Genomic DNA, 288358 nt, shown 5'->3' on the forward strand with positions numbered 1-288358 from the left:
ACCAGTAAAAGCCATTTGCTTGGACTCTATATGACTTTGTGGTGATTTCTGGTTCTGTGGGCCAAGGGCTGACATTATGACAGCTATCTCAACTTCACCATTCTACTAGCCGGGCTGGAGCCCAGGAGGGTTCGCCTGCCACTTGGATGGGAGCTGTGGAGCTCTCCAGGTGATCTACTACCCTGGAGCCCTTCTCTGAGGATCCTACTCTGTCACAAGACATAATCGCTGAACTTTTTCAGACTACCCTAGAGGTCTGCCGCTTGCGGGGACTAGTGCAGACACAGTGGCAATTTCTAAAAGGGGCTCTCTGGATGCTAGCCCCGGAAGGTACTAATACTCGTTTAGACCTGCAGGATTTTGATCAATTACTGGACGATGCCCGGTTGGCAGCCGAGGATTTACAAATACTGACCGGACTTTTGGACAATCTTATCTCTCGGGAGTCTCTCCCACCTAGAACTCTGTTGAGCGCTGTTACCCGGGAAAGAGCCACGATGGCAGGAGCTGCACCGGAAGGTTTTTCCCTGGTACCTAATGCAACCGATTGTCAGGCTGAAGCCAAACGGCTCGCCGTTCACACAGCTCTCCTCCTTGTGGATTGTACAAAGGACACCCCGGTGTCCACCCTGGCTCAACTTTTGACCTCAACATTTGAGGCCGACGCGCCCGCAATTGCAGTTCGGCTACAGCCTCTACTGGGCGGGGAACCCGATCCCATACTGGCACTCCTGGAAACGGAGCTGTTACCGCGCGTTACGGCAGTTATAGCCCAGAAACTTGAGGACGCCAAGGTTCTTGCGGATAGGAAAGCTGCAGCAGCTAAGGCGGAGGCCGAGGCTCACGCTGCCAAAGTTAAAGAGCGGGCACCAATGGACACCCGTCCTAAAGACAGAACAGGGGGCCCGTTAGGTCTCTCTTTTTCCCCGATTTTTGCTCCATCGCGCGCAACCCAACGCGCACGCCGTCTTGCTGACCGCCGTCAGGACCCAGAGGAGTCTGAGGAAGAGAACCTTTATGAAGACACCTCTCAATGGGCCACGAGTTTTCGGACAAGTAAACCTCAGCGCACTGGCGGTCCAGGTGAGGACGTTTACCTCTTACGTGCCCAGAATCGGGAACTCTCCGACCGTGTCGATCAGCTCCAAGAACTAATGGAGCGAATGCTTCAGGACAATCGACAGTTACAACAAGCTCTCTTGGCTCAGGTACAGCCCGTCCCACCCCCGGGTCCAGGAGTCCCCGGTCAGCCACCCGCTAACGTGCCTGTGCTGCCTCCGCCTCCCGGAGCTCCCGTTGTACCGCCGCCCGGTCCGCCTGTTCAACCAGTTCAGCCTGTACCCGGACCTTGGATGCAACTCAAACTGAGAACTACTTACGATGGGTCCCTCGAGACTCTACCTTGTTTTTTGCATCAAGTGGACAGCTATATGCGGGAACAGGGGCAATTGTTCCCCACGGAGGATAGCAGGGTGCGCTATGTGGCTTCCCTTCTAACGGGTAAAGCAGCGGAATGGATGGTCCTCCAGTTCGACACCCGTTCCCGCTCTATCCGTACCCTCAACAACTTTATGACTGCTTTGCGGAGGAGGTTTGAAGACCCCTTCCTGGGGGAACGAGCCAAATCAGAACTGTTACAACTCAGGCAAGGCTCCACTCCGGTTCGAGAGTTTGCCGACGAATTTCAGAGACTGGCGAGTAAAATTGTGGGATGGCCCGAGGCCACCTTAATTCATCATTTCAGGGAATCCCTACACCCTGATATTCTGAACTGGTCATACATGCGAGGGGATCCTGATACTCTTGAGGGATGGATCCTGTTAGCCGAGGAAGTGGAAAGCCGCCGACGCTATGTTTCCCATGTCCGCCAAAAGCACAGGGAAAAAGGCACCCAAAAGCCTCAGCCCAAGGCGCCACTGCCCACTCCACGGAATCCCGCACGCCCGCCCCAGGAACGGGAAGACCGGTTTCAGAGGGGGGCCTGTCTTATTTGCGGAGGAATGGGTCACTTTGCAGCTGTCTGCCCGTACCGCCCGGAAGCATCTCGCCCCAGCACGACAACCCGAGCCAGAGGTCGTCCACCACGCAGAGGCACCGCGGCCACCCGCAGCGCAGCGCCGGGAAGACCCACACCCTCTGCACTTCACGTTGGAGACCCGACCTCCCTGCCTACTACTGATGACCCTGCCGGGTCTCGGATTACAAGTGCCCCATTGGGGGACAACTCTCCATCCTCGGATGAAGGAGACCCATGGAATTCTCCAGCCTTAAACCTAGAATCTCCCCTCGACTTGTCAAAAAACGGCTTCGGTCTGTGGTGAATGGAGCGTCTCCACAGACCTCTGCAGATTCCCCTGCTAAACCGAATGCTCCCACTAAAATCAAGGAAGTGGACACCACTGTCTACGTGGACGCAGTCCTACAACACCATAAAGGTGGCCCCCAATTGCCCGTCAAAGCACTCATTGACTCCGGTTGCTGTCGCACTCTCATAAGTGAGGCCACTTTTGCTGCTCTCAAAGCCGAATCTGAGGCTTTGCCAAACCCTGTCCAATTTGCCCAAATGGACGGGAGCGATTTCCAGGGGGGTCCAGTTGATCACCGAACCGTAGGGGTAGCGATGGGAATTGGTTCCCACTGGGAACAAATAGACTTCACTATAGCCCCTATCCGATTCGAGGTGGTCTTGGGAATTAACTGGATTAAAGGACATAGTCCCAGTATTGATTGGGAAACAAACACTATCTCCTTCGCTAGTCCCACCTGCGACCAACATCGGCAGAACTTTGCTCTGCTATATCCGCCCGTTCCGGCATTAATCTCCACTGCCCCAGCACCTCCGGTCCTACCTGCTGTATACCGGGACTTTGAAGATGTCTTCGACCTTAGGGAATGTGATGCCTTGCCCCCCCACCGAGCCTCAGACTGTGCGATTGAGGTGGTAAAGGACTGCACATTAACCAAAAGTAAGATTTACCCTATGAGCGCTTCCGAGCGCACTGTCCTCCGGGACTTTTTGGACAAAAACCTCACCAGAGGGTTCATTCGCCCTTCGAATGCCCCAAACTCGGCCCCCGCGTTTTTCGTCCGGAAAAAAGAGGGCGACCTTCGCCTGTGCATTGACTTCAGAAAGCTCAATGCGGTTACCCAGACCAACGCCTATCCTATCCCATTAATATCGGATATTTTGGGACAATTACAGGAAGGCCGTGTGTTCTCTAAGTTAGACTTGGTGGAAGCCTACTACCGAGTCCGTATCCGCGAAGGGGATGAGCACCTCACTGCCTTCTCTAGCTGTTTCGGAATGTATGAATTCCTTGTGATGCCGTTCGGATTAAAAGGGGCCCCGGGGGTCTTCATGCAACTCATCAATGAAATCCTACATGACCTTCTATATCGTGGGGTGGTGGTCTATTTAGATGACATTCTCATTTATTCAAAAACTATGAACGAGCATGTGGCTCTGGTCCGGGAAGTTCTGCAACGCCTGCGTGACCATCAACTTTTCGCAAAACTAACTAAATGCGAATTTCATCAAAGCAAACTCACGTTTTTGGGATACATCATCTCCCACCAAGGTCTTCGCATGGACCCCGCCAAAGTCCAAGCCGTCCTCGATTGGACTCCCCCCACCAACCGTAAGCAAGTACAGCAATTTCTGGGATTTGCAAACTTCTACCGGGGATTCATCCCTAACTTCGCCCAGGTGGCTCTACCCATTACAGACCTACTGAAAACTAAGGGAAAAGTAAGCTCGGCTGCCTTGCCCTCTGCAAAAATCCTATGGACTGAGCAATGCCAAACCGCTTTTCTGGCCCTCAAACGCCTCTTCACTTCGGAGCCGGTGCTACGGCACCCAGACCCAAATCAAATGTTCATTGTGCAAGTCGATGCTTCCGATGTAGCCATGGGAGGGGCTCTCCTCCAGCAAGGACCGGATGGTCTTCTTCACCCTTGCGCTTTTCAAAAAAATTTGCGCACACTCAATTAAACTGGCCCATCTGGGAGAAAGAGGCCTCAGCAGTTCATCATGCACTGACTCTATGGCGGCAATTCTTGGAAGGATCTAAAGTCCCCTTTGAGGTTTGGACCGATCACAAAAATCTAGCTGCCCTCACGGGGTCCCATAAGCTGTCGGCGAAACAACAACGGTGGGCGGAGTTCTTTGCTCAGTTCCGTTTGACCCTGAAGCACGTCCCTGGGAAGCAGAACGTTCTCGCGGATGCCCTCTCCCGTTTACCACAATATCCGGTAAAACTTGAGAGACCCACCAACTCTCTGTTCACCCCTATGCAACGTGGGACCCTACCTGTGCTGGCTGTGCAAACTCGATCCCAGCACCAGCACGCCGTACCCCACTTACAGGCTCCGCCAGCCCAACCGGCTGCCCAGCCGCCACCGCAACAGACCGGCGTTCCCGCCCTTCCTACCCCTCCGGCCGCCCAGCCGCCTGCAGTCTGCGCGCCGCCGCACGTAAGCACTAACCCCATCACTGATTCTAAGATCACCATGACCGACGGGGGGCCCCCCTCCAAAATCCCCATCTCCAAGTCCTTTTTAAATGTCCTTCGGGACCAGTGCCTTTTAGAACGCTCCGCTCATACCCTACCTCCTGGTGTTTTGGAACAGGGAGGGTCCTGGTACAAGGACTCGAAATTGTATGTACCCAAAGCTCTCCGGAAGGACGTTTTACATTTAGCTCATGGAGCCAAAACAGCTGGGCACTTTGGGTTTCTGAAAACCCTTCACTTATTGCGCAGACAGTTCTGGTGGGGGGGAATGCGTTCCGACATTGACTCTTTCATCCGCAGCTGTCCCGTTTGTGCCGCTGCGAAACGATCGCAGGGAAAACCCCCGGGACTGCTTCAACCTCTTGAAACGCCCAGCAAACCTTGGGAAGTGATTGCTATGGACTTTATGACTGATCTCCCTCTCAGTGGGGGAAAAACTGTGTTGTGGGTTGTTACTGATTTGTTTTCTAAACAAATACATTTGATTCCATGCGCAGGGATCCCCTCTGCTCAGAAACTAGCCCGCCTCTTCGTGACGCATATCTTTCGTTTACATTCGTTTCCGCGTAAGATAATTTGTGACCGCGGAAGTGGTTTCGTTTCTAAGTTTTGGAAAGCTTTCCTCAAGTTGGTGGGAGTGGAACAAGGGTTGTCTAGTGCATACCATCCCCAAACTGATGGTCAAACTGAACGTGTTAATGCTGTACTTGAATGCTATTTACGCTGTTATGTCAACTACCACCAGGATGACTGGGTGGAACTGTTACCTTTAGCAGAATATGCCTACAATAATGCCATGCATCAATCCACAGGTTTTAGCCCATTTTATGCCGTTTATGGACAAGATTTCAGTCCTATTGCTCCTGCAGATGATGTAGAGGGGGAGGGGAACCCCGACATTGCCTCCTGGGCACACGCCCTCCGTACCACTTGGCCCTGGCTCGTTAGCAACCTCGACCGAGCCAAGCGTAAATACAAAGCACAAGCTGACAAACATCACTCCCCCGGGGGTGATCTGCAAGTGGGTGCTTTGGTTTACCTTTCCACCAAAAATCTCCGTTCCACCCGTCCGTGCCATAAACTCAGTGCTAAATTCATTGGCCCTTTCCCCATCACCCGGGTCATAAACCCTGTCACGGTGGAACTGGCTCTCCCCAAATCCTTGAGGCGTGTGCATCCTGTCTTCCACATTAGCCTCCTCAAACCCCATGTTGCTTCTCCACAGTGGCATCCGGATCCACCTCCTGCGCAACCCATCATGGTGGGGGGGGAGGAACACTTCGAAGTCTCCAAGATCCTTGACTCCCGTGTTCACCATGGCAACCTGCAGTATTTAGTCCGTTGGAAACATTTCCCCCCTGCCTATGACGAATGGGTGCGCGCACGGGATGTCTCCGCCCCCGACCTCGTCAACGCCTTTCACATTGCTTACCCAGATAAGCCAGCCCCCTTGCGAACTGGGAGGGGGCCTTGAGGGGAGCAGAATGTCAGGCTGCTATCTCGGTTTCGTTATTGCCTCTGTCTCTGCGCTGTACTGTCTGGCCCTCAAGGTCGCATACCTAGGCCTGGGAACTCAGCTCCTGGGAAACTGTATTCAGCCTATGCTTGTAATCTCCCGCCTTTTCTGCTTTATATTATCTCCCAGCTAGTGAGTCTCTCATAGCTGTCATTTTATTCGTTTGCACTGTATGCCTAATTGACCAGTAAAAGCCATTTGCTTGGACTCTATATGACTTTGTGGTGATTTCTGGTTCTGTGGGCCAAGGGCTGACATTATGTTCGCCTGTTTGTCTCTTGCCTTGAATGCCCCATGAGGGGTCTCCATAAGAATGAGATTCTAGGTTTAAGGCTGGAGAATTCCATGGGTCTCCTTCATCCGAGGATGGAGAGTTGTCCCCCAATGGGGCACTTGTAATCCGAGACCCGGCAGGGTCATCAGTAGTAGGCAGGGAGGTCGGGTCCCCAACGTGAAGTGCAGAGGGTGTGGGTCTTCCCGGCGCTGCGTTCCCAGGCCTAGGTATGCGACCTTGAGGGCCAGACAGTACAGCGCAGAGACAGAGGCAATAACGAAACCGAGATAGCAGCCTATCTCCGTATCCGTATCCGCGAAGGGGATGAGCACCTCACTGCCTTCTCTAGCTGTTTCGGAATGTATGAATTCCTTGTGATGCCGTTCGGATTAAAAGGGGCCCCGGGGGTCTTCATGCAACTCATCAATGAAATCCTACATGACCTTCTATATCGTGGGGTGGTGGTCTATTTAGATGACATTCTCATTTATTCGGAAACTATGAACGAGCATGTGGCTCTGGTCCGGGAAGTTCTGCAACGCCTGCGTGACCATCAACTTTTCGCAAAACTAACTAAATGCGAATTTCATCAAAGCAAACTCACGTTTTTGGGATACATCATCTCCCACCAAGGTCTTCGCATGGACCCCGCCAAAGTCCAAGCCGTCCTCGATTGGACTCCCCCCACCAACCGTAAGCAAGTACAGCAATTTCTGGGATTTGCAAACTTCTACCGGGGATTCATCCCTAACTTCGCCCAGGTGGCTCTACCCATTACAGACCTACTGAAAACTAAGGGAAAAGTAAGCTCGGCTGCCTTGCCCTCCGCAAAAATCCTATGGACTGAGCAATGCCAAACCGCTTTTCTGGCCCTCAAACGCCTCTTCACTTCGGAGCCGGTGCTACGGCACCCAGACCCAAATCAAATGTTCATTGTGCAAGTCGATGCTTCCGATGTAGCCATGGGAGGGGCTCTCCTCCAGCAAGGACCGGATGGTCTTCTTCACCCTTGCGCTTACTTTTCAAAAAAATTTGCGCACGCTCAATTAAACTGGCCCATCTGGGAGAAAGAGGCCTCAGCAGTTCATCATGCACTGACTCTATGGCGGCAATTCTTGGAAGGATCTAAAGTCCCCTTTGAGGTTTGGACCGATCACAAAAATCTAGCTGCCCTCACGGGGTCCCATAAGCTGTCGGCGAAACAACAACGGTGGGCGGAGTTCTTTGCTCAGTTCCGTTTCACCCTGAAGCACGTCCCTGGGAAGCAGAACGTTCTCGCGGATGCCCTCTCCCGTTTACCACAATATCCGGTAAAACTTGAGAGACCCACCAACTCTCTGTTCACCCCTATGCAACGTGGGACCCTACCTGTGCTGGCTGTGCAAACTCGATCCCAGCACCAGCACGCCGTACCCCACTTACAGGCTCCGCCAGCCCAACCGGCTGCCCAGCCGCCACCGCAACAGACCGGCGTTCCCGCCCTTCCTACCCCTCCGGCCGCCCAGCCGCCTGCAGTCTGCGCACCGCCGCACGTAAGCACTAACCCCATCACTGATTCTAAGATCACCATGACCGACGGGGGGCCCCCCTCCAAAATCCCCATCTCCAAGTCCTTTTTAAATGTCCTCCGCTCATACCCTACCTCCTGGTGTTTTGGAACAGGGAGGGTCCTGGTACAAGGACTCGAAATTGTATGTACCCAAAGCTCTCCGGAAGGACGTTTTACATTTAGCTCATGGAGCCAAAACAGCTGGGCACTTTGGGTTTCTGAAAACCCTTCACTTATTGCGCAGACAGTTCTGGTGGGGGGGAATGCGTTCCGACATTGACTCTTTCATCCGCAGCTGTCCCGTTTGTGCCGCTGCGAAACGATCGCAGGGAAAACCCCCGGGACTGCTTCAACCTCTTGAAACGCCCAGCAAACCTTGGGAAGTGATTGCTATGGACTTTATGACTGATCTCCCTCTCAGTGGGGGAAAAACTGTGTTGTGGGTTGTTACTGATTTGTTTTCTAAACAAATACATTTGATTCCATGCGCAGGGATCCCCTCTGCTCAGAAACTAGCCCGCCTCTTCGTGACGCATATCTTTCGTTTACATTCGTTTCCGCGTAAGATAATTTGTGACCGCGGAAGTGGTTTCGTTTCTAAGTTTTGGAAAGCTTTCCTCAAGTTGGTGGGAGTGGAACAAGGGTTGTCTAGTGCATACCATCCCCAAACTGATGGTCAAACTGAACGTGTTAATGCTGTACTTGAATGCTATTTACGCTGTTATGTCAACTACCACCAGGATGACTGGGTGGAACTGTTACCTTTAGCAGAATATGCCTACAATAATGCCATGCATCAATCCACAGGTTTTAGCCCATTTTATGCCGTTTATGGACAAGATTTCAGTCCTATTGCTCCTGCAGATGATGTAGAGGGGGAGGGGAACCCCGACATTGCCTCCTGGGCACACGCCCTCCGTACCACTTGGCCCTGGCTCGTTAGCAACCTCGACCGAGCCAAGCGTAAATACAAAGCACAAGCTGACAAACATCGCTCCCCCGGGGGTGATCTGCAAGTGGGTGCTTTGGTTTACCTTTCCACCAAAAATCTCCGTTCCACCCGTCCGTGCCATAAGCTCAGTGCTAAATTCATTGGCCCTTTCCCCATCACCCGGGTCATAAACCCTGTCACGGTGGAACTGGCTCTCCCCAAATCCTTGAGGCGTGTGCATCCTGTCTTCCACATTAGCCTCCTCAAACCCCATGTTGCTCCTCCACAGTGGCATCCGGATCCACCTCCTGCGCAACCCATCATGGTGGGGGGGGAGGAACACTTCGAAGTCTCCAAGATCCTTGACTCCCGTGTTCACCATGGCAACCTGCATGGTGAACAAGGCAAGAGACAAACAGGCGAACAGGATGGGTGTGAGCTGCATCAGCAGTAGGGTTGCCAACCACCAGGTACTAGCTGGAGATCTCCTGCTATTACAACTGATCTCCAGCCGATAGAGAAGAAGAAGTAGAAGAGTTGGTTTTTATATGCCGACTTTCTCTACTGCTTAAGGGAGACTCAAACTGGCTTACAATCACCTTCCTCTCCCCACAACAGACACCTTGTGAGGTAGGTGAAGCTGAGAGAATGTGACTAGCCCAAGGTCACCCAGCTGGCTTCGTGTGTAGGAGTGGGGAAACAAATCCAGTTCACCAGATTAGCCTCCACCGCTCATGTGGAGGAATGCGGAATCAAACCCAGTTCTCCAGATCAGAATCCAACGCTCCAAACCACCGCTCTTAACCACTACACCACTCTGGCTTCCTATTCTCCCCTCTTACATGGGATGGGGCCGTGGGTGGTCACCCCCCCCAGAACGGGACCTGGGGCACCTGTCCCTGTTATCCATCGGATAAGACCGCCCCAAGCTTTCTCCCTATCCTTTGGAATGGTTTACACAGGAAGTGGGGAGGGCAGCCTTCCTTATTAATCAGGAGACATTGCAATGAATTGGGTTTAATTGGCAATAGATTTGTATGTTGTCGACGGATTCCTTTTTAAGCCTTTCTATTTGTACCTTGAAGTCTGGCTTTTTTAGCGTTTGGTGGTTGCTAATTGTTTTCATGCGGTTTCGTACTCTTCAAATACTCTTCTAGGCCTGTATTTTGGGCGAAATGCAGGACAGAAACATTTTAGAAAATATTTCGACGGAAGTGACTGTGCTGCAGCTGCCCTCTGCTTTCACTGCCTGAAAACACATCCAGTTGCGGAGAGAGAGAACGGCACAAGTCAGGAGGAGATTAATGGAGATTTCCTGAATGGGATTGGGGCTTGCCTGGATCACAGCCATTCTGTCGAGGATTACGGGGCCGCGCTGTTCTGTGCCGCAATTGAACTCCAATCAGCAGCTGTAATCATTATGTAACTTTCCCTGATATGGTTTCTGTTAATTAATGGGGGCTGAAATCCCAGCTGTCAGGGGAGAAGTTTTTTGACAGAATATTTGCTCATCTGCAGACAACCATTTTCATGATCAGCAAACCGTGCCCATCGCGGCTAAATCCCCAGGCATTTTCCGAGCGGTGTTTTAATGAGGCTGTCTCATCGTGAAGTTTCTTTTCAATTCAAACGGGGGGGGGGTAGCGAGAGGTGCGACGGGCTTGCAAAACAATCATAATCATTCTCTCTCCCCACCAGAGATCCTTTCTGAAGCTAAAACCATCCTTTTCAAAACACGTTTGCATTCTGATTCTGGAGTTCTTCCTGTGTGCAGTTTTTACTTGCAGATCCGACTTCCATTCGGCGAGCCTCAATACATGTGTATGGGTGCTGCTGGAAATCTCTCCCTCTCCTCCAGTTCATTCAAGGGTCTCCGAGGATCTTTCCTACTCTGTAGTAGGATTGCCAACCTCCTGGTACTAGCTGGAGATCTCCCACTGTTACAACTGATCTCCAGCCGATAGAGATCAGTTCGCCTGGAGAAAATGGCCACTTTGGCAACTGGACTCTATGGCATTGAAGCCCCTCCCCAAACCCCACTCTCCTCAGGCTGCGCCCCAAAAACCTCCTGCCGGTGGCGAAGAGGGACCTGGAAATCTTACCCTGTAGTGAAGCATTCCATTACTGCTGCAATGTGCTCTAGGTGGGGCCGAACTTATTGGTGCACATAACTAGAGCTGGACCAGAGCCCACCAAGTTGGGAAGCAAATCCTATTAGTTTCCATGAGAATGGGCTAAGATCATATCCTCTTCTTCTTCTTCTTCACCTTATGTAAGGGTACATTGTGTAGAGTTTCCAGTTCGAGGTTGGGAAATACCTGAAGATTGTTTGGGGGTGGAGCCTGAGGAGGGTGGGGTTTGAGGAGGGGAGGGACTTCAGAGGGGTATAATGCTGTAAGGTCTACCTTCCAAAGAGGCCATTTTCTCCAGGGGCACTGATCTCTGTCGCCTGGAGATTAGTGGTACTTCCAGGAGATCGCCAGATGCCAGCCACAACCTGGAGGTTGACAACCATAGCATTGTACCAAATAATGCAACAGGCAAGCGGTTCCAAGTGAATCTTGCAGGCTAGTGACAGATCCCTTAGCCTGTTTGGATGTGTGAAAATGTATGGAGGAAGGGTCTTAAGGCAATTAGAAGAACATGCAAAGAGCCCTGCTGGATCAGACCATCTAGTTCAACATATGTTCTGGAAGGGCTGACACAAGAGGATAAAAGCCACTTGCTGCCCCCAGCAATTAGAAATCTGGGGTATACTGCCTCTGAACATGGAGCTCTCATTCATCTGTAATGGCTAATAGCCGTCAATGGACCTACCCTCCATAAATGGCTAACCCCTTTTTAGAGCCATCTAAAATAGTGCCTCTCACCATTTCCCATGGTGGTGAGTTCCAAAAATCAATTGTGCCTTGAGTGAAGGAGCACTTTTCCTTCTCTATCCTGAATCTGCTGCCCACTGTTTTCACTGGGCTAGATCTAGCCAGTTTGGTAAAAAAGGGAGGAAAGATCCCCTTGGACCACCAAAAGAGTTATGCTGCAGATCATAGGACAAAACGCCACATAAGACAGAGACAGTAATATGGAGTAGAGTTGAGCAAGATTGAGTGGCTCCAAGTCACTAGGTGCCCCTGAGCTAGTCCTGTCGCCTTCCATTCATGAATGGAGAAACAAACATGAGAGTGGCAGGGCGTGGTCAAACTCCAGTAGAATATTCACTGGTTGATTCTGGGTCAGCCTAACCCTCCTCGCAGCTACTGGTGATGATAATTGAATGTATGCTGTCTCCCTGAGCTGTGTTGATGAAAGACAGAATAAAAATGTGTTGTATACATATATGTATGAGACAGAGCCTGAAACCCCCCCTAAAATGACAAGTCTAGCCTCGTGGACGTAAATGTGAATGCCATTCAGAGCTGGATTGATTATGTGGGCAGTGGTCCAGGTGGGGACTCCGCAGTTTAAGGGACCTACCGGGGATGCAGTTCTTTAGTTATCCTCCTTTACGTCAGGTTGAAGTACAGCAGGAGCTCCATCTGGTGACAAGGCTTGCTTCAGTGTGTTCAGTACAAGCTGTAAGAAACCTGATTGGGAAGAACACTTCCGTTTTCCAATTAGAGCCGGGTCTTATGTGACTCTTGCAGCGTGGGAGCTTCCATAGGACTGTTCATTTTACCACATTCAGGTGGTGCAAGAAACCCTGGACTACCCAGGAGGAGTCTGTTTTGGCTCCTCCCCAAGTGTTAGGCATAAGGAAGAGGCTGCAGCATGGGCTTATCACAGGTGGTCCATGGCTTCTCATATTACCATGGCGGGATGAAAAGGCATAGGGGGAGAGATGCCAGGTCCCTCTTCACCACCAGCAGGACGTTTTTGGGGCGGAGCCTGAGGAGGGCAGGGTTTGGGGAGGGGAGGGACTTCAATGCCATAGAGTCCAATTGCCAAAGAAGCCATTTTCTCCAGGTGAACTGATCTCTCTTGGCTGGAGATCAGTTGTAATGGCAGGAGATCTCCAGCTAGTATCTGGAGGTTGGCAACCCTACATAGGGGAGAAGTTGTTGTGGCTCAATGGTAGAGCCTCTGCTTTGCATATAGAAGGTCTCAGGTTCTATCCCTGGCATTTATGTATTCATTTATTGGGCTTGTATCCCATTCTATTTCCTGACCAAGGCCGGGTTCAGAGCGGCTAATGGTCATAAACAGTCATTTCAATTCTTTCTTCTTTTTTTTTAAGGATCTGGTGGCAGGTGATGTGAAAGACCTCGGAGAATTGCTGCCAGACTTCAGAACAAACCTTGATAGACCAATGGTCTGACTCAGTATAAGGTCGTTTCACATATTCAGCTCTGGAGTAAGTCCCAGGCCATTGGGGTAATGTACTTATCAGGCCTAAGAAGTGAAACTCACCCACTGGGAAAAAAAACACACCCTCAGTACAGGCTGAATGTTTATTATGAGAAGTCTAGAGAATGCATTTAAAATAATACTTCAAAAATAAGCCTAGTTTAAACTATAAATTGTGATTGCACTAACTACCTGTTTCAGAAGCGAAAAGGTGGAAGAGAGACATAACTCATCCTCTACCATTGTTCTTAATATTCCCTTATAAAGAGAGCCTCAGCTTGAAATGCATTGGGACCTGGGATTTCCTATTAAATGAATACTGATACAACAGCCTTTTTGGTCCTCTCTGAGGATCAGTGTCTATCCTATTGGCGGATCCAGTTAGATCTTCTAGTTCAATCATGTAGTGTGGATGGGGACGACCTTGGATGACAAGCCCTCAGTTATGCACTTGCATTGGACCTGAACACTCAGTTCCCTAGTCCAGCAAGAGAATCCGCACACAAAAGCCCTTTTCTGGATCACTTTTACTGTAAGAAACCATGTTCTTACAGCTACACATTGTCAACAATGACAAAGGACAGCAGGCAGTGTTTATCCCTGTGGTCTAGGTAATCTGTTTATCCTGTGCTCATCAACAACTCAGAATTCCCTGAATACTCTGAATCTACGTTTTTCTTGACAAGGGGGCAAGGAACAGCCACATGTTTTCTTTTCCTTTGTGTAGTTGCGCCTTGCTTGGAGAAGTTCCCACATCGCACCCTATTCCAACACTGACATCTACTGGAACAGTTGTGTGGCATCAAACTTCTGTTCGAGATTTTTAAAAAAGAAAAAATGTAGCGATGCAGCCAGGGATGAAAAAATTACCTTCCCTTGAAAATTTGCTTTTGGCGAAAAGCGAAACCCTGACTGATTGTCTTGTTAGTAACTGTTCTGTCTTGCATAGCGTTGGGCTGTTTGACTTCTGGAAAACAGATACACAGCTTCAGAAATTTCAGACCTGTACGCGATGGATGTCAGACCTGATAAATGCTATTGGGGGTAAATAAAAATCCACCCTGTAAAATGTTTTCATAAGTGAACTGGAATGTCTTGTGTAAGGCAGCCCTAACCTATGTTTTACAGGTCATGTTCCAGGTTAAAAATTTTTTTAAAAAAACTCCCAACCTTTCTCCCTTGTGTGTGCTAGTGGCATAAACCATTTCAGAGGTTGGACAAATTAGATCTCCATTTCTCAATCTGTGGTGCAAAGAGCAAGGTTGGGAGGACTTGCTTGCTGCATATGACAAGCACTTTTCCATTTACTGTGCCTGCTGTTTCACGTAGGGCTGACCCAGTTGGAAGGTTCATGCTGGAGATAATGGGTAGATCAAACCGGACAAGGGAACTCTGCTTAGCTGAAAGCTGTTTTGCTGTAATCCCTGTCCATACGACTCTGTTTTCCGAAGGCTGTTTTGGATTCTTTACTTCCTCAATGATTAGAAAAGCAGAAAAGAAGGAGCTTGTCCAGAGCTATCTTTAGAAACCTCTTGATTTTAGCTCCTTGGTTTTTTTTTTTTACATTGGACTTGGCTTACTCTGTTAAATATAACATTTTGCCCCTTCACATTCATGTTATTTGTGCCTCTCTCTCTCTCTCTCTCTCTCCATTTCCGCTCCCTCATTGTCTGCATTCAGGGTAAGTTCTTTGGGGAAGAATCCTGTCCTTTTTTTACTTAGGTTATTCTCTAAAGGGCCATATATATCCATAGTGCAATATAATTATTAGCATTATTAATAATGATTCCTGCTACTACTACTACTACTACTGCTGCTGCTGCTGCTGCTGCTACTACTACTACTACTACTGACTTACTTACTTTAAGGCAGGCGAGGGGAACCTTTTTTTCCGCCAAGGGCCATTTGGATATTTATAACACCATTCGCTGGCCATACAAAATTATCAACTTAAAAATTAGACGACCAAGCCCCAAGCAGGCAGCTGACCCAGATGACCCTCCCTCCGCGGGCAAGCAGGCAGGCATCCAACCAGTGGCGCACTCGCCCACCTGGTGGCACAGGATGGTCTGTTGCACCAGCCGGGTGTAGCTGTCCAGCCGCACTCTGGAGTTGCTCCTGCTCCACATACTAGGGGCCGGATTCTACAGCCAGCTTCTGCTACCTCCGCCTGCAGGGATGAAATGAGGACACACTGGCTAAGAACTTGCCCCTCCCCCATGCTTTCTGGCCCTGCCTCCTTTAACCCCTCCATTGTCGCCACTTCCACCCCCGCCCTCTTGTAGTACAGAGGGAATACGTTTCTCCGTGGCCTGGGTGGGAACGGGTTAATACAGTTTCTTGGGCGGTCCTAGCAGCGCCATAGCTAACAACTCTTCTGCAAGGGGGAAAAAGGTTCCTTTTCTCGGCAAAACAAACTCACATCTGCCTTGAATAGAGGCTATTCCTGTCCAAGGGAGGGGGCAGATCACCAGTGTTAGATCCTTCTGAGCTAGAGATCTGCCAGGAACCACAAAGGGCCAGACCAAATGATTTCGCGGGCCTTAAACAGCCCCCGGGCCTGACATTCCTTACCCCTGTTTTAAGGGATCAATATGGTAGAAAAGCAGCAGTCTAGATGCATCCCAATAATTGCTACATGTAGAGATCACTGCATGAATGTCATTAGCAGAGCTGGTACCCCGTACCTGTAAAAGTGGGTGGGAACAGGCTACTTACAAGCAGCAGCCTCTCAAGGTAGGTACAGCTTCCAGGTAGGTCTACATGTCATCTGTGTTCATTTACATTTCTGGTTGACTGTGCTTTGGCTAGCAGTGAGCCTGTTGCCATCACAGAACCATACCTGATTTATACCTGCCATGCTGGGATTGGAAATATGGGTATCAACTAGCACAGCGGATTTGAGACCATTTCTTTCAGGCAGAGCACCTGTTTTATCTCTACCTGCACAAGCTCCTAGGGAACAATGCATCAATGAGACCAAGCATTGCCACTGTGGACTATGTAGGGATAGGACCCAGCACAAGTATAACAGGAACTAAAACGAAATAAATAAAAAGCACTGCCTTTTATATCAGGAAAACCTCTTGTGTTCTAGCGGCCCTCCTTTCCGACAGTCCTGAAAAGGAACAACAAGGAAAGGGAGAAGCTGAGTGCCCTTGAGGGTTCTGTGCATGGACTGCCTGGCACTGGGGAAATCCAAGCCCAACCTAAGTCCTTGCAGGAACTGCCCGCCCAGCCGCTACACCCTAGCCTCCATTGGAATTGGAGGAGGAACGTGAAATGCATGAAACGATAATGAAAATGGAGATGCAAATTAATAAAGTCAAGTTTACGGCTGTGCCAGATGATCAAAACACTAAGGGCACTTGCACACATGATGAATAATGCACTTTCAATCCACTTTCAATGCACTTTGCAACTGGATTTTACTGTGTGAAACAGCAGTAAACTTGGAAACAATCATTCAAAGTGCATTGAAAGTGGAATGAAAGTGCATTATTTGGCATGTGTGAAAGCGCCCTAAGTGTTTTGTTAAAGGAAAGCTCCATTTCAGAGGACGTTAGATTTTTATGGTTGCAAGAAAGTAAGGGAGGGGTTCCAAGGTTCGTACATGTGATTTGCCTCTCTGTGTTTGCCAGAACTGGTGGTTTCTCACCCAATCAGCCTTAGGCTGCTTTCCTCTCTCTTTTCTCAATTATGAATTGGAATTTGGGAGATTGTGTCCATCAGGTGGGCCATAGCATGAGGTTAAAAGATGAGGCACGTCATGGAAGGTGCAACTGGACAAACAAAACAGAGAGGTTTTCTCATTGGTTGTTGGTTAACTCCCTCTTTTTTATTCTGGGTAATAATGGGAGCATTCTTGTGTCTACTATGCAAGGGCATGTGGAGTATGGAAATACCCACAAGCCTACAATGCATTGTGAATTATCTGAAAAAGCACACAATGGTATTTGGCTGAAGCTCTTGTTGATGCTGCTTCAGAGTGAACCTGAGTCATGGTTTGTCATTTGTGCTAAGCCAGCCGCATACCTGCCTGAGCCTGGAGAGTTTAAGGTTTTTTAGCTGTTGTGTGTCTTTGTTCAATGAGGGCTGTGTGACTTGTGAACCACTAAGCCAACCACAGACTACCAGTCATTTATGGCTGCCAATGAGTTCGTTGATAAATCTCTTGTTTATGCTGCTTTGTTTTGTAAAAAACAAGGGAGTTGTCAGGGCCACATGAAGACATACTGAACCTCACGTATGTCAAGTTGAAGAGGCTCCATAATACAAACAAAATGGTAATTTACTAATTTTTAGTAGCAAAAAATGTTCCTCATAATTGGAGGCCCTAAACTGTAGTTTACTTAGCTTGTGCATAAATACATCTCTGGGAGTTGTCAGGCGTTTAGCTTAGTGGGTTCTGTATTATAGCAGCTTTCAAGTATATTATAAGGTACCTGCAAGACCCCCCACCCCAATAATCTAATAATGGAATTCAGCACCATGGCATAAAATATCAGTTGAATTTCGGCCTCGGTCATCGGCTTACCTGGGCTATAGTCTCTTTGAATGGTACAACAGGTATTCCATCTCCCCTCCATATGTTTGACCCTAGTGATCCATATGGAGCACTGTACATAACCTGAGTTTAGTAGATGTAAGGGAAAATATCACACTGATAGGAAAGCTCTACGGGTTATTTTACCTCCACTGGCAACTCCCAGCATCTATCTACATATCTGAAAGACACTGTTTTACCTCCTATATGTATGAAAAGTCAGCCATAACAGATGGTAACGCTGTGTCAACCATTTTGTGTGTTACGCCTTCCATCCCAGTCCAGGCTCCAAATACTCATCACAGTGCCTGAACTGCCATGAGATCATTAACCTGGTTTACATGTTCAGTAAGATGGAGATACTCCTCTCCACTAGTGAATTAGGTGCTCCTTACAAACAACAACAAAAACACTTGCATGGAATCTCAGTGTGCATGATTATTTTCTTTCAAAAGAAAGGGGGTTTGAAATAGACCTTATGCACAACTGTGGGTATTGTATGGAATGACCATACAGTGTGTTACTCAAATAATGGAAGAAAACATTAAGTTTGGTCTTCCACCATGCAAACACATGCATACATGAAACTGCCTTATACTGAATCAGATCCTTGGTCCATCAAACTCAGTATTGTCTACTCAGACTGGCAGCGGCTCTCCAGGGTCTCAGGTAGAGGTATTTCACATCACCTACTTGCCTAGTCCCTTTAACTGGAGATGTCGGGGATTGAACCTGGGACCTTCTGCATGCCAAGCAGAGGCTCTACCACAGAGCCACGGCCCCTCCCCAACTATGGTCCCAGCTCTGTCAAACATGTGAACCAGCTTGTTTGTCTCTAAAAGATGAGAATCCTAGTCCCTCCTCTCTCAAGAGCCGAATTTTAAAAAGCTCCACCCTTTAGGTTGAAAACAGGAAAAAATATCACTAAGAAAGAGAAGTTTTATTAGGGCAATTTAACTTTATTTATTTTTTTCATACAGCTAGGTCAACTATAGCAGTAATAATAAAATAAGCATGAAAACAAGTTGCAGCCCAGGACAGAGTACATAATTTGGAGCAACTACAAGCAAATTTAAGTCTGTGATTACATAATAGTAAAAAACCAAGCACATCTGTCCTTTCAGCAGATGAAAATTGCAGGTTTGCAAAGAAGTGCAAAGTTACTAATTCGTCGATGTGAATTACTGGGTAGAACACAGATCGAATATGTCTTTCCCCCTGCTTCTTCTTCCCCCTTCACTTTGGCTTCGTATATCACATGGTTTCTCAAGTTTTTTAGGTTATCAATAGTAAATTTAATAGGGTCTTGTTTTTCACCTGCTAAAAGAACAGGATCACTACAGCAAGAAAAAGAACTACGGAACAACTACAGCTATTATGTTCGGTTTTGGTTTGCCTTTTGATGGTTTTATTTTTAAAAACTTTTGTGTATTGTGTGTATGTGAAAGTCAATATTTCTTTTGATTGTGTGCGTGTATGTGGGTTTTGGTGTGTGAATAATAAAACTACTGAAATTTTCAGAAACTGGTTTGAATAGAATATATACCTTTTAATATATTTTCTCTCTCTCTCTCGCTCTTTTGATATTTTAAAACATGCAGTAGTTGTTTTGAATAATGTGTGACACATTTGATCCATGGTTTCCCTTGAATAGTTTGAAGTACCTGTTCGTCTGAAATTGTGTTTTTTTTAAATATTTTTTTCTCCTGTTTTTTTAGTTATGATCTTTAGGCAGATTTGAACCAATGCAGCTTTTGTCAGTCATGAGAACTGGGAAGGATAGCCAATTTTTCCAGCTGAAAGAATCCTGGCAAACTAGAAGCTGTTCACATAAAGCAAAGCAACTTTTTTCGTCAAGGGGGATGGAGTGCTAACTCTGTGCCATTTTTTTTGCAAGCAATTTTGCTCAGCCTGTCATTTTTTTAATTAGCCTTAACAAAACTCCTTGTATTTATAGACATTTTTATTCAAAATAAGATCTTACTATTATACAGGTTTCTCTCTCTTTCTCTTTTTTTGACTATATACAGAAGTGCAAAAGGTCAATCTTCTCTTTATACTTTCCCACATGCTATCCTTGCAGCATAATCAACCCTCAAGAGTTTGCACACTCACTCACACATATTATAATTCTTGTTATACGTAAACTTTTTTGAGTATTTGGATTATCAACAAAAAAAAGTCCCTTGATCTATTGATTATGCAGCTTATTTATAACAAGGCCTGATATTCAGGGATTTCAAAAAAATATTTAAACAATATTTTAACATTTGAAATGGATACAGTAGAAAATAAATTTTATTCTAATATCTAGGAACTAGATTTTTCTTTATAATTAATTACAAACAAAATAAATCCTCAAAATATTACTCAGTTGTCTGCCAGGATTGTTGCAATAGCAACAACTTAACTTCTTACTTAGCAATGATTATATAAGATATCCATATAAAAGATCTTTGTTCTTTTAATGAAAACTAGACAAGAACTAACAATGACTGATATTCTTACATTGTAATATTAAATCAGTAAAATATAAATCATTTAGTTAACAATAATACGAATATTCATGACACTACATGTAAAATTCAAAACTGCATATGCTATGAAGGAAAAAACTTTTTAATTTTTTCATATTTTGAAAAATTCATTCATAAAATCTAATAAAACAAAATTCTATTAACTGAAATGGCATTCATCTGATAATAGAAAATGAAAAAATCTAATAAATGTAAGAAATAAAAACTACTATTTTAACCAGGAAAAAATAAGTAGTACTCTCTAATGTAAGTAAACTACAATAACATGTGAAGTCACCTATACTTTCTTAACACGATTGAAATTACATTTATGGGTTTTATGGGTTTTAACCCGTAATGTAATATTCTAAGGCTTTAATAGATGTACAGTACAATCAGTAAAATCAACACATCATTCTTTTTTTTTCTAGAAAGCATCTCTCAGGCATAAAAACTTGCAAGTAAACTTGGAAGTATGGAAAGTTCTAGAACTGAACTCTCGCTTCTCCCATTCCTCACTATACTACCAGTGACCTGGCCCCCTCCTCAGCAATCTCTAGCTTTGCTGAACAGAGCAAAATATATCCTTTACTAGCTGCAACATCCAAACCACGAAAAGGATTTCCTTTGGATGAATCCATTCTTAAAACTTGAATGCACATCTATTTTTTTGTTTCATTTTTGTAAAGGCTTTCTAAGGCTATAAGCAGTAAATCTGAACAGAAGAAATCACATATAAAACTCACCCCAATATTTAACCCACCCAATGCCTATTCTAATTACCATTTTCCATTTCATGTTTTGGTTTTGTCGTGCATCTGATGTCAGTGCTTCTGTCTCATATTTGATTAGAGTCACCTTTTTTTTTTGAAGAGTGACTTTGAAGTGATGCATTTGAGCAGAAAGCGAAAACCCTTCTCTTGCAATGCATTTAGAGTCTCTTGGACTTTTGACAGAGGTTAGAAAATCAAAGCAAAAGAAATTCTTCAAAGATTTTGCTAACAGTGTCTCAGAAATGGCTTTTCCCTTTTTTTAAAAAAAAAGAAGTATATTGTGTGTTATAGTCTGCATTGCTATTACAACTACAATGGATTATAATAATTTATATAGATTTATATATCTAGTATGTGTAAGAATAACCAGTATGTCTAGAGTATTTTTCCCCTTGTGCTGTCTACCATTAACTAGGGTAAAATGGCCATTTCTGAGACAGCTTTGGTTTGGAACAGAAGGGTGCCCTTTGACTGATTGGCTATTAGCAAAATAAGCAAAAAAATAATAATTTGTGGCTCTTAACGTAATACTGCAGAAATAATACTCTACTTTGATTACAGTCTATGGCACTTCATGAGAATCTTTAACAACATGGTACTTAAAGCCATTGATGTGCTTTAAAATATACACAGTTGTGGTTTTTTTTTTTAACTTGGCACATTCATCTCTGTCAGATACCTCTTTTACCACTTCTTACAATCTATTACATTTAAAAATATTACTCTTGAACAAAAAGGAAAAAAAAATTATACTGCGCATGCACGCTGTCATTTATCATGGCAATTTTTAAATACAAGGTGCACCTTTTTGTTATTTGTAAACCTTGAAAGAAATAAACTTACTTTTAAAAAATTATATCTTGGTCTATGGACGTACCAATACATAATAGATCTATGGCTACCTCACAGTCTGTCTTTTCAAGATGACATACATGATTATGTAGGAAAGATTCTACCAATGCATACTTCGGGGCTGTATGCACCGCATACCTGTGTGCTAGAAAAGATAGACAATGCTGTAGTCTTTAGACAATATGATCACCCCAGCACAATTATCAGTTCAATGTACAAATTATATAGGCAACAGTGCGCAGTAGATTTCCAAGTTGTCATTTTATCTTGTTAACATGCAATATGTGGATGTCTTACTGCTGAGGGATTTTGGGTGCCATTATTTGACTGTATATACATTATGGCTAATGACCTGTCCTGTTTCTTCACTCAGCCACACTGTCCTCTTTTCTTTAATATGATCTATCAAAAAGAAAAAGAGAAGAAAAAGAAAGATGTTATAATTATTTTAGATATGTAAAACACTTTTACCCAGTTTTTAAAAAAAAACACCCAATCAGTACAGTTGCCAATCCCCATAAAATTCACTTACAGTTCATTCCTGAGCCTTGTAGTGGCCGGGGACGGCGTGGCACTGCTGAGGCACTGCCGCAGTGCCTCCAAAGAGGTTTCCCGGCTGCTGCAAGGCTCAAAACTCCCTTTTAAAAAACAAAAAATCAAAAATGGGGGGGAAAGCCCCATTGAAGACACAGATGCTGCACCAAGAAAAACCTGGTGCAGCAACACTGTTGCTGGAGGGGGTGTTCCTGTGCTGGAGGGGCTTAGAAAGCTGACTACAGTCAGCTCCACCCCTGGGAATGCCTCCCCACAACAGCGCCACATTTCTCTTCCTGGATTTAGGTCCCAGAGAGGCTGTGGCATTGGAGGAGCACCGTGCAGCTCCGCAGCTCCCAGGCACTGATGGAATTGCCCCCACCGTCAGCGTAAGTGCCTCTTATTCCATAAGAGGGCACTTACACTGGTGGTGGGGTCACGCCGCCTCCACTCCACTTTCAGTCCCCAACCTTAGGAATGGGCTGTAAAACACATCAGATCTGTTAAAATGCTATAGAAAATGACTATAGGTAGAGTATCCCTTATCCGGACATCCTATAACTGGACTGATCCAAAAACCGGACCCTTCGAGTTGGTACGCAGGCAGATCTGTGCTGCCTGCTTTCAATGTTTCTTCTCACCTAAAAAAAAAAAAAAATACAGCGTACACTGCATCATAGGGGGAGACTGAAAGCCTGCCATTATTAGTTTGTTGTTGCTCTTGTTTAACAGCTGATACAGGTATTCTGGTGAGATAGTTACACTTTTGCTTTCTGATGGTTCAATGTACACAAAATTATTACAAATATTGTTTAAAATTACATTCAGGCTATGTGTATAAAGTGTATATAAAACATAAATGAATGTGGGTACCGTCCCCAAGATATCTCATTATGTATATGAAAAAAATCTAAAATATTTCAATATACGGAAAGGTCCTGTCCTGGGCTGAGACAATATAACCAGGATTATGTTAGGAAAGCATGTCCCCATTAGGTTTTATAAGGATTAAATGTATTGAGAAGATGTAATTACTTCATAAACTGGAAGTAACAAGCCAGGCTTACTTACTATTTAAAAGCAAGCCTGATTCTACTGTTATAGTCATACAATGGAATAAACTAGTATGCCTGTGACAGAACTAGTTCAAGGTTAGCAAAACCTGCTATGCTACTCAGAGTCTTGATGTTGTAATTATGTAAACTGCTGTCTCAGCTGAATATTAGCCTGCTAACTAATGTATGAGCCTGACAGACTATTTTCTACACAGGTCTGACTAACTATTTTCTGCTGATTGGAAATAGGCAAGCTTAAGCACTGATTGTAAGTCCTACTGTTGACTGGATTAGCAACCATCCATCCTAGGACACTGAAAGATATAAATAGAGCTCTCTCTCTGACTAAAAGTTAGAGAAGGTCCTGATAGTCTGAACATACCATGACCTATGGACTTCTCTCCATCGACCAAGAGATGTAAAACACTTGGCAGCCTATTCATTGCGTGGATTAGGGAAACTGATTCTTGCGTGAATCAGGAACACATTTATACTTGTCTTTTAACTCTGGAGAATTCTCACAGAGAAATATTATGCCACACAATCTGTCTCTCTGAAGACTGATTGTCTGGGAGATTTCTCTGTATAATGCTCCATCCTGTGATGGAGACTCTTGTGTTCTAAGGATCCTAAGAGAATGGACCTTGCCATATTTGAATATGGTGACATTGAGAACTCATTTGTTCTAACAAGACTTATGTCTTCTCATAAGATCCATCTTATATACAGTCTTCCTAGTCTTATGGACAAGATGTAAATGCAGCTTCTCTAGGAAGCCTATTACAGAACATATTCCAGGGGACTTCCTACACAAGGAGGAAGCACTGGCTATACTTTGCAGTCAGTTCTGAGACTAAGGTCTGACACAGAACTGTCTGACATGCATTACAGCCAACAATGGTTTAACACATAGAACACATACTCTGATTGAAATACTGTTGAAAGAGAGACACCTGACAACTTTTGCTGAAAGCACATAAAGTCAGGTTTTTGTTGACTTCCTTAGAGAAAAAAGTTCTATAATGGAAGTACCACAGTGTACCCTGGCAAATCCCATGTACTGAGCAACTGGAACTTAGATCCCAATTTCTTCCTCTCCACATTTTTAGGCCAACTTTCAAAGGAATGCCAGGACTTTAGTTTGCCATTCTTGGAAACTCATGAAAGCAAAGAATACACAACAATCTTCCTGTTTCTACACTACACATAGTTAGTGTAGTTAGCTGTTGTCGTGACTCAGATAGGCAGGAAGCCATAGAATAATCTCCAAAAGAATTCAGGGGAAGAGAGTTACAGATTAAAATCACATATTGAGGCTATTGAGGCTATCACAGAATAAGCTGTTTGTGATGTCTGTAATATAAAGCTTTCTTTACTTATTATAATTCCTCCTGTGTTTTTATTTTATGGAGCCATTATGTAACTTTAATGGTCATACCAACAAATGTTAATTTGTTTTAAGGGTGAAGCTTTCCAAGTCTCACTTGTAGATAAGAACTGGTAGGACTGAAAGGATAGAATACTAGGCCTGATGACAACTGACCACAATGATGATAAAACACTCCTCTGTTCAAATTGCAAGCAGCAACCTGGAAAACTAAAAAAAATATGTGTGTTTTTTAATTGAATGCTTTACTGCCCCAATTTAGAGTTCTTGTATGATGAAGAGCTCCAGGTTGTTTCATCAGTTCTGTTCTTGCAAACCTTCCTGGGAGCAATCCAGCAACATTTAGTATTGAAATTAGTTCCATTGTTTTAAATTAGACGGGGTTTTTTTAAACCCATTAACACTGTCATGTGAACGTGTGGAATATGTGTGGTTTGGGACAACCCCAAAAGGCAGGGAGTCTCCTATTCTCCCCTGTTGCATGTGCTTGTGATGGGAAGCCCTACTTTATAATTAAGTAACATACGAAACAGCCCACAAGAACTGTCACGTTTGAAAGGGCTTCTACTCTGTCCAATAAAGTCAGCAGCAGTGGAAGCTTCATGTTGGATACTGAATGATCCACAGAGCTCTTGACTTGCGCATACTGTGTCTTTAAATAATTATGACAGAAGAAAACACCAACCATTAGTAGAACAGATTGGGTGCATCCAGCTCATCGTTCCACAAGTGAATTGGACCACACACATGCAGAAGTGTTAGTAATTTCCTTGTAGGGTACCAGTAAGCATTATTTTTCAACTTTTATCATGCAAATGGGGGGGGGGGGAGGTCTACATAATCATTAACCTAAACGGAAGGGTTGCTACATAGGTACTTTGATGCCGATCCAGGTGAACTTTGCATTTAGAGGCTTGAATCCAATAATGGGCAAGCAGAAAAATAAATAGATTTTGCACAGTTCCCCTTTTCTCCCTATATATTATAGTGCCCAGAAATTGGTTGCACAAGATTTTGTGCAAGCAAAAAGCAGGTGAGAATAACAATAAGTCAGACTTAGCACAAGTGGCTACCACGGTATTTTTCTCTAATGCAAATGGGAATTTTTTTACTAGCACCAACCCATAATGTGTCAGATAAGGACATGCACATATATAAAATTACTGCTGTTCCAGATAAGGTATACATTAGAATTACTGGATCCCAGCTTACATGCATATATCTTTTATATCTGAACCAGACAAGTTCCAGCACTTACATGCAGTAATGGATAAGGCAAAGGTGAGTATGTGATGGATTAATTCAGAAGGACTGGAACTTCCTGCCCTGATACATATAAAGGGTGTCCTTGCACATAAGCAGAATGACACACATGGGAAATCTCTAAGCCAGTGCTATCTCTTACTGGGGAGACTAATTACAGCAATAATCCACGTAAGTAGGCCAATCCAAATGTGAAAACATTTACAAACACTATGACCCTTATAAAAACAGCAACAATAATATGTGAAAGGCGTTTTTGGTGGCAACCACATTCATTTTTAAAGTTTTTGTCCTTCCTGAAAGAAGCCTGGGTACGTGATTGTCTGTTCTACTACTGATCCTCAAAACAACCTCATAAAACAGGTTAATAAACATTTGGACAAGTCCCCCCGCCCCCCCGGTCATCTATTTGTCACTGAGGCCAACTTTTCTGAATGCCCAAAAGAGTATTTAATATAGAGATTGTTCATAAAACTGAGATGTTACCATTTGAATGCATATGATGTTAAGTGAAATGAGATCAGAAGTTCTCATTAGCCATAAATTTGATTAGCAGACATTACTCCTGCAATGGGGAAGAAGATGTCAGAGAATGTATTACAGCTCACTTAAACTGTCTTGTTAGAGGAAGACGTGCCGTCAGGCAAAACCAGTGTTGAACATCCCAATCACAAAGTTAAATTAAGCAGAGAAAGCAAAAGCTCTCCTCCAGCCTGACAGGTATAGTCAAGTGAATCCTTTCTCACAGAAAGAAGGCTAACTTATAAAGACTTTACACACAATAACTGGAGCTGTATAGTTCAAGCTGAATTCATGTTTGTGTCAGAGTTTATATTCTTTGACTTGAATAATTTCCGCTGGTAATTTCCACTGACAGAAGTGATATCTGTACATGGATTGCAACCTCCCATTGCAGACGAACTTGCCCCCCCCCAATATTGTTCCTGGGGGATGAGGGACCCCAAGAAACAGAATGAGGGAGGAGTATCTACCAAGGGAGGGGTGAATTGACAAATATTGCTCCTCCATTCTTCTGTGGAAATCCTCCACTGCATCAAAGACACTGTCTGATCTCTTCTCATAAAAACACACATGATTTAACATCATGTGCTGAAGAAACACTATTAGCTTGATTGTTCCCAGTCCCACATAAAAGGCTCTTTGGGCTGCACCTATCACAGGGAGCCCGTGGTGGTCTCTTGCAATTGCACATGGCAGCTGTTAACACGTTGTGATTCATGCGTGAACTATGACCGCTCTTGTGGATTGGGTGGTTCCCTTCACACCACCACCCTTTGGGGGGTGGGATTTGTGCACATGTGAAATAAATCAGCCAGTCTGTAAAGGGAAGGGAAACAAGGAGGGGAGAAAACTATGCAATGCAGAAGAGTATGGAGTACTCTCTGTGGAGCAGAGAATGAGAGACAGACAAAGAAGGAGAGCTGAGAGAGGCAGAAAATTCAGAGAAAGGAGAGAGTGAAACCACTATAGGCAGAGAGAAGTGTAAAAAAAAGGGTTAATGGAAAATGGTGAAATGGAAACACAGATTTTATATGTATAGCTAAAATGCTTTTTTGTTGCTAAGACAGTGATGAGTAAACCAAAAATGTAAAAGTGCCCCACAGTGACTTCATATACGTATCTCTGCCTTTAAGATGGTTTTAATTCTTCCAACAAGACTTAACAGAAGGCCTGTTTTCCTCTAGCCTCTTAAAGGGAAACATACTACAAAACTTTGTTTCAGAACCATTTTGAACAAGTTTATGTAGAATATTTTCTATACAGGTTGAGTATCCCTTATCCGAAATGATCCAAAATCTGAAACTTTTTGAGTGCCAACATGATGCCACTTGACCTCATGTGATGGGTTGCAGTCAAAATACAGGTGCACAACAGACTGTTTATTCAGCATCCCCAAGGAAAATTATCGGTAGCATATAAATTCAGAGTCAAGTATGATGGTGATGCCAAACAACCATAGCTTGTCCACATGGGTGGCTGAGATAGTGACACCTTTGCTTTCTGATGGTTCAATGTACACAAACTCTGTTTCATGCACAAAATTATTACAGATATTATATAAAATTACATTTAAGCTTACATACATAAGGTGTATATAAAACATAAATTTTGTGTTTAGACTTGGGTCCCATCCCCAAGATATCTGATTATGTAGATGCAAATATGACAAAAATAAAAAAAAATCTGAAATCCTAAAAACTTTTTGTCCCCAGCGTTTTGGATGAGGGATACTCAACCTTGTATTTCTTGCAAGTTATTTTTAGCACTCACACTGCAGCTTGACTAATAAATGCCACAGCATCATATTAAAAAGTGAGCCAAAAGCACTTCAGAGACTTACTGTTTGATGATTAAGTGTCTACATCTGTGTAACATACTTGTGGCTAGTCAGATGTTCTGCAGATATTATGGGTATCTGTTAAAAAAAGATATGTAAACTGTGAATAATAATGCTCAATAAGATGCACACTTTATTAAGGAGTAGCAAAGTACTTCAGGAGAATGGTGGACATTTACATTGTAACTGTATGTTAAACAGAGATTGTACAGTAGCAAAAACCCTTGATGTTAATTATTTTTTTCAACTGGTGTTAATAAATACTATTGATTATTTAGAAAGTTAACAGTTAAAAGTTCATGCAGTGCAGTAGTTCCCCAAAGCCCTTTTTGTTGGCCTACACAAAATTATGAATTTTGGGGTATTTCAACCACGTGGCTTCAGAAAAACTTTATTAGAAACATTCTGGCCTGTGGACTTTCAAGTCTCAATTTTACATTGCACTGAACCAGATTTTTAAAGAAAATTTCCCACAAGTGCTTTAGTCTCCCGGTTAAGCTCTGTGAGATTCAGGTGAAAGGCATATCACAGGGTGACCCTGGAATCTTGAACTGCAATTCTCACAATACGTCTTGCAGAAACACCTATTAAAGCTTCCCGTTTGAGGCTGCCCACACCCACAAACATTTTATGCTGGATCCCAAGAATATTGCTACTGGTTCCATCCTCACACAGAAAAGGCATTTAAAGGTTTGCTTTAGAGCAGTAAAATTTGTCACATTTTTTTCCAGCCTTGTTCTGCAGTCATTGTTATATGAGTACTGAGGTTGTTCCCCCATACCCAGGCTAGCCTGATCTCATCTGGTCTCAGAAGCTAAGCAGGGTCAGCCCTAGTTAGTATTTGGATGGGAGACCACCAAGGAATCCTAGGGTCGCTATACAGAGGTAGGCAATGGCAAACCACCTCTGAACGCCTTTTGCCTTGAAAACCCCCTGAGGGGTTGCCATAAGTCAGCTGAGACTAGCTAGCATTTTATACACATACACACAGTGATCTAGGAGGAAGCTCTGTTTGATGTCCCATCTTTCATACATAATTCCTTCAAGATTAAGGGTTGATTGATAGGGGCCACTGGGGTATTTATCATATCTCCCCCTTCTTCCGAAGAGTTCACGGCAGCAGCCATGGTTCTCCTCTCCCCATTTTAGACTTATAATAATCCTTAGACTAGCAAGAGCGAGTGGTCTAAGGTCACCTAGAAAGCTTCAAGACTGAGTGGTGAGTCAAACCTGGGTTTTCCAGTCCAAGTTCAATGCTCAAACCACTACGTGCACTGGCTCTCTAGCTGACTTGCTATGTGCTGCCTTATTTTGTGTTCTTCCATCACAAGGAAGGTTAGAGCGAGAGAGAGTGAATGTGGTCCAAAATCATCCAGTGAGCTTTATGGCAAAGGGAAATAATTGAACTTGGATCTTCCAGGTCCTACTCTAACATTGTAACCACTACGCGATGCTAGCTCTCATGGGTGGATCTATGTCGTTTCACAGCTTGCAGTGGAAATCCACTGAAGCACAGAGCTGTGTATCGCAGCTGTAAGGAATATATAATCCATAAATGGCTGGGGCCTTCACCTAAGTAAAAACTAAGTTGTGGTCTAAATAAGGCAGCATTACTTGGTCTTGAAAGGAGCCCCATGGCGCAGAGTGTTAAGCTGCAGTACTGCAGTCAAAAGCTCTGCTCACGACCTGAGTTCGATCCCAACAGAAGTTGGTTTCAGGTAGCCGGCTCAAGGTTGACTCAGCCTTCCATCCTTCCGAGGTCGGTGAAATGAGTACCCAACTTGCTGGGGGTAAAGGGACTATGACTGGGGAAGGCACTGGCAAACCACCCCGCTAACAAAGTCTGCCAAAGTCTGCCTTGGAAACGTTGGGATGTGACGTCACCCCATGGGTCAGGAATGACCCGGTGCTTGCGCAGGGGACCTTTACCTTTTTACTTGGTCTTGAAACTGAAACGAGTTTGAATAGGACAAACATGATTTTTATTCAACTATTTTTTTTTATTCAACATGATTTTTATTCAACTATTTCCACTGTGCAAACTTTGGCTGTTTCCATAAGGTGAACGTTCTCCATTTTTTCTGCCACTGCAAATGCAGAGGAAATCCCAGTGGCAATAGAGCATCCACATGGCCAATATTCCCTGCACTTTTTTTTTTTTTTTTGCCTTAGCCTCCTGTAGCTGCCATTATCCCCATACCACCAGAGGGCTTTTTCTTGTTTTTAAAAAAGTGATTGACATACTGCTAGGTCTTCTCATTTATCAGCTTCCATTTAAAAGAAACACTCTCTAGCCCCTTTTATTACAGAGCTCAGTATCCACAAGGAAAAGGGTTAGAAACCTAAGGGATTTTAAAAATGAAAGCTGGGAATTCAAAGTAGATAGATTGTTGTAGTGTTATAACGCTATAGCTATATGCCAACTGATGATTTAAAAAATGTATTTCAAGAGAAAATGGTTGCTGCAGGAACACCCAGGAAAGGAAAACGGTGCTGATAAGGGCGGGACCTGCAAAAAAGGCACACCATCCCATGCACATGACATAGAAACATGCATTGACTGTGATGTTTCCTGAAAAGACTGTACCAAACCATGTCTCGGAAACATCACAGCAAAGCAAAGGAAAATATGAAAAGTGGGCAGCTAGGAGACAACATTGTGAGGATGCTCCAAGAAAACCTGCCCTGGTTTGGATGTCAGACAAAAGCAAAATCTGTGTGTAGACAGCGTTTATACACTTCTATTAGCATGTATAGAATTAGAACATACATCAGGAAGACTAGGAGATAGTAGAAGAAGAGATGAGGCCCACCTTTTATTTGGGCTAGATTCAAGTCCAGTAGCACCTTAGAGACCAGCAAGGTTTTCGGGGCATAAGCCTTTGAGAGTCACAGCTCTCTTCATCAGACTCTCAGAAGCGCAAACCCCAAAAAATCTTGATGGTCTCTAAGGTGCTATGGGACTTGAACTCTTCTACTAGACTCTTCTACTGCTGACCAACATAGCTACCCTCTGAAGCAATATTTAATTCAACTCTCAAGGTCTCTGTGATTCTTCACCCCCTTCCCCACCCTGTCCTTGCCCTTTAGGTATCCTCTTCATACATTTCTACAGCATTTTTTTTGCACAGAAAGGGTTCCCAAGTGTAATGAAGCTTCTCATACCATTGGTTTTCTACGGCAGCAGGAGAAGATGTTGTACCCAGCTGTGTAGAAGCTTCAAGAGTAGTGCTGTCGAAACAGACCAAGGACCTTCAGCACCAGTCGGTGAAGATGAAGGGCCAGATCTTAAGACCTTCTCTGCAGGCATGCACATTTGCGCTTGGTGGCGTTACATCACAGTCGGCATTGCTTGCGTACTATATACATATATGGCTCATATATGTATATACTGAGGGGCGGCTGCGGGACTTGGGACTGGAGCACGTTATGGAGATCCAGAGAGGATACGCATGAAATGGTCAGATCGTACAACAAAAGAACGCCCAGAATCTGGGTAGCAAGTGCATGGGGGCTTGAAAAAACATAGAAAGGTTACAGAGTCGTTTGTGGGAGGGGACGAGGACCTGCCTGCGGTGGTTTTCCATTAGGTACTCTTGGGCTGAACATTGACTGCGATGTTTGTAAACAGATCCACACCAAATCTACTAGGGAATTTCTGTGGCGTGGTCCATTCTTGCCTTTATTATGCACAAATAATCATTGCCCCTATAATGCATAACTGATCAAATGAGTACATGGGGGAGCTACTCTTTTCTTCACGTTTGTCGATGTTATGCACATCATGAAACGTTAGGTACCATATGTGTGTAAAGTGCCTTCAAGTCGCAGCCGACTTATGGCAACCCCTTTTTGGGGTTTTCATGCAAGAGACTAACAGAGGTTTGCCAGGGGCACCCTATACAAGGCTGAAATTAAATCAAAAGAATTTCCGTCTAGATGTTAGGAAGAATTTTCTAATGGTTAGAGTGGTTCCTCAGTGGAACAGGCTTCATTGGGAGGTGGTAAGCTCTCCTTCCCTGGAGGTTTTTAAGCAGAAGCTAGATGGCCATCTGTCAGCAATGCTGATTCTATGACCTTAGGCAGATGGTGAGAGGGAGGGCATCTTCTGGGCATGGAGTAGGGGTCATTAGGGGTGTGTGGGGGAGTTAGTTGTGAATTTCCTGCATTGTACAGGTGGTTGGACTAGATGGCCCTGGTGGTCCCTTCCAACTCTATGATTCTGTGATTCTATGTAATTTTGTTTGTGCTTTTTAGGAAGCCTGTACATTAGGCCCTGTGTTTTTAAATACAATTGTGCACAATATATAATAAAAAAGTTTTATTGGTTGCTATATTAAACAGATCTCAGAAGCTAAGCAGGGTCAGCCCTGGTTAGTACTTGGATGGGAGACCACCAATGAATACCAGGGTTGCTCTGCAGAGGAAGGCACTGGCAAACCACCTCTGTTAGCCTCTTGCCATGAACCCCCCCCCCCAAAAAAAGGGGTCGCCATAAGTCGTCTGTGACTTGACGGCACTTTACATACACACAATAGAAGCTCAAGGACAGTTAAGATCAGAGAATCTGTGCAGGGGGAAAGAGTTAAACCTACCTTCCCCCAGGGAAATGACATTGACCTAACTCAGATCCCTCCACGTCTACATTTTAAGGCTAAACTACACATTGGGATGGCCTGGGCTAGCCCAATCTTGTCAGATCTGAGAAGCCAAGCAGGTCAGCCCTTGCTATTATTTGGATGGGAGACCACCATGAAGTCCAGGATCACTATTATCAGATCTGGCCTCCCTATTCCTCCCTGTGACTTGACGGCACTTCACACACACACACACACACGCACACACACACACACACACACACACATATTAGATAGTGTTTGGCTCAACCCCTTTGGTTTCCCCTGACTTTCAGGATGTTTGTTTTCCTTTTTCTTCAGGAGCTACTGTAATGACAACCATGAACCATGGTTTTAACTTGTAATGACAACAGCACTCAATGCATGTACTCACTTGTACACATAGGACTTTGGCAGCCCTATTCCGGCCTCCAGCAAGGCAGAGGCACACAAGAAATGTGGGATCACACAAGTTGTCTTCCATTGGCATTATTATGTAGAAGTTGGATAAATAGGGAAATATCATGTGTCTCTGGGCCCTACTGGTGCTGTGGATCTCACCATCCATAGGATTATGTACTGATTTAGTGTTGTTTAACTGTATTTTAATTTTTGTATTATTGTCTATGTATATCTATGATGTTAGCTGCCCTGAGCCTGGTTCTGCTGGGGGAGGGTGGGGTATAAATAAAATTTGTTTCTATTATAAAAGAGAAAAGCAGCCAGTACAAGGTGCAGAAAGGCAGTGGCTCAGTGGTAGAGCATCTGCGTGGCATGCAGAAGGTCCCAGGTTCAGTCCCCAGCCTCTCCAGTTAAAGGGACTAGGCAAGGAGGTGATGTGAAAGAACTCAACCTGAGACCCTGGAGAGCTGCTGCCAGTCTGAGTAGACAATACTGACTTTGATGGACCAAGGGTCTGGTTCAGTATGAGGCAGCTTCATGTGTTCAGAGTGCGCACACACTGAGATGCCCTGTATGTCCAGCGGATTTGCTCCAACATGATTCTGCTGGGGGGGAAAGCCTGGCCGGGGGTGGGGGTGACACTTCAAGAGTACCAGCTAGAATGAGACAAGTTAAAGCCATCCCCATCAACTGCAAATTTAAGAAGAAGAGTTGGCTTTTATATGCCAACTTTCTCTGCCACTTAAGGGAGACTCAAACCGGCTTACAATCACCTTCCCTTCCCCTCCCTACAACAGACACCCTGTGAGGTAGGTGGGGCTGAGAGAGCTCTAAGAGAGCTGTGACTAGCCCAAGGTCACCCAACTGGTTTCATGTGTAGGAGTGGAGAAACAAATCCAGTTCACCAGATTAGCCTCCGCCGCTCATGTGAAGGAGTGGGGAATCAAACCCGGTTCTCCAGATCAGAGTCCACCGCTCCAAACCACTGCTCTTAACCACTACACCACACTGGCTCTCTAATTTAACCCTCTAAATATGCCCCCTCTTTTTCGCTGCTACATGTTCTTGGGTTCTTGTGTTTGGAATGATAATGTCTCATGTGGTCCTAATGTAGCACGTGGGTTTGTTCACCAGAGAGTTTCTGCAGTATTTTCTGCCCTTCTTAGCAACATGCCTAATAGAAGGTTCTGGGATCCCTCCCATCAGGAAAACCAACCCACGTAGCAGCCTACTCATCAGTTAAGCTGGACAGGGGAGGCCTTACAGCAAGCTGCCTCCTGGAGAGGCCAGCACCAAAGTTTGTTTAGGCATTCTTCTCCTTTTTGTGGGGTGTACTCCCTGGTGACCCCCACAGCAGCTAAATCAGGGGTCCCCAATGTGGTGCCTGTGAGCACCACGGAGCCCACCAACACCTTACATGGTGCCCACCAAGTATGCGGGGCCAGGTGGGGCTCTTACCCAGCAAAATTTCTAATTGGCCACTGAAGATCTGATTGGCTGTGCAGATTAAAATATGGGGCTGTGGCTCAGTGGTAGAGTATCTGCTTGACTTGCAGAAGGTCCCAGTTTCAATCCCCAGCATCTCCAGTTAAAGGGACTAGTCAGGTAGGTGATATGAAAGATCTCTGCCTGAGATCTTGGAGAATCACTGCCGGTCTGAGTAGACAATACTGACTTTGATGGCCCAAAAGTCTGATATTCAGTATAAGGCAGCTTCATGTGTCTGGCTGTCCTCAACAAGAGCCAGGGTGTTTTCAGAACTGGCCCCAGCCTGGTGGAACTCTCTGTAAAGTGGGACTCGGGCTCTGCAGGATCTGGTGCAGTTCTGCCTGTGAGACGGAGATGTTCCGCCAGGCCTATGGTTGAGGAAGCAATGGTTTCCATCATAGCTGGCCTCCTTTCCCCTTCCTTATTATTCGAGTATGACTTGATATGGGGATCCTGATCATTCCCCTCCAGGCTGTATGTCAAGGAATTGGGTGCCCGCTTTTGGATTTTAGCTCTATGAACCATGGTTTTGACTGTAGAATTATATTTCTGTATTTTAATGAAATATAGATTTTATGTGAAGGATGTTTGATGCGGGCTGCTCGGAGCCCAACTTTGGCTGGGATAGAGCGGGGTATAAATTAATTAATTAATTAAATGATAAGTAGCATGGCTTTGGTGGCCCCTGCCACCACAATGGTTTTACTCTGTCTGTCATTCCTCTTTCCCAGTGTTTTGTTTCAGTTACCCCCTCTTCTTCATGGCACTTGGACTTTCTCTGGGTGTGTGTATGTGGCAGTCAGCCCCCACAGATGCAGCCACACAGGCAAAATTAGTGGGAGCTGGTAGGCTCAAGCGAGGGACCAGACTGCCGGCAATGTCTAATACAACTTCAGTCATGCATGCGTGGTCAAAAGAGGACTGCACAGAAATCTGTGAGTCAGAGGATAGATCATGGTCCTCGAGCTCATGGATCAGGTCTTCCTAAGCAAGGGGAGGTGGGATCCCAATATCTGTGGACACAAGTATCAGGGATTTTTGTTGCACCTCCCCAAAAGTCCTTTCCAACTCTGGGCAAGGTTATTCCCAAGGATGTAGGACCCAAACAATCTAACAGTCATGCAGGTTGGGAGGCTGCAGTGGGGAGGTGAAGAGAGTTGCCCTCTCCTCTTTCATTGGTTGAACTGTGCTGATAGATGAGGCAGGCTAATTTTGTCCCCTTCCCCCTTCTTCATTGCAGCCTCCCCAACCACATGGGATTCTTGGGGGTCAGGATGCAGAAACAACCACCATCATCAGCACCTTGTGGGATCCAAGGGAGTTTCTCCATCTTGAGGTTATGTCAAGTAATCCCATTGGAGCAGAGTTAGGATTTTGATTATTCCAATGGAAGGATAGGAGGCATAACTGAACATATCCCCCCCCCCCCGATAAATTAGGTCTCCAGCCATCAATTTCCTACAAGAACACAGTAGGCCCTATGAATTTCATATTTTAATTTTAAATCCTTATTGATCAGTTGGGAGGAATTTAGACTGGAAAAGGAGGACAGTATAGTGGCCGAGAGACTGAGCTATAAATCCTAAAGTCCCATGTTTGAATTTAATCTCTACCACAGATCTGGAAAGTAGCCTTGGACATGCCCCTCTCTCTGTCTTAGCCATTCATCTGCAATATGGGGATCAAAATACTGACCTGACTTAAAGGGTTGTTGTATCACTGAGCTAAGATACATAAAGTGCTTTGAATATTCTTAGCCATGCTACCTTGGTCTTGTCAGATCTCGAAAGGTAAGCAGGGTCAGTCCTGGTTAGCATTTAGGTGGGAGACCACGTAGGAAGTCTAGGGTTGCTACGCAGAGGCAAGCAATGGCAAACTGCCTTGAAAACCCTGCAGGGTTGCCCTAAGTTGGCTGCAACTTGACGGTACTTTCCATCACCACCACAATATTCTATATAGTATTCAGGCCTGTACAAGGGCTGATTTATACGCAACATACCAACTCAATGGACTTTGGCCATCCAGGCCACTTGAAACAAAGAAACACACCTATTTTTTTCTGGTCTGTCTGGGTGGGAAACAGGAAAACCATCAAGCTGCTGGTGGGCTGAGGTTTTGACCGAGGAACTTTCTATTGTGCTGCCTTGAATTCTTGACCATAATCTTTGGTGGGGTCAAAATCCAATGAAAAGCCAATAGATTCTACAGCTAAACAAGACCTCTGACATGCATCAGGTTTGTGGCACTTCCCAAAGGGAAGACTTTTATTGACTAGTGGCTTGTTATCAAGTGCCGTGTTAGGCGCAATGATATTTTCAGATTCAGGAGCAGTGGGGCGAGGCATCATTAGGCTGCAACATAATTTGGTTTGTAAAGGATACACTGCCCGATAAAGATTTTTTTCCCTTTACCTGCTTGCAATTGAAGAAAATGGTTGGAAAGTCATGCTCCTGGTCATGTTTAAGCATTCCGATTTGGATATGATTGAGCTTTAAGCACATTTCGGCTGCTGGATCCCTGCTCTTCCAAACCTTCCCTGCACAGCTCTTAACAAATGCCAGTGAAAGCCTACCTGAAAAAGATTCTGTCCCTCCCTCCCTCTCTCTTTTTTTGGGTATTATCCTTCCTATTCCTATTCTTAAACAGCTGGGGGTGGCGAGTGGGGGAAGAAAGCAATATGGACTGTCATATGTTTGAGTGACTCACGGAGAGGGTAAACTGTTTCAGCGTTGGAAAAGGGAGCTGCAGCACTTTTCCGAGCACGGATGGAAGGCCAATTGAGCATTGCTGCAGATCGTACGAGAACATGTAGGCCAACAAGAGGTACAAACGAACCAAAAAGAAAAAGAAAGAAATTCCCCATGCTCCTTCAAAGCACCGATTCTGAGTTATGTTTAAGAAACAAAGCTATAAATTAGCAAACCTGGTTGGCTGTGGCTGTTGCAGCGAAGGGGACGCTTGTGGCAGATGTTGTTGCTGCAGACACAGTGGCTGGCGTAGCGCCGTGCACCATGGGAACTTTCGGAAGGAAAATCATATAAGCAAACATACAGAAGAGTGTAGCAGTATGGGAAAACCATGGCAACGTGGTAGAGTCATCGAGTATGGTATTTATATCAGCAGAGAAGCCGTGTGACGAGGCGCCGCCACCCGCGAGTGACATGCAATCACAGTGCAAAGCGGGAGAACATTCCAGACAGCGAGGGGGGGCAGGGAGGGGGAGAGATGAAAGACGAGGGCGGAAGGGGGGGAGGAAAGGGAAGGAAAAAAGGCTCGTTACCATCAGTGCAAGGTTTCAAATACAATCAAGCATAATCATTTCCATTTATATTCAACAAACACGCTTAAATGAGCCCCTATAGCTAATGTCATTTAACTGCGAAATCACATTTAAAAAACAACAACGGAAAACAAACAAACAAACCACCACCACCACCACCACCACCCCCGAAAAACACCCTGATAATATTTATAACCCCCTGGCATGAAATTCTATTTCTGTATTACTTCTGTGAAGTTTAATGTAAACTGAATGTTATTTAAAGTGCAAAACGATTTCTAAACACACTGGAACTCAGAGTCCAGTCAAAATCCACCAAGGCTGACTGGGTGGGGGCGCAGGGAACAGACACAGAGATGCTAAAACATAAATGACCTTCTAGGTTGTCTGTGTCAATTAAATAAAGCAAATGCATTTAATTGACAAGTGTTAGTGCGGGACGGGGGGGAAGTGGGGAGAGAATGAACTGGCACTGTAGCACTATGTTAGAGACCCAGCAGTGGATTTTGAGAGTCCGTGAGCTGCTAAACAGGTTTTTAAGATAATCAAGAAACAAAGCTGGCACCTACCAACACTTGTAGCGGGTGTCATGCACAATATTGAGCCTGCCCATCATGCATTGCAACAGGAAGGTGGATTTGCAAAGGGAAAAGAATTAAAACAACCCATCACACGTGTCATTAGAAAAATCTCATTTGAACAAAGAATAAAATTGGTTATTATGGGAACAGTGGCATGTAACCATCAGCACAGTCAAATCAAACAGCACAGTGGTGGTCAATTAGGACTAGTCTCACATGAGCAGGGGAGGGTGAAAGCAGATTGAACTGTGTGCTGGTATTTTTTTTTTTTTTAATTAAAAGGAACTTGGTATTTAGAGAAATGCGTGCTCTAACACAATGACAAAGCTGCTCTCCAGTTTTGAGTAAGGAGGATTTATTTGTTCCATTCATGATTTCCCCCACCCCAGTCAATTTTAAATGTGGGCATAAAACGTGTTTCCTGAAACCTGGATTGAAAATTTCCATTATTTTAATATATCACGTTATGGTACATCTCGCTGTACTGAGATCTGGTAACCTGGTTTTAAACATTTAACAAGGATTAATGTCCTGGGCTGGAGTCAAATTTCTTCCAGCAGAATGAAGCCGGCAATGCCAGACTTTCTTACCTAATTTCTTTCTTAATTCTGCTCCTTAGAGCCAAGGGGGAGGGGGGCAAAGTGGAGGGGGTCTCTAGTGTCAGAGGGAAATCTGCAGAGATCGCCCAATGGAAGGGCTGTTCCAGGAGCCAAATGGCCCTTAGGACAAACCCAACATTTGTGACATTACACTGGTGTAATAGTGGGCATAGACCAGGGGCATGAAACATAAGGCTCGGGGGCCGGATCCAGCCCCTTGAGAGCTCTTATCCAGCCCGCAAGCCAGCCCACTCCCCACTCTCAATCTGGGCTGGCGAGGCATGGCCTGGCCTGACCAAGTGACATTTATGTCATAACTGGCCCTGGTAACAATTGAGTTCGACACCACTGGCATAGACCATCCTAAATCTAGTTGGCACATACAGGAAATCTAAGAATCAGGCCATGGGTAACGTTGTGCTTCTCTGACTCTTTGTCCATGTGTCGTTCCAGCCTAATAACAAATGGTGCCAGGAAAAGCTACAACGTGCATTAATCTGCATGATAAAGTCATTTGCCTTTTTTGGCCCAACAAAATGGGGGGAAGGCAAGCCCCTCAGGCCACATGGTACAAGAGAGGAACACTCAGCAGATGACATCGGATTGGGGTATATGAGCTCTTTTGATTCTCTGACCTGTACCACATTATCTGTATCTATTTTGTAATGGTTTTAAATGACATCATTAGGTAACATTCTACTGATGAGTTTATTGCATTGAAATAAATCTTCAGATTTTCTCCTCTTTAAATAAGAAAAAAATGTGAATGAACGAGTTGCTTTTGTGAGGCATTATCACTATTAATCTGGTGTGTTTTGTGTTTGCGTGCGCGCACGGAGGGGTTATATTTTCCATCGCAATATGAATCAGGTGGATGAGGAATTATTAAGGAGAGGGGTTTGAATGCAATTTTATTTGCTTTAGCAAAATGCACTATTTTACGTACAAGTTCAACATGCACAGCTTCTCATTGGCTCAGGGCTGTCAAGCTGCGCACCCTAGAGGAATGATCAGGGATATCCAGCATGTCCCAATTTTTGGACTCATTTTAAGCCACAGCTGAAATTATAACGACTCCCTCCCAGTATGTTCCCATTCCTATATGATTAAATAAGTATAACTTCCTGTTTAAAGGTTAACTTTGATATGGGGACAGAAACATCAGAAGTGCAGGCATGCTCATACATGTAAATGGCCACTAACTTCCTCCCAACGATATAGCATTAAGTGGTGGAATCTCAATACGGTTTGGCCCCTGCATTCCTCTGCTGCAGAAGATTCTGCACTGGCCACCACTGACTAGCATCATTCAAACGTCACCTTCCTGATCCTCCAAATGTGCTGTGGGCTCATGCACTCCAGTTCCCTGCTTTGGTTGAGCTACTCATAGTCTGGCCATTGAATGCCACAGCACTGCAGAGTTTGCTCAAACAATGAAATGACAGGAAGGAGGGGGGGACTGGAGCATGCAAGGGGAGGCAGCAGGAGGAGGACGGAAGATGTGAACCCAGAAGCACTTTCTGATCATTCACATTATGCTTTGCAAGATAAGGTAGGTTACGTCTGAATGAAGCCTGTACCACTGTATATCTCAGCCACCCAGACAGGAATCCGTTCCTGGAATGGACAGGAAGGTCGACCTGAAAGAACATTCCTCTGGTTGCATAGATGCACTGGCCCTGAGACTATACTACAGAGAAACTGGCTTGGCTTGATCGGACAGCATCACTGAATCTACTCCACCAGGGCAGGGTACCAACATCTGGATATGCCATGAATGAAAAAAACACGAGGGCTCTGTGTAAATAGTGTGCCAAGGCACAGCAGGCTGGGTGCATGTAGCTCTTAAAGGAAAGTACAGTCATGCGGACCACCTGTTTAACAGGCCATGAGAAAGTGGGCAGATTGGAATTCTGTCTCCATCCATTCAACCCCTCTTGCATGGCTGATCCAGAGGTTCTAGCCTCTTTAAAAGGGATTTGCATGTGCCTCACTGATTATTCAAGTAGGCTGGGAAATGGCTCACACAGCACAGTGCAATCCTAAATGAAATGAATGGGCTTAGACAGGAGTAACTCTCCTTAGGATTGTGCTTACAGTTCCATAACAAGGTAGGATCCTGGGCAACCAAGTTTGACTCTACATATGCTTGGCTCCTAGCTGCACTGTCAGGACAGATGTCACTAAGAGTCTAAGGACCTTTTTAACTCTAATCGTTACTTGGGGAAACCATTCTAAATATGTAAACATTTGTTTAAGGAGTATGGAGTTGTCTTTGCTACTGCTCATCCCTCTCCTCCATTCATGTACTGTGAGCAAATTGGTTATTTCTGGGTTTTTGGCAACCGTTCATATCGAAAGGGGCAAACAATGCATTGTTCTAGCCTTGCACTGGATTACACTATGCAAACAGACCAGTTATGGAATCCTGGTTTGCAGGTTTGGCTAAGTTTTTTGGTGCAGATGTCAACGGCAAACTACAGTTTGCTGAAAACCCAGGACAAAGTTTGAATGTGCCTGTCCTATGATTTATTAGCCACCATTAAGAACATCTATGTCCTATTTATTTTGAGCTACACATTATTAGTTCTGTAATCCCCACGAGTATGTTAAGAAAATAAGCATTCACGTTTGTTTTTTTTAGCAATAATGTTCTGTACTTTAACTGCGCCTACTTTTCAATTTGTCGTTTACCATCCTCATGAATGATCTAAACCAACACACATTTTTGCACAGGGTTTGCAGCAAATGAACATAAGGCAGCAATGAAAACCTACAATGCAACAACTTGCAAGTATGAAGAAGACATGGTTGTGTAGGACCCCTTTGGTGTTCTTTTAAAAAAGGAACTCCACTATTGCAATTTAACCCTTCAAAGCTAAACGAAACTGTATACCTCAAGAATCTATGGATTCAATCTACATCTTGCATTTCTGCCCAGGAATAATTTATGAATTATACTAGGCAGAAATGGAAGAGAAAAAAAAGACCTGGCGTTCCATGAAAACTATCTCTTCAACAGAATTCAATATGTTGGAGAAATTATGTTCTCATAGGAATACGGGTAAGGGTCTTAATTGTCTGTAATGTCAATGGTATTAACTGCAAATACATATATTTATTTCAAGCGATCGTTTGAGTTAGTTTTTTTTTAAGGCAATATGACTGCTTCACTTCTGAAGAATAAAAATCATCAGGGAATCTGTTCTGTGGCTGCTAAAATCACTTTTTGTCATGGATTTTAATAAAGATTTGCCATTGATTTTAATACAGGAAGTCAGGCCTTTTAATGACAGAGCTCACTTTCCTTCCTCTGTCGTCCTTACTTTAACAGGAAACTCATGCTGCCTTGGATCCTGACAAAAATATCCACTTATGTAAGATTTTCCATTGGTAGGGGGTGACCTCCTTCCCCACCCCACATTTCAGCCCTAGAAATGTAGTTCATAGGGGACAGTGAGGGGGTGATTGAAAGGTCTACTAAAGCAGGGAGGAATTGGTGAAAATTGCCTCCTCTTCCACCAGTTACACACTCTCAGCCCAACCTACCTCACATGGTTGTTGTGAGATTAAAATGGAGGAGAGGAGAACAATATCAGCCACTCTGGATCCACATTGGGGAGAAAGGTGGGGTATAGAATATGTTTTATTGTTTATATCTCTACGGGTTACTGCTTTAAAACACAAGTAATGTGTGAATGAAATCTAGCAAGTCTGAACTTGCCCTGTCCTGGATGGCCCAGGCTAGCCTGATCTCGTCAGATCTCAGAAGCTAAGAAGGTCAGCCCTAGTTAGTATTTGGATGGGAGACCACCAAGGAATAACAGGGTTGCTGTGCAGAGGAAGGCACTGGCAACCACCTCTGTTAGTCTCTTGCCATGAAAACCCCAAAAGGGTTCGCCATAAGTCGGTTGCGACTTGACGGCACTTTACACACACACACACACACACACACACACACACACACACACACACACACCTTCAAGGATCAGCCTGTGCAAGCAAAAAATGCTATACGAGCATTTTATTATCTCAGAAAGGAATAGTTGAGACCTGGTCCCTGCACATGATAAAATCAATGGCAACACTTCAAAACGCTTTTCTCCAAAATCTATCAAATGAAAGTTTTTAACCATTTGGTTCTAAACAGGTCAGCCCCCTCCCTTCCTTTGAAAGTCGACTTCTTACCCTAGAATTCTTTGATCAACTCATTTGAGGCAAAGGGGTCTTACACCAGTTTTGAAAATAAAAAAAGAACCCAGACAAAACAGCTGAGGAGGTGTGAGATGAAGGATTAGGCAAAAAAAGAGGCATGAGGGGAAAATGACTTCAAACGCTCTTTTGAAATGGAAGAGTGCATACTTGGGAGATGCAGATTTTCATATCCAATCAGAAAGCACCCGACACCTTGCTTCCAAGACAAATGTATGCAGAATCTGCAGGTTTAGCAGCTGAGTCCTTCCCGGCTTGTGCGGGGCCACCCCCTATCAGACCTCCCTTTCCCCAACCCTGGCGCCTTCCAAGGGGCTTGGCTAAGATCTTGGCAATGCTTCCAAGTTCTTCTAGCCTCGTCTCTGCCTGGCCCGGGAGGACACTCAAAAGGCACTTACCTGGTGGGAGAAAGGCTGTATGCTGTTGCAACTGCATGTTTGCAAGAGCCTGCTGGTATTGGAAGATACCAGTATTAAAGACTGCAGTGGCACCGTTGGTTTTTTCAAGCGCAGGCCTCTTTGGTAACGGGGGAAGTACAGCTTGAGGAATTCCCTAATGGCAGGTGAGTGTAAGACATCCCAGGTTTTTTGGTGTTTGTTTGTTTTTTAAGAAAGGAGGGTGGGGAAGGGAAGGAGAGAGAAAGAGAGAGAAGAAACAGAAAAAAAAATCAGAAGAAGGTCCAACCGTCAGCGACCACCATCTTTCATCCTTTGAGCAAGCAAGCAGCGGAGCGGGCTTTACTTTTCAAAGAGAGGGCACGGTTGAAGCTTCATAGCAGAGTATGGCTTTTGCCTTCAAATAGGGCACTGTGGAGGTAACTGCGCTAGTGCTATGTGCCAGCCTAGTCCACTATTACAAAGCTTCAGGGCTGGCGGATTTGTTTTAGTAAGAAAGCAGCAATACCAGGGGAAGAAACACAACCAAGAAGGCTGCACTGCTAGCTCCGTGAGGATTGACAAGTGAGAGCCATGTGACAGAGAAATCTTACAGAGTGAGCGAAACAGGTTAAGACTGTTATTAAATTGATATTTCCCACTTCCCCCAAAGTCTAACTACACATGCAAAAATTAAAATAAAAAATAAAATAAAATGTACCACACCATGCTGGTACTTTTAACATTGCATTACAAATGTTAAATCTACATTAAGAATATTGTTAAGCCATGCCAACCAAACAGATACAAATATATATATAATATATATTATACACATTTTTAAATCTTTTTTTTTTTTTTGGAAGGAAAAAAAAACACAAACTCCCCAACTTACTTCATTTAGAAACTTCTACAAGGTTGTCAAACTGAATGTGGAGTCCTACATCTTAGGGACATTAGTTAGGAAATAAAATGTCTCTGTTTTTTGGTTTTTTTTTTAACTTTGCAATCTCCCTGTTAACTGGATCAGGAAACCACACTCAGTTTTCCATCGAACTTACATTACGTTATAACAGGAAAATAAGGAATATTTACTTCAATAATTTAATTTTAATTTTTTTGTATCTACAATAAAGCTACATGCCAAGCTAAAAGGTGAAAGGTCATAGTACCAGGTCAAAGGTTGCCTCGAGGGGTCGCTTCAGTGATTTGACAGCCGACTGAGTCTTAATTAGCAGGCAGCGAGCACATGATGGCAATGGGCCAGTGGGGTTCAAGCGCATTAACATAAACAGCAAGCAGAGGTGCATCATGGGGGCAGCAGTGCATTTTTGGGTAGGTGAGAAAAAAACAAATAAAAAACAAATCATCGGAATGCCATATACAACAAATAACAAGACTAAGCATGCACAATAAAGGCACTACTGAGTTGTTATTGTGAGGGTACACCTCTATGTAGTTAATTACAAACAAGATACTCTAACAGGGAAGGGTGGGGGGAAGAGTGAAAGAAGGAGAACGGGTGAGAAAGAGAGTCAGCCTTCTGCATTTCTGCTCAAGTATCTATAAACACAGAAGAAGGCCCCTCTCGCATTGTCCAGTACTGTGTGCTATGACTATCACATAACAATGTTTCACATGAGGTAGTATTTTAATGGTCAAATCATGTAGGTTATGTAAAATAAAAATATAGGACAACATTAACAGCTAAGCAAAGAACAAGGAAGGGACCCATTAAAATAGCCATTTGTTAACATCCCCACCATCACATTTTAAACAGCGCCTTCACTCCCTGATACTTCCCAGCATGCTCCAGTTTTGCTACTCCGTGCCACCATCAACTTCCCAGTTGTGCGGTTATTCATCATACCACCATAACATTGAATGAGAAACATAAAGAATGATTTAAACTCAGTTCATGTTATGGCCTATTTGACGGGCTCTGCTCCTAAGTAGTTCCAGATATGATTCTCTCTTTCAGTAACATCTTGGGTGTCGCCTCTTACATGGAAAGAAGGCCTTAGACTTCATAATGTAGGTATAATAGTAACAGGTCTAAAGACAAGAACACGAATCTGCCTTCTCCTGAGTTGGACCAGTGGTCGATCAAGGTGCCTATTGTCTACTGCGACCGGCAGCAGCTATCCAAAGATTCAGGTAGAGGGCTTCCATGCCACCTGAGTCTTTTCACTCGTGATGTACGCTACACGGGCGTTGTACCACTTGAGCCAAAGCCCATTCTGACATAATTTGGTACGACCAGACACATGTTTGTCAGGATGCATCCACATAAGAGCACTTGGTTCACCTAGCTTTTGTCCTTCACTGTCACCTGTACTAACTTTTGCTCATCTGCCCTGGGTGTACGTTTTCTTCTTCTGGTTCAGGCTATGTGTCTATGTGTGTGGGGTCACATTAAATGTTGTCTATGAGCTATCCTACCTGTGCACCTATATGTGTGTGTGTAAAGTGCCATCAAGTGGCAGCCAATTTATGGCAACCCCTTATGGGGTATTCAAGGCAAGAGACTAACAGAGATGGTTTGCCAGTGCCTTCATCTGCAGAGCAACCCTGGTATTCCTTGGTGGTCTCCCATCCAATTACTAACCAGGGCTGACACTGCTTAGCTTCTGAGATCTGATGAGATCAGGCTATACCATACTGCCTTCCCTCCATGCACCTATGTACCCTAAGGTCAATTTGACCAAGAATCATGAAGTAGCCTGTTTCAGCTGCTGCTGAAATACATCAGCAGACAGCAACAAACAAGGTACATGGGTGCATAGCAGGAATGGCACAAACTTGTTATCTTAAAACAATAACACAGAAAAGGTTCTGATTGTGAAGCTGAAGAGGTGTTAAATTCCTAAGAAGTGAGACAGTGTCAGACTTCTGTCCAGACGAACCATGTAGGGCTGTTGAGTCGGTAAAAAACGAACCAAAAAATACCGAATAAATGCCATTTGTTAAATTTCTGGTTTGGGTTTACAAAATCAGCAAAATCTGGGAGGTTGGCAAAGCCAAATTTGCCTTTCCGCAGCTCCTGCAGGGGAATTTTTGCAGGTAAAGGTCCCAAATTTTCAGGGTAGCTAGAAGGGACTCTCCTTGCAAGAACCCCCAGGTTTGGTAAAGATTGGGTCAGGGAGTCCGGAGTTATGGGGTCTGGAAGGGGTTGCCCCCATCCTCCTCCTTTGAAATGCATTGGCAAAATGGCTGTGTTCAGAATCTTTAGTGTGATCTTTGCAATTTATCTTTGCAAAGTTCGCCCCGTACCTCCATAGAGATACAAGGTCGCCCCCCTTTCTTCATAGGAATGCATTAAAATGTTTGTATTGGTTTTAATGGAGGAAGGGGGCGACCCCTTCCAGTCCCCATAACTTTGGACCCCCTTCCAGACCCCATAACTTTGGGCCCCATGACCCAATCTTTACTAGACTTGGGGATTCTTGCAAGGAGAGTCCCTTCAAGCTACCCTGAAAATTTGCGACTCAATCTGCAAAAATGCCCCCCCCCAGGAGCTGTGGAAAGCCGCAAAATTGGTTTAATGGGTTTTAATGGCTGGATTTTTCGGGAATCCCGAATTTAAAGCCGAATTCCCACCTTTACTATAGGGGAATTTGGCATTTGGGTTTTCCCCGAGAAAAGGCCAATTAAACCTGAACCCGAATTTTCCAGAATTTTTTTTCTCAACAGCCCTACAACCATGCAAAGATTGGCAATTTTTCATTAGATAGCATATTTTGCACATGAAACAGACAGTGGAGCACAGGAAATTGCTCACTTCTGTAATCCTTATGTAGCAGATGATGTGAAAAAAAACTGCCCATTTGTCACCTTATCCTACAGGCATAAACATGCACGTCAAACACTATAAACACACATGAACACACGGAGCTGCCTTATAGTGAATCGGACCATTCGTCCATCAAGGTAATTACCATCAACTCAGGCTGGCAGCAGTTCTCTGGGGTCTCAGATTGAGGTCTTTCACATCACCTACCATCTGATCCTTTTAACTGGAGATGGTGGGAATTGAGCCTGGGCCCTTCTGCATACCAAGCAGATGTTCTACCACTGAGCCATGGCCCCTCCTAATCTATATGGATAGAGCATATCCAAATCTCTCTCTCTCTCTCTCTCTCTCTCTCTCTGTATTTTCAGGCACACAGCCAACACTCTGTACATCTACGCATATGCAGACACCCATGAGTAGTGTATACACAGATAGACTGTGATTTTGCACTGTGTACTTGAAACTACTTAACAGCAGATCTGGTTTCACATGCTTGGAAGCTTCTTTCTGGGAATGAGATACTTGAACAAACACATCTTCAGCAAGGAGAGTTAAAATGCCCAATGCTTTCTCTGTGGCTGACAATATTAATGCTTTTGCAACCTATGCATATATACGGATTCTGAACTCACCATGGCGGCTGCAGTAGCTGCTGCCTGAGCAGCTGCCGCTTGGTTGACCTGGTACTGGGCAGCTTTGATCTTAGCTTGCAGATGGGCAGGGGGGTGGAAATATTTGCACTTTTCCCTGGAGCATCTCCCTTTGATGTAATCCATGCAGACGGTCACTGTGTTGTCATTGGTATCAATCATTGCACTGTCGGCAGGGTGGGCGAACCGGCAATCGTTTTCTCCTCTGTTACAATTGCCACGCTGATACTCTCGACATACCTGCAGCAGCATTGAAGAGGCAAGCGAGTGTTATTTTTGAAGGAAGGAAATGGGACGGAAACAAAGTGGGGTTGGTGCGTGGGATGTGATGTGGATCATTTGTTTGCCAGGGATCTTAAGGAGAACTCAGACAGTTGCTTTTGCCCCACCATAAAGTTGATATCGAGTTATTCAAGGGCCTTTTGGATAGCCCAAAAGGCAATTAGATACTGTGCATTTTAAGACTTACTCACATTGCTAGACCACAACAAGAGACTTTACTGCTGCAAAGTAGCCCATTTGTTTCCTCTAGGCAGCAATCAGTCAAACTGTAGGGTTTGCTTGTTTTCCTTAAAGGGTGATGTCTATATCAAAGCATCACATTGGGTTTCTGGATAAGGATGATCTCTCTCTCTCTCTCTCTCTTTTTTTTTCTCTTTCTCTCTCTCTCTCTTTCTCTTTCTCTCTCTCTCTCTCTGTGTGTGTGTGTGTATGTGTGTATGGAGGGGGGGAGAAAGAGAGAGAAATCATCCTTATCCAGACTTATGTAGGTTCTTCCAAATTGAAAAGCTATTTCAAATTCAGTTAATCAATCTGTTTTATCTTCAGACAGAACAATATTTTAATATTTACTTTAGTCGCACAGAGCTGTGACAGTGATGCAGCACACATTAGTTACAATTATTAGCTCAGCTCTTCTATGATTTCACCACAGGAGGGCAGACAAATACACATAATACTTAGCAGTCTGGCTTCTGGATTTCCCCTCCATTCCTAGCTAGATCAAGTTCCTGTTTATAGGTTTTCACATTACCTTAATTTTTTTCTTTTAATATTAACACTGAAGCTTCAACCCTATACCCTTTCATCTCAATATTAAAAAATAAAGTGTGTGTAATACAAAACCCTCTTGTTCCGCATAAGACGTTAACCAATTCTGGATGTGAAAGTTGCCTTTATTTGCCATAGCTAGTAGCTGCTGATGGTCTTGTCCTCCAAGACTCTATCTAACCCCCTGGCTCTTTAAATAAAAGAGTAATGGGTGTTGTGCTTATTTAAAGAGGCAATGCCTGCCCAGGACTTAGAGCTAAGCTGCTTCCAGTGCAGTGACATTATGTGTCACAAGTCAGCCCACAATTTGCAAGTTCTCAGAAGTCACTGGAATCACCGTGTTATAAAATACTTTTTTATTTTATTTATTTAGATTTATATCCCGCCCCTCCCCCACTACAGCGGGGCTCAGGGTGGGTAACAACATCCATAAAATACAAATAATAAGATGGTATCCTAAGCTCCCTGCACAGCTGACTCATGAGAATAACAGACCCTCTGCAAAGTAAGTGTGGAGCAGGAATATGTTAATGGCAGACATTTTACGAGGCAAAATATACAATGTTGGTCACAAAAAACGATCAGTTGAGTTTTGTTCAGAAGCGATACTGGAAAGGTTTACCTTTGCCAGGGACTTGCCGTTAAGTGTGCGAGAAATCATTGTTACTTAGCCTCAGTTCCCATATATGGAATTGACGCGGAAGCCAAGCGGATTAGCAGTCTTGTCCAGGATACCCATCAGAAAGTCCACGGCCACATAGAAAAAGTGTAGTTTATTTTACAGTGCAGAAATATATACAGATACTCCTTTCACACTCTCCGCTCATAACATCCCGCATAGAACTGCGGTTTCACTTCATTATATACACCTGGTGGACGCAGCCACCAATCACAGTAGATATCCAATTATCCTGGTATTGCTACTGCATTGCATCAGCCACCTGGCTCTAACTGGATCAGGCCTGCTTTCTCTAGCTCCCCAGGTACTTTCCAGGCTGATTACATCATCCTTAGATCTCACTGATCTATCCTGCACCTGTCAAACTATCTGACAGACTTGTAATCTTGACACTCCTTCTCAAGGATTTCAGATTAGTTTGATTAGTTTCATGAATCTATTGCAATCCACAATTTTTGTAAATAGATCTGCCACATTACCAGCACTGGCACACTTTACAATACATACCAAGCCTTTGTTCACAGCTTCAATTACATTGACATATCTTATTCTTATATGCTTATTTCTGCCTTTAAAGTTTTGCTCAGTCGCAAGTTGTAGCGCTGATTGACTATCAGTATACACCTTTACTGGTAATTGTACAGACACATTGAGTTCCTTCATGAGATAGACAAACCATTCCACCTGATTTATACATTCACTCACAGCACTATATTCTGCTTCACATGAACTCATGGCTACAAACGACTGTTTTACAGATTTCCAATGTATGGGTGCTTCACCAAAATACAACACATACCCGGTCGTTGATTTCGCGTTCCCCTGATCTGACCATGATGCATCTGCATACGCAGTCAGTTCCCCATTACATGCATTCAAGCATAACTGGTTGTTTACAGATCCCTTCAGGTATTTGAGTACACGCTTAGCTGCTTTCCAGTCACTCTGCTTTGGTGACATATTTTTCCTGCTCAGGCAATGTACCGCCTGATATATGTCTGGGCGTGTCCAACAAGCAAGATATAACAAACTTCCTATCAGGGACTGATACAGAGATTTGTCACACTCTTCTTGTTCCTGAGACTCTTCACATAAATAACCTGTGATCATTTGGGTTTCAGCTGCATGAGCATCAAGCATGCTAAACCTTTCCAGCAACTGTTTTATTTTTTCTGTTTGAGACAAGTAAAAAACACCTTTACTGTCTCTGTTTATTTTTACCCCTGGAATCACATCCAGGTGCAGCCAATTTACAAACTGCCACCTGTCAGATTAGAGTGAGAAACCTTGAGCTATTGGCTTGCTTCCAGTTCAGTCTTCCTTGCTCTGAACCACAATAGCTTTTCTCTTTCATTGTCAGCTACAATTCTTTCATAGCTACCAGGTTCACCATCATCCATACTGTAAACATGATCACAATCTTCAAAACCATATCTTGATGGAGGTACTCCTTTATTACTTCTGTCTGACCGTCTGACTACCGTGCCACTAGACTCCCCTCCTTCTGGAGTCTCAACCTTTACTGTTTCCCTGCTTGCAACAACTTCAGGAAAAACACTTTCATCTGCCTCTGGCTGTCCATTAGCCGGCAATAAAACTTCTTCAGAAACCTTCTCAGTACCATGTAAGCGTGGCCAATTAAAAGATTCTCCGAAATTCGCAGATTTGCTAAAAGACACCTGGTTCTGATCATTAGCAAAGCGATAAGATTTTGCTGCATTCTGATATCCCAGAAAAATCAGCGGTTTGGATTTCTTGCCACCTGCTCTGCGGTTCTTTAAAGGTATATCCACCCAAGCCTTTGTACCAAACACTCTTAAATGCTTTAAAGAGGGATTTCTATTGTACAATGCCTTATAGGAAATATTGTTAATGCTGGAGGTCCAAAGTCTATTAATCAAATAACAAGCCACCTTGATGCCTTCCCCCCAGAACCTGGGTTTTAGATTAGCATCCTCTATCAAAGCTTGCAACATTGACTTTAGATAACCAATCCTCCTCTCAGCCACACCGTTCTCCTGAGGAACACAGGGATTAGCCAATCTGTACTCAATTCCCTTGCTTTCTAACCACTGGGTAAATGCACTAGAGACAAATTCACCGCCTCTGTCAGATTGTATACTGGATACCTTGAGGTCTAGCTGCCTTTCCACCCTTTTAATCCAATACTTGATGGTTTGACATGCCTCACTTTTCTGCTTCAGCAGATACACCCAGCCATAACGAGAGAAATCATCCACAATACATAAAGCGTACCGGTTCTTAGACACACTCTCAGGAAATGGACCACAGAGATCTAAATGAGCAATTTGTAGAGGTCTGGTTGCCACCCTTTGGCTTACCTTAGCCACTGGACTACGTCTGCTTTTAACAGATTTGCAGACAGTGCAATCTAGGAAAGAATTACACCCATTCAACTTAATGTCATCCTTCCCTAACACACTCAGGGTCTTCTTTAGAATGGAAAAGGAGGCGTGGCCAAAACGCCTATGTAGAAGGTGTATGCACTCATTATGTGGATTTTTATTCACAGACTCCACTACCATAGAAGTTTCTCCTGTCTTTCTATGCACCACATAGACATCCTTTTGCAAGTGCCCTTCTAACATTACAACCTCCCCCTGGCTTATCTGGCAGGTGTTTCCTTCAAACTGCACCTTAAAACCAGTCTTAGCCAGCACAGAAACACTTAGCAAACTATGCTGTAACTCAGGCACACAAAGTACATTTTGAAACTTATGATTTAACTCTGGGAAAAACACCTCCCCTTCAGAGTGTACCTTTAAGTGTCTCCCATCTGCTAGACTTGCATAAGACTTAGCAGACTGCTTTTGGTTAACCAACATGGAAGCTTTGTTAACAAAACATGTACTTGCCCCACTGTCCAAGAGCCAAATGTTCTCTTTGTCTCCAGCCTCTGCCAGCACAACAGCAGTGTAAGTTCCATTCACTGACTGTCTCTTTGGTTGCTTATTCCTGGCCAACTGGGGACAATGTCTTTTCAAATGTTGTGAGGACCCACAAAGAAAACACTTTTTGACAAACATCACGCATTCCTCATCTTGCTTGTAGCTCCTACTCTGCCTTCCGTCGCCTCCCCTCTGCTGCTGCCACTGGCTCTGCGCTGAGTAGACCTCTTGCCCTTTTCGGGGTTGTCTAAACAGCTCGGCTGCAGTCCTCGGCGTAGACTCTATCCACTCTCTCTGCCTGGGATGAAAAACGCGCTGGGGGGCTGAGGTCTCGGCAGACGGGCGATTCGTTGATTTAACCTCGGGGGTGTATCTCAGCTGGGCTGCTGTCTTCTGCTTACGTCCTTCCTCCCGTCGTTCCTCTTCTTCCAGAATTCGTCCAGTCAAGTATTCATAGGTTAATTGCCCTGCTGCCAGGCTCTCCAGCGAGGTTACTAAAACATCAAAGCTCGCATCCAGAGAATTCAAAAGCAAATACACCCGGTCCTCCGTAGATATAACTTTTCCCCTCAACTCCAGCTGTCTAAACAACTCTGCAAGGGTCTTCAAGTGGGCTGCGGCCGGCGTGTGCAGTGATTTATGGCATCTATAAAGACGCCTCATTAGTGCTAGCAGCGTGCCAGCTGAGTCCCGGAGATACACTGCTCGCAGACTATCCCATGCCAACTTTGCATGCTCTTTTCCAACAACATAAATAAGCTGGTCATCTCCCACCGTCAAGGTGATATTGGCAAGGGCTTTTATGTCCTTGGCAATCTCGGCTGCTGTAGTAGGGAGTCTTTCCACAGCATCCCATAAACCTTCCCTTTTCAGATATTGCTCCAACCTCACAGACCAAACGTGGTAATTCTCTGAGGTGAGTTTATCCACTGGGATAAAAGATTGTTGTGCCATTACTCACACACAGCTGTTACTTCTCTAGTAGCTTCTGAAAATCCTGGACTCTGCTTAACTACCACCACACATAAAACCTGCGCAGTGTAGCAAAAACACTCATGTAACGTAGAGGAGCTGGGCCCAGAGCCCTGACGCGGAAGCCAAGCGGATTAGCAGTCTTGTCCAGGATACCCATCAGAAAGTCCACGGCCACATAGAAAAAGTGTAGTTTATTTGTACAGTGCAGAAATATATACAGATACTCCTTTCACACTCTCCGCTCATAACATCCCGCATAGAACTGCGGTTTCACTTCATTATATACACCTGGTGGACGCAGCCACCAATCACAGTAGATATCCAATTATCCTGGTATTGCTACTGCATTGCATCAGCCACCTGGCTCTAACTGGATCAGGCCAGCTTTCTCTAGCTCCCCAGGTACTTTCCAGGCTGATTACATCATCCTTAGATCTCACTGATCTATCCTGCACCTGTCAAACTATCTGACAGACTTGTAATCTTGACAGGAATGGGGGGGAAAAACTAGTGACCAACCTCACAGGATGGTTGTGAAGGTGAATAAAGACTGTAAAGCTGGCTATACATTTCAAACGAGGTATAAAATTAGCATCATTATGGGGCGAGGGAGGGATGGGAAACAAATCAGATTCCAGAAGAATAGCTGCTTCTGTTTATAGCGGGAAGAGTTTTAGGACTGCCAAAAAAAAAAAAAAAAAACATTGACTCATCATCAAAATAAAAGTTTTGAAAGGCTGGAATTGCCTGGCTAAAATAATAATAATAAAAAAACAGTGCCAATTTACACTAACAAACCTGCTAGGAGAACAACAACAAAAAAGTTTGGTTAACTTGTCGGCGGACAAGAGTTTGTCTCCAGGAGAAAAGTTTGTCACCAGGAGCAACATCACAGCAGTCTCTGTGACATCCTATTTTCCCCATTTAACGTGCAGCCCAGCAGGAATCCCCCCCTTTTTTATTTTAAAGAACAGATTCCCTGAACTTGGCAAAACAAACAGCAGCAGATCGAAAATTGCCCAATTAGTCTGAAAAAGAAAACCTCCTCTGGCCATTTCTCGTTTCCTTGCTGCGCTTCCCCCCGTTCTAATCGATACCGCTGCCATTCTGCAGGCCCCGCTCTGAGCTTCTGCTCTCTCGGCATCCAATCAGGGGACGCCTGCCAAGGTCAAGCTTTTCAAGGGCAACTTGCCATGGAAAATGGGGCTAAGCTGGCGGAAAGTGGAAAAGGCATCACCACCACCCAAGACTATTCTGAAAGTTTCTTGAGTGGGAAGAATAAGGAAGGAAATAACGAGGAAATAAGTCAAAGGTTAAGAAATACCATGGAGTACATTTACAGCTTCTGAGAAGCTGTTTCTCCTATTCCTCCCCATTTTGTCCATGTCGTGCTTTGGGTGCCAATACATCGCACAACTCATGCTGGATTTACTGGCATAAATAAACGTCTGACTAGGATCTGTGAGACCTAGTTCAAATCCCTGCTCTGCCACCGAAGCTTGCCGGGTGATTCTTAGCCTAACCTACCTTACAGGTTGTGAAGACAAAATAGAAGAGATACTTTAAGCTGCTTTGGGTCCTGTTGGGGCGGGGGGCATAAATAAATAAGGGAAGTAATATAGCCTATGTAAGGTCAAATCCAGTTTCTGTTTAGTTAAGGGGCAGATGCGGCAAGGCAGTCTGGAACGGAGTCAACATATCACCCAGTCCTGTGAGCAAACCTGATTTGGCAGTTTTGAAGGAAACACGAAGCTGCCTTATATTCAAGTCAGGCTGCTAATCTGCCAAGGTGAGCGCTGTCTGCTGTAATTTGCAGTGGCTTTCAAGGGCCTTTCACATCACCAATTACCTGACCTTTTTAACTGGGGGATGCTGGGGATCAAATCTGTGATGTTCTGCAGGCTGAGCGGATGATCAGCCAGTGAGCTGCAGCCCCAGGTATCACCTGACCCACTCTGGTTATGAAGCTTCCTTGCTGGAGAGCCAGCGTGGTGTGGTGGTTAAGAGCGGTGGACTCTAATCTGGAGAACCGGGTTTGATTCCCCACTCCTTCAAATGAGCAACAAACTCTAATCTGGAAAACTGAGTTGGTTTCCCCATTCCTACATATGAAGCCAGCTGGGTGACCTTGGGCTAGTCACAGTTCTCTTCGAGCTCTCTCCGCCTCATCTACCTCACAAGGTGTCTGTTGCGGGGGAGGAAGGGAAGGAGATTGTAAACCGGTTTGATACTACTTAAAAGGTAGAGAAAATTGGCATGTAAAAACCAACTTCTTTGGCCAGGGTGGGTCTTAACTATGTAGAATCTCTAATGGGTTTTAGCTTCAGAACCTGTTTTAGGCTCAACGTCTGACATTTAAATTGTACAGGCTTTTTAATTGTGGAAAAAATAATTAATGTGATTCTGATTTAGCCTCCTGCTCCACATGCTTTGGTCAGCGAGCATAAAGCTATGATCTTATGCTTGGGCATAGGGAAATGAAATAGTGCAGCTTCCTGAAAAGACTCGGCCCTTCCATTTCCCTGTGCAACTAGCCAATTTCTCTTTCACATTTCACAAGTAATAAGGTGCTATTTTAGAGGTTTCCTTATGGGGATTTCAAGGAATAGAAAGCTTTTTCACACAAGCGGTTTTTGTAAAATCATGGTCTCTCTGAGGGCTGCTTTGTGTGCGTTTTTTCTAAAAAAAATTCTGTTTGTACACTTTATCTTCCTGAGTAAAAAAAAAAAAAAAAACTGGCACAAGTGTGTGGTTACAGCTGTACATATTACTCAGAACTTGTAAAGTTCAAAGAAGGAAATGACGAGTCAGTGCACATTTGTGAGAGAAGGAACTGGAACAAAACAATGTGTCACCATCACTGTGGCCCTATGTAAAAAGATTTTCAGTTGGTGAGAAAGGAAGGAGGGATCGCCTTCAAATGCCCAAAAGGCTATGCTAAGGCTGGCACGGACAAAAGACATGTAGGATGAGCAGTGCATTAAGGAGAGGAATTAAAAAAGATTGTGTTAAACAGCTGGCTGGATCCAACCCAATGTTTGCATGGTTCTTCTCTATAATCATGTCTGAATACCTTAACTATGGTTAAGGATGTAAAGCCACTGCTTGTGGACTTGTGCAACCTACCGTTTGCATTAACTGTGTTTCAGGACAGCTTTACATCTGTTTTCATGCAACCAGGGTTTTCCTACAGGGTCTTATATGGGTCTGACCGGTATTTCGTACATGGCCCCCAGGCACAAAGCTTAGCTTGGTAAAATAAACTCTGCTTAACTCTGTTAAGGTTCTTAATCAGGGTTAAGACAACCAACCACAATGAGCGCTAACCACGGTTATGCATTATGTCTGCATCAGGTCTGTGTCTTAACTTTACATTTTAAAGACAGAAAATGTTCAGCTCAGATGCCATGAAGACCAGCGTGAAGCATTTGTGACTCAGTTGAGTTCCATACCAAGCTACAGCACAAAGTTGGCTTAGAGCCCATTTTAACATTGATGTGATAAGCTGCTGAAAACCCCTGTCAAGCATACTCAGATAAGGAGCTGTTCAGGGCAAAGGAGAATAATTGCGAGAGCAAAACAACATTTGTTAGGAGTGTAGCAAAAGCTGATAAATAACAAATATGAGACCTCGGCTAGAAACGAGCATGGCAGGGAAATGAGAGAGGCTGTGATGATTGTTTCTTAACCAGCTTTGACGGCAGTTAACGAGCTAACGAAATTCGATTCATAGCACTGGGATGCAATTTTGCTTACTGTAATTGCTGTCAGAGGAATTCTATATATCTGTCCAGCCAGGAACTCCTGACTTGCATGGTGGATCATAAATGTCCCCATTTGACTGATGGAATACTTGGGAGCAATGATAGAGCCAGGTGAGGAGCATGAAGCAATTTGCACACTAAAATGTTATGAGACGTGGATAATATCATCCTCCAAAGAGCTGGATGGGCATCCAGCATTACTGTGCAATCTGCCCTTGGATAAACACAGTTTTGCCATTCACGTGGCGATTTGTGGACAGAAAGCTACATGAAGAACACAAAACATTTCAGAGAGTCAAAAGATCGCATGAGGACGCTTAACTTCATCTACTGCTCATGAAGATCATTACTCTTTTTGTGTAGTTATAGAGATCAATATGTCCCTTTTCAATAATTAGTGAGGGGTACATTATTACATTACCTTTGTGTTTCTGAATGGCATAACAACCACACTTTGGGGAGGGATCACATTTAAGCGGTATTACCATTTTGCTTAGGAAATTAGCAATGCAGATCTGGGTACTAGAAGAAGTTTTTTAAAAAATAAAGTCGTATTTCCTACCTCGAGTCTGTCTGTCCTCATTAGCTTTTGGGCTGCTGCAGCAGCGGCAGCAGGAACCGGCACGCCAGGATTCCCTGCAACCAGCATGGGTGCTGTTGGCAGGATCTCTGCTGGAACTAAGCCAGGGGAGACAGGCCCCAAGTAGGGATTAAAGGCTGTTGAAGCATTGGTGGCTAAGCTTGGTGCAACTGAAAACATTGGCTGTAAAAAAATAGGGAAGAAGACACGCAAATATTAGTCAGCACTTTTTGTTCATGACGTTTTACATACTAAGCCAGCTGATAGTTTCCCCCTCCCATCTGCAACAATAAAGTTTGCTATTCTTCATTTAGGCAGGATGACAATTGTTCATCTAACTAGTATTGCCTTCTGTGTAATGTTTCACCATTACTGATACTATATTCATCAACGACAGTGTGTTGTCTATTCAAAATGTAGACATCAATCATTCCCTGGCCAACAGGCCTACGGTGTGCATTAATATGCGCTGCCAAGAGGTATAGGCAGGACAGTCATGCCCCATGAAGTTGTTGGCCATTGTACAGGCGCTGCACTGCAGCACCTGGCACTGCCTAGGCAGTCAACACTGCCCTTGTTGTCTGCTGCCCAATGACCTCCACGGTACATGCATGAGCTTTGACCCCAACGTTCAGCAGGGAACCCCTGATGGTACCAGTGAGAAGTGTATTGTCTATGAATAGTGCAGGGTCTGTAACAGAAGCTGATCCAATGGGCAATGCCAGGACTAGGTGGTATCAATATGAAGTCACCCCTGTATCATATCATCACTGTTTTTAGAAGGGATTCACGTCCCCTCTCAGACATCTATGTCACAAAAGCAAGAAGTAATCTATATGCCAATAAAGGTCGATTGATTGATTGATTGATTGATTGCAAGAAGTAATCAGGCTGACGTGGCCTTGCCACTTATTATTCTATCATAAGCACACCTTAGAACAACTTTGTTGTATTATCATGGTGATCGATCTCAAAAGCTGCCAAACCTCTCTGTCTCGTTCCCCATGCCGACCATTAGAACATAATAGCTTTGAAGCAAGGTCTTTAAAAAAAATCATGATATTTTCTCCTACAAAATTCAGACGACAGATTTACGGCTGTATGAGATTTGGGGGAGCGATGATTGAATCTCCCAATAGCTTAAATTTTATTTAAAGCAGTCTTGGGGACTCTGAAATCAGGCTAGGACTGTTCTTTTCCTCATCTAAGTATACTCACTGAAGCTTTTAGACCTATTGCAGAAAACAAAGACATATATCTTTTCTATCTTCCCCTGTATGTGGTTAATGGTACATTTTGGAGGGGGTTGTATTAGATACTCTACAAAAGAAAAGGGTTAAGTTGTCCCTTCTCTAACACAGGTGTAATTCTTCTCCATAGTGCATCCGTCATCTAGATTACTTTCCGCTGCAATCTACTACTAGTACTATTAACACTTATTATGGGGGTGTTATCAAGGATTTCTAACCTGTTTTAAAGTACAGACAACAATGGATCACCAGTGTCATTTCTGATTTGGCTCCTACTGGAAAATAACTATGAAATATCAGTACTATTATATAATTTAATTGTACAATGGACTTAGGACACAGGACTTAGCACTCTTTAAAATGCCTTAATAGTAAATATTATTCAATAATAACCATGGTCACTTCTAAAGTATATAAAATCACTGAGCACTGCATGAAGGTAAAAAATAAAAAGTAAAACATTGACTTGTACTGGAATAATACTGAAACATCTTGAGTAACCATTGAACATATGAAGTTGCCTTATACTAAATCAGGTCTTGGTCTGACCCTGTTTTGTCTACTCTGACTTGCAAAAGTTCTCCAACGCTTCTGGTAGGCAGACAGAGATCTTTCCCTGCCCTGAGATTCTTTTAGCTATAAATGTCCAGGATTGAAGTTGGGAAACCGCATGCTCTTCTATTTCACTGTGGTCCTTTCTCATTATCACTTGAGGTAGTTTAATCAAGTTGTGAATGCTGCCCGCACACACACAAAAAATGTGTCATCAGATCTGGACATTTGAGAATTGCTTGGAAGGGAGCAAACAGGTTATTTTGTATAACCTTCTCAATGGAAGATAACTACAGGCTATATAGGAAACCTGAGCCACTTACTCCCATGAGAAGGAAGCAAAGGATTTTGTGATAATCCCCACCCCAGGGTACATTTTACACTTTTAATAATTATCACTAAGAAGCAAAATCCTTTATAATCTTAATCTACCTCCTTCCACGCATTAGTTGTCTCCCTCCCACCCAGCACATATACTATACAGACAGCAGGAAGGGCCATTACTGAAAAATCTTCATGATCCCTAGATCAGGTTAGATGTGTGACAGGAAAGTGGCTCACAATTACAGCATAAGCATCCAACAAGAACCACTGTATTCAAATATTTTACAGAAAAAAAATTAAATAAGGGCAGCTACTCCATTCATTCTCCATTTTGGGCTTCTAGTGAAGATTGGACAAATCAACTGATGACGTACTTTTTAAAGAGTTAGATGAAACACAGTAATCAAATAAAACAAGTATGGTGCCTGTGAGGGACTGCGGGGGAGGGAAGCCAGAAGGCAGGCTCTTCTTTCTGCACTGCCTCTTTTTTTCCTCCGTGACTGTAGCTGCCCCTTTAAGGGTCCTGACAAGGCTCCTCCCTGCCCCGTTTATTCTTTGAACTTCCTGTAGGCGTCTACAGGAATCTGAGTCCTGACTCTGGCAATGGCCAGCCGTCACCTGACACAGGTAAAGGCAGAGCCACCAAGATGCAGGACCAGTGCGAGCCTCTCTGTAGCTGGCCCCACTGTGGCTCCGGTCCCACTGTCTGGGGACTTCAGGTGGTGATCTTTCTCCCCCACCCCATTTCCAGTTGATTCTAGTTCTTTTTCTTCTCCCTCCATCCTAGGGTTGCCAGGTCCCTCTTCACCACCAGCGGGAGGTTTCTGGGGCAGAGCCTGAGGAGGGCGGGGTTTGGGGAGGGGAGGGACTTCAATGTCATAGAGTCCAATTGCCAAAGTGGCCCTTTTCTCCAGGTGAACTGATCTCTATCGGCTGGAGATCAGTTGTAATAGCAGGAGATCTCCAGCTAGTACCTGGAAGTTGACAACTCTACTCCACCCCATCCCACACTGTGATGGCTGGCTGGTTGCTTTCTTCTTCAGGTGGATTGAGACCATGTAATGCAGTATGAGCCAGTACAGTTAGAGAACTGGACTAGTATCTGAGGCTCCAGTTTGAATCTGCACTCTGCCATGGTAACATTGTAGAGGGGAGGATACCGTTGTTCTCTGGTTTGGGTTCCCATTGTGGAGAATGCTGGGAACAAATATCTAAATAAGTAACAATAAATGAGGCAGCAATGGCCAGTTCTAATTCTACCTATCTTTGCTCCCCCTGCTCCAGATGACTAGTCAGCCATATTTTTCTGCGTATTGCCTGTCTTCCACAAATCGCCTGTTCTTTATAGCGACACCATTGACTTAAATGGAATTAGAAGGATGTGGACTCTGCTTAGGATTGCACTGTCAAGTTTGTATGGTTACAGCAATCCTAATGATGGCATAGCGTAAAGAAGTTGTGGGATCAGGCAGCCTGTGAATAATAACAATACTTAGCACTTTTGTTTTGTTTTGACGTATGTATTGGAACAAACCTGTAATGTAGTCAATGTGATTGTCCAGTATGGAGCTGAAAAAGGGAGCCGCTTAGCTAAGAATACCTAATGACTTTATGGAGAGAGCAACCATTTTAGGGATTTACTGGTTTAAATCTCCTCCCTTCCATGACACTTGGTGGGTGACCTTGGGCCAGTCTCTTTTTCTCAGCCTAATTGGCAACACAAGGTTGCTGGGAGGATAAAAATGGAAGAGGGGAGACTGATGGAGACTGCCCAGAGTTCCTTGGACAAAGGTAGGGTTGCCAGCTCCGGGTTGGAAAATACCTGGAGATTTTGGGGGTGGAGCCTGAGGAGGGTGGGGTTCAGCGAGGGGAGGGATTTCAGTGGGTTATAATGCCATAGAGTCCACCTTCCAAAGCAGTCATTTTCTCCAGATCTCCAGACATCACCTGGAGGTTGGCAACCCTAAACAAAGGGCAGGATGAAAATGTATTAAACCAACAGACAAATAAATAAACTTCCACTAAATAACCAACCTCTGCTAATGGCATGAATGTGTTTTGAACGGTGGCAGACCTAAAAGATGTCACTTGTCCGTATAAGTTGAAAGGCTTATACGAAGGCCTTCCTCTCTTCTGGGGAACATTTAATGATATTTTAAGCAACCTTTCCCTGTTGTCTGTAGTCAGATGGATGGAGCATGAGCAAGAAAGTTACCGAGCTATTAGACCACAGAGACAGAAATAAGAACTCATTCATTCCGGTTCCAATGGCTGCTGAGTCATTGTGTGTTTAGTGGCCAAGTCACTGGTTAAAATTCATGTCCTTGACTCCTGAATAGTGCAGTATCATCCTGCTTCAGTTTGTACAAATCTTGCAAGAGCATGAAGGATATCTTTATTCTGGTACCTCTACTGTGAACCAGACAGAAAAAGCTTCAATGGGTCTCCTTAACGTCTTAAGCTGGGGAGAGTGAGGAGGCACGCATTAACCAAATGGATTTTTCTTAAATATTCTGTAAATTCCCCTTTCCCCAAGATCTAATTAGGTTTAGTGCACAACTGAGATGTATATTCTTCTTGGAAGGGAATGGGTACAGCCCCTCTGTGTACAAAATCCTATAGCCAGGGACTCAGCCAAGTTGTCCTTCCCCTTGCTTCCACAGCCTTAGAACAACAGCTTGTTAAGAAGTTGTCTCATTTTGGGTTTAAAAAGTAAAGCACCGGGTCATTACAAGCACCGGGTCATTACTGACCCATGGGGTGACATCACATCCCGACGTTTACAAGGCAGACTATGTTTACAGGGTAGTCTGCCATTGCCTTCCCCAGTCATCTACACTTTACCCCCAGCAAACTGGGTACTCATTTTACCGACCTTGGAAGGATGGAAGGCTGAGTCAACCTTGAGTTGGCTAGGCTACCTGAAACCGACTTCTGACAAGATTGAACCCAGATCGTGAGCAGAGTTCTGACTGCAGTACTGCAGCGTACCCCTCTGCGCCATGGGGCTTTTACGCATGCAGCTCTCTCAATAATAGTTGGGCTTTGTGGCAGGGAACTGCCCCAGATGGTCTTTTGATACTTTCCAACTTTGTGATTCTAAGGGGCACTTCATGCATTACATATTTTGGGAAGTGGATGGGGGATGAGCCAACAAGCAAACAGACTCTGTTGCAAGTTTGCTAGTTGTCGCATGGGAGGAACTTCAGTATCCCCCTTCTCTAAGGGCATGCCTGAGCCTGCCCATGAAGCTCATGAGCCCTCTCCCATCCAGAAGAACGTAAGCGTTCTGCAATGGGAGAAGATGGGCAAATACAGTTTATACACATTTTACTCTGGAAGTCACTTTTTATCACATGCTTCCATGCCACGGGAAGGTACGTGTGAATACTGCAGCTTTGTGGATGGGGGTCTTTCTCATGGCAGGATTATCCTATGAGAATGATCCAGGCGATTGGCCTCACTTATATCCTTACGCCTTCACACAGAGCTCCCAGCCATATGGGAGCCCATCCTGGACAAGCAGATTCCATATAGCTAGGGGTAACATTCGAAGGGCACGCCCAGTGCAGCTGAAAGTGGAAAACATGACACTAGTTTGAACACCAGCTTTTGCTTACAATGTGTAAATTGCAAAGCAGCTCCAAGTCGTCTTTTTTAAACTGGAGTCCACCATACGGCCAGCTTACCTGGGAATGCCAGTCAAAAGAAGCTGCTCTTTGTGCCTCCGATGGCATATTATTATTTAGCAATATGAATGAATTCTCTTTACTCTCTGGCTTTTTTAGTTCTGTCAAGTGCTGGCAGCTGCTATTGAGGGCTGCCTTTCTAAGTGATGAAAGAGGATTGTGAAGGCCAAAGATCACAGGCTCACAGTTCAGGATTACTTCTCAGATGGTCATACAGAATGTAGCATCTACTTAGCAATCAGAGTAAAGAGTGTTATTGTTCAGTATGGACAGACTGCACCTCTAAATGATTGAACGTATGTAGACACATGCTTTCTCCAGTGGTGAAGGCTATTTGAAACATCACACAGGAATGGTGTGTGCATCTTTGGTGACTAAAGCAAAATTAAAGCCAATTTGACTTTGGAGGAGCAGTATCTCGGAAACATTTTCTCAGGTTTACGGAAGAAACATCAAAGATTCTGACTGAGTCAAGGCTACATTTGCAAACTGCAATATTTTGGTGATCTTGTTTGATTCTAAGTGCAAGACACCCATAAACAGCCATCCATCTTGAGTCTAAGTGAGGAAGGCGGGCACCAAAGTAAATATTATTGAACAGGCAAACCAAGACCCCTGTCCTGATTGAATCTATGGATGGAAAACATTTCCAGGAACTATCTATGCATGATAGATTTATGCTGTCTCCTCTGCGCACTTTAACTCTCATTTTCCATCAGTCAGGACTCTGTATGATTCATCAGCTTTACATATATTGTTCCATTACATAGCACAAGGACACCTTATTATGTGTTTGTCGCCAGTCCACCCAGCATCATGCAGAAGTCACAGACTTCAGAATACATTGTTACTTCCCTCTCACAATCACGTATTAGCCTATACTAACTTGCTCACATGCTCTATGCTCTCTTGCTTGTCTGATGCCCCTTGACCATGGCATCCTTTCTTCATCCTCCACTGTTTCTGATATGCTTTATGCTGGGCACAGCCAGTCTCCTAGAGTTGGAAGCACAAACCTGAGGGCTGGCTTGGCAGGTGCATGAGAGTCGTCAACCAAGTCAGCATGGAAAGTGTTTGGGATTGCAGTTGGTGGTGGTTATCTAGAAATCTAAAGCTTTTACATTCCCCTTGACCCACAAAAAAGCAAGTAGGCCCAGGCTTCAGCAAAGGTGGAACTCCCAAGCATACTATGGATTAGTATCACTACCACAAAACCAGTAATAGTGCAGCTCTGAAATTCATCCTACAGGAAAGCCAGTCCTATTCTTGACAAATCTTAGTGTTCTCACTTCGGCAGCACATACACTAAAACAGGAACAATACAGAGACTAATCTTACTCCATCATAAATATCATAACACATAGTTAAATTGTGGAACTCCCTGCCCAAGGATGTGGTGATGGCTGCCAACTCGGAAGGTTTTAAGAGGGGAGTGGACATGTTCATGGAGGAGAGCGGTATTCATGGCTACTAGTCAAAGTGGATACTAGTCATGATGAGTACCTATTCTCTCCAGGATCAGATGAGCATGCCTATTATATCAGGTGCTTTGGAACACAGGAAGGATAATGCTGCTGCAGTTGTCTTGTTTGTGGGCTTCCTAGAGGCAACTGGTTGGTTACTGTGTGAACAGACGATGGACCTTGGTCTGATCCAGCATGGCCTTTCTTATGTTCTTACTGTGTTCACTAAAAGATAGCCGAACATCTAGGGCTCTCTAAAGTACAGGAACTAAGTAAAGAGAATCTGTATGGTATAATGGTTAAGGGTACTGGATTTGGAGCTTCAGGTTCAAATCCACATATTCACTCATGAAAGTAGGGCTGCCAACTTCCAAGTGGTGGCTGGAGATCTCCTGGGATTACAGTGATCTCCAGGCGACAAAGATTAGTTCACCTGGAGAAAATGGCTGCTTTGGAGGGTGGACTCTATGGCATTATACCCCATTGAAGTCCCTCCTGTTCCCAAGCTCTACCCTCAAAAACTCCAGGTACTTCCCAATCTGGAGCTGGCTACCCTGCATGAAAAACACTGTGCAACCTTGAGCTAGTAACTATGTCTCAGGTTAAGCTACCTCATGTGATTGTTATGAGGATAAAACAATGGAGTTTATCAAGTTTGTTGCCCTTAATTGCTTAAAGGAAGAGAGGGATAAAATATATACATCCAAATATAGTGAAAATATAGTATCCAAATAAGAACTGCAAGGATAGCACAAGGCTATACAATTTATGTAATGCAAATGAATTGGGGAGGGGATGTGGCTCAGTAGTAGAGCACCTTCTTGGCATGCAGAAGGTCCCAGGTTCAATCCCCGGTATTTCCAGTTAAAGGGACTAGGCAAGTAGGTGATGTGAAAGACCCCTGCTGAAGATCCTGGAGTGCCGCTGCTGGTATGAGTATGATGGACCAAGGGTCTGATTCAGTATAAGGTAGCTTCATGTGCAGTTTGTGATCATGAAATATTTTGAAAGAATTTATAATAATACCAGGTGATTGAACTGAAAATACATATATCTGTCGAATAAATAAATGACACATTTTTATGTATTTAAGAACTGGAAAAAAATAAAATGCTGAGAGAGAGAGAGAGAGAGAGAAAGAGAGAGAGAGAGAGAGAGAGAGAGATTCAGATTGAAATAATTTAAGCAGACAAACAAAATTCTGAGGTCACTTTTATGGATATTGAATTCCATTATTTGAATTCACATTTGAAATTGAAAAATGCCATTGCCTACTTCAACCTTTATCTTAAAGGTCTGCTTCAGGCATTACAGATTTCCTACACAACAGAAGTTTTGTGTAAGAAATAACATGCACTGTTATGTCCCCATTTACTTGTGGCAAAGTATCCAAGAGGTTGTCTATGGCATATAATTGTGCGCAGTGCACCTTAGTCCTGCACTTACTTTCTCACAGCTTTGTGGCTGTGTACGTTTGAGCTTTGATCTCAAGCGCAACGGCCTTGTTTGTCCTGCAGAACATCTAACAAAAGTCTGTGAAACGCTTTCAGAACATTTAAAAAAAACACCCTATATGACATACCGGTAGTTCTGACTCCTGCTCTCCATGACCCTTTAACTAATTTTACTAGTACTGGTGCTGGAGCTACTACTAATAGCAACAATACAATTTTTCCTTGTTTTGCAAGAGGTAAGTGACATTAGCACTTATGAATTTTATAGTAGGAAAGTACAACCCACCCACCACACGGTGACTCATTTTGATTCAAAGGCATGCTTCCGTTCTAGAATATGACTTTTGCAACTTTATAAAACTATCTTTAAGTGCCACCGGACTTTGGGATATAAGATGTTGTTTTTTCAGGTTACACCCCAAGTTTCAGATTCACCGGCAGACACTTTAATAAATGGAGTAACTAAAAAGAATGCAAATGTTCACACACACACACACACACACACACAATACACAATACAAACACAATTTCAGAGGACCATGCTAACTTAGAAAACTTTGGAAAGCACTTCGACTTCAAAATCCTCTTCTACAAAATCCTCTTCATGATTACATACCAAGCTTCTACCCTAATGGTGCTGTCTTTACATATGTGCAGGGAAAATCTGATGTGAGAACACTTTCAAAGAAGAAAACCCCCAAAGTGCATTTCAACCTCATAACCTTATCTGAAGTGAAACTACGTCTCTCAAGAAATCCTAAAGGATAGAATGTTAGGCGCTTCTGAGCACAGAACTACTGTTACTTTTCAGGGGGGGGGTGCGTGGTGATGGCAGTGTGGAATGGATGCACATATTGGCTAAGGGCCACATCTGGCTGCCTTGATTGCCTGAGATTTGGCACCATCGTTCATGTCAAGAGAAGTAAAGTTGACACCTGCTAGGGAGTGGATGAGATGAGAGACCACCAAGGTAGTCTAGGGTCTCAATGCAGAGACAGACAGTGGCCAACCATCTCTGAATGTCCCTTGCCTTGAAAACCCCACAGAGTCGCCATAAGTCAGCTGTGACTCGATGGCAAAAAACGGAGTGGACGTGAGGTACCTGTAGCTGTCCTTTTCATTGCCACGTCTACTGGGATAATCCTAAACAAGACTGGGAAATCTGTCATTGGGCAGGCAATTCCTACAAACTGCTATCACTTCAGCTCTCAGAATAACATCCTGAACCTTCAGTTCTGATCCATGCAAAATCTATGTACTTCTTCATGCTAATTATGGGGAAGGGTTTCCAACCATCCACTGAGTATCTCTTTCATGCTTATTATAAATGCCTGAAACCTAAGAGTGACGAAATGTGTCTAGTCATAGCAAGGGATAAACTGAAAAAGAGGTGGGACCCAAATGTTCAATACAGATAAGTTTTAGATTCTTATTGGAGACACGCAAGGCATCAAAACTGCAAGTTTCTTGCGAATCAAGGAATACTTTAATCTCTGGGTATAGTCAGGCAAGCCCTCCTTTTGTATTTATGTTTTGCCCCTCAGTGGCAAATGAGTTTATATGTTCTGGGACTGTGGTCTCAGGTTTTACTTTCTTTCTTATTAATTTATTTACTTCACTTGTACTCCACCTTTCTCCCCTAATGGGGACCCAAAGTGGCTGACTTCATTCTCCTCTCCTCCATTTTCTCCTCACAACACCTTTGTGAGGTAGATTAGGCTGAGGGTGTGTGACTGGCCCAAAGTCACCCAACAAGCTTTAATGGCCAGGTGGGGATTCCAACCAGGAGACTCGCAGATCTAGTGTGAGGTTCAAACCACTACACCACACTGACTCTATAAAGAATGAGACTCTTTGTAACTGGCTCTTTATAAAGAATGAATTCACACAAAATTTTATGCTCAATAAATACATTGGCAAAATGGTGCCAAATACCTTCACAGAAGATCACCAAGTATCAGGTCTGTCTGTCTATCTCATCTCCTGCTTTTCTCCCCAGTGGGGATCCAAAGTAGTTTACAACATCATACTCCACTCCTCCACTTTATCCTTACAATAACCCTGTGAGGTAGGTTAGGCTGAGAGTGCTACTAGATTAGCAAGCTTCTTCAACAGAATGGGGATTTAAACAGGGGTCTTCCAGGTCCTTGCCCAACACTAATGACAGTCTAACTAAACATTAATGGCTTGAATTTTACAAATTTACTATAACTTTTTTTAAAAAGAAGAAAACAAAACAAAATGGTTTTAGTGACTAAAACAGGACAGTGGCCAGCAAAAGAGATGACACTGGTATCTGGTGAGACCAAATATGCTTAAGCCTTCAAAAAATTTGAATAAACAATATTCCATGAAATGGACCACAACGAGTGACATTTCAGTGCCACAGAGTCCAATTGCCAAAGCGGCCATTTTCTCCAAGGGAACTGATCTCTGTCGCCTGGAGATCTGTTGTAATCGCAGGAGATCTCCATCCACCACCTGGAGGCTGGCAACCCTACTTATGGGGCTATGCAAGGACTGATCAGAGAATATTTATTTATTTATTTAACATTATTTATAGTCTGCCTTTCTACCTGGGACTCAAGGCAGATTACACAAAACAGGTCAAGACAATCAACAGGATTGGACATCCAATAGACAGTGCAGTTTTGGACTTGTAGAAATATAAGTAACCAATTAAGCAGAAAGGTTTTCCAACATGGGAGCGCCCTAATAGGCTTCAGGGCAATGTGTGAACTGCCCTCAGCTCAATTTTAAACAAGCTTGGCAGTTAAAAGAGTTCCTCAGAAAACGTTGCCGGGGGGGGGGGGGGACCTTGCTTTCCGTCAGTTCTCTCTTATTTATTATATTTATGGCCAGTTTCTTAGACAATGCTCTCCCAGAGCAGGTCACATCAGTCAAGAGTCCCCCCACAAGACACACAAGTGAAGGCCCCTGGCTCAAAATATCGGCACATGACAGCTGATGAACCTTCTTATACTGCTGTTATCATTTTCAGCTGTCCCTCAACATTTCATCCAAGTCCTGGACTCTAATTGCAGTTCATGAAGTGCCAGCAGGGCCCTTCTAAGTAAGGGAAATATGGTAAATGCGTAATATTTTTGAGCATTATTTTTGAGCATTGAGATGGACAAATTTATATTCCAAACAAGTCATTATGAACTTTGGTGACATCATTACTCTGGTCTGAATTCTTAACCTTCTAAATTTGTAGAGCAATAAAATTTAAGCTGGCAGGCTGTTTTTGTCAGCCGTTCAGCACTGAGAGCCTCACTGGAAATACATCATGAGCAAAATGTAAATTAGGCATATTTTAATTGCATGCAGCTAAAATAATTTGCATATTATTTTAATTAGCGAGGCAGATAGCAACTTGGTAGACCTCCTGCATTTGTTCTGCAATTCTCTCCTATGAAAACAAGCAGTCCTCAAATGGGAAAAGAGGGCACAACTTTTGTAAAGACTGTGTCCATGTAGCTTTTTCTGCATTCATCTTTTTGAAACATTAGAGTTATATGCTATCTTGCAAAGAAAAAGAAAAAGAAAGAAAGCTAGGCTCCCCAAATTCCTAGCACGCAAGCATGAGGACACAATCCTGTATGCGGTGGGAAATTCAGACAACCTTCCTAGTCGAATCTCAGATTTTCGCATAATGTGAGAAGAGTATTACCAGATCAGCCATGTTGGGCCTATTAGAGTGCTCAGGTAGACATTCTAAGAGATAACATCCACTGCTCCATTTCTCTTTCTCCTGATCCTCCTAGTGTATGGACACATGCAGATCACAACACCTTCTAAGCAGAAGATAGCCCCATAAGTAGGGTTGCCAACCTCCAGGTGGTGGCTGGAGATCTGCTATTACAACTGATCTCCATGCGACAGAGATCAGTTCACCTGCAGAAAATGGCCGCTTTGGCAATTGGACTCTATGAAGGCACCAGGTGAGCCAAGGCCTTTTTGTAACAATAATCTTAAGGCAATGTGGGAAAGCCAATACCCACATCCACAAATGAAATTTGATTTCATTTCATTTTTGTTACAAAATATACTGCTAAGAAGTAAGAATTAAAAAATAAGGGGCAATGGTGAAAGACTAAATAGTTAAACAAAGGTTGGGGTTCAGTGGAGGTAGCATGGCCTTCCTCTAAACCAGGGGTGTCAAACATACGGCCTGGGGGCCGGCTCCGGCTCGAGAGCTCTAGCATGACCCGCGAGTCAGCTGAGGCAGCCTCTACCCCGGTCTTGATCTGAGCTGGCAAGGCACGGCACAGCCCGACCAGGTGACATTTATGTCATATCCCGCCCTTGTAACAATTTACATACCCCTGCTCTAAACAGTGCTCTTTGAAGAAAATGAACAGTTCATGTGGGAATAATAGCTCTGTTGCCTATTCGACACACACTTTTTTTAGAACAATTTACCATTTCTGTTCATTTGTATATGGGTGATTTACATTTACAACAAAGTATAGCCCTTATGAATATAAATTTAAAGGCATGAATGGAAATGTGTGCATTGTGCTAGCAAAGCAAATGAGAGCTCTCTGGACCATTGGGAGAGGCTGCTGGATTTGTCCCTGGGAAATTCAAGGCCACTTCAGACATTATGTTTTGTGCTCAAGAAGAGATTCATGAATCCAAATGCTCATTAATAGCCTCACTTATGAATGCCAGGCATGTATAGAAGTGCAGTTTTTTGCCAGGACAATGCACCTGCGTAGGCCCAAAGCAGATGGGGACACTCTTGGCAAGAATTTTGCCAGCCAAAATCATAACTGAAACACATGTATACTGTTAAGCCGCTCAACTGTTTTTCCATACCTAGGAATCTGTTCTAGGGTACAAAAAGTAAAATATGAAGCAACCTTGAACCTTCAGCAAAGCCACTGGTCTATCTTCCCATCCATCAAATTAGCAGTTTTCTTAAAAAGCTCGTTGCTAAAATGAAAATAGCTTTTGAAGGACAACATAAGCTATTAAGAAATTAAATCTTCTGCATCTCCCCATCTGGCTGTTTGCAGGGTATTATTTTCAGTACTGTAAGGGCTGAGGAAGAGAAGGAAAACCCAGCGATTGTTTTTTTTTCAGACTATCCAAAAGCATGTCATCATGATGGTGAGGCAAAAAGAAGAAGGAGGAGGAGCTGGTTTTTATATGCCGACTTTCTCTACCACTTAAGGAAGAATCAAACTAGCTTACAATCACCTTCCCTTCCCCACAACAGACACCCTGTGAGGAAGGTGAGGCTGACAGAGCTTTGAGAGCTGTGACTAGCCCAAGGTCACCCAGCCAGCTTCATGTGTAGGAGTGGGGAAACCAACCCAGTTCACCAGATTAGCCTCCGCCGCTCATGTGGAGGAGTGGAAAATCAAACCCGGTTCTACAGATCAGAGTCCACCACTCCAAACCACCGTTCTTAACCACTACACCACGCTGTGTATTGTGTGACAGGCATACCACTCCCTCAAACACACCCACAGGTCCTTCTCCCTAGGGCAGGTTCTACCCCTTCCTCAGCAATATTACCCCCTACAGTTCACTGACTTTATCCCATAGAACTTCCTATAGGAGCCATTAACAAACAAGTTTATTCCTATCTGAATCATTCACCCATATTCCAACCATGGCAGAAATACAGTGCTGGCTACTGACAATTTTAAACATAAAATACTTGAGAGGTGTGTAGGGCCATTATTATGACCCATCTTGGGGTAGAGCCCTGATAAAAGAGAGCCAGAGCCAGACTGACATAGCTTTACACCCTTTTATTACCATATAGTGTCGTCTTCCTTCCTGCCGCCAGTTTGCATTCTCCTCTAGATCATTCGTCTTTTTGCCTCTTGTTTATTTACTGGCCACCCACTATTTCCTTAGCAGTCTGGTTTTTCATCTATCTCCCTACTATATCCTACTGCCTTGAGCCATCTTAACTGCTGACCAGTGTTTCATGTGGCACTTTACTCCCTTTCCTTCTAATAATATCATCTACGGGATATGAAACTGCTTGTTCATTGCTTTTATGCCCAGGTTTCTGCACACACACCTCCCCATCATTATCTCCTCCTTCCTTACTTTTGTCCCTTCTTTCCTTCTCTCATGCCTCTGCCTTAAAGAACTTACACTTCTGGAAGCTTCTTTAGCATTGCCACAAACCCTGGGTAACATCTAACTAGTTATAGATAATGGGGGGGGGAGGGTTGGTTAAATCTTTTGGAGAAATATTTCATTCAGAATATTTTAGCACTGTCCCTACATACCTTGCTGGATAATTACAGCATCTTTGTTAATCCGCACCCTTTATAATTCTCATCTAGATACCAGAGGGCTTCCCTGTACCCAGTTTGCTCTCTCCACAGCAGTAAAACAGCCTTCTAAAGCAATTGATTAATCCAAATTGAAGTAAAGGCTATAAGCCAAGCAAGGGCACAGTGGTAAGGGAAACCATGCAGTTCTTATCAATGGATAAGATCATCTGGCACTGTTGACAGAATGGAGATGTAAAATTTCTAGAAATGTTGAATCTACAGGAAAGGGGAAAAAGGATTTTTTTTGGGGGGGGGGGCTTTTTAACAGAAATTTTGGGGAAAATTTAAATATATGCAATGTAAAAAATCAGCAGTGTTTAAGAAGGCTCAGAACTGCAGCTTAGGGAGAGGATTTTTAAATGACTTTCCCCAGAGCTGCTGTGGAGCTGAGGATTAGGGCTGCCAATCTCCAGGTACATGCTATTACAACTGAACTGCAGCTGATAGAGAACTCCAGTTCATCTGGAGAAAATGGCCGCTTTGGCCATTGGAGTCTATGGCATTGAAGTCCCTCCCCTCCCCAAACCCCGCCCCCCAAAAAATATCCCGCCGGTGGCAAAGAGGGACCTGGCAACCCTACTGTGGATAAAGCAGGTTGGGTCTGGGAAACCCAGAGCTGACTCACCAAAAATATATATTATGTAGTTTGGCCCTCAGTTACTTGCCTTTAAGAGAACCCTTGCTCTTACTCCATTATCTGCTAAGTATATAGGAAAATTTGTCAGCATCCTTTCAGGGAGACCAAGTAGCACATACTGTCAACCAGATAGCCCTTATATATGTTTGTTGACACTAAAACCTTGGTGAGGCAAGACTTCCCTTTAGATAAGCCTTACTGATGTCCCATCAGCAAATTTGATTTCTTGTGTTTAACAACTCTTGCTTTAGAAATATTCCCTATTAATTTACCTGGCAAAACAGTTAGGCCAACAAGTCTGTGATTTCCTAAATTCAACCTAGACCTCTTTTTGAAAATCAGTGTTATGTTGGATCTTCTCCAACCTTCAGATAATATTAATACTGTTAATTTTTTGTCAAAAATTCTCCAATTTCATATTTGAGTTCTTTAAGAACTCTCAGGTGAAAGCCATCTGGTTAATTTTTAATTTGTCAGAAGTAAGAAGTTATCACAGCTCTGTCTGATACACTTGTGCAGATACTTACCCTGGAAACTATGATTCAGATGTGGGTATCTCTACATCTTCCACAGTGCAGACCGATGCTAACAGTTTAGGTTGTTTTTCTTATCTCCCTTCATTACACCTTTCACACTTATGTCATTTAAATAGCCAACCATTTTCATACTGTGGTAATCATTACCAAGAGGTTCAGCAATGCACATATTTCAAACCAGAGCCTGAGCACCATATGCAGTACTCCATCAGCGACTGCCCTCCTATTGGATCCATGACCGACTGTCCAAAGGCCCAATCATTTATCATTTCTAAAAATTCTATCTCTTTGTCATGATCTGATAGTACATTCAGCCAGTTAATGTAAGGAACAATAGTTTCTAATTGGCAACCAACTTAGAAAGTCGAAAGAAAAACCCAAAATTATAATATTTTCTCACCTTTACTGTTTGGTATTGATAAATGGAATCAGTGTCGATGAAATATGGAGATCCCTCCCCCCCTCTTTTTTGGAATGTCTGAGGCATATGGTTCTATGAAAAAATAATAATAGTATTGAGTTAACTAAATAAAATAGTAAACTAATCGTACTGAGACAAGTAATTAATAATCACATTTTGTTAGCTAAAAAAAGGACAATTTGCTGACCCTTTAGACCAAGAACTGATGAGAACTTATGTAAATAAAACAATACAACCTTTACCTTTGTACAAATACAAACCACAAATAATGGGGGGTGGGGAAAATGGGCAAAATGGTACAGGGCGGGTCCTTGTCAAGGAACAGTCCTGTTCCACAAATCCATCAAAGCGGCGGAAATTTAGGAAAATTGAACAGGTTTGGAATCTGCCCGTTTCCCCCTTAGTTGCTTTTGTTTTTCCTCTTTTTATTAACTTTTTAGAAAGAGATACATCTGATTGTAAAATTTTGAGGTCTAAGGATCTCTCTTGGTAAATTCCTGTTGCTGCTTGCATATTCCCTGTGCTTTGCTTGTGGGTCATTTGTGAGTCAAATTGTTGGGATTTTTCTAGTCAAAGCTCACATGGATCATGGATTGGATCCAACCAGATTATCTGATGGTGAGAAATAAAGGAAAGGCCCCGTTTGATGACCTTATAAGAGTATGCTCGGGATCATGAGACCTATTTTAACAAAAAGCCATGTAGGCTGGAGTCTACAGAAAGGAGGGGAATTGTTTGAGTCAGTGACAAAGCTGGCTGGATCCAACCCAATCAATTCAACCCAACCGACAGTCAATGTTTTAATCCTGTAAGGTTTTATAGGATCAAACTGTACAACAGTTTTGTATAGGGAAACAAACCTACAAGTCAACAGTTTCACAGCATTGTCCCATGGGCAAGATTTCATCAAATATGCCCACTACGATTTTACTTTTGAACTTAAAAACAATGCCATGGTTGTCCCTTGGATGACTTTCGTAGTGTTTTCACAATGACCAGCATTACAACATAGTATGCATGTTCTTAAACCCTTTCCTTTAATCCTTCGAGTTTAATATTATGTGCTGATGACAATTTATATACATCTTGAAGGCACCTCCAGGACATGAAATTGCTTGTTCATGGCCACTCTTGACTCTGAAAGCCCATTGTTCAGTGGTGTACATGAAGAAGGCCCCAATTTGTAATCCCTGGCACTTCCAGTTGTAGGATTGCAGGTAGTTAGCATAGGAAAGGACCCTGCCTGAGACTTCAGAGAGCAGAAAGACTTCAGTCAAAGCAGACAATACTAGGGTAGATGGAGCAATAGTTTGACTCAGGTCTTCTATGCATGGCTGTTTCACTCACCGTCACCTCTCCAATGACTTTGGGTCTTTGTGTTGACTATGCATGCCATTTCCAACCATCAGAGAGAGGTCGACTCGCTCTCCCCCTGCATTTCCCTTTTTCAGGAACATGTTTTATCTCAAATTTGAAAACGTGGGTAAAACACAGGGAAACACAGGGGGGAGAGCGAGGTGACCTCTGATGGTCGGAAATGGCATGCATAATCAATACAAAGACCCGAAGTTGTTGGGAGTGGTGACTGTGAGTCAAACAGCCATGCATATTAGACCTCAGTATAAAACTAATTCATATATGGTTAACCTCTGGTCATTTTAGATTTGGGGGATTTCACTTTAGTTACTAGATCTTCCATCATCTTCAACCCAAGTTTCTAAATCCTCTCTTTGAACAGCCAATGTGATTTACTGTTACACCCATAATGTAAGGAGGTTCAGAAAAGGAAAGCTGTATATAATTTATTACCATTCAGTCTGTCTTGCAACCATGCTGCACATTTCTACAGATAGGATCCCTCAAGGAAAACAAGATTTCATTTACAGGTCCTGCCAAAACTAATCTGTTGGTCCTGCATGTCAAATTCAAACTGAACTCGGGGGATTCAAACAGGTTTTTTCTTTCTTTCAAAGTTGCCTCTTTAGTTGGCTACAAAAACAGCCATCCTGCCAAATTTTGGGTATTCGCTGCTGGGAAATGAGACACGTTTATAGCCTGTCCTGAAAACCACATATGGACAGGACACTTAATTTAGAGAAAATCAATTCAACAGAATAAAAGTGAACATGAATTCAAATAATTGGGCTAAACTGGCTTGAAGATGAGTTTTGGGCTGTTACTTGCTACTTTTTTAATAGACCAGGGCTACAATCCTAAGCATTCTTACATGTAAGCAAGTTTAGGCTTCACCTGCTAAGACAAAGCTTGTACAATTTTTTCTAACACTTCAGACAACTGAAGATTATATTATGTGATGGCATTAAGGCCCCTATCCAAGAGCACTGACTCATGAAAGCTTATGCTTAAATACATTTTGTTAGTCTTCAATAAGTCACTGGATTCTTGATTTATTTTGCTGTTGCAGGCTAACGTAGCTACACATCTGCAACTATCCAAGACAAGAGATGAAACAGGACCTCCCTCAAAGAAGAGAAAAGGAAGAGGTCATTAAATCTGTGGTAAAGCACATGATCTGCATGCCACAGATGTAATTAATCCCTAGCATCTCCAGACAAAGTGTTTCAAGTATCAGAGTGGGGTTAGTTTTCTCTGTTTGAGACCCGGGAGAGGCAGGGCTTGTCAGCGTATACAATACTGGGATAGAGGCACAGCCTTCACATGGTCAGTAATAAGCCCTGTATTGGCCGTGACACTTCTTACTTGACAAATGGCTCCTTGGAAAGCAGCCAAAGAGCAGCTCTGTGCCTCCCCCTCTATTGTCGCCATTGCTATCTTTTCTTTTTGCTGTTTCTTGGCTGATTGCCCTTCCCTTATTGTTATTGCAACGGCCCCAGTTGTTTCTAGTCAGAGAAACACAGCTCACTGCTAAGGGGTCCTCTCGGTCGGAATTCCGCATTTCACCGACTAGAAGCATTTGGTGGGAGAATTATGAAGAAGAAGAGCTGGTTTTTATATGCCGACTTTCTCTACCTTTTAAGGAGAATCAAACTAGTTTACAATCTCCTTCCCTTCCTCTCCCCACAACAGACACCCTGTGAGGTAGGTGAGGCTGAGAGAGCTCTAAGAGAATTGTGACTAGCCCAAGGTCACCCAGCTGGCTCCATGTGTAGAAGGGGGGGGGGGAAACAACCTGGTTCACCAGATTAGCGTCCACCACTCATGTGTAAGAGTGAGGAATCAAACCCGGTTCTCCAGATTAGAGTCCACCACTCCTAACCACTACTCCACACTGACAGGCAATGGGACCACAATGGAGAGGGTGGTGGTGGGGAGCATATGTAAGAAGGAGGAGAGGCAACATCCCTTCCCTTCAAAAGATTTTGATTGGCAAAATATCATCTTGCCTCGATGAGGGACGTAAACCACTTGTGAGGTACTAGGGGTAGCTGGAGTTGGAAGCTACAGAACTGTCTTTAGCCTAGCAGCCAACCTATGTAGCTGTGCGGACCCCAAAATATCATCTGGTGCAAGAAGACTTCCAGCTGGATACAGACAACAGTACATCTTTAGATGCAACCTCACCCCTTTGAGGCAAAACAGTAACCCAGTACTGATGACAGCCCCATGTCTTCACTGAAGACATGGGGAGAGACCAAGGAGGTGAGCATGCTGGACCCACCCTCACCCCCCCCCGCTTCTCTGCAACAGCTTAGTTGTCTGAAGGGGCAACCACACACAGGAAGTGGCCACACAAACTCTGCCTCCCTGTGATCAGTGACATCTGGAAAGCAGCTTCACTAATCATGAGAAAAGGGTGACTCGCAGCCACTTCCCCAGTGCAGTCCCACCTGCTGACGATCAGGCAATCACATGAAAATGGGGGGGGGGGGGAGCCAGTGCCCCTGCTTTCCCTCCCCACATGTTCAATGAACGTGTGGGGCTCCCATCTGCACTGCTACTGATTACCCAACATGATGATGGCCTTTTTTGTTTTGTTTAACAGCTTATATATCTACTACAAATGCACAAGTGCCACTGTTACTGAAAAGGTGGACCACGAGCGGCCGTACATTGGGATACAAGCAAAGGACAGCCAAGCAGCACTCACCACTGGTTGTAATGGGGCACCAGGCATCATGGCATTGGCTAGTTGCATTTGCTGGGCCAGCATGGCCATGTTCTTCTGCTGAATCAGGTTATTGCGTCCATTAATCTCCAACTGTGTTTTTAAGTGCGGTGGTGGGTGAAGATATTTGCAGTTCTCCCTGGAGCATCGACCCTGGAAACAACAAAGCAAAACAAAGTTTGTTTGACTCTAGTACATTTTCTCATGGCACAAGACCAGAACTTTATTCTAAACGAGGTATCCCTCCATTTTAGATGAATGAACATACCATCCAACATTTGACGCAGGAAAACACAACTGTAAGACCCCCGATCCTTACACTAAGGATCAAAGCTAGAGGCTGCTTCATGTCTTCGTTCTGCACTGCTGAAGGTTATCATCCACCGGCTATATCCATTTACTTTGTCCTGCACTGATTTAAAGTGTTTTTCAGGTTAAAGATGTACTAGGTGGGAAAAAACTATTCTAGCAAGAGTGGAAAATGTGATTCAGCAAGTATAGCATAAGAACATGATAGTCTGCATGCTCCAGGATGCCTTGATATACATGTACAAACATTTACGTGCATGAGCACAAAATACAAAACACACCAATGGACATTTACTCCAAAGTTAGTCCATAACACTCAAGGGACTTACTCTCAGATAAATGTGCACAGATTTCATTCTTAGCTTACATTGCTTCCCTTCTCTTTAGGTCCATACATTTAGTTGCCAGCTCATCAGCAACCTCCATCAACTTTCCTGGCAATAACCTCTTCTTGGCTATAGGGCTGCCAACCTCCAGGTAGTAGCTGGAGATCTCCTGCTATTGCAACTGATCTCCAGCCGATAGAGATCAGATCACCTGGAGAAAATGGCTGCTTTGGCAATTGGACTCTATGGCATTGAAGTCCCTCCCCAAATCCCACCCTCTTCAGGCTCCACCCCAAAAGCCTCCTGCCGGTGGCAAAGAGGGACCTGGCAACCCTATTTGGCTATCTCTCATGAAACAAAGAAACATCCTCCCTTTCCAAAATTCTCAGTGAAATCACAAAGAATCTAGTGAGAAAATGGCTTCTCACTATGTGCTAAGTGGGAGTCACGTACCGTTAAAGCAACAAAATCTCTTGCTGCTAACAAGTATTTCCACACAGGTGATCCCTTCCCTACACCCAATGTTCTTTGCACTTTTCAAATCAGAGGAGGAAAGGGGAGACATTCTTGTTCCTTCTGAGCCCCCCACCCCCTGCCCAAGCCTGGCCAAATTGAAAGAAACTGATATCTCTGATCCACAGAATTCTACGCACATGTCAGATAACTTGGAGGATTCAAGGGAAGGGGCAGTGGTGAATACAAATAATGGCTGGCAAACTAGGCCATGCAAAATCTATGGACCTCTGGTTAGAATACAGTACAGTGCTTCTCTTTGCTTCCTATTTAGATAGTTAGCACCCAAACAAATGTGTGTGGGGGGTGGGTGGGGGGAATTGTAATAAAATATGTGCATGATCACAATGATATCATGTGATTGTCCTTATCAGTAGAGCAGACAGATGGGACCTGTGCAGGCTGGCTGGGTTCCAGGCCCTCTTTAACTTATGAAGATTAGCTATACTGAATGAGCACATCTGGTCTCTGAAGCATACCCCACTTAGATTCCCCCTAATCTTGAAAACCGGTAATTTGTCAATGAAACAAATGTTTTCAATGATCACAGTTAAACGCGCAACAATGGAGTCCATTCTCCCAGGGGCACACTAAAATAAAAGATATAAAGAGACACAAATTTCACCTCAGCAGAACAAATTGGTAAAGCTGAATGGTTCCAATTCTCTTTTCCTTCATAATCAATCTGAGAAGCAGCCATGGCTGTGAAAACCAGAACCTTAATAAGCAAAGCGTTGCTTAGATCAAACATTAAGTTGTTGGGCTTGGGGTTTTTTTGGTGCAAGAATAAATTAATTCTATGCTATTTGACCTTATGCTGTACTTTTGCAAGAAAGCTAGATGTTTGCATTTGTTACCTTATTTATGAAGAAGAAGAAGAACTGGTTTTTATAACGTGCTTTTCTCTACCTTTTTAAGCAGTCTCAAACCGGCTTACAATCACCTTCCCTTTCCCCACAACAGACACCTTGTGAGATAGGTAGGGTAGACAGAAAGAACTGTGACTAGCCCAAGGTCACCCAGCAGACTTTATGTGTAGAAGTGGGGAAACAAACCCAGTTCACCAGATTAGAGTCCACCACTCATGTGGAGGAGTGGGGAATCAAACCTGGTTCTTAGGGTTGCCAACCTCCAGGTGGTAGCTGGAGATCTCCCGCTATTACAACTGATCTCCAGCTGATAGAGATCAGTTCACCTGGAGAAAATGGCGGCTTTGTCAATTGGACGCTATGGCATTGAAGCTCCTCCCCTCCCCTCCCCAAACTCCACCCACCTCAGGCTCCGCCCCAAAAACCTACCGCTGGTGGCAAAGAGGGACCTGGCAACCCTACTGGTTCTCCAGGTTAGAGTCCACTACTCTTAACCACTATACCACGCTGGCTTTATAGTCCGTCTTTCTCACAAGGATTCAATATAGTGAGTCAGTACAATCGACAAAATGGGGCATTCAGTAACCAATACATTAGGATTTTAGAAGTCTGGAACACCCAGAAAGAACTGAAGCATAACATAAGTATTCACACGAGACACTGAGCGCTACAGAAATTACATAAATAGGTTCCTACTTACAATAAGCTATACACAACAGTATAGACCTCAGTTCCTAATCATTTATACAAGCAAGTTTGTAAAACCATTTTGTACTGTGCAACCCTATTACCTACACACACAAAAGCCCTCTTGAATAGTTCAGTTTTGCAAAGTTTACAGGAAGCCAGGAGAGTGGGTGCTTTCCTGATCTATTCCAGTGAGCCAACTTGAAGCACTTTTGCTTCTCGGTTAAATTGTTTATTTCTACCCATCTGTCTCCATTCTTGTCGGCCAAACACATATGACTCTCATTTCTGTAGCTAGCCAATTGGCATTTGCCTAATGCAGGAGGTCTGATAATGGGATTTTACATAATTCTCCAGATCTCATTTGGATTCAGTCACAGAGAAGGTGCAGTCAATCAAACACACTAACTGATGTGCTTTTGAAAACACATGCTTGTAACACGAAGGAAATGAAATGAATCAGGAGTAATGGGGCATATGAATATCACAGTAAGAAATAAAGAATATTTATTGCATAATGGGACAGAGATGGTAAATAAGAAATATAGATAAATGGGATTACTGTTTAGGCTTAAGTAAGAATAACAATGCAATTGAATTATCAGGTGAGTCAAATAATTAAGATTTGCACAGTCTAAATCAGAGTTAAAGCATAAAAGATTCTTTGAGCCATGCCATGACAACTGAAGTAGTATAAAATCCATCTGAGTTTGTGAAGTTCTTAAATATGGTTGTACATGGAAAAGGTTAATGGATGGCTATCTGATGGAACCACCTCACTTCCTAAATGCAAATGTCCTTGGATTAATGGTTACTTGTGATTATGTGGACCTGTGAACTAGAAGTCTGTGAACTTGAAGTATATGCAATGGGATGGCTTCTGCTAGTAGAGTTTCAGTCACAGAACAGAACTTTCCCATGTCCTCTGCCTGCTGATACCTACTGAATCCTTGAAATGCTGTTTCTGGAGGGACACACATGAATAGCACCGGGATGAGTACTTAAAGCAGGAGGGGAGAATTGTCAAAAACTGACCCTTCCTCCTCTACTGGAGGTAGTACCCAATTTCTGCTTCTACAAAGCCACCACAATCATGCAGTTGCTGTCATGAATAATTGTGTTTGCGTCTTCTTCTGGTTCATAAGTTACCTCCTCCACATGAGCAGAAGGCAGCTCCTGAATCCAGACTCAGAGAGGCAATGGAGCACGGTTTGCCATAGCAGTGGAAGGCTGAGCGAAATAGCACGACACAGATTTCCTTGTGATGGATTTGGGGTAGGGGGGATGAAGCCTATTTAAGAGTTGGCATGAGCCCCATCCCGTTCTCTTTTTGACGAGTGGCAAGGGAGTCACCCACCCACCTTCCCTTTATATCCGAGTAGGAGCAAGCTGTTCACCCATTTGTGGGCCGAGTAGGAACTTTCCCCCCTCTGGCGGATTGGCACTAGCCTGGATAGGGTTTTCTGCCAACTCTACTCTGAAAATGGTAACAGGAAATCCACCACTTTCAGTAGGGTTGCCAGGTTCCTCTTCGCAACAGGTGGGAGATTTTTGAGGTGAAGCCTGAGGAAGGTGGGGTTTGGGAGGGGAGGGACTTCAATACCATAGAGTCCCATTGCCAAAGCGGCCATTTTCTCCAGGTGAACTAACCTCTATCAGCTGGAGATCAGTTGTAATAGCAGGAGATCTCCAGCTAGTAACTGGAGGTTGGCAATTCTAACTTTCAGTAATGCCTAGGCATTGGTATTCTATGTTGGCGGTAGCAGTGCAGGTCAAATTGCTTGAATGGTACGCAGTACAGCTTAGGAGAGCATCCTGAGGCATCATTTGGATGGTGGTTAACCCTCAGACCAGGCTTTGGGGCCTCAGAGCCTTCAGGGATCTGGGACAGGAAGGCCTTGAGCAGTGTCATTATCCTCAACCTATAAACCCTGCGGCTTGGGGGACAGGAAGTAGAACACCTCCCTCAAGTGTCATGAAGGTTTGTGCTGTAGGTTATGTGACAGCTCAATGCTTGGAGCCAGGGTGGCCTCACCCATAAATTCAGGGATGTATTAACAAGCGGAGGCCTGACTCTTCTGCATCCCACCAATCACCCACATTGCAAATGGATTTGGAATAGGGTTTGGCCTGCGAGCACCGCAGATCCCCTTTGATCAATTTAGGTTTCATTACCCAACTGAAGGGCAAACAAGTTTTCTTCTGTGAGAAATTTGATAGCACCACCATATTGGACCACATCACTTCTCAGTGATTGGACCACAACACTTCTCAGATCCAGGCAGAACACAGTAGTGCTGGGATGGACACGCTGAACATTTCCAGGTCAACGAGGAGCATACAAAGCTTTTAAAGTAATGCTTGTGTCCTGTTGGCATCATAGGTGGTTTTTGCCAGTTTATATGGGGGTGGGCTGCAATGTTCATGTCAGTCTGGAGAAGTGATTCAGCAAAAACCACAGCAGCCAAAAAAAGAAAAGAAAAAGAAAATGCAGAGACAGAAAGGTGGAAAGAAGGATGAATCACGTTATGGCAGGGGAATGATGGAAAGTGACGGCTTGTCATAGCCAATCTGTGAGGTAAGTTAAACTGAGAGAGAAAAAGAGAGAGAGAGAGAGAGAGAGAGAGAGAGAGAGAGAGAGAGAGAGAGAAAGAGAGAGAGAGATTTGCCTGAGCAAGTATTATATAAATAAAACCTGCCCTTAGAAACCACAATTTTTTTTACCACTTCAAATCACACTTTTTTTTTTTTTGCCATGAAGTCACAGCCAGCTTACAGTGACCCCATAGGGTTTTCAAGGCAAGAGATGCTCGGAGGTGGTTTGCCATTGCCTGCCTGCACGTCATGCCCCAGTATTCCTTAGAGGTTTCCCATCCAAATACTAGCCAGGGTTGCCCCTGCTTAGCTTCTGGAATGTGACAAGATCAGCCTAGCTTGGGCTATCCAGGCCAGGGCAATCAAACAAATACACATAAACTTATATGAAATGCATTTTCATGCATTCTTAGTAACAATAACTCTGGTCATTTTTTAAGAAAAGGTCATAGACCTTCCCAATATGTATTTACATCACTGAAGATCTCTATCAGAGAATACATCTTTGCCAAATCTATATAATTCTTATACTGTACCTCCCCAGTCACAAAAAGGAGGGTTATTTATCCCATCTAAATAAGACCATAAGTATTTAGACCATAACCATCACAGCAACACACTGGAATGCTGGACTAGTAAACTGAAATAATCTTCTCTCAGTCATAGGGTTTGCCAACTCTGGGTTGGAAAATTCCCGGAGATTTAAGGGGATGAATTCTGTGGAGGGTGGGGTTTGGGGGAGAGGATGGAAATCAGTGGGATATAATGCCATAAAGTCACCCTCCAAAGCAGCCACTTTCTCCAGGGGAATTGGTCTCTGTAGTCTGGAGATCTGTTGTAATTCTAGGAGATCTCCAGGCCCCACCTGGAGGTTGAGAGAGCCCTACTCAGCCAGCAGTATACCTGTTCAAGGAAAGAAGGAGTGTTTTGTTTGTTTACTTGTTTTTGGCACTGTGGCCAATACGTTGCTGTATTTGCTGGCTGTGGACCATAATAAATACTTTGCTTGCTTGCACTGTGGCCAATGAGCCTACTTTCATCTCTATAATATACCAGGGTAACAATCATCTTACAGTTAAATGAAAAAAAAAATGTACCCATGAGCTGTAACAGTGTGCTCCGCAAAACGTATCAAGGCCTCCTGTCGTTTATGAGATCAATATCTGTTCTTGAGCACTTGGCTTGTTAGTTTTGAACAGAACACGTGGGAAGGGGGAGGCTGTTACTCAAGATGTAAATCTACTTTAGCAACATCCACTAGAGGGAGCTTTGGAACTTGAGAACTGCGAAGCAACCCTCAACGCAGTTTCCTCCTCCGGTGGGATTGTAGTGGCCTAGAAGGTGCAACTGATTTCTCTGTAGCTTTCTAATTCTGCTTTTTTTCCCAGGCTCTAAATGGAAAAGAACCTTTGTTCCCAACTAAATGTATTAACTTGCTTTGAGATGCCCTCTACACAAATTCCAGTTGAAGTAAACACTATAAATCCAGTCCACTTAGATCTGAGCATTTTCAGTTTCCACTGGTTTCAACGGAAGAGAACTGAGCACAGGCTTAACTCTCCCACTGAAATCAGTGGGGGTTAATGTTGGCTGGATTGTGCCCTAGGGTTGCCAACCTCCAGGTGGTGGCTGGAGATCTCCCACACTTACAACAATAGAACAGAAAACGAGGGTAAAGTGTGCTGCAAATAAACCTCTGTTGAGCATATGGGCACTGAACTCGTCATTCTGACAGCCAGATCAGCCAGTGTAGTAGCGCATGTTATTTGCGGTTGGGAAATGTAATCAAGAAGCTTGTTTCTTTTGCCACATCAACAGATTGTGGTAAACAGATTATTGTGCTGCGTTCACAATGGCTTGACTATGGTTTTGCAATCCTAACTCTTCAATGTACTGCAAAGCACCTAAAAGTGGAGTTACAGATCACCACAGCCAGACACACATTCTGTTAAAAGGAGCAGATTATTTGCAGACCCTAGAAACTGCTGTGTTTATAGGGCTGCCATCTTTGACCTGGCCCGTGAATGCATGCTGGGGCCATAAACATGGCTGTAGCAGTCAGGCAGCAAGTACAAGGGTAATAAGAACCTCTGCCCTGAACTGAATGTCCCAGGCTAGCCTGACCTTGTCAGATCTCAGAAGCTAAGCAGCATTGGTCCTGGCTAGTACTTGGATGGGAGACCACCAAGGAATACCAGAGTCGCTACGTAGAGGAACACAATGGCAAACCACCTCTGTTAGTCTCTTGCTTTGAAAACCCTACTGGGTTGCCATAAGTTGACTGCGACTAGACGGCACTTCACACACACAATATGAACCTCTGGGCCCGGTAAGCATCTCAAACAAAACTCTCTCTCAACATGTGTGTTGCTGTACACACAGAGAGAAACATAGAGATAGAAACACATGTATTCATTTCTCCCCCACCCCCCATTTCTCACCAACTTTCCCCTCTAGTTGGGAAGTTCAAGGTTGTTCAGAATAAAACTGTAAAAAAAAATCACAGGCATACATAAGAACACAGGGTAAAACTGGTTCTCTGACGAAAAAGGATATCAGTACAGAAAACTAGCATTGGAAGACACATATCTGTTCACATCAAACTATTGACTTTTTGAATGTGTTTAGCACAGGGTCTGGCTAGAAAACGGGTGAATACAATAGTGGATGGCAGGGAGGAGAAAATCTGCCATGCCTCCATGTTCTGTTGTTGCGGTCTTCCTCACCTACTTCCTCTAAAACTGCATGAACAGAAATTACTAGCTCTTAATATAACTACGAACCCAAGATAGATGAGGATAATTATGTGTGTGTGTTAACAATAAACAAGATTCAAGCCCCTAAGGAAGATCTGCATTTATTACATACCACATATGTATGAGACTCATATACCGCATGAGACCCCCTTCCCTACCACATGGTCAACAGGAAAATAATTTTCTGATTGCATACTACTGCCTATCCACAAGAATTTCAAATGCTTTAGTTCTTTTACAGTGTGATCCTATGCAGAATGACTCCTGACTAAGCCCACTGATTTTCATGGTCTTCAGCTGGAGTAAATGAGCGTAGGATTGCTTTGCTGCTCTGGTCACATACGCCACAGGCGCCATGAAACACATTGCCAGAAGCCTTCCACCAATGATAAATGAATGCATTACCAACTTCAAAGGTACCTGCACAGATATGTATAGTGAAAAGAAAATGTGTTTTTATTTGAATGGCTGATTCATTCATTTTGCCACACTTTTAAGACCTCCAAGGAAGTTTAAATAGCACTTCGGCCATCAGGATGTCCGTAGTTCCATTCTGCTCTCATATATACATAGCAAATGGGCATCTATTGTCCAGCCTGGAGAAGTTTCTGCTTTAAGAAGACAGTTCTTGATTATATTTATTGAAAAGCTTTAGAGGAAGAGTTCTCTTCTCACATCTTTTGAACCAACCCAGGCTAGATATATAACCTTTTAAATACTATTAAACCAAAGCTGATGGTGCCTTGTGCATTAATGTAGGTAAGCAGTACAGGGAGGGATGTGGAATAACTCTTTTGAGAAATGCTATGGAACTTGTTGCAACTCTTCCGGGTCCCCGCCCCCTGAAATTCCTCGTTTCTAAATTCAACAGGATTTTTCTATATGAAATATGGAGGCAACAGGCAAAAACAAAACCACAATTCTGAAGTAATTCGCACCGATATATCTCAGATGGTCCTTGTTCAGGAAGGCACCAGGGGACAAGACTTGTAGTTTTCAAAACAAAACATTCCAGAACATTACCAGTTCAGAATACTGAAAGGTAAATCTATTACATTCTCCAAGGGTATGAACTTTTGTGGAGCAAGGAAAATATAGCGTGACCTGAATGGCCCCATCTTTTAAGATCTCAGAAGCTAAGCAGGGTCAACCCTGGGACACCATTAAGGTTGTCCATTTCAGGGTTGCTACACAGAGGCAGGCAATGGCAAACCACCCGTTTGTTTCGTGCCTTGAAAGCCCTATGGGGTCGCCATTAGTCAGCTGCAACCTGAGGGCACTTTACCCCAAGGAAAGGACAAGACGATAAGAGGGAGCAAGAATGGAAGAAGAGCAGCTTGTCAAGCACAGGACATATGCAATCCCTATTTATAAGCAGTTAATTAAAAAAAACATTTACGTTCCAGTGTTATCATTACATTAACTAATATGTAATAGGAATTACATATGGCAATCTAGAATCTGGGCAATAAAAATAACACGAAGGAAGTGCACAATTTGTTAAGAAGGGAAAAGCTGGTCTTGCCTAATGGATGGTGTGCTATTTTTATCCCACAGAGCAGCTATCACATTGCAGGTGCATTAGCGAGCTAACGTTTCTGCTTGGGCTGCATCTACTGCGGAGAAAAGCAAGTGGCCCCAAAACCTCAGCTGTCACGTAGACAGATTTCCCTTGTATTACAGAAAGTTCAGATAATATTGTTCCAAAGCACCATCTGGAATAGCTGCAATCTCAGAAGCTTTGTTATTGACCTTGACGGGCTATAGATTTTAACCTTAGGTTTAAAAGAATAATGTGGGAGTCATTTCTTTGATTTTCAGACTTTAGAAACAAATAAGGTAAAAAAAAATCTAAACTATTTAAAGACGTATCTTAGTTTCTAAATATCTAAACAGGATCAAGAACACATGAAGTGTTCAGTGGGGGGGGGGAATCTTAGCAATAAAGGCAGCTTTTATCTAATGTACTGTATGGAGGGGATGACATACATCCCAAGGGGAATTTGTCCTCCAGTGAATATCATATAAACAGATCATATTCAAGAAGGAAGAGCCAGGATTCTACCCCAATATCTAAAATCTAACAAGAAAACCGAGAGAATTGGCTCTTCAAGATATAATCACACGATTATAAGCCATTCATGTAGACTCTCTAGTCTTCACGCACATGATAAGTCAAAGTGCATTGGCTGAAATGCTGTCAGGCACAGAAATATTCGTTTCGACAGCAATAAACATCATGCCACTTTGTCATGCACTGAGAAAACAAGGCTTACTTCCCCATTACGCAATTTGGATCCCTTATGGCAGATGATAATTACCCTTTTTTTTACTCCACCACTTCATAACACTTGAAGTGCTTGACTCTTTACAACAGCACTACACAGATAATGCTATGTTTGATCCCGCAATTAGTAAGCGATTCATAAATATATATTGAGAAGACACAAAAAATATGGAGATGCAGTGAGCTCCGCTAATGTCAGCCATGGCAACCTTATAAGTCTTAATAAGCAGGAATGTGAAAATGAGAGGGGAAAGTGTCGATGTCTGTCACATGATGTTATGCTCTTGCTGTCATATCAACAACATTTTGGCCGCTAGCCCATTCTGAGCTTTACAACCAACCGGTATACCTCGTAATCTGGGCACTGCTGTCTGCAGTCTAGCCTTAGCAAAACTGGGTGACTGAAAATAGGAATGACTTCTTGCAGTACCCTCTCCAAAGCACTATGGCAGTAGTTTTCCCTCATATAAAGCTTCAGTTGGTTTTGGATTCAGTGTCATCATGATGCAGAATGGAGATTCCCTAAGATGGGAGGAATGGTTAATAGTTAACTCTTTAGAGGCCTCAGCATAGAATCATAGAGTTGGAAGGTACCACCAGGGTCATCTAGTCCAACCCCCTGCACACTGCAGGAAATTCACAACTACCTCCCCCCCCCACTCCAGTGATCCCTACTCCATGCCCAGAAGATGGCCAAGATGCCCTAGTAGCAGATCATGTGCTTTTCAGGCAATGTTTCACATGTCCAATTAAGGGATCTCAAGGAAGGCAATTTCAGATTGGAATGAATACTGGCCTAAGCGCAAATGATCTGGTTCAGTGTAAGGCAGATTCATACTCTCATAAAATCATTCATTAGGTGTACACCCATAAATGTAATCAATGTGTATATGGGAGAGGGGGGATTCCAGTCCATTTCTATCCAACTCTCCCTCTCCAGGGCTTTCTCCCTTTATCCATGCATAGAAACAAAGAGCTGGAAGGGACCTAAAGGGTCATCAAGTCCAACCCCAAGCACAACGCAGGAAATTAACAACTACCCCCCCCCAAGAAGAAGAATTGGTTTTTACATGCCGCCTTTCTCTACCACTTAAAGAAGAATCAAACCAGCTTACAATCACCTTCCCTTTCCCTCCCCACAACAAATACCCTGTGAGCTAGGTGGGGCGGAGTCAGTGTGATTAGCCCAAGGTCACAAAGCTGTCTTCATGTGAAGGAGTGGGGAATCAAACCCGGTTCTCCAGACCAGACTCCACTGCTCCAAACCACCACTCTTAACCACTACATCACGCTACTCCCCCAGTGACCTCTGCTCTATGCTCGGAGGCAGGCAAAAAACGTCCAGGATCCCAGGCCAATCTGGCCTGGAGAAAAAATGCTTCTTGACCCCAAAGTCGCAATCAGCATTGCCCAGGTCATGTAAGAAAGGGCCACGAGAGCCAAACACTGACGATACCCTTCCTGCCCTCCCTCTCATGGTCTGCCTAAATTCACAGAATCAGCACGGCTGTCAGATGGCCATGTAGCCTCTACTTAAAAACCTCCAAACAAACCTCCATGTTCCAATTCCTCTTCCATCCTGCTTCTTCCTGCTCCCAATTACCTCCTGCTTCCTAATTACCTCCTGTACACTCTAGCAACCTGGCAGGTATCGCTTAGAGAATATTCCTCTCAGCAGTCTACAGAGAGATTCTAGGCCCACAACTCTATGTGCCCTGCACTTTCATTTTCTTTATTATGCCCAGCATGTTCCTCGCTCCTAGCATACCCCACTGCTGTAATTAAATCAATGAGTGGGGACACAGGGGAGAACCAAAACAGAAAGACTATTTTAATCTTGGCCTGTTTGTAGGCTTCTCAGGAGCTTCTGACTGGCAACTGTTTAAAGTGCAATGACCAGCCGGATAAATCTTTGGTCTAACTATTCACGTTGTGTGCACTTTTATAGATATGCTTGATACAAACTTGAGAGCAGGCATGGTGTAGTGGTTAGAGTATTGGACATGGGATAACTGGGTTCAAACCCCTGCTGTCATAGGAACTTGAGTATCACAATCTCTCAGCCTAACCTGCCTCAAGAGGTTTTTGTTGTAAGCCTAAGGTGAAAGAAGAGCAAATGATGGAATAAGTTGCTTTAGGAGGGAGAAAAGCAAGATACATATTCAAAAATGAGCATAAGTAAGCATAGCCTTTAAATCAGGAAGCAGCTTTTTAAACATTTTAATGGCTAGTAGTTTCCTGTCTCTGTAGATGACACTCTTCCCCAACTTAACATTTTCTGACCAACAATTTTCACCAAAGAAAAACATTGGCTTACATCCAGCGATCTGTCAACAGAGGACCATGATAGTTGCCTGCCCCCAGCAGTCCCATTTGACCCTGGGAAAGTCAATTCCCAGGGTAGCAGGACCCACATAGACTAACAGTCACATGGCTCAGGAGGATACACTGTGGAAGGGGCAGAAATCACATATCCTGCTCTTCCATCAGTGGAGGTTTGCTGACAGAAGAGGGAGGAGACCATTGATATGGCCTCTGCCTCCTCAGCCCAGCCTCCCAACCTGAATGACTACTGGTCCACCCAAGTACCACATCCATCTGATCAATGTTCCTGAGTTTGGAAGGGACTGCTGGGTTAGAGTTGCCAACCTCTTGGAGATCTCCCAGAATTACAACTGATTTCCAGATTGCAGAGATCAGTCCTTCTGGAGAAAATGGATTCTTTTGCAGGTGGAGTCTATACCATTATACCCCCTCCAGGGGCCCCTCCTTAACCCCATCCTCCCCACGCTCCACCCACAAATCTTCAATAATTTCCTAACCCTGAGTTGACATCCCTATGTTGGGTGGAGGGGAATACAGGAAATATTTGTGTTGAAGGATTGCTTAATCCAACCCATTTTAATTTATTATTATTATTACTAAAGAATGACTAACTTTTACAGTGCTATCAATACATACCAAACTTCTTGTGTGTGTGTGTGTAAAGTGCCGTCAAGTCACAGCTGACTTATAGTGACTCCTGGTGGGGTTTTCAAGACAGATGTGGTTTGCCATTGCCTTGTTCAGCAGAGTCTTCCTTGGAGGTCTCCCTTCCAAGTTCTGACCCAACTTAGCTTCCAAGGTCTGACAAGATCCAACTATACTATACCATTCCATGGGGTGCCATGCAATTTTTTTGAAGAATGAATGGTTTTATTTGCATTTAGTCATAGGCCATTACAAACATATCAAGGATACCACAAATACATAATAAAATATTAGATTAATAACATACTGGATTAATAATAAATATACATAATAAAACTTTGCTAAAACGACGCATACAAAACAACAAAATAATAGCTAAAAACTGTGGTGGTGTCCCAATCGGCCAATGGGACCTAGCGACCATTAAAATCAACTTGAAGGATCTACTCCCTTAGCAGCCATTTCTTTGCTGCCAGAGCATACAGGGCAGTCCTATAAGAGACAAACCCATTTGTATCTTTTAACAAAAATACTAGTTTCTCAGCTCTAGGACAGGTGTTTAGGCCAGAAACCAACCCGGCAAGAAATTTAGCCCTGGGTTCCACATATAGAGGGCATTCAAATAAGTAGTGGTATAAATCCTCTACAGCAGATGTTCCACAGATACAAAAACGTTGGTCTTTTGGAATTCGGCAATAACACCCGGACAGTACAGCTGTTGGCATTGTTTGAAACCGCAAGGACATAAAGGCTGCTCTAAGCTTGGGGTTTGGTATATTGACTAAATAAGTAGCTCTAAGATGGTCAGTTTTGAAAAGTTTAAACCAAGGAGCAGTTCCCGATTTCAGAATCTGTGTTCTGTCCATCAGGGCATCTAATTTGTAGACCCAGTCTTTAAATTGGGAAAAATCTGCTGATAGCCCTAAAAGGTCATCTGGAATTGAGTACTGAGATAATATCTTATTTAAGAAATTAAGGCGTGATGGATCTTTCATTAGCATGATGTTGAATGATTGACTGCTAAACGATTTTGTTCTAGCTAATTTGTTTCCCCCCCCCCATAATTTTAATACGCTAGGTATTCCCACACCCTGAGCGAGGGAAGACCTGTTTCAGCCCTCATCAGGGCAGCGGGAGTCCCCTTGGGGAGAGCTAAGATACGCCTGAGAAAGTGATTTTGGATTGATTCTAGATTGATAAGAATATCATCTTTCCAGCCCCATACTTCCACTCCATAGAGGAGATGTGGTATGACCTTGCTTTTGTATAGTTTTAGGACAGGGTCTATAAGAAAACCTCTCTTGGTGTAGAAAAAATGTAAAATAGACCCCACTATCCTTAATGCAGAGGCCCTAGGGCCTAGATGTTGCTAGGTGCACATTCCAGTTGAGGATCTCCTTAAATGTAACTCCGAGGTATTTAAAGGAGCTACCCTGCTTGATTGGGTTGCCAAGTATACTCCAAGATGATATTTTGGGCTTTTTCCTGAAGATCATGACTTTTGTCTTCTCGTAGTTAATATTAAGGGCCTCTTCCTTGCAGAATGTTCCCAGTTGTTGCAGCAACCTTCTCAAGCCAACTTTGGTAAGGGAGATTAGGGCCATATCGTCCGCATATAATAGGATGCCATGCAATTTCTTAACATAACCCCCCCCCAATAAAGTCTCTGCCCCAAGGTGTTTATATCAGTATGTCATGACTTCTGTGTATTTCCGTTACAGAAATGGTGGGCACAGTATTTCCACGAACACAAAATATTTGAGATTTGAACATGCAAGGCAAAGACCAGAATTACCGCACACCACATATGTGGGTCATTACGAAGTTGATTTAGGCATCTCTTGTAACAGTAGCCCAATAGAAGGCAAATATATAAGGCAAGGATTTAAAAAAAAATGAATGCAGGCTGAAGAGCTGCTTTCAGTCTGAAATGTTAAAGCACAGCTGGAGCTTTTTAAACTTCCACACTCAGTTCTAGCGAACTCTACTGTATACGAGGAATGTTCTTATTCCAAAGATCAAAGTTATTGGGTGTCATTTTGTAAACACTGCGGAGCACAGAGCCCATAACATTATTGCAAGCATAATACAAGGTTATGCTCTTTGTCATAATATAAAAATAGCTAAAATAAACAATCCCAGCGAGAGGCTGCAGCATAAACTTTGAAAACTTCAAAATACAGGAACGCTTTTTTTAAAAAAGCAGGACAACTTGATTATCTGAAAGTGACGTATTTTTGTATTTTTAACAGAGTTCATTGAAACAATCATGTATTTTAGATGAAACTTTGTTGCTAAATTAGGTTTCAGAAGGTCTTAAAATTAAGCTATACTAGCATACTGTGGCTATTTCTTTCCCACACGTTCAATCCCTTTTTTACGATACTGCAGTGACTACCAAAATTACAGATATTGGACTGTGTTTATACAAGAAAGACTGCTTTTTAAAAAAAGGCAATTGGACATCATCTTGTTTTCCATAAATCAGCCAGCTCCATGCCATTAAAACATCTCCATGGATTTTCACAGACGCAGCAGAACAGCCAGCACAAATATGCTATTTATTAAGAGCTGAAACTTTATTTGAATAAATCTTTGTACCACTGACCCTAGGGTAACAAACTCAACCTCTTTGGCCACATGGACTAACACAATTAACCATTCACACCATTTTAGGGAACTGTCTGAAACTACTGTCTTAATTCTGAAAGTTCTGCTGAATGTGGAACAAATTTAGAATTACACCATCGGACCATTTAACCCCCTTATAACTATTTCACTAAAATTCACAGTAGTATTCCATTTTCCAGGCACAGATCTCAAACAGATCACATTACTGACATCCACTATTCTGCATTGGTGAGGAATGAGAATGTACCTTTCCACCCCATCTAAGGTTGCCGACCTCCAGGTATTAGCTGGAGATCTCCTGCTATTACAGCTGATTTACAGCCAATAGAGATCAGATCACCTGGAGAAAATGGCTGCTTTGGCAACTGGACTCTATGGCATTGAAGTCCCTCCCCAAACCCCGCCCTCTTCAGTAGGCTTACCAGTTCTCTTTGCTCCCCCGGTGGAAGCTCTTCAGCAGCGTGCAACGCATGCAACGAGACTTGAGATATATATCTCATGCAACGGATCTCCATTGTATGACGTCTTGTTTCCGTTGCTCATGTGATGCAATATCTGTGAACTCTATTGAAATGATTCTGATAAGCACTGAGCCTTTGTGCCTGTATATTTTCACACTATTTTGTGTTGATTTTGGGATCATTTTTGACCCATTGTCACATATTTGGTTGCTCTAGAAGTGTGACTGTATGTAATTTGTTCTCAATATGTTTTTCTAAAAGCAACATTTGCATTGTTATTTTCCTATATTGGAAGTATTTGTCTTGTGCCATATTTTGAATTCTATACTCCTGAAAGCACTTGCTGGCCGTTGTTTGATTACGTCCTCCAGGTATTAGCTGGAGATCTCCTGCTATTACAACTGATTTACAGCCAATAGAGATCAGATCACCTGGAGAAAATGGCTGCTTTGGCAATTGGACTCTATGGCATTGAAGTCCCTCCCCAAACCCCGCCCTCTTCAGTAGGCTTACCAGTTCCCTTTGCTCCCCCGGTGGAAGCTCTTCAGCAGCGTGTAACGCGTGCAACGAGACTGCGTCACTTCCGGTTTTACTCGGACGCACAAGCGTGCGTGCACTCATTGCCCGCCAGCTCTCAGGTGGTCGGCGGACAGCCCGGTGGATTGGCGGGATTTTACCCGCCACCATCGGGCACTTGGCAACCCTACTTTTCAGGCTCCGCCTCAAATACCTCCTGCTGGTGGCGAAGAGGAACCTGGCAACCCTAACCTCATCTGATATACTTGCCCTGCTTCTGATACTGCCCTCCATCCATACATGGATATAAGATCCTTAAAGATGTACACAGTTCATGCCAGCCCCAATCATGTGATTGCTATGCGAGATAACATCCAGGAACTGATCATGTAGGATGAACATATCATCCATCTTGGCTCTACAGTGGTCCTGATAATCTGCCTAGATGTGATTTCTCCTCAGGAGCTCTGATATCTCTGGCCAACTCACTAGTTCTACAAGCAGACTAACGGCCATTACAAACAATGAAGTTGGCTACATACTAGGAATGCATGCCAAATGCACAAATCCCTTGAAGCTAAAAACTGTGTGATTGTCCTGTATTGATAAATAGGGCTGGGGCACAGCAGTGGGGTATTTTTTAATGAAATCTCTAGAAGCCGCACAAGGAGCCCCACTTTCATACTTTTCAGAGAATTAGTGAAAATGTGCCCTACTGCCTTCTCTCTGAATTGTCTTTGTAATGTTCATCACAAAGCTGACTGGTTATTGGTTATGTTGTAACATTTTCTTAACATAAAATCTCTTCAAAAAGTACATTTTAAGTAATTGCTATTCCTCTATAATTCTGTTACTGTGGGCTGACTCTGATATTCATGGATAATAGACAAAGAGAAGAACAGTTCAGTGAATCATTCACATTTATAGAAACCATATCCACTGTTGTTATGATAATGCATTTGTTTCACAATCCCGATTAACGGATTTGTATAATTAGTATAAATATCAAATCTGGCAGTGATTAAAATATGTATTTTAATCTGCTTTTAAAGTATTGGATCATTGTTACAAAATATTTCACCAGTTTACAAACTGTCTTTTGCCTGATAAAACGTCCAACCCTAACACAAACAATAGCATCAATATTCTAAATTTTACAAGTTTTATAAATCTTCCTTACTATTTTACTAAGCAATGTTTACAGGAAACAGTAACCTGCCTTTAGACATTCCTAGTTTAAAACTATTGTTTTGGCAATAAAGCTTAATATGTATATTACAACAAATACAAGCTGTCTAGGATAATAATTCTGTCATTGATATCATAATAACAAAACCAGAAAATCACATTGTTTACAGACATGTGGGAATACTATGCTGGATACTCTGCCTTCAGCTGAAATCAATGGAGCTATGCTGAGTTACAAAGATATGGCTCATTGATTTCATCCTTTTCGTACGGCATTAAATCAAGTAAAGTCAGAGTCTCGCTCTCTGGCTGAAATCTAAGAACACTGACTGGCTGGTGCTACCAATCGCACAAACCTACCTACCCTACAATCTGGTTGTTTTTTTTAATGAATCTTACTTGTTTACAAAAATAGAGCAATGAATTAATCTTTGCATGAATAAATTTTCACGTTGCCATTTTCAAAAGATGGGGAGGAGGTGGGGAATGATCAAGCCAAAATGCTTCTGTATGCCTAGAAGTGCAAAATAACAAAAAGGCAAACACTATCAGTGGTTTTTTAAACGATTGCTTTATTATTATCACTATCATTATCACATCAAGGCTTCTGGATTTTGAACTAAACAAACAGGACTATTTGAATTTATTTCACTGATGCTGACTTGACCTTGGATACATAAATTCCATTCACACTGAGTCAGGTGGCATGCTTATTGACTCTGAAGCAAGGCATACTGCCAAAACCAACCCTGGCAAATATACATACATATACACACACCCTCCTAAATCCCTACCACTATAGGGAGAGATTCTGAAATCCTTATCAGCCCAGTTCTCAATTGACTTAAACTATCTTTTCAGATCCTTGTTTTAGGTACTTAATAGCCATAGTAAAAGGAGTGATTCCCATTCAGATGATCACTAACCACAGTTCATTCAATTGAACCATGGCTTTGTGTGCTGTCTAAACTTTGTCATGCTCTTGTTTTCGCATATTTCCGCCATACTTGAACATCACACCAGTGAACAGAATTCAAATCAGGGATGTACAGATGAAGGAGATATGCAGATGGAAACTGGCTCAGTTGTCAGTTATGCACTTTGAATTCTAAGGGAATGACTATTCTTGGGCATCCTGAAAATGTTGAAAGGGTACAAAAGTTATCCTTGGCACAGACATTGAGTTCACTGCGGCATGTTTGGCCTTACTTCAATACTGTTTTAAGGTAAAGGTAAAGTATATTTGCAAATGCCCTGATATGTTTATACAGAATGCTTATAGACTGCAGTGAGTTATATTTGTGGCACATACTAATCAGTTTTTATCCATTTATCCATTTACATCACTGTTGCTCATAACTAATAGTACTGTAGTGTCACGTTCATGGTATTTATTACTTTTAATCCTGGATAGAACTATGGAAGTTTAATTTTTTTAATAAGACTCTAGCTTAAAGTTATTTTAATTTTACTTTATGTTATTTTAATGTTTTGTATGGTGGATTAGGATGGGCTTTGGCCGCAGACAATAAACGTTATCACTCACTCACTCACAATAAGACTCTAGTTCTCATGGAAACACTCAGGGCCCCATTTTGTATGAAAGGGAAAATAAAGTTATACAAATATATAACTACTTCTCAAGCCAGTCTGAGTTCCGAATTTTGATTTAAATGGTAAGGCTTAGAAACATGGACAGACGTTATTAGAATCAACACATCAGAGATCATCTGGTCATGAAACTTGAGTTATATTTTGGGCAACTTTCTTGATTAAAAGTGCCTACCGATCACACAAAATACTAGGTGAAGACAATGATGCTAGGTTGACAGTCTCTGGAACAACACCATACATTATTACAACCTCCAGGTATTAACTGGAGATCTCCTGCTATTACAACTGATCTCCAGTTGATAGAGATCAGTTCACCTGGAGGAAATGGCCGCTTTGGCAATTGGACTCTATGGCATTGAAGTCCCTCCCCTCCCCAAACCCCGCCCTCCTCAGGCTCCACCCCAAAAACCTCTTGCCAGTAGCGAAGAGGAATCTGGCAACCCTATTACAAACAATCATTAGCTCCTAGCCAGAAATACCAGAACCACAATATAAAACTGCAGCCCAAACTTTGCTGAGTAAGGAAGTGTAACAGTCTCCACCTAGATTCTATTTGTGTATATGTTCTGAATATTTTTATCCCTCCTTATCTTAAGGCATCAAATTGCAAAGACCTAAAAACAATCATGATCATCAAGATAAAAACAACACACAAAATAAAGCAACTAGTAGACCAATTAAAACAGTTCACCCTCTATCAAATGCCCTACGTCTTTCTGAATGCAGAAAGTGAAGGCACCTTCCGTGCACACTCTGGTAGACCATTTCAATGAACTGAGGCTACCATGGGTGGGAAAAGATTATCGTAACTACCTCGGACTTTGAAGATGAAGCAGAACCTAAAATTACATATATATTTAAAAACAAAAAAACAAAAAAACAGGACAGCTTATTCTGTTGTTTTTCATTTCACTCTCCAAAGCTTCCCACAGTGTAATGATCTTGTCCCACACCTTGGCAAACCTTCCATCCAATGTTTCTAGTTTGCCATCTGTTCGCAGTTCCCTTTTCATCTCCTTTCCCTGCCATTCTGTTGGTGTTTTTCGCCTCGCAATTTTGCCAGAACTTCTTCTTGTTTAATTTATCACATTACATGGGCACTAGTGAAAATTTAGGCATTCTTTTCATCTGTTCAGTTCACAGTTCCACCAAGCATAATGCTATTGTAATCACTCCCTAAGTAAGATACCATTCTAACTGTGCTCTAGCGGTAATTGTGTAGGCGTGTTAGCATGTAATTTAATTTGTTCAAATCAATTTCAGCTGAAGGGCACTGGGGGGAAAAAGGAAACAATGCATGCGCTTCACTTGTCAAATTCTAGGTGGACAGCTGTAAAAAAAAAATGTTTGGAAAAAGTCCTTTGACCAATCATAACTTTGTGCTGGTACAATTGAGTTTCTGAGATTTTCCCCCCCTAAAGTAGCCAAACTGATTTAAAATCAGCTTAGTTTTACTTAGTTTTTGGCAGTTCCCACTGAAATTTACTCCTTTAATCATTACATTACATGGGGGACATGATCAATTTTTTCTCTATAGCTCAAATGCAATTATTCAAGTGACTTACTCTAAGCCCTTTGGTTAAACCTTGATATTGATTCCGAATAAAATGTAAGGAACAGGGTCAATGTAGTATAATAAGATGGGCTGTTGGACTTTGGCCAAATTCAAATCAGGCATTCTGTTCCTTACATGGGACGGGCTCTCTCTTTCAACCTAATCTAACTCACAGAGTATTACAAATGAAAGATGGAGACTCCACACTGGATACCAGCCTGGAAGGGAAGCATGAAAACATAATAAGATCAATACATAAATGGCTTGTATGTAACTGGCTATCAAAGAATAATAAACTGATCTCAAAGTAATTTCTTTTATTTATGATAGTGTACAAAAAGTTGATTGTTGTTATTACATGTTGAACTTTTACAAGCATATGTTACTAGGGTTGCCAGGTCCCTCTTTGCCACTGGCGGGAGGTTTTGGGGGTGGAGCTGGAGGAGGGCGTGGTTTGGGGAGGGGAGGGACTTCAATGCCATAGAGTCCAATTGCCAAAGCAGCCATTTTCCCCAGGGGAACTGATCTCTGTCTCCTGGAGATCAGTTGTAATAGCAGGAGATCTCCAGCTAGTACCTGGAGGTTGGCAACCCTATATGTTACTGTACAGCTCATATCTTTCAGTGCTTCCCCAGGCCTGTTGCAGGCTGAGATTCAAAGACCAGGAAAACTGTGTTCGGATGGTGCTTAAATCGGAAATCTTAAGCGTTCATATTGTGTACAAGTTAAGATAGGAGCCTTAACTTTTAATTTCCACATTTTCCAGGCAAAAATGAACTTGAAAAAGAGTCCAGGATCAGAGGAGCATGCCTATTATCTTAAGTGCTGTGGAACACAGGCAGGATGGTGCTGCTGCAGTCGTCTTGTTTGGGGGCTTCCTAGAAGCTCCTGGTTGGCCACTGTGTGAACAGACTGCTGGACTTGATGGACCTTGGTCTGATCCAGCAGGGCTTTTCTTATGTTCTAAACTCTTTAAAGTTTTCTATTGTTGTTGTTATTTATAGTATAAAACAAAAAAATAGTGAAAAGGTTAATTAACATATACTTCCAGCCTGGCTAGGACTCTTGACACAGGCTTCTCCGGAAACCGTGAGGAGTGCATGGCAGCTTCTATGTATATTCCACACATTCCAAAGGCTCTCCAAACAATTATTTTTAAAGCAATTTGTTTGAGAACTTTTCAAATATCAAAAACATATTCGTTTTTAAACACAACTATGTAGTGACATACAGAAATAAAATTATATGCAAACTTCTACCCACGGTGTTTAATTTTTTAAAAGGTCTAACTTAATTTTTAAAAGGTCTAATTTTGGATGACATGAAATTTGGGACTTTTTTCCAGCCAAGCCGGGTTACCAGTGACTGCATTATTAATCTCTAAATGAAATGTTTTGATTTGCTACAGTAAATAGTGACTTTTATCCAGACTGTAAATCCAGATATCCAGGAACAACGTAGTTCATTTTATCCACTCCGTTTAGTACTTTCTCACCCTGCTATCAGGTTGGATCTAATAGTATGAAACACAGTCAGCTTAGTGCCACTTCAAATGCTTTTCCTAATGCACATGATATACAGACACATGTGTTGTACGAAGGCTAACAGCTATGTGTTTGCTGACTTATACTATATAAAGTTCTCTCTACCCTTGGAATGTTTAAATATTATACTAGTCATATCCTGTATTTGAACTGAGATGCTATGTTTAAATTCTGAATCAGTGCCTCGAAGAAAGCAGATGAGTAACACAGGTCAGCTTTACTAAATCAACGTACAACATGGTTCATTTAGAAATACACTTGTGAAGCCAGACGTTAACTTTGCTTTCAAGAAAGGGGAGAGTTTACTTTAAACACAGACAAATCTAAGTATCACATTCGGGTGGGGGGGGGAGAGAGAACTGAACACACATGCAAAAAAAGAGTCTTGAGTGGTAAGAGGTTATTTATAGAACTGTGTTCAATTCTGGGCACAGAAAAAGGATTCAGAAGATGGCTACTGAGATGATGAAAGGTTTAGAAACCAAGCCCTAGGAGGGAGCAAGATACGTTAGGCTTAGAGAAAACACAATGCAGTAGGAACACTTTGAAACTTTCCAAACAGGCAAGAAAACAAAAGAGGGTGGAGGGAATCAATTGCTCATCATTTACACTAAGCAAAGGTACAAAAACAACTGAAACTGCAGAAAGGGAAACTAAGGTTAAGCATTAAGGGGGCAGAAGACTCTTTGTAACTATGAGTTGCAAACAACCAAAGATCTGTGTCCTTGTCCACTGCCTCCCTCCTGTGAGCTCAATGTGGCTTCTTATGGTCAGAGTGCTCTTGGTAAATAGTGCAGGGAGGTGCACAGGTAGGGTTGCCAACCTCCAGGTACTAGCTGGAGATCTCCTGCTATTACAACTGATCTGCAGCCGACAGACATCAGTTCACCTGGAGAAAATGACCGCTTTGGCAATTGGACCCTATGGCCCTGAAGTCCCTCCCCTTCCCAAATCCCGCCCTCCTCAGGCTCCGCCCCAAAAACCTCCCGCTGGTGGCGAAGAGGGACCTGGCAACCCTATGCACAGGGGGCTGCAGTGGGAAGGGAGAACTGGAAAAAATGGGGGTTGGGTCATGTTTGCCCATTCCTCCATCTCTCTGCAGCCATGTGCTGCATATCCCACATTGATTCCAACTCACCCCGACTATTGGAAGCAGATTTTCAGGGAGCACAGAGTGCTGCAGAAGGACTGGGAAAGTGGCAACTTTATTTTTTATGTATTTATTACATTTTTACCCCACCATTTCCCCAAGGAGTTCGGGATGGCATACATGGTTCTCCCCTTCCTTCACTTTATCCCCAAACTACCCTGTTTTGAGGTGGGTATGGCAGAGAGAAAATGACTGACCCAGGGTCACCCAAGGAGTCCATGGCAAAGGGGAATTTGGACCTGGGTACCCCCCACACTCCTATTGCAACACTCTAATCACTACGCTACTCACTTATCCACGCTTGCTGTGTTCACATTGAGTTGTCGGAGCTAACTGACACAAGAAGTAAGCCATAGGGAAATTTGTTCAACGCTTCAGAATTCCCTTTATCGGTAGATTCAAAGGAAAGGCTGGCAAGTGCTTAGATGGTGTTCAGTAAGGGTTCAAATAAAAGATTGCAGGAGTCCCCAACCCTTTTGATCCTGCAGGCACCTTTGCAATTCTGACATAGTGGGTGCAGCAACAAAATGGCTACCACAAAATGGCTGCTGCAGGATGAACAGCCAGACACAAAACGATTCCCACAGCTTAACTTCACTAACACAGTGTAGATCCGGGTGTTATAATGGCAGCTGTCGCCAAAGCAACATTTTTTAAAAATCTACACAGCCAATCAAATCTCCAACAGTCCAGAAGCCTTGCTGGCAAAAGCCCTACCTGGCACCACCCACTTCCTAAAAACATTTGGGGGGCGCCTGAAAAGGTGTTGGCAGGCTCCATGGCGTTCACGGGTGCCACGCTGGGGACCCCTGATATATTGCCTACAACTGCATATTTCTGTCCCCTAATTTCTTTTTTAAATGAAAGGTACTCTCAGGACTGAAACAGCTGTAGGACAGGGGAGAGATACTTAACCCTTTCCTCACATATGTTCCTGTCGCTTCTCTGCTTGAACACAGTTACTGTGATACCCAGCAGGGAAAAGACGCAGGATCTCCAGCTTTAGAGAGCCAGCGTGGTGTAGTGGTCTGAAGAACCGGGTTTGATTCCCCACTCCTCCACATGAGCAGTGGAGGCTAATCTGGTGAACTCGATTTGTTTTCCCACTCCTACACACGAAGCCAGCTGGGTAACCTGGGTTACAGCTCTGTGAGAGCTCTCTCAGCCCCACCTACCTCACAGGGTGTTTGCTGTGGGGAAGGGAAGGTGATTGTAAGCCAGTTTGAGTCTCCCTTAAGTGGTAAAGAAAGTCGGCATATAAAAACCAACTCTTCTTCTTCTTTTTCTTAGGGCCAGACCAGTAAGTAATGTAAACCTATCAAAATGGAAACAAACTTCTGAATCTCTTGAAGACAACAGAGATAATCTATGTGACAGGCCTCTTGATGCTTAGAGACTTCCCTATCAAAAGATAGGAAACAGGTTCATATATAAAATGCCTTTCTATATCCAGAGGAGAAATCCACGTGAAGGAAAAGCACATGGAGAGTTAGCCAATGGAACTCTAGTGCTTTCAATTAGCACTCTTATTGGCATGGGTGGCCCAACCAGGGCCAATCTGGTCAGATCTTGGAAACTAAGCAGGGTTGGTCCCGGTTAGGACTTGGATGGGAAACCACCAAAAAAGTCCAGGGTCGCTACATACATCCATATACACATATACATGCATGAGAGATGTCTTGACTATCATCACAAATAAAATGCACACAGACTTTTGCAGGGAACTGTTACTCCATATTTAATTCTGACATCACCTAGCATTTACTATTGAACACAAGACCCAGCATCTTATAAGATCTGCCAAAGCAGTTTTTGCAAGAAGACAATATGTGTTGACTCTTGGGTTTCAGGATGGTTGCCTTAGCAACCAATAGAAAAGTAAAACAAACTGTGTAGGTGAGATCTACAGTGGGCATAAAGGAAAGTCAGTTTAAGGAAAGGGTACAGTGAAGGGGGAATGTGGAACAGTATAGTATAGCCTGATCTTGTCAGATCTTGGAAACCATGCAAGGCCAGTACTTGGAGGGGAGACCACCACGGAAGACTGTGCAGAGGAAGGCAATGGCAAACCACCCCTAATTAATCACATGCCTTGAAAACCCTTTGTGGTTGCCATAAGTCAGTTACAATTTGATAGCACTTTACGCACACACAGAGGGAAGGGATGGGAAGTTAAAAATTAATTATCTCACTACAAATGCTAATTTTCTGCCCCTAAGCATTTCACATAAGAGCCCCGTGGCGCAGAGGGGTAAGCTGCAGTACTGCAGTCAAAGCTCAGCTCATGACCTGAGTTCGATCCCAATGGAAGTCAGTTTCAGGTACCTGGCTCAAGGTTGACCCAGCCTTCCATCCTTACGAGCTGCATCTTTATTATATTATATACTCTGCTGTTTATTCCTTGAGCTAAAGGAAAAGATTTATTTTTTTTCCTTCAAGTATGAAACGCTTGACCTTCTCTTTTCAAAACAAAGCAACATTCTTCCCCAAAGAACCATCTCTTGAACTACTGTCTGGTCTTAAGAGACACAAAAAACATTCAGTCTTGGTAACTGGCACTCAAAGATCTTAGAAAACAAATAGGATGCTTTACAATATGGAGTCCCATATCTTTGTAAACAGCTATCGTCAGGCCCTCTGCCAATGTAAAATTCAGCTCCGTAAGTGTGATTCGATAGATTTTTTTCACATGTAAGATTCATAGTACAACCTCTCTTTATCTATGATACTTTTATAAAGCTTTTAAATATACATACACACACACACACATATATATATGGAGTGTTTGAACATTTTCTGTTCATTTATTTAGAATATATTAATTAACTTTCTACCACAAGTACTGCTCAAGTTAATGTTCAGTAGAAAAACAAACAAACAAACTAAACAAACCAACAAACGGGGTATATCTATCCATGCATTTCCTCTGACGGCATTTCCTTTTGCAGAAATAGGAACTACAATTTCTGCTCATTCTCCCCCAGGAGACTTCCTTGTTCTCCTAATTCCGGACCTCTAAACTAAACGCATCTTATAAGCTAACAGGCTAAAGTGCCCTCCCCTCCCCAAAGAGGGAAATTGATCCCTTGTTGTCAAAGGGCACTCTTCTCCTACTGTCCTAGCCTACCACCTTGAGAAAATGGCAGCTTTGGCAATTGGACTGTATGGCATTGAAGTCCCTCCCCCCCCAAACCCCATCCTCCTCAAGCTCCGCCCCAAAAATCTCCAGGTATTTCCCTACCTGGAGCTGGCAACCCAATGTATATGGTAAGTGAAGTATAACCATGAAGAAGTGAAGGCATACATGGGAAAGGTGAGAGAGGGAGGGGGAGAAGGAGAGAGTGGGGCAGAGACATTGGGGAGAGAAATGAAGAGGTGAATAAGGCATATGTTTATTTTAAAACCTTATTTTTTGGTAGATTTCCACAAGTACACCTAGAAAATTTAGTTCTGCTGTAATTTAACTTTAGAAAGTCACTATTATAGGTAGGGTTGCCAGGTCTCTCTTCGCCACTGGCGGGAGGTTTTTTGGGTGGAGCCTGAGGAGGGCAGGGTTTGGGGAGGGAGGAACCTCAATGCCACAGAGTCCAATTGCCAAAGTGGCCATTTTCTCCAGGTTAACTGATCTCTATCGGCTGGAGACCAGTTGTAATCGCCGGAGATCTCCAGCTACTACCTGGAGGTTGGAGCAACCCAAACAGCACTATAACACTATAAAGCAAATAAGTGAATTTTATAAAGTGCAAAGTGAATAAATATATACAGCATATACAAAGGGAGTACAACCAGATACAAAATTTACAATAACAATCCAATAAATATGACTTATCAAGAGGATGCCAAGGATCCTGATTCAACAGGTAAGTTCAAGTAATCAACCAATTAAGGTATCATTTGATATTAGAATTTTTTGAATCATTCAAATTCTTTTTAGGTTGCAGTTATTGGAACAAAGCCACAGGAAAAAGATGTCAGACGTGTTGTCTAGATCGGGACCACGTTTCGCATATGGCTTCTTCGGTGACCTGTATCTGTGTATCAAAAATGCATGTATTCAACTAATAAATCAACATTTATAATAGACATTAAAACATTATTTAATCAATAATAAAAAGACTATGCAAGCATAAATATTCTTACCAATAATAGATATAAGTATAAGTGCCTTAGTAGGTGTTGTCTCATAGGGACCGCAAAGATTTGTATCCAGGTCTCCAAAAGGACAGAATAGTCAAGGAAAGATAAGGATGGTATTTAAAAGTAAAAAGGATTTGGCTCTTAAATGATCGCAGCTGTAGCAGACAGGCTCAGAAAAAACTCAGAAAAAAAGGGTTCTTAAAGTGATGCTATCCTAAAAAACAGGAATAATCTAATTCATTGTTTAGACCATTGGGAGACAATGTTCCCATAAGGAAAATAAGTTTAGTCTCCATTTGGTGCAATATTTTTTGGATATTTTGCGAGTCATAGGGTTGACCACGGAATTGCCATAAAACACAAAAGGAGAAATCCCTATCTCCATGTCCTTTTTCCAAAAAATGGGCAGTGAACGGGGCTTCTAAATTTCTGGAGCGAATTCTAGAAGAATGTTCAGAGATCCTGATCCTCACGGGACGTATGGTGCTGCCAATGTATTTTAAACCACATTTAAATGTAAATGCTCACTGCCATGGGAACATTGTCTCCCAATGGTCTAAACAATGAATTAGATTATTCCTGTTTTTTAGGATAGCATCACTTTAAGAACCCTTTTTTTCTGAGTTTTTTCTGAGCCTGTCTGCTACAGCTGCGATCATTTAAGAGCCAAATCCTTTTTACTTTTAAATACCATCCTTATCTTTCCTTGACTATTCTGTCCTTTTGGAGACCTGGATACAAATCTTTGCGGTCCCTATGAGACAACACCTACTAAGGCACTTATACTTATATCTATTATTGGTAAGAATATTTATGCTTGCATAGTCTTTTTATTATTGATTAAATAATGTTTTAATGTCTATTATAAATGTTGATTTATTAGTTGAATACATGCATTTTTGATACACAGATACAGGTCACCGAAGAAGCCATATGCGAAACGTGGTCCCGATCTAGACAACACGTCTGACATCTTTTTCCTGTGGCTTTGTTCCAATAACTGCAACCTAAAAAGAATTTGAATGATTCAAAAAATTCTAATATCAAATGATACCTTAATTGGTTGATTACTTGAACTTACCTGTTGAATCAGGATCCTTGGCATCCTCTTGATAAGTCATATTTATTGGATTGTTATTGTAAATTTTGTATCTGGTTGTACTCCCTTTGTATATGCTGTATATATTTATTCACTTTGCACTTTATAAAATTCACTTATTTGCTTTATAGTGTTATAGTGCTGTTTTGGGTTGCTCCAATTATCCTTACAGCACTGAGCCTTCTTTTCTTGTGGACTACCTGGAGGTTGGCAACCCTAATTATAGGAGCCATTAACTTTCATTTACTTATGTCTGTTATAATAAAGCAGAAAGCATGCCCATGCAGACTGAGTAAACCCTCTATCCTTTCCACACAGACTCTAACGGATACTAGCCCTTCCTTTGCATTTCAGGGTAAGTAAAGGTATGTGTTATCAGACTATGGCCATGACCCCAACATGTAAACTTACAATGGAATCCGTCATCTACTAATACAAACACAGAAGGCCTTAAAGAGCCTTTCCTGAAGTGGAACGTGCAGGGAGAAAGTAAGTCACTCTTGCTTACTTCTTGTAATCAGTATTGTTTATACCAATTAAACCAGTGCAGATATAATTATTGGCTGGGGATTAATCAGGATTCAGGAGGTCATCTCGAGTTTAGCATTGTATACAGAGCTGTTCCTCTTGGTCAGCCTCCAGATCCATCAGGGGAGCCTTCAGAAGAGCCGGCCTCTTCCTTTCTCTTAAAATGATAACCCTGTTTGCTTTTGACTTAAAAGAACTATTCTGTGATGGAGGAGAGGAGAGCATGCAAGCGGCAAAAAGTCAATGAAGATAGGTGTAGCAATTTATGCCTTATCTGTCTTGTTAGCAGCTGAAGCTGCCCTTCTAGATCTCTCCCCCCCCCTTTCTTCCTCCAGCTCATTACTGTCACCCCCCTCTCACATCCACACTGTTCCTGCTTGGTACATTGTATCTCAATTACCCAGTGAGTGACAGATCAATTTCACTGCCCTGACAATAACATCCTGCACATTTTCAGCCCATTTCCTCTGACCACGAGCTGACACTATGGGCTGGCTTGCCTGCCCCGGCAAATATGGGAGCTGCCAGCATGGTATGTCAGCTGGGCAGCAAAGACCGACTGCAGCGTTGCAGTCGAATAATGAAGAATAGAACATGAGAAATAGCTTTGAGCGAGTGCTGCTGCCAAACCCTTGAGATATCGGTGTCTGACACAGCTTGCAAAAAGCTGGCCAGATGTTTCCCAGCTGAAAAGTTCCTTCTCCCCCCCCCACAAGCAGCTTTCTTTTCTACCAATCGAAGTGCAGAGTGCAGACGTGCAGCTCATGTCTCACCAGTAGTCAAACGGGGACAGAGAGAGGAACACGACATTCTAGGCGATAACATTTACTGTAGCAACAACTGCGCTAGGGAAGTTTCCTGCGTGTAATTAGGTTGAGTCTCAAATTCTGTGAAGCACAGAGATGTTTATTAACCAGGACCAGCATTTCACCCACACAGACAGAAAAAGCACCCAGTCCCTTTCAGGACCCCCCTCTCCTTTATTAGATTGTAGTCGACGGGAACTTAATAGATTTTAAGATTTTATTCGCAGGCTTCAGAGAAAGCTGCCTGTGATCCACTTCCTTCCCAACTCCCCCCCCCCCATATATATTCTAAATTTACAGCACAGAAAAAAATATGCAAAAGGGGAGGGGGATGTAGGTGCACATATTAAAATAAAATCAAGGCATAAATAGTGTCACTAATCCTCAATTCACTAAATTCAGAATATTTCTATTCAAGTTAAAGCAGATTATGATTCGAAGCTTAGCCCATTAGGATTTTTAAAGGAACTGATAGGCAAAGAGTATGATGCAGATAAAGTGCCTTTTTATAAATATCCCATAAAGGTTAAAAAGACATTAACTCTCATCTGCTTATACATGAATCGGGTATTAGTAAAAATAGGAACGATTTTCCTCCTCTCGCACTAAAGTGTTAATGCACCTAAATCACACTTTCATATGCTCCTCCCATGTATACAGTTCCAGAAAGCCTACTTTGACAGAGCTGCAGTCTCCAAAAACAGGGCACAGTGTATTATTTCTTTTAATTAAGGGGAGAAAGGAGAACCCCTACCAGAAGATAAATTGTATTTTTTTAAAAAAACGCACTGTAAAGACAACGTACATTAAAAATAATGAATCTTGTTACTTTAATCAAGTAGCAGAAAAGCTACAAAACCGTCACTAGTAGATGGCATTAAAGCAATTATTCACCGTCCTAATGGATTACAATCTTCCTGGGTTATTATTTTTTCATGTAATCTTTCATTTCATTTTGCACCAGCAATGTCATTTCCATTAACCACCAGCTTTGGCATTTACCAATAATCAACGAAGGCTACAAAAATAATTTCCTGATACTTGCCCCTCCCTTTAAAAATAAATGATGTATTTATACCAGAATGATATTCAACACGGTTGACAGAACACTAGGATCTGGGGTGTCAGATCCTTCTGCCAGAGGAAAGATTCCATCGGATCCACCCCTACATTGCGACCACAATACCCAATGAGCATATGGGTTTCCATTAATTTCCATAGGGGAAAATCTTTCACATTCTATATACAGCTTGAGGAACCGCCTGTCCTTTTTGGTGTCTGGTATTGTGTGTGTGTAAAATACCATTAAGTCACAGCCGACTTATGGCAACCCCGTAGGGTTTTCAAGGCAAGAGACCTACAGGGGTGGTTTGCCATTGCCTGCCTCTGAATAGCGACCCTGGTATTCCTTGGTGGTCTCTCATCCAATTACTAACCAGAGTTTCTCCAACAAGGCGGTAGGGCAAGCCAATTATCAGATTCCATGGCAGCAGCTTCTCTGATCTGTATCGCTAAACTAGTCTGATATGTGACCCATTCATTGATAATTTCTGCTACATAACATGCACACTGATAATTTTATAGGACATATAGAGGTGCACCCAGTGAGATCTGAGCCTTGCATCTTCTACATGCTAAAGAGCAGTCAGAAAAAATGCATATGCAGCTTTGCAATTTGACTAGCCTACCTCTACTTATAAATGAAAATTAGTGGGGGGGGGGGATTATTACAAAGCAGTCATAAGGAAATCTAAACACCTTACAAATGAGCAGATGTATATCCATATGCAGTGTATACATAGGGAAACAATCAGCTTACAGCTACTGTGATAAGTGCCATCATCAGAAACAGCCTTTTTTCCAGTAGAGCTTGAAAAGGTTCCAAGCAGCTCTGAAACACTATTATTTCATTTTAAAACACATAAACGAATGAAAGAACAGAATGTCTGAGAAGGCTGTTTGCATGCATTTAGAGGGTAAATAAGACTTTGGTCTCCCACTTCCCAGTCAGATTCCCAAATCAAAAAATAAACATTCACCTATTTTGCAAAAGAGAGAGAGAAGGGAGGGGAAAAAAAGAATACTTGATGATCAGGGCAAAAAACACAATACCTACCAATTGGAAAAAGGTGCCCATAAGGAAAGAGGGGGGAATGAAAACAACATTCTGGATGCTCAAACAAAACATTTTTTAAAAAATGGATGAAATTATTTGTAGAATTGCCATGACTCATTAGTAGAGCACATGTTTTCCTGCAGAAGGTCCCAGTTCAATTCTCGTTCAATCCCAGATTCATCATCCAGTTCAGGGATCTGAAGTAGCAAGCTATGAGGAAAGACTTTTCTCTGTGGGCAAACCATTGCTAATCAGAGTAGACAATACTGAGCTAGACAATCAATGGTCAGAATAAACCAGCTTTGTGTGTGTGTTGTGCGTGAGAGAGAATAATGATTAAATTAATCAATATACGGTAGATAGTTTGAGAGTAATGTGCAGGCAGTATTACATCTTATGAGGAAAACGCAAGCTCAGTGTTTTCCTTTTTAACATAACTAAGACAATAAGGGATGCTCACAGGACAGAATCAATGAGCAGAGAGGAGAGAATAACCCTTCCCTCAACTGGTGATTATCCCTTACAAGTTCCTTTAGGCTCAGCAGGCCACCTGTATTTATTCATGTGTTTAAATGTGAAGCAGAGAGGATTTTTTTTTCTATTTACAAAAAACTTAGCATATGGCTGACAAGAGCAAAGCCCTGAGGAGCCTGAGGAGGGCGGGGTTTGGGAAGGGGAGGGACTTCAATGCCATACAGTCCAATTGCAAAAGCTGCCATTTTCTCCAGGTGAACTGATCTCTATCGGCCGGAGATCAGTTGTAGTAGCAGATCTCCAGCTACTACCTGGAGGTTGGCAACCCTATGACTCATACCAGTAGTCTATCAACATCAGTATTGTCTACTCAGACTGGCAGTGGCTCTCCAGGGTGTAAGGCAGAGGTCTTTCACACCACAGACTACCTGATCCTTTTAACTGGAGATACAGAGGATTGAACCAGGGACTTTCTGTGTGCCAAGCAAATGGTCTACCACTGAGCCACAACCCCTCCTCTTGTTTTATACACGAGGGGAAGTTTATGTGAATAAACACTTTTTCATCCCAGTCACATCCAGTTTGGCTATTAGTGAGGAAGACTGAAAAGGCTCAAAAGTACAAGAGAAACTACCTTACTGAAAATCAATCATTTTGGTAGCGAATTCATTAAGAGTGAAACTCTTTTTTCTGACTATATGGGAACATGAATGGCATCAGAGCAGAAGTACTTGAAGAGGCAGATGTAATATCTGAATGTGGCTCTTGCCTTGGACTTGTTAGCTGCCCACTATCAACCACTTCACTTTACTAAGAGTCATTTGCTTCTAACAGCTGTCCAGGATGATTGGTGTGAAATGAGTGGGACTGGTGTCCACTGGGGGGGGGGGGCTTCTCCGCGGCTTCTGTGGCAAAACTATGCAATGCACAGGTCAGTTATGGAAACCAGGTTATCTCTCCTAGTGCAACAGCGCCCGCAACATATTAGTGAAAGGAAATTCTCTGATAAGGGCTTTGGTAGTGTATGTAGGGAGCTGGATGCATGAGCAGCAGCAGAGAGCTTTAATAAAAAGCAACACAAAGAGCTTTGGTGCGTCTTAAAGACAAATTGGGTAATTGTGGCATGAACTAGATCACTGTTGGAAGCATTTTGTTCAATATTAAGGGAATATTTCTATTCCCATCTTTTACTTTCCCATAGCAGCTGTTGATGGGCATATGTTGCATACTCGCTGGGAAATTGCTTTAATAATGAGGAGAAAGACCATATTCTCCCTGATGACATTGGATTTAAAGAATTAGGCAGGGCTGTAATATTAGGGCCTCCTGAGGGGATGAGGAAGCAAGATCAATCATTTCCCTGGCCTATGCTAGCATGCCATGGATCAATTCGATGTCTGCTGTCTTTGAAATACGGTGGAGGTGTTCTCTTTTCCACTATGACAAGTAGACTGGCAACAGTCAGGCCGTGTGAACTGTCAAACGCATGTAACTATGGCAGAAAAAAACCCAATTGTGTCACACATGAACATACTGTAGAATGAAAATTGAAACACCTGAAGCAACTCGTATCTGCGGGACCATCTCTACCAGTACGCCCCCCAGAGCGCGCTATACTCTGCACATACCAACTTGCTGGTGGTGCCCGGCCCAAAAGGTGTCTGGCTGTCCTCAACCAGGGCCAGGGCTTTTTCGGTCCTGGCCCCGGTCTGGTGGAACTCTCTCTCCAATGAGACCAGGGTCCTGTGGGACTTAACGCAGTTGCGCAGGGCCTGTAAGACAAAGATGTTTGGCCAGGCCGATGGTTGAAGGCAGCATCGCTGGCCTCCCTTCCTGTTCCCCTTTCTGCTTATTTATTAGATGGTTTATAGGGGACCCTGACTGCTTCATGGGCCAGCTGTGGCCCTGTGCGCCAGTAAACGAGCGCCATCTGATGTTTATTTAGAGATTGTTTGGTTTTGGCTGGGGTGATTTTTGCATGCTTTTATTCTGTTTCACGGTGTTTTTATCTGATGTGAGGCTCCCTGAGCCCAGCTTCGGCTGGGAGAAAGAGCCCAATATAAGTCTTAACATAAATAAATAAATAATAAACGAAAAACTCATAATGGATTTTCCTGCTAGTGGTGAAGCTAGAGTTGCCAGCTCTGGGTGGGGAAATGCCTGGAGATTTTCGGGGTGGAGCCTGGGGAGGGCAGGGTTTGGGGAGGAGAGGGACCTCAGCAGGGTATGATGCCATAGAGTTCATCCTACAAAACAGCCATTTTTTCCAGGGGAATTGGTCGTCTGGAGATCAATTGTTATAGTGGGAGGTCTCCAGGTGCCACCTGGAGGTTGGCAGCCCTTGGTGTAGCTTTGTGTATTTTTGCTACTTCTTCTTGATTTAACCAGTCTACACCCCTGCCAGTTTATAGCCCCTGTTTGCGCTCTATTCCAACATATAATAGGTCCTTCCACAAGAGTCCACTTGCTGCCCTAATGCTATGGACCAGCCTTCCAGAAAGGGTGATTCAGGCATTTACCCTTGTGGCCTTCAGTTGAGGCTACATTTATATTTAAACTATATATGGGACACCTCCAGTTGGCTATGCCTTATCTATTATAACTACTTTTAAAAATATATGTTTTAATTATTTTAATCGATTATTATTTTTGTACTGTATCTATTGTTGCCACCCAACTCTGTCTAAGTGCACTGAAAGTGTGGTGTAGTGGTCGGACTAAGATCTGGCAGACCTACGTTTAAATCTCCACTCTGCTATGGAAGCTGGCCAGGTGACCTTGGGCCATTCATTTTCTCAGCCTCACCAACCTCTCCGGTGTGAAGACAAAATGGAAGAGGAGAAAACACTGCTGTAAACTGCTTTGGAGGTCTTAATTAGGGAGAAAAGTGGAGTCCCAATACAAAAATAAATAAATAAATAAAAATAATTTTCTACAACAGACATATTTCCATCACAGAAGGATAGCTAACATTTAATTCCTGATGGCACACCATGTGTCCACAAACATATGATGAGGCTTGCAGCACCGCAATTACCCAGCTTGTATCCACATATTCCCCATCTGTCCCCCTTTCAAATGTGACAACATTAGCCACAATCCGGGTCGAATATAAAGGGTGAAGCGCGCTTGACACAGCAGTTTCTTGCCCCTCAACAGAAAGTACTGATGACTCTTCCCAGATGCCATGAGTTAGCCTGACCTACTAATTAGGGTTGCCAACTGCCTGGAGAAAAAAAAGTTCTGTTCTTTTAACAAAACTTCAATGGGATGTTTTACATACATGCCATGAAAAGCTTCAGCTGCCCATTTCCACACATTAAGCCTCTATTAAAGGGGTAGGGTACTGCTGGCAACCCTATTCCTAACAGCTCTTTGTAAAGTGTTTGTGCTTTGTATACTGCATCGATAGCAAAAAGACACCAGTCCAAACGATAAAACCCAAAATATTCATGCTCAGAACAGAGTGAATGTTCCTCCTGTAGGGTTGCCACACCTCCAGGTACTAGCTGGACATCTCCAGCTATTACAACTGATCTCCAGCCGATAGAGATCAGTTTACCTGGAGAAAATGGGCACTTTGCAATTGGTTGGTTTCAGGTAGCCAGCTCAAGGCTGACTCAGCTTTTCATCCTTTTGAGGTCGGTAAAATGAATACCCAGCTTGCTGGGGGTAAAGGGAAGATGACTGGGGAAGGCACTGGCAAACCACCCTGTAAACAAAGTCTGGCTAGTAAATGCTGGGATGTGACGTCACCCCATGGGTCAGGAATGACCTGGTGCTTAAACAGGGAACCTTTACCTTTATTCTGGCATTCAGCCCCCAGACAACATTTCTCTAGCCTTAGTGCAAACTTGTAACATGAACTGCTTTCCTAATTCCATCCTACACATACCATGAAATAAGTAATTAAAGTCCATTTTATTTGTGAAATATTATCTGTGGGGCAAATAATAGCCCCCAGCTTGGGTCCTCTAGATGTCCAGGGGTGGTTTGCCAGTGCCTTCCCTAGTCATCTTCCCTTTACCCCCAACCCATAGGGTGATGTCACATCCCAACGTTTACTAAGCAGACTTTGTCTACGGGGTGTGATGTCACCCCATGGGTCGGGAATGACCCCGTGCTTGCACAGGGGACCTTTACTTTTAAGCCTCTTTTATAGTGAAAGTCCATTTTTCTCCAGGACTGTTGGCAACCATAATCATTGGACACACCTGAGTAAAATGCTGAGTAGACCTGACAAGGATTGCTCTCTTAGGGGGCAAGCCTAAGCAGGCCCACTCAGAAGGAAGTATTCCCAGGAAAGTGTGCTTAAAAGTACAGCCTTTGTTATTCAGCAAATAGCCTGATAGCGCTTGCTTAACTTAAAATACTGTCAAAGTCTGCAGAACTTCTAATATTAGACACCTAGTAAAATTGAGAAATGCATGCAATGAGGAAAGAAAATCAATAGCTCTTATTTAATTTATTCTTCCAACCAATATCTGTTGTGCTAAAAAAATATGGAGTTGCAGGAATGCAAGCCAGTCTAGTCATACACTGCTGTTAAAACAAGTGTCTTCATAAAAAAAGGAGTTACCATAATTAGAAACTTATAATTAGAAACCCCAGCCAGTGAAAGATATGTAAAAGGTGCTCTTTGGTGCAAACCTGATACCGGTATTCGCTAGGCTAAATGTGAATGAGCAAATCAGTGAAGGAGTTACCATAATTATATTCGCTAGGCTAAATGAGAATGAGCAAATCAGTGGAAAAAATGACAGTCATGCTGGTGATTTTAGGACTGATGTAATGGTTTCTCATTTATAAAATCAGTTTAAGTGAGACTAGCTTGCAGATTACGTTTTAATGCAGCATCTCCACTGCCCCTTTCGCTTTGCTCTCTGAAGATGCCTTGATCAAAAAGACAGTTTTGTTTTGAGGCATCATTACAAATTTTCATGCTGATGTTTAGGCCAGTTGATCACTTCCACAGGAACCTTACCTTCTTTCTGCCTTGGACTACAGTACCTACTACAGGCCTTTCTAAACTGGTCTCTTGCTTCTGGAACTTGATTATTGCTTTCCCTGGACCATGTTTACACTCCTTTGGTCCGACTGGACAGACAACTAGTTCCCCAGAGATGATCAAAACAACCGCACCATCACCTTGGATAGTACATGTGCATTTCATTTATGCTGCTGGAAAATATCCCTGGCAGCAGAAGGCAGCAGTGTACAGGCAGTATTCCTAGGCCTGGGAAGGTAGGATGGTTTGATTGGCAAACTCTGTTTCAGCCAACACAAGGAGCGCCACTTCCTGAGAATTCTTGGGCCACGGCACTGGTCTCTTCAGGGTCACATGAACACATGAAGCTGCCTTCAGACCCTTGGTCCATCAAAGTCAGTATTGTCTACTCAGACTGGCAGCAGCTCTCCAGAGTCTCAGGCAGAGGTCTTTTACATCACCTACTTGCCTAGTCCCTTTAACTGGAGAAGCCGGGGATCGAACCTGGGAACTTCTGCTTGCCAAGCAGATGCTCTACCACTGAGCCACAGCCCACAGGGTTCTCCTGCCTGCTACATTGTAGAGCCTTCCAGAGTCATGCTTTGTCTGTCTTCAGAGATCTCTGGACATGGTGCCAGCCTTTCCAAGGTCCTACTACGTTCAGGGGAGCTAGGGCAAGAATAAGATAAGGTTGCCAGAAAAAAGTCCTGTCACTTTAACAGAGTTTTAAGATGCCGAAGTTGGCAGTTGAAGGTTTTCATGGTATAGAGCTAAATAACATCACTTGTCAATTACCGCAGAGCAAGCTCAGGAGACTGGTTGGAAGGACTGATTTAAAAGTTGGCACCCTTTCCAAAGGCCAGTTCTATGTTTTCTGCCCATACCCTTCAATAAGAGGATCAATATTGCAATCCTAAGCATGTTCCCCCCTTTCTAAATCCATGGGTGGGTGTAACACTACCTACAAGGGAGGAATCCTAAACAGATCTAGTATTTTATTCAATGGGGCTCACTTTCAGGAAAGCGGTTTTTTGGATTGCAGCCAGAGAGGCAAGGGGGAGGAGAAACAGTGTGCCCAGCCTCCTCCCCCCTGCACATTCCTCGTGTGCCCTTGTTTAATAAATCACTTAGCTGTAAAAACTACCAGTCCTTTTGTCAGGATGAGTTCCTCAGTGTATTCCTAAACCATGCTCTTCAGAACTGAACGCTCTTTTGTTGAACACTATTTTTCTTCCTCTGGTTTCATAATGAGGGCTCTGGATGCAATAAGTAGCACTTTGTTTGCCGACTGAAAACACAGGGGCCAAAAGCATATTCATTCTTTATTATGTGCAGAATGCGCCACCTGAATCCAAAATTTGTGCTTCAGTGTAATGTGAACAAATTAGAACTGCATGTTTCCCTCCTATAACAGTCTGTTTTGAAAACGCAGGTTTTATTAAGAGGGAAAAGGTGAAGAGTGGGCAAGAGTCAATAGGGAACAGGAAAATCGGCATGAAAAGGGATTGAAGTAGCATTACATTATGCCATTAATACAGTGCTGTATCCCCATTAAAACCCAGCAATTCCCTCTTCCCCTCTACAAGAGAGACATAATTGTGGGTAGTGGTTAGAGTGTCAGACTAGAACCCACGAGCCCCACAGTGCAATCCTAAATAGAGTTATATTTCAAAATCCATTGCCTTTCACGCACTTAGAAGGGTTAGCTCTGCCTAGGACTGCCCTGTCAGGTATGAATCTCCACCAGGCCATGATGGAAGCTCATTGGGTGACCTTGGGCAGGTCGTTCTCTCTCAACATAATATACTTCACAGGGTGTTTTTAAGAATAAAATGGAGGAGAGGAAAATAGTGCTGCAAGCTGTTTGGATTCCCCCTTGCAATGCAAACCAGAGGAGAAATATCTAAACAAACAAACAAACAAACAAACAAACAAACAAACAAATAAATAAATAAGATCTTCCATTTGTTTACCAAAGTCCCATTTGCTACAATCAAGCTTCCACAGCAAGCTTCTGGGAGACATTCGAACCTGGGTCTCCCAGATCCTACTCTAACACTGTAACCATTATACCACACTGGCTTGAAAAGATGGTTTGAAAAGGCTTGAAAAGATGGCATAATAATCTGGAAAGCTCTAGATGACAACGGTTTGGCAGTACCATCTGAATTTTCTGCAATAACCATATGAAGGAATAATGGCAATTTGTGATAAATTGGCTGTTGTGGAATCAGCCTGACAGCCAGAAGAAAATGCAAGCCAAGCTTTCTAAACACAGAATTATCTCAGCACGTTATACTTAACTGTACGGCTATCTATATGTGTATCTTTTAAATGTGCATAAGTTGGGAAGTATGGTTGTAAAGCTTTTAGCTGCAACTTCTACCATCAAATTTTTCACAACTAAAGGCTACAGCCAGACTGCGGTTCTGACAACTTCCACATAATCTCCTGTAGTAAGAAGCTTGTCCCCTTCCCTTCTATATTTCAGCATCTCAAAACAGCCTGCCCAGGAACAAGTGTTGTCTTTATCAAATGGGAATGTGCATGTGAGAGCCAGCATGGTGCAGTGGTTAAGAGTGGCAGACTCTAATCTGGACAACCAGGATTGATTCCCCACTCCTCTACATGAAGCCTGCTGGATGACCTTGGACCAGTCAGTTCTCTCAGAACACTCTCAACCCACATGGAGGCAGGCAATGACAAACCACCTCTGAACGCCTCTTGCCTTGAAATCCCTACGGGGTCACCATACATCAGCTGTGACTTGATGGCACACACACACACAGAGACAATGTACTTGTAAGAGCAAACCATCACCAATTAATCATCACAGACAGAAATGCCCACATTTGAACCTACTTGAGTAATTTATCAAAAATCCAACACAATGCAGTTCTGGATACATGGAAGATTCTCTATGAAGCCCTGGACCAACTTGAGCCAGAAGACATTTCCCTTCTGCTCAGCTCCGCAGTTACACTGTTTTTACAGAGCCACGGCTTTGTTTTTAGTCCAGAAATAATGAATCACCTCTTTGCTGAACATGTGGATATAATAGAGAAAAATACGGGTAAACAGATGACAGCAGAACACCAACAACATTAAACCATACTGTTGATTCCAATCCTGATACTTTTTTGATAAAACATAGGGGCTTTCATCCCCCCTCCTGAATGACACATATCATACCGAGAGCCCATTCCTGAGAGCAGGGAAAGCGGCATCCCGGGACACGTTCCCAGGGCAAAAGAGATTTGAAAGCTGCCTAAAGGCAACTCCGCACCCCAGAACACCCTGGGAACACCTCCTGGGACACCGGCACAGAGATTTGCACTGGGAGAATGCTAGTGGATGTCCCTGCCACTGCCCAAGCCCCATGTTGCAGCGTGACATCCCAGTGCTGGCAGGGATGCTCTCCACAGTGGCATAAGTGCCCATTATCCCAGGATAACCAGGCACTTACACCACCATGGGGTCATGTTGGCTCCTGAGCCAACTCCCCCTGCCCTTCAAGAATGCACAGTAAGAGCTATACAGAATGTCACATTGAGGCAAGTTTTGTTGAAGTGCCCAAGATGGCTGCATCTTCTAGGGTTTTTACTTCCTCCCTAGAAATGTTTGCATTTTAGAATTCAAAGCCTTTAGTTTAAAGCCCACTCATTTATATGTTTATGCCCCTGTGAGTGTAATAGGACTGACTTATATTTGCCCAGGATTGCAGCTTTAGTGTTACTTTACACCACCTACTTTAAGTTTTGTTTTGGGGTGTGTGCGTTTTTGCTAACTGATTTATGCCCTCATTTAGTGCAATTATTGGCAGCATTACAGTTATATTTTCTACAGCATGAATAATTGAACATTGCCCATTGCAATCACGCAAAAAAAAATCAGATAAAACAGCAGGACGTGTGGGCTTCCTAGGGACAGCAATTTCATTTCATATCGCAGAAGATAGCAATATCTCATCATCTGGCCATCAATATATGTCTTCATCAAATAATGAACTTGATATTTTTTAAAAAAACTAGTGAGAAGACTTTTTTAAAAAAATTGGCAAATTAGTCAGACCAATTCATCAGAGTGTCTATTCTGGCATCCCATTTTCTCTGCAGTAATTATGAATCTGATGTAGCTGTGAGTTTTATATTTTCTAATTATTTTTGTGCATTCGTTCATGTCTACTATAGCCATAAAGTAGGCTCCTTAAAGACATCTCAACTTGTTATAATATCCTACAAATAGAACTCCTACAACTTTACTTTTTACTGCTGTAGCTTTTTCTAGGCTAAGTATGTCCGATTTCTGAAAAGCACAAGGGGCTACTGTTCTGAGATACTGATGGTTGTTTTTTTTTTTTTAATACCGTGATACTTTTAACCCAGCTATTCTTGTATAGCCACGGGGTCTCTGAAGAGCATGCAGTGTGCCACACAAGCAGAAGTTATCCTATTCAATTTTATGCTTGTGAATGCTCTATGTATGTCAAGAGAAATGGTCACCTCTGTATCAATCAACCTGACAGTTTAAACATCAGCTTTGGCCATGTCATAAATTTAAAAGCAATGGCCTGTTTCCTGACAGGTCATCCAAGTGTTCAAAAACAGCACAGGGAGAGTTTCATATCAAACACTTAATACTCTTCCGTTTTTCCCAAGCTAAAATGGAAAGCTTGAGATTGGCACCTCTGAATTTCAAAGCGATTGACTTAATTACTCTCAGCAATGTCACATGGGAGGGGTGGAATCCTGTTCCTCTTTAAGAATCATCTTTTGGAGCATGTTCTACATTGGCTTATACTGGTCAGAGGGTTAGTGGTCCAGTTAAAGTTAGCCTATAACCATCAGACACAAGTTTTCCATGCATGGCCCAATAATATCATTCGGACCAGTAATGGGCTAGAGACCCTCTTGCTGCATATCCTACCTGCTCCTTTGTGGTGGTGTAGTGGTTAACAGCAGTGGTTTGGAGTGGTGGACTCTAATCTGGTGAACTGGGTTTGTTTCTCCACTCCTCCACACGAAGCCAGCTGGGTGCCATTGGGCAAGTCACAGCTCCCTTAGAGCTCTCTCAGCCCCACCTACCTAACAGGGTGTCTGTTACGGGGAGGGAAGGTGACTGTAAGCCGGTTTGATTCTTCCTTAAGTGATAGAGAAAGTTGGCATATAAAATCCAACTATTCTTCTTATTATTATTCTAATTTGAAGATGTTGTATCCTGCTTTCCTCCAAGCCTGTAAGTGTATATTAGGAAGCCAGATTTGTTATTTTGTTGCACCTGCTTATTCTTTGTCTTATGCTTAAGACTGAACCTCTTCTTTAATCTTTTAAAATCTTTTAAATAAAGCCTGCAGCTTTTGTTGGTGTGTTATGCTGCGTGTGTAAGAGTCCAAACCCAGTATCAGTCAAACTATCAGAAGGAGATTTGCTCCAGGGTCCCAGGTTTGGGGACGGGGAAATCAAGTCATTCTTGCAAAGACGCAGTGGGTCAGAAAACCTCCGTCTTTGACAACATAGTCACTGAAAATTGCATGGAACTTTCTTTGACGTTTATGTGAATAGGGCAACCCCTCACAAAGCATTATCTCTCCTCTTTCTTTCCCTCTGTGTGTGTATGTGTGTGTTTGGAACGGGCAAATACAAGTGAGATCTATTGTACATCATGATAAAGGATTTGTGTTTTTAATCACAGAGTTTCCAGCAATTCCTAGTGCTACCTTATGTCAGTTCCGAGTTTTTACCAGAAATGACATAGTTCCGTGCCCAGCATCATGCCCTCCCCCATGTCCCAGCCCACAACCCTCCCATAGGTTTCCAGGCACTGCAAGAGTTTGGGCCGTGGTTATGCAGGCGCTATCTGGCAACCCTAACGCAGAAGTAAGTCCTGTTTCATTCAATGGGGCTCAGTACCAGGAAAGTGTCTGTAGGATTGCAGCCTTAGTCTTCTATTCACTGAGCTTACTTGACATCAGTTTCATATGAGATTTTTATTGCATCACTTCTAAGTTTATATAGAATATGTCCCCCTTTTACCAGTATCACAGGTAACTCTGTCAATTACTCAACCCCATATTGATCAGGAAAAACATCGCCCTGGATGTAAGAAATGTTATCTAGTTACAGTTTGGCCAATTTCCCAGCAGTCTTGCATACTGTTGAACATTTTGATAACAACAGCTGACTATTACGCATTAATAAAAACACCAGGAGATTATTCAGACTTCTGTATTTGTCAATTAAGGAAAAAAATGAAATCATGACATCAGTTAGTAGCTATCTCAATTAAACTATCTAAACCGTACTCAAAGCATGTAACTAATAACAACTTTAATAGTAACAACAGTCCCTTGCCTGCTTAAGTAAAAGCACATGGTGAATTTGATAACATTTGCCATTAAAGCATCATACAGTAGAGACCAGCATGAGACAGTGAACAAAGAAACAATGTGAATTGTTTGGTCAGCTGGAGGTAATGGGCAGCCCTCTTTTACCAACAAATCTAAGCACTGTTGATAGTTTGGCTATAAATTAGCCAACCCATTTAATGGTCCAGTAGTCAGCTGTTTGTGCTCTTGTTGTAGTTGATGCTTTTAATTTACCAATCTTTTCCCCCTTCTTTGAAAGATAATTTTTACCTCTGTAACTGGACTGTGGAAAACTAATGGGTAAGTGAACGCTGAAAAAGTAACAGATGTTCCTTGAGCTTATGCAGGCTTAGTCCTTGCTGTTCCTCAGAACTTCAATAAAGAAAGACACATATTCTAGTTGACAAGTCAACAACCTGGCAAGTATTCTGTGCTGTGATAGCAAAGTAGCGTTTCCATTAGCTCCTTCTCATTATTTTGTCAGTCCCTGTGAATGCCAAAGACTTTGTATCTGCAAACTCGGCCTAGCTGAATTTTGATTTGATCACATTGGCCTGTGCAATACCCATTGTATTTCCAACAGCAGGTCCATAAACATCTCCTACAGCAGCAATATGTCATCAGAACATCACTGTTATACTTTTTGTATTTTGAAATTGTGTAAGGATAATGCAGCATCATACAGTGGACCATTAGGGAGAATAAAATGACTTTCTAAGTGTGAAGTTACACCCTCCTTAAGCCTGTTCATTTCAGTGGCATTAGAAGGGTATAACTTTTTAGGACTGCACTGTAACCGTGCAATCCTGAAGGAGGGGCAAAACGCCCGTAGGAGCCAGTGTGACCCCTATGCCGGCATCCGTGCTACTTGTGAAAACTGGCACAGACGTTGGCACAAGGTGACTTATGTTGGCCCCCTTGGACCGCAGCGGGAGCACAGCTCTTGGGATGCCGGCGCAGCCTCCCACCAGCATTTTCCCAGCATATCTCCCCACGCCGGCATCATGGGAGGTGTTCCTTGGAGCAGAGCTGCCTTTAGTCAGCTTCCTAACCCCTTTTGGCCCAGGAACAGCTCCTCACGCCATGGCGTTGCTACGCCAGCTATTTTGCTGGCATAACCTCGCTAAAGTGAATAGGGCTCCCCCACCCCCCGAGTTTTCTTTTTAAGAGCTTTTTTTTCTTTAATTCCAGCTGGGAAGCCTCTGTGGAGGCCGCGTGGCTGCACCACTCCTTGTCGCTTCCTAACTGCCCCCCCCTTTAGGAATGGGCTGTAGACAACGAATATAGTTGTATTTGGAATCCTTACAACAACTGATTAAATTTACTTCTGTCTGCGTGACCCAAGTTCCTCCACATAGACAGAAGTGAATGGGTGTGCACAACAGCCCTGCAAAACTGTAGCTGGTTGGTTCTTAACTTGATGCATGGTTTCTTCCTTGGGTATAATCCCTGATCTGCGCACACAACCAGACTGACTGTGCACACAACCATTGTTAAAGGTAAAGATGAGTACATGCAAAGAAACAGAGAATGGGAAAAGGTTTTCATTCGTGATTCTCAGTTGCTAGATTCTATACTACACTACTTTACATGCATTCCCAAACTTCAGCTTTTAAAGGTATCTGAATAATTTAGCATGCGCTATTACAGTTGCTATTACATAGCCATGATATTTGAAAGGTTAAAAAAAAAAAACAGCTAGGCAATTAATACATGAATGGATCAATTTGATATATTTGCCTATAAGTAAGAACTTGTTTCCCATTTTTAACTACTATATGTCACGTGATGCAGAAGAATTTATTTTGAATGCTAGGAATCTCTGAGATGTTACAACCAACAATTTTTGTGCACGGTTTGGGGAGAAGTTTAATTGCTTCTACTTCCCCCTACCTTTACTCTGGAACTGTTCCCAGTCTCTGCAGGACAGCTGTAATGTTTCATGCTTAATAATAATCCCAATATAACAAGGCAAGAGCCGAATCAGATCATGCCAAACATTCCCCCTGACAGGAGCCCCAAATCCCCCACCCACCCCAAAAACGCTGCTCCTCAAAACCAGGATATCCCCACAAGCAGCATGAGATGCAATCTCATATCCACCTACAAACATTACAGCTGTTCACACATGCAAGCTGCATGAACAGGAATGGCTTCATGTTGCAGCCAAAATAAAAGATCACGTCCATCTGATTTTTCAAAATAAATTAGCTATGTAGGTAGGGATCATCATTCAAATTTGACATGTATGCTTCTGATCTTAGACATTAGAATAACTACATTCACAAGCCCAAAAGGAAAACCTAAAAACATTAGTACACTTCATTTTGATGGAAACTGATTGACAGAGCAACCAGTCTGTCAAAAAGTCCCAAAATCACTCTAATATGCCAGACAGCCTTTCAAAAGACATCATTTGACTTTTTGATGACTCAGAAAATTAATCTCCTTAACTGTTTGCATCTTTTAAATTATATGTTGTTTCAGTAAACAATTTTCTGTGGTATAACTAAACTCACAGCTGTGTTTGCCTACATTTCTAGTAAGCCTATGAAAATGCCTTTTTTGTAAAAAGAGTAATTTGAAGGCAGCTCTTGGGATAATTCTCTGTAATCAGCTGTATGTTGGATCCCTGAGCTCAGAATGTGCTGAACAAAAACTATTTCAGCAGATATTCATCTGCAGTTGTTTCTTCATTAACAAAAATTATTTATGAAACCGAACTTTCCTCTAACATAAGTCAGCGAAAGGCTGCCAGTATTAAATAATAGTAAAAGCAGCTTAAGAGTTCACTTACTCTTCACTGCATAGACCACAAAAACATGTTGCTTAGAAAAGAGCCTTCAACATGCCAGGTGAATATCACCACCAAAATAGACACCCACACTAGTAATATGAAATTCTCTCTTTGTTACCCTGCAGCTAGAGTTTGTAAAACTCGCTGGGCATTTGACATCCTCAGTTCATTGTACAAAGCAATGCAGCAATTCGAGTATGGCAACAGATTATTCAAAAGTTCTCTCACTAGCTTTTATGGAATACTAAATGTCCTCTGGGAAGCTTATATGTTTGCCTTTAAGCTGTTATTCACATAGTAAAATCGTAACTGAGATGCATCAATGTATCTTATTCAAAAGTCACCCTGACCTATAAAAGTTGCTTATTCTAGGAATCACTCACCAATGTGAGGCAAGGGATGCTTTGCTACACTACATACACACAGTCGACAGAGGCCAACGGACTCTCTAAAGAGACATAGACACTAGATAGAATGCAAGATCTGTGGCCTCTCTTTCCCAAAATTTCACCTATCAATCAACACTCACCCAATGGGCACATTGCTCTTAAAATTACTATGTTCCTGGTAGTCTGAAGATCATTTCTTTGCACTCTAGGAAAGGAGCCTTGTTTCTTGGAAAGTCCTTCCAACTGGAAGAGAAAGAATGGAAGAGTCGGTCTAGCAGGTACCAGGCTTGCTACTATGGTGTTATGGCCTGGTTTGGCTGTCTGCTATAAGCATCTATAGGGTAAAATGTGCAATGTTAGTGATTGGGTATATAGCAACTATAATGTACAGATCTAGTCACTGTGCATCAATTACAAGGATTTTTTAAAAAAACATACACACATGCACAAAGAGATTCAAAGAACTCTGTGGAGCAAAGCAGAGAATTGGTTGTGTGGCTTTGGCCCGCCAGAGAAGCTCATGTAGTACAGTTCATTTGGCCTTGAGGTGAATGAATACTCACAATTTATTTGTGATATATACAGATTCAACCTATCCATGATTTCCCAAAGAAAGTAGCTGAAAATAAATAAGCACAACAAGATGTCAAGGAAATCGCTCTTAACTACAGCTAGAATTGCATTTGTATGATACTGGAAGGCTCAATCCTTCCCTAGTCAACGAGAATGATTATTAAAAATGTGGGATAACATGAAAGTTGTAAAGTTAACAGTTCTACAGCAATTGAGAGATATAAGATAAGTAGATGAAAGTTGACCTGGTATATAGAAAGAACATTGACCACTTAATGGTGTGGGAAGTTTAAACTAGGCAAAGCAAAAAAATGTTCAATGATAAATAGTAATAACCAGATATATGAATGTGTCACAATACTATTGATCCTGCTCATTTTGAAAATCTTGGTGTGTTGACAACTTGTATTAGTATCTTCATGGGAGCCAGAAGAGTAAATTCAGAGTTCAGTTTTTTAAATATTTTTTAATAATAATATACTTTGAACATTCTGATGAGTTGATTTAATTGGTACACTAGTATTTAAGCAGGAATTTTGGTGCAACGACTCAGTATTGTCTAGAAAAATATGTGTCAGTACATTATGTTGTTTCAGAGAATTGTTTCTTCATTTGTAGTAACATTGATGTGCCAGGTTTACTGGAATTGCTGAGTACTTTGGATGAATGTTGTATAATATTGTCTGGTATTTATATCTTTTTTCTTTATCCTAATTTTGTAATTCATTTATTTAAAAGTTAAAACATTAAAAAAAGATATCACAGGAATCACTATTAGAAACTGTGTGAAGTTGTTGAACATATTACAGAGGAATACACTCCACCCGCTTTTAGAACTTGCAAAAATTCCTCTCACTTAGGCAGTTACACCACAACATTGCTCGATGCAGATGGCATTGCTCAGCTGGAAGGATCAACTGTTCTTTTTGTGTAAAGGCAGGCTCTCGCAGAGCGGGAATGGCTAAAATAATCACTTTTATCAGCTGTGTAACAACAGTGCCAACCCTGGGTTTCCACAGTTTAAGGCTTTAATCGGATGAAACTGTACATTATATTTTTGGATGTGCTCATTGTGGTTGCTATTTTCTCAAGACATACAAGACAGCTCCAGCCATGGACATACTGATGGCAACTCTCTCTTTTAGCCTTTACCTCACGAGGCCAACTGAAATGGTTTCCTCAGGAGATTAACTGGGGCAGGCAGCCACCTCCCATCCTGCCTACTTGTCGCCATTTCCTGTCCTCTAGTGCTGTGTCTTCCTGCTCACCTCTGTCTCTACCATAACTGCGAACCCGGCCTCCTTCCGGGAGCCAAAGCACCAACCCTCCTTGTCTTCTCTTCTCCTGCCCTTTTAGAAATACAGCAAGACAAGCCACAAATGCCCCACAGAGCTTCCCAAACAGAAATTCCTTCCTCTCATGAGAGTTCAACCATTCTTTATGTTGCCTAAACACAGATTTCCATCATGTGCATTTATTCCTGTCATTATGGATGCCAAGAAGATTGCTCGTACACTTGGAATATCTTTCAAATAAATGAAAACATAACCAGGCTGCATGTAATGGAAGCTTTGGGTCATGTGCAAACTTCAATAAGGCAGATGGTAACGTCTTAATTACGCTCCTAAGCATCAAGGACTATCAGTAAATTAGCCATTTCCACATTTGCTCAAAATATAATAAGAACAACAACAATCACAGCAACAACAATATAAAATAATAATAATACCAAAAGTTAGACATTTATATAAAAATGACTGGAAATTCACTGTAGTGTAGTGGTTAAGAGCGGTGGTTTGGAGCGGTGGACTCTAATCTGGAGAACTGGGTTTGATTCCCCACTCCTACCCATGAAGCCAGCTGGGTGACCTTGGGGTAGTCACAGCTCTCTTAGAGCTCTCTCAGCCCCACCTACCTCACAGGGTGTCTGTTGTAGGGAGGGGAGGGGAAGGGAAGGTGATTGTAAGCCGGTTTGATTCTTCCTTAAGTGGTAGAGAAAGTCGGCATACAAAAACCAACACTTCTTCTTTTAATGTCAGCTACAGGAATCATTCAGCCAGATTCTAGGGCAGCAGTACTTTAGAGATCAACAAGATTTTGGAGGTATAAGCTTTCAAGAGCCAAAGCTCCCTTTGACTTTTGAAAGCTTACACCCCAAAAATCTTGCTGGTGTCTAAGGTGCTACTGGACTTGGGTTTAGCTGTTCCACTGCAGGCTAACGTGGCTACCCTCTGAAACAGGAGTAATTCAGTGTACCCTGTTGCAAAATTTAGACAGAACAGAGGTGTCAGGTAGTTATCTCGGTTTAGATGTTTCCTTTCGTTTCTCTGCTGAACCGTCCAGACTCAAGGACGGCTACACATACCAAAGCCTGGGAACGCCACTCCTGGGAAATAATGCTCTGTTTATGCTTTGTAATCTCCCGCCGTTTCTCTGCCTTATATTTCCAAATAACGGGCAAGACAAGCCATAGCTGTCATCTTGCTTTTCATGCATTGTATTGCCTATTTGACCAGTAAAGCCATCTGCTTGGAATCTGATTGTCTCTGTGGTGATGTCTGGTTCGATGGGTCAAGAGCTGACATTATGACAGCTATCTCTCTTCTCCATCGATTCTTTAGTCAGGCTGGAGCCCTGGAGGGTTCGCCTGCCACTCGGATGGAGCTAGGAGTGAACCGTGACAACTGCTTCCTGGAACCCTGGAGTCCTCCTCGGAGGATCCTACTCTCCTATGGGACATAGTAGCTGAACTCTTTAGAACTATTCTGAGGTTTGCCGCTTGAGTGGACTGATCCAGACGCAGTGGCAATCTCTAGTGAGAGTTCCCTGGATGTTAATGTCGGAGGATACTAATGCTGGTTTAGACCTCCAGGATTTTGATCAGTTGCTGGATGATGCCCGGCTGGCAACTGAGGACTTGCAAATACTAACCGGTTTATTGGATAAGCTTATTGCCCGTGAGACTCTCTCATCCACGGCTCTAAGGCGTCCTGTCGCCTTGGGGGAAGGTACCATGGAGGGAGCCGCACCGGCAGGTTTTTCTTTGGTACCCAATGCAGCTGACTGTCAAGCTGAAGCCAAGAGGATCGCTATCCAGACAGCCCTCCTCTTTGCGGATTGTACAAAGGATACCACGATAGCCACCTTGGCTCAACGCTTGACCCCGACGTTCGGGGCCGATGCACCCACGATTGCGGTCCGAGTGCAACCATTGTTAGGTGGGGAGCCCAACCCCCTACTCACGCTCCTGGAAACGGAACTTTTACCGCACATTACCGCAGCTGCCGCTCTGAGACTTGAAAGCGCACAGGCTCTCGCGGATAGGGAAGCTGCTGAAGCGGCTAAGGCGGAAGCCGAGGCTCAAGCCGCAAGGGACAAAGAGCAGCAGTTGGCTGCGGATCGGGCGCGGACAGGCGGCCGCCCCAAAGACTCCGGACGGAGCGGTCCTCCATTGGGTCTGTCGTTTTCCCCGGTATTTGCCCCGTCGCACACGACCCAACGCGCACGCCGCCTCGCAGAACGACGCCAAGACTCCGAGGAGTCTGAGGAAGAGGACTTGTATGGGGACAGTTCTCAATGGGCCACAAGTTTTAGGACAAGCAAACCTCATCGTACAGGTGGCCCGGGTGAGGACGTTCACCTGTTACGAGCTCAGAATCGAGAGCTATCTGGCCGTGTAGAACAACTCCAGGAGCTAATGGAACGCTTGCTTCAGGACAACAGGCAGTTACAGCAGGCCCTGACAACCCCGGCAAAACCCGTTCCACAGGGGGCCGCAGTACCGGTTCAGCAGGGAGTGCCAGCCCAGCCACCCGCTAATGTGCCTGTTCAACCCCTGGTTCCCGGAGGTCCCGTCTTACCTGCACCCAGGGCACCCGTGCAACCAGGCCAATCCATGCCCGGTCCTTGGAAACAACTCAAATTGAAAACTACTTACGATGGATCTCTCGAAACCCTGCCCTGTTTCTTGCATCAGGTAGACAGCTATATGCGAGAACAAGGACAGTTCTTCCCTACAGAGGACAGCCGGGTTCGCTATGTGGCTTCCCTTTTGACAGGTAAAGCAGCCGACTGGATGGTCCTCCAGTTCGACACCCGATCCCGCTCTATCCGTTCCCTCAACAATTTCATGACTGCCTTACGGAGGAGGTTTGAAGATCCCTTTCTGGGGGAACGAGCCAAAGCGGAGCTTCTACAACTAAGACAAGGCTCTACTCCAGTTCAAGAGTTTGCCGATGAATTCCAGAGACTAGCAAGCAGAATTGTGGGCTGGCCCGAAGCCACCCTAATTCACCATTTCAGGGAAGCCTTACACCCTGACATTCTGAACTGGTCGTATATGCGGGGTGATCCCGACACCCTCAAGGATTGGATTCTATTAGCCGAGGAGGTGGAAAGCCGCCGGCGCTTTATTTCCCTTGTCCGCCAAAGAAACAAGGAGAAAAGCGTCCAAAAACCCCAGCCCAAGGCACCGCTCCCCAATCCACGGAAGACAGCGCGTCCACCCCAGGATCGCGAAACACGGTTTCAAAGAGGAGCTTGCCTCACTTGTGGGGAACTGGGCCACTTTGAGGCAGTCTGCCCACATCGCCCTGAACTCTTTCGCCCCAGCATGGCAGCCCGAGATCGAGGACGACCTCAACGCAGAGGCACCGCGGCCACCCGCAGCTCAGCGCCGGGAAGACCCACACCCTCTGCACTTCACATTGAGGACTCATCTAATCTTCCTACATCGAGTGACCCCGCCGGGTCCCGGATTACAAATGCCCCATTGGGGGACAACTCTCCTTCTTCTGACGAAGAGAACCCATGGAATCCTCCAGCTTTGAACCTGGAAACCCCCCTTGATTTGTCAAAAAACGGCTCCGGTCTGTGGTGAGTGGAGCATCTCCACAGACCCCTGCAGAATCTCCTGCTAAACCGAAAGCTCCCACCAAGGTGAAGGAAGTGGAAACCACCGTTTATGTGGACGCAGTTTTACAACACTATAAAGGTGGTCCCCAACTACCCGTTAAGGCACTCATTGACTCCGGTTGCGGTCGCACTCTAATCAATGAGGCCACATTTGCAGCACTCAAAGTCAAGTCCGAGGCTTTACCAGCCCCCGTCCAATTTGCCCAAATGGACGGAAGCCATTTCAAGGGGGGCCCAGTTGATCATCGCACTACAGGGGTGGCGATGGGTATTGGCTCCCACTGGGAGCAAATAGACTTTACCATAGCCCCTATCCGATTTGAAGTGGTCCTGGGAATTAACTGGATTAAAGGTCATAGTCCCAGTATAGACTGGGAGACGAACACTATCTCCTTTGCCAACCCCAAATGCGATCAGCACCGACAGCAAGTTGCGGTGCTGTCTCCACCCGCTCCAGCATTAACCTCCGATGTCCCATCACCGCCGTCCCTACCTGATGTATACCAGGACTTTGCAGATGTCTTTAACATTAAAGAATGTGATGCCTTACCCCCCCACCGGGCCACTGACTGTGCAATTGAGGTGGTGAAGGACTGCACATTAACCAAGAGTAAGATTTACCCTATGAGCGCTTCCGAGCGCACTGTACTACGGGACTTTTTGGACAAAAACCTTGCCAGAGGGTTCATTCGCCCATCGAATGCTCCCAACTCAGCCCCCGCATTTTTCGTCCAAAAAAAGGAGGGCGACCTGCGCCTATGCATCGACTTCCGAAAGCTCAATGCAGTTACCCAAGCCAACGCCTACCCTATACCGCTGATTTCAGATATTTTGGGACAATTGCAGGAGGGACGTATATTCTCCAAATTGGACTTAGTAGAAGCCTACTACCGCGTCCGTATCCACGAGGGAGACGAACCCCTTACTGCCTTCTCTAGCTGTTTTGGAATGTTTGAATTCCTTGTGATGCCTTTCGGGTTAAAAGGAGTCCCGGGGGTCTTCATGCAACTCATCAACGAAATCCTCCACGATTTACTGTACCGCGGGGTGGCAGTTTATTTAGATGACATTCTTATTTATTCAAAAACCATGGATGAGCATGTCACTCTGGTCCGAGAAGTTCTGCAGCGCCTGCGCAGTCACCAACTCTTTGCAAAGTTGGCTAAATGCGAATTTCATCAGAGCAAAATAACGTTCTTGGGATATATAATCTCCCACCATGGCCTTAGCATAGACCCGGCCAAGGTCCAATCTGTCCTCGATTGGACCCCTCCCTCCAACCGCAAACAAGTACAACAGTTTCTAGGTTTTGCTAATTTCTATCGCGGGTTCATCCCTAACTTCGCCCAAGTGGCGCTGCCCATCACCGACCTGCTGAAAACAAAGGGTAAAGGAATCTCGGCTACATTACCCTCCGCTAAGATACTGTGGACTGATCAATGCCAGGCCGCTTTTGTAGCCCTCAAACGCCTTTTCACTTCGGAGCCCGTGCTACGGCACCCAGACCCGAATCAAATGTTCATTGTGCAAGTGGATGCCTCCGACGTGGCTATGGGAGGGGCCCTTCTCCAAAGAGGACCAAATGGTCTCCTTCACCCCTGCGCTTACTTCTCAAAGAAGTTTGCGCACTCCCAATTGAACTGGCCCATTTGGGAGAAAGAAGCATCAGCCGTTCACCATGCACTTACTCTGTGGCGACAATTCCTGGAGGGGTCTAAAGTACCCTTTGAAGTCTGGACCGACCACAAAAATCTAGCTGCCCTCACGGGGACCCATAAATTGTCCGCGAAACAACAGCGTTGGGTGGATTTCTTTGCTCAGTTTCGTTTTGTCCTGAAGCATGTCCCTGGAAAACAAAACGTTCTCGCGGATGCTCTCTCCAGACTGCCTCAATACCCGGTGAAACTCGATCGGCCAAAAGACTCTTTATTTACGCCCGCGCAAAGAGAAACCATACCCGTGCTGGCTGTACAAACCCGATCCCAAACACTGCCCCCACAACAGAAGCACGCAGTAACCAACGCACCAACTCCTCTGACCCAACCGGCCACCAAGCCGCCTACAGTCAGCGCACCGCCGCACGTAAGCGCTTCCCCCTCGTCGACCCCCATATCTGCTCCTACTTCCACCGTACAAAAGGGGGGGTTCCCGTCTCCGAGTCTTTCTTAAATTCCCTTCGGGCACAATGCCTTATGGAACGCTCTGCTCAAACCCTGCCTCCCGATGTAATCGAACAAGGAGGTTGCTGGTACAAAGACTCGAAACTATACGTGCCCAAAACGCTCCGAAAAGAAGTCTTACATTTGGCTCATGGAGTAAAAACAGCTGGACACTTTGGGTTCCTAAAGACCCTTCACCTGTTGCGCAGACAGTTCTGGTGGGGGGGAATGCGTTCTGACATTGACTCTTTTATTCGCAGCTGTCCTGTTTGCGCCACGGTCAAACGATCTCAAGGCAAACCCCCAGGACTACTGCAACCACTTGAAATACCCAGCAAACCCTGGGAAGTGATTGCTATGGATTTTATGACGGATCTCCCTCTCAGCGGGGGAAAAACTGTGTTATGGGTTATCACTGACTTATTTTCTAAGCAAATACATTTGGTTCCGTGTGCGGGGATCCCCTCCGCTCAGAAGTTGGCCCGCCTCTTCGTGTCACATGTCTTTAGACTACATCCGTTTCCGCGCAAGATAATCTGCGACCGCGGAAGTAGTTTCGTTGCTAAGTTTTGGAAAGCTTTTCTCAAATTGGTGGGGGTGGAGCAAGGGTTGTCTAGTGCATACCATCCCCAAACGGATGGTCAAACCGAACGTGTCAATGCTGTACTCGAATGTTATTTGCGCTGTTATGTCAATTACCACCAAGATGACTGGGTGGAACTGTTGCCTTTTGCAGAATATGCCTACAATAACGCTGTACATCAGTCCACAGGTTTCAGCCCGTTTTATGCGGTGTATGGACAGGACTTCGGTCCTATCACCCCGGTAGAAGGATCAGAGGGGGAGGGGGATGCCGACATTGCCTCTTGGGCACACACCCTCCGTACAACATGGCCCTGGCTGATTAGCAACCTGGACCGAGCCAAGCGCAAATACAAGGCGCAGGCTGACAAGCATCGTTCCCCCAGTAGGGACCTGTAAGTGGGTGACCTGGTATACCTTTCCACCAAGAACCTGCGCTCCACCCGTCCTTGCCATAAGCTCAGTGCTAAATACATTGGCCCATTTCCCATCACCCGCCTCATAAATCCTGTCACGGTGGAACTGTCTCTCCCCAAAACTCTGAGGCGTGTGCACCCCGTTTTCCATGTCAGCCTTCTAAAGCCCCATATTGCTTCCCCACAATGGCACCCGGAGCCGCCTCCTGAACAACCCATAATGGTGGGGGGGGGGAGGAACATTTCGAAGTCTCCAAAATCCTGGATTCCCGCATACACCATGGGGCCTTGCAATACCTGATCCGCTGGAAACACTTCCCCCCTACCTATGACGAGTGGGTTCGCGCACGGGATGTCTCCGCCCCCAAACTCGTCAACGCCTTTCACAATACCTACCCAGACAGACCAGCCCCCTTGCCAGATGGGAGGGGGACTTAAGGGGAGCAGGATGCCAGGATGTTATCTCGGTTTAGATGTTTCCTTTCGTTTCTCTGCTGAACCGTCCAGACTCAAGGACGGCTACACATACCAAAGCCTGGGAACGCCACTCCTGGGAAATAATGCTCTGTTTATGCTTTGTAATCTCCCGCCGTTTCTCTGCCTTATATTTCCAAATAACGGGCAAGACAAGCCATAGCTGTCATCTTGCTTTTCATGCACTGCATTGCCTATTTGACCAGTAAAGCCATCTGCTTGGAATCTGATTGTCTCTGTGGTGATTTCTGGTTCGATGGGTCAAGAGCTGACAAGAGGTGCCGTTGTCCCTATTACATATAATGCCAAAATCTGTCATTCTTTAGGCTTGCCATAATAATCACTAAACAGTGAGTGACACTCTTTAAAGAAAGTATCTTAAAGAAAGAGGGAGGTCAGATCGACACCTAAGTTGTCACCGGGAGAAAGGGGGAAATAATAATACCTGCATAAATTTCAAGTATTCAAAGCACTTCACATGTATTATCTCAGTATTTCTTACAATGACTCCATTGGTTACATCAATATGCTTATTCTTTATAAAGGATATGGCAGAAACACCTGAGGCTGAAATAATACTCCTTTTCCTACAGCAGTCTAATCAGCTCCTGGTTGAGGTGGAAGCTGAAGTGCAAACATTGACCATCAGCAGACAGCCACGGGGTTAAATCAGCTCACACCAGCACCTTATGAAAATTTAACAGAAATGTCATTTTCCCAACTTACAATACTGAGTGTAATATTACATATTTAATTCAAACAGACATATACACACAAAATTCCCTATAACATAGACTACAAAATTTTACACATGAAAATGGATACACCTCTGCATGAGGGGTTCTGGATGCAGTTTGACAATTTAGCAGCTTGGCAATTTAGCAGTTCTCACTCTGAGGAGGAGGGCATCTTGATCGTCAGTAGGAATCACCCGATGATCAAGATGCCCTCCGTCCTCAGCGTGGAAAGAACCTTCTCAGTAAGTAATCAAGGTTCCGTTCTCTCAGAAACCCAGACTTAAACAGCAATCAAGAACTCAACCAGAGATTCCTCAAGAGTAATCAACACCAAAGAGTAATCAAGACGAAAAAATGAGGGAAGCCACATACATATAATACATACACATGCACAATACACTTACACTACTGAAAGAACAGTGAGGAACAGCAATAAACTCAATCCGTGGATCCGTGACACAGAATTTTTTTAAGAGGAATTAAGTAATAATCAAAAAGTACCTCCCAACAGAGATGGGGTCGCTCAACCCATTCACCTCAGATTCCAGGTGAAACAAACTGAGATCTTTGACAATCAGCCGTCAAAAAGCTTCTTTTATTAAAGCTGAAATCTGAGGTCTCAGAGAACTCACATCACCATGGCATACCCAATGTCATTATCATGAGTGGTACCCTTGAATTTCCCCTCTTCTCATCCATCCATCCTAGCTTAACTTGTTGGTGAGCAATGGGGTGGCAAGAGGAGGTACCTCAGGGAAAGAAAAATACTTGCACCATCTCCTTCAGGTTCTTCCTCTTCTTCCCCCTCCCCCATCACCTGATAGTTACCGTATATACTCGCGTATAAGCCGAGTTTTTCAGCCCAAAAAATGGGCTGAAAAAGCCGAACTCGGCTTATACGCGGGTCAATACGGTAGAGGGGGGAGGGAGGAAGGAGGAGGGAGGGGAAACACCGCCACCGCCGGGCCCGCGCGCCTTTCCCCAGCCCAGAGCGGCCTTCAAAACACTCGTGCGGCCGCAGGGAGGCCGCCCCGCCCCCCCCCGGCCGGGCCCGTGCCGCTTCCCGCTGCCGGGAGCGGCCTGGGGCGGCCTCCTGCAGCTTCAGGGAGGCTGCCCTGGCCCCTGCCAGGCCGCACCACCACCTCCGCCGGGCCCGCGCCGCTTCCCGCTGCCGGGAGCGGCAGGAAGGCCGCCCCCGCCAGGCCCGCGCCACTTTTCGCCGCCAGGAGCTCGTCAGGTAAGCCTGCGGGGGAGGGGTTATAAGCCGACCCTCAGCTTATACGCGGGTGCCTAATTTTTCCCCATTTTTGGGGAGAAATTAGGCACCTCAGCTTATACGCGGGTCGGCTTATACACGGGTATATACGGTAATGTCAGGCTTTTTGGAAATGCCACTTAAATCCCTCCTTTTCAAGCTTATTGGGCTCACACATACTCTATGACAAAAATGTGCAAACACCACCAGCATCTCCAGTTTCAAGAATTTGTGGAATGCTATTGCTTTAGAATTGTGCAAATACCCCCAATCCTTAGAGAATGATAGCATATCCTCCATGCAGATTAATGTCTCTACACCTTTCTAAGCAATTATCACAGCTAGTGAAAAAGCCCGCAATTGTGTCGATACACACACACACAAAATCCACTCCTGCTTCCCCTCCCATACACACATACTGCCTGTCATTTCAGCACCTTCCTTACAAACTAAGATTTTTAAAAGCAAAACACAACTAATCAGCACTATGGAAGAGGTACATTTTCATGTCTAATGTCTCTATGTATCAACAAATTCAGGTGCGTATATTTGGGAAGTTAAACAAAGCCCTTCCTTGCCTAAACTCCTCCTGCCTTCTACATCCGTCCTTGAAAGCTTTCAAATTGCACTGTAAGAAGGAAGCAGCCAATAGCAAACACATCTTATTTGCATTTAATATTGAGGCTTTTAGGATCAAAGTTGAAGGTAAAAAAACAGGATATTTTTGAAAAGGGACATATTTTATGCTAGTTTCTTTTCATGCCTCAGTAAGAACTTACCACAGTTATTAATAATTCTAAGTTTTTGACACTACCATAATTTGGGTGGCATTAAATTACAGAGCTATTTTTGGGAACGGTCATTGGGACACGGTCTGGCTGCAACTGAACAAAGACTTAAGCATGTTGCTCAAAGGGTGCTTAACATTGGGGGCAGGGTTGCTCCCTCTTTCTTTTTTTTCCTTGCAAAGCAAACTCCACCCAGATGTCTAAAAATGCACATGTGTTAGGAATTTTACAATCAAGCCAACTTTCTGAACTGAAAACATATTGCTTCAATAACAACCAAAGGTTGCTACCTAACTATAAGTCACACACACTATACTGCCAAAGTAAATTGAAAGCAGCAGCTCCTTAGGAAACAGAACATCAGGAGACCAACAGGCATGGTCCCAAGCATTAAGAGTTGCTATTTTTGTAAAAAATGAAATAAAAAATATAAAAAAATCAGTGTTTTTGTGTCTATAGGAAAAGCCAAATAAATAACATTCATACATGCACAGGCATGGAAACTACATTGTTATATTGGACGTGCTGTAAAGTATATTTGAGCTCTGTAATTTTCAGCTACACCAACAGCATCTTTAACTTTTATGATAGCTTGCTTAGTCCCATTAAAGCCATTTCCGTTCACCCAGTAAAAATGACACAAGATTTACTCTTCACATTACACAGCCATATGTCCAAACAATAAAGGTCCATGGAACATTTGGAGAAGCAAATACCTTGCTGGTGCAAGTAAATTTGGCCACAGTACTAAATTCAGACAACTATGCAAGCCGTCACAAAATAACAATTGAAACAAAATAATTGTTATTTGTACCTTGCCTTGATTGTTCACATGTATCAAATAAGTATAATAAATAAATACATGAGTATTTTATATTCCCCTTTTACACATTAACTATTGGGGCATATTTCAACCAAAGTTAGGCCTTTTTAAAAGTCCCATTGGTTTCATTAGGAGATTGATAGGGTTGCCAGGTCCCTCTTCACCACCAGTGGGAGGTTTTTAGGGCAAAGTCCCTCCCCTCCCCAAATCCCACCCTCCTCAGGCCCCACCCAAAAAACCTCCCGCCGGTGGTGAAGAGGGACCTGGCAACCCTATTCTAAACCCATTAACTGCTTAGGATTGCGGTTAGGGTGCTTTTTTTATTTATTTTGCTTACGCATGTTCTCCAGACAATTGCCTTTTTCAAAAGTCAGAAGACAGTCAAAGAGTAATGTAGTGTTTTGTGTCCTATTCGGTTAGCAACCTGCTCACAATTTAGAAAGTTACAAATCTTTCAGCTGTCCCTATTTACATCAGGTTACATGGAAGGAAAAATAATTATTATTTGAGAACTGGCCTTCCTCTCTTTAAAAATCCTCTTCCTCTTTTTTAAAATCAATTTTACCTTTCCTTGGATCCAGGAATTAAAGCGAGACTTTCTGAATGGATTATCTCTCTTTTTTTTTAACTTCTTAACACTTCAGGATAGTCAAGCTCTGTTCTGCTTTACTGAGAGCGTTTCATTGTGGCTTGTTTTATGAACCACTTCTCTAAAACAAAAAATCCCCATTGCAAGAAATGAACAGTACTAGATAAAAATTTACCAAGCTCAAGAAAGGCCATGGACTCTGACCCTGAACATTTCCTATTTGAGTCTATGGAAAGTACCTGTTTCACATTCTAATTTAAACACTTTCTCAAGTTTCCCCATGTAATTGTGTTAGGTACAGAGAAAGATTTAAATCCACAGACAAAACTTTTCAGTCCCCTTTTTATTGTGCTATCCTACTGAAATCTAATACCAAAAGGAATTTAAACTGAAAATTAACAACCATTAAGATTGTAGCCTTAATTTAATCTACAATATGCCCATGTCTACTTCATTGCCGAAATCTTTCAACATGCATTCCACATGTTACTGATTTGATAGTTAGAATTCATTAAAAATTAACTTTGGAGAAAATCACAGGCATTTGGTTTTAAATTTCGGCTGGCTGAAAGTAGCCTGGAAAAGTAGTCTTTCTTATTTATTTTTTCTGCCAGTTCATTAGCATGACATTCTTCTCCAAATTTAACCCTGCTTCCCTCTTCCAGTACCTCAAGAAATTAACATGAAGTTGCAGCCACTTCTAACTATGGACCCTAGATTATCATCACAGAACAGAAACATTCTTAAGTGCAAACAGCAATCATGTTATCCACAGAAGATTCACATAAAGAGTTCCGCAGGGCCTGTAAGACGGAACTATTCCACCAGGCCTATAACCGAGGGCAGCCCCAGGTTGTCATCAATGTCAATATAAATCAATGTCCTCCAAAACGTCCTATCTTTAACAGCCTTGCTCAGATCTTGCAAACTGACAGCTGTAGATCTATAACCCACTGATTATTATTATTTTGGCAGTCCACAGTATCCGTAACACTCTCCTCCAACACCACATTTCAAAGGAATCTACTTTCTTCCTATCAACTTTCTTAATTGTCCAGTTTTCACACCCATACATAGTCTGTACTCCAACACAACTTACCAGTGATCAATTTAATATTCCTTAAGTGATAGAGATACAAGAAAAAAAAAATGGTCATGGAAGTAAATGCATGGTTTAAATGCATCCCGGTAGCTGGGTCTGTAAAGCCATGCTTCAGTGCAACAATGTCAACAGAAGTCTGAAATATGGCTCTGACACTTTCAATGAAATATGGCTGCAAAGCAAATGTCCCCTCTTCCTTTGAGAGCCAGTGTGCTGTAGTGGTTAAGAGCAGTGGTTTGGAGCGGTGGACTCTGATCTGGAGAACCGAGTTTGATTCCCCACTCCTCCACAGGAGCAGTAGATGCTAATCTGGTGAACTGGATTTGTTTCCCCACTCCTCCACATGAAACCAGCTGGGTGACCTTGGGCTAGTCACACACTCTCAGCCCCACCTCTCACAGGGTGTCTGTTGTGGGGAGGGGAAGGGAAGGTGATTGTAAGCCGGTTTGATTCTTCCTTAAATGGTAGAGAAAGTTGGCATATAAAAAACAACTCAAGGAGGGGGAATAAGGTATTCCTGGAAGCACTGAATGGTAATGTTCATTACAATCTGGCCCTGTGCCATCAAATGTGAAACACTGAGAAACAACACAGAAACCCAGAATGAGGGAGGAGCAGAACAGGCACTGAAAAGCATCCAAAGCTAATTAAGAAAAATTGCAGATGTTTCCACTGGCCAATACCAAAAGTTAACTCAGGCTTTAGAAGAAAGGCAAGATTATTAACTGTTTATTTTCACTTGTCATAGGTACTGAGCCTTGCCACTGAAGTATCCAAGATGACTTACAAAGAAAAAACCACTACCCTTAATTCAAATCTGCAATAAAAAAGTATTAAACGATATATACATAAAATATAAAGATGTTTCTGAGGTGACTTCAATTATATCAAACAATGAATATGTAAAAGCCATTCCAGATAATTCAGCACTTCGTATCCCTTTAACCAATGGACTTATTTAACACTTATCGATCAGCAATATTCATTGGCCATTTTAATCCCTTACCTTTGACAGAGGCATCTTGCCCTGGTAAAAAAAATCTAAAAAAGAGCCGTTAACTCATATCTTGACTGTCTCCGGTGCAGCCAGCTGCAAAGGATGCCCATTCAGCAGGTTCTCCTTGGCCAGCCAAAGGGAGAAGCAGCAACAGCAGCAGTGAGAAAAGACCCTGTAGAGGGGGCTCCTTGCATATTGCTAGCTAAAGCATTCTTGGCTGCTAAGCACATGAAGCTACTTGTCTGTTTACAGATAGCAAAATGACAGCGACAACACGTGCTGCTTATGAGTGTCTGCCTGAACCCTTTACACTGCAGCAAATGGTCTATCTCTAGTCTTCTATTTTACAATGGTCCTCCAAAGAAGAATGAATGGCTTGAAATGTTGGGAGAAATCTGGACTTTGGGATTTATTTATTTTTAATCTAATCGCAAGGAACCAGTTTTGATTCCCAATTTATGCTAATTCCTGTGTATTTTATGAAGCTCAAATATTTTAATGCTAACCATTTGTGTGAAAATAATCTGGCTTGAGGAAATGAATAAGATTTTGATAACATCTAAAAAGTATGTAATTATATGTTTTATGTATCCAATTTTCATTAATGTGTAGCTTTTATAGGTTTTGCGTAATACTCGAAATTTCATTTAACAAACTGATATATATATATATTACAAGAGGTTATAGGGTAGGCATTGGCAGGATTCAATCACAGCAACAAACTGTGCTTTGCTGTTACATGAATGAACCCGGGGGATCAATTCTCAACCTCACACACCCCATCCTTCTCCCTGCACCTCCCTCTTTTCCACATAAACCATCAGTTAATGAGGGCACGTACCTAGATAGCCCAGGCTAGCCTAATCTCATCAGATCTCAGAATGTAATCAGGGATTGTCTGGCTAGTATTTGGATGGGAGAGTTCAGGTTCCCAATGCAGAGGCAGGCAATGGAAAACCACCTCTGATCATCTCTTGCTTTGAAAACCCTACAGGGTCACCATAAGTCGGCTGTGACTTGACAGCACCTTCCACCGCTAATGATGGCATATTAAAGCAGCAAAGAAATTATAGGACAGTTTGTACAAACTACCAGCAGAATGCAAACTCTTGAGCAAGCTCTTGGAGGGGGGCTGTGACACAGTGGCGGAGCCGCTGCTTTGCATGCAGAAGGTCCCAGGTTCATGCCCTGCACATTCAGTTAAAAGGAACAGGTAGTAGGTGATGTGAAAGAGCTCTGTGTGAGACCACGGAGAGCCACTGCCAGTCTGAGTAGATGATACAGATCCTGACAGCGCAATGGACAGGCAGCCCCATGCGTCCAAAAGCTACTGCAAGACTTTGTATAAGACTTCGCTCAACATCTTGCACAATGCCTTGAGCTAGCAGGAAGACCAAGCTGAGTAGAGTAAACATTTGTTAGCTCCTCCACGAAGTAAAATCACCACAGGATAAGGCTTAATTGTTTGTCGTTATATCTGAATGATGCCATTGTGACAAGTTAAGGGTCCCAGCTGGACTTGGTGCTTGTAATTAGATAGCAATCAGCTTCAGAACAGCACACTTTTAACATTTTGACCAACCATGCTAAATATGTTAACATAGTTAGCAAGATACAAACAAGTCAAAGGGCACTGAACAGTATCTTGTAATATATACATAGTACTCAGCACAGGGTGCTTTTAAAACCTAAGTTATTTTTAAGCCCTGGGAAGGTCTGCTTAAGTCATAAGTATCAAACCAGGACCATGAGTCATTTATGCACGGTCATGCTTAGTATGCCAAAATAGCTTGTTTACTCGTATGTTATTCTATACTCCTGGTAGAGCTGCTACATGGAGATAGTTAACTAAGATTTACTTGAGAGGGAATACATATTAATGAAGAAATTGAGCCCTTGTTGATACCAATTATCTAATGTACTATGAAGAGAGACAAATCGTTAGGCTACAAGTACAGATGGGAAACCGATCTTATTGCCTAACACAGACATCGTTTGAGCTACAACATGACAAAAATTATTACAGATGCCAGTCTCAAAGAGGCAGACAAATGGTACTTATACTATCGAGTGGCCTATTAGGCAGCAGTCAAGCAGCCAGTCTTATAATATTTTAAGGAAATATCCTGCTTGGGGTCTTGTCTTTTGAGAGGAAAAATAAGATTTAATATGTGTAAAATATATATAATGTATGGCTCACACCTGTTTTTTAAGCAGCGAGATCTAATCCCTCATCCATTTCAATCCAAAAATGGTGGCTGAGGATATTATGCTGCCTCCCCCCAATAAACCTTAGGCTCCACATCAGAATTCCCATGGCCAGAATAGTAAGTTGTAGTAACTATAGTCCACGTTCTGCTTACTTCGATCCTGACGGAAGTCGGTTTCAGGTAGCTGGTTCAAGGTTAACTCAGCCTTCCATCCTTACGAAGTCAGTAAAATGAGTACCCAGCTTGCTGGGGGTAAAGTGTAGATGACTGAGGAAGGCACTGGCAAACCACCCTGTAGACACAGTCTGCCTAATAAAAGTCATGATGTGATGTCACCCCATGGGTCAGTAATGACCCAGTGCTTGCACAGGAGATTACCTTTACCTTTATCTACAAATCAGGAAGCAGCTGAACGAAGAGTGAAGGAACATCCTTTAAAATCCCCTACCTTTCCCTTGTTGGTCTTAACTATTGTCTAGTGGTACCGTATATACTCGAGTATAAGCTGAGATTTTTAGCCATGATTTTTGGCTTAAAAAATTCACTTCGGCTTATACTCGGGTCAATACGGTAATTTGCCTTCCGGGCCCTCTCCCAGTGCGCTCCCACCGGCCAGCTGATAGGCAGGCTGTCCCACCTTCTCCCACCCCACCCGATCGCGCCTTCTGCGCGGCGGCAGTGGCGGCTTCTTCCCCTCCACCCCCACCCCACCCGATCGCGCCTTCTGCGCGGTGGCGGTTTCTTCCCCACCCCACCCCACCCGATCGTGCCTTCTGCGGGATCGCGCCTTCTGCGCGGCGGCTTCTTCACCACACTACCCCACCCCGCCTTCTGCTGGGCAGCAGGGTTTTCTCCCCCCCCCCACCTCACCCCACCTCACCCGGGCCGGTCCTCCCGCTTGCTAGCTGACCCTGCGGGGCCTCCTGCACGCAGGTAGGGGGCCACCGCCACCGCCTGCCTGCGCGCCTGGACCCCGGTCAGGTAAGCCTGCGGGGGGGAGGGGGTGCATTTCCCCGTCGGCTTATACGTGGGTGCCTAATTTTTCCCCATTTTTGGGGTGAAATTAGGCACCTCAGCTTATACTCGGGTCGGCTTATACCCGAGTATATACGGTACATCTTGTGAGAGATCCCCCTCTCTGAGTTTGCTTCTCCAAATCAGTTGCTCAGACGTTGATACAGAAACAATCGATTTATTGAAGCCTTCAGGAGATGAGACAGGCACAGGTAGAAAGTTGCAAGTGAGGGGCTATACGGGTTTACAGAATATATTGACTCCAGGGCACTGGGGCACTGGGGTTCACACTTATTGTTATGGGAAGTTACAAGCTTGGCATAATACAAAACATCAGACAGATCCCAGGAAGTCTGGGCGGCTATCACACTTCCAAGGCCGCATCGGCCTGAGGGAGTACTGGCAGGAAGAACAGCGGGGGGGGAAGATACATGGGCCATCAGGCCTGGCGCCTGAGACCAGAAGGTGTGAACTGCTTTTACGAGTTCACTGATAACACAGCAGGTGATGGAAAGCAGAGACACAAAGACAGAGACCCTCACATTCTGCCCCCCTTAAGGCCCCCCCCCGGGGTCCCCGAGAGGACGAGGCTTATCGGGATAAGCAAGGTGGAATTCCCGGACTAAGCGAGGAGCCGCCATGTGGGGTGCGGCCACCCATTCGTCATGAGCGGAGCCAAGGTTTTTCCAGCGAACAAAGTAAAACAGTTTCCCTTTCTTCCATTTGGAGTCTAAAACCTTGGATATTTCCAAATGGGTGTCCCCTCCTACTACGGTAGGAATCTCGTGTGCGGGAGGGGGGTGGAACTGGGGGGCTGCCACATAGGGTTTGAGGAGGCTTATATGAAAGACTGGATGGACTCCTTTCAGAGTTTTTGGGAGGTCCAGTTCCACAGTAACCTCGTTGATTACTCTGGTAATGGGGAAAGGTCCCACATAACGGTCGCTCAGTTTTTTGCAGGGGCGAAGAGAGCGGAGGTTTTTGGTGGACAGATAGACTTGCTCCCCCACCTTGAGTTCCCATCCCGGAGACCGGTGTTTGTCTGCTTGTTCCTTGTACTTGCTTTTTGCCCTTTCCAGATTTTTGAGCAACCATGGCCAGGTGGATTTAACCACCTGAATCCACTCCTGAAGGTCAGGGGTAGACTGGAGCTCTGGCGAGACGGGGGCAGAACCGAAAGGGCCGAAATCCGTCCCGTATATAACTTGGAAGGGACTAAAGCCGGTAGAGGAATGAGGCGCATTGTTATACGCATATTCGGCAAATGGCAGCAGGTCGACCCAGTCGTCCTGGTGGAAATTTACATAGCAACGCAAATAACATTCTACCACCGCATTTACTCGTTCTGTTTGACCATCCGTTTGGGGGTGATAGGCGGAAGAAAGGCCCTGCTCTTCCACTCCCATTAACTTTAGGAAGGCCCGCCAGAATTTGGCAACAAACTGGACCCCCCGGTCGGAGAGGACCTTCCTCGGGATCGAGTGTAGCCTGAGGACGTGTGTGATGAACAGTTTAGCTAAGCCCTGGGCTGAAGGAAGGCCTGCACATGGAACGAAGTGAACCTGTTTGGAAAAGAGGTCTGTGATAACCCAAAGAACCGTTTTTCCCCGACTCGGAGGTAGGTCGGTGATAAAATCCATGGCGATGACTTCCCAGGGACGGGAGGGGCTCTCAAGCGGTTTGAGAAGCCCTGGGGGTTTTCCCATCCGTTTCTTGGCTGTGGCGCAGGTGGGGCAGCTGCGCACATACAACTCTACATCAGATCTCATACCGGGCCACCAGAATTGTCTTCGAACCAGGTGAAGCGTTTTTATGAAACCAAAATGACCCGCTAGCCTGGCACCATGTACAAGTCCCAATACTTCCTTGCGAAGAGAGGAGGGGACGTACAGTTTCCCCCCTTGCACCCACCAAGTGTTGGTACGTTCCAGACCAGTGGGGAGGAGATGATGCTCCTCCTCCTGCAAGGAGGCGTCCCGGAGTCGCTGTTGGAAGGCTTCCGGGATGCCTTTGAGTGTAGGGGGGGTCTCCGGTGGTCGGGCTTGGGACCGGGTGGTGACGGCTAAGCTAGGAACTTCCCCTCGCTGCTCGGGAGTGAACAGGGAGTCGACTGGGCGATCGAAATCGTTGCGATACTGGGGAAGTCGTGACAAAGCGTCGGCTAGGGCATTTTCTTTGCCAGGGACATGTCTGAGAGTGAACCGGAACTTAGCGAAAAATTGGGCCCACCGAACCTGTTTGGCATTGAGTTTTCTAGCCCCCTTGAGGGCCTCAAGATTCTTGTGATCGGTACACACTTCGAATGGCAGTTCGGCCCCTTCCAAGAAGTGTCGCCATATGGTAAGGGCATGTTTGACCGCTGCTGCCTCCTTCTCCCAAATGGCCCAGTTGATTTCAGACTGGGAAAACTTCTTGGAGAAGTAGGCGCATGGTCTCAACCGTCCCCCCTCATCCCTCTGCAATAGGGCCCCGCCCATGGCTACATCCGAGGCATCCACTTGCACCACAAAAGGCTTGGTGCAATCTGGGTGAGCCAAAACGGGTTCGGATGAAAAAAGTAGCTTCAAACGTTCAAAAGCTAGCTGGCACTGGGGGGACCATTGCAAACGGGCTGAGGGAAGCGCGGCGCTAGCCCCCTTGTCCTTGGTACGCAACAGGGCAGTGAGGGGAAGCGCAACTTGGGCAAAGTTAGGAATGAAGTTCCGGTAAAAATTGGCAAACCCCAAAAACTGCTGAAGTTGGCGGCGGGTAGTGGGGGGTTCCCAGTCCCGCACTGCCTGGACCTTGGCGGGGTCCATTTCCAACCCTTGGTGGGAGATCACATACCCCAGAAATGTAATGGAGGGTTGGTGGAATTCACATTTGGACACCTTAGCATACAGTTTGTGCTCCCGCAGCCGCTGGAGCACCTCTCGCACTAGGCGCACATGGTCTTCCATGGTTTCAGAGTAAATAAGGATGTCATCGAGAAATACCACCACCCCCCGAAACAGCAAATCATGCAAAACCTCATTAATTAATTGCATAAAGACACTCGGAGCCCCCGAAAGTCCGAACGGCATGACTAGGTACTCAAACATCCCAAAACAACTGGAAAAGGCCGTTTTGGGTTCGTCTCCTTCTTTGATGCGAATGCGGTGGTAGGCTTCTACCAAGTCCAGTTTGGTGAAGATTCGGCCCTCCTTTAATTGTGCTAGAAGGTCAGGAATAAGAGGGAGGGGGTAAGCATTAGACTGGGTGACTGCGTTCAGTCTGCGAAAGTCAATACACAGTCTTAAATCTCCCGTCTTTTTCTTTACAAAGAAAGCTGGGGCTGAATAAGGAGCCTTGGAGGGGCGTATGAAACCCCTCGCCAGATTGACATCCAGATAGTCTCGCAACACTGTCTTTTCACTAGGGCTCATGGGGTAAACCTTTCCCTTAGACAGTTTGCCTTCCCCTACAATCTCGATGGCACAGTCCGTTTCTCTGTGGGGAGGCAGTTCGTCGCACTCTCTAACATCAAAAACATCAGTAAATTGCGAGTACTCAGAGGGTAATTGAGGAGAGACTGGGGCGGGGGACCCTACCAGTGCGGCGGCTGGAGTCCTGAGTACCCGTTCCTTGTCATGCAACCCACAGGGGTTTTCGGGGAAGGAAAGCACCCGTTTAACCCAATCAATGGAGGGATTGTGCCCCCTTAACCAGTTCATCCCTAACACCACAGGGGTTACAATAGGGGCGATAGTGAAATACAACCGTTCCCAATGTTCCCCCACGGACATAATCACGGCTGCAGTTCTGTGGGTCACCGGGCCCCGTTTAAAGTCACTCCCGTCCATTTGGGAAAAACGGAGGGGTCCCGGAAGCCGCTTGCGCCGGACACCCAACTTCTTGGCAGTTTCCTCATTTATCATGGTGCGGGCACACCCCGAGTCGACCAACGCGGGGACCTCTAACGGGGGACCCCCTTTGGGTAGGGACAGATGGACACGCACAAATACATTGTCCTCTTGGGCGCTTACCATCGGTGGAGCTCCTTGCACAACGATAGGGACGGTCTGCTGCGGAGCCCCCTCTACAGCAGACCGACGGCGTTTTTTGCCGGCTGTTCCCACTCTTCCTCCTCGCTGGAAGAGGGGGACGGGGTAGTGGCCTCCGGGGAGCCGTCCGAATCAAAGACGGTATTTGTAATCCGGGACCCCGATGGGACCGTAGAGTCGGATGCCCCATCCTGGGGACGTGCGTGGAGAGCGGAGGGTGCGCCGGAGCGCCGGCTCAGTGGTCCACTTCTGCGGCGAGGCTGGCTGTCGGCGGCCGGTTTCGTCGGCTCGGCCTGGGTTTGGCGGGGAGGGGTCGGACGGCCTGAGCGAGAGGGGCATTGCGATGCAAAGTGACCCTTTCCCCCGCAGATCAGGCAGACGCCGGCCTCGAACCGCTTGCGGCGTTCCGCGGCCGAGAGGACCCCGCCACCCCCTTGCCGGAGTTCCCGGCCACGGTCACCCCGGGGCCTGGGGTCTCGCCCAATCCGTTGCTTGGACAAGTTCAGGAGTTGTTTGCGATTCTCGATGTCAGCAGCATGGCGAACCCAACCTTCCACATCCGGGGGGTTCCCTTGCATGAAGGCCCAATGTTGGAGGTCTGGGTTGAGACCCTCCCTGAAACATTGTACCAAGGTAGCCTCACTCCAGTCCAGAATTCGGCTAGCCAGTGACTGGAACTCACTTGCATACTGCGCCACCGACTTAGTCCCTTGGCGCAGTTGCATCAGGGAGGCTTTAGCCCGCTCACCTAGAGTCGGGTCCTCAAAACGGTTTCGGAGTGCTACCATGAACTCGTCCAGGGTTCGCAGCACCGGCGAGCGGAGTTCATACTGCAACACCATCCAGGCAGCCGCCTCCCCTTGCAGTAAGGAAGCCACGTACTGCACCCGGGACTCCTCAGAAACGAAGGTTCGGCCTTGTTCCCGCATAAAAATGTCTACTTGGACCATAAAAAAGGTCAACTGGTCTCCCGACCCGTCATACGTGACTTTCAGGTCCCGACGGGCCGGGGGGGCAGGGGTTGCGGGCGGAACTACTGGCGCCCCGTCTGGGGGAGCACCGGCTGGAGGTTGCAATTTCAGCGCATCTAGGGTCGTGGCCATCTCACCCATTACGCGTTGCATGATCTCCATCTGTTCCTGCATAGCCCGGCGGTCTTCCTGCCACTGCTTTCGTTCTTCCTCCATGAGGGCCTCTTTGCGGGCCGGGTCCCCTTCGAGTCCCGTGCTGGGGAAGGCCAACCGGCGATCCTTCGCCGCAGTCCGCGAGAGCGACCAGCCCTTGGGAGAGTCCAGCCAATAAGTGAGCCCCCGGGGACGTCCGTCCCGATCTTGGTCGGGGGCGCGACCCTTCGGTTTCTTTGGCTTGGCTCCCTCCTCTTTAGGGTCCGGCTTCTCCGGCTCGTCCGGTTCCTTGGGGGCATCGGGGTTAGGGGTGGTGTCCTCGTCGGCTGACATTCTGTCCAAAGCGGTACAGCTGCAGTCCGAGAGGCAAGGACTTGCAACTTAATGTGAGAGATCCCCCTCTCTGAGTTTGCTTCTCCAAATCAGTTGCTCAGACGTTGATACAGAAACAATCGATTTATTGAAGCCTTCAGGAGATGAGACAGGCACAGGTAGAAAGTTGCAAGTGAGGGGCTATACGGGTTTACAGAATATATTGACTCCAGGGCACTGGGGCACTGGGGTTCACACTTATTGTTATGGGAAGTTACAAGCTTGGCATAATACAAAACATCAGACAGATCCCAGGAAGTCTGGGCGGCTATCACACTTCCAAGGCCGCATCGGCCTGAGGGAGTACTGGCAGGAAGAACAGCGGGGGGGGAAGATACATGGGCCATCAGGCCTGGCGCCTGAGACCAGAAGGTGTGAACTGCTTTTACGAGTTCACTGATAACACAGCAGGTGATGGAAAGCAGAGACACAAAGACAGAGACCCTCACACATCTGCAGTGACATTGACCAAGATTAGCAATAACCAGATTCCCTTTTAACCAGTGTTTGCAACCCCATTTTGACAAATTAGTTAGCATTAGCCATGGTGAGTGGTAGTGCCGATGTAACTAAGGTTACCTCGACACTGGTTAAGGCTGACAAAGGAAAGAAGAATTTATCCTGGGAAGAAGAGGACAAGGGAGGGCATGTTCTCAAACCCAGCTCCCAGTTTTGAAAGCATGGGTTGTACGGCGCAAGCATTACATTACAGCTACATCTGGCCTCAATCCCGATAGTATGAATGGTTTTGATTCTCTATGCCTCCAAGTTTTAAAAGCCCCCAATGTGGGTTTCACACTTCAGCTATGATAGTAAACTTCATACCAATAATAGTCACCTATTCATGTTTAGAATACATGCTCTTGCCCCATTAAGATGGGAGAATGCAAAGAGGACATTTTCCAGGTTTTCAGCAGTTCTGATTTTATACCAAGTGTCTCACTGCAGCCCTTCGACACGATACACAAATAGAAAGAGTACATAAAATGCTGTGAAAATGATATATATGAGGCATTAACTTTCAAAGTTTAATAATCTCTGCAGGAGACTGGACGTTTGAGTTTTCCTCAATACTCCTCTGGCAGACTGAATTTATAGGAAAAAATTGTTTCAGCTGAGAACACAGAGAAATTACTTCAGCTAAATCACACATGGGTGGACACAAAGCCTGCTACTAATAAAAATTAACTGGCGCAAGGAGTTTGCAGAAATACAAAAGAGAAAAGAACAGAGAAACTCTGAAGAGAGGTGCTGGCAAACAAACACAACTCAACATGAAAAGAATACTGAGGGAAAATCTGACAGAGTAGAATAACAGGAAGCTTAGTTGAGTTGTGGAAGAAACAAAAAAAAGTGGGTGTTTTTGTGAAGTAGGAAGGGAGATCACTGTACTTTAAATAAGAATGAACAAGTGGATGGCTGGATAACTTGTGAACTTAAAAACAGATATGAACTCAATGGGATGAAAAGTAAAGTTCAGCCAAAATGGTTATCTGGCTAGCTTATGATATGGGAAAATGTCATAATCTAAAATGGATGCTTGGTCTAAACAAAACAAAATTGGGCAGAGTGCATTCTTAAGGACTGAATGCTTTCTGGCAAATAAAAATATGCTGGATTTATCTGGTGAGTTGAACAAAATGAAAGCCAACCTAGCCTAATATTTTTTTTATTTAAAAGTAAATTCTTAATAAAAACCATATCAAATAATTCTTTGAAAATGTCTAATATCTCTCTCTCCCTCCCTCTCTCTCCCTCTCCCTCTCAATCTAACACACCTCACAGAATTGGTTATGTGAAGATAAAATGGAGGAAGAGAGAAAAATGTTGTGTGCTGTTCTGAGTCCTCCTTGGAGAGAAAAGTAGGGTATGAAAGTCTTGACAGAAGCCAGAAATCCTGTATGTGCATCTGTCCCACAAAAAACTGATAAGGTTTGAAAAAAAAGTAAAATACAGGCTGTGATCCAAAGAGAAACAGGTACAGAAAACTCACTAGGATGAGATTATCCTTTCCAATCACAATCATCCATATCATGTTTATTCCCACTCTGGAGGGTCCCTTGACCTTTATGAGCAGGTTTTTAGGGGAGTACAAGATGCTGCACCCTGACCTGGATGGCCCAGGCTAGTCTGATCTCGTCAGATCTCAGAAGCTAAGCAGGGTTGGCCTTGGTTAGTACTTGGATGGGAGACCACCAAGGAATACCCGGGTTGCTATGAAGAGGAAAACCATCTCTATTAGTCTCTTGCCTTGAAAAACCTACTGGGTTGCCATAAATCAGCTGTGACTTGAGGGCACTTTACACACACACAAGATGCTGCAATGGGGTGGTTAATGCAGAAAAGTCCAGTTGTGTATGTGAAGTGCTGTTGTTAAATGTCAACAATCAAAGAAGGCAAAGAGCAAGCTGGATTTACACACAAGATGCTGCAATGGGGTGGTTAATGCAGAAAAGTCCAGTTGTGTATGTGAAGTGCTGTTGTTAAATGTCAACAATCAAAGAAGGCAAAGAGCAAGCTGGATTTCAATGATGGCCTTAAAAGAACACTGTGCTTTTAAAAAAGAATATTTAGAAAAAGGCAACGGGGAAAAAACACGATCCAAGATGAGCTAATATATTAAAATATGTAACCTTCTTTGGTAAAAGGAATAGTCAGAAATAGTTCATAAATATCAACACTCACTGATATCACTATGACGTAAAAAAACACACCAAGAAATATTCAAAACCATTTAAAAATAAATTTAAACCATATAATTATGAGCATTTTAAGAATTTATGTTACCACTGTTGATAAAACAGCTGTTGACGTTTGTTAGAAAAAAATGTGATATTTTCATACAGGCTTGCAAAGACTAACTATACCACAGTTGCTGCTGTTGTAATATCCATTGGGGTAAAGTCCAGTAACACCATTGTAGTCCTACATCTTTGGCTAAGACAAGCGTAAGGAAAGAACTGGTAGAAAAGGTGAATGAGAAAACTAGGGCTGCCAGTCTACTCACCACCCAAGTGGCAATACAGATTGAGTATCCCTTATCCAAAATGCTTGGGATCAGATGTGTTCGGATTTTGGAATTTTTGAGTTTGGAATATTTACATATACATAATGTACATATACATAATTTTGGGAATGGGGCCCAAATCTAAACACAAAATTCATTTATGTTTTATATACACCTTATATGCATAGCCTGAAGGAAATTTTTAATAATTTTGTGCATGTGGGGCATTGTGGGGAAAAGGACTATTTAAATTATCGAGGAGGGATATTTGCAAGTAGGGGGGGAACTGATACTACATTCACCTTACAGGTAAAGCAAAAAGTTAGGAACCCTGTGTTTTCCTCATAATGTGCAGTTCTTCCCTCCTTTTATAAGGTTACAATGCCCTTGAATTTGTGTGCTCAATAAAAATGCCTCTATAGACTTATTATTTTCAAATGTTTTATCATAAAATTCTACTTTAATAAACATCTATCTGCAGTGTTGAGAAATAAAAAGAGATCACAACTTGCCAGTCTTTTATGATGCAGTTCTGTCCCTCAAAAAGCATCAGAAGCGCCAGAATAAATCCTCACACGTACTTGGAGTAGCCAGCCCTTCTACAGATGGACAAGTATAATAATTGCAAATTTGTGTGCACACCTTTATCCCAGAGAGACACTTTATACTGTACATGACAGAAGCAGAAGAAGCAGAAGTGCTTCCTAGAGGGACCTGGTTGGCCACTGTGTGAACAGACTGCTGGACTTGATTGACCTTGGTCTGATCCAGTATGGCCTTTCTTATGTTAAGAAGAAGAACAAGAGTTGGTTTTTACATGCCGATTTTCTCTACCTTTTAAGGAGAATCAAACCAGTTTACAATCTCCTTCCCTTCCTCTCTCCACAACAGACACCTTGTGAGGTAGGTGAGGCTGAGAGAGCGCTGAGTACTGTGTCTAGCCCAAAGTCACCCAGCTGGCTTCATGTGTAGGAGTGGGGAAACCAACTGGGTTCAACAGATTAGAGTCCACCACTCCCAACCACTACACCACACTGGGAAACCATGTACGAAATGTGAACTCTCATTGACTTTGCAATAGAAATCTCAATAGACATATGTACTCTCATTGACTCTGCAATAGAAATCTCAAAGGTATGCTTATGATAAATAAGCATGCATGTTGTCCATGTGATGGTATACACATTTTGTGCACACAATACAACATTTATACAATAATAATTTTTCAGGCAGCACTGATTTCTGTCCTTTGAAAGGCAGAAAACATGAATGAAGGCTATTTCAGGACCAAACTATAAACATGACCCAGATTTGTGATTAGGATCTGTTTGTGCATGTGTGAATTTATCCTAAAAGCAGTGATGGAGGGAAGAGGATAATTTGACTCAGGGCCATTGCATTGAGGGAAATGGAGGTTGATAATTTTCTTTACAGTTTTCCACTCTCTATAGGAGCTTTTTTTTTTTGTCTCAAAGAGAAATACATACTGGTACACATATGATTAATGTATTTTCCCATGCACACAAGGTAAATAACACCCCAGAGGAAGGGAACAGATGATCAAGAAAATAATATGGGGATAAATATTTTTTAAAAGAAAACCATTGCCACCCAACAACATGGTCCAAGTCTTAATCTTCTGCCCAGCTGCTTTTAGCCTAAAAAAATGTGAGTTGTAAGCATATGTAGTGGTACTTTTTAAGCATATCTATATACTCCTACATGTGATTATGAGCAAACCAATATGACTGAGTGGATATAAATGTTTGTCTAGATAGAAATGAGAGTGTGTAATCTAACATTGGGATGGATCCTCATGGGAACTGATTTCTGACAGGGAAATAAGCCTTTCTCACACTCTCTTTCCCCAGCAGTCCTCAATGATCCCTGAAATGATGCTTCTGAGGGGCAGGGGACTACCAGGAACAGTATGAGTGGGGGAGTGAGGACGGCGATGGGAAAGTGGAATCCGATGAAACTGGCCAATCCTTCCATTAGCAGGCATTTTCTTTAGGATCCAACACATTTTCAGCCCTGGTTTACTTTTAAAATTTACAAATCGTTCTTGAGCAAAGGGGGGGGAAGTCCATCCCCTTCTAATATAAAGGCTATTGATTACCAATCAGAAGTTCCAAGCCCACTGTTAAATTGTAGGAACCTTAGGAGGGAGTAGCCAAGTTTAAGCACTGTAATAAAATTGTCACTATAGGATAAGTGGTGTATATGCAAAAACGATAGACTAGTCTTTTTGGTTCTTTGCCCCTCTTGTTCAAAGATGCTGGAGCAACCAACAAAATTCATGTCTCTCTGAAAAAGTGGGATATGCTGAAAAGTTGATGTTCACATACAAGCTATTATTACTCCTATTCTATAAAGATTTATGATGAAATAAATATTGCCTTCCTTTCCAAGAATTATTGTTATTCAGAGCACATTATGTTTATACTATTCCTCTTCAAACCCAATAGAAGAAACTGGCCAGAGACCGATATTTTCCTACGCAAGCGAAGGCTTTGGGGGATCTAATATAATCATACATGTATTGTTCCCCATTTAAATTTTACATACTGATTTATTTATTTTACTGATTAATTTGGTGTTTTTTTGTCAACCCCTTGATTTTTTTTTTCAAGACAAAGGCAGGCTATCTGGCAAATAAACCCCTAAAGCCCTTTTCAGAAATGAATGGTTTAAAAGTCTTCCACCCCTTCCTTTCATTAGTTCTCCTCAACAGGACAATTCCGTAAGTTGTTCTGTACAATGTGGGTCCAGTGTGGTGTACTGATTAGAAAACTGTGGCAAGCAGGAACCTGGGAGACTCAGGTTTCTGCTTGCCACAAGACTCTCTAGGTGACTTCTTTAGCTGACCTTGGAACAGTTATTCTCACTCAGCCTCATGGGGTTGCTGTGAAGATAAAATGGATGGAGAACCATGTATGCCATTCTTAGCTCCTTAGAGGAAAAAACGGGGGGGGGGAGGTTATAATATATAATTGCTAACTTGTTTGGGAGCTGCATTAAAAAATAGAAATTGATGTTTGCACTGCCACAGACAGTATTAGTGCTTTTGTTGGTTATTTAATCCTGTACACCTGAAAATAATGGAAGTGCTACACATTTAATGCCAACACTGAACTAATTTAAACAGTTTATAAGTTCACATTTACTACTAGACCTGCTGTGGTTTTTAATGTCTACAATTTGATAGGAGCAATTGCCTACTGTGTTCAGCAGTCCTGATCTTTTTCGCTTATACATGGCACATGTGAACACACACACGCACAGAGGCTCAGAACATGATCACTTCCAAAAGGCAGTAAGTACTACGAGCAGTCATATTAAGGAACTGGGGGAAATGTATAAAATAGGATCCATATTTTCCCATCCAAAAGATTTCTTCCTTGCCATAAGGCAGTCTGCAAAAGCAGTGGCTTTTGAGCCACCATTTAAAAAACTTTACATCGGGTAACATTAATTTAAGACTCGTAAAGATAGCCACTAAAGATACAGTCTTCAGTCTAAGAGATCATTAACCAACAGTACCATGTTTAGTTTGGAACGAAAGTTAACATACTAGCTAGAACGAAAATTCAGAATGACTGCACTCACTGCAGTAGCATGATAAATATATAGCACGGTTTCGTTTAAAACACAAATTAGCTTTTCCGTTATCAACTTGTAAGTCACAAGCCATTGATTGTAGATGGCATTAGATCCTGTGCAATTACAATTACTGGTCTAAATTCAATAGCAGCAGCCAAGTCACTCACATTTCAAAATTGGCTACAATGCTATGCGTTCATTCTCTGCCAACGCTCCCATTATTGGCTGCGCCTATTGTCGTTTTCATTATAATGACTTCACACAAAAGAGTGACAGCATATCTAGTAAAAAGGATTTACCAAGCATGTCAATGATCAAATTGGTGAGTGTGAGTCAAACCTTCTCACTTCTCAGTACTGTTAAAGCAAAGAGCAGCTAAGAAATACAACATAGCTCCATTTTTAAAAGCAATTTAGCAGATACCGAGCCCCCGCCCAAAGGAAATTTGTATTTAAAACTCTGAAACAGTTCCAGAGCATATCACAAGTGGCAATGTATATGTTGTCTACTCTGCATGGAGAACGTCATGCAATGCATGGTGATTAATTACTTGATAACATAAAGTGTTGCCTCTAACTATGAACGAGCCATTACAGTTTTCCTGTGAGAACAGGCCATTACTGATCTAACCACCAGCAAGAATTTTCATGTGCCCTCATATCAGACTGTGTTTAGAGGTACTCTGAACAATAACAAGGTTCCAAACAGTTCCTCTCTACAGTTACACTGGGCCTCACTTCAAACTCCTTCAAAAACCATGGTGACATCATATCATCTCGACTACAATATTTCAAATGGAGTCAGTTCACAGACTCAGCTTTAACATATCAAATGGACAATAATCAAATGTAGTAAAAAAGACAACAGATGTAAATGATGTGTTAACCAGACCTAACACTAGTTACTGACAGCCACCAATGGTGAAAAACTCCATCACTGAGCCACCCAGCCATGGGATCCATTTCAAGCCGACTACCACAGATCTGGATAAATGATGTGAACCAGTGACTGACCTGGGTCCATTTGCAGAGACATTTTATATTTTCTCGCATTGACTGAAGAGATGTTATTTTGACTCCCCTTGTATTCTAGGTTCTTGTGGAACTGATACAACACGATCCATCCTGAGTCTTGCTACTGGGGTGCCCAATGTCAGCAATGCTGTTTCTATGACCTTGGGCAGTTCATGTGAGGGAGGGCATCTTGGCCATCTTCTAGGCATGGAGTAGGGGTCACTGGGTGTGTGTGGGGGAGGTAGTTATGAGTTTCCTGCATTGTCCAGGGGGTGGACTAGATGACTCTGGTGGTACCTGCCAACTCTATGATTCTATGAACATTTCAACTGAGTAAACAGGACACTTCAAATTCACTCACCCACTATCAATGACAAGGGTGATGGTTAGGTTGAGAGACAGGCAGAGGCTATCTCTGAAGTCAGACTGTGTTTAGAGGTACTCTGAACAATAACAAGGTTCCAAACAGTTCCTCTCTACAGTTACACTGGGCCTCACTTCAAACTCCTTCAAAAACCATGGTGACATCTGTCAAAACCCTTTCTCTTAGGACAGGGGCAGAGTCACAGCCCTTGTTTATAAGGTTACTCATGCGGCTCCTGCATCATGTCACATAGAAGAGACTGTGGCCAAAAGTATAATACCCCATACAGTGCTCCACAGTGTTCAGTGCCAATTTTACTCTGTGAGCTGCAGTGAAACTCAGAGAATTGCATTATGCTCTCAATCAATCGATTGACCCACAAGCTCTGCAACTTCCTACCCAAGTTAGAACTGCTTTCAACACGACACGCTTTCAAGGCATTATTGACCATTTGTAGATCAATATTTCACAAGACAGCCATACATTACAGGTATCTGAACTGTCTAATCAAACAGTTATCTAATGAGTAAGCATGCTTTTCACTTTCATTTAAAAGGGCTAGAGCTGTTTTATCACATAGAGCTGAAAGATAATGCAGTAATAACTGACAAAGATCTGCAGTAGGCTGGAATGCACAATTAAAATAAAGCTAAGATTTAAACACAATCTTAAGGTTTTAGTTACATATTTATAAATCTAGAGCAGCCACACAGAAATAAATCATACTACTTTAAACTATGTGGCCAACCCCATCCTATCTAAAAAGTAAAAAATGTATAATTGCATAAAATATGTACTGTATCTGTAGCAGAAAAAAGATAAAAGAGGGACATTCATGCTCATTCTTAATACCCTGTCAAATTGGTAATGTTGTTACGATGACTCACAACTGCAGGTTCAGCCCCAGTTCCACTGTCTGAAAATTCCAGGAAACAGCAAAAGATATATTTCAGTCATCCACACAGGGCCAAATTAGCTGTGCTAGACAGCATCCATATTTGTTGATGGCATGTCTTCACCTTTTATATACAAAGAAGGAGTGAGGGCAGCTGAACACTCTGACTTCACCACTGTACTTCCCTATGCTCTGCTGTTACAGCAATTTGTTCCCAATTGGCTCTGATACCAGTTGGTTTTGCTCCCAATTGGCTCTGAAGCGGGGGGAAGCCGAATTTATTCGGTTTTTCCCGAAGCCGCGGAGGTCGGCTTCGGCATTTTTCTGGGTTTTTTGCCTTCGGCTAATTCCGAACTGGGGAAAGCTGAATCAATGTTGATTCGGCTGATTTCCAGTTCGGAATTAGCCAAATCAACAGCTCTACACTCAACTGCAATGAATGAATGAATGAATGAATGAATGAATGAATGAATAAATAAATAAATAAATATTGGTCACCACTGGCTTAGGAGTAGGATATCTGGATGAGGTGACAGGTGTCCATGGTGAATTCACATACACATAATAATAGTGTTACTCAATATTTTGCATCCATTATCTCAGCAATCCCTTTAACAGAGCTGTAAGGTAAGCCAATATTACTACCCCCACATTTAGCCGATGGGGCCAATGCTACGGTTGGCAAGCACATAATACAGCAACACAGAGCAGCAAAGCAGCTTTTTCAGAGCCTAGAGACAGATAACCTCCTGGGAACCCTACACATGCCACTTTAGTTTTCATGGTAGAAGAATGCCAGAATATAAATATCATTAATAAATAAATACTGATAATGAAATAGTGACATTGAGAGTCAATAATTACCTGGGAAGTTAATAGCAGTGGGGAGCTCTGAACTGGGTGCATGGAAGTTCCTAGCTTAGCCTCATAACTACCAGCTCATGGCAGACAGTGCAAACTGCTAAATGAGTTCAAGTGTGGATAAAAAGAAACTGGAGTAAAGACCGAATATATTAGCTATTACTGCACTTTGAGGAGGAGGAGGAAGAAGAAGAGTTGGTTTTTATACCCCACTTTTCTCTACCTTTAAGGAGCCTCAAAACTACTTACAATCACCTTCCCTTCCCCCCGCCACAGCAGACACCTTGTGAGGTAGGTGGGGCTGAGAGAGTTCGGAGAGAACTGTGACTGGCCCAAGGTCACCCAGCAGGCTTCATGTGGAGGAGTGGGGAATCAAACCCGGTTCTCCAGATTAGAGTCCGCTGGTCTTAACCACTCTGGCTCTCTAAGATGAAAACCCAACAGGCAACTTCTTAAATGACATACACTATTCTCTTCTATTAGGAGAGTTTGAAAGGGGTGGAGCTTCTTTGTGTATGGGAATAAATACTTGAATTGTTAGCATGAAATATCATGTAACACTTCTTGCAGTGGCTAGCCAGAGAACAAAGAGGGTTATGTAAAGCTGTATCATGCAGAGCTTTTTTGACAGAGACATCCTTACAGAGAAAGATATAGGCATGAAATCTGGATAAGCAAAGCTCTATTTCAGTGACATCAGAGCCTCTTGAGGGGAAGCTGAGAGAGATTTATAGCAGCATGGCCATGATCATAGGACCAGCTGATGCAAAATCACCAGAAAACACTAAAAATGTATCAGTCTTGTAACTTGTAAATAAGGTTTGAATAACTTAAACAATTATCTCAGTCACAAGAATGTAAGATGAGGTACCTCAGGATCAGACCAAGGCTCCTTCTAGTCAGGAATCCTGTTTTCCACTATGTCTTGAAAGATGATGTAGAAAAAGAATACTCTGTAGGGACTATGATCAGTTTGGTCTATTTCTGGACACAGTAAGGTCCTGCATCCAGTGTGACTCTTCCCGTAACTCTGAAAATGTACTTTCCTCAATTCGGTGAAATAAAGGTGCTGCATAAAATGTTCAGATTAAATAGCTATAGAGACATTTAAAGTCCATCATCCCAAGGCAGAGAACACCAACCTTTTTTTTTTTAAGTCCTTGGAGAATGAACATGTTATGATCTTTAAAAGGATGGTTCATCAGCACAGGGTGAGCTCACTCAGCTAAAATGGCATCCTCAATGGCAATGGAATGCATGTCTACTTGCCAGTATGATGACCAAACCATCCTAAATTCTCTAAACCTACCAGTCCACCTGCACAAGGATTTTATGGCCCCTTGACCAGTTTTCTGGGTTCAGCCCAATAGACTAAAGGCAGCCTGACCCATTACCAATCTAAAACCTATCAGTAAGCATATGGGGAGGAGGGGGAGGAGATATCACAACAGCATTATCATAGCAATTACTGTCAGACCCCAGTGCCAACACTACGGAATAAGCTGCACAGGCATTGGGAGCTTAGAGCCCAGTCCTATGAGCAATTGTATTCTAGATGGCTCCTTGGATAGAGGTTGTATTATGCGGGAATGTATAAATTAGATATGCGGCCAAATTCCTTTCTGGCATGGAATCTGATAATAGACTAGCAGGTCAGCACAAGGCAAATGGGGACTTCCCAGAATTCAGTGGAGTACTGTCGCTAGAAGGCTTCCCAATTCTGCACACAACACTGCATAGGCAGTGTGGCCTATGATGAAATTTTCCAAGGAGTACAAAACATAGGATTCAGTTGGACTCATTACTATAAAAAGGCTTCCAGAACTGATTCCAGACCCTGGCAGAATCTACATGAAAGACTTAATCTAGAATCTAGAAACCAGAATCTAGTTTTGCTAACCCATTTGGCAAATAGGATCAAGTAGTTCTAGTCTAAAGTATGGTCCATTAAAGGAGAATAGGATGAACGGGGAAATAGTCAACTTGAAAAGAGATATCTACATCTCACTTCAGTATACTTGAATCAGACATACATACTAGCTGCACTTCGCAAGCCTGCCCTCCACCTTCCAGGTGTAGAGCTCACCTTGGGAGTTATATATTTCTTCTTCGGCTTTGCTGTATTTTCACCCCTGCTTCTTTTCACAGAACACTATTCAAGGCAATACTTGGGGGAAAGTGCACTGAGCTTCTCACTCCTTTAGTGAGCTAATAGCATGATGGGATAAAGAATGATACCATAACCTATTAGAGTCACTTGGGCTCACATTTTGCTGAAGCATTAAGGACAAATGTGGCAAGTTCCATTTTTCACGATGCACCTCAATTAACCAAGAGGGGTAGAAAGCTAGTTAAACTATTCTCCAGTCAATATTAGTAATTATGTGCTGCTGTCATCTCCGAAATATGTTAAAAATACCATAATACAACTAATATGATCCGAGATATTTATTTTACTTATTCCATGAGCCACTTATTAGATATTTCTTAATTTTCTATTATTAGAAGGAACAACTGGGCCAAAGTTATTCATTTTTAAGTCTCACGGATTTCAATGGGAGAATTAAACACATATTCTTTAAAATGTCCTCCATCTGAAATGACTGGCTGTTAGTGGTTTCACCCAGTAGTGGTTTGATGTTCCATTCACAAGGACATAAGAGCTATATAATTGGACCCCATATTAGGTCAAGCCAAATTCTGGTCTACTCCACATGCAGTACTTGCTGGCAGAATGCACAATAAGTGTAGCCTCGTTTTATCTGCAGAAGCAAAACTGCGGGGGGGGGGGGGATATCTAGTTAAAATATCTAGGGTGTTGTTTAATCTCATGGAAAATGTTTTCCTTACAGGGTTTTTGCTTTGTTTCCCTAGTTACAACTTAGATTAAAATAAACTTTAAGTCGAACAATCGGCAAATAATTTTGGCTGGATCAAGGCCGATGTTCATTGCCGACTGACAGTTAAGCCCAATGACAGCATGTCTGAAAATGGGAGACCATTACAATTTTAATACCCGGCTGCAGTGAGTATCTTCTACAACTCAGAAGGGTATTGCCACAGCCGGTTCTTAACCTGGTATTCTTCTGGTCCGTATGCCGTAGTGCAGTCATATTAGCCATCTCGGAGCCTCCCTCTGGCTGAGCCAGTAGGAATTCACCGAAAACACCTCTTGACTGCAAGTTAATCTCTCTCTCTCTCTCTCTCTCCTTTTAAATATCCTGGCTCAGGCTAAGTATAAAGATTCAGAAAGAACATGAGGCCCTCTAAGGTAACTATTTATGGGATAAATAGTCCTAGTTCAGGATTGGAAAAAGTGGGTGGAGGGTAGATTCGAGCTCTGGCACTATTCAAACTTGAACTGTACCAGAACTGGAAGGAGTGACCAGCCTATTAAGGAATAGATACTTTGCATTTATTATTTTCTTTTGTTCCAGTTTTTAAGATAATTGTAAGCTAACATGGCTGATATAACACGAAAGCATAAGAGCATTATTTCTGGAAAAGAAATACTGAATTACTGTTCTTTTCATAGATTTAGAGGAAGACATTTCACCACTTGTGCGCTTGAGAAATAAAACCTTTCCCTCATGTTGAAATCAAAAGTGACTTTCAGACCAAGAGTCCAAGGATTATTAAGACCTCCACACTTCGTTCCCAATACAGTCAGGAGATGTCGAAACTGAAGTTGCAGCAGAGTGTGAAAGCATTAATGTTCCAAACAAAAGACAGCAACAGCTTTGCAGAAGTATCAGGTCTGTTCTGAAAACCGGTGCAAACCAGCAAGCAAAGAGGATTCTGGTTTGTTTACATGCTGTTTTAGGGAATGTTCAGTCTGGAGGAGAGGAGGTTGAGGGGGGACATGATTGCTCTCTTTAAGTATTTGAAGGGCTGTCATTTAGAGGAGGGCAGGGATCTATTCCTGTTGGCAGCAGAGGATAGGACTCGCAATAATGGGTCTAAATTGCAGGTGGAAAGTTACTGGCTGGATATTAGGTAAAAAATTTTTACAGTAAGAGTATTCGGCAGTGGAATCAGCTACCTAGGGAGGTGGTGAGCTCTCCCTCACTGGCAGTCTTTAAGCAGAGGCTGGACAAACTCTTGTCAGGGATGCTCTAGGGCTGATCCTCCGTTAAGCAGGGGGTTGGACTAGATGGCATGTATGGCCCCTTCCAACTCTATGATTCTATGAGATTCTATGAGGAAGCATAACCTGCATTTCTCAGACTCTATGGAATCACCATTAAGTCCAACCATCAGATTTCCTAAAGCCATCACCACTGAGCCAATGTTTTTACCATTATCATTTCTCCTGTTTACCATTCTTCAATAGGAAAAATGGACTGCAACGGCCTGGAGAAAACAGCATGATTCACTGCTGCACAAGTATAGCTTGATAGTATGTGGTGACAGCCATTGGGCAGAATGATTTAAAGAGACCTTCCCGTAGCAGCCATAATTTTTGGACCAGCACTGAAGGACCACACAAAAACATTATTCTTAATAGTAATAGAGCAGTCTTCATACATTCAAATGTCAGTTTCATGGCACTTCTAGGACTGCAGAGTTGTATGCAGATAGAACTTTTAAGGACACGTGTTTCTAGTCTTACATTTCTTAAGATTATTCTTGTTTTATTTTAAATTGAGAGTTTGGAATGTAGCTGTATTAAAAAAGGAAGCAAACGTTCCTCGCTGTACAAGAGGAAGCATGAATAAACACAGAACAATCATAAACACAGATACAAATGTGTACCTTCTTTTAAATCACAGATCTATAGCGCTTTGAGTTTCCAACTACAGGGATTTCTGCAAATGTGAAATAACCACAAAGAACAGACTACCATTCATTCTTACAAAGCACACAGAATGGAGGAACAAAGACACCTCTGAACATGAAGTTCTCTCTCTTAACAGAGGAAGATTAAACATAACAAAATTGACTAAATATGGGAAGCTATTCTGAGATGTGAAACACAGTTCTTATATCACAATGCCAGTTGTTACACAGAAATACTTTGGCACACACTGCAGTCTGATGTTCCACATGAATCACAGCGTTCTGGTGCAAAACTCTGCCCAGCCTCAGCCCCACCTTGAGTGGTGGGGTATAAATATTTAAATAAATAAACAAATGAAATTTGCAAAATGGGGACAATAATTAGGGTTGCCACCCAACTAACAAAGGTTCAGTAAATAAACAGGGCAATCCTAAGAGCACTTTCCTGGAAGCAAGTTCTGTTGAATAGGCTGGAGGGTGATTTGGAGTAGACCTGCTCTTCTATAGCAGTGGTTCTCAACCTGGGGCCATAGCCCCCCAGGAGGCCCCAGGATATTCCAAGGGAGCCACAGGTGGAAATTGCGTAAATGGGGGGCCACGGCACGAGACTAGGGGGCCACAGAGGGAAGTGAGAAGTGAAGAAAACAGAAACACATGAAAACCTAACACATGAGTTTCTTCATTGCACTTCTATGCATTGTTTGCAACTGTGGGTTTTTTTATCACTGTAATCTTGTGCAACAGTAGTAAAGGCTTTGTTCTCCCTTGTATGTGAACATTGTTGTTTATTAGTGTGTTGTATTCCCTTTTCGTGGGGTATTTTTTGTAAATTTCACTTCCCAATAAGAACTGCATGTGTGCATTTTGTGTGGCTGTTTATGCTTCTTTGTTCCTTGGCTATTTACAAACAAGACATTTAAATAGCTACCTTTCTACCAGTAGGACAGGGGGGCCACAGGAAGGAAACAAGGTCGTAAGGGGGCCACAGTCGGAAAAATGTTGAGAACCACTGTTCTATAGCATAAGGTTTAATTGTTTACTTGATGACTTGGAGCTGAACACAACAATGGTTTTGAAGGTGGGAAAAGCATTCTTCATTTTTTGGCCACTATGCACAGGCGTACATTAGTGGACAGTGCCAACCTAGATGAATTCATTTCCATCACGCACCAGAGAAAGAATGCCTCTTTTAAGGCAACTCCTGTCACCCACCGTTTTTGTAAATACTAGTACTAATAATAATTCTTCTCTTTTAATGAAAAATCTGACCCTGAATTAACAAATGTGATTAATATTAGATACCTTTCAATTACAAAATGTTTGTTTTTAATCACACAGAATTGTGGTATGCAGCGATATGGATAGCATTTGTGAAAGCACTGTTACCACAGTATGACTTGAACATCTCTCTGCAGAAGCCTCTGGCTTATGAGTGTCAAATACAAGGCTCTTAACCAACAGGCTACAGAGGCCTATGCTGGGAAACATGGTAGGTTGCTCCTGGCAATTTGCTCACGCACTGTATGTAGAAGAGGGTGTGCACAGTTTCTATGATGTCATTTCAACATCTCTGCTGCTGCCACATGCTGATTGGTGCTTTCTTTGCACAGGTAATGTGAGGATGTTGCCAGTAAAGGATATTGTGCCAAGGGATGGCAGAGTGGCCAGGGATACTGTGAGACTGGCTCTCATTTTTGCTACATTAGCTTTTGTTTCTGCTGACATTACTGCACTTTCGACATTGCTGCAGAAGGAGCTGATTATTATTAATTAATTAATTTATAGGTAGCTGTTTCCTTGCCAAGGCCAAGGATCCTGATGATGTTATGATAAATAACCCTGGCATAAGAGGTGCTGGTACAATGGGATTATAAGACTGACCTGCTGGAAAATGTATATGGAATTCTTTGATTGCTTAAGGAAATTGCTATATAATTATGTGTGTGAAAAGTGCCATCAAGTCGCAGCTGACATATAGCAACCCAGTGGGGTTTTCAAGGCAAGAGATTAACAGAGGTGGTTTGCCATTGCCTTCCACTACATAGCACCCCTGGACTTGATGGTCTCTCATCTAAGTACTAACCCAGGCCGACCCTGCTTAGCTTCTGAGATCTGACGAGATCAGGCTGGCCTGGGCCATCCAGATCAGGGCCACTATGTAATGACTGAAGGCCAAACTAAGAGACCACTGAGTGGTTTTAAGTGTTACTTAAAAGCAGCTACCATGAAATCTGTATTGGATCTGAGTAGCAGTGCTGGAGGAGGAGGATTAATCTTTGATCCCTGCATCATTTTCCTGAGCTCAGTTTCCCTGTCCCTCCATCAAAACTCCTGTTTGTATAGAACACATGAAGATACCTTATACTGAGTCAGGCCACTGGCCTATCAAAATGAAGATTGTCTACTCTGACTACCAATGGCTCTCTCTTCAGGTTTTCAGGTATAGGTCTTTCAAATCACCCACTACCAGATCCTTTTAACTAGAGATACCGGGGATTGAATATGGGACCTTCTGCATGCAGATGCTCTGCCACTCAGCCACAGTCCCTCCCCGCTCATAGCTCACATACCTGCATTTTCCTCCCTTATGATAGCAGAGTGCTAACAACAGCTTGGGGAAGGGAAACCACTTAAAGTGGAATCCCCCACAGAGTAACATCCTTCTAAACTCATTGATTTCAGCAGATTTAGAAGTGTGAAATTACGTTTAGGACTGCACTGTGAAACAATGATAATAGATGGGGGGAAGGGTTAAAACACCCTCTCCACCTCAGTACTGTTGCTGTAATCTAATCAGGATTTAAAATATCTGGAGACCCATTTATGAGTTTGGAGGTCAGTTTTATAAGCTTTATCATCACCATTATATTGCAATTTATTACTTACCAATTATAACCAGAAAACTAGGAAACCTTGTACTATGTAACATCAGAATTGTTGCCCGAGCTTAGCCAGACTTGGATATACATAAGCCTTGGAAACTCAAATACAGAGGTTTCAAACCTGATTTCAAACTACAAAGGCCAAATTCTGATGCTCCTTAATATGTTATGCCTTTAATGGTTTTTTTATTGTGTTAATGCAAACAGCTACAAAAATCACTTGTTGATTACATACATTAGAAAGCAAACCCTTTAATCTGAACAAAAGTTATAAAGAAGGAAACATCAATAATTCTTGACTGATTTTCAAGGAATTATTGAATTCAGTTGTGAAAAGAGTAGGATATTTCCTTAAAGTCTTAGAAAAATCACTCCATTGTATATCACCTTTTTTGCAAACAAGAAAAAGAAAGAAACATGATGTATTTAAAAAAAAAAAAAAAACTCCTAAGAAGTGATACATAAGTATGTTGACCTTAAAAATGCAATTCAGAAAAATATATATGGTCAAAGAAAAAAAGATAATTTCTTACAGATGTCTGGAGCAACACTTTTCCATTCACAGAACATGTGAAACAGATTAAAAGGTTGATGGAACTAACACATGGGGAAACGTAGCTGCAATTAAACTATTATGTTGATCCGGAATATTCAAATAAAGGAAGTATCGGCATAGTAAAGGCATACCATTCAAACCATGACCTGATTTCATAATTTTCACATAATTTGTGTTTCTCCTAGTTTAATATAATGATCTCCTCTTAAACCAATTAGGTCCTGTACAACATGACAAACCTCTCGAAAAGAAAGGCAACCATCTTTGTAGATCTGTCTCCATCTGCCTCTGCATTGCGACTTGCAAGCTACTGTGTCAGTGACCTCTATTCTGCTCTGAATGCCTCTGACAGAAGGAAAAACGTCTGCATTCAACCTATAGTACTGGCCTCCTGCCATACACCCCAGAATAAATTTGGTGAGGAGAAAAAAAAATTGTATAATATTATATGCCAAGGATTTCTTAAGGCACACTATCCAGCTATTTCTTCTACTGAATTTCCTTCTACTGATATTTCAGCCATCATTAAAAGAATACCTATTTGACAAAAGCCAAAAGTGTCAATTTTACTTCAGAACTAAATCTCACAATGTTGCTAGTGCTGAATTTTGACATTCTGTACAATTCTAATACTTTGGAAAGAGATAATATGTCACCGAAAACGTACAAATCTGTGAACATGTGAAGATGTACTTTCTGGCCTCTACATTGAGGCTGCAGTTCAGAAGTAAGATGGTTTACCTTAAGCCCTTGTGTGGATCAGGCCAAAATGTCTACTAGTCTAAGTGCTCCGTTTGCAGTACCAAACAGAACATGTCTGCAATACCAAACATAGTACAAATATAAGTAATAAAGATAATCTATCTCTATACCTGAACATTCATACAAACAGCTGCTTACATTGAGTCATATTATTTGTATGTCCACTTTGAATTTCTAACCTCTCCAGCAGAGATCTTTCCTACGCATGCTATGTGAGATCCTTTTTCCTAGAGACACCAGTGACAGAACCTGGGACCTTTTATCTGCTCAGCTGCACAGGAGAGTATTTTTAAAAGGCAATAGGACTATGTTATGATGTAATGGTTCAAGAAGGGAATGAGACTGTGGGCCACACTACTTTGTACAGCATATATTGTTTTCCGTATATATTATCTTGTTCGCAATACACTGTTATCTACCTCTGTAATTCTACCTTTTGGCCTTGTTCACATATCATGTTTAATACTTATATGTTGTTTTCAGATTTCTGCAATGCAAGTCCTATTGACTGTGCTTATCAGACGTCTTATTCTATTGATTGAATTTACATTGTGTAGCTCACCTTGAATCTCAATGAGAAAGGCCGACTATAAATAATGTGAATAATAAATAAAATAAAGCATGCCTTAGGGATATCACGCCCAACATTTGCGAAAGGCAAGACTCAAAATACCACCTCCTGTGTCCAACAGAAGGGCTCTTTCCCACTGAGCTAGCAGGTCCCATCTAATGTTCCATTCAGCTACCGTAGCTAATAATTTCCTCTCAAATTGTATTCCCTCTAATACTTACAGATCATTACTAGTAAATAATCATGTTATGATGCACAATAAGGACAGTGCCGATTACCTACTGGTTGAGAGAAAGGAAAAGGATGCCAGCTTTCAGTCCCCTTGATGGGTTATCAGCCAGGTAACACTACCAGGCTGGGTTATCAGCCAGGTAACCTGTACGTTTCCATGGAGCTCTTGATTTGGAGCCAGAAGAAGAATCAACAGAAAAGAAAATACAAGATTCTTCTTCCTATTCTTATCCCCACAAATTAATCAATTAAGTTTATAGAACAGAAAGAATTCATGTGTGGGACGAGAACACATTAAGCCTTACAATGTTCTTTGTTTTCCTGGACAGTATACATCTAGGATGAATGCTGCTCTGCACGTAGGGTTGCCAGGTCCCTCTTCGCTATTGGCGGGAGATTTGGGGGGCGGAGCCTGAGGAGGGCGGGGTTTGGGAGGGGAGGGACTTCAATGCCATAGAGCTCAATTGCCAAAGCGGCCATTTTCTCCACGTGAACTGATCTCTATTGACTGGAAATCAGCTGTAATAGCAGGAGATCTTCTGCTATTACCTGGAGGTTGGCAACCCTATCTGCACGCTAGACAAAAGTTAACTCCATTCTGATCAGTCCTGGATGTTTGGAAATAAAACATTTTAAATGCTACGGTTCTGCTTAACAACATGTAGTGCTATTTTTGTCTTCTCTAATTACCACTGGTTTTCCTACTTCTAGGGATTCATGTTAGGTGTTCTGTGTAAGAGAAAGCTAAGAAATTATTTTTAAAACCAACTCTAGACACGGCAAGATTGATTCAATCAGCAACAAATGCTGGGTTGGCTTCAGATAAGCATACAACCCTACGGATGTTTATCTGACATTTATCACCCATGATTAGATCTAGAAATCACAAGGACCAGGTTTCCTTGTAAGGTTTACAGAGCTTCCTGTTCCCAGTCAGAATGGAAAGACTGCATTATGGAAATTCTTTTCTCTCTTTCTCAAGGGGAAAATTCTGCCCTGGTACAAAACAATGGCTATGCACCACTTAAATAATACATAAAAACATTATGAGGCAAACCCCAAATGTAAAAGGCCATTAATTTCGACCCATAGTCTTTTGATAGTTTCCATTTGCAAGAACCAATTGTTGGAAGACCAACTGCATTCACACAACACTTTTGTTGAAATATTTAACCAACTCTGAAAGCCCAGTTTCATTTCTCAGCCTCCTTGTGTCTAACAAGAACACTGCAAGAAAGGTAAACCAACTGGAGAAAGAATCTCAAATTATTATAAAGGACAAAAAGAACTTTTAAAATTACAGTTCATTCATCCACCACAGATAACCAAATAAAGCCACAGATAACCAAATAAAGCTTCACCATACTAGAGAAACAGTCTAATTTATTCTACACTTATGACCTTTCCATGTATACTCAATAAATATTCACAATTCCTACAAACAAGCAGGAGAACAGAGATACATGGTGGGGGACACCTAGCTCTGTCAGCAAGCCTCATGAGGACAGACTTGCCCCAGAACTCTTATCCTGATCTCCTTAAAATGACCCTCTATCAAAACTAATTGCTAACCAGAAAACAGGTAATTCTCTGTAGCTTGTAGTATATAGCCCAGAGGGATACATGTCAGTGTATATTACTGGAGCAAACCAGAAATCCAGGAAATAAACATAGTACAAATAAGGCATTATATCTTATGTTACAAGCACACATGTAGACACACACAGAGAATGTTGGTTCCGGGGTGTTTCCAGATTATGCTGGGCTTTTGGAGGTCCATATTCATGTCCATATTCATCTCATACCTCAACAGCAGAGCTTGGCAAGGATGGGGAAGGGAGAACAATACACCCAGTAGTTCCTTTTCCCCATCCCAAATGGTTAACATGGCAGGGAATATCCTCCATGCAATGATAACTAAAATAAACACTTGACTAATAAGTAGCTCCTACCTTTTTCCAAATATAATTTTACCCCTTTCTTTTCTTCTTTCACTTATAGTTATTTCTTTATCCGTTATAATTCTTTGTTGTTTTTAAGAAAAGTTACTGCCAAACACCCACTCCCCACAACCCCCTCCCAAAAAACCCAAAAACAAAACCCAAGCCGTTCGGTTTCAGAGGGTAGCTATGCCGGTCTGCAGGAGAAGATCTAGATTCAAGTCCAATCTGCTGAAATGAGCTTTGACTCTAGAAAACCTACACCCCAAAAATCTTGTTCGTCTCTAAGGCGCTAATGAACTCAAATCTAGCTCAAGGCCTTTTGTAGTTTTCAGTGCATTATGCAGTTGGAAATATGAGCTAAACAATCAACCCCTCAGCCAATAATTTGCACAAACTGCCTGTTTATAAACAAGTAATTGCATATTTAATAACAGAAGTGAGCTGTGGCTCACGAAAGCTCATACCCTGCCAGAAAATATTTTTGTTAGTCTTTAAGGTGCTACTGGTCTCTTGCTCTTTTCTAGAACCCCCAAAAGCAGGAATGAAGGTATCAGTGATTCTGATGCTCAGCCTGTACATATCCTCCAGTTTCACAGCCTACAACTAGGGTGTCAAAAGGATAATAGGGAAAAGATAAAGGCTAGTTAGCCTGACAAGAATGAGATAATACATATTGGGAGAAAGAGCCAGAGGACATGACAGGAAACTATGCCCGTGTTCCTGCCTAATGGGCACATCTGTCATCGGTTTCATAACCCTGAGGTATTGTTTGCTCCTCGGCAGCTGCAGCCCCAGAGAGCAGCAGCTGTCACGACTCCTTCCTATCATCTATTTGCACTTGGGGAGGAGGTTAAGTCACGTTGCCTGCTTTCCTCTAGAAGCTCTTCCTACTCTTATCTTGTCTCCTGAGTCTCCACAGACAGATTAGCACAACGCTGTCAAGGAAAGGCGGCACCTTTAAATTGCTTGGAAATTGTACAAGTTATCAACCTTGTGTGTCAAACAGGAATCACGGCCCCCTCAGATATATAAAAGGAAAGCCCATTCTTTTAAAGAAAATTTAGAAGCAGTAAGGATAGTGTCGCCCTGACCTGGATAACCCAGGCTAGCTTGATCTCAGTCAGATTTCAGAAGCAAAGCAGGGTCGACCCTGGCCAGTATTTGGATGGGGGACCTCCAAGGAATACCAGGGTTGTGAGGTGGAGGCAGGCAATGGCAAACCACCTCTGAATGTCTCTTGCCTTGAAAACCCTACCAGGGGTCGCCATAAGTCAGATGTGTCTTGACAACAACAAAAAAGGGATAGTGTCAAGTTGGGCCAAGTTGCTTCTGCAGGAAGAGAATCAATTTTTGAAGCAAGAGTGGGAAAGGACATGTGTAATTTTTTGAGGCTGTTCTGTATATCACATTACAGGCACGGTAGCCTTATCCTATACTGAACCTGGCAAGTCTTTGCATAAACCACTTCCTATCAGATTTCTGCAGGGTTTTTGTTTTGTTTTTGTTTGGGCTCACCTGGTTTGTATCCTACATAATACAGTTGCTGGTGAAATTTACCTGTAGTTTAGCTGAAGCATTTAGATTTATGCTTGTAGATGTTGGGTCAAATTGCTTCAGTCCACCATTGGTGGTGGTAGAGTTGCTTCTACCACCAGAAGCAACTTGGCCCAACATCCACAAGCATAAATCCAAATGCTTCAGCACAACTATGGGTAAATTGCACCAGTAACTGTACTTTGTAGGATACAAACCAGGTGAGCACACCTGCTCTCATACAAAAAAAAACCCTGCAGAAACCTGATAAGAAGTGATGTATGTAAAGGCTTGCCAGGTTCAATACAGAACAAGGCTACCATGCCTGTTATGTGATAGACAGAACAGCCTCAAAAAAAATTGCAGATGTGCTTTCCAACTCTTGCTTCAAAAATCGATTCTCTTCCTGCCATGGCCACATGGAAGAACTATGGGTTGGATCAGCATGAGTGGAAAGCAAAATGTACTTAGTGCCGTTCCTCTTGTGCAATCAGTAGCGCAAGGACTGCAGTAACACATAGCACTTTAATTTGGTTTGAAATATTTGGTTTTGAAATTGTATCAGAATATCTTGTGCTGCCTCTTGTGCATGCAGAAGATAGTATACAATCACTTTCATTTAGCACAAGCACAAGAGGGATAATTTTAGTGCTTCCAACTGTACAAATACTGTGGTACACACAGAAATCTTCCATGGAATCCAACCTAAAGTCTCTACTCCCCTCCCTGCATGAGAGAAAGCTTATAAAGCAGACACTGCATTTCCACAAGAGGAAATATGATATGAGTTATGGGTGCACTTTGTTAAAGCAGTGACAGAAAGATGAAAACTACAGCCAGAAGTTCTAGTGAATCAACTTCTAGTTGATTCTCATACCTTCTCATACCCTCCCAGAAATTTTGTTAGTCTTTAAGGTGCTACTGGACTTTTGCTCTTTTCTACTGCTACTGACAGACTAAAACGGCTATCCATCGTGAACCAACTTCTAGTAAAGCAACATGTTTTTTCAGGTGGCCAACTTTGGACTTTCTATTATTATTTCTGTAGCGTAGTGGTCAGAGTATTGGACTAGGATTTGGGAGACATGTGTTCTAATCCCCTCAATGTCATGAAGTATGATCTTGTGCCAGCCATACCCCTTAGCCAAATTTACCTCACAGGTTGTTAGAAGCATAAAATGTGGAAGGGAGAATCATATACACCATCCTGAGCCATGTGGAGGAAGGGTGGGATAAAAATGTACTAGATATATCTCCTATATCTGTTCTCCTTTGACCATATTGTATATTTACTACTTAAAACATGGTTTAAACATGGATACTTGTGTGACTTCTGCAGTGATAAGTGCTGCAAAGGAGTCAAACCTGAATCGGACCTTGGCGGCAGACGTATTCAGAGATCTTCTCAAAGCTAATGGAAGTCTTCTGTGTGAACTGTTCAGTGGGCAGAAGTTGACTCTTGAAAGTAGACATTACAAAACTCTGTGGAGCAAAATTAATTCAACTTCTCCACAATCTCCCTGTCTTCTTTTCGTGTTCCTTTTGATAAACTTCTTTCATATAACAATCCTATTGTTTTACTGTCTGATGTATCACCAGGATTTTTAAACATGTTTGGCTTTCCTAACTATAAATTTACACACCAGAATTTGTGCTCTATTTTTAATTTTTCTTGATTTCAGTAATTTTTTTAAGAGTGTGCTTCTCTGTGACAAATGAAATACCTGGTATTTCCCTCTTAAAATGGAGCTTACTTCAAAGGGCTTTTAGGAATGCCCAACACTGCTGTGCTTGTAAAAAATCAATCACTGTACTTTTAGGCAAACATCTTGACAAGCCCAATTTCTTGCTGAACCTGCATTTCAGTATTTTAATTTTTTTTTTAAAAAGGAGAGGACATAAAATGTTTTGACTGATACTCAAATTTTAGAAAAAGTCTTAATGTGTTTTTAAACATTTTACTAAGAGCAATTTTAATTAAATGTAATATAATGCAGAGAGAAGTACAGATGCTGGAACTGTGAGAGGAGCTAGGTGCCTGTCTGGACAATGGCCAAGTTAAATCAAACTGCTGTAGACTAGAGATGCCGCAGTAATCATGCAGGTTCAATTTCCGTAGCGGATATTGTATATCCACGAACGCTGACAATTATCCTGAACCCACCTTCGGTGCATTTCTACCCAATTTACTTTCTGTAGAGAAGGAATGTATAACTGGAATGTACATTTAAACTTGCTTTCATTGGGATGTGAAGTACAGATCTACACTTGGACACACGTACCATCTGAAATGATGGGCAGCATGAGCGCTCAGATGTGCCCTCTTATTTATGCACATAATTCCTAAAGAAAAATATCATTTGAGATGCTTTGTAGAGCTTCTATGGGCACCCAGACTATGGGACAGAAAATTCCACAGGAGTAAAAGTTTAGGTTTTGCATTCCAAAGAAAAAACAGTACATCAAAATATATTCATAAACACTATCATCCTCTGTCAATTAAAATTCACACATGCACACAGACAGATCTGTGCTATTACTAGCCCTGAGTTACTAGGTTTTTGTTACCTTTTATTCTTAATGTTTAGCTTCTTCTCTGGGAGCTCCCCAACCATGTTTTTCCCTATTCCAAGGAGATCTGTTCAAAAGTCATCCCTTTCAATGTTTATTTAATTTATTTTTAATGAAAACATTTATTTGCTGCCTTTCCACCCAAATACGGTCCCTAAGGCAGCAAACATCAAAACATTACATGCATTTCAAGGGCCAATAACAGTTATTGGGGGAACGCCAAGCAAAACAAAAACGATAGAGGGAGGCAGACACATTTCCCTGGGCGGGGGGGGGGGGGAGAGTTCCAAAGTTTCAGCATCAGTATTGAGAAGGCTCTTTCTCGGATTGCCACTCATCTAGCCTCAGATGGCAGGGGCACCCAAAGCAGGGCCTCTGAAGATGACCAGAGTGGAGAGGTAGGTTCATTTGGGAGTAAGCAGTCCTTAAGGTATAAATACATGACACTCGACACAGTTGCATCCTTCCTCTTGCCAAAGTCCTAATTGGAAGAAAGAAAAATTTCCCAGCAGCCAAAAGCAGTATGTGCCAAGCACCACATAAATAAATTAATTAAACTGGATAAATATTAGAACTGTAAAATCCACAGATGCTTGGAAAAGTTTGTGTTTGTCTTATGGTTATCCACAGATACTGTTTGTTATCTGGCTAAATAACCTCAAGTAAGGGGCCATGGTTTCACTCTTACAACTTAGAAGGCACTTCCATGCAAGAAGGTTTATGAAACCTATAGCTAATCACAGGATTGGCTACCTACATTCAAAGGAACCAACCCACACCTTAAAATCTATTAATCATGGCCTTCTCTGTTTGCTGACATATAAGTGAAGTCAGGCTAGAGGCCATATAGGTGAGGACCTTTTTTGAAGTGGCAGGCACCCTGAGATCTGGAATTCCTTTTCTGGACTGCCTGTCATCCTCTCATTTTGTCTTCCCGGATGTAGTGAAGACCATTTCCAAAAATCTTTGAGGGGGCTTGACTTCCTTTTTTTCCTCTCTCTCTTTTTTAAATTATGTGGCTGTTATTGATTCCTGTTGTTTATTCTCCTGAGTCTTAAAACGCTATGGTGGTTTTAAGGTGAACTTTTTGCTGCTGGTTTTTACTGCTGTTTTCTTCTGATTCTATTTGAGTTGTCCTACTTTCTAGGTTTGCCATTTTATGTGTGATTCACTTCATATTTAGTGTTTAGAATATAGTAAATTAACCTGAGTACTCTGTAGAAGGCCAAGATATAGATCAAGTAAATAAATAAATATGTGATAATTGCTTACATGGTGTTTTTCTTCCCCACTGCCTACATGTGCTGAGAAGCTGCAACTGGTCATGGCTTTGAATGCATAACATGTGGCAACTTGTCATCTGTATTTCTACAAACATGGTGTAATGTTCTTCTGGGTCTTTACCAAGACGTAAGTTTTCCCCACACCACTGTATGGTCAACTGTATTAATAATCCATGGCTGGCAACACTGAGTGAGGTTGCTGTTCATTATCTGATCCTTTTGTGTGTGTGCTGACAGCAGTGTGCTGAGAAGCGGTCTAAACGACTTTTCAATCAAATAATGAAAGTTATTTCAACCAACTGTAAAATAAGAACAACCGGGATCTACCTCAGAGAGCTGTTCTGGAAAGAGAAGAAGAAGAGCTGGTTTTTATACTTTTTCTCTACCCTTAAGGAATCTTAAAGCGGCTTACAATCACAATCCCTTCCCCACCCCACAACAGACAATTTGTGAGGTAGGTGGGGCTGAGGGAGTTCTGAGAGAACTCTGACTGGCCCAAGGTCATCCAGCAGACTTCATGTGGAGCAGAGGGGAAACCAACCCGGTACTCCAGATAATAGTCTACCACTCTTAACCACTACACCATACAAGTGATATACAAATTATTAAGACCAGCAGTATTATCACGGTTCCCAATAGCCCATCCATGTAGATACTTAATTTCTATCAGATACAAAAAAAACCCCAAAAACCATCCTATGTAACAACACAATTACTACGCTCTACCGACAAGCCAGGTGGCTTGCCAGCTTTCTCAAAAGTGGATTAATCTCTATATTAAGCTCTCCTGCAGTTTCTGTTTCTTAAAATGTGTTAGCGGCTACTGAAGCTTATAGAATAAAAATAGCTATCTTCAGATGCTGCAAACCCAGTCTCAAGCCAGCTCAAAATGGGTTAAAAGACTGCACAGCTAATTTGACTTTCAAGTCTGCGCTCTTTAAGAAGAGGTCCACCTTAACCCTGAACCGAACCAGTGTTTATTCTATCATTCTGTCTCTTCTGACTATAAATTATGCAGTATAAAAGAGGCCTTAATAGGGGGAACACAAAATTGCAAAATGCAGGCAGCCTTGAACCTGCCTTGATTTAAACCCACGAGCCAAGAGATAGTGAGGAAAACTGGCCTCCCTAGTACAGAACTATGCTCCCTAGAGTAAATTTATAATAACAAGGTATTTTTAATGTGTATCTGCAGTTTTACCTTTGATTTCTCCTCCTCCAAGAAATGCAGCAAAATATATATCCTCAATTGGTTGTGAATAGGTATGTTAGGACTAAGACTTAGACCAGGGTTTGGTTTTTATTCAAACTAGCCCCTTTAACTGCTCATTCTCCCTCCTTTTTATCCATTTTATTCCTGCCTTAATTAAAGGGGCTCAGGGCAACATACATTTGATCATAGGTTGCCAACCTCCACGTGGGGATTGGAGATCTTCCAGACTTTCAACCCAACTCCAGATGACAGAGATCTGTTCCCCTGGAGGAAACAGCTACTTTGGAGGGTGGACTCTATAGCATTATGCTCTGCTGAGGTCCCTCCCCTTCCCAAAGCCTACCCTCCCCTGTTTCCACCCCCAAATCACCACGATTTTCCCAACCCTGGGCTGGCAACCCTATTTGATCCTCACAATATTGCTGTGACTAGGGCAAGTGGAAGTGGACTGGCCCAAAGTTTTCCAGTGAGCTTCGTATATCGTCCTAGCCCAATACTGTCACAACAACCCCACAATGGATCTTTGTTCAAATCTTCCCTGGTCTTTCATATAGTACAACCCTTGTTTGAGTATTACAAGTTGCAAAAGCCTTCTGGAACTACGTGGAACAAAATGACTGCAATGTGTGTTCTGCCTTTCTTTTTTGGCAACAGGCCAAACAAGATGCAGCAGGGGCAGGTATGTTTTGTGTCTGCCACATTCACACTGGGAGGAACCAATTTTTATTTTTAAAGGTATGTCGAGAAGAGCTGAAGCCTCCCCCCCTCCCCATTTACCTCTCTGTTCTGTATGGTTATACAAGCTATTTTTCCCCCTCAGCCCAGATTACTTTTGCCATTAGATATGGGTTCGGAGAAAAGTGCCTACATATTACTCTGGGGAAAGGCAAGAGAAGGGGCAATTTACAGCTTCATTCACTGACTATCCGGCTATGCTGTTTCAAAGGATTAAAGGGAACTTAGGTTTTCTTAAAGGGGGGGCAATTACTGTTGTTTTTACTATATACTGCAGACCACCACTTCACCCCATGTTCTTCCTGAGGGACTGCTCACCCTCAAGAGCAAAATTTTGGGACACCTCAATGGGCTGCAGAGGAGGAGGGGAACCAACAGAAACCACTAACTCTCTGGCTGCCAGGATAGAGCCATTGTTTGCTGTATATCTTAAATCTCACCTCCTTCCCAAAAGAAAAAAAATCCTCTTTAACGTTGAACAGAGTATATGTGAATCCCAAACATGGCTGCTTCCACTATATCTAAGTACAAAGCTATCATCTTGCCATTGACACAAAGGAACGCATTCCATTTACGGCAGTGCTTTTAAAGTCAATGAGCTTGGTACAAAATTATAAGGCTGCGCCCTGTGGCCAAAGATGATGATCACCATCTCATGATTTTGTTTCTCCATCTGGTCTACCAGCACAGAATTTCAGAATTCTAGATTTAAGAAAAAATCACTTGAACTCAGGGCTTTTCTTATTACCGCTATATGCATTGTTTTACAGGTTTTTGTTTTAACAAAATGTTTCACATCAAGAATGAATTGTACGAACAGTACATCCTGAGCCCAACACTGCACGCAACAACCTTCCCCTTGGATGATTTTGTGATAGCATACCCAATCCTGATCAGCATCCTTGATGAAAATATTTAGACTAGAGATAAAGGACCTTACACAGGTGAGTCAAAGCACAGTGCAACTTTACTGCCAAAGAGACCAGGACCCTTAAATGGATTGCATGGGCCCACATCACTTAGCTCTGATTTACACAACCTGTTCAGTCCATATTGTGTTGAGCAATTATAGAAAAGTACACAACAGCATGAACCCTTACTGTGAGATAACGGCAATGCACATGAATCTTTATGAGTCAAAGGACTCACGGTGTGATATACTAGGCTGTAGCTTCAAAATGACAATTCAGTCTTACAATGTGTGAAATGACCCTGAGCTCTTGACATTGTCTCTGATGAATAATTAAGTAAACTAGGCTTAAAGAATAACAAGGAGAAGATCTGATTTCCCTTTACTCTCCCATCTCTTCTAATTTTTGAAGTCCTCATTTGAATAATTCTATGACACAGAAGGCTAAATAAAATTATCTGGGTGCCTACACCATGAGACACATTCCACGCAAGTGGCTTAATTACCTGTAATCGTTTCTTTCTTAACATTCTATCAGCAACATGGGTCATAAGTTAATAGAGCTGTCAGCTTCTGACAAGAGACCAAAGGATTACAATCCTCACGCTTTTATCAGTGACTCTCACTGGCTGAATACAATCTTGGACTTATCTTTAAAAGCTTGTCTGCAAAGGATTAGTTGTGTATTTGACGGGTAGATAAAGTATTACGAAACAGCGGGCATCACTTCAAGATCTCTGACCATTCGGGCCTTCAGCAGAATTTCATCCAAGATATTCATGCGGCCAGTTTGTCTTCGGTCAGGTGACATGACAGCTTCAGAAATGATATCTAAAAAACGTTGCTACAGAATAACCCACTAAACAACCACTTCATTTTGTTTCCAAACTAAGGCAGTATGCCTGAAAAGTGGCATCCAGCGAACATACACTGTTTATCACTGCCTTGGTTTGATTTGCCAATTCACTGGCAAGCGATTACAGACAAGATTTTTTTAAAGCCCCTTGGCTGAGAACACAATTATGTCCCTTATAAATTTACAATCTGAGCATCTATCTCCCTGTTTTGTTACGGTGCCCTTCAGCTGTTCCTTCCTTACAAATCATCTAACTGTGCTGCTAAGACAAACCGCCTTGTTTTACTCAGCCCTCCCTCCTTTAAAATGTCCTTTTTGAATCTTTCCTCTATTTTTAACTCTGTGGATTTTACAATGCATTGTGTTCAGAAGTTTAATTTAGAATAACAGCGCCTACTGTTTCCAATCGAACCATGTTAGCGTCTTCAAACAGAAGAGGCTGCTATACAGTCACAAAGAAAGTAAATGACTTTTCTCAGATTATACCCAGGAGCTTGTGTGTGCTGTAATTCTGTGGGAGCCCAAAACAAACCCCAAAAAGCAAGATGGGCCAGCTCATTATAAGAATCTTCACCTTCCTTTTTTGAAGTATCTAGTCCTTATACTTGGGAGGGAGGAAATGCTTTGAAGTGCAAATCCCTAGTGGACTATTAGAATCCAGTGGGCTTGCTGAAAAAGATTTCCAGTGGGTAGAAATCAGAGCTTCAATACCATGTATAGGCTCTTGGCCTTCCCAATGACTAGCACATGCAGAATAAATTATGCAAAATAGCAAAATGCATAGAATAAATCATGCTGATTAGCTGGAGGGGGAGATTTGCAGTGGAAAACAGGAAACGTAATTCTAAAAACAGAAAAAGCCCACATGCATATGACTTGAACAATACTTACAATGTATTAGAAGTTTAACAGTCTTCAGAGTGGGGGAGAGAAGATTCCCACTGGCAGCCAGGAAGGCACAGAAGCTTGCCCAATGCCAACTTTGTTTACCTGTTTTTATTATATGTGGTTATTTTTGTGAGCCACACTGAGCGTGGCCATTGGCTGGGGAGGGTGTGGTAGAAATGTTAAATAAAACAAACATGAATAGGTACCCTTTGGTATTTGAGCTGTACAGTATTAAAAAACATGCCTCCCTGGATCTAAAGGGTATAAAATTAATTACTCTGATTTTTAAATTTTCTGGGATGTGTAAACCAATTTATCTCAAAGGGTCTCTTTCTACCCAAGCTAAGGATCTGATATTAAATGACTTTTGGAAGTCACTTACATTGCAATCCTAAACACAGTCATATGCTTCTAGACCCATTGGCTTTAATGGACGTAGAATGGTATACTTCTATTTAGGATTCAACACATGAACACATGAAGCTGCCTTATACTGAATCAGACCCTTGATCCATCAAAGTCAGTATTGTCTACTCAGACCGGCAGCGGCTCTCCAGGGTTTCAAGTAGAGGTCTTTCACATCACCTACTTGCCTAGTCCCTTTAACTGAAGATGCCAGGGATTGAACTTGGGACCTTCTGCATGCCAAGCAGATGCTCTACCACTGAGCCATAGCCCCTCCTTGTTCAAAACTTTTATTTAGAGCTCAGGGTCAACGACTGCACTTATAGACACCAAATAAACTACCTGATAGGAGTAGCTCAATACTGCATGAGAGTGCCCTTGTACTACCAAGTTTACAGTGTACATCACCAATCATGGCCAGCCTCATCCACCATCTTGTGCACCATCCTCCCCCCCTTGCTGCTGGGAAAAGGCCCATCCATCGATCAGATCAGGCAGAGTTCAGTGTGTTTCCCAAATGAAACTAGAAAGCAAGGGCATGAGGTAATTTAATATCTATGCTCTTTCCCATAACCTGCATATCCAAACCCTGCCACAAACCTCCAAGCTGTCTCTAACTGGTTCAAGTCCAGTCAGCAAGTTATGGACACCAGCATCTCCACCCAAGGAACTTCACGTCCAATGTGCGCGCAAGCTCACCAGGTGTGCAGGGGTGTGCATAACAAGCTTGGGTAGGGGCAGCAGTCCATAGTCTCCCTTTTTAATAAACTGGATGGGATGCTCAAGTGCAGAGCTCAGGGTCTACATACAAAGAGCCTGCCCTCAGCCCCTTGCAGCAGGGAGTTCTGTTCACTATTATTTTTATCTTTCCCTTTCCAGGCCAGTAGAGTTCCTTCACTCCCATCCCTCACCTTCTGTAATCCACCCAAGGATTTACCTTGCTGGCTCTTTTATGCCCCCCAAAACATCTGGACCCACCATCCTGGTTGGAGGCTGCATCCTCTCTGCTGACCCCATGCCCAGCATAGCCCTAACAGGATTTCATCTCCTCCAATAGCAGGTACTACAGCCAACCCTACTATACAGCACAGATCCCTGGCCACACTCTCCCCACCAGTCCCCTTGGGGCTGGCAGCTCAACTTTCAGGTGCAGCTGCCCCTGTTCATCCTCTGCCTTGGCCTTGAGGGCTGGGGTGACCCCAACCCTGGTCCCTTGCTTCAGGTGCTGCAGCCCAACAACTTCTCACTCTGGAGTCCCAGAGTTACACCATGTTTTTGAGTCACAATCAATCTATCGATCATGGAAGACCAATTAACTGCCTATACAGATAAATAAGTACCGGTCTAAAATTTGCATGCATGACTTAGATGTAATATTGCACGCTTTTAGGAGATGTGGTATAGATCTAGACTATAACTGCCTGTGTTTAAAAAAAAAAAAAGGCAGAGGAAAAGGTGCCTGTTATACTTACTATAATTTGCTAATTGTTCCACAATATTAATCATTGAATAATATAATTGTTTAACAATTCAGTCTCATGAGTGTAAATCACAAATTGTTATGTGCTGGGCTGATCTAGTTCTGTTTTACACATTCGTACAATTTGCAAAAATTATTTCCATTTGGGGGTTCACTTCCATTTCTTTGTGGAAGGCAAAAAAGAAGATAAACATGATGATGCTATGCATAGAGAAACCATTCAATATTATTTCAAGCATCTCTCTTAAAAGTCCTTGCTTTTTTTCGTCTTCTTTTTTCTTTTTCATTCTTTCTTTTTTTTAAAAAAGTTCACCTGAACACAATTTTATCAGGAAAAAGGAGATAATGGGAATGCTTGTTCTTTGGAAACCATATGCTAATTCAAACTTGGCAGAAACGAAACATTTAAATCATAGGTTAATCTGTCAAATACATTTTCTGTATTTTCTGTTCTAGAAAATCCATTTTAGCTTGGATGTAAAAACCTGAGAAGACCCATGAGACTTATCAAGTTTTCTTGACCTCATAAATAGCAATATTTGCCAATAACACCCACAGCTAATCAGATTCATCTATATTGTTTCCACAAACCTGGAACAAATTTCATGCACTTAGCCACTACAGGATACCAATACCATTTACAGGGCTGATTCAATCCTGCACACAGCAAGACTGCTTAAACTCTGCTTACATAAATTGCATTTGAGTATGGTTCATTGTGTCTAGAACTGCAGCTAACAGGTTTAGCAGTGTGATCAGCTAACTGCAGAGCTATCGTCAAGTTTAACAGGACTTAGCCTGCAATATATACTTAGGATTGCAGCCTTCATGACTGTTTTAAAACTCAAGCCTTCATTATAAAATTCAAACCTTCATATAACTCAGACCTTTATTATTATAATTCACTTGTTACACACACACAATAATCTGCAAATAGGTTCAATTGGAATTCACCAGTGAAATCAGTGGGGTTTAACTTTCACTTATCTCAATTGTTAGTTTGCCAGATTTTTTATTGTAACTTTAGATTTATTTTTAAAAGGCAAATCTGTGCTCCATACTTGGCATCTGTCCACTCTTTTGACTAATTGATTATGCTTAAGTGTTTGTCTTTGAGATTCAGCACAAATTAAAAATAGATCTATTTCTGCAGGGTCAAGTTACAGGTATCAACTTTGCTCCTTGGCACTGGCAGGCTGCGCGTTCCCATTTCAGCATAAATAAGTGCTGCCACTACTGAATAGGATTGGAAAGTTCTAACTCCCAACATACACAGGAAAATCAAAGATATGGGGTTCACAGGGCGAAGCCTATACAGCCAAACTACTTGCTGTTAATGGGCACTTTGTCCAAATCATTAATAACCAAACTCTCGCTGACCTTATTAATAAAAATTAAATGTTAAACTAATGACAGTTTGGGATAAAATGAACTCGGAATCAAATTCAGAGAGTGACAGTACAGCCACTGTAAATTATTAGTGAAATCAGGTGCGTGTATAAAGTGCTGTCAAGTCGCAGCCAACTTAAGGTGTCCCCTTAAGGTGTCCCCTTTAGTAAGTTGAAGAAGACTGCTACTGTTGGAATCCCTATCTCTGCACTGCCCAACACTGCTCTTAACTGGATCACTGTGCACAGTTTGTGGTTGATAGCTGATCAGTGATAGTCGGTGTAAATGACAGGTCAGATCCAAAGTACAATGAATGGGACTTCTTACCTTCTCACTCTCACTGCAGCCCACTGAGCCTGCCAAAATTCTGGTCCTGGTGACCAAGGCATTGTCACAAACAAAGTAGGGCATGAAATTGAGCTCTGCAGTAGCAGGGAAGGAACCAGCAAAAAACTGCCTACCCTCCTCTGCCAAAGGAAATGACATCATCATCCACATCATTAGCAACAATGAGAAAATTTATATCCCACCTTTCTGCCAGATTTTTTATTGTAACTGCCAAAGTGGCTAACAATTTAAACAATACATGATAAAATTGCATTATAAATCCATTATAAGAAAATACATAAAAACATACATCATTAAAACAACATTAAAAAGAGTTTAAAAACAGAGTTAAAATACATACAAAGCAGTTAAATATATACAAAACAATAAAAACATTGGTAAGGAAGGAGGGATCATTGAGAGAATGCCAAATGAAACAGTCTTTACCCACTGGTGGAAGATGGCAACAGAAGGGGACAGACAAATTTCCCTGAGCAGCGTTCCCAGGCTTTGGTGTTATGATCAAGAAGACCTTCTCCTGGGTTGGCACCCACCTAATCTCAGACGCATTATGTCAGCTGAACCACATCAGGATTCAGCCCAGAGATACCTAACGTACAGGACATTTCCCACTTTCATGTGGACAGGTCTAACTACAGGCAACCAGGTGTTCTCATCTATCTTCCCAGATATGTGATAAACTACATATCAACAACTACATTTCTGTTCTTTCCCTATCTCAGAATGGTTGTTTTAATGTGGTGGTGGTTTGATTTCTAGGGAAGGTGGCATGGTATAGCCCCGTGTTCGCGAACCTATGGCACGCGTGCCGGACTTGGCACGCAGGCAGTGTGGAGCAGTTCAAAGCGTTCAAAGCCCCCCCTTCCCTGGACTCCCCGCTGGCTTTGAACTGGTCCGAGCAGTTCAAAGCGTTCAAAGCCCCCCCCTTCCCTGGACTCCCCGCCGGCTTTGAACTGCTCCGCGCAGGCAGTGCAGAGCAGTTCAAAGCCCCCCTTCCCAGGACTCCCCGCCGGCTTTGAACTGCTCCACGCTGCCTGCAGGCAGTGCGGAGCAGTTCAAAGCGTTCAAAGCCCCCCCTTCCCTGGACTCCCCGCCGGCTTTGAACTGCTCCGTGCTGCCTGAGGCAGCACAGAGCAGTTCAAAGCATTCAAAGCCCCCCCTCCGCAGGCAGCGCGGAGCAGTTCAAAGCCCCCCCCCCTCCGCAGGCAGCGCGGAGCAGTTCAAGGTGTTCAAAGCCCCCCCTTCCCTGGACTCCTCGCCGGCTTTGAACTGCTCCGTGCAGGCAGCGCGGAGCAGTTCAAAGCATTCAAAGCCCCCCCTTCCCTGGACTCCCCACCGGCTGCTCCGAGCAGTTCAAAGCGTTCAAAGCCCCCCCCTTCCCTGGACTCCCAGCCACCCAGCTGGGAGTAACCCGCCGCCCGCCCCCCCTTCCCTGGACTCCCTGCCGCCCAGCTGGGAGGAAACCTCGGTATTCAGGTTAAATTGCCATGTTGGCACTTTGCGATAAATAAGTGGGTTTTGGGTCGCAGTTTGGGCACTCCGTCTCTAAAAGGTTCACTATCACTGGTATAGCCTGATCTTGTCAGATCCAGGAAGCTAAGCGGGTTCGGTACTTGGAAGGAAGACCTCCAAGGAAGACTCTCCACTTCTCACTTGCCTTGAAAGCCCCTTGCTGGGGTTGCCAGAAGTCAGCTGCAACTTGACAGCATTATACACAGACACATTTTGATACCTAAATTTCAATCTGAGATATGTTTGGTACATTGGAAAGAAATTCTAAGACAAAAAACAGTAATACCCTCCTTCCTCTACCAATGGAAGTGTCATCATGCTGGCCAAACAATACCTCTGGATTCAGCACGGAGATTTCTTCTAAATAGAAGAGTATAGATACAGTCAGATGTCACAATAATCCACATATTACTAGTTGGTTTGATGTCCAAATGAAGGCTGCTCAACCAACAGCAAGCGGTCTTTTGAAGGGTGCTAAACTTGGATTCTAGGCCATTGTTCGTTAAACTACAGTTTGCTTTTCTACATTTTAGAGTAGAAAATACATATCCCACTTAACCTTCTTTTACAGAGTGATGTCTGGCATAAATTAGTGCATACATTGGCTCATTTGGGAGTAATGGAGAAAAAGAGAAAGATGTAAATATTAGAGGGACTGCATGGATATTCCTCTCATGCTGCAGCAAAGACTCTTCACTCTGGGAGGAGGATTTTCACTTCCTGCCCTTTCTCCTTACAAAGACAGCTAGGTCTTCCACGGAAAAATGATGTCAAAAGTTTCATCTTGGATTCCAAAAGCATAGCATTGACCAAACTAGTTAAAACATCATAATTCTTTTTTTTTTAAAGCCTCTTATTCTCAGAAACATCATTTTTTATTTATCTGGGCTTTTTAAGAGCTTATTTCTGTATTTTTAGTTTTCAGAGTGTTGCCACCCACACATAGCTTACAGGGTAACAAGTCCAAATCAATTATTAAACTAAAATGGAACACCAACTGTGCACTCAAAAACCCACATAAACTGCAGGATTGGAGCTTAAAACCAGCTTAGGCCCATTGTTGCCAATCACACTCAGTCTCAATATCCTTCATGTAAAGGGTTCTAGAGGAGGAGGAGAAGGAGGAGGAGGAGGAGGAGGAGAAGAAGGAGAAGAAGAAGAAGAAGTAGTAGTTGTTGTAGTAGTAGTAGTAGTAGTAGTAGTAGTAGTGGTTTTTATTGGCCGACTTTCTATACCACTTAAGGGAGACTCAAACCGGCTTATAATCGCCTTCCCTTCCCCTCCCCACAACAGACACCTTGTGAGGTAGGTGAGGCTGACAGTGCACTCCCCTATAAAATCTAATTATACTCATGGAGCATATAGAAATTTATATTCACATCTTATCTCAGGTATACATGACACACAGTGACACCAAACCTATTTGGAAGCAAGTCCCATCATAGGAACACACTAATTTGAAGACTGTCAGGACTGGACTGTTTATCGGATTTTCCCTTCCTTTATTTGTTGATCTTAGAACAATACAACAGTCTATGCTGAATGGATTTTTAAGTGAAAATAGATATATTGTCAAACAGCCATCTAAATCTGACCTTACGCATATGTTTCATATTATTTAACTATGGCTGCGCACACTGTTAATTACAATTTTCATTTCCCAAAACCAACAAAAAAGCTGTATTGTTTAGGGGGGGAAATTGGCAGTTTATTTTCTTTCTGCTTTAAGCAGCTTTGCTTTGATATTTGCAGGGGTAATGTGATGGAAAATTCATTTTTATGAGTGATTTCAATGAATGTCTTCTTCCTTATAACTTCAAGAAAAAGAAGTTCGCACTTCAGAAAAATTCAGTCCAAAAATTCAGTCATCACAAAAGACAGGGAAAAAAGTCATGTATATTCTCAAGAATACTCTGGTGATCATAGTTTCCTTACTTTACTCATCAGCACACTTAAGAAGCCTGGAAACTGTCAATAAGAAAGCAAAAGGTATGGGTACCAAGATGTTACTTATTCCCAATCAAACTATAAATCATTGAATCTAACTGTCAGTACAGTATCCAGTCTGTGAATAAGATTCCCGAGAATACACACTTTCATTTTTTTTTTGTTTCTACAAACTTCAACTTAACCTGTTACATTACAGAAATAAATCAAAAAATATTCTCTGACTTGAGGAAATGTACAAGTGACTTCCAGACAATAAGAACGAGACCTTTTCACATTTACCAATCCACAAATATCCCATGACATATTACTGCTCCTGTCATATTGGCCTATTTTCTAATTGGGTTCCATAACAGAAAGATGGTGGGATATATGTAACTTGAAATAACATGTAATTGGGACACTTCATTAAACATATTGTGAGTGGAACACATGCTAAAGGGGACAGGAAGAAGTGGGTAATAGGCATAGTTTTTTCCCCAAAACTCTTTTATGCATAATGTACAGTATGCATAATGTACAGACCCTAATTTTGGTGACACCCCCTCCTCAAGTGTAACCACTGCCTGTTTATTTGCCTTCATGAGAGCTGACAGCATAATGGCCAGGAGCAGTTAGAATGGTCTAACATTAATACGGAAAGTGAGAATCAAGGTGAGGTTCATGGTGAGAAGTCACTAAAAATCTTACTGTGGTACCTGTCACTGCATAGGAAGGCAGTCATCTATTGCCCCCCATGATACCAGAGCCAGCGTGTAGTGGTAAAGAGCAGCTGACTCCAATCTGGAGAATGGGTTTTGATTCCCCGCTCCTCCACATGAGTGCGGACTCTAATCTGGAGAACCAGGTTTGATTCCCCACTCCCAAGGGGTGACCTTGAGCTAGTCACAGTTCTCTTAGACCTCTCTCACCCCATCTACCTCACAAGGTGTCTATTGTGGGGGGGGAGGGAAGGGAAGGCAATTGTAAGCCACTTTGAAACTCTCTACAGTAGAGAAAAGAGGGGTATAAAAACCAACTCTTCTTCTTCTACTACTACTACTACTATTCATAACATTAGTTCTATCCTTCTCCACACTTTTGTAAATCGAGATGTAGAGCTACAGTGGTATCACTAGCTTTATCTGAGTGATTGGTCACTAGACAAATGTCTATGAAAATGCTTGCAGTGCCCAAATGGCTTTTTGTTGGCTGCAAATATATTTTATGCATCTGTTGAAGTGTGCTCTGGCTTGAAAAACTTCTGCCATAATAAATTTGCTGGCTTTACAGTGGCACAACACACAAATTTTGGCTGCAGTAGACCGACGCCACTATCCTTCTGGAATGAAGCCACACTGAATTCCTCTACTTTTGTTGACACATTTAGATGGTCATCAGTTCTTTGTGATAAATCCTACTGCCTTCAACAGACTCTGTGCACAGATTGCCAGGTTTTGAAATGTATACCTATTAGGGGACAAAATGAGACACATATACCTCTGAAATCTATGAATGAATGTACATCTATACCTAAGAACAGAGAACCAAAGGGAATTTTCTGCGAACTAACAAGGTAGACCCTTGTTTCAGTGAATGAAGCATGGAATGCTTAAAGTAAAGTAGAAGGGGTTTTAATAATACATTAAATTCAGACTGCAGCCTCAAAATAACAAAATGACGTTTGTTCAGACATAACACAAAATCATAGTTTCACTATGGTTAGTTTTCAAAAAAGAATCAGGCTCACAGGTTATTTATGCATGGATACTTGGACTCACATTCGCCCCCGTCTGACTCAGAGTGTTCCTTGGAGTTCTACATGAGTTTTCCATCCATTAGAAATGACCTCACTGCCAGCCCTCGCAATGTCCGAGCCTTCCCATTCCTCTGTTAACCCGACATTTCCCTCTCCCCTGAGCTCAGCCCGGCTGAAATCTCCAGGCATAAGGCAAAGCACTGGACACAGAAGCTTGCTTTCTCTCACAGCCAATCACAAAGCAGCATGTAAAGAGGCGGGATTCAAATGCTTCCTGTTTCCTTGGAGCTCTTTCTGAGCAAAAGAAAGGCTTTTTAAAACCGAGGGTTGGATTTCTCCCCCCACCCCTTTCAGATTGCTCCGGGTTTTGGTTTTGGTTTTTAAAATGCTTTTTAATGCAGCAATTGGGTTTGGGGAGTGGGGTTTTCTCTCACAGTAAGCACTGCAATGTAAGCCAATTTCAAAGCAACATTTAAAGGGGCAGGCATTGATTTGAGTTTGGAGACTGCTGGTGCAGAGATTTCCAACAGGAAAGTGTGGGTCCAGCCAGCAACAGACCTCAGGTAAAACTCCCATGCATAATTGACCATAGATGAGTATTTAAATCCTAGTTTTGTCAACAACTGTTGGTTTCATTGCCTTGCTCTTTTCCATCCTGCAGAAATCCAACCGGTATTCTCACCACCATTGTGGCAACAGTGGCACAAGGGAATAAGACAAGACTAGCCCAGAATGTCTGCAAAATCTTAAAACAGCAGCAGTTAATAAGCCAACATGACTTGCAATCCTAGTTTGATACAGCCCAGCTTATCAAGTTAACAGAATAGCCACATTCAGACAATCAATTAAACGAAGTTAGTTGAATTAAACCATGGTTTCACATGATGTCTGACTCAAGCAACTTAGCATGTCATGTTGCTAAAATACTTGGGTTAGATCCAACTAGCTTTTCTGCTGGTAAAAAAGAGGGTCTTGTTGGACCACCAAAAAGTTATGCTAAGGATCCCGGGTTCTGCATGGACAAAAGCTACATGGGGTAGGGGCTGTAATAAAGATGGGAACGGAGTGAGATGCAGTGAAAAAGCTGGCTGGATTCAATCCTGTGACATTAAGCAAATATAGGATTTCATACAATTATTGTTTTCTATCGTTCTTTCATCCCCTGTATTTTTTTAACACCTGAAGTTAACGGTGATCAAACATTAGTCTTCTAACAGCGCATTCCTGACTTCTGAGGACAAAAGTCATCAGGAGGCCAGGAAGGGGCTGTGCTGGCATTGGGGCTCCCCACGCCGGCATCCGGGCTACTTATGCCACCGTAAGTGGCCCCAACCCCGGCAGGGAGGCCCAGACGCCAGTCTCCCAGGGTAAAGGCATTCCGGGGGCATCCCAGCGGCGATCTGGGGGGCAAGGCTGCCTGTAGGCAGCCTCCTGTCCCCTTTTGCCCTGGGTATGCCGGTGGGAAGAACAGCAAAGCTGCGCCTGCTTTTTAGGAGCCAGCATGGTGTAGTGGTTAAGAGCGGTGGTTTGGAGAGGTGGAGTCTGATCTGGAGAACCGGGTTTAATTCCCCACTCCACCACATGAGCAGGGGAGGCTAATCTGGTGAACTGAATTTGTTTCTCCACTCCTACACATGAAGCCAGCTGGGTGACCTTGGGCTAGTCACAGCTCTCTTAGAGCTCTCTCAGCCCCACCTACCTCACAGGGTGTCTGTTGTGGGGAGGGGAAGGGAAGGTGATTGTAAGCCAGTTTGAGTCTCCCTTAAGTGGCAGAGAAAGTTGGCATATAAAAACCAACTCTTCTTCTTTTTCTAGCAGGCGCAGCCTCGCTTTTCTCAATGGGGCAAATAGCCCCATTTTAAAAGAAAAAAGCCTTTGAGAGGCTTTTTTCGAGCTTTCAGCGGCTGTGAAATGGCTTAGGAGGTGCTGAAAGCTCAGGAATGGGCTGTAAAGATATGCAATTATAAACAAGTAATTTACAAGACACTACATACATTGCAATCCTAAGTAGAGTTACACCTTTCTAAACCTATTGAAAGCAATGAGTGTAGAAGACTGTAACTCTTTTTAGGATTGCATTCTAGATATCTCAAACTACCACCTTCTTTGAAAAGTATATACATTTTATGATTTTAGTTTGTGGGGGAAAACACAATTTTTAGTAGAGATGGATTGTTTCTCTCAATTGTCAGTTAGGTTCCATTCTGGTTGTCTTCTAGCAAATAAGTAGAATTCCAGGAAGCCAAAAAAAAAAGTTGTGAAAAAATATATAATAATAAATATAATTAACAAATTCAATCAAAAGGAAAATGTTTACTTTGTGTCCCCTTGCTAAGAAGTACCACAAAAGACTTGAATTTCTGTGCCACACAGAAACAAAACAAAAACTCTTTCAAAGCTATCTCCTTGCGTGCCAAAAATGCAAACATTTTTGAAAGAGAAAAAATTAATTTTAAAGAGGTTTCTTGTTTTTGTTTGTTTTTAGGTGGATGAAGGACACAATTCTGCAACATAAACCTCCACCCCCTGAAATTCCTGAAAGACTAGGCCTTCATGTGCCAACAAAACAATGCGCATTTTTACTTCATTTTTGGCACACAAAAGGGATGGCTTTGAAGAGCCCAAAACATGTTATGCGTCAATGAGTCTGATAATACGTAATCTGTCTTTTACATTCTTTAAGTTTCAATATTTTACCTGGCAATAAACTGTATTTATATCGGCCAGATGACCACTACAGTATATTACATGCAAAGGCACCTGGGAGCGGGGCCAAAATTTGAAACGGCACAGCTGAGAACTCTGCCATTTCGTGGGGTCCCCTCAGAAGGTATTTGCTTTGCCTGCACCATAACCTAAAAATAGGAAAAACGCATTAGGCTGTTTCCGCCTCTAATTCAAATGCTGTGTTGCCCAGCGGCTACATTCAGCCATACCTGGCTCACCTTTTATCAGACAGACACACTTCCTAAATGTTTACTTTGTTGGGGGGGGGGTGTTAGCCTGCATATGTTACGTGCTACTAAATCCTTCATATCACAGATACAGATATCCGAAGAGCTTTCCAGTGCAAAAAGTTAGCCTTGGGGATTAATTTATTCTCATCATCATCATTTTATACGTATTGTCAGGGTGTTTTAAGTGTTTTGTAACTATTTACAGATTCATAATTTCACAGTGTTTTTTCCCAACTGGAATATTAACAGAGTTGATACAACTCACATAAAAGTAATCTTCGCTAGTCTTTGTATTCCTTTACAAAGAATATGTAACTAACTTTAACAGAAAATCCCTCAAACATTTTTGCTTACACTTCATTGTTAACATTTTAAGCCAACATTTTTAACATTATGTGTGAAAGACTGACTGACCTCAAAACATAACCTCATACTTCCCTTCAGTTGCCTGAAAATCTGTATAACGTAACATGTAATTTTAAAAAGAAAACCTTACTGCCTTTCTGCTCATTATAAAACCAATTATAAAATAAGATTAGGACAGGCAGCGATGATTTATTTTGCTGTCCAAGGTAGCATAGAATTTCAGTAACAAATCTGACATAAATAGCCTTTCAGAGGGCTTCTCAGACAGTTGGACAAAAAGATACATTTTTAAATATTTCAGGAAAAGTTGAAACCTTTTGCTTGGCATCAGTGATTTCCATTGACTTGCATATACAAATGATCTCACTGCTCAAACTGTGTTTCAGTATATTCAAATGTAGCATGAGAACTTGATAAACTTTCCTGAACAGTAATAAAGGCATAGAAGAAAGCCAGCCTTAGCCCTTTTTAACTAACTCTTTTAGAACTACCCCACCCCAATAAATGTATATGAGCTCTGTTCAGGCTAATTTACCCAATGCAGTTTACTTTGACTGGCAGCAGTTCTCCAAGGCAACAGGAAGAGGCCTGTCCCAACCCTGCTACCTGAGAAAGAGACCAGGGATTGAATGCGTGACTTTCCCCACACAAAGCTTGTGCTGTACCATTGATTTCTGGATCAACGATTCTTTGCATAGAATATAGCAAACTCCCTCAAGCAACCCCTTGACCCTCACTGATGTTCAATAGGCTGGCAGGAGAAAAATGAAGGGAAAAAAGCTATTGCAGCAATGGCATGAACCCTAGAGTGCCGTAATATCATTTCTGGGTTTGGCCCGGAAATGATGTCATGCCATTGCTGTAATGTCCCCGCCCATGTCCCCACCCTTGCCCAGTCTCCCACTGGGTGCCAGTCACTGGATGGCAACCCTACATAGGATACAAAATAAATATATTAATTAATAAATAATTCAACATCGCTAGCATTCTGTTCAGAAATGATGAAACATACAGATTTACAGGTCTGTTGAGAATTATTGGTAGGTTCACTCTAGTGGTCAAAGCGGACTTTGAAATTAGCAATACATTATAGCAGAACAATTATTATAATACTAACAATTTTTTTCACAAAAATCCCAAACTTCTTGGCAAACATAAGGATATTAGGAACTTGTTGCTGGAAAAAAAAAACAACTATAATGCAATTCTAACATTACAGACAAAATATGCTATGTTCAGTTCAATCCATGATTTAACTTTTTAAATTTTTAACCTTTTTGACCCTGACCATTTATTCAAGTAGTGGCCCCCAGTTTTCTTTTTAAATTGAACATGTATTGGCTTTTCCTTACAAATAGATGTACACTCATGATCATACATGCAGCAGATATGTGCATTTCCTTTAATGTGTATGCAGGGCTAGTACATTCACTCAATTCAGACATCTGGCAACCGCTGACTCCTATACATGTTGACTTCACAATCAACCACACTTTTCTACCATATACATTAATAAACTTTTAAAGTTATTATTATTCATGATGAATAATGGAGCTCAATCCAGTGTGTAGTGATAGCTTCATGTGACTAATTAGGCACTAGAAGTAATATGACATACTCTACTGTCTTACGACAATGATCATGAGTTTAGATGCTCATGTGAATCAGCACAATTCTTCCAGTGATTAAAAAGGTAAAGGTCCCCTGTGGAAGCACCAGGTCATTCCTGATCCATGGGGTGACGTCACATCCCGATGTTTACTAGGCAGTGGTTTGTTTACGGGGTGGTTTGCCAGTGCCTTCCCCAGTCATCTTCCCTTTACCCCCAGCAAGCTGGGTACTCATTTTACCGACCTCGGAAGGATGGAAGGCTGAGTCAACCTTGAGCCGGCTACCTGAAACCAACTTCCATTAAACGCTGATTATTCCAAAATGGCCTGTAGCCTGATTCATAAAATACTTAAAGGGAGGGGGGATATTCTATTCTTCCCTGTGTTAACTTTTAAAGAGTTTTTATACTTAATTGATATACCCATATCATTTTCTGCAGGCTTCCCATTTTTTCCTTTACAACTTGTTATGTTGATGACATTTTCTTTATTAAGGAAAAAAAGCCAGAAGTGGCATATGCATGATGCTCTGAATAAGGGAATGAAAGAAAGTAATTTGCTAGGGTGTTAGCACAGGAAATTCCTGGGAACGGAATCTAAGTGTTTCGCTATTCCCAAACAGTGATTGTTCTCTAAGGGTTTGTGTTCATGAATGACCTCGGACACCAAATGTTATTTCAGAGCATGTTTTGACTAAGGATAATCAATAATGCCTATGTGGAAGCAGGGGAACACAAGGGAGTTTAATCACTCCACTCAGCTAATTATCCTTGGCCATTGTACAGTCACCATTCACTTCCTGTGGATTCAACCTGTGTTACTTCCTGTGGATCCAACTTGTGTGTTCATGAGATGACAACTATAGTATTGCTACTGAACACCTGTAAACGTAATGCTGCATTTAGCTATCTACCTGCAAAACTTGCATAAGATCAGAGACCAGAGACTCATGGACCAGAAACAGCATCTATGAGGGATCAGCTTCTCCAAGCCATCCATCTTATTTATTTAATTTATGTTATTTATAGTCTGCCTTTCTCCCTGAGACTCAAGGTGGATTACACAATGTAAAACTGTGCTCGTGGAAGCTGGTGCCTTTTATCTGCCAACATTAGTAGATAACTCACAGTGCCATATTAAAGATCCTTCATTGATTTCAGTGGACTTAGACAGATTAGGATGGCTCTGCAAGTCTTGCAAATAATTTCACCAAAGTTATCAGCCTACAAAACACTGACTAGCCTGACTGAACACATGCACACTTTTTGACAATTTGTGGCCTAAAATAAAAAACGAAACAACATTTCATAGTTGCCATGCTTGATCACACAGACATGATTCCTCCTTGCTACTGGAGAACAGGCTATTTACAAGCCTGGGTTCAATGTACAAGAGAGCCACCTAACATAACACATGGACCAATATGGACCAACACTTATCCCAAAAGGAAAGTAAGTCAAGTCCATAAATATCCAGGAGCTCTATTCTTCACAAAGGGCTCACTACGGCATTGAATAATACAACTAAAACAGAAAGTGGACTGACTATATAAACCAACCTCACTGATAATCCTACAAAAGTAACTAGCCCACAAAAATTGTTACTAGCTCATCTTCGGACACACACTCACTTAAGGGGAATGTGGGAGGTGTACAAGAGGGAAAAAAACTGTATCTCTTCTAGTTTACAAAAGGTTCCCCTCTTGGAAGTGATTGTTCAATCACCCCTTGCAGCCTGGACAGAGACTATGGCTGCAATTCTAAAAACACTTCCGTGGGAGTAAGCCCCACCAAATAACACGGGACTTACTTCTGAGTAGAAATGCTTAGGATTGCTTCCTATGTATTCAAGCTTGATATGAACAAGCACCAGGTTGCCACCTATGGGAGCTGGACATAAAGGAGTTTCAACTCCTATCTTAGAATGGATAGGTCATGACCAAGCCAGACACAAGATACTATCATAGGAGGACTCATCTTTTTAAAGCAACTCCAATTTGTAATGATTTTAAAAAAAACTATTATGACAATTACATCATTTATCAGATGTTGATACACAGTATTAGACAACTCGAGAGACATTTCATATTACTTTATATTCTTTATTCTTTGCATTGGCGATCAAAAAGGTCACAAATCCCAAGAAAGCGAGAAGACAATGCATAAGCAGCAGTGCTTGGTGGAGAGGTTCCCGAGCCTTTAAAAATGAAGAATGTTGCCAAGTAGCATAATTCAATGACAATTCCTTGGCTCGCCAGCTTAGGCACCTATGACTCCCAAGCACTATGAAATCCACATGTCAGCTAAGGAGATCCCAGGAGCAGCAAGCACATATAAAAATGTCTTAATGACAATAACATTACCCATTTCTTGAGAAATCTTAAGACAAGTCTATCTTAATTGACATAGAGTGTAACGAACACAGCTGGCGTGACATAACTTGAAACATATATTTGCTAGTCAAAACAAGAGTCAAGAATTTGCTTTCCTCACTCTACAGAAACCAGGCATTGTTGAAGATTCCGTTGTTTGGCTGCCACAGCTGCACTAGTGCATTTTAATTAAAACAACAAAAGACATATATTTAATCCTGAACAATTTATCTGAGGGTAGCATCATGTGTAAGATATCCCTCTTTCTGCGGTGCACCAGAAGTGCAAAAGGGAAATGACCATTGACTCTTGCACCCATCTTCTACCACTTTCTATAACATGTGAGGTCAGCCTGATGCTGATATAGACTACAGACTACTATGCCAGATGCATTAGCCTTAGCCTATCAGGGTCAAATTGTTGATCTTTGATGTGCCGCATGATTCTTCCTTGTCTGTGCTACTACATACAGCCATGGCTACCATTACAGAATTTATAAATGCTGCTTTGTAATAATCTAACTCAGGAGTCCCTGATGTGGTGCCCATGGGTGCCATGGTGCCCACTGACATCTTTTCTTGTGCCTGCCAAGTGTTTTTAGGAAGTAGGTGAGGCCAGGTAGAGCTTTTGCCCAGCAGGGCTTGATCGACTTGTTGATTTGATTGCGCATATTTTTTAAAATATTGCTTTGACGGCAGCTGCCAGTAAACAACAAGCATCTACCCTGTGTCACTGAAGTTAAGCTGTGGCAATCATTTTGTGGCTGGCTTCACCTCCTGTGGCCACCATTTTGTGGCAGCCATTTTGTTGCTGCTACCAACGTGCCATGTCAGAATTTCAAATGTGACTGCGGGCTCAAAAAGGTTGGGGACCCCTGTTCTAACTAGATACATTTTTTTAAGTCTAAAAAAAGGATGCAAGAGATACAATCCCTCCAATAAGACATATCCTGACCTTTCTGAAAATACTCTGCTCTATCCTTGCCTTCAAAATACAAGTACATAACTTACAAACCCATTAATAGCAACAAAAACAGATACTACCTGCACTCGACAGCTTTATGGATTACAACTGTTTCAAGCATTAATTTTCCTTACACTTGGAAAAGAATGTTAATATTTACTCACTTTCAATGAATCAAAGCAGGCGATTACTCGTCCATTTTCAACTTGGCAGCTTTTTGATGGATGTGCAAATTTACATTCCGTATCCGGTCTTGAGCAAGTCCCTCTTTGGAACTCTCGACACACTTCCAGTGTAAGCCATTTTGTGTCCCGGATTGGTGTGACACTTACAGCCATGTTTAGGTTTTACAGGTAGTTAAAATTGTCAATGAAACGAACGACCAAAAAAAAAAAAAGAAAAAGAGAGAGGCCAAACTGATAAGACTGGAAATGATGAAAAATGTAACCTCCAAAATACTTCCCCAAGCCCCAAGCCCAACGTTAAAAGAAGATGTAAAATTGTGTTGTCACGACAGCAAGGAAAGATTTCCCACTAGTAAGTCCCAGCATGAAACAGTCAATCAAAAGGGGGGGTTGTACTTAAAGAAATGCTAAGATCACAGATTAAATGAGCATTTAAAAGTGTGGCCTAGGACTAGGCTTGTGCTCTCAGTAACCCATTCTGAGTGCCAAAACGCAAGCTGCGAAACGTGGCAGACCCTTCGACACAGATTTTCCAAGCTGCTCTCGGGAAAAGTTGTCTGAAAGGTAATCTCCACACAGCTCAATTTACAATTTTTTTTTTTTTTTGGTGCGGTGCAATCGGTATTGATTAGTTTGGCACAGACAGATGCAGCAGTTTAGAGCGACAAATCGAGAAATGATCTCTCCTCTCTTTGATTTTTTTTTCCCCCGGCAGAAGATATCTCACTTTTCCAGCAAACTTATTTCTATGAGAATAAACGAAAGCAGCCTAGGTGCAATGCCTGATGCTTAGAGCTTTTCTCTCGGCTTATTAAGTAGAAATGAGGAGGGGGGGTGGCTGGGCTAGAGGTGGAAGGCTGGATGTGCTGTCGTCGCAGTCTAGCTGGCAGCAAGCAAGGCAAAAAGCAGAGACTGCTCTAGAAGCGGTTCCAAGCAGCAGAGACGTCAGGAAAGGCACTTCTTTAGTACCAACCTGTAGAAAAAACAGATACGTTAAAATTTACCAGGCAGCATTTCACTGATGTCTCACCACATAATTATGTTGCCATGTGCTCCCTCAGTCTACCACCACACAGAAGCGATACTCTTTCGGTCTCGAGCAAAAAAAAAAAAATACTTACGGTGGAGCATACTGCAGCCAGCCATCGCAGATTTATTAAAAAGGGGTCCGTTTTCCCCTTCTGAAACAATCCATGATAGGGAGATAACCAATCACAAGATTGTATTGCAGCAATATTCTGGGCACAAAGCCAGTAATGTGGGCTGCTGTACGAAAGGTCGCGCCTGTCAGACGTTCATTGCTATGCTATAAGCCGAGAAAATGTCCATCAGATGCGACTTATTCGACTGCAAGAGGACGACCATGTGGGTTTTGAATTTACCCAACATGCAGTTAGTGGATTAAACCATGTTAGTTTTCAAACAGCTTCCAACTCGAACACAAGTGCCTGCGGAGTCCAGACAGAGGGAGGGAGGGGGGAAATAAAGGCAGACAGAAAGAAAAGCAGCAAGCTTCCCATCTGCGGATCATTTTTAGACTGCTTTCTGCCAGCTTTGCATCGAGCACAGCAAGCACGGAGCACGCCTACTGTATCTGACAGATGAATATAAAAGGGAAAGGGGTGTCCACAAATGGTACAGTCTCCTGACCTATCCAATTCACTTCCTTCTAAACCATAAGTCCTGCCTCCTCCTCGACAGAAAAGAAGCACTTTTTTTAGAACCGGGAAACTATTCCGTTAGGTCAGCACACACGCTGCCAGTGTATCCCGAGGCAGGCTAGGTACGGAGAAAAACACCTTCCCCCACTCCTTCCCCCAAGGCAAAAAACCTAGGTCTTAGGAGGGGAAACAGGACTGGTAGTGCTGTCAGGGTGCCTAGCATTACACAAGTCAACCTCAGATCGCAACACGGTTCTTTCACGGTGACCTTACAAACAGAGCCTGCGATCAGATTTAAACAACATGATGTTCTGCTGATCAATGCTTCTGAATTCAAGTGATAGGATCAGCGCATGCCTACCGATGCTGAGCCTCGGACATAGGCAAGAGCTGTTCTCCCGAGCAGTGTATATCTTAAAATGGCTTCTTTATGTGATCAGTTTGCTTTGCATTAACCTCGTCAGAACAGTCTTTGCCAGAAAGAAAGGGGAAAAAAAGGATGAAGATGGCAATGATTATTATTCAGAGAAGCAAACAACTGCAGTATTTCTCGGTCCCTGGGAGACAAAAGAGCTGTTGTAAATTTTATAAAGCAAATTAATTTGAGACAGGTTCGCAAGCTGGAATTCTTTTATTCTCCTTCAGCATAAGCACGATTCCCTGAGTTCACCATTTAGGGTTCACTCAGTTAGCTCAGCATCCTTGACAACTAAGTAATTCAGGACAAAGAACGGGGTTGGTTGGGGTTGGCAGATGCTTATTTATTTATGAAAATGCTTTATTAAACACAGTTCAGATCAGCCAAGAATGGAACAATGAGAAGATAATGGCTTTGAAGACCACTGTTTCCAGCATATTTTATTCCTATATATTGTGCTAGTGGAAGTTGCCAAAATAAAAGTTGAAGAGCTAGATTCCAGTCCAGTAGCATCTTGTGTGTGTAAATGTGCTGTCAAGTCGCAGCTGACTTATAGCGACCCATAGCAAGGGGCTTTCAAGGCAAGTGAGAAGCACAGGTGGTTTGCCACTGCCTTCCTCTGCAGAGCCTCCCTTGGAGGTCTCGCTTCCAAGTACTGACCCTGCTTAGCTTCCGAGATCTGACGAGATTGGGCTACACCATGCTGCCATCCCTTCCTAGTAGCGCCTTAGAGACCAACAAGATTTTTGGGGTATAAGCTTTCGAGTGTCAAAGCTTCATTCAGCAGATGCCTGACAATTATCTGATGAAGGGAGCTTTGACTCTCGAAAGTTTATACCTTGAAAATCTTGTAAATGCTTCTGGACTCAAATCTAGTTCTTCTATAAAGTTGGTATCTCTTTGCTTATTTCTTTTTTTAATACCTCTGTAGGACATAGCCTCTGGCTTCAATCCTACCATTCTGTTCTGTTGGCATCAGCATACCCTTTTGGTTCTTTCTTGTGCAACATCCTGTTTCCAACAACATTCAGTTAGATGCCTCCAGGAAACCCACAAGCAGAGCATAAGGGCAACAAGCCCCCTCCAACTGTTTCTCCCCCCAATTAACAGGCATTCCAGCACTTTAACCAGCAGCCTAACTGGAGTAGTCTCTTCTTGCCAAAATCAAGAGTTGGCTAAAAATAAGCAAGCTCAAATGGGACTGACTGAAGCTCAAAAATTACTACATATCATTTTTTATAAATAAGGTTACCATATTGGGCCAGATCCAAAATTGGCCTACAGATGTTAAACTAGATATTTGCCATTTTACAGAAGATTCTGGCCATTTAAAAAGGCAGTGAGGGCCCAATCCTTAATGGACCTGCAGTGCAGTGGGACCAGGCAATCTTGTTCCCCTACACACGTGCCTTTTCAAGTGCCAAAACAGCCACTGGTGAGGGGAGACAAGCCAAATTCTTCTCTAAAATGGTATTGGCATCCACAGGTCAAACAAGTGGTCACCATAACGTCTAGTTTGGCTCAGAGATGAAGTGCTCCAAGAATTTATTTTCAGTGTATTTAAAATACTGTAATATACCCCAAAAGGGGTCGCGACTTGACGGCACTTTACACACACACACAATATATCCCTTTAATTCATGTTCAGTTTTATTTTAAATAGATATTAATTAATTACAAAGCTAGGAAAAAATCAGCAGCTCTGGCTCCCAAAGTAAGACAAGAATGCCATAAATTCCTCCTTAGCCCTACTCCGTCATATCATATCATATGTTGCAAAAAGGGCCATACAGACCATCTAGTCCAACACCCTGCATAATGCAGGATCAGACTAGAGAATCCCTGACAAGTGTTTGTCCAGCCTCTGCTTAAAGACTGCCAGTGAGGGGGAGCTTACCACCTCCCAAGGTAGGTGATTCCACTGTTGAACAACTCTTACAGTAAAAATTAAAAAAAAAATCCTAATATCCAGCAGGTGCCACAATTTAAACCCATTATTGCAAGTCCTATCCTCTGCTGCCAACAGGAACAGCTCCTGCCCTCCTCTGAGTGACAGCCTTTCAAATACTTCAAGAGGGCAATCATGTCCCTACATCATCCCATCTTAAGCACATCAGCTTCTTGCCTCCAGATCTGTAACAGCTCAGGAGAACAATGGTTCACACAGGCACACAACTATCTATTTAAAGCTTTGGTCTTTTCATCTCGCATGTACATCCATTTCCAGACCTGGGATAAAACTGAGGACTAAGTCTATTCTTACTTTTATGATTGTGATGGTTCATACAGGGTTTTTCTCAACTGAATCTCAATGGGACAAAATGTGAAACCCCATAACTACAAATATCTAATTGACATAACCAGGAAGTGAGGTGAAGGTTCTATCATCATGAAGATCTGATAACAGGTTTATTCTGGTCTGATGTTAGCAACATGGGCAAGAAATAACAGGGAGATTTGTAAGCATTTACTACAGATGAAGAGGGACAGCAGGCAAAATAATTCTAAATTAGCAGGTTAGATTTAACACACAATGTTTCTTTCATCTGCCTGAAGCAACATCTTCTTTTTCCATGCTCAAAGGGATTCAACATTTCAATTTCTTTTACTATCTCCTATGTAGAATGCTCTCCATTTTCACTTAAGCAGAAATACTGAGGTTGCCAGCAGAGCAGAATTAAAGACAGTCACATGGGGAGGGCATGAAATTGTGTTTCACAACCCCCATTTTACAACTGAACCCTGATTTTTTTCCAAGGGAAAATACTGCAATTCCAGTAGAACTTTAGTCAGCAAAACTTGTCACAAGCATTGCATTACGCTGTTACATATCATGACTGACGTCTGCATCAGTTGCCTAAATCATAGCACAATACCTTATGGACACTATGTCTTATCACAACCATTTTGCTTCCACCGTAACATGCAGGAGTGACACTAAGATGCTTGAGCTGGAATGATTACAAGTCCAGGTTGACAAGTCTTACTATAAATTATATGGGGAAAGCCTGGAGTACATAATCCCTGAGATTTCCATTTCAGAGGGTAGCCATGTTGGTCTGCAGTAAGCCAGCTAAATTCAAGTCCAGTAGCACCTTAGAGACCAACAAGATTTTCAGGGTAAAGGCTTTCAGGAGTCAAAGGTATCTGACAAAGGGAGCTTTTGACTCTCAAAAGCTTATACCCTGAATTTTTAATCTGGAAGATGCTACTGGACCCGAATCTAGCTGTGCTTATGTCAGCGCTATACTTGAAGTCACTTTCACAGAAAACGACGGCTGTATTCCTGTACTTATTATATGCACAAATAGGTATTTGTACAAGCTGAGGAGTAAAATATCAATTCAATCAATACATATGCCCATATTCTGATATGCTGTTATGCAGACAGGAAGAAAAGAGATGGGTGGGAGGGGTCATATGGAAAAATAACAGGATAAAGAGTGGGAACAGGAAGCAGAAGAGCTATGTTCTAGTCTTTCCTGCTATAAATGTCCTAAATAATATGCGGAACTATTATTAAGTCACTAAATAATTAAGGTAGAACCCATTTTCTTAATGCTTTTTATGCTAGCCTGAACAGGAAATGTCAGATAGCATGAGCACGATGGCTGGTCTTTTACACACAGACTTTCTGGTAACTGGGCAGAGAACAGTTTTTAGGTTTAAACAGTTTGCTTTTTCTTATTAGAGAAAAAACACCCTGTATTTCTTATATATGTCTTTGCCTGCTTTATACAGTATAAGAAAGCAATATTCTGTTTATGTGGGACAATGCAGTGCAGAAACCAATACTCTGTTTAAAAAGGACTGTCATAATGTAAAGAAGAAGAAGCAGCATGGGGCAGAATGGCCAGACTGGCTGAGTTTAAGAAAGGACAGAGTTGGAGAACCAGACACAGCTGACAGAAGGTGACCTTAGTACTTTGCCAACTTGCTTTTCAGAGAGAAAGCCTGGATCCCTGAACACCCAAGCTATTAACCTGCTCTGAAAAAGCAAACATTGTCCAGCTTTTAAGATTACATGGAATAATGCCGTATAATATTATTCTTAAACACAGAAGGCAAAATCCAAAAGTGATTCAAAAATAATCTATTGCAAAACATTAACGTCTGATAAAAAAAGTCATGCTTTTGTTACTAAAGCCGTTTAATGCCTAGTTTTCACCTTTAATTCAATTTTTATTCCAGAAACCGCAAATCTCATTATGGCTACATTCTAACTTTCAGGTTAACCTTGTCTCAAGTTTAAGGCCATATATTAAATCGGCTGCATGAATGTAGATAGCTGGGAAGGAAAAAATGTCTATCTGCATTTTCTGTGCATGTCTTTATGGCAGATAAGTGAACACCTATCTAAAAGTCCATCTCCTTCCGTACATTCCTGTGTGCTTAATATGGTCTTCAGACTGCAAAACAGAAATGTTCAGCAAGGCATTGTTATAACGGAATTAGAAGTGTGGTTAGATGGAACAGTCCAGAAGGCCATCTACATGTGGAAATACCAGTAGGTCTGTAGTCCACCTCACTGATTATTGTATTATTATCATCTGGCTTTTACTACCTTGGAATCCCATATTCTGCATTTCTCACATGTTGCCTCACCTGAGATAGTTCTCATTGTTACTAGCGTTGTCTTTGAATTTTTGTATTCTTAATCCTACTGCATTGTTCATTGGATGCCTTATGCTGTATAATTACATTTTTTCTCTGACTTTACTCTGTAATCTGCATTGAGTCTCAGTGAGAAAGGAGGATTATAAATAAGCTAAGTAATAAATATAAAATGAAATGCAGTCTTCAGGCTGCCACCTGCTCACTGTGGCCCCACTTAGAGTCACCCACCTGGCATCAACCAGAGCCCAGGCCTGTCCCATCTTGGCTCCCACTCTATAGCCATTTATGCATGGCCGTTCCCTCACAGTCACCCTGCCAACTACTTCGGGGCTTTGCTTTGATTATGCTTGCATTTTCCGACTATCAGAGGTCACCTCACTCTCCCCACACGTCTGTGCATTTTCCGCACATTTTCTGGATGCTGGTTAAACACAAATCCAGAAAACGTGGATGTGTGGAAGCATGCGGGGAGAGTGAGGCGACCTCTGACAATCGGAAAATGCAAGTATAAGCAAAGCAAAGCCCCAAAGTAGTCAGTGGGGTGACAGTGAGGAGAAAGAAGTGCCCTGGTTATTGAGGAACAAAACCTGATTACCAGGGCCACTCCCCTCAACTTTCCCCCAAACGAAATCAATGTCCCACAGTCTATGTAGGCTTTTCTGTAGCCTCTGGACAGCATTAAAGGTACTGGTCATGCCATTTGCCCAGCCATAGCTGGTAAACCCCTGCCCTCAACCCCAGTCTCCCACCCTCAAGAAATTGAGGAGTGATAGAAAAAATGGCCAGAAAATGTCCTTCATAGTGACACAATGCGGTCTGCTAAAGACCATAGACATGTGGAGAAAAACTGAGAGTTACCTGGAAGTGACATCACATCCTCCCTAAATGTCACCCTTCCCAGACACTGCCCTCAAAATTTACTAGGCAGTGCTGGTAACCCTATGTATAACCCTCAAGATTCTTGGGTCCCATGTATCTTTGGAGAAATCCTCCTAAAGTAAATTGGGGGTAAAGAAGACTTTATTTGTGTCGCCTGCACTTAAATTCATTAGCACCTTTTTCTATGTCCCAGATGGTGGGCATCTTGGCCATCTTCTGGTCACTAGGTATGGGGGGGAGGTAGTTGTGAATTTCCTGCATTGTGCAGGGGGTTGGACTTGATGGCCCTGGTGGTCCCTTCCAACTCTATAATTCTATGAAATACTCTTAGATTTGTGTTGCTTCAATTGCCTCCCCCCACCACCCGCAAACTTCCATTGCTCCACATTTCAGACTCCTGTGACCAATAGATGGAAACAGACCTCCGTTCGCAGAATTTCCAGAACAGGCAAACTGTGCAAAATACCATCTGCTGTGTGTCTACTGTCCAGTTCCCACAGCCATGTTTCTGAGACCAGTTCATATAAGCAGCAAAGTCAAATGGTAAAACTGTTCCTGGACAGCAAATGGGGATTACATATTTGAATTCTTTTCCATGAAAACAAAATAGAGCGTTCTTATGAACATCTACCAAGTCAGGAGAAAGGACCCAGAATTCCCAGCTTCCTGACATGCCTTTTTGCTACATGCAGGCAACGTGTTTGTTCCCATGGCGAAATATCCACACATATAAAACATGCTGCTCCCAATAAACAAACATAAACCCTGTAACCTTGAATTGGCACAATCTAGGAAACTTTACCATTAGATTATATCATTAGACTAGAAAGTTCCTAGTAGAAGAATATCTGGGTAACCCAAACCATCTGGATGGCAGCCAAATTATTTAGGATAAATAATGTACTGCATATGCAATTCAATGTAATTCAATGCATACAAATGATCAAACCATTTGGATCACTTTTCACGGTTGGGTGCCTCAAGTGCTAAAGAAGGTCAGATCAAAGCCTCCATGTTTCTGCAATACTCAAGAGCTTTAAGGAATTTGTTTGCAAAGGTGGCTCAAATTAATCATTAAAATAATATTGTGCTACTTCCAGTTTTTCGCAGTCGCTTGATGTAATTGTAATCGTTTCAAAAACTGCAAACATGTCACTAGCTATAACATTGCTATGGAAACACTAACAAGGAATAATATTCTTTGAGGATATTTTTTTTAATAATGCACTCAAATTTAGCTACCAACTCTCATTAGCTGTGATGGACACTTACACCAGGGTTTAGAAACTGTTCTTCTTTAATAGCCTTGTCCTCTGAAACCGTACATGTACTTTATAGGAAATTCATATATTACAACCCAAATCCAAAGAACTGTGAAACTCTAATTTTGCATGTCCACTGGGACTTTGGATGCCTTTCTCAAACAAGATCCCACTGATGCAGCACAGCAATCTTCTTGCAGAATTCAGGGGAGTGCCAAAAACAGTCTGGGATGTATCATTTGACTCTTCAAAGAGAAAAAAGGGGGGAAATAAATAGCTGCCCATAATCCCATGAGAATTCCTGAAATAGTTCTATGAATCCTGAACTTAAAAAAAAGAAAGAAAGAAAGAAATATGGGAGTAAGCTACTCTGTTTACCATGCCTCACCATTTATCATATTGCATTGTTATGTCTGCATTATGTGTATATGGAGATGAAAAGCTGTTCTGGTATTTGCAAAAAAGAATGTTAAAAGCACACCCACTTCTAAAAAGCTTTCTGTTAAAGAATAAATATCTAGTAGTTGTGGCTACAGTTAATATGTGGTTAGAGTGTCTGATTAAACTCCTTTTTATTTATCTAGTTTAATTAAATGAATAGTTTTGTCATCTAGAAATGAAATTGAAGTACTTTGGACATTCAGATGCTGTAACAATTAGTACTGCTGCTGCTACTACTACTACTACTAGTAGTAGTAGTAGTAGTAGTAGTACCAGAAGGAACTAGTATTCGACTATGAAAATAAACTGTTAACCAGGAAATGCACTGAACAACCCCACGGTGGGTTGGATCCAGATGAAATTTTCCAATGGCAGAATGGAACTTGCCTGCCTCCCCATCCAACTGCAGCCTACTGGTTTCAACAGAATGCTGATCCTGGGGGATAAGGGACTCTGAGGAATGACATGGGGGGTCTTCAGTGGGAAGGAGTAATCAGTGGAAATAATCTGAATCCAACCCACTATGTTTAGCTGGATGGACTCTAACAGGAACTGTTTTGAGAGGACCATGCTAAATCCATCTGTTTCTTTCAGGGCCAGTTCACACTTTGAATCTAACATAGTAGGTTCAACCATGTGTGGGACATCAGGTATGATGGCGTCATGCAGGAGTCTCAACAACTCTTTCTCTGAAGGGCACAAAAACAACTTATTTGCCAGGAGACCGATAGAACTTTCTTTCATACATGGTAGTCCTGTCAGAAGATCAAAAAATTATGTTGTGAAGTCCATAATGAAATTCAAAAAATCTTAAAAGTTAAATTTGAAATGGACCCCCAAACTATGTTGTTAGGAATAGCCCCAACTGTCATTGCGAAATCATCAGAAGAGTTATTCAGATATATGACCACGGCTGCAAGAGTGGTGATCGCTACAAGGTGGAAGTCAAAAGAATGTCATGGTCTAGAAAAGGGCTTCGTAAACTTTTTCCACTCACGACCCCTTTTCGCCTGAGAAATGTTTACGCAACCCCGGGTATATAGGTATATAAAATAGGTTAACAAGTCAAACATTTACTGATAATAAATCATAAAGAAACCTTTTACTGTTGCCAAATTTTTCGTGACCCCCACATTCAGTTGCGTGACCCCATGTGGGGTTGCAACCCACAGTTTAAGAAGCTTTGGTCTAGAAGAACGGAAAGACAAATTAGCAGAATATGCAGTGATGGCTAAGTTGACAAATCAAGTACATAAGAGACCCAGTGAAGAGTTTCAAAAGAACTGGAAACTGTAATACCCATATGAGTTGTGAAAGATGCATACAAAGTGGCTAAACTGAAACTTGTACATTTAGCATGGAAATTGGTTAGAAAAGTAACCAACAGAAATATCAAGGTTAATTTAGAGGATAATTTAGTAGACAAGCTCACGATGAGCTTACAGAGTATTATCATTTTAGAGAATGAATAAGTAAACAATGACAAAAATTAGAATAGTAGAACAATGGCAAGATATTAGTATCTGTTTTACCCAGGTACAGATTGCTTTTCCTTTTATAGTTTAGGTTTAATGCTTTTGTATTGTGTTTTGTTATATTGACTATGTTAGTTTGTAGTATATCTGTTTAGGTGTTTGTGTGTGGGGGGGTGGAAAAACAAAATAAAACACTTTTTTAAAAAAAGGATTTGCCACGCTCAAGTTTCTGTGATGTCTTGCTCCTCCCCTCTCCTCCCTCTCTCTGCATCCTGAACATGATTCCAGACTTTCTGATTTGCTCAAGTATGATTGCATGTTCATCACCAAATTGGAGTTGGCAAAAACACTATTCATACATTTTGTCAGCATGCAGTTAATTAAACCCAAACTGTAAAAAATGAATATAAATGAGGAGAAACCAAAGTACGTGTTTTAGAGTAAACCCAGGTCTAAAACACCGTCTCCTCGAAATTAGTGAACTTTGCCTGGTTCATGAGACGCACGATGCTTGAATAACTCTGTGTGATACCCATAAGGATACCCATATATAAGATTTTTTTTAATTGTGCAGTATCTAGAATCAATTAATTAACAAATGTTTTTCCCCCTCTCCTGGAGCAATTTCTTAGAGCGATCTTAAAAAAAAAAAAACTCCAAGCATGTAGGCGTCTCTTGCCTCTTCACTTTATATAGGAAAGACTTATCTATTGTTATACTTAAAATCTGAGCTATTTATATGTATGTTATCGAGTACTCAGCTTTATTCATGTTCTTCCATCTTTACAAAAGCATTCTCATACTTAATGGAAAATCAAACATAAGTGTGGCACTTCTCATACAAAATATTTTTTATGAAAACAAGGCCTCATTTAAGATGAATCACAAAAAGGGTTCATTTTAAAATGTAACGGCCCTGATCCAACTGAACACAAAGAATGTGTGTATGTGCGTAGTCTCAGTCAGATACCCAGCAAGAGTAACCCTTAGGCGTTTGGAAAGGAAGGGAGGAGAAAGGACACATCAGGCCCGCTGATCTCTCTCTTGCAAAAAGCTGATGAAAGGTACTAAGTAGGTTACCAAGGCTATGTTCATCCAGCACCAGCTGGTCCTCTGAGCTGAGTAACAGTGTATACAATACCCATTTGCATGCAGAGTTCCTCAGTCAGCTAGGAATAAGGATATAGAGGCCTGCATCCATATGTGCATTTCCTTAACAGGACTGGAATTTAGAACCAAATTAGATAAGACACTGGGAGATGTATGAATGGATCTCTCAACCATTTGTATTGGTAAATAAGAAGCACAAGATGAAGGCCATGATGCAGCAGGAGAGGGATTCTTCCATGCAATTGTTATGGACTCAACCAGTCCCCAGCCCATACCCACACAGCTGCTATTCGCCTTCTACATGCTATTTGCCACCCCCAATGGGTGAACATCAGCCAGGGGGCATCTGAGGTCAGGGAAACAACATAGGGGGGAAAGTACCAATCCATGGTCTTGATCCAAACCAATGTTGCCCTATCCCTGCAGCAGCTGTCTACCAATCAACTGTCTCATCTAGCCTCTCATCTCGTGTCTCATTTCTGAGTGCTCAGATTGTATTCTTCCATATGGCTAGCATTAATTTCTTGAATGAATAAATAAATAACTTGCTTTCACATATGAAACACGTATAGCTAATAGAAGAAGATTTGGTTTTTATAGGCCAACTTTCTCTACCACTTAAGAATCAAATCGGCTTACAATCACCTCCCCACAACAGACACCCTGTGAGGTAGGTGAGGCTGAGAGAGCTGTGACTAGCCCAAGGTCACCCAGCTGGCTTCATGTGTGGGAGTGGGGAAACAAATCCAGTTCACCAGATCAGCCTCCGCCACTCATGTGGAGTGGGGAATCAAACCCGGTTCTCCAGATCAGTCTCCACTGCTCCAAACCACCATTCTTAACCCCTAATAACCACAGAATTGCCTGAATACAGACACATAAGCTAATGAACTATATAAAATGCATAAATTTTATTCAAGAGACTACTGTCATTGATTCCCAACTGAGCAATTGTTACTTTTAGGTCTGCAAATAATTTCATAAAGCTTATTAGTCCATGAAAAATATTTACTAGCTACCTGATGACGCACAACCATCCCACAACTGGTGCACAATGGCAGCCAGGTAACTAGGTATTCACAAGACTATTTTTCTATAAAAATGGAAGTAATGCTAGTTGAGAAGCCTGAGGCTTTGAACAACAGTGTACTTCCCACTACTGCTGACTCAGTTAAAACCCTGGGGGTTATACTGGCTCCAACATTACTGCTGGAAAAGCAAGTTAACACACTGAAAAAGTGCTTTCTTCAAACTTAGTCAAGCTTGGAAGATGGCCCCCTACCTTGCCTCAGCCGATCTAGCCACCTGGATCTACGCCACAGTTAACACTGAGACCAGACTATTATAATGCACTCTACAGGGGTATGCAATTGAATCAACTCAGAGATTCCAGTTGCTGCAGAATGCTGCGGCGCCGTTATTATTGGGAGTAAGATGGAACATGGACATTATATGCATTCTGCAATCACTCCATTGGCTGCCCATCAACTACCAGGTTCAATTCAAGGTACTGACTATCAAACACAAAGTCCTGCATGGCCCTGGACCCTCATATCTGCAGGACTTTCTCGCCTCCTACTTTCCACTGCAACAGATTTGTACATCTGTTCAGGGACTACAAACAGACAAGGGCCTACAACAACCCATATAAATGCTTGCTCTGTTGTGGAAACCACCCTGTGGAATGGTCTGCCTGAGGAGGTCAGGAAGGCTCCGTGCTTTTGCCATTCTGCAAACTTTGTAGAACACAGTTGTTCAGGAGGACTTTTCTGTAACCATAATAGGACTATATTATAACAGAATGGTTCAGGAATGTGTTTTATAAAGAGAAAGGGACTGCAGAGTATACCACTCTGTATAGGGTATATTATCTGTTTTGGGGCACATATTACCCTACTATCACTGCATTGTTTTCTACTGATGTAATACCATTTTTTTCCTTCATTATATCTTCATTTCTTTATCATGTCTAACATGCTGTACTTATTCAGATTTCTGTAATCCTGGTCCTGGTATACTTATTAAATGGCTCTTCCTACTGATTGTATCAACCCACAGTGTGTAATCTGCTTTGAGTCTCAGTGTGAAAGGAGGACTATAAATATAGTAAATAAATTAGTGAATTAGCTACTCCCTCTTTCTCAGCAACCAGAGTTTGCTATTACAGTTGAATCTTCATACTTCGGTCTGGTCTCATGTAATGGTAAATTATTATTTGCCACCAAAAAAGACAGCCAGTGTGGTATGTTGGTTAAAATGTTGGCCTAGCACTGGAGAGTCCAGGGTTCAAAACCCCACACGCCAGAAAACTAACTGGAAGACTTCGGGTTTGTCATTTTTTTCTCAGATCAACCTGCCTCAAGGGGTTGTTGTGAAAATAAATTAGAAGAGTGTGCTGAACCAAGCTATTATATACTGCATCTTTATTTAAAATAATACAATTAGTTCTTTTTAATTTATTAGTTGTGCATATGTGTGTACAGGGAATTGTTCTTCAGTTTGCTACTGGCTACAAAACTCATTTGGGAACTACAATGGAAAACACCCATTTTACCATTGCAAGATGTGAAGATATGTAAATTGCTGGTTGTTACTGATTATTGAAAAATTAACTGGTAAATCAGAGCATTTTTAATCCAAGACAAAAAATGTAAAATAATGGATCTCTCTTTGTTTTTCAATGTTCTTATTTCTCTATAATGGTTTCCTCTGAACGTACAGTATTCTCATCAAAACTCTTTCAGGTCAGTTCAAGATTAGAAAAGGCATTCTGTGAATGTTGCTTGTAATACTTTGTCTTTGAAAAATGATTACGTTACAGTCCAAAAGTTAGTACTGGGTTAAATCCATTATTGTCATGTGACTTAACAGTGTGCTTTTAATTATACATTAAACAAATAGGGCTTCAAATCTATTTATTTTCTGGCATATGAAGTCTAAAACACTAGAAACAAAGTATCTCCATACATAGTATGGGAAATGTGTTGTAAAATGCCAAAAAGTCTACAATTTGTTTTATTATTGTAACATAACTTTAAATGAGCTAGTGATTATATTCTAAAAAAATAAATAGTTTCCTTTGTCCTGCAGGCAATTTACATGCTGTCAGTCAAAATCTTTGAAATACAGGAAACATAAATGAACAAGTTGAAATATAAAAGGTTTGCAGCAATCACTTGGTTTTTCATTAATGTCAGTAAAAGTATTGAGACTCTAGCTTAACCCACAAAAATGGTCATGCTGGCATACACAGATGCAAGATGGTTTAGGGACAGGCAGCCCGATCCTGATGGGGCAGCAGCCAGGAGCAGCGTAGCCAAGCCGCCTCCTTCAACGCTTCCTGGCCGCCATGGAGGGGAAAAGAACAGTTTAAAATAATAAAAAACAAAGGAGGAAAATGCCGTAGCTCACAGGGGCATTCCTGAGGCGAATGAGGTTAGGAAGCTGCCCAAATGTAGCTCTGCCCCAGAGCGGGCACTCTCTTCTGGGATTTAGTTCCCTGAATGGCTGTGCTGGTGGCAGGGGCCGGCGGAGCTCCATGGCTCCCAGACACTGGCGTGTTTGCCCCTGCGCCGGCGTAGATGCCACTTTATTCCATTATAAAGTGGCACCTACACCGGCGCAGGGTCACGCCAGCTCCTAAGGAGATTCGATCCCCCCTTCAGGATAGCAGCCATATCACAGAATGACTCCCTGCTACAACTTTTTCCAGGGATCATTCATCTGAACAATGGTTGCAGAACTGGATACTATTATTGCCAGTGGGAACTTGTGACTGCATCTGTGTATTTCATGGCTTGTATCTTTTACTATCAGACCACATTTCTTTTACAGCCTGATTCCTACCCTCATTTGAAAAATAAAAGTTAGCCTTTGAAACTTATTTCTAGCATGATAATATGAGTTTCTAGCAAGATAATATGTGTTTTTATATATAGCACAGTGGGTTTCTGAAATATGGTGAATGTCACATTCTCATGGGATCACTGACAAACCCAAATGAATTATATGAATGTCCAAAAAAAGATTCCCTTCATTTTTGGACACACACCACTGACAATCGCACTCAGGTACCTGTCATCATCTACCAGCAGATGTTTGTGTGTCCTGAAATTCATAATGTTTGAGATTGTCAGCATCTATCAGATAAATTTACATTTACAGGCAAAGTATTTTAAAATATCATGAAAATGTGTGATTTTCTCCCTCCACAGCCATGGGTAATAAGTAAGGAGTGAATAGAGTTGTACCATATTAGTCCGCATACCATATCTCCATGATCAGGTGGTTAGGGCTATACCATATTCAAATATATTTAACACATCACATACAATATTTTCCCTATAAGAAAGAAAGGCACACACGCACAACTCATATCAGATGGAAAGTCATATAATGAATGAGTGGGCTCTTTTAGTCTCTCCTTTTAATTTTATAATCCTGTACCACACAAACATGTGTTATCCAAACATATTTGTACAAGCTCTGTTCTCCCACACGTAGCTTTCAGTGATGTGAAGAAGAAATAGTGTTCCAGGCTGTTGGTGGAACAGAATCCCAGTGTCTTTAAGAGCACTAAATGAACAGCCAGCTTTCAGATTGTTATGGCTCTGTAGAAGCAAAGAGAATTTTCTTTGCCAAATTATTTTTTTCTAACCTTGCAGCAAAAGAGGAAAGTTGACAAAATTTCTTTATTTTAGTTACAGGGAAGAAAGAATGAAAGGAGAAGAGAGTAAAGTAGTGTGATATAAATAGATCCTTTTGGACAATTAGAAGAAGAAGAGTTGTTTTTTATATGCCAACTTTCTCTACCACTTAAGGAAGAATCAAACCAACTTACAATCACCTTCCCTTCACCTCCCCACAACAGACATCCTGTGAGGTAGGTGGGGCTGAGAGAGTGTGACTACCCCAAGGTCACCCAGCTGACTTCATGTGGAGGAGTGGGGAATCAAACCCAATTCTCCAGATCAGAGTCCACCACTCCAAACCACCCCTCTTAGCCACTACACCATGCTGGCAATTACTAGATTCAATGCTGTCTGCGAGACCTTGCTAAAGTACATTACATAGTGTTCTACTGGAGCTTGCCCTCTAAAGCTAACAACAATGCTCAATTCCTATGTTGAGATGTAATTCAGATTTTTTTAGAAACAGCCATTTTTAATTTATCACAAATGCCATCACATTTTAAATAATGCACAAGAAAATACACAAACATACACAAATTTTTGAAAAAAATAATGCTTGGGTCTACACTAGTGTTTCCGCAGACACAAGCTCTTGAGCCCCCAAAACAAGATTTTTCCACCTCCCCCCACTGCTGCGGCAGTCCAAAATACCCCCAATCCTGCTCCTGGGAGTCCCCACTACCTCAGATTTTGAGGGGCATTTCGTGCTGTTTACTGTGGTTTTTAACCATTGTTAAGAAAAGTACAGAATTCTATTTTGTTTCTCCCCCCCCCACACACACACACACACCCTTTAGCTCTTTTCAGGGGAATGCTAGTGTTTAGACCACTTAAATGCCTATATAATGGTGCTGTTCTAAACGGAATTATACCCTTCTGAGCCCATGAACGAGAAGACTGTAAATCTACTTAGAATTGCTCTGTACTCACAATAATATGCCATTCTGGTCATATAGGCCAAAAGATGCTAAGATCTGTCCACCTAATCATAGGACTTTCCCCTTCATTTTCCTATTATCTCTCTGTTGAAATTCAAAAGTGCTGCTGTATTTTGAAGCAAATATAAACCGTAGGCCAGAGGTATGTTTTCAGCCAATGTAATGGCTGCTAATGCCGTATCCCAAGAAGAAAGCAACATGGCTTTCTTTAAGCCTCCCTGTTCCACCCACAGTCTGTTCTATGCAATAATCCATCCCTTCTGGGAATCTAGAGTTTCAATCTATAAACTGTGTCTCCTCTCAGCAAGTCAAAATAGTAGCCACCCAATAATGCTATTACTAGTTAATGCAGGTTCACATGGACGGAAAGACAAAATGCATTTGTATTTGCACATGGTCACTGGAGCACTGAAAAAAAATTAAAATTAAAGATCTAATAATGTCATCCGATGTGCAGCACTTGGTATGTCTGTTTAGGCACTTTATTCACATCCAGTGTGGTGCTCCAGACTATAACTGGAAATGCAACAAGCACTGCCAAAGAAAAGGTAGGGATGTGTGTGTGTGTGTGTGTGCATGCGTGTGTAGTGCCGTCAAGTCAAAACCAACTTATGGCAACCCCATAGGGTTTTCAAGACAAGGGATTAAGTGGTGGTTTGCCATTGCCTTCCTCTGCAAAGTCTTCCTTGGCATTCTCCCATCCAATTACTGACCCTAATAAGCTTCTGACAGCAGGCTTTACTATACTATACCATTGCTCATCCCAAGATAAAAAGATACTTATGCAGCTATTGGGTTTCTTGTGCTGCTATCTCCCCTTTCTGTATATAGTCTATGGGCTGGTTCATCTGTCATTGACTGCAACATCACAAAATTATAGGCAAGTGTGAATAAGCTACCACAGAAAAAACTTACAAATACCAAAGACAAAACTTACAAATCACATTACTTCAACTGCAATGTTTCTCAATAGATTTACACCCCTTTGGTTACCGTTCACTAAAAATACTACATGAACCAGCCTATGCCTTCTATACCCATATACTCTGACAATCTTGGCATCAAAACCTAGTTAGCATGTGGTAGTACAGTCACAGGTTAGTATGATTAATAACCTCGTTTTTAAATAAAAGCAGATTTGGGCCACAATGCAATTCTGTTCATGTCAGTGGGACTTCAACAACATGTATATTTATGTAGCAAAGCTTTTCCACTGGGAAAATATTACCTGGTGGAAGCAAGAGAGGTCAGTGAGAGCAACTATAGCTGAAGTCACAATAATGTTGGTCTTGTTACAGCTCTGTGTAACACAACATACTATTGTGTCATGCTTCACCAAGGGCTGGCCTAAAAAATGAGTAGGACTCTGTCTAAAAGTGTAGCGCTACATATCCTGAGCACAGCAATGTTGTAACAGAGCTGCCTCCAGATTTTTATGGGCTGCTGAATGGAATGTGTCCATAGGTTTCTCCACCACAGGTTCATTATCCTTCTCCCTTCAGTCGTGTCCATCATTCCCTGAGGGACTTCCCTTTCTATAGCCTGTGTCACAACAGATGTAGTTGTACCAATTTAGCTGCATGTTCCACCTGGCATAATAAATCCTCCCTCACTGAAAAACATGGGAATCCATCAGAATTATAGAAATGACATGAACCACACTGATAACCCTTGGACTATGTAAGCTAAGAGAGACATCCATGTGAAAATACGATGTTCAAAGTTGTCCACTACCTAACTCCAAATTTGTTGGGTGTTTTTTTTTAATGCAACATAATACAGAGCCCACTGTATTTATTTGGAAAATGTTACTGAGAAATATCTGAACCCTAGGAAAATTCAGACAAGCCTTCAATAAGCATTAGATGGTACTGTATTATTTTTAAAATTCATACCAGGTTTGAGCAATTCACAATGCACAAGCAGGCTATAGACTTTTCAAAATGCAGACGAACTTCTTCACAATAATTTTTCATCTGACCTGCATATACTTCCCAAGTTTACCTATTATGCAGCACAGAACTAAAACATCCTATAAATGACCAGGCAGAGATCCAAAGTACTACACAACCAGTTCCCCATCCCAGGAAATCTTTGACCTTGCGTTTCTAAAAGGGGAACCTCCTTAACATACCAAGTGGCAAACTACTCTGGAAAATAAGGGTGTTTCAAAAACAGTTTGTGATGTAGCATGGCTGTTTACTGGTTAAAGGTGGGGAAAAGTAAAAACTCTCAGACGGTATATGTCCAAGTCCTTAGGCATGCCTAAAATAGCTCTTTGGACCTTGGCCATAAACTTTGAACCCTTTAAATGGAAAGACCTACCTCTCCAATATAAATGGCTTTGATCAAGTTCACCGATCTAAGTTTGGGGATCTTATCATCCCTTCAATTGTGTAACCACAACTCACAACTGGGTCACAGGGTAATATTTCAGGCCACCAATGGGATGATGAAGCGTCAGCCACGGTCAATGCTCACTCAAACCAAGCCAAAGGAAATTTTCTGTCACATAATCACCTTTGCGAAATATAATGGCTTCTTTGAGGCCCACACAAAAATTTACTGAATTGCTCCTCAAACATTCTGCTTAGGAATGAACTTTGAAGCTATTATTGACCTTATCAAAATGATTGAGCGTGGAAACACTCTGCAGTATAGGACGCTGGCTATAATGGCTGAAGAGATTATTTGATCTGTGAATATTTTTTAAAAGTGGTATTCAGAAATGTTTATTCTAAGAATGGAATCCAATTCGAGTATCTGTAATAGTTACAAAATATCTTGTTCTTACATTTTCTTCAGTTACATAGTAAAGGTGACTGATTGACCTCTAATATTCCCTTCTTTTTCATCTCAGATTTTTTCCCTTCTAGTTGGCAAAAATTCATATGGCCCGAAAGCTGTTCAAAGGAGGCTTCTGAAGATACAGCAGTAATGAGCCAGCAGTTCAGTATATAAGCCAGCTCACTGTTCTCCTAGAATTTTCAAGAAGATGCAGGGATGGAAGTTTTGAACATGTACATTGGAGATGCAGGTTCACATTTCCACTCTGTCATTAAGGTAACTGTGTGTGCCTCGCCCAAGTCCCTGTCTCTTAGTCTAAGCCACCCCTCACATTACTTTTGCTACAATAAAAATATCCTGTCCTGCACCCTTGCCAGAGAATACAAAATTAATCTAAACTGCTCGGCAATCGGAAACACCCCATAGGCTTTTCTGCTGCATATAAAAATCCTATATTTTCTCCCCTATCCTCACAACAACCCTGTGAAGTAGGAGAGAGAGAGAGAGAGGGGGAGAGGGAGAGGGAGAGGGAGAGGGAGAGGGAGAGGGAGAGGGAGAGGGAGAGGGAGAGGGAGAGGGAGAGGGAGAGGGAGAGGGAGAGGAGAGAGAGAGAGAGAGAGAGAGAGAGAGAGAGAGAGAGAGAGAGAGAGAGAGAGAGAGAGAGGGAGGGAGGGAGGGAGGGAGGGAGAGAGGGAGGGAGGGAGGGAGGGAGGGAGGGAGGGACGGAGGGAGGGGCTGGCCAAAGTTTACCCAGAGAGCCTCATGGAAGAATGGGGATTTGAACCTGGGTCTTCCAGTCTTGTCAGACACACTAACCACTACACTACACTGGTGTTCTCTCCACAGACAGAGACAAGTTTTTACCATGATGTTTGAACCAGTATCCTACAGTTTTTTTCTAATCATAGTGCTCTCAAATCAGAGAATAAAACTAGCATTACACCCCAAACTCAAACTATATAGCATGAGAGAAAACTATAGCTATTTAGTAACTACGGTTACTCTAGTTCATATGTACACTATAGCATAGTTACCTCTAACCAGGAAAGGGAGGGGAGAAAAGTGCACACGTCTAAGAGGAAAGGAGGAGAGGGAACACAAGAGACTCTAGATCACTAAACTATGGTTTAACAGACAAGGAGCTGTCGTCTAAATCAGGCCAATAAGTTCCACGGTTGTGTTGTTAACATTGTAAGGCAAAGTATTTTAAAGGAATAGATTTTGATCTGCCAGTTCAATGAGAGCACCATGTGTGAACTGTCTGTATCTATACCATAAAGTAAAAAAAAAAAACACTCAGTTTATCTTCCATAATTATTTTGTATAAGCCTACCTTTTCTCTCTCTCTTTCTCTCTCTTTCCCCTACCCCAAATTATTTCATGCCTCTCTTACTGTCTATTTTTGAAATCTCCTGCCTTTCTGCACAAGCTATTTGGCCAGCCAAATAAATTACCAGTTAGTGAGTGCTTCCCAAGGGGAAACCAAAAGTGACGCTAATTTTGACAGCAGCGTTAAAACAACTACTCCATATTGAAAAAAATGAGTTTCTTCGCTCCTTGACCCTCAATTTGCTGCGAGCAGAGGAAGTAATTAACATGCCTCCAAAATCAGACTCCCTTGCAAAGTGTTGACAATTATTTTAAAATATCTGTACAAGCAATAGAAACTGTACTTCCCAACGTAACGTCTATACCCTGGCGCCTGCTAATGTCACTCTGCTGTGTCTCCCTGGAGTGCCTTCCTTTAGTCTTCTTTAGTCATGGTGGGTCAACTGCAGATTTTGCAATGCGATTGCACCGTCTCCCTGAAAACTCATTAAGCAATATCATTTTCTCTCCGCGTGTGCAACTCTGAATCTTATCTTTCCTATGGCAAAAAATTAACTAGTTCGTCTCTTTTGCCCTCCCTTGTTCTTCATACATTTTCAGATGACTAGCCACATGCTTTCTCTTGACTGTCAAGAGATCTTCATCAACTATGGAAAACCGTAATCTTCTGTCCATTCTGGAAATCTAACAACGTGTAGACAAGGGTCACAGTTACTAGATGACTTAGGAAAATCTTCGTTCAGGGCTGTCTAGTTCTTCTACAATCCTTCAGAACATGTAAGTGCACATATCCGAACAGGTCAAATGTGGAAACCTCTCTCTCTTTCTACTAAAGGCCTAAACACCCTAAAAACCATCCTCTCCGTTGACCTACCGTAAGATATATTCAAGATGTCATCGATACTCCTTGCTAAACTTTTCTTCCCTCCTAGTTTTAACTACATGAGATGAGTCCAACATCTACAACCACCACTTTAACATTTAGGAGCTGTGGATCTAGGCACCGGCTTTTTAAAAACTTACCTGTGCCAGTGAACTACTTTAAAGGCAGCCCAGTACACTGCAGCACAGTTAACAGTCCCCTAGAGAAACCCGAATCATAACATTGTTTCTTATGATGCAGTGCCATTAACAAATTCCTGCCCATTAAAGGACACACAGATTTGATATTTCCCATTCTGGAATAAAATTGTAAAATATTTCTTAGGAAGGCACACCACACCAATCAAACTCCAATCGCTAGACACCACATATGTACAAAGTGTACGTGTGTAAATAAATATACACCAAACCAGTTAATTTTTTTTCCTGTTTTTAAAGGAACCACCTCTTTTTTTTTTAAGGGGGATCCTTCACCCTGTAAATTTGGGCAAAAAGCCACAGTGTACCAAAACACAGTCCTACCCATATAAGGAAGCGCAACTAAACATGGCACCCCTAATTTATGGGCAGTGGGCAAGGGATGACCCTCTCCTCTAACATATCAGGCCCACACTTTTGTTAATTTTTTTTCTCCTTTCATTTTGAGTCAAAAGACTGACTAAGCACTTATGGGAGGTTTCGCCTTGGATTTGCCACTCTCTAGATGCACATTTCTCCCCATCCGAATTCTCAAAACTCAACAATCAGCCCCCCTGCAGAGTTTTGAGAATTCAGATGGGGAGAAATGCGCATCTAGAGAGCGGCAAACCCAAGGCGAAACCTCCCATGCGTAAGTGGCCTAAATGGATGAAATCTCATCTCTCCCCCCCCTCCACCTCCCCCCCGGGGGGGGGGCGGGCTTAGGAAAAAGAGGAAAGAAAAAATGGTGTTCTGATCCGGCCAGAGAAGGGGATGGTTGCAGCATATTCAGGGGTGGGCGAGTTGCAAAAGCCAACCGGGGACTTTCTTTTAGGCATCTTTAATCAAGCCATTCTTTGACACTGCATATAGGTATATCGACACATCGATTTCTAGTGCAGATCCCGCCGCCGGACCTTGTCGGAGCCGGCTGCGGTGGCCGCTCCGTGCCGGGCTAAGAGGGGGCATCCGTTCTCTCCCCCCTTGGAGCCGCGCCGGGCTATAATCAGGGGCATGCGGCAAGCCAAGCCCAGGGGGTAATTTAAGCTCGAAAGTAAAGGTCAGGGAGCGATCGGGGAGGTGGGGGGGGGCGCCTCTCCGTGCACCTGCTCGGCGGGTCCCCCCACCCGTCTGCGCGCGCGCGGACAGACTGCAAGACTGCGCCCGCACGGGACCCTGCAGAGCCCACGTCCGCACGCGGGCGGGGAGGGCGGCGGGGAGCGAAGCATACACAGATCTACAAAGTAGCAGAAAAGGGCAAGAGCCCAGGAGCACCTTAAAGACTCACAAAAATATTTTCTGGTAGGGTAGGAGCTTTCGTGAGCCTGTGGCTCACGAAAGCTCCTACCCTACCAGAAAATATTTTTGTGAGTCTTGAAGGTGCTACTGGGCTCTTGCCCTTTCCCACTACTGCAGACAGACTAAAGCTCCTACCCTACCAGAAAATATTGTTGTTAGTCTTGAAGGTGCTACTGGACTCTTGCCCTTTTCTACAACTGCAGACAGACTAAAGCTCCTACCCTACCAGAAAATATTGCTGTTAGTCTTGAAGGTGCTACTGGACTGTGGCCCTTTCCCACTACTGCAGGCAGACTAACGCGGCCACCCACTGTGCACAGATCTACAAAGTGTCCAGAAGGAGGGGGGGGGGGAAATCAACAACCAGAAGGGGAGGGAGGGAGGAGGAAAAGACCTCTTACCTCTCACATTTCTGTTCAGAGGCAGCCGCCAGATTGTAGACAGCCCGACCAAGGCATTGTGGGGGAATTCAGGAGGGGAGGACCAAGGCTGGAGGGCTGGGTGGGTGGGGGGAGGGAAAACTTGCCGATCGGCCCGGTCACCGCGGCATCCCCGGCGCCCCGAAACCTCGTGCAGCTGCGGTGCAAAAAAAAAGGAGGAAAAGAAAATAGAGACTTTGTGGCCGACGGCGCTGCTGCTGCTGCTGCTTGCTGCACACGCTTCTCTTGCAATGTCTGTTTCCGCCGCTGCCTGCGCCGCCCCTCCCGCGCCTGGCCCAAAAAACCCTACCAGGAAGCTCCGCCGGGCGCGCCCGGTGGAGCCCTGCAAGAAGCCGCCGGGAGGGGGACGGGGAGCCGCTCCCTTTGCGTTGCCGCTGCCCCGCCGCTCCGCCCCTCCGCCGGCGCCTGGGGGGAGAGGGGAGCCCGGGGGTGCTGCCACGGGGCGAGCGCGGGGGAGCCCCGGGCCGGCTGTCAGGCTCGCGGCGCCCCGCGCGGCTTTCGGAGCCGCTGGGGAGCGAGGCGGGATCCCCTCGCAGCGGCTCTTGGTATCTCCCGGGTTCCTGTGTCCAATGTGAGCGGGAAGAAGGGGTGGGGAGGCGGGGGGGGGCGCTGGGTTCTGGAGCGCAAGTGGGACGCCTGCGGGGACCCCCGCCCATGGAGTGGTCCTGCGCTGTTGATACCGCGAGCCTTCTTGGCGTTTTTGGAGGCAGCCCAGAGAAAGCCGCAGGAAAAGAGGGAGACCCAACAAGGGATGGACTGACTCAGTCAAGGAAGCCTCGGCCTTCGGTTTGCAGGGTCCGAGCAGGGCTGTCAAAGACAGGACGTTTGGGGGGACTTTCATTCATAGGGTCGCCATGAGTCACAAGCGACTTGGCGGCGCTTCACACACGACAAAGAGAAATCTGAAGGTTGAGACAGGGGGACAGACCCAACACTCTTTTGCAGTACTTTAGTCTATTTAAAACCCACTGTACGCTGTCAAGGCGCTGTACGTCGGCAGATACTACTTGTTTCAAGCGGCATCCCTTATTAGAAATTGTGAGCCCTGGCCTACACCATCCGTGCTTATTTTAGGTTATCGAAGCTCCAGAATTCTCTCCAGGGCTGCCTTTCAGACTGCCCTAAAATCCACTGTACGCTGTCAATTCGCTGTACATTGGCCCTTTATGCATGGGAGGTTTTGCCTTGGATCTGCTGCTGTCTAGATGCACATTTTGCCCATCCAAATGCTTAAAACTCAACAATAAGCCCCCATGTAGAGTTCTGAGAATCTGGATGGGGAAAATGTGCATCTTTAGAGGGGCAAATCCAATGCAAAACCTTCCATGCCTAAATGGCCATTGACAGATACTCCTTGTTTCAAGCAGCATCCCTTATTAGAAAGGGTGAGCCCTGGTCTACACCATTCATGTTGCTTATTTTAGGTTATCAAAACTCCAGAAGTCTCTCGAGGGCTGCCTTTCAGCCAGGTCTAGCTCTCACAAACGCGACAGGAGACCGTCGAGCATCTTTCTGAACTGTACAGCTTCAGCCTGCAAAGGAAGGATCACATAATGAAATGCTCCTCCAGATAGATAGATAGATAGATAGATAGATAGATAGATAGATAGATAGATAGATAGATAGATAGATAGATAGATAGATAGATAGATAGATAGCCATGCTGGTTTCCTTCATGCATGGATTGTTTCTTCTAGGAGGACCATTTCGGCCACATTAAATGCCCCCGCAGCTGTGTGTAATGGTAGAGTGAAGAAACATCTGTGAGCACCAGCACTCAGAGCTCTTCCTGTTCCAGAATTTGCTCTCCTTCGGCCACAGTGCAAAATGGGTCTCTTTACCACAAAACAGCAGTATACGCGCCTTTGCCAGCAACTTTCCCAAGAGCAAGGCCGCATGTAGCATATTCTCACACTTTTTGTTAGTCTGGAACAGTGAATCTAAAGGTGTCGGAGAGTACGATAAATGTATGAGACTTTCGCGCCTGTTTGCAGAAACAGTCGTGTAGGATGGAAACAGAAAGCAGAAGACGGAGTCTCGTTTTTAAGTTTCAGCCAATGTAGGTGTTAACAATCACATTCCACATCCAGGAAATGTAAACGTTGATTTTAGCATGATTTAACCCTTGAATCTGACCCATGCTTATTCTGCCCCAAATCTGACCTCTGCAGCACCATGGAAAGCTGTACAATAAGTTACTGGGAAAATCCACACAGTGACAAGATGGGGGTGACCCCTGTGCAGAATGGCCACTTTCACTTCCTAATACAGTTCTCTGCACTTCACATTTTGCTCCGATGAGTCAGACTGGATACACTGCAAGCTCCTGTGTGGACATGCCCCATTTGACAGCGAATTGCTGGAATATCAAATTAATTCTAGCTATCCTCCAGAGCAGCATCAAACATCCTTCTGCCCATTTATAGTAACAAAAGCCAAAGAACAGAAGTCGTTCATTTTCTACCGATGCTTGCTGGTGTCAGAACAGTAGCCTTGATCTACAGCGCGGTACACTGCTACCTCCAAGGAGCTGTGCACATGCAAAGCGCAGATCAGAACTGTCACCTTTGACAGCACAAATCACCTGTTGGATAGGAAAGAGAGCAACTTGGATTTAACTCTAGCACCCACCAATAGGCTTGTCGGGGAGGAACTGTGGCTGTGCGGTGCATACATAAAATCCCAGGTTTAATCCTCAGCGTCTCCATGTAAGGGATCTCACGTAGCCTGTATGGGAAAGCTCTTTGTCTTTCTGAGATCCTGGAAAGTTGCTGCCAGTCAAAGGAGACAAGTTAGATGGATCTGTGGTCTGATATATGCCCGCCTAACAGCTTCATGAGTTCCTATATATGTTCAACCAGGTGGTATGTACACGCAGGTCTGATCCTGTTGTTGGGCGTGTTTTGTTTTCTAAAGGAAACATCCACTCCCGCCTGTTTCCCAGCTATGTTATTGTGTATAGAAGGCAGTACGATGGGCTATTGCCTGTGTCACTCTTGGTGTCAGTGACTGATTTTACTCATACTCATTCTACACCAAATCCCATAAGGTAGTCACCTGGTTGGCAGAAGATGCTGTGTGAGCGCTAAATCCCATTGGAGAGTGCTGTTGTCTTGCCAACACCACGTTTAAATGAGGCCTGAGGTTGGGTCGAAGCATGCAAACCAAATGAGGCGGAAAGAAGCTGAGATGGAAATTTTATACATTACTTCTGAATATTCCCTCATACAGAAAGCTCCTTGCAAATAGAAAACTAGCACCTCAAAGAGACAGGTTCTGGCCCATCCTTTGCCTGCCATACTGGTTTGCCATTACCAAGGCATTTTTAATTTAGAGAATATTCAGAAAAGCTGGTCTTTCACCTGCATCTTAAAGTGATTCAGCCCACTCTACCATCTAACCATTTTACCCCTTCATTTGTGTGGATCATACCTGAGTGTAGCCCTGATCTGCTATGGAAAGACAGGGAAGGAACTTTCCACAGAGGAGACTTATCAGCCAAATGTGACAAACCACCACCACCACCACCACTGTCTCCAGTACCTGCAGATTGAAAAGGCAGCATTCAGAACTCTTCTCCCTCAGCTATCAGTGTTATGTATGTAGATAGTTAGGCGGGTAAGCAGGGGGAAACCTAGGAGCTTGAGTCCCCGACGAAGGATCCTAAACTTGCACGCGCCATTGGCCCTAAGCCAGCACGCGCCATTGGCAACCCCGGGGTTGTTCCCCCCATCACGGATCGGCGGGGAGTGGCCACGGGCAGCCAGCGGAGCATATAAACAGGGCCAGTTAACTGTATTCTCCAGTTCTGTTCTTCAATAAATGTGTTGTTGTTGGAACTCCGTCTCGACCTCGTGTGTCCTCCCCACGCGGACTTAACACTATCCTTCCTCTGCATAATGTACATTCTGTATAATGGCTATGTGTCTATTTGAGAAGCAAGGACCATCTCAGTACATTCATTAACTGGGATTCATTTTCTAAGGTTGCTGGTTGCCTCTAGTCCCCTCAACATCAAGGCTGAAGAAGAGCTTCTGGAATCAGAATGACTGACTTGCAAGAAGGTTTGGGCTGTAATATATCTCCTAGCGCCAGCAAGGTGTAGTGGTTAAGAGCGGTGGTGGTTTGGAGCAGCGAACTCTGATCTGGAGAACCAGGTTTGATTCCCCACTCCTCCACATGAGCAGCAAAGACTAATCTGGTGAACTGGATTTGTTTCTCCACTCCTACACATGAAGCCAGCTGGGTGACCTTGGGGTAGTCACATACTCTCAGCCCCACCTACCTCACAGGGTGTCTTTTGTGGCTTGTGGGGAAGGGAAGGCGATTGTAAGCCGGTTTGATTCTTCCTTAAGTGGTGGAGAAAGTCGGCATATAAAAACCAACTCTTCTTCTTCCTATACATTAAGGACTCTTTCTCTGAATTCATGTGTTTACTCTACATGTTTCAATCTGGCTAGTCTGTGGTCAAAGTCACCTGAAAAACACCTCCTTCGACAGACTACCTGTAAACATCTCTGCAATATGACTTTCCTTTGAGACCACTTTTATGGTGACAGCAAAATGTGCCTTCCATGCCTGACGCTCGTTGGCCAGTCCTCACTGCCAGAATCGCCCAGGAGGACCACAATAGGCACTACATACAGGGATCCTGATAATATAACTTCCTGTACACACACACAATCCATTATAACGACATGCACAATATAATAAGAAACTTCTAGTTAGATTGTATGGTTCATTTTGCTCATGCAAGTGGAATTTCCTCATGTAAGATTTCTGCTGATTCGCTACTCTCCTCCAACTTCAGTTCCTCTGTTCTGTTTCTGAGAGTCCATCAACCCCAAGGAGTAGTATTTGGGGGAGGACAGCCAGCTGCAGCGAGACAGAGAAACTGGTCAAGTTCCATTCCACAAGTGCAGTTGCATAGGATATGACCTTTCGAGACTTACATGTTTTACCAATGGCAAGGATAAGTTTTGTGGGACAGATTTCTTCCTTACATCTTCAAACAAGATCACTCTCCTCATGCTTAAGTTTCCCACACAGGAAATTACAGTTCTGGGTAAAGCAGAGCAAGGATTCCCACGCACAAGGGTTCACTTTTTGCTGTTGCTCTGAACATCAAAAGCAACTCTTGTAGATCAAGACAAACTTTTCTTTTTACCTAGTCAGGCAGACTCATCAGTGACCCCAATCACCAACCAGAGAGATCACAGGTGAGCTTTTGTTCTTCCATTAAGTACTTCTACCCCATAGAAGTACAAAAAAAAAAATGCCTTTCTAGTTTAACTAGAAGCATTAATAGCTGCCCTGAGAGCCAACACAGCCTACCTCATGGACACAGTGGGATTTTTTTCAGAGATCTATTGAGGGAAAGGAAGAGACAATCCCTCAAGGAACATCCTGAAGGTGACCTTGCACTCAACTGCAGAATCAGCTACCCCACCAGCATCAAGACATTATACAGAAGACTGGAAAAGTAACACTGCCATGCTACAGATCCACAAATGAGTCACGAGGAGCTGAGACACAAAGAAAATACCTCTCCGTACAGAGGAATACAACATTGCAGAAGCTTCTAGCACTTTCAAAGCTTGCAGTTCTAAACCATAGAGACCTGGATTCTTCTCCCTGGTAACATCATAGTCTCCAAATTTTCACACCTGCTGATTAATGCATTTTCAGTCCACTTTCAATGCACATTAGCAATCGTTTGCAAGTGGGTGTTGCTGTTTCACACAGTAAAATCCAGTTGCAAACTGCACTGAAAATTCCACCTTCCTCTCACTCAGCAAGGCAACATGGCAACATATCTTCTAGCATTGCTTCAATCCAAAGAAGTGTGTGTGGAGCAATTGAGGCTGTGTGTGAGTCAATTCCACCAACCCACTGTTTTTTGGGGAAGTGGCAGCTGAAGGAATGAATCCAGCTCTTGAATTGCTTAATGGGTGTACCCGCAATAGTTTTTAAAGCATTCCATGCACACAGGTTTGACTATTACATGTGAATGGAAAACCATGAGTGGAGGATTCATCCTTATCCAAACCCCTGGTGATATGGCAGAGGTTCTGAATAACTTCCTGGCCACTGTGGAAAATTGGCTAAAAGTGAACAAATTGAATTTAATCCTGAAAAAACAGAGTTAATGCTGGTTGGGAAGGTGGAGGATATTGTGCTCCCCACTTTTGATGGAGTTCAGACAGGGTCGCCAACCTCCAGGTGGGGCCTGGAGAACTCCCACTATTACAACTTATTTCCAGATGACAGAGATCAGTTCCCCTGGAGATCATGACTCCTTTGCAGTGTGGACTCTATGGCATTGTTCCCTGCTGAGGTCCCTCCCCTCACCAAACCCCGCCCTCCCCAGTCTCCACCCTCAAAATCTCCAGGTTTTTCCCAACCCAAAGCTGGCAACCCTAAGTTCAGCTGACCCTTGCTGACTCAGTTAAGAGCCTTAGGGTTATACTAGACCCAACTTTCTTACTGGAGAATCAAGTCAATGCAGTTGCTAAAAGGGCGTTCTTTCAACACAGCCTAGCCCAAAAGATGCCCCCTTATCTTGATACAGCTGACCTGGCCACCTGTATCCAAGCCACAGTACCATCAAGACTAGACTACTGCGACTTCCGGTGCTGATGCTGGGCTGATTGCCACGTCCTCCCAGGGGCTCCTGGGGAGAATCCAAGTTTGCGTGTAATTTGGGGTGTTTTACCGCACCCCAATCCAGCCCTTGCAAGTGGGCTGAGAAGCAGGAATTCCCTGCAGCCATATATGCGGTTTGATCTCCTGAATACTCCGAGGAAGCTTTATTAAGTCCCCCGGAGTTTCAGACGTTTGATCCCGTGGGCACGAAGGGATTGAAATAGCCAGCGCGCAACTTCGGCTTTAGAATCTACCCTCCAGCACCTTATAAACATCATAAGGACTACATCAAGATTAAAACCTCACCTCCAGACGCCCAAGTGAGTAGATAAGAATCCTTCGCTTTTCACTGGTGTTATCGAATAACAGGGGGTTGAAGAAAACATTCCTGGTAACCGTTTCCCTCCCTTAATTGAACTGGATGATTTTGCTGCATGAGATCCATCAGACAAAGCAGCAGGAGCCTTATCAAACTGATCAACTTAAACTAAAACAACGAGCTTGAATGATTGACGTAAGATCTGCCAATCCGACGCGTTTTTAAAGGAAGGGGAGGGAGAAACCTTTGAGAATTTGCTTGGGGTAAAAAAGGTCCTCCAGCCACATTTTACAACAAAGAGGATTTCTTGACCGGAAGACTCTGTGCTTCATTCAATATCCCTCTCTATTGTTCTACAAGCAAATCAACAGGAAGAAGGTCGTAGGACCGGAAATTCGTCTTACTCGGGTTACACCAAAACCATTCCTGAAGGTAACAACCATAGAGAAGAGACGATAGAAGGTCCGCGATGAGGCAACTCCTGGAATACTTCCTGGTTCTGCCGATCTAGAGCGTCTGGTAAAACTCGTTGGTATTTTCAACTTTAAAAAGTTATTTTAAGCTTAAATACTCACTTCTTCAACCCGAAAAAGATATTAAGCTGGTCAATGAAATATTCTCTATCAACTACATGTAATGGACTCCTGCTAGATGACCATCAATTTTTTAACTAAGTTACATATGTAAATGTCTGGAACCTCTCCCTGATCTGGCTAAATTCATAGCCCTGCCCTTATGAAATTAAAGGAAACTTTACAGAATTTAACCATGGAAAAAAAAGTACAGGACATGCTTGCTAAACATTCTGAGGCGACAATTAAACAAGTAAAACAGATATCAACACAGATGGCTCAACTGATTTCAATGATGATGACTCTTGACCAATCATCACAGGTATGTAATCAGAAGTTGGATCTGGTTACAGAAGACATAAAAGTCATGAAAATTCAAATGATGGCCACAAATACAGACATACAAGTAATGGATTCTTCTGTCCAAAAAGTCATGGAAGAATACAAGGATACAAAGAAGAAGACAGAAGTCCAAGAAAGTAACCAGCTGGTGACAAAGAGATCAGACATACAAGAAATGGACTTTTCATCTAAAAAAGCCATGGAAGGACGTGTGGATATAAGGAAGAAGAGAGCAGGTCAAGGAACACAGATTGAAGCCATGATGGAAATGAAGCCCAGAAAGAATTATTTTTGGATACGCACCCTGTCTGAGGAAATGAGAGAGGATAAAGAAATCCTGTTCCCATACCTGACTGACTTATTTCAGTTGCAGAAGGAAGTATTAGACCATGGTTAAAGGACTGATTTAAATATGATTGCTGGATTGGAAGGCTTTGACAGTGTGGATGGCTATTAACGATGTAGTGGAATTAAGATTTAGACATCATTTTGGGATTATGTAAACAAGTCCTCCTTATATAGACTATCAATTGATATAAAAGTATACTGGAATATGTGATTATTACTTTAAGGAAAATGTTGGAATGTACTAAGGATATTGGTTTTTTCTCCTTTTTTTTATAAGGGGTGGACTTGTGATATGGATTTGGGATATGATTTACACTGAAATAAGATCGATTAAACAGGAAATATCCCTAAAATATTGGAGAGGATGTTGTTTAGTATGATTAAATTTATGTTATACTGGCTGCAATCTTATGCAGCCAAATGGAAAGGGACAAAGGTTTCAGAATAAAGGGATTAAATCATTTAAATGTTAGAACTGGTGGAGTTGGAGAAACTAGGGAAAAGGGGAGAATTGAAGGAATCATTGTGATAATGTATAAGATCTGGGAAAAATGGAAGGTTACTTTTTACTCTGATCCAGAATGTAAAATTTTATATAACATGAAACTTTAGAATGAGATTAATACTAGGATCAGAATATGTTAACAAAGGATAATAACACTTCATTAAGAGGTAGATGGAGGTGATGGGGAAGTCGATTTATTTTTTATGTTTAATGGTAATCAAGACAACAATTAATGTAATTGTGGTTGCGATATTATTTTTACATTGTTGTTAAAATTATGAAGAATTTATAGTTTTAAAAAACCAATAAAAATTATATATATATATATATATATAAAAAAAGACTAGACTACTGCAATGCACTGTACGTTGATCTCCTCTCAAAATCAATTTGGAGACTCCAGCTGGGGCAGATTGCAGAATGCGGCAGCTCGGCTATTATCAGGGTAATAAACCAAAGTACAGCACGAGGCTCAAAAATATTAGAAATAGAAATAGAAATAATGACAATATTTATTTCAGTGTGATAACAATCACTTCAATATATTGTGCACTGGCAAACCACCTCTGTTAGTCTCTTGCCATGAAAACCCCAAAAAGGGGTCGCCATAAGTCAGCTGCGACTTGACGGCACTTTACACACACACACAAACTTCATAAATGTATTAAATGTTCTTAGCATGACATTTCCAAGTAACAACAATTCAATGAATTTCATAAATACAATAAATATTCCTATATATAATTAATGGCAGTACAAATTACCAGCATCATTTAAATATATTTAAAAATGTTTGAAAATGTGCAATATAATTTGTAAATCACATTGGCATGTAAAACTCACACTACGGCTATTATCAGGAGCTAGATGGAGCACGCATATTATTACTCCCATCCTGCAGGCAGTTCACTGACAGCCTATCAGTTATCAGGCTCAATTTAAGCTATTAGCTATCACATACAAAGACCTTCATGGCCTCGGGCCCTCCTATCTGTGAGACCGTCTCTCCCACCGGGCTCTGCCTCGCCAGCTTCACTCACTAGAGCACTGTCTTCTGCAAGAGCCAACCAGCAAATGGGCAAAACCAACCACAGCCCATACAGTGCCTTCTCCACTGTGGCCCCCACCTTGCGAAATGGCCTGCCTGAGGAGACCCGGAAGGCTCCCTCTCACACGGCTTTCTACAAACTATGCCAAACTGAATGATTCAAGAGGGTTTTTTCTATGCAGCAATAGACTTACACTGTACTAAATGATTCACAAAGCTACTTAGGAAAAAATATTAGGGACTGTGGTCTATTCTACTGTGTACAGCTTATTGAAACTAGAATCCCACTATGGAATTTTGCGTAATTTAATGTGTCATGTTAGTACTTACGCCTTGCTTAAGTTCTGTTTTTAGACTTCTGGATGGTTCTACAACCTTAATCCTATTACATTGTTTGCTGGATGTCCCATCCGTCAACTGTATGGACTTGCTTCATGCAATCCTTATTTACCTTGAGTCCAAGTGAGAAAGGCAAACTATAAAGAATGCAAATAAATAAAATAAAAGTAAATACATAAATTCTGCATGTCATTCCCAATTGGCTGCGGAGGCACCCACGAAAGGCTGCTTCTTAATGTATGGTGTGCCAGACTGCAGTGGGAGCTGTATTTTCCCCATGATGTTTGTCTTTTTGTAAACTATATTTGCTTTAGCTCACTGAACAGGTACACTTTTTAGAAACTTTAATAGACCATTCTTAATGTGTTGTATCATACCATAACCCTTTATTAATGTATGTTTATTCTCTCATGCTTCAGACGGCTTCTTCCTTAATCAGTTTGTTATTTACCATACTTTATTATACCTTTGTTAATTTTCACTGCCTGAGAGAAAGTCCAGAACCTCTGACTTCTCTCACCATCCTTTATGTAACCTAAGCTGTCCCTGACATAGAAAATCACGACTGATTTACGATACAAGGCCTCTCTTTGCTCAGATCCTCCCCTTCCGTAATTTTCTGGATAAATATGACGTAAATTATTTTCTTTCTTTCTGTTGCATCTGAAGAAGTGAATTCTTAACTCATGAAAGCTCATGCTGGAATAAAGTTTATTAGCCTTTAAGGTGCTATTGGACTTCTGCTTTGGGTGTTTAGTGTTTATTTTTAAAACTATAAGAACTGCACCACATTTTACATACATACAAAGTTTAACATTTCAAATTTTAATTCAAACATTTATATTTAATGAAAAGTCAAATATTGCTTTTGACGTAGACAAGTACTTTGAAAACATCTTTGATTTCTCATATTCTCAGTTCTAATGTCTCAATTTCACCATGTTTTTGAGTATGACCAAAATGTTTTTGTATAATTGTCCCATTGAATTCTCCTGTTAAATAGTATACCTCAATTCTAGTCATCTCTCTCCCCTCTAGAGTTTTCATTAAGTGTAGAATATGCCATCAAAAGCACATACTGTTGTTCATTCTCCTCTCCTTTCAATGTTCCTCAGTGCTTATTACTTCCAGATGAACATCATACCTGGTTCCTACTCATTTTATTATACACTACAGTAAACCATATTAAGTACTCCTGTAAGGGCTGCTCAGAGTCCAAATTATTTGCTCCCTCTATAATATTTCTGTGCTTTCATAAACAGACCAAAGGAAAGGTACACAGTCCAATTCTCATGCACAAGCTCCACAGAAATAAATGGAAACTGCAAAGGAAACAGACAACCTTACCCAAAGATGAGTAGCTACTCCTACACCAAAAAGAAAAGCCTGCTTCCAATTATGACCTGAACACCAACTAGGATAAAGCAATTTGAGGTAGGTTGTGTAATGTTTCATGTAGCAACATCTTAAATTACACATTTATTTCTGGGCTTTCCTTTTTTCCGCCTTTTGTTGCAGTAACATAATGTTAAAATTGACTCCCCATGTTACCTGTTAAAATACTGCAAGTCATTATTTTAATAAAGAAATGGTAGGATTGTTCAGTCTGACGTTTTATGTTGCTTCCCATGTTGAAATTATACTCGGTTAAGCTCTGAACAGCTTGTTCCAAAATCTTACATTTAACAATATTTACTTCTCTGAGACTGAAAAATATTTAAGCAAAACTCAAATCTTTTTTTTTCCTAACTGTAATTCAGTTTTCTTTCTTCTAGACCAGAAACATCATCTGGGATCAGAGCTGGATTGAAACATGCTGAGGCCCTAAACTATGTCAAGTTTAAAAGGCCCCAGAGTATCCACCCCACCCCCCCGGTAATTTAGTCATTCTAAGGCCTGAACCATAGTTTACTTAGCTCATGCATAAATCCAGCTCTGTCTGGGCTTGAATCCTCAGGGATCAATTGCCCATGACCATATTATTCTGTATGCTTCATGTTCAACTTCTTCCTGCTATTGCTAACCTTACAAATAAGGCCATTCCAATAGATTCTAGCAACAAAACTTCAGACATATAGTTAGGCCTATCCCATGATACAATAGTAACCCAATGGGTGAAGCTGTCCAACGAGACCTATGAAGAGCGGTTAAAACACTTAGGGCTGTTTAGCTTGGAAAGAAGGCGATAAGGGGAGACATGATAGAGGTCTATAAAATTATGCATGGTGTGGAAAGAGTGGACAGGGATAAACTTTTCTCCCTCTATCATAATACTAGAACGCGGGGTCATCTGCTGAAGCTGGAGGGTGACAGATTCAAAACTGATAAAAGGAAGTTATTTCTTCATACAACACATAGTTAAATTGTGGCATTCCCTGCCCCAGGATGTGGTGATGGCTGCCAACCTGGAAGGCTTTAAGAGGGGAGTGGACATGTTCATGGAGGAGAGGGCTATTCATGGCTACTAGTAAAAATGGATACCAGTCATGATGCATACCTACACTCTCCAGGATCAGAGGAGCATGCCTATTATATTAGGTGCTTCAGAACACAGGCAGGAGAATGCTGCTAGAGTTGTCCTGTTTGTGGGATTCTTAGAGGCACCTGGTTGGCCACTGTGTGAATGGACTGCTGGACTTGATGGACCTTGGTCTGATCCAGCATGGCATTTCTTATGTTCTTATGACCTATAATGTATGTCACTGGAATAAATAGTATCATGTTCCCAGGAATGCTGATGTTCAGCAATGTATCTCAGTCTCTTTCATATAAAGTCAGGGACTATTCATACTACACATCCAGCAGTCATGTCCTCTTCCAGAAAACACTGGTAACTGGGGGAGATCCTCTAACTTATCGTACAACAGCCTCACCTACACCACAGGTGATATCAGTGCTGGCCTCCCTACTCCCTCCCCCCTTACTTTACAACTTATATTATAGGGGGCAGATAGCCGACCTGGTTTGATCTGGTCTGACTTGGTGTCAGCATTTCTTGCTGCAGCAGGCACTATATTAGATGGTGACCACCTTTTAAAATAATTTTCAGGAATGGTATTTTATGGTTTTAAATGTTTTATTGTTATATTTGTGGTTTTAGTGTTGTTACCCACCCTGAGCCCAGCCTTGGCCGGGGAGAGCAGGTTAGAAATCTGGAAAATAGATAAATAAATACATAAATAAATAAGGTTGTTTTTGTGAAGATAAAGTGGAGGAGAAGAGAATAACGTGAAAAGCTCCTGATCAGGGAGCAAAGCAGGATATAAATTTTAAAGGTAAGTTCCCTGGGTTCTTTTGGGAGAAGTCATGATGATTAATTTGGGATAAAACTGGAGTTTTTTGTAGTGCATCTAGGATTTTATTCTCTTTAAAAAAAGGGAGATCTAGCCATCCTGATAGTATTTCAATAGTGTGAGAGTAGAGGGATGATAAAGATACACAATAAAAAGAAAGCATGACATACTGATGACTCATGGTTCCTTTTTATTGTGTATCTTTATCGTCTTCTGTTGTAAGGGATTTCACATTGTTTCTATATTCCTTTTTCACTGGCACCACTCACCTGCCACAACAAAACACTGATTTGTAGGCTGTGAGTAACATATTATCCAATGGTATCCCTGCTTAATTTCTTTAACTGATGAATCATCCAGTTTCACACCTTAATTTTGTTATATCCACAGCCTCTACTTCTCTGTCCAATATTTTATTTTTCAGTCTGTTACGTGAAGGCAGGTCAGTACAAAGAGTGGCTATCAAAGAAAAACAAGGCTAATTCATCCACACAAGTACATCAGCCATTGACTCATCATTCCTTAAGGCTGAACATGTGAACACCTTCCACTGAAAAGAATTTATTTGAAAGCATATGAACCTGACTTAGGTTTACATTGTGTCTAGAACAGAGGTATATAAGTAGTTTAATAAACTGGTCTTGCCACTCCCAATAGACAGCGGGTGTAGTATGTAAGCTGCCTTGAGCCCCAAAGGAAAGTTGGGGAATAAATGTTTAAATAAATTAATAAAAATATCATTTGCTTCCCACGTGTAGGATACATTGCAAACATATGCACACACTCCTGATGGCAATACAGCACCATCATAATTAGGGCTATTCTACAAATTCCATGTATTAACCTGAGGTTTTCACCCATTGTGTACTCCACAAAGAACTCCAGCCAATCCTGATCACTGCATTTGTTGGACCCAGCAGTAGATTTCCACTAATGGAAGGAGAAATAAATTCTTACTGATTCGCCCCTTCTTCTGCAGACCTCTGACTTTCCTTTCCTCTTCCCTGGGGGTCCTCTGGGATCAGCATTTGGGGGAACATTTCAAGTTGTGGGGCTGTGGTTCCGTAACAGAACATCTGCTTGGCATGCAGAAGGACCCAGGTTCAAACCTTGGCATCTCCAGTTAAAGGATCTGGTAGTAGGTGATGTGAAAGACCTCAGCCTGACACCCTGGAGAACCACTGCTTGTCTGAGTAGACAATACTGACTTGATGAACAAATGTTCTGATTCAGTATAAGGCAGCTTCATATGTTCGTATGTTGTAGCAGGATGGAGTAGGCAAGGAAGTCCCATTCTGCTGTCAGTGGAAATTACCATTGAAGCCAACAGCATGAGTTTCCCTAGACCACTGGTTCCCAACCAGGGGTCCGTGGACCCCCAGGGGTCCGCGAGAACTAAATTAAGGTCCGCAAAACAAAGTTATAAACCCATAATAAATTAATATTTTCAATTAAAAGTTCTCTATTATAAAAATATATATTCAAATATTATTCTAAGTTTAATGTTTAACTAACAGTTATGATTAAAGTTTATTTTCAAATTCTCAGAATTTTTATTTTGAACCTTGGGGTCCCTGCACCGAACAAAAAAGTCCTAGTGGTCCCTGGTCAAAAAAAGGTTGGGAACCACTGCCCTAGACAAAGCAAAAAAAAGTATTTTGCTATTTCAGAGTGAGTGCCAAATAGACCCCAAAGCAAGACACGGAAGTTTGGTGGTTTTTTGTTTTTTAATTTTTATTGAGTTTTACTGAGCATTGAATAGCAAGTGCAAAGGAAAAAAATATATACTTCGTGAAGTATACAGTACAGGAATAGAACAGCAGCAAAGAGAGACACAAAGGAGAAAACATAAAATGATTAATTTTGTCAGTTTCATCCTTATAAGCCAATGTCAGTCAGGTTTTCTGTGCCACCCTAGGGTAAATATGACACCGACAGCTTTAGTTTATATGTCTCATTATAAAAAGTATCTATACAAATGGGGAGAGGCATGAAACGCTGCAGGACAACTGCCTACATTAAAGTTGAGGAATCCAAGTTGTAGAATATTGAAAACAAAATTTTATACATTTGTGGGGTGATCTTTTTCATCTCTCATTTCTTTTATGGACTGTCTGCCTCATTCACACATTCTATTTTTATCAAATAATAATTATAGTAGTGGTGATGGTATTAGTAACTATAGCAATTAATTACAGTATTTGTATCTATAGCCTATCTTTCTTTTACCTCAGTATTTCTTACAGCTCACATTTATGTTGTACTTCCAACATTCAAAGTACTCCACATGCATTACCTCGTAACCCTTACAATGCCCCTTTAAGGTAGACCGCTTTATAATCTTCATATTGCAGGGATGAAGCAGAAAGAGAGAGCAATTTGCGTAAGGCCACTTAGTTAATTTATGGTACTGGCAAAATTTGAATCATAGCCCATTCTCTTAGCCACTGTGCTACACCACCTCTCAAAAACGGGTACACTTAAAACTGCATACATCGGCCACTAGATTACCAGAAAAAGGAAGTGGTCAATGGGACCTGGAGTTTTCTATTAGTAGGCAAGATAGGAGGCAAGGTATTCAGCCAGAGAGCCAGTTGATCTTACACCCTATTTCTATTTTAAAGAATGTTAATAGAACCAAAATCCAAGGTTTTCATATTGCCAGTGCCACACTGTGGTCATTTATCATGGAGGTACAATTTGAAACTTTGATAAATGAAAACATCTGAATTATATTTAGCTGTTTCCCACATAATGAAAGCTCCCAAGGTAATTGATTGCTACATATTAAGACCTCTTGCAGACCAAAGAACTGGATGACTGAGGTATAAAAAGGTAACTTTTATTTATTTATTTCTAAAATAGTGTTTCTTCCCATTTACTTCTGCTCCTCAGCACAAGATCTACAGCTGGGAGCCATAAATTCAGCAGAGTTTGATGCAAGCTGCCTTTATTTGTATGCCTTTTAAAATGTTAATTAGTATGCAGACTAAACAAATGCCCAATTGCCCATGAACCTTGCAAACGACTTTATTTACTAATGCTAATGTTTTACCTACTCACATAAATATTTTTTTCAGGTTTATTAAATTGAAGGATTTATTGAAAGATGTATATAAACAAGTCATATGCTGTCAGTGCCTTGTGAATAGTTTGGTAAACAGTGTCTGTAGGTACTTTAAAGCCACAGCGTTACAAACATATAAGTAGCATTGCAAAATTACAGCTATTTCTAACCCTACACCAGCAATTGTGCCCAAAACAAAGTCTCTATGCTGGAAACAAAATTTAATTTGTATTTCTGAATGGATTCACTTCTTGCAATCATTACGATAGATTGCAATAGAGGAGCATTAGAATAAAATGTACAACTCCAGTGTGCATTGAAGAGCATTGGATTGTATCATCCAGCGTTTCCATTCTGTCATTCCCTTCCTTGCTGCAGCCCTGGTCCAATGTGGCTTTTGTCCTTATGGGTCACATGCCTTTTGGGTGGTCCTCCCTCTTTCACTGGAAAATCTGGTATGATAAAGCTGATTGTGTCTAGGTAGAGAAGATGTGATACTTTAATCTAATTTAAGAAATACTCTGTTAGAGAATGAAAGGTCTGCTTCCCGAAAGTTACCCATTAATCACAGTGGACTGGACTATTCCAAACAACAATACTTTCTGATTTTAATGTTGGGCAGAAAAGGCACTATACATTTAGCCTTTCCTCAACTTCAGTGATGTCCCACCTTTTCCATCCTAGCAGGAGAAGACTTGGAAAAGACTCTGGTTGGTCTGGTGAACCAGAGTAGGTTGGAGTAGAGGAGTAGTTCTCTTGCAAGGTGACTCTGTGGCTGGGAGGGACACTTGCAGGTGGTGGTGGAAAGTAACATCAAGTTGCGGACAACCTATGGTGACCCCACAGGGTTTTCAAGGCAAGAGGCAAAGGGAGGTGGTTTCCCATTGCCTGCCTCTGCATAGCAACCCTGGATTTCCTTAGTGGTCTCCCATCCAAATACTAACCAACCCTGCTTAGCTTCAGAGAACTGCTGAGATCAGGCTAGCCCAGGCTACCTAGATCAGGACCAGAGCATAAGAATGAACACATATCCCTTCTCCAGCCATTGACTGTCCCTTTTAAATATTTCTTAGGCCATTTTGCACCATTCGGCTCCTTTTTCCCCACCTTAGCTCCAAAACTGTTGGGGGGGATGGACTGAAGATCATTTATAGGTGATAATCTGTAGATGCAGAAGGGACACTGTTTTTCCCCTCATACCAATTTTCTCCTTGAAAAGCCTCTTCACCCCTTACATTTCTTTGCAAATAATTTTAATTCCGTAACACATTGAAAGTATGAGTATATCTGGTAAACCGTGACTGTATTTATAAAGAAACTAATGAGTGAAATGTGCTTTATATGAAATAATTAAGATGTCCATTATGTGCTTTGGACATTCTATGAAGCTGATTTTATCATCTCTGTTCTTTTTACCGAGTTCCACTTTCCTTCTCGGGTCAACTTCCCATTAGCAGAAACCCAGGGTCTCATCCCAGATGGACTCTCTTTTTGTTCCGGCAGCTTGTTTAATCTGTGAACGCTCCTGAAACGTTCCCTGTCGGCAATCTATTTCATACCAGGAAATCAAATCATTATTAATGCAATTTTAATTCATTTCAGAGTGGAAAGATTATTACCCCCTCTAAAGCACTGGGACAGGTGATTATCTAAACAGGTCCAACTGGCAATTAACAGAGCTGAGCCAGAAGTTCTTCATGGACCACTGCTGTGGGTCAGTTGCCTGGATAATGCCTTTTGCCTGGGTATGTATGTGATCTTTATTAATTTTATCACATTTATATCTCCTGTCCCATAATCTATAGCACATGGCAGCTGCAACATAAATTACCATGGTGGTCAGAACAGCAACCAATCACTGCTATGTTAACTGGAACAAAAAAGTGAAGAGGATATTAGACTGGCAGGTTCCCTAAGGAAGGAGTGGAGGAGGAGTTGGTTTTTATATGCCGACTTTCTCTACCAGTTAAGGGAGACTCAAACCGGCTTACAATCACCTTCCCCTCCCCTCCCCACAACAGATACCCTGTGAGGTGGGTGAGGCTGAGAGAGTGTGACTGGCCCAAGGTAACCCAGCAGGCTTCATGTGTAGGAGTGGGAAAACAAATCCAGTTCACCAGATGAGCCTCCGCCGCTCATGTGGAGGAGTGGGGAATCAAACCTGGTTCTCCAGATCAGACTCCACCTCTCCAAACCACTGCTCTTAACCACTACACCACACTGTGACAAGGAAAGGGTATTGACAAGGAAAGGGTATTACTGGCCAGAAGGTCCTGCTCTTTATCCCAAACTACCTAACTGTAATCAAGGGAGGGAGTATGGAGGAAGCACGGTTCAGTTGTACAGCATCTGTTGGACCTACTCAGTGGTGCAGGAACTGTGTCTTGGTAGTAAAACATCCGTTTCCTATGCAGAAGGTCCCAGGTTCAATCTCCCGCATCTCCATTTAATAGATGATGTGAAAGACTTCCACCTGAGACCCTGGACAGCTACTGCCTGTCTGAGTAGGCAGCACTGATCTTGATGGACCAATGGCCTGTCATACTATAAGGCAGCTTAGTATGTTCCCGGAAGGACCTTAGAACTAGTTCTTCTCCCAAGATCTTACTGTACAGGGAGGATGACAAAGGAGAAGCTATTTCCTTATGCTAACCTGTAAAAATGTAAAGGTCCCCTGTGCAAGCACGGGGTCATTCCTGACCCATGGGGAAGGAAACATCAGAGGTATTTTGAGAGTAGCACAGGTTTTGAGAGTATGCTAATCTGTGCTACTCTCAAAATACCTCTGATGTTTCCTTTCAAGTAGGATTCTCCAAACTCACTTTGAAATTTCACTTTAGGCCACTTCCCATGGCAACTTGCGGCTCAGAGAGCTGCCCCTCGTAAAATCTCCTTATTTTGCCCCCCCCTTTTGCCTCATTAATGCCAATTGCTGTTGTTTTCATTTTCCAAGATTCACTCCATCATCAAGGGAGTGAAATCTCGGTTGAGGGGGAGGAGATGCTTTTGGTCCCTATCGCAGACGCATGTAGACATTAAGGGACCATGTGCCCCCACAGGTTGCCATTTCACATGTATGAGCTTTTTCAACTCTGAGAGGTTCTGCACCTCTCCAAACACAGCATTCAGTTCTTGTGGGAGGGCAGCGATAACTGCAGCTTAACTTAATGTTTTCTTTGTGGCTTCCAAGTGGGAATATGGGGAATCAGCAATTTCTACTGACCCTGAAACTGTTTGTTGTTGTTGTCTCCTTCAAAAGAGTGGTTATTCTGATGTTTCTGTCTTAGCCCCCAAGTTAACCTCAATATTCTACTTTATGTTAAATGTAGTGGGAGTCCTTAGGCTCCAGCAGCTCTGCTCCTGTGGTCACCATGGTGGAAGGAGATGGATAGATCCAGTGAGCATATGGCTATTCCCACTTTCAGGTCAGGACTCTAAGAGCATCTAATAATTAGGAGCATGTCTACCAATCACACTAGGTCTTGTGTTTTCTATTTTACACCTTTGTCATGAAACAAAGAAACAGGCACTTATGTTACATGAAATGTGTTCCAGATATCAGATAGTAAAGAGGTTATTAAGGAATCATGCCAATCAATTCACTGCTTCCAAACCTGCTAAAAAAACAGTGGCAGCTCTACTTTATCTGCAGCCAAGTCCTAATGCAAATTCAGCAAACCAAAAGGTCAGCTTGATATAAAGAATTCAGATTATGGCATTCTGATCTGAATATTCCAATGCAAGAACCACATAGTCACTAATATTCATTTCTTCTGATTTTGATGGCAAAACAGCATTTTTAAATGGCAAAAGGTAAGGTTTTGGCACCAACATTTGACTTACAGCACAAATATTGCATAGTTTTTGACTCTGCTGGCCTTCAAAACTGTGATAATTCACTGATTTTCATGCAGTACAACATCTGATTCAATACAAGGGGCTTCAACCACAAACAAAAATCACAAGATTCTCTCTGAACTCATTTCGTTCTCATGTTACATGTGGGAGAGGCTTGGGAAAGTGCTCCAAAAGTTGTTTCATGACTTGCTTCTGTTTTAATATCATTCCTTTTTCGTTTTCAGTGTTAATTCCCTGATTCTTCCTATGAAAAAACAGAGCAATTTACTTTAGTATAACAGCTGCCTGATCTTTTTGAAATCTCTCCCAATGCAGAAAAATGTTCATGTTCCTAATGATTTCATCTGCATTATATTTTACTTTATACTGTTTAAGATGGGGGAATTACAACTGTACACAACATTCAGATTTGGAGTGATTATGTTTTCCGTTCTTTTCCTATCCCTTTTCAATCACCATATAGTCTTTGAAAGCACTGCAGTGTATTGGACATTTAGCGTAGCTCTCCTGTGTGTGGTATCAATTAGTTGTATATGCATACTTAGGATTATTCCCAGACAAAGCCTAACTACTCTTCTGGATTAACATCTTGGTTCCTCAGAATGAAGGCAATTAAGAAAAGCAAGCATCCCATTTCATCTCATGTCAAGCACAGACACGTGCACACATGAAACTGCCTTAGACCGAATCAGATCTTGGCCAATTGGGGTCCCAGGCAGAGGTCTTTCACATCACCTGATTCTTTTAACTGGAGAGGCCAGGGATTTAAACATGTCACCTTCTACTTGCCAAGCAGACATTCTGTCAGTTGAGCCATAGCCTTACCAAATGTCTAAAACAATACTAAACTCAAAGGCTAGACCCCTGCAACCAAATGAGCATGTGGAGCATTGCCCTTAGGCGAAAAAAGAGTCATAATCCACTCTGCAAGAAGAGTTCAGTCTGAAAATCCTGAGCAACATCTGAAAGGCAATTTTTCCTAAAGTGGGAATGGTGCTGACGTTTCTATATATGAAAGTACTGTTTGCAGTTGGAAATCTACTAATGAGGAACCAACCCAAACCACGCTCTATTCAGAAATATTGGAATGGTTCCTAATCTAGCTAAAGTATTTTTGACATTGGGAGCCATCGGAAGCCTTCTGAACTAAGTTCTTTTGGCGCTGTTGTCTGATTTCATTTTCCTGGGCTGCAGAAACTGGGAGGAACTGGTTCAGGACAGATGCATGTGACGGTGACACTGCCAAACCAGAAGAATTCCCACTTGGCCCAAGTAGTTTTTGTGAGCGCTTCACTTCCCACGTATCATAGCTCTATTTCACTGGCTCTGGGAAGACTGTCTGATTCTCAATAACCGATCACAGGCTTTAGAAAGGCTGTCTGATACTCAACAACCAGCCACCTGGGTTCACCTATCAGCAGCAGCTGCATGAATGTCAGGCAGGTAGGGGGAATGCTGCTGTTGAATCCTCTAGCAGACACAAAGAGCAGATGTATGTGCCTGGGGTCGGGGAGAGATCTTCCCTCCCAATAGACAGACACCACCAGCAAGCTTGTCTATCCTGCAGGGGACAGAGGAAAACACTTTGCTTCTGCTGGCTGATAGCTAGCTGATAGGCAAGAAGATTCATAAAGAAGAGGGAACACAGGCAGATGTCCCCTCTGCTCTGCAAAATGCAGCTCTCTGACCTGCAGACAGATTGGAGGAAATGTTTGTATACTGCCCAAGTAGAGGATAGGGATGCCAGCCTCCAGGTGGGACCTGCAGATCCCCAAGAATTACAGCTCATCTCCAGACTAGAGAGATCAGTTGCCCTTGATGAAATGGAGGCTTTGGAGGGTGGACTCTGTGGGATTGTACCCCACTGAGGTCCCTGTCCTTCCCAGGCCCAAATCTCCAGGAGATCTTCCATCCCCAAATCTCCAGAAGTCTTCCAACCCCAAGTCTTCCAGAAGTCTCTGACAGCCCTACCCCCACATCTCCCACCAGCATGCGGGAGAACCTGGCAACCCTAGTAGAGGAACAGTCTAATGTGTAAAACAAATGTAAACACCCCCAACCAAATAAAATGTAGAACACCCATGAAGAGGAAGCATTAGATCAGTTGTATTGAGCCCATGGCTCACAGAGAGCCACATTCATGGTTACCATAAGCCAAAAGAGCTGCATGACTATTGCATGCCCCATGTACCACACTACCAAACACACAAATCCAATAATAAGTATTAATATTAAATGTTTATATGTCTATAACCTATTTGATTACCATAGTACCTCTGAGCATGTAGTGTTGTCTCTCCCCATCACAGTTGAACCATAGCCAGCCTTTTGTATCTGGAGTAAAGGGAAGGGCTTGCAAGTCATGCTCATGACTTAAAGCAATAAGGAAGTTTTCAAGTTCTCCAAAACACTTTATTAGGCTGGAAGTTAAAAAATTGAAGCATTTTTTCTATGTTAAAGGCACACTTCGAGTTGAACTCCAGTGTGGCAAATGATGGGGTGGTTAGACTTTCTCTCTCTGTGCTAAGAGGAAATCAGCTACCAACCACAACCCCCACCAGGCCTTGCCCACTTTCCTGAAGCATGGGGCAGGTGTCACACTGGGGAAAGGTGCTCAGAAGAGCCACAGGTGGCATGTCAAAAAGCGGATGTGAGTATAACTTCATTAGATCCCCTCTCTGTGTGAAAAAGAACTCCTGATGTGGAAATCTTTCATGTAAAAGCACTAGGCTTGACCTCTGTGCAAATCTTCCCTTTACTTCAGCTGCTATTAACCCTGATGGAAAGAAAATGTAGACATCCTCCCATTCCTATGTACAGAAAGTGGGTTGAAACAAAGCCACAATACACAGGTCACAGTTCAAGTGCTTGCCCCATCTGCATCCTACTCCATACTTGACTCATGTGTTTTAACTGGAGATGCCGGGGATTGAACCTGGGACCTTCCACATGCCGAGCAGGTGCTCTGCCACTGAGCCACAGCCCCTCTTTGCACTTGGCCAGGCTCTAATACCTGAAGTCAGCCTAGCTGGAAGAAAAATGCTGAAAGAGATGGAAAATAGCAAGGTTCTAAGCAACGGGCTAAGCGGTTAATAGCACAGGATCTGATAGCTGTAATTTCTGAACAGAAACCACCCCCCCTGCACTTTGCAAGCATCAATGAATGCTTGCAGCTGAGTCTGGTGGATATGCAACCTCTGTGTATAGGAACTCAATTTTTTTTTCTATAAAGACTATTTTTAAGAGATCCTCTTTTATGTTTCTATAACATAGTAGAAGAAGAAAAAGAAGAAGAAAAGTTTATTTTTATACCCCACTTTACCGTAAGGAGACTCAAAGCAGCTTACAATTGCCTTCTCTCCCCCCATCACACACAAGTACCTTGTGAGGTAGGTGGGGCTGAGAGAGTTTGGAGAGAACTGTGACTAGCCTACGGTTGCCAGATCCCTTTTCGCCACAGGTGGGAGGTTTTGGGGCAGAGCCAGAGGAGGGCATGGTTTGGGGAGGGGAGGGACTTCAATGCCATAGATAGGGTTGCCGGGTCCCTCTTCACCATCGGTGGGAGTTTTTTGGGGCGGAGCCTGAGGAGGGCGGGGTTTGGGGAGAGGAGGGACTTCAATGCCATAGAGTCTAATTGCCCAAACGGCCATTTTCTCCAGGTGAACTGATCTCTATTGGCTGGAGATCAGTTGTAATAGTGGGAGATCTCCAGCTAGTACCTGCAGGTTGGCAACCCTGGCCATACAGTCCAATTGCCAAAGCGGCCATTTTCTCCAGAGGCACTGATCTTTATTGGCTGGTCAGTTATAATTGCAGGAGATCTCCTGCTAGTACCTGCAGGTTGGCAACCCTGGACTAGCCCAAGGTCACCCAGCAGGCTTCCTGTGGAGGAGTGGGAAATAAAACTAGGTTCTCTGGATTAGATTCCGCTGCTCATGTGGAGGAGCAGGGAATCAAACCGGGTTCTCCAGACTAGAGTCTGCTGCTCTTCACCACTATACCACACTGGCTCTCAGTAGTTTGGTAGTGCAATCCTAGGCAGAGTTACAGGCTTGTAACCCCACTGACTGCAGTGGAAAGGGTGTGACTCTGTTTAGGATTGCACTGTAATTTAATGTAAGCTAGAAATGCTCAGTTCAGCAAAGTTCAGACGAATAGTTCTTTCTTACCCGTTTGCTGCATGTGTAGACAGCAGCTCAGAGCTGCTTCAGTAATTTAGTGCTCCATCCACCACCTCTTCTTCCTCAAAGAGCTGGTCAGAAGTGCACTTTGGGCCAGTTGCAACATTCTTCTTCTTTTTTGTTACAGAAAGATGATGGCTGAACATAAGGGGAAGTAAGGAGAGGCCAGAGTAAATAAGCCCCCCAAACCTTACAGGGTTATAGAAGTGGGAAATAGTTATTCACAAGAGCACACTGTAGTAACCAAGGAAACAGAGCGTTGTTTGCATTTTTTTAAAAGTACCACCATTTACTTTCACTTATTAAAAAGGAGACATGATAAGGGAAGTACTTGTGCATTGCATAAGGAAGTTCATCTGGATTGCATGGCACATTTCTAACAGCAAACTGACATGTGTAGTTAAGACATGCTTTAAAGCTAGCCAATGAAAGAGTGAAGCTAGGGTACAACCTAGCTGCTGACCTAACCACAGACATCTGTGCTGCAACGGAGACTAACATCAGTCAACTGACAAGGAGTGTTCTTGGAAACATTTTTGTTTGTTTGTTCTTGCGTCTTCCTTCCTCTTCGTATGTCAGCAACTGATAAGCTGTTGCAAAAGAGAAACTGCTACCAACTACCAAAACTACAGAGCAGGTGCAAAGCCTAGAGTGTGAGCAAAAGACAGTCCAGAAAGCTGTTGCTATTTTTTACCATCCCTTCCCTGCTGTTTGAATATGCTACAAGAGAGCTTGTTTCAAAGCAAAGTATCTGCACACAACACACACACGCACACCCTCTTGTCATTACACTAGAGTAAGAAGTAGGATGAAGTAAAGGTCAGAACACCAACCTGTGCATTTTTTACAGCCCTGTACTAATAGAACAGAAAATCTAGGGGCATAGGATGTTCCTGTTATTACATGTGTGTGTAAAGTGCCGTCAAGTCGCAGCTGGCTTATGGCAACCCCATAGGGTTTTCAAGGTATGAGACTAACAGAGGTGGTTTGCCATTGCCTTCCTCTGCATAGCAACCCTGGTATTCCTTGGTGGTCTCCCGTCCAAGTACTAACCAGGGCTGTCCCTGCTTTGCTTCTGAGATATGACAAGATCAGGCTAGCCTGGGCCATCCAGGTCAGGGCACCATTATTACATAGCCTCCATAATTTCACAGATGAAAACGGAACATAAATATAAGGCCTCAATTGATCAATGCCAAGTTTCCCCATTGTTGGTGGAAAATGCAGTCAAGTTGCTGCCCACTTATGACAACCCTGTAGGGGTTTCAAGGCAAGAGATGAGCAGAGGTGGTTTGTCATTGCCTGCCTCTGTGTAGTAACCCTGGACTTCCATGGTGGTCTCCCATGCAAGTAGTAACCAGGGCCGACCCTGCTTAGCTTCTGAGATTAGGTTAGCCTGGGCCATCCAGGTCAGGGCAGTTCTACTACTCTTCCACTAAATTTTACTCATGGATGGACTCCCCATGTTGTACATTGCAATGACTTATCCTTGTTGGAAAATCTGCCCTTCTAGGACGGTGTCACTTGCCTGCACATTGAGAGGGGGAACTGATCACAGGGGGTAAAGGCAGAAGTGGACAGTACCCTGGTGACTTCAGCCCTAAAGAGGAAGAAGCTGAGGAGACTGAGGAACCTATGGCGAACCCAGAAAGGGAAGAGGCCACAGATGTCCAACCAAAGAGGGCTGCTGAACCGGAGGAGCCTGACGAAGCAGGAGAGGCCACGGAGTGTGCAGTAAGGAGGTCACAACGCACAAACCGAGGTACACCACCGCCGAGATTGTCCTACCTCGCAAGAGCAGGGGACGAACTCGAGCCAACCTCCTGGAGTGATATTTCCAAACTGCCTCCAGAACAAGGGGAGCAGTGGATGCAAGCTGCAAGAGAGGAGATCAACTCTCTAGACAAGAACAAAACATGGACTTTAGTTGAGTTGCCTTCTGGCAGGAAGGCAATAGGGTGCAAGTGGGTCTTTAAAATCAAACGTGATGCCAATGGCAAGGTCCAGCGCTACAAAGCTAGACTCGTGGCAAAAGGATATTTACAAAAATTTGGCGAGGACTACGACCTGACATTTGCGCCTGTGGTTAAACATACCACTATTAGGACTCTCTTGAGTGTTGCAGCAAGCAAGAGCATGCGTGTTGATCACATTGATGTGAAGACTGCTTTTCTGCATGGCGAGCTGGAAGAAGAAATCTACATGCAACAACCCCCAGGGTTCATCCAGAAAGGAGAAGAGGGACTTGTGTGCAAGCTGCAGAAAAGCATCTATGGACTAAAGCAGGCTGCCAGAGTGTGGAATGCTAAACTGAATGACATGCTTCTTCATGCAAACTTCAAGAGAAGTGAGAATGACCAATGCCTGTACACCAAACATGAAAAAGGTAAATGGACTTTTGTTTTATCCTATGTTGATGATTTGATTATTGCTTATGAAGACCCAGCTGACTACAAGAAACTGGTGCATCACATAAGCAGAGAAGTAGAAGTGACAAAGTTGGGACCTGTGAGCCACTACCTGGGAACGCAAGTCCAGAGGGAAAGTGATGGGAGCTTCCTGATCAGCCAAGAACAGAAGATTAAAAAGCTGATATAATTCCTGAGAATGGACCAAGCCATCCCATCACCAAGTCCAATGGAAGTGAGTTATGTGAAACAGCTGGACAACAGTGCAGTGCTGCCGCCTGAGAACGTATACCGTGAAGCACTAGGTAAGCTGCTGTATATCAGTACACTAACTAGACCAGATATCAGTTCAGCAGTGAGAATACTGTGTAGAAAGGCTGCAGCTCCAACTAACAAGGACTGGAATGCAATAAAGAGGGTTGTAAGATACTTAATTGGCACAGTACACTATAAACTTAAGCTCCCTGCCAATGAGAGGCCCAAGCTTGTAGCATACGTAGATGCAGTCCGGGGTGGAAACTTAGAGGACAGAAAGTCCACCAGTGGCTACATATTTTTCTATGGAGGTGGAGCTATAAGCTGGCTAAGCAGGAAACAAGAGACTGTAGCCACATCCAGCACAGAGGCTGAGTACGTCTCCCTTGCACAAGGCTGTCAAGAGATACTATGGCTACGCAGACTTCTGTCAGACCTAGGGATGGATGCATCTGACCCCATAGAAGTGAATGAAGATAATCAGAGCTGCATATCCCTAGCAAAACAAGAAGACACAAAGAAGCGAACCAAACACATTGACGTCAAGTACCACTTGGTAAGAGGGATGCACAAAGACAAAGTTATTGCGCTGAAACACTGTCCCACTGAAGAGATGACTGCAGATATCCTTACCAAGCCACTTGCCAGAGTGAGATTTGAAGATCTCAGGAGAAAGATGAACTTGATGGAGTGAGTCAAGTTACACCGAGAGGGGGTGTTGGAAAATCTGCCCTTCTAGGATGGTGTCACTTGCCTGCACATTGAGAGGGGGAACTGACCACAGAGTCGGATAGATAGACAGGACAGGGGGAGGTCATCTCTAGTTACACCTTGCACTCATTTACTGCCCCTTTGATGTTTAGAGGATGTATTGTCAGGGAAACTTTCCCTCTCTCTCTCTTTCCCTTTGCCCATCATCCAAGCAAGACCTAGAGCCGGGCGCTCCGCACGTCCAGGCCTTCCCACCCCAAAGATGGAGTGGAAGGCAGATACCCTTTTATACCTAGAGAATTAGAAAGGTAGATCAGGATAGGGGACCCTTGTTTGTCCTTTCCTATCCAATGTGTATTTCAACAATAAATGTACTTTAGTTTGATTAGAGCAAACGACTGCTCCTTTTTATTTTCACACACGCACACACGTGTAGCTTCTGTTGTTGCTAAGCTTAAGGCACTCTGCTAAATACAGGAATATCCCCACGATAGATATTCCAATAATCCTATGCTGTTTGCAAGCCACGGGGGTGCTTATTCTAGGAATGACTGTGCATTCAGAAAGTAACTAAACCAAAAACTGAAGTGAGTACACCTTGTTCATTAACCTTGGAAAGGTAAGTAGCCTGAGCAACATTCATATACAAACCCATTCGGCCAGTTCTGGCTGTTTCCCCCCCCCCCTTCTGGTGGCACAACGTCTGCTGCTGTTCAGTAAATTCAGCTTCCTTTGCTGCTTTTAAAGTTATGGTTTCCCTAGGGCAGCAAGGGGTGGGGACAATCACCAGCAAGGGTAGAGAGTGACTCAGCAGATATGTGCCTGAAATAGACCTTGTCTGGCCAAAATACTTATCCTGTATTTATGCTGCACAGTGCTGTCCCTGGCTGGCGTATCTGTGTGCACCGGCCTGCTATCAGGGGGAAGACAGGATAGAATTCTTCCTCTTCATACTACAGACCCCCACTATGCTGGTCACTCATTGAAGATCCACTCATTCCCCAGGAACAAAATTTGAAGGAGCTCAGTGGGCTGCAGGGGTAGGCCAGTCGATGGCTATCACTGAGCTCTTCAGCATTCTCATTTTCGTTGCTTGTGTGTTCCTGTTGCTACGTTTCCCCTCCCCTTTTCTGCACATGTTTTGCTCCCTCTAGTTTTGAACTGCAGGGAAATATGCTGGACATACAGCGATGTAATATTGACTCGACCACTAGAGGGAGCAAACCACACATAGCATAGACACCCCCCCCCCCAAGCAAATGGAATACACAAGCGCCAAAATGAGAATGCGGAAGAGCCCACTGCTGGAAGTGACATGTGAATGCTGTAGCTTTATGGTAAACTCTATGGTAAAACTAGCTCCCCCAATTTCTTCCTGGGGGGTGCCGACTGTGGCCTGGTAACCTTACATTACCTCTCCAACCCCAGCTCTTTAAGATGGCAAGCTCCAACAGTGCCGGCAACTCCACTGGGACTGTAAGTAGTATGGGCTTTCCAACCGGTATGGGCTCCCAAGAGCAAAGCAAACTTCAAAGCAAACTCTTCTTCCATCCAACCACTGGAAGCAAGGGTTGGTGAAGGCAGCAGATCTGCATCACCATCCTGCCTAGATCCAGAAGAACCCTTATTCCTCCCAGCTACACGTCATGTGGGTCAGGGAGGTGATGAATACCTACCACTCCCCTGACTATAACTGCTATGGTGGCAAAATGCCTGCATTCATAAGAATAGGTGCCACAAGCTACCCTAGCTCCACATCAACACAGTCCAGGAGGAAGGTAAGCCCCAAAGGTGCTGGGGAGGTTCACCATCGTCCTAGCCATAAGCAACAGATGCACATCACCAGCCTCCTTTCTGCTAGGCTCATACTCCTCCAAACTGGAGGTCATGAGAGTCAAGGAGGTGGTGGACTTGCTCACTGCCCACAATAGCTTGCAGTAGTAAAATGCCTGTGCTCACAAGAACAGGAGCCTTAATCTACCCCCAAATCACCCTGTGTGGGGAAAGGGTTGTATAAATTAGCCGGTACAAGGGGTAACAGGAATATAACAATGCTAGAATTGCACATTTTAGGAAATCCGAAGGAAAGGAAAAGATTGAGTAGGCTCCTGTCTCTCAAACTGCAGAATGACTTGGCACGGAAGCCGGAGTCTCCAGTGTCAAAATGCTGGCAAGGATTCTGCTGCCTCCTTGCTCGTACCTTGCTGTCCTTTTGTTCCAAGCGGAGGCAAAAAAAAAGTGCCAAGTCATCCATCACCAAAAGATACAGGCTTTATGCTCACCTATTAGGATGGCATGCTAAAATCTATAGCGGCCTCCTCAGGCCTATTGAAAAATTTCCCAAGATAAATTTTCCCCCTTGTTCCCATTGGAAAAACCTCTAGAAGAAACTCTGTTAGAAACTCAATTGCCCATGAAACACCCAAAAGCAAAGAAATCCAGATGGAAATAATACCACTGGCAGTGTTTCCTCGGTCCTAAAACACAGAAAAAATGCATTTAAGTCTTGCTAAGGATAAATCATTCCAGGTAGTAGCTTGAATAGTCATCACTTATTGCAAAAGAAAGTAATTATCCCACACACACACAATTTTCCAGTATAATGGAGCAGTTCATACAAGGCTATGACATGTAGGTCCTATGGTACAGTCTTGCCATTTGCCAGCCAACAGCATGTAAAATCCCAGCCATCAGTCCCAATCCCTTGAGATAATGAGAAACTGAATAAAATGACTAGAAAATGGCCTCCATAGTGATGCTCTAGGAATTTCCCCATGTCTCTAAGGTCTAGGAAATTCCAAGAGCATCACCTGGAAGTGGGGGTCACATCTTCCCCAAACCCCACCCTCTCCAAGCAGTGGTATTATTCCAACCTATTATGATGGGAAGTAGGATGACACCACCTACCAGGCACACTTGTTCTGCCTCCAGGCTTCCGCTTGCATTTGCTCATTGGATTGAATGTTGGAATAGAAATTGCTCATGAGCACAGGTCTGATCTTTCAAAGCCTGGGTGCATCGGAACCTACACAGGCAGGCTTTATTCCAATATGAAATCCATAGAGGCAATATGGGTGGGACATATTCACCCAATAAACACAGGATGGGGGGGGGGGGAATCTGTGATTTCCTCCCCAGCATGTTGTCATTACACATTTGGAATCTCATACGAGAAGCCAAAATGTCATTATGCAGTGTTTCAATTCTACCACATTATTTTAAAATTGGTCTTTACCAATTGGTATGAATACAGTCTTTCACCTCCAACTTGGCTTTGTGTTTTAAAATGCTACAATGCATTTACTTGCTGTCAGTTCTAAGAGCAGACCTGGCTACATTCAGGGTGTACATGTAGCTAGTAGTAAGCCCTATAGTGGGACTTCTAAGTAAACAAGCACAGGATTGTGCTGTAAAGCAGTTGCAGGTTTTACAAAACCCAAATCAGACTCTTCCATAACCGAAGAGTTTTAGGAGACCCTGAGTTGCTAACATCAAGACAGAGCTGGGACTTCAGCAGTTCATTGGTCTCTGAAATGGTCAAGATCAGAAGAACTATTTTATTTAGAATATTTCTATGCTGCTTGAGGCAGCTTACCATTAAAAACCATAAAACAGAAGGAACCCATTTTAAAAGCTGGTAAGAACCTTTCCCCCACCCCCAATTAAAAGCCTGGGTAAATAAGATGTGTTTTAGCCTGGCTAGTAAAAGAAACTAAAGAAGGAACCAAGTGAGCCTCAAGGCAGAGGGCATTCCAAAGGCAGGGGCCACCAGTGAAAATGAACTCCCTCTAGCTGCTGCCCACCTCATCTCTGAAGGCAAGGGCAGAGATAGCAGGACAGATCTTAACTGGTGGGCTAGATAGTATGGGAGGTCCTATAGGTACCCTAGCCCCAAGCCATTTGTGGTTTTAAAAGCAAGGATCGGCCCTTTGAACTGTACCTGGAAACAGATGGGTAGCTGGTGCAGATCTCTGAGCACAGGGTTTTATGATCCCTGTAACCAACCCCTGACCATAGCCTGGCTGACACATTTGGTTCAACTGAAGTTTCCAACCCATTTTCAAAGGCATCTCCACACATAGCACACTACAGTCACCCAACTTGGATGTGATCAGAACATGGATCAATGTGGCCAGATCACATTTGTTGAACAATGGCTGTAGCAGCCAAACCAGCCACAGCTGATAAGAGGTGATAGGTGCCACACTTGAGATTTCAGCTTCCAGCCACAGTCCAGGATTTTAGCACCCCAAGCTACAAACCTGCTTCTTCAAAGGGAATGCAACCCTCTCCAGGACAGGCTTGCCCTGCAGTCATTGTGCAGCTTCTCCATTGACTAAGAGCACCTCAGACTTGTCTTAATTGAGCTTCAGTTTATTAGCCCCCATCCATCCCATTACAAAATCACAAAACCACTCAAGGTTGGAAGAGACCGCAAGGGCCATCCAGTCCAACCCCCTGCCATACAGGATCCCACAATCAAAGCACTCCCGACAGATGGCCATCCAACCTCTGCTTAAAGACCTCCAAAGACGGGGACTCCACCCCCCACCCCCCGAGGCAGCGCATTCCACCGCTGAACCGCCCTCACTGTCAGAAAGTTTAGGTGGAATTGTTTTTCTCTTAGTTTAAATCCATTACTCCGTGTCCTAGTCTCTGAAGCAACAGAGAACAAGCTAGTTCCCTCATTAACATGACATCCCTTCAAATATTTAAACATGGCAATCATGTCACCCCTTAACCTTCTCTTCTCCAGACTAAACAAACCTACCTCCTTAAGTCTCTCCTCATAGGGCATAGATTCCACACCTTTGACCATTCTGGTCGCTCTCCTCTGGACATGCTCCAGCTTGTCAACATCTTTCTTAAATTGTGAAGCCCAATTGTGGAGCCCATTATCTTCTCCAGGAACCTATTCAGGACTTCCACAGATCCTCCCTGGCTTAGCTGTTAAGGAGCAATAGATCTGGGCATCATCCACTTATTGGTGGCACCTCACTGAAAAATACCTGGATGATTTCTCTCAGCGGTTTCATGGAGATATTAATTAGCATGGGGAATAAGATGGAACCCTGTGAGACCCCGTAGCATTATTTCCACAGGTCTGAGTAGCATTCCCCCAGCACCACCTTCTGGAATTGGTTGATCAAGAAAGAGTGGAACCAGCGAAGCATGGTGCCCCTCTACTCCTTGCCCAGCCAGCCTCTCCAGGAGGATATCCCAGCAGCTCACCTAGGTTAATGCTGAGTACATGCAAGTATTAGAAGCCCCTTACCCAGTTTTATTGGGAGAAGAAACAGCAGCACAGTTTAGGGATTTTGATGCCTGGGAGAGTTCCAAAACCCACCTCAAGTAGATTTCAAAATTGCGCTGAGATATGTTATGGATTTCTTTTCCTGTATGACTCTTCAAAGTAGTTCTGCCATACCCAGAATCATGACTTGGGCAGAAATGTTGCACTCTCCTGGCACAAACTTTGCTGTATCTAATAAAGAAGATATGCTTAATATTTATTGAAGGGTAACCAAGAGAGTTCTCAACACCTCCTAGGCAAATGTTGGGAGATTTTGGTGGGGTGCTTGGGGATGGGGAGGGTGGAAGTTGGGGAGGATGTGATGTAACTTTTGGGTGGTGTTCTGTGAGTTCCTAGAGCACCACTATGGATGCCATTTTTTCTCTCCCACTCCTCAATTTCTAGAGGGCAGGAAACTGAAGCTGTGGACAGGGAATTCCCTACTGGGATTGTGCAATGGGGATGCCAAGCTATCACATATCAAGGCAGCCTTCTTCAGCATACATTGCAAGCGTTATAGCTATTGAATCACTATATAAACCAAAGCTCTCAAAAAAACAAATGTGTGAGGGTTTTTTTAATTTATCTACCCTTATTAACACGAAGTATTGTTTTGGCACATATTTAGTTTGTGTCAAAGAAACTAATAAGAAGCTAATTACAAGCTGATTAATAAATTTTGCTAAATCTGGGAAGTGAGCTAGCTCAGCTCTAAATCTTTGAAATCCCTGCTTCCAATAGTGATGTAATAGTTGCTGATGCAACCTTTGTAAAATGATGCCACATGAGACTGAAGTATGGAATATACAAACTGCAGTTAAACTGTTCATAGAATTAAAGAGTTGGAAGGGACCACCAGGGTCATCTAGTCCAACCCCCTGCACAATGCAGGAAATTCACAACTACCTCCCCCACACACACCCAGTGACCCCAACTCTTCTTCTTCATAAACAGAATCTTCGGTGATGGTTCTTCAACTATCTGGGAAGTGGGGAAGAAGGCTGTAAGGAACCAAGGACAATAGTCATTTTGTTCAGGTGTTCTGAGTCAGGTTAAGGCCACTCATACATGTCAATTAGGTCAGGGGTGTCCAAACTTTTTTCAAAGAGAGCCAGATTTGATGAAGTGAACATGCGTGAGGGCCGACCATTTTGCCTGACATTCTTAATTAAATTAATTAAATGCAAATTAACTATTTTATGCAAAGTTTATTGCAAACGGCATACTTATTATGCCCATAACCACAGACTGCACCACAAAAACCATGGCTACATTCCTTCCTTTCCCCATAGCCCCTTTCAGCTCACCGGATGCCCCCCAGCTTCTAAATCTCCAACCTTCCTTCTGTAGGGAGGGAGCAGGAACTCTTCCTCCCCCCCCCACCTCATCTGCCTCTCTGGGACTGTCGACTCTCTCCCTTCAACTATGCTGGGGGTATTCTGTCCTCCCCTTTTCTGAGCCAGGAAATAAACTGGTTTTCATTCTCATGGAGTCCAAGATTCAAACACTCTGACATCTTCCGTGCAGGGAGGAATGTGGAGTTTTTCTCCCCATGAGAGCCAGCACGGTGTAGTGGTTAAGAGCGGTGATTTGGAGCGGTGGAGTCTGATCTGGAGAACCGGGTCTGATTCCCCCACTCCTCCACATGAGCGGTGGAGGCTAATCTGGTGAACTGGACTTGTTTCCCCACTCCTACACATGAAGCCAGCTGGGTGACCTTGGGCTAGTCACAGCTCTCTTAGCCTTACCAACCTCACAGGGTACCTGTTGTGGGGAAGGCGATTGTAAGCCACCCTTAAGTGGTAGAGAAAGTGGGCATATATAAACCAACTCTTCTCTTCTTTCCTTCTGACCTCTTTGCTCTCTGCTCTCTGGAATGCTCTCTGGAATGAACATGGGTGTCCTCTGCAGACTCTGCCCCGTCTGAACGCGCCTCATTTCCAAACACGATACATGCCAGGAGTCATTTATTTCCCCCACCCCATCCCTTCTTTCGAAGCAGCCACTTGCCTTGGAGAGAACCTGCTGGGGGGGGGGGTCTGACTCCAAACACTCCCCGCCCCCAAATCCAGCCCCCTGCCTTTCCTTGACTCACAATCCCCCCACTCAAGACCCATCCAGTCTCTCCCCTCCTCCCTCCCACCCACCCTGCAAATCTGGATCCCTCGCGAGGGCTCCGCAATGCAGGGAAGGGGCTGCATCTCCCCCCACACTCCAGCCTTCTGCAGAGAGGAAGGAGGAAAGAGGAGAGCCAGACGGAGCAGCCCCCCCACTCCCAGGCTTTTCGGTGTTTGTGTGTGTGTGTGTGTGGGGTGTCTTTCCTCTCCCGGATTGGGGCCAGCCTCTGACCTCCCTTGCTTTTCCCTTCCCCCCCCGCCACCTTTCCCACCCTCGAGTCCCCCCCAACCCATCCTCAGGATTCCCCTTGACCCACTCGGGAGGAGCTGCTGCTGCTTTTCCATGTGTCAGAACAACAAAGGCCACGTCCCCATGTGCGGGCTCTGGGTAAGAAGGAAGTGGCCTCTCTAGGGTTCCTTCAGTCTGGGGGGGTGGGGCTGAGACAGCCAATCGAGGCGACCCTCCGCCCAAGCGTCGCCCCCTCGGTCGGGGATGCAAAGCACAGGCGCAGCCCCCACGCGCCCCCTTTTCTCTCTCTGTAAAGCAGGCTGGGGGGCTGTATTAAACAGGCCCAGGGGCCACAATTGGCCCCTGGGCCGGACTTTGGACATGACTGAATTAGGTGATAAGAACAAGGCTATTGCTGCATAGAATCATAGAGTTGGAAGGGACCACCAGGGTCATCTAGTCCAACCCCTGTACAATGCAGGAAATTCCAAACTACCTCCTCCCTCACACCCCAGTGACCCCTACTCCGTGCCCCAAAGATGGCCAAGATGCCCTCCCTCTCATGAACTGCCTAAGGTCATAGAATCAGCATTGCTGACAGATGGTCATCTAGCCCCTGCTTAAAAACTTCCAGGGAAGGAAAGTTTACCACCTCCCAAGGAAGCCTGTTCCACTGAGGAACTGCTCTGTTAGACAATTCTTCCTAATGTCTAGACAGAAACTCTTCTGATTTAATTTCAACCTGTTGGTTCTGGTCTGACCTTCCGGGGCAACAGAAAGCAACTCGGCATCTTCCTCTATATCAAAGCTTCTTAAACTGTGGGTCGCAACCCGGTAACTGAATTTGAGGGTCACGAAAAAAAAAATTCTTTATGATTTATTATCAGTAAATATTTGATTTGTATACCTATTTTATATACCTATACCCGGGGTCATGTAAAACTTTCTCGAGCGAAAAGGGGTCGCGAGTGGAAAAAGTTTAAGAAGCCCTGCTCTATATGACAGCCCTTCAAGTACTTGAAGATAGTTATCATATCACCTCTCAGTCTTCTCCTCTCCAGGCTAAACATATCCAGCTCCTTCAACCTTTCCTCATAGGACTTGGTCTCCAGACCCCTCACCATCTTTGTTGCCCTCCTCTGGACGCGTCACCCACACATAGTTCCTGCACAAAAGATTGGAGTTAAAATATCAAAACCACTCCAGTGTTTCTACTGCAGATCTTCTTAATGAAGTAGTACCCTCTTGTTTATCCTAGAGCTTGCACCTGTCTCATCGTTCATGTCTGTGCACAGGGGGGCTCCTTACTCTCCTGTTCTGTGTTAAAGAGGGAGTTTAGCAGAGGATCCTTTTAAGCAGATCCAACTTTGCAACTATGTTACTCTCTTTCAAACAAGCGGACAAATACCATTTACCACGAATGGGTGTCCTCAGATTGTCTTTTCATTCATTCATATTCTCTTCGCTTTTCTTTCATAACAGTATATTGCTCCAAGGAACTACTGATTCCAGTTTGAAGTGATTAGTAGTTGCCAAATAGATTTCTACAAGATTTAACTTTAGGAAAATATGTACAGGGTTCCAGAGAATTAAGGAGCGTTGCATGCATAACATTACAGTAAACAGAGAAAGTTATGCTTGTGAAGAAAGATGGGAGAGAGATTCTCCAAGACTTTATGAGATCTTTCTTGAGCTGTTCTACAATGCAGGTGCCAGATTTTGCCTTCCTGTATTACCAGAAATTAATAACAACTGTAATTTTATTGAAGATTTAATAAATTATATAAAATGTGATTCACTGCTAAAATACCAACTCCATCCTTGTGCACACAAGGCACTGCAAAAGTCACAGCCCACAAAACAATGAAAGTTATCCTTGGAGTTCTGTTCTTATGAATGTTATTAAAATACTCAGTATGTGTTCAAGCATGAACATATTAAGATCATGATATGCATTTTTAAAAGAATTATTTGTTACTTTAAAATCCCATAAATGAAGACATAACAGCATGGTGTAATGGTGTAGTGGTTAAGCCAGTGTGGTGTAGTGGTTAAGAGCGGTGGTTTGGAGCAGTGGACTCTGATCTGGAGAATCAGGTTTGATTCCCCACTCCTCCACATGAGCGGCGGAGACTAATCTGGTTTCCCCACTCCTACACATGAAACCAGCTGGGTTACCTTGGGCTAGTCACACTCTCTCAGCCCCACCTACCTCACAGGGTGTCTTCTGTGGGAAGGGGAAGGGAAGGTGATTTGATTCTTCCTTAAGTGGTAGAGAAAGTCAGCATATATAAACCAACTCTTCTTCTTCATATACAGTAGGAATTAAGTCTGCAGTTGTGGGTTCTTCCTTGCTGATACTATGCCATCAAGTCATAGATGCCTTATGGTGACTCCGTAAAGTTTTCAAGACAAGAGATGGGCAGAGGTGGTTTGCCATCGCCTCCCTCTGCATATCAACCCTGGACTTCCTTGATGGTCTCCCATCCAAGTATCACCAGTGCCGACACTGCTTAGGTTCTGAGACTGGGTGAGATCAGGTTAGCCTGGGCCATCCAGGTCAGGGCCCCATGTTCCCCACCCCTACTTAAGACACAGGCAAGTCACTACCAGGTAGAGGGGAAATATATATAAAATACTTATTGACTTGAGAGGAATGTAATCCGCCATTCCATTTAAATAAGGTAATTATACCATTTTTAAAATTTAAAAACTTATTGAATATAGGCTTCATAGGAGAGGACTACAATCATTTGGTGTGACCAACAAGCCCAAGCACTTCAATACCATTGAGTCCAATTGCCAAAGCAGCCATTTTCTCCAGGTGAAATGATCTCTATTGGCTGGAGGTATTTGTAATAGCAAGAGATCTCCAGCTAGTTCTTGGAGGTTGGCTTGGCAACCCTAAAACTGAAACTTCCAAGTCACAATGTGATTGAATTATTACTATAGTGGCTGGATGATATTCAGTCTTCTTCCTTTGTGCCTCTGGCTTTGATCCAATTTTTTTTAGTACAAACTAGATTCAGAACAAAAATAGTGTGGGAGTGATACTTTGTCATTCTCATTATCCCTAGAGTGTCAAATTGCCAAAATTTAATTAAATGAGATGTGCATCCCTTTGCAGCCAATTCATAGTAGGACCATGTGGTATTCGGGTAGTTCGTGTGAAGACTGGGAGGACAATTTTACACACTTCCTCACCACACTTGCACTTCAGGGTTCTGAAAATATCTGAATCTTTGCAAAATATCCTTGAAATAGCCTTTGAAAACATTTGTCATCTTTGCAAAATGTCCTTGAAATTCACTTACTCAATGATTTTTACAACTGCTTGGTTTAAAGAGGTCCACTGATAAGAAGAACCATGAAAAAGGGGTGTGGCTCCTAGGCAACAGAGAGCCACATTGGTGGGTTTACATGGGAGAAGTTTCAGGAGTGAAAAATTCACTTTTGCTCTCCTTGTGTCATTTAATTCTTCTCACTCACTGTGGCAACTTTGATGTAGCTTTCAGTCCCATCCCCTTGCATGAAGCCAATGTGGTTTCAGGGAATAAGAGTACTTCATTATGACTTTGCATGCATCAAGAGGACAATGAGTATCAAACAACTGGGAGGATGTCAGCACCCCATTTTTAAAAGGTGGCTGAACCCATTTTCCCATTCCATAGGAAGTTGTTAAGCCTCAGTTACCTTTCAGTTGTACGATTCTATTTCTTTTCAGTCAATTACTCTCAGATAAGATCTGCTGAAAGTTCAGTGGACTGAATGTTTCTGAGGGTGGAGGGAAAAAAGCTTTTGGAAGGGAGGTATTTAATGAAATATCCTCAAAATCTTTCCTAGTTCATGTTGGTCAGTTCACCAACTGGTTGCTGTTTTGTGCTTTTTAAAAAATTTAAATGAGCTTTTGTCTTCCTAGTGACAGTGATGTCATCAAGAAGCCAATTAGATTTGGCATTGTGACAAAGTCACAGAGAAAGCTAAGCTAATTTCTCCACTTGTTGCCCTAGCACCTTTGCTCTCAGTTGTCTGTGAACTGAATTTTTGTGCATGTTGATTTTTTTGTCTAATGTTCAATGAGAGAGAAACTTTCAACCAACAGTTATACTAAGTGAGTATATCAAAAGCATTGCTCTATCATTTGTCCAAATCCTGGACACAAATCACAGCTCTGGCAGAGCTATGAAACCCACTATCTTCTTCTCAAAGGCTTTTCAAAATTCTAGGGAACTGCACAGGCCCTGAACAAAAATCAGAAGGCACAGTGGACATCTTGAGGATGTTCCTGAGCTTTGGAAGTAAAGGAGTTATGTAATCTTTCCCAAGTGTTAGGATATGTACAGTCTATGTAAGCAATCTTTCAAACCCATATGACTATGGTCAGGGTTACAAAGGAGCTACAGAATGGCTCATCATCCTCTTGTGCTCAAGTAAGAGCTTAAAGAGAATATATGAAGGGATCTGCTATGTCAGACAGAGTCTTGTTCAGACAAGCGTGGGGATCTTACAGCTCTCTTGCTACCAAGGCCTTGGAGCTTCCTGATAGTAAAGGATCTCTGGATCCTTAAAAGTCAACCTATAAGGGCTTTAACAATTCTTCCTCTGTTTTGTAATTAACTGACCAGTTCTTGGATTAAAAAAAATAGATGAAATTCTAAGGATTAAAAGTTCATTCCAAAATAACCTCCCCACAGGTACTTTAAATGAAAACAAAATGAAAAAGCTGAGGTATGGCCTCAATGACATTTTTACCTTGCCAAATGTGATGGGACAACTTGCCAGTTTATAGGACGAAGGAGGCTAATTTTTGAAAAAGAGGCCCATTTCAGCAGTTGGTTGGGGCTGCAAAGAGATCAGGTGAAAGCAAAATTGCATGTGCATTGTGCGCTAGGTAAGGGGATAATATGGGGAGTACCATATCAAAATTTGCTGCAAATACCATAGTGGACTGCCACCTTAATGTCCCACATAGGGGTGAGCACCCAAAAAAAAAATCTGCATTTTTCAGATTGAGCTATAATACATCTGAAATTGTTCAGTAAATCTGAAAAAAGCCGAATCCCCATACTGATATAGGGTTTTTCCATCTTTTTCAGATTTACCAATAATTTTCAGCTCTATTATATATAAAATAGTACCCCCTGACCCAATCTTTACCAATCTCATGGGTTCTTGTAAGGAGAGTCACCAGCAGCTAAGCTGCAAATTTGGTGCCTCTGGTTTAAAAAACAGACTTGTCTACCAAGCCTTGAAAAGATTCCCCATAGGCTTCAATGAACCTATGTTAGATCAGAGAATCTCACAAGAAAAGGTTTTCCACCATAGCTGTTAATAGGGAGGGTGGGGGAAAAACTTTTCCTCAATTATGATTTATGAGGGATCTTTGCGGGGTTCTGAGGGGTGTTATTGTTGTTGTTTTTTAAGTAGAGGCGCCAAATTTGCATCGTAGCTGTTGGTGACTCTACTTACACAACCCCCTAAGTTTAGTAAAGATTGGGTCAGGGAGTACAATTTTATTGGCCCCCATTTTTTCCTCTTTCAAACTTGGGGTTTTTTATAAGGAGAGTCACTAGTGGCTACACTGCAAATTGGGTGCCCCTACCTTAAAAAACAGCCCCCCCCCTGTTCCCCACAAAGATTCCCCATAGGCTTCAATGCAGCCATGTTCTTTAAATTTTAAAGATCTGATGAACCTGCCACCTGGCGTGAATCATACAGTGGCAGATTCGGCAGCTCTTTAAAATTTAAAGAGCTTTAAGGAGCTGTTTGACAGCAGCTGAAAAAGCTGGAAAAAAACCCAAATGTTTTCGGCTTTTTCGCATAAGGCTTTTTTGGGGCTCTAGTCAAATGCTGCCTTTTTTGGTACAGCATATCTGAATGCACACCCCTAGTCCCACATGAGGAAAACGTCATCCTCTTTTTCAATTTCAAAACTGCTGGAAAGGAGGAAGTATTTTTTAGGAGAGGACAGTATTCAGCCACACTGTCAGCCTAAAGCCAATGGACTTAGATGAGTGTGACTGCTTTGGATGGTATTTTTACCTATAACCTCCAAATTAAAATATTATTAAAATTTACCAGGCAATTCAGCCTTGGTAATTTTCACAACCATAAAAATCTATAAGCCAAATACTTCTAATGTAGATTTTCTCTGCTATTATCTGCTTTGAATCAATATTTATTGATCAATAAGTTAGATCTAAGTTAATTATTAGTGTGTACTCTATTTATAATCAATTTAATCACTGTTTTTCAGGCACTAGAAAAAGGCTTATAAATGCTCAAACACAGTAACCAAAGATAATAGGATAGGCTTGTTTTGTCTATACTGTTCTTTCCTTGCTGTATAAAGTTTCTGTAAAAATGAACTAAACAGGTCATAGAAAAACAATCTAACAAAGTTATGGTATAATGCCACAGAGTCCACTCTCCAAAGCATCAATTTTCCCCAGACTGGAGATAAGTTGTAATTCCAGGGGATCTCCAGGTCCCACCTGGAGGTTGGTAGCCCCATTCCCCTCCATTAACTGCCTCCCTTTTGTTCAAATATACAGTGTAAGTGCTCAACACATTACTTTGGCATAAGGACCTTTTTTTTGTGATTCATGTCATTTTCAAGGTGCCGTGAGCATCAATGACCACTGCATTGTTCTGGTTGTTCTCGCAGTTATTTGCTTTTAGAAACTTTAGCATAAATTGGCCACTTATGAAGGAATACTTAGATCCATCTCTGAGACTGCAGTACCCTTTTTGATGGCCAGGTTACATGCGACTCTTTTCATTGACTGTTCATTGACTCAGTGATTAAAATGGAAGAGATTGAAAATATTAAAAAGGTCATCCTGCTTGATGCATTTGTTCAAAAAGGGGCACTTCTTTTTAGCTTTCACAGTTTCACCTGCTATCTTTTTCATTGCTGGGATATTGTAATAGATCATAACTCCTAAAAATTCTAACTGTGCTTGAGAAATTATGATTGATTTCTTTTCATTTCTCCCACATTCCAATGCCTGTAAACAAATAGAGTGTCAGTAGCAAAGGTACATGTATTACTTCCTAGGGAACATAGTATCATTACAAAAACTACCAAGTTACTGCCAGATTTCCCCTAACAATTGTAGTTTTAATGTTTATATTGGCCTAATTCTCACTTAGGACAGGGCCTCTTTACATCACTTTGACAAAGATTACAAATGTATTATGTTGTTGTTGTTGTTGTTTTTCAAAGGCCTGTTGAAATTGCATGAATGGCTTCAGTTTAAATCAAGAATATATATGCAACTGAATCCAGCTGTTGCATAAATCAATAATATAGCAACATGAAAGAGATGCAGATACCAAATTTTGTTTAACCTACTTCTAGCTGATGAATTGTTCTTGAAAATTCACAAGTATGAAGTTCACATCTCATTAAAATCAGTGGTAAATCTGTTGCTGAGTTTGGATTGCACCTTATAGATATGCTGAAACTAGGGCTGCCAACCTCCAGGTACTAGCTGGAGATCTCCTGCTATTACAACTGATCTCCACCTGATAGAGATCAGTTCACCTGGAGAAAATGGCTGTTTTGGCAGTTGGACTCTATGGCATTGAAGTCCCTCCCCTCCCCAAATCCCGCCCTCCTCAAGCCCCACCCCAAAAACCTCCCACCGGTAGCGAAGAGGGACCTGGCAACCCTAGCTGAAACTGCTTAGGTGCTAAACTATGCCCCCCTAATCTAAACAGAAACACTCACAAATAGGTCCTGATCAGGGAGAAAAGTGGGATATAAATAGAAATAAATATTTGGATATATATTGACCATGTACATAAGGCAGAGTTTACTCGCATGCCTCTGTGTTCCTATATCTTGTTACCACCCAGGTTGTAAAATCTGTATGGAGGAATAGCCATGTGGATTAGGGGATGGAGTGAGGAAGGACAAGGTAGTGAAATTGCTTCTCTTTCCTCTTCCAACATAGGGCTGTTCCTCTACATAGGTCAGAAGGGACGGCAGGAACAGAGAGGAAAATTCCAAGTGTATTCTTTACACGGAAGGTTGGATACAGGCCATTGCTTCTCTATAAAGGTCAAAAGGAAGGATTTTTCTTGCAGTATATTGCAGCATATCTCACATATTATTGTCTATATATTCTTTTAGTTATAAGAGCAATTTCAGCCCTAAACATTTGTTTATTATCTGACTGCTACATCACCGCTTTGCAGTGGGATGCTGGGATATAAATTGAAATAAATAAATAAATAAAAGAATGAAATAAGGTACCTACACTGCTAATGTTACCGAGAGATTCTGGAGAGTCAAAGACTCCATTCAGATATCATGTTCCCAATCCTCTGAACCATGATTTTCAGGTCAAGATGGTCTCTGGGTTTGTTCAGTGCTCCTTCCCTGTGGGCAAAAGCCCTTAGGAGGTCAGGAAGGTGCTGTGCCAGTGTTGGGGCCCCTCCACACCGGCTGCCATAAGGGGCCCCAACGCTGGCGTCCTGGGGGGTGCCTCCTCCCCGCCATCCCCGGCCGCCGCCATCTCAGGATTGGGCTGTTCACGTTTTAGCATGCATATAATAGTAAAACTATAATATATACAGGAGATGAAAGGCACACTGAAAGATACATGCAGAGATGTAATAGTTATGTACAGAGATGAACCAGCAATTAGTCAGGGTTGCCTGACACAGTTCTGTCTCTTTAAAACCTTATGTTTGTCTCCATACATTGACAGCCGCCTTAGTTAACTCATTGCTCTTTTAAATAGGAGATATTTCATATGTGGCAAGATTCGAGCTCAGTAGAACCTTAAAGATCAACAAAATTTGCCAGGATATAAGCTTTGACTCTTGAAAGCATTGTACCCTCAAAAAACCTGCTGGTCTTTAAAGCGCTACTGGGCCCAAATCTTGCTTTTCTACTGCAGACCAACCCAGCTTGCTTTTCTACTGCAGACCGACCTGAAACATTTCTCAAGCAATTAGCCCTTCAGTGTTGAAAAATATGCAAATCATATACAGCTTAGTTACTTGGTACTCGGGTGAAATGGGGGTTGCTGGTTAATCAATTTGTGTCACTCCACCCTGACTTCTACCAAGAAGAATCACCAACAATCACCCTACCCCATTGGGAACAATATGGCAATTGCTCCCACACCTGGTGGGAACTTTCCTCTTCCCACCAAGCTACAGAGCCATCCTATGCAGCAGGCAGATAAGTGAGCTGGCTGTCTTGGAGGCCTTTGGCACAGCTGGTTGGTATAATACCCAAGAACTGGTTGATTTAGCATAGGGGTGGAGTCAGTATATGGAGCTTAGCAGAAGAGGAAAAGACTGACTGCTGGGGAACGTGACAAGATTTTCTGGGCTCTTATCACCCTGTATAGGATAACTGGAAAACTTGTTATGGGTCCATAAGTGGGGGGCTATGAAACTAGCAGGGGAAATCCCCATTGCTGATCCCACTGTGGCCACCCCCTCTCCCTGTCTCAGCTGGTAAGCCGGCTGCAGGCTCGCCAGCCAAGGAAGCCACCCCTCAGTCCTGGCTGGTGACCCCGCAGATTACTTGCTAGCTGAGAAAGCCCCCCCCCCATGTTAGATGCATTCTCTGTGCATGTACAGAGAACACTTTCTTTAGTTTTGGGGGGATTTAAACCCCTCAGTTTTTTTAAGTTTCAGATTTTTCTGCAGACCCAGGAGGTTCCCTGAGTTTGCAGAAAAACCTGTTGGGGGTAAGTCTGCCCCCTTTCTGCAGATTTAAGTATCCACAGTCAGAGGGCAGACTTGGGAATTAGATATATATATATATATATATTGCAGGGTTATATCTTCCAAGCTGCAGATTGCAGTCTGCTTACTGTGTTGTTGAAACTGAATCCTTTTGAAAGAGAAGTGGATGAGAAGAATCCTGCCTCTCAGTGGACTTGATAAGTGGGGCTTAGCTCACCACACCGTTTTGCAAGCCAGTTGTTTAATTGCCATTTCCTGTTCACTGCAACATTTATGTGCGAGCTGCATCTGTTTTGTAACAAGGCTTTTTATAGTGGAAACGTTGAGTTAAAGATTTTTTTTAAAAAAAAATCTAAAATCAATTTGACTTGCACATTCTGTTCCTGAAATAGCCCCCTGAAAGCCACACAGAAAAGGGTTAGTCTGGCTCCTGGTGGCTCGAAGCAGGCTGCAGGGGAAGGAGGGACCCATGGATGACATCAGCTGGCAGAAGCTGAGCAACAGCCATAGGCGTCAAGCTGGCCCAAACCTCAGACCTTCTGGCTATACCCAGCATTACACCTGCAAGCAGGAAGGAATACAGATACAGCTGAGATGTAAGGATGCCACCTCTGGGTTGGGAAATTCCTGGAGATTTGTGGAGGCAGCCTGGGGAAGGAAGGGGTATAATGCCATAAAGTCGACTCTCCAAAGCAGCTGTTTTCTCCAGGGCAACTGATATCGGTAGTCTGGAGATCAGCTGTATTTTCAGGGATCTCCTGCCCCCACCTAGAAATTGGCAACCCCAGATATTGGTGAGCTGGCAAGAGGTGCAGATGACAATGCCCCTCTCTTGTTCTCTGTTCATGCCCAGTCCTTATGCCTGCAAGCAGGAAGGAGAGAAAAATACAACCAATTTGTCCAGGGTCCAACTATGTTTGAAAGATTTGGACCTAGCTATCCCCACAGTCTAACTGGCTTTCGAATAACACACACACACAAAAGGAGTGTGTGGGTGGGAGAGAGAGAGAGAGAGTTATTTAGAAATTTCGATGCTGCTTCTCTATAAAGCCTGGTCAAGGTTGCTTCCAAATAAAATAGAAGAAGTTTTGGTTTTTATATGCCGACTTTCTCTACCACTTAAGGAAGAATCAAATTGACTTTCAATTACAAATGTAAGAACATAAACAACCTAAAAGTTCTAACAATTAAGAAACCATTTTAAAAGGTATTAAAAGCTTAGCATTTAAAAAGTCCAGTGGTAAAAACCAAGGAAGAGCATAAAAACAGCCTGAAATATAAAGCACCTTAAACAAGTTTCATAAAACCATTCTCAGGCTAGAAACAGACTGTTAAAAATGGTTAAAAATATCATCCCCTTAATTAAACACAATGTTAAAGTTTCTTAAACGAAAAGGCAAATATTACCTTTGACATAAAATCCCGTTTTGTTTTTATATTGTACAATTAACAGGATGAGTACATGTATGTACACAAATGAACCTTAAAAGGACAGGCAATTGTATTGCTCTGAACATAGGGTTGGATCCAGTAATGAGTTTTGGCTAAGATTAAATTAGGCAAGCAAGACCAACCACTGAAGCACAGACTGGTTATTGGAGTCTGGCAGCAGGATATTTTTTCCAGTTTGAACAGTCCTAGCAATTAGTTATTTGCTCCAAGTCCCATTTATCTCTTTAAAAAAAAAACTTTCTTCATGGGCTGTGATAGAGAAATTGTCTTTGCTTCTTCAGTTTCATACTGCAAACTTTATAGACTTCCCCTGCATTTCTGAGGGGAATGCCTGCGCCGGGCTTAGGAGGCAACGCAGCAGTGCTGCCTCCTCAGGAGGTTTCGGCCCCATTGAAGCCTCCGCCCAGCACCAAAAATCCATGCAACCCTCATAGGATTGCACGGGAGAAACGCCACCTAAAAGGTGACATATCTTGGCCTAAAAAGGGGGGGGGCATTCTCAAGCCATAACAGCTTAGGAGGCCGCCCCCAGGCCGGCGCTGTGACACCCCGGGAATGGCTCCTGGGATGCTGTGACACCCCAAGAACGCCTCCCGGGACACCGCCTCAGCCTTTGCTGGCATCTGGACGCCAGCGGAAGACTCCAGCAGCACCTGGCGTCGAGGCCTTCACGCCAGCATTGGGGCCACAAATGCCGGTGTATGCTGCCTGGATGCCGGCGCTGTGGGCCCTTGCACTGGTGCAGGCCTTTGCCGGCCTCCTGAAGACTTTCGTCCTGGCTGCCGGAGCGGCTCAGGAATGCGCGGTTCAGATCTAGGCACAGACAGAGGTCTTTTATGCATGGCTGTTTACCTCACCATCTGTCCTCCGACGACTTCAGGTCTTTTTTTGTTGATTGTGCATGCCATTTCTGACAGTCAGAGGTTGCCTCTCCCCCTACCCCACGTGTTTCCCTGCTTTTCGCCTGCATCTTCAGAGACCTGTTTTATCTCAAATTTGAAAATGAGGGCAAAACGCAGGAAACCACAGGGGGAGAGCGAGGTGACCTCTGACAGTTGGAAACAGCATGCATAATCAACACAAAGACCCGAGGTAGTCAGAGGTCTGATGGCGAGGGAAACAGCCGTGCATAAAAGACCACATTTTCTTGAGTTTACCTCTGAGTAAACATGCTTAGGAATGGACTGAATGAAATAATATCATAGCAGCAGCTGCTCAGGTAGTTTGTCATCATTTTTATTTCTGTAGGTCAAGAAGGAAGATGAGTAATGTAAGAGGTTCTGAATAAATCCACCACAATATACAGCCTTCACTTTCACATTTCTGAGAATTGGGGAGTCATGAACAAACGGCTGTGATATTTGGCTACAAACCATAGATTTAATCTGATTCTTGGTAGCCAGAGGTCCAGAAGGATAGTTGATGCCAGGTTTAAATAAGACTTTCCATAAGGGACAACTGTTGCCAATTTCATTTTGGCATACACTATGAGTTCTAGTTTTGTAAGAATATGGATATCCTCGAAGTGGCTGCAAAACTTTTTCCATTACAACAAAGCAACTCTAGAGATAATTGAGTGAAGATGGTCTCCAGTTATTCTACTTCAACAACGACAATGTCTGGTCCCTTTCCCCACACTTGTTCTTCTTCCAGTTCCAGCGAGCCTGAGTCTAGCCATTTACAATTGCTGCAATTATGATGAAATGTTTAAAAATTTAACAAGAAAATACAATGAAATCGAAAAACAATTTTTCTTGTTAAACAAGAGTTTAACAAGAAAATACAATGGAACAGAAAAACAATTTCTTTTTTTGGTACGATGTGTACACTATCCCAACTATTGAAATCTTTTTGCCTGCTTCAGAAAGCAAGAACATTTATTTTGTGCCTAAATCCTGTAATAAACAATATTTTCCAAAGCACTGAACAGTTCTCATGCATCTACTACATATGGAAAAACCAGGAAAAACTTTAACCAATACGCAGCATACATGTCTATTTAGCCATCTTTGCATACCATAATTACCAGTCTTATCATTGGAGTGTCTAAGACATCCATTATAGAGTAAATTCAGGACCCCATATTATCCTCAAATAAGATCACAGGGGAACAAAACTCTATAATGAACAGCAAATGAATAAGTGATCTCAAGTATCAAATCTTACCTTCCCTGTGTACAGAAGGTTCATTTGCATCAACCAACTGCAGCCTAGCAACGAACACACAGTGTTAAATCACCCTAAATGTTTATGGTGCCAGTGCTTATTCATGCTGTTCAAAAGGATTCTATTCCAAGGATATGTTATCATTTGTTATATCAAATCTTACAGGCAGCGGCTATTTCTCAAGTGAAATCAGCTACCATCTTGTTCTGAATTTACCCAATGAACCTCCATCTTAAACTGAATAAGTGTTCTATGCAGTGAGGGGCAAATATTACTTTAGTGCTTATTTGACTGAATAATAAAGCTCTTAGAGATCATGAAATTGGTTGAACTTAGGGATGTCTTCTTTTGAATGACAGAATTCTGGTACCTGAATGGGTGGATACTTTTACTGATCATGCCTGTGTGGGTTCTCTGGGAGAAAACTCAAGAAGAGACGTTGTGAGAAAATTAATTAAAAATGAAATTTTCTCTAACACAATTTTCCACGATACAGTCAATGCAACAAAGATTTACACAGGTAACAAATAGGTGTACTCCCTCTGAGTTCAATGGAATAACATGCTGTTGCCTGCAAGAAATCTTTGTGGTGGATCAAGTGCAACTTCTCCTTCCTCTGTGAAAAAGAATTCAGTTCTAACAAGTTGGACAACTCAGTAACCAGACTGCAGTCTGCAGCTTGGAAGACATAGCCCTGAGATAACAACACAATTAAAACAATACAATTTATACTAAATTTAATTCCCTCCTCTTACTAATTAACTTTTCAAGTTCATAATTTTTCAATTAACTCCTGGGCTAAACCAGCTAGTTCCTGAGGGATACATTTGCATACCCATGCCGATAGGTTTAAAACTTCAGTATGCACACATGAACAAAATAAACAAATTATTAAAAAATAATAAAAATTAAATAGTTGGGAGGGGAAAATTGGATGGGGGAGGGAAACCTAGTTCTACAGATTAGTCCACTGCTCTTAACCACTACGCCACATCTCTTGCCCAGGGTAAATATCCCCCCCTCAGGCAGACCAAGATGGTGTCAATCCCAAATTTAAGCCTGACACTGTATTTAAACAGGTCTCTAGAAGACAAATTCTGCAAAAAGCCTGAAGCTGTATGGCCACTACTCACCTGAATATGTTGCCCCAACAGGTAATATTCACCATAGTACAATAATTATTATGATACTTTGGAACCAAGGATGGCTTTTTCAGAATTATTTCCCCACCCCACCCCCCGAGTGGTTGGCACTATCCTTACTTCAAAGATGCATTTAATGTGTCCTGGATCCATCTAGAAAATCCCTTCCAGCTTGATTTAATCAGCCAAGATGGGCAAGAGTCGAGGTTATCAGCTGGAGTCCCCCAGGCAACTTGCTGAGAATCTGGCATCAGGAATGGAAGTTCATCCAAGCAATTGCAATTAAATTGTGCTCTCATAAAATTATGAAATTAAACCATTAAATTATATTGGCTCATCAATCAGGATACAGCCTCCACCACAGTGTGGTGATGAAAGAGGAGGACGAGGTGGTGCCCTAACTAGTGGGCAACGGGAGAAGACTACGGAGCTGCCAGGGCCGCAGCTGTAACCCCATGCAGGCACGCAGCTTCTGAATGGCTAGTAGAACTCCACACCAGCAAGTGATGTGATCACCCCAAGCTCATGCTAGGTTTCACTAGCTACTCAGAAGCTATTCAGGGGACTCGACCAACTGCTCTAACAGGAGTGGCTAAAATGCTTAGGGCTGTTTAGTTTGAAAAGAAGGCAGTTAAGGGGAGACATGACAGGTCTATAAAATTATGCATAGTATAGAGAGAGTAGACAGAAGCTTTTCTCCCTCTCTCATAATACTAGAATGCGGGGTCACCTGCTGAAGCTGGAGGGTGAGAGATTCAAAATTGATAAACAGTAGTCTAGTCTTGATATTACTGTGGCATGGATCCAGGTGGCCTGATCAGCCATATCAATGTAAGGCGCCATCTTTTGGTCAAGGCAGAATTGGAAGAAAGCTTTTTTTTTGGTTGCATTAACTTGCTTCTCCAGCAATAACGTTAGGTCCAATATACCGTATATACTCGTGTATAAGCCGAGTTTTTCAGCCCAAAAAAAGGGCTGAAAAAGCCGAACTCGGCTTATACACGGGTCAATACGGTAGGAGAGGGGAGGGGGGAGGGGGGAGGAGGGAGGAACTTACCGCTCGCAGCCTCGCCCGGGAGCCTTTCTCCTGCTGGCAGGGGCCTGGAGGGGCCGGCAGGAGGTTCCTGCCGGCGGCTCCGCCGTCGCCCAGGCACCCGGGAGCCTTTCTTCTGCCGGCAGGGACCTTCCTGGGCCGGCAGAAGGTTCCTGCCGGCCGCTCTGCCGCCGCCCAGGCGGCAGGGAGCCTTTCTCCTGCTGGCAGGGTCCTGGAGGGGCCGGCAGGAGGTCTCTGCCGGCTGCTCCGCCGCCACCCATGCGCCCAAGCGCCTTCCTCCGGCCGGCAGGGGCCTGGAAAGGCCTCCTGCCGGCCCAGGAAGGCCACGCCGCCGATTCGCCGCGTCTCCCGGTAAGTAGGGGGTTCAGGGGCTCTTCCCCCTCCCCCCCTTGGATGGCACTGGGGTTGGAGTGGGGTGGGGTGGGAGGGCCTGGGAGGCCGGCGGGAGGGCGACCTGGGGCAGGGGCCCTGCGCTCTAAAATGGCGGCTGCCATTTTAGAGCGCAGCATTGCCGGTAAAGGGAATTTCTTATTGACCCTCGGCTTATACGCGGGTCAATAAGAAATTCCCTTTTCTGGCCTCAAATTTGGGGGGCTTATACTCGGGTCGGCTTATACCCGAGTATATACGGTAAACCCAAGGGTCTTAACTGAGCAAGGGTCAGACGATCTCCAACAAAAGTGGGGAGCACAATGTCCTTCAAGATCTCCACCTTCCCAACCAGCATTACCCTTGTCTTTTCAGAGCTTCCCCCCACCCCCCGCCAATGTGCTCACTCTTAGCCAGTTTACTGTAGCAGCCAGGCAGTTGTTCAGGACCTCTACGGCGTCACCAGGGGATTTGGATAAAGATATCATCTGCCTATTGATGACAACCAACCCCAAACTATGAATGATTTGTAAGGATTTAACACAGAGACTGAAAAGTATGGGGGATAGAACTGTGCCCTGTGCAACTCCACAGGAAAGATCATAACTGGTTTCCGATAGCATTATATTAGTAATACTGATACTGACATTAAAAAAAAAAAACATTACTTATGTGGTTGTAGCTATTGAAATTGTTTGAACGAATATTTGTATTCATTATGCACTTTTTGAAAGGACACAAATAAATGAATAAATAGATAGATAAATATGTTGTGCCCTAGCAACAGATAAGGTAGGTTCGTATCTGCTACTGTACTTGTCCCCAGCTTTTTTTCTAAGGAACCCAGAGCAGCTTCCTGATCACTGCCAGGCAGTTTCCAGCCCTGGAGTGTTACAGTTTATATTTAATAGTTTTAATTGAAAAATGTGTACTGTGATCCTATACATGCTTACTTGGAAGTAAAGCCCACTGTTTGCTAGGGCTTCCTTCTACTTAAATGTCCATAGCATTACAGCCCAAGTCCACTTACCTTCAGCAGCAGAATCATGTTGCATTCAGGCCAAGCGATCATTCTTCCTGATGCAATGCTTTAACCAATGGCTTATTAGTTAGTGTTAATATTTATCTAGATGTCAGCACACTGCCTCGATTCATATTACCTTTTAAGTCCATGATTACAAAGGAATCATTTTGACAAGCACACAGTTGCCAAACTGTCCATTGCACCACAACCTAAGTATATAGAAATAATTGCTCAGCACAGCAGAAATGAAAGCTGAGAAATGCGTCTGCAAATAATCAAGCAGGACTAAAATAATTTAATACATAACAACCCTACTTTTCAATTGTGTTTCTTCTGGGGGGTTCCTTGAGCTGGATCCTCATGTTCCCTAACAAAGGACATACAAACCCAAGTCAATATAAAACACATTGGGTTTCATGTGCTGAAATAGCACAGACACAGAGTGACAATGACAATTATAGTTCTTGTGAGTGTAACTAATACTTCCAAGTATGGAAACAGAAGAGCAAAGAAAAGATGTAATTATTTGATGGCTGAACAACAATTTCAAGGTGCAGCATTAGTTCTTCTTCTTAATTAGTGATGTTATCAAAGTTCAGAATATGAATTTATCCAGCTCATAATGCCTGGCTATTTCATGAATTGAGCAGCGTTTCCCCCTATATTTGTTCTCCATTTTGGAATAGGGGAGTGCATTTGGATACACTTGAACTGAAATTAGCTGCTTCATGTCAAATTGGTGTAATTTCCAGGAGTAATGTCAATTTATCTCCCAGAATTTTGGGAACATTTCAGGTTTTCACCTGATATGGTCAGAAATATAGGGGAACAGTTGCGGACTTGACCAAAAACATCATAGAGGACGTTGTGGCACACATAGCCAGAACAAACCTGGCCTCTCAAAGAAGCCTGCCAAGAAGGGAGTCTAGAGACCCAGAACAGAATAGCCTTGATGATCAGTAAGAAGACAGAGTAACAACAATTAGATGGCCTTGTGAAGATTAGAAACTGTCTAACCTATTATCAATAGATGCAATTTGTGGAGGTCCAGATGCAGAAGTGTCTGAGAATCACAAGAATGTTTAACTTCACAGAAGTTAAGATATGATTCAATGATGGGAGTATTGGTTGAGGGCCAAAAGATATTCATATGTAAGAGAAACTGGTAATCATTATTTTTAAATGTTTTGTTAAGATAAAAATTACTGAGAATGAACTAATATTCTTTATATATTCTAAAAAGTAATTTTTATAGATAACCTTGTATAGTGTTTGAACTTATAAGATAATGAGTTAGCCAAGAACGCGCTCCCTTATCAAGTTGGACAGTTAGCTGCTGTTAGGAGAGATGATTTTAACATCCTATAAATAGGGGAAGTTGTATTGATCAAGAGCTTCTTCTCAGAAAGGACTAATTGTCTATTTCCTGCTTACTTTTGGGGTAAGAAACTCTTACAGACGGATGTAATTACTCTCCTTTAAGTGTCTATTGTAACAATGGATGTTATAATGCTTTGATGATTTAGTCTATGTTAAGAACACAAAAATCATGCTGTAATAAAAAGAGCTTAGAATGGAAGCAGAGATTCTCTAATAGTATTTACTTGTTTACTATACCTGAATAAACCTATAGTGTTACTGAGGCTGTGCCTCAGGCTAGGAGTTAAATGGGTATAGGATTTAAATGGTCTGGTATAGAAAGCTAACTAGATGCCTAGGGTTTCTTGAGTGAACACCTATACCTGAATCAGAGTAATCTAGAACAAGGTTTCTGGAGATGCAGGAGCGGGGAGGGAGAAAGAGGAAGCACCTTTAAGTTTTAAAGAGACATTACTTTCTATGGGAAGAATGCCCATAGCCACAGCTACCCCATAGAAAATAAAGACCCTGTAGATTTTAAAGGGCAAATATGCCACCAAACTGCGGTTTTCTGGGACACACTTCTTCCCCATCCATCTCCACTGCAAACCACCTAGCGAAGAAGCTTTTTCTTGTATCTTATATCTGGTTGTTTGCAAAGGCATGTGAGATAAGTGGAAGCTGATTAGAGCTTAGAGCTATTGCTATTTAATTGGTCTATTGTGACTACAAGCTGGTACCGTTTCTTTTTTATTGCCGTTTTGCTGAGTTCTCTTTTACTGACACTGTTGTCCTTCTTTTGGATTTCTTGCTAATGGTCCTAAAGTGTGGGCATGTTTTTAGATGAAATGATAAGTCGGCACTATTTTAATAGCCAGCGTGGTGTAGGGTTGTGCATATCAATAAACCTGAACCAAAAATAAAACCGAAATTAGCCGTTTGGTTTAAATTTCAGGTTTAGGGTTTACCGAATACGAAAACCTGGGGATAAAACTGAAGCCAAACAAACGATTCCCAAAAAAGCTGAATAAATATTTGGCTTTTTGTGTTCAGCTATTCGCCTTTACTCAAAGCCATGGCTCTGTGCTTTCCCCCTTTTTCTTTCTTTTTTTGACTGGTTTTGTTAGGGCCCCATAGTTGGGGCCCTTTTGAGATGGGGATCATGTAATCGGAGCCAACTTGGTCTGACCAACTGACAACTAGATGATCTGCACTTTAAAAGCCGGGGCTCACCCAGTCCAGAGAACATTAGTTTCCATCAGCTACTCATGGCCCTTCTGAAGAAGACTCCCTCACCGGCGTGGATGAGCAATCTCCTTAACATGAGCTACCTTGGTCATGACTTTGGCTAGTTCTGATATCGTTTCCTCGCATCTCTTGGAATCAGATTTTTCATGACCACAATAAAGAACTGCTCACAGGATGTCATTTGCCACCAAAAGGAATGTTTTCGGTGCCTTATTTCTCTTGCATTTAAGCCTTTTCCCTCCGTTTGGAAGCTCATTTGCATGGACATCATGCAAAGCGACCCAGAAGCGAAGGTAGAGCCCAGACTTTGAGGCACCAGCCTGGAATCACCTTGTTCCACCAGTCCTCATCAGTGGTGAACTATTGAACCTGATGGACAGCTCAGCTCGCAATTTAAATTCCTGGAGGATGGGGCAACCCTTTTGCAGGCCCATAAAATTGGACCCCATGCCCCAAAGTTTACCAAACTTTGGTGACCATCTAAGGAGAGTCCCTTGCAGCTACACTGCAAATATGGGGACTCAGCCTCCCAAAATGCCCCCCCCCCCGGAGCTTCAAAAACATCACCACTGACTATAATGGGCCTGAATTTTTCAGGAAACTCAAAAATATGCTGAATATCTATATTTACTGGGTATGGGTATTCAGTTTATTTCGAGTTTATTGAAAAAAATCAGGACAAAAAAAAACTGAACCTGAAATTTACCTAATTCTTTTTTCTTTTTTTTTTTGCACAACCCTAACATGGTGTAGTAGTTAAGAGTGGTGGTCTTGAGCGGTGGACTCTAATCTGGAGAATCAAGTTTGATTTCCCACTCCTCCACATGAGCGGCAGACGCTAATCTGGTGAACTGGGTTGGTTTCCCCACTCCTGCACATGAAGCCAGCTAGGCAACCTTGGGCTAGCCACAGCTCTCTTACAGCTCTGTCAGCCCCATCTACCTCACAGGGTGTCTGTTGTGGGGAGAAGAATGGAAGGTGATTGTAATCTGGTTTGATTCTTCCTTAAGTGGTAAGAGAAAGTTGGCATGTAAAAACCAACTCTTCTTCTTCTTAATAAATAAATGGAATAAATAAGGTAAAGGCCATCTGTGAGTCATTCTTTTCGAGAAGCAGGTTGATAAAAATTGTAGTTTCTAACAAGGTTTGCTTGAGTACATTGTTCACACATTTGGGCTATGATTTTGGTCAGTCATACATATCCAGATGATGTAGTTTGCTGGGTGCAGTAAGTTTGTTTTCATTATCAAGTTGTGAATTTATTTTTCTATTTAGCTGGATTGCAGATCAGTTCTCTGGGCTTGTTGCACCAAGGACGTGTGATGGCAGAGAAACTTCCACTGTAGTATACTTAGGATCATATCTGCTTCCAGCTGCAAATTTAATACCACAACAATACAATTACAATAAAAAGCTAATGATATAATGCCAGCAGCAGACTCTCCCACAGCATTGTCAGCACTAGTCATGACAATGCTCCCATGTCACCCATGCATGGAAGGCACAAATAGACCATGGGGATACTATCAGTGTAATCCTATGCAGAGTTATTCCACTTTAAGCCCAATGAAATGGATGGGCTTAGACTGGAGTAACTCTCTTTAGGATTGCATTATAAGGTAATGTCATGCTACTCAATACTCAATCAGCCTTCTCACACATATTTAATGTGCAAGTACCTTTAAAGGAATAGACAATTCTTCCTCCATCCAAACACAGACACCAAGACTGTAGGCAACACATTTCTTTGGTGTCTGTATAAGAACCAGATGTTTTCAAGTGAGAGAAACAGAGGCCACATGGATAATGAACACCACAGCCTCACAGGAGGCAACACCACGAGGTCCCAGTAGCTCCCAGCAAAAAAAAAAGTAATAGAAAAGACAAAATGTTATTATGAGTTTAGAGCAGAGAAGAAGAGAAGAAGTGTTGGTTTTTATACCCCAATTTTCTGTACCTATAAGGAGTCTCAAACCGGCTTAAAATCACCTACTTTTTCTTTCCCCGCAACAGACACCTTGTGAGGTAGGTGGGACTAAAAGAGTTCAGAGGAAACTGTGACTAGCCCAAGGTCACCCAGGAGGCTTCATGTGGAGGAATGGGAAATCAAACCCGGTTCTCCAGATTAGAGTCCACCACTCTTAACTACTACACCATGCTGGCTCTCAACAGCCTGTTGAGCAATGGCTTCCAGAATGGAATTATGCTAAAACTTTAGTTCAGCAGGATCAGGAACCTTAGTAAGAAAAGCTCTGGGATTGCACAGCGCCTCTGCTTCCAAGCCTCAGAAGCTTCCCTGACCTGTATGAAGGGGTAATTGCAAGTTTCTCTGAAGCCTTAAGAGCATCATTTAGGCATTCCCAATATTTATGTACAGAACTTGGATGAAAAGGAGAACATTACAAAAAGTTCAAAATCACAATGAAAAAACCGAGGTCCTTTCAATAACAATGAAAGGTTGTTGGTTTGGGTTTATTCACTCTCCACAAACCAGAGCTCACTTTTTGGGGAGGTTCTTCTTATCAACAATAACAGTTGATGGGAAAAGGGAGAGGTAGCAGGATTTCCCATGTTCTGCACCAGATAACAACATCACACAAGCACAGGAGACAAACCAATCACTGAGGACCAGACCCATCCCATTCCTTGCCCTAGTCCTATGCACAGAACTTAGCTGCCCCCAAACATAAATCTCACTACAAAAGAACCAATATGCAGAGCCACAGCATGATGGAGCACAAACTTTCAGCATATAAGAATCCCTAGTCTGAGTTCTGGCTGCAGTTTAGCAACGCATGGAGAGAGACACGCACCAAGTTTTAGCGGGCAATATGATAACCATTAATAGTGATTAGAGGAATAGCCTCACTCTGATAACGGTCTGAACCTTTGCCATGTTGGACACAGCCCAGCCTAATCAAACAGGATAGCAAAGATCAAAGGAGGCTAGCCCAAGGATAGATAAGCACAGTATCTGTCTCAGAATTCTAGAAGGCTGCATAAGGGTTAGAATCCTGGAGAGTAGAAAACCTCGTTGCCCGTGAAGAAACAAGAGAGACACAGGACAGTGAGGAGCATTGCATAGCAAGTGCAACGAAGCATTTTGGTAGGTGTTATGTGCTGTCTAGGCATTTATGACTTACGGCAACCCAATGAATTAATGACCTTACAAATGTCCAATCATTAACAGTCTTGCTCAGGTCTTACAAACGGAAGGCCATGGCTTACTTTGTTGAGTCAATCCATCCCATGCTGGGTCTTCCTCTGTTCCTACTCCCTTCAACTTTTCCTAGCATGATTGTCTTTTCCAGTGAGTCTCATCTCCTTATGATGTGACCAAAGTATTATAGCCTGAAGTTTATTCATTTTCACTTCTAGGGAGATTTCAGGGTTGATTTTCTCTAGAACCCACTTTTTGGTTCTTAATAGGCATTACTGAATAAATAAATGGCCCTATATACCTATGCAACCACAGTAGACTCGTGGTCCTCTGGTATAGGAAAGTTTAGTGGCAACTGTACTGGACAATGCAGTGCCCAGGCATGATTTTTGCCTTTGAATTTACTTGATTTTAGATAAGATGTCTGTGAGGCACTTTGAAGAGACAAGATGCAAATATTTGAAATGAATGATCGAATAACACCCCATAAGGAATCACTTATTTTAGGACCTGACTGTTCATTCCACTGAAGGTCACGGGACAACGATGGTTTATTTTTATTTACTTACCTCATTTCTACTCCGCCTTTCTCATTGAGACGTTAGGCTGATGAAAATGATAAAACAATAAAATAAAGACCAGTCAACCGCATGATAAAACTGGATCACACAATTAGAGATCATTGGAATAAAAACAGTGCAACACAATATATCCAGTAAACAATGCAGTATTGTGCACGGTGGCGGACCTACATTTTTGGGGCCCTGAAGCTTGAACTGTTATGTGGTGGGGGGAACTCCTTCGCAACCAGCAACAATAGGGCAACATCCAACAAGGTCCAAAGGGCCTTGCTGCTCTTGCAAGGACCTTGAGGCTGAAATTGTGGAGAACGGGGTGGTGGGGTGGAGTCCTTGAAAATGGGCCATACAGTGATGAAATAAAACCACAGAACTATTAAGCCATGCACCAACAAAGGATTTGAGGATCCCACTGCCAAAATGTAGGCTGTGAATAGATTCTGGTGAGCTCAGTGAGCCCTTACAGCTGGGGGTTCGAGCGCTGCAAACCCCTGAGAAAATTTTGAAATTTGACCAATTACAGGGACATTTTCAGGCCATATGAAACGGGTATTAGAGCATATTCTAAAGTCAATATTAAGTACTTCCACCCATTGGCTTATGATTCTATCACTAAAAAACTCCATCGATTATGTTGAGAAATTAACTCATTAAAAAAAGTTGCTTCAGGGGGCCCCTCCAGGAAGAAGCTTAAACTTCATTAGTTTCACAGTAGATCCACCTCTGATTGTGCAGGGACTACTTACAATGCCCCCCAAACAATTAAGATTTAAGACTATAACTCTAGTCCCTTTACTTAAGAGCTTTATTTATTTACTACATTTATGCCTTGCCTAAAATGGTTTAAGGGTAACTGTTTCAGCTGAAGCCATTTCTGGATAACAGCCATATCTTTGATCCATGTAAAGAAAATGTGAAGGTGGAATAACAGTCGTAAGGGTTTGTAGCACTTCCAGTAAACCAGTTGCAGAATTATTCTCCTATTTGGCATTTAACATACCAACAAGTGAAATTTGATGCCTACCCATTTATGGTTTTCTGCAGACTTCTGACTCAGACTGGGGATTTGGCAGAATCTCCAGCAGCTGGGAAGTTTCTTTTGCTAGTTTGCTAACTTGAGTCGACATAAAATTTTAATATATATCACGAGCAATAGAATTTTTATTGTGGCCTTTATTTGAAAACCTCAGGGTGTTCATAAATATTGTTTACCAATTTCTCCCTAATCTGGACCATAGACTATTTCACTGCAGCCACAGAAAAAGGATAAACATGTTTATTGTCATGACCAAATCTCTGTTCTGACTAGAATACTCCACAATGCTCCTATAATTCAGTCTCCAACTCAGTTTCTGAGACCCTTGATATAAGTTGCTGTTGTCACAGTCCAACTGTGGCCACCCTATAGCCTCACCTAGTTTGCCTTTCTGGTGAATGTGAACCCCATTTGAACACATGTTGTGTATGGCCCCCTATCCCCAACTTGTGGCCAGGGGGGACCTGGCAACCCTATGTGTATTGTTAATGCACACTAAGTAATTCTTTCCTCTACATTTGTTATTTCATTTCATTTTACCACCCTCCTTCTCAAAACTAGTTGCTGAAGGGCAAAGCACTATTCAAAATGGCAGAAATCCACTTGGGGCTTTTGTCAAAGTACAGATTGTTAGGCTCAGACCCACTTACGTTTCACGTGCTGCTACATGAAAGAACATGGAGTTAGGGTTGCCAGGTCCTTCTTCGCCACCGGTGGGAGATTTTTGGGGCAGAGCCTGAAGAGGGTGGGGTTTGGGGAGGTGACGGACTTCAATGCCATAGAGTCCAATTGCCAAAGCGGCCATTTTCTCCAGGCGAACTGATCTCTATCGCTGGAGATCAGTTGTAATAGCAGGAAATCTCCAGCTAGTACCTGGAGGTTGGCAACCCTACATGGAGTACATGTGTGTTCTTCCTCTGCAACTGTTTCTTAGAAGCCAAGTCAGGTAGTATGCTTACCAAAAACAATGTGGCAACTTGGCAGCAGCAGAAGTTGGGATTGCTCTCTCACCCTTTTCCCTACATAGCTCCTTCAGCTTGTACTGCAATGTAGATATAGGTTCACCTTCCAATATCTACCATACCTGGGCCACAGGAGCAAACAAAACATTTTGGTACTTACTTTGCTTAGGGTTGACAGCTCTGAGTTGGGAAATACCTGGATATTTTGGGGGTGGAGCCTGAGGAGGGCGGGGTTGGGGAGGGGAGGGACTTCAAAGGAGTATAATGCCATAGAGGTCACCTTCCAAAGCATGTGGTAAGATTGACTCTAGTTGTAATACTGGTTTACATATGTCTCCCTTATACGATGTGTGCAGTTATCAACCTAGTAAATTGCTTTACTAGGTTGTTAACTGCGCACATCGTACAAGGGAGACATATGTAAACCAGTATTACAACTAGAGTCAATCTTACCAGATGTTTGAGTAATTGGTATTGGTAATATAGTATACAACCTATATATATGCCTGGTTTGATTTAAACTGTTTGTATATGTATATATTTGTGTGCAGGTGTTACATGGGTTTTAATTGACCGCTGATGAAGACCAAATAGGCCGAAATGCGTCTGGCATGTGGTTAGAGACATCAGCCTCAGGAAATGCCATTGTGCTTTTTTAAAGTTTTTTTAAATAATTTTAATCTAGACAGAGTGCTTCCAATACATTATATTTATATTATTCTACCCAACCTTGGGTAACCAGTTTCTGTTTTCTAGGTTGGGTTTTATTCCCCTCTTTTTTCTTCCACCTTCCAAAGCAGCCAGTTCCTCCAGGGGAACCGATCTCTATTGCCTGGAGATCAGTTGTAATCCCAGGAGATCTCCAGCTATCCCCTGGTGGTTGGCAACCCTAACTTTGCTCCTTCTGGCATTGGCCAAGTTATATCTTTTGTTCTGTTCCTGTCTCTGCCCTCTGGCCCTGTTCAGATATCATAACTTTTGAAATCAAGAGTTGGCAGTGCTATTACCAGTTCCTCTATCTAATCAACACCTCTGCTTCTGCTTCCCTCATTTCTACCACCCATTTTCTATACCACTGCAATAATCATTCTATCTTTTGCCTTTGAAGCAAGGGTACATCTGTCATGGCTGATGCTTTCCTTTGGTATGCGGTTGCATGTCAAGGCATATTCTAATTTTGCTTTTAGGTTTTTCTTAAAACAATGAGTACTAGAAAACAAGAGTATTTTTTTAAAAGTAAAGCTACACATTATCCCAGTCCTTGGAATACACAGGTATTTTGATATTTGTGTGATTCTGCTGATGATTCTCATACAGATCCTGCACAATGAGTAAACAAGGAGAAATTATATGACCTTTCATATGGGAAAAATATCAACAGCTGGTTGCACTGCGAATGGGTTTAAAGGATGTTTTCACTCGTTTCAAGAACAAAACAAAATCCATATTCTGCACCAAAATGTATTTAGGGAGCTCAAGGCTCCCTAAGATAGACATAAGCATCAAAAAAAACCAACCACCCTGTAACCCACAATATATTTTTTCAGCTGATATGGTTGCTTATCACAAAGACAAATGAGCCTTTAGAGACCCATTTGACTAGTGACACAATTTATTGCCGGGGATATTTTTAAAGATGTGGCAAGCAACATGTTTCCACATCTCAGCTTCTGCATATTTCTTTCCCTCTTCAGGGAAAGAAGGTTGAATATTTGTACAAAAGCTGGTGTTTTAAAAAACCCAATACACAACAAACCATTGGTGAAAATTAGCTCCTGATGACATAGACAGAAAGCCAAGCCTCTTTGTGTACTGGGGCCACCACTTGATTGCATCACCACTATTAAAAGCAGGAAAAATTGTCACATTCTGGGCAGAAACCGTTGCTTTAATTTTTTTTTAAAAAAACCAAAAAACTAGGAGACCTAAAGCATTTTCATCATCAAGAAACAGTAGTAAGTCAATATTTTGTGGGGCTTATATTTTATGAATTATGAAACTGTTTTTCAAGGGGGGGTGTTGGAACCTGAAAGCTTTCTCCTTGCTGAGTATTCTATCTCTTCGCTAATAAACCATGTCATTTCGTGTTGTTTAGTTAAGGACTTTTTAAAGCTTTTTCTTTTATCCCTGTTATTTAAGTCTTCTAAATCCTCTGACCGCATCCACTTCACAGTTTCTTTCTTCCTATATGGACAACTCCTTATACGCCTCCCCATCACTTCCCTCTCTCCCTTTCTCCCACCCACTGCAGAAATTCTTAAGCTATGTGAGACTGCTGGAAAATTTAATACTGCTAAAAATAATGATTTGCTCTTGTTCAGGGGAAGAGGGCAGCATTTGTATTATTTTCACATTTACTTATTACTTTCTTGTCTACCCGTGGTGCCAAAGGCATTAAAAACAACAGCTCAGTCATATGAAGAAACAATATATTAAAATCATCCATTAAAATAAACACAACAACAACCAGATAAAACACTTAAAAGCATTTGTAAATAAAATGCTTGTATGCTGTCCCTGGCTTGTGTTATGTTCCCGGCTTTCCCCTGAAAGATTCCATCTTTTAAAGCTGCTTTCTAGTGGTTTGCTTTTAGCCAAGGGACTGTCTTTATCAATATTATTCCACACTGCTGAATGTTTTATTGCTATTTTATGCCTGTGGGGCTTACCCTTAGGGCCGTTTCCTAAGGCTTGTTGATAATATTGCAATGTTTATTTTATGCAACACCCCCCCCTTTTTTACAGCAATGTCCTCTATCCTTGTAACCTCGGCTTCATTACGGCATGTCATGCCTTAGTAGGGTTGCCACCCTCCAGGTGGCACCTGGAGATCTCCCACTATCACAATTGATCTCCAAATGGCCAAAATCAGTTCCCCTGGAGAAAATGGCTGCTTTGGTGGGTGGGCCCTGTGGCACCATACGCTGCTGAGATCCTTCCCTTCCCCATGCTCCACCCAAAATTTCCAGGTATTTCCCAATCCAGAGCTGGCAACCCTATGCTTTAGACAGTTTTGGTTGCCTTAGACAGGTTTTTTGTTTGCACTGTTCTCTAGTTCTTTCCAAGGCCTTGGATTTACTTGCCCAGGGCAGGGAACTACTAGCTCCCAGCCCCAATTTCCCACCTCCAAGGAACTGAGGAGCAGGAGAGAAAATGGCCTCTACATAGCGACTCTCTAGGAATTACCCCTAATCTCTGTGGTTAGGACCATTGTAATTTTCACCAGTTCCCCCTTCATGCAGCAGGGCCAATTGGAGAGGGGCCAAGGGGATCATTTGGAGTAAGCCTCAAGTTCAAAGATAGGCAATAATTATGCCTCACTCTTTTTGTTTTCATGTGTTGTCATTTTAAATGTTTATTGTGGCTAGGAGCCTAAAACGTTGTAAGTGGCTTGGGCCTCTGTGCTCCTTCGAATGGCCCTGATTACATACTCCTGATTTGCCCCTCATGCTGTTCCTGATGGTCCCCATACCCCAGGAGCTGCATTTTGGAGAAATAGATGGGCTGCAGCAGGAGGTGGGAAGCAGGAAAG

At 43.0% G+C, this 288358-nt stretch overlaps 1 protein-coding gene across 10 annotated transcripts; it reads right to left on the bottom strand.

The window, feature by feature from the left end:
- Positions 1-19388: 19388 nt before the first annotated feature.
- On the bottom strand, positions 19389-224059 carry MBNL1 (muscleblind like splicing regulator 1). 10 transcript variants are annotated; one of them, XM_056850306.1, is made up of 12 exons: positions 223994-224059; positions 199606-200599; positions 79063-79233; positions 74973-75065; positions 58342-58542; positions 48385-48642; positions 45132-45185; positions 43984-44137; positions 38763-38798; positions 37837-37931; positions 28411-28485; positions 19389-22211 (listed from the first exon to the last, which is right to left on the bottom strand). In XM_056850306.1, exons 2-11 carry the CDS (start codon positions 199777-199779, stop codon positions 28429-28431), a joined length of 1293 nt encoding a protein of 430 aa, XP_056706284.1. In that variant the 5' UTR covers positions 199780-200599; positions 223994-224059; the 3' UTR covers positions 19389-22211; positions 28411-28428. The 10 variants fall into 10 exon arrangements, with proteins under 10 accessions (XP_056706284.1, XP_056706283.1, XP_056706292.1 ...); XM_056850305.1 differs by lacking the exon at positions 223994-224059 and adding an exon at positions 200748-201107; XM_056850314.1 differs by lacking the exon at positions 199606-200599.
- Between the last annotated feature and the right edge of the window lie 64299 nt (positions 224060-288358).

This window comes from Euleptes europaea, chromosome 5, assembly GCF_029931775.1.
Source record: "Euleptes europaea isolate rEulEur1 chromosome 5, rEulEur1.hap1, whole genome shotgun sequence".
NCBI lineage: Eukaryota > Metazoa > Chordata > Lepidosauria > Squamata > Sphaerodactylidae > Euleptes > Euleptes europaea.

Coding starts and splice junctions, on each gene's coding strand:
- MBNL1 (XM_056850306.1), bottom strand. CDS start 199,779: ATGGCTGTAAGTGTCACACCAATCCGGGACACAAAATGGCTTACACTG. Junction 44,138..45,131: donor TCGAGGCAACCTTTGACCTG/GTACTATGACCT, acceptor ACCTGCCATTAG/GGAATTCCTCAAGCTGTACT. Junction 28,486..37,836: donor CAACAGCCACAGCCAACCAG/GTTTGCTAATTT, acceptor TTTTTTTAACAG/ATACCCATAATATCTGCAGA.